This window comes from Stenella coeruleoalba, assembly GCF_951394435.1.
Source record: "Stenella coeruleoalba genome assembly, chromosome: 6".
NCBI lineage: Eukaryota > Metazoa > Chordata > Mammalia > Artiodactyla > Delphinidae > Stenella > Stenella coeruleoalba.
Window position 1 is genome coordinate 86,357,766 of NC_137151.1, and position 288,358 is coordinate 86,646,123.

The 288,358-nt window shown below is 34.6% G+C and overlaps 1 long non-coding RNA gene across 1 annotated transcript; it reads left to right on the forward strand.

Annotated features, from left to right (window-relative positions):
- The first annotated feature begins 46,854 nt into the window (after positions 1-46,854).
- On the forward strand, positions 46,855-241,345 carry LOC307188151. The gene is made up of 4 exons (XR_013828814.1): positions 46,855-47,339; positions 49,246-49,390; positions 230,087-230,137; positions 240,967-241,345. It is a non-coding gene; the product is annotated as an uncharacterized lncRNA (long non-coding RNA).
- Positions 241,346-288,358: the final 47,013 nt, after the last annotated feature.

The following is a 288,358-nucleotide window of genomic DNA, read 5'->3' on the forward strand; positions in this document are numbered from 1 at the left end:
ACTGAAAGCCCAAACTATCTTTGGTGAATTTATGCCATGTAGAAAGAAAGGCATAAGAATAAGGATTATGCTGAGAGTACATACAAGAAGCATTATTATTTTTTTTCTGGAAGAGGAAAGTTTATAGACTTAGATGACCTCATGAGAGCTGGCAATAGTCAGTAGGAACATAATGCTTGTATATCTTGTGTCTCAGGCCCCCAACCTGATAGCTGGTCACCTCTGAAGGCTACCCCCCAAATCTGTGTCTTTTGATAGGTAGAAAAACAGAAAGAATGCTCTCTGTGGCTGAAAGTTGAGCTCTCAGGAGTTTATATGAAGGAGAACCTTTGGTGACCCACAGAAAAACTTGTCCAAGCAGACGTCAGTGTGGTAAAACTGCAAATTCATTGGTCTATGAGGCCAGCTTGAACAATAAGGCTCGTATGCCCTATCCCTGTATTCTACCATTTTCCATCTTATGACAACAAGCATTTTTAGACAGTACAACACAAAGGAGTAACAAAAAAGACATCAAAAAAAGATGAAAATGAATAGCTTGATTTCACCAAGGATGTCCAAGCAAATGGAAAGCAGTAACAAAACCCAGATGCCAAACTGAGAATAAATAGGCAAGGAATTCAATGCAAAGATAGCAGAGTTCAGACCTGGGGCTACCTTACAATGCCAACCCAGACTCAATCAACCTCTAGCAACAAAGCATAACGCCTCTGTAGCTACCACACCTGGTTGAGGGCTGCAGTCTGCTACCACAGTGTCTTGATGGGACCTCCAGGAAAACCCTGGAAATAAATGAAACCACCCAAATGGGAACAAGTAAAGCCTAAATATTCTGAACTTGCTATAGCAAGTGAGTCAGCCATCATTATTTGCATTTGACAGAGACTTAAAAGCAGACAGGGAAGTTGGACATATGTGTAGTGGGAAAAAGAGGATTCAGGCATGCCCTGATTGGAGGTTTTGGCATTGGAGCTGGGGGTGGGCTCACTAAATTTGGAATCTTATGTGATTCATTAAGGGAGCATATTTAGCTTTCTCTGTTTAGCCCTAAATTGAAGGCAGAGGCAAAAACTGGGGGGGACTGGTAGTTATTGATCAATCCTGGCTGTTCTAGACTTACAACCAAAAAGGTTTGGCTTCCTGGGTTGTTTGTTGCAGTTCATGGGTCAGACTTCTATTTTTATATATGGTCTGGCTACCGTCAGTTAGTATACTCTGTCTTTCAGTTGCTTGCCAAGGGTAGGTGGTGAGGGAAGATGATTGATTACAAAGGAGTCGAAGGGAATTTTCCATATGTTGATTGTGGTAGTAGTTGCCACATACATATGCACCTGTTAAAATCATAGAAAAGCAGTTTGCAAGGCAGAAATAGAGACACAGATGTAGAGAACAAACATATGGACACCAACGGGGGAAAGCAGGGGGTTGGGGTGCTGGTGGGATGAACTGGGAGATTGGGATTCACATATATACACTTATATGTATAAAATAGATAACTACTAAGAACCTGCTGTATAAAAAAATTTTAAAATACAAAAATAAAAAAAACTGAGTTTATGTATGAAAAAAAGATTCAAACTCAAAAAAATCATAGAAAAGTACTCCTAAAAAGGCTAAATTATATTTTATATAAATTATAGTTCAACAAACCTGACTTAGAAAAATAAAATTAGACATATTTGTTCTGTAATTTTCTCCAGCAAAGTTCAGCTGTGTTTATGTGACTATAGAAATATATGAGTTCCATTCGGTACAAATAAAATGGAAGGGGAGAGAATCAAGGAATTAAAAGAATTTGCAAAGGTGGGTATGATATAACACGAAATCAAGGCTGTTCAAAGAGGAAAGTAAATCCAGAAAGAGACTGATGGGTAGTATATAAAAGGGGTGAGGTTAAGGATCTCAGTGAGAAAAGAAATTCATCGGTGAAGCTAATTGTGCCAACGAAGTAGAAGAAGAGTCAGCGATAGTCAGGTGGATTTTGAAGCTATGATTTCATAGATAGTGCAGTTTTCGCTAGTGACAAATTCTAGGTTTGGCTATAGAGTAGTACATTTAAGAAAAGTAATTGAAAATAAGAAGCTGAAGCAACCAATCAATCATTGAGAGGGATGGATCATGTGTGGGGATGGAGGGGGCAATGTGAATGACACAGTAGGTTCAGAGGAGTGGAAGAACGAAATCCATTTTCTAAAGTTATTAATAAATGAAGGGAGCTTTCCAAAAGGTTGGTAATGATCAGGAACAGATTCCCTGTGGAATGGAATGGGAGAGAATAATGGAGTCAGATTCCGCAAGCCTCAAAGGAAAATTATTTTTTTCACCTTATTTTTAAAAATGAGAGAGGTAGAACTTTGGAATGTAAGTTACATTGATTAGTGGGCAGGAAACATAAGCAACTTACTACCCAATCCTGATATATCACGAGTGTTTGAGAATCCTCCTCCTGGAGAAGACTGTACCAGAAACACAGGGTCCTCAGGAGATAATCAAATTTCACTTGAGTCAAGAAGCTGTGGTCAGGGAAGATTGAGGGTATAGGGGAGTTATCAGAAAGAGCTAGGAGACTTTCCTAATCTTCAACTGCCATGGTGCGTCATTTTTGGTGCCTCTTCTGTCATTCTTCATGACGTTGTGCCTTCTGCCTGTCTAGAATCTAAACTCCTGATCTGTTATCTCTGGCTGTCTTGGATGTTTTCCAGCTCAGCTTAATCTAATATACTTAACTCATCCCCTCTATTTCCATCACCAAAGACATGGACTTAATCATTTAGTGGGAGGAAGAAGGACCAGAAGGAAGGATGGAGGAACTAGTGAGGAAAGCATGGAACAAATATTTTATTCTTCATTTTAGATTATCAAGACTTTTTCCCCCTTCTCTTCTACATGCCTCTTGTTTTATGCTTTTTCAACCAGGCAGTGGAACTATTGGTAGGTTCTTTTCTTTTGCCATTCAGGCATCTTGGATGTATATGTTGTAGGTTATGTAACATATGCCATAATCTACCAATAACACACCATAAAATATTTAAATATGTTGCTTAATTATTTATTACTGTTCCAAAAAGAAGATGAAAACATTGATGTCGGAGCTGTTTTCTTTTCTTATAAAATCATTAATTACTCTGGAAGAAATGTTTTTCTGTTTCTAAATATTTTTCAGATTTTGTCTTCTCTGTCAAATAACTGAAATGCTTGTGAACCATTATTTGTATCTTCTTCTCTTTCCCTCAAGTCCCAGAATGTTAATGCAAACGTAAATTTTGAATAGGTAAAACAAGGATTAGAAAAATGAACAGAAGTTATATCTGGCTGCTTAGATGACTAAGGATATGATAGCAGTTTGGGGCATACTCATTGTACACACGTGACCTTTGCAATGCTACAGTAAAATTCTCAATATCACAGTAGCTTATTAGTACACTAATAAGCAGAGAGGTGAAAATCTTCTGATATGGATGAATGTGGATATTTTCAATATTCAGGGTATTAGGAGAGCTTATATAGTCTCTGGAAACACAGCTTTCCATATCTTAAATTAATTATATTTCTAGCTCTACTGAGAGCAATGATAATTTTTAGCAAACAAAGATTGCTTTTACTCGGCTCACCTACCCTGACAAACAAAAGAGCAGTCAAATTCACTTTCTCTGTTACTTTCTTTGCATCTGAGCCCATAATTGATTTCCATAAAAAATATTGTTACAATGCTATAGCACTTCAGGCTTTTATTACTGATTATTACACCAAAAATAAGAAAAGAAAGCAAGGAAAAGGGAACAACAAATGAAAGAAAGAATAAAGGAAGAAAAACAGTAATAAAGAAGAAATGAAGGAAACCAGATGGTGACATGTAAACAAAGCTATGCCTTTCATAATATTATTTCCATTTCTAAGTTTATCTGTAATAGATTGCCAATAGGACATCATGGAATTGAGGTATTATTGTTCATTTCAAACAGTGTAGTCAGTAGTAAAAAGGAAGTGTCAAAATGTAATTGATCTTTACTAGTCAATACAGCTGAAGCAAAATAAAACATCAGCCCTATTGACTCCTTTATTGTTAAAATGAATAAAAACCAAAAAAAAGCATGAGTATGTATAAACATAGTCTCACATACATCCTTGAAAGTAATTTAGTTGGTACTATAATATTTATCATCCTTAGATACATCCCAATTATCATGACTAACCAGCCAACTCAAGTGTACTTTATTATTCACGCAAAATAACAATACAAAACGAAGATGATAAAAAGAGCCATTTGGGATTATATTTTTGCTCCATGCCAATAGATTATTCTGTGGGTAAAGTGCAGAAAAGTTATCTGGGGTAATAGAGTTGTGTTATTTATCACAACAACTTTAAAGTTTAAGGTAGTCTTAACTAGATATTTAAGTTCTCAGAAAAAAATAATAACTTTGTTACTTAGTGTTGCTATTTTTCAGGTGGCTGGAAGCTGTGGTCAAATAATAGCAGCCAATGAATTGTCTAGTCTGGGAAGCAAAAGTTATAAAATAATCATTTATTAAGTTATGTTTATACAATAAAAATGGCATGTTCATAATCACAAAACTATATAATGTAAAATGAATATCATATTAAAAATAAAATTTATAAAATGTATAATAAGCCATCTTATTTTGAGACATAATCTCTTAGCATCTAGTCAGTTGGTTTCCTACAGTGACAACTCGTCAGTAAATTAAAGATGCTTGGTGTCAGCTCCTCAAAATATTAATGCCCCTTTAGTTGAACTAGTTTAGATATATACAATTTCTAAATTAAGTTTGGGTTTGCTCTGCCTGGATTATCCTCTCATTTAGAGACACTACCCTTTCTTTACCAAAGTGTAATAGAATACACTTTCCATAATCTTCCTCAGATTAGCCACCCAAGGCTCACAAAATTGTGTCATCTAATGTTAATAAATTCCTTAAAGAGAGCCAACAACGAACATGTTATTTGAGGCTGGTGTCTCAAACTCTATTCATAGTTCTATCCAAGGTTGTCTCTCAATATCATCTCTCTCTTGCTTGTTTCTCAATTTCTATCCCACAAACCCCAGGATTATTAATCTCCCATCAAAGAAGCAGCCTTGCTTTCAACTGTGCTTTTCACTCTCTCATCTCTCTCATTTCAATCCAGGGCACCTTCGTGTCTCACTGGCCCTTTTTCCATGTTTGCTAATCTCCATTCTAAACTCACTCCTTGTGTTATTAGAACTCATAATGAATTACATCAAGAGAATGATTCCTAAATCTTCTTGCCTTGATTTCCAAAAACCTGTCTAGAAGAAGTAATACCTTTTCCCTTAAATCTCATCTACTCCAGGGTAATGTTTTGGCAGAACTGGCCTCCTCTCGGTTCTACTTTGTTATTTCTCTTTTAAGTTTCTCCTCTGTTGAAACTGTTAAAATGTAGTTGTGATTCAATTTCCATTCTTGTTTTCTATGAACCTATATTTCACTGCTTACTCTAGCACCTGGTTTCCACCTTCCATAAATTACTTTGAATAATATGTCCACTTCAATATCATACTGAGAACTTAACTAACATACTAACCTAAAAGATCTTTTAACATTTTCTACTCTAGAACAAGTGTAGGAAAACAACATCCCACAGGCCAAATCTGGCCTCTTTCTTATTTTTGTAATAAAGATTTAATGGAATCAAGCCATACCTACTTGGTTGCATATTGTTCTATGGCTTTCCCTGAGGACAAAGTGAGTAGTTGCAACAGAGACCATAAAGTCAAAAATATTTACTATCTGCCCTTTATAGAAAATATTTGCAGATCCCTCCCTGTTCTAGAGTTCCCCCAAAATCACTAATCGTAAGAATCATTATTAGTAATCAGTATCTTCAGAGGGAAGGTCTGTGAACCTCTCTTATCAGGTGGATTTTGAAATATTTCTTCTACCCTAAAAGTCTTAAACATACAAGGAAAGGAGCATGAGCTTTGATTCCCCCATAGTTTAATCTAGTGGTTCTAAGGGTGGCAGAGAACAGCTTCACATAGGAATATTTTAGAAATGCAAATTCTCACACTCTGCCTCAGACATACTGAACCAAAATCTCTGCGGGTGGGGTCTGGTGGTATATGTGTTTTAACAAGTCCTCAAAGAGATTCTGGAGCATACTTAAGTTTGAAAGCTATTGCCCTAAATAAAGCAATTACTCTTACCTCACTGCAAAAATCTCTCAGGAAATCACCCATTTTCCTTTCTGTTTATCTCTGCATGTATATACATAATATTTCTTTGTATCTTTCCCCTTTGGAATTCGCATGAGAGATTCATATTCCTTTGTAAGGCTAACCCCTCCACTGGTCTCTTTAATATCATTTCTTTCCAGTTCCACCAGTACTTTCATACATCAATCCCTTCTCTCACCAGCCTACCTCCACCTTCCTCTTATATCTACAAACTTAATTTATGCCTCACTCTCTGTTTTTGTTTACAGATATTCTCAAGGCATGCCTTATGCCCTCTGTTTCTTAGTTAACATCATCCTCCAACTAGTTGTCTAAGCTAGTAAACAAGAAACAAGTCAGTCATGCTTGACTTCTCTTTTTCAGAGGCTCTGTTTCTGATTACTGATTAAGACTTGCTGATTTTCTCTTTATTAAGATAATTCTCTTAATCTTAATTCTCAGATTCAACCCCTCTCCATCCCTTCAGTCCCTGTCCTAACCTAGGCCAGAGGAGGCGAATTGCATGGTCCTGAGTTTACAGCTAGTAGCACTGATTGACTATCTCTATCCCACAGAGCCCAGATTTAGCCTCACAATCTTTCTCAGTTTATCAGCCTAGACAAGCATTTCTATTTGATTACTTTGATACCACTTCATTGGTTCTCAATTACTGAGCTGAAGACTGGTATCTGGCTGGTTGCATTAGAATCATATGGACTTTTACCACTGCAGATTGCAGAGACCCATCATTGATTTAGTCCCTTTTGCGGTAGGAACTGGACATATTTTAAAAAGCTCTCTAGGATATTTGATGAGTATACTCATTGATCTGGATGAGACCTATTGATGACTCTGTTCTAGTAATATCCCATTTTGACTATTTCAGTTGTCTGAATGGCATTCTTATCTCATCTCTCTCTTTAAAATTAATTTTTCTGTATTATAGCAGGGTGACCCTTAAAATTATTTTTGTAAACTCAGTTATGGTTGTCTAACCCCACCTTTACAAGACTTTTGTGCTTTTCCATTAGATATAGAATAAATCAAAATTTTCAACCTTGATGTATAAGGCCACTTTCAACATACCACCCTATATTCCAGACACATATTTTGAATAGTCTTTCCCCTGCCAATTTTCTGCAACATTCTGGCCATCCTGACTATTTACTATTCTTTCAATATGTCATGGAACATCACATCTCTGTGCCTTTGCTTATGCTACTTTTTCTGTCTGAAACATACTCTTTTGTATATCCACCTATCCAATTCAAATGTGACTTTCATTCTTTTTCTTACTTTGTTGTCACTGATCTTGAATCAGCCTTCCTTAAAATGATGGGAGGTTTTGAGAGTAGCAACAAAATTACATTTTAATTTCAAATTCCCAAATCAGTGCCTAGAAATTAATAATCCCTTTCTGTTTCCAAATCCAAGTCTCCAGTTAAATTCTCCCCAAAATTGAAATTTTCCTTCTGAGAATTTTAATTTCTTTGAATTAGCTGACAATCCCATAAGTGCTTGCCACAGTGAGAATTCCACAAGTAGAGAAATAGGAGACGACTGTGAAATACTGGGAAGATAGCAGAAAATGGATGAGGTATTCTGGTCATTTTGTAAAAATGTTATAGAAAAATTTTATGACTAAGAGATTATAATGTCCATGGTAATATGGCCTTCAATTGTGGAAGTTGTCTAAAAATGCATACAGGGAGCAGAGGGATTTAATTACATTCAGGAGCGATATACTGCTGGGATTTGTGATTGTAAAGATAAATATTATCATAGTAAAATAAATATATTTTATTTATTATGAAATAAAAAATGTAGTAATATAAATATTAGTTTATCAAGTCCTTTCATCTTTCTCCCTTTCTATTTCTCCTGTAGTGTTGACAATTTTTTTAAGCCTATTATTTCTTGTCTCTTCCCTGTAATTGCCAATGACACGTATGTGAGACAATTGACCAGACTTAAAAAGGTGGCCTAAACTCATGGAAAGGGAAAAACTAATTGACAATGATGAGCACTGAGAATTTAACCTAAAATCATTTGCATCATACCTTGAGAATTCATCATCTATAATAGATATTTTCACATATGACTCAACATTTTTATGTGATAAGAATTTCTCTAAAATCTAAGCTAAAAGCACATAGCTGTTTGATGTCAGAATTAGAACTAGTACTTAATTTTTACTATTCTTCTTTTATTTTGTTCTATTCAATAGAATTGAATTACAACAAAAGCAATAATAAATATTGTACCAAGCAAACTGCCATAATATATATATTTTTAATTTTGAGAATTTCTATAATAATTAAAACATATGTTGTATCTAAGAACAGCAATAAGTTCAACTGATTTATTTATTACAAAATTTGGCTGCTTAGGGAAAAATCCAAATTATCCCTTGTAAACATGTTTTTCTCAATTATCAGTAAATTATTTTTCTATTTTACACTATTTTTTAATCTTAATTACATTTTATTTCTTCAATCTGAATCTAAAAAAGGGAAAGAAAACTTTTGTTCTGTTTGTAAGTGCCAGTTGAGAAATCATTACGTATCAGTCTTCTAAAAATGGTATTAAATGGATCACGATTACTGAAACTGAGTTTGGTTTGTTACATCTAAATGTCAAGGAAAAAGATTTTCACCATTTCATTTGTCCAATGTCCCTTGTCAGTGATTATTTAACCTTTGAATAAACTAGATTGTAATACCAAGGAAAATTTAATAATACCTAGAACGAAAGATGTATTTGCTATTGTAAACCACCAAATTAAAAACCCAGTTGTAGTTTAAATGTTCATCTGTAGATATCATGATTGGAAATATGAATACATTAATCTTTTAGAAACAATATTATAAATAATAGTTCACAAACCTTTCCAAAAATTTATATTTATTCCTAATGAAAAATGGGAAAATATGCTGTAACACTTGCACACATTTAAGAGAAATTGAATGGCAAATGTTAATTCTATTCAAATGATTCTCTTTCTGAAGGAAAGCAGGCTTCATCATAGGAGAATGGAGAGTTAGCTGGATACTTTTTGGAGCTTCTGAATGTGGATATTTCCAAAAGCGTTAGAGTTTTATGTCACCTGTTTTCAATGTGTATAGTTTAATTTCCAAACATAACTCTTTTTTTTACTTCTTAAACATGTTTCATTTTTAAAATAATTAGCCATGTCTTCATACAAAAAAAATAAGTAATAATAAGGGAAATCAAGGGAATATAGGAAAGATAGCAACAAATAAAAGAATAGAGGGATAGAAAAAGATTTTACAGAGAAGGAAGTAGTTAGATTTACCTACAGCAAATGGGCAAGAATTAGAACAGAGGAAAAGGGAAAACCATTAATAAAATATCTTCAGACACATTTGTAAAGGTAATTGCCATTGGTGGAAGCTTAATTGGTGCAACTCTTTAGTGATATGGAGCTTGTATATCTTCCTCATGGATAATGTCTCTGTCATTGTCTTTACCCTGAGAGGTAGAAACAATGGGTTAGTTACATCTGTGGTCATCCCTAGTGCATTGTATAAAGGAGATATATTATTACAATCTAAACTACTGGTTATGAAATAATAGTCTATATGGTTCCTACTCTTTCTTTGAAAAGGGAAATATATTAACTGTATAATTTATTGTATTGTTCTCATTAAAAAGAATGCCTGCTATATGCATAGCATTGATCATGGTAATTGGATAAAAGAGAAATATTAAAAATGTTTATTGTCCTTAAGAATTCACTGGGATACTAAGATAAAACATAAACATTATTCACTGCTACTGGCAGAAAGTAAAATTGCTACCCTGTATCAATACACAATCCAATGTTATTTTGCAGCTCCTCCCATGAAGAGGTAGTGTCTATTTTCCTATCCCTGGAAGTTTGGCTGGGCTTGTGAATGGTCTATTGTCTTGAGACCCTGCTCAGCCCATATTAGATTGTTGTAGGTTGAGAAACTATACTGAAAGTAGAGTCATCACATTTGTCCTAGTGGAGGCCCCAGAGATGTGAGAGAGCCCAACCAAGATCAGCAAATACTTTTCCTCCTTCACAGTGTCAGCATATTCATGAGTAAGTAAAATTGGACCAAAAAAGAACTGCCCAGTTGACCCATAGTATCATGAGCTAGTGATACAGTTGGTCTTTTAAGTCACTATGTTTCTTTGGAGTAATTTTTAATACAGTAAATGCTAACCGATGAAACTCTATAGAGGGTGGTAAGGGCTTCCTATCTTCCTTTCCTCAGAAGAGGTTTTGCTTAACTGGCCATAATATTAAAGTAAGGTTTTCACAGTCAGAAATTATATTTATAGAATGAATACAATTCTTCCAAAAAGCTAGCAGAAACTAATAGTCCACATATCTGTATTTTGCCATATACTTATTTCAGCTTTCAGTAAAATTAAATAGAATGGGATATCTCCTTATTTATATATTGAGAATAGCAACAAGAAAATAGTCAACAAATAAACCAGGTTTTAGAAAAAACACCTCTTCCTACCACACAACTTCTAAAATATTTCGGCCAATAGCTACAAAAACTCAGGAGAACCAGCATATACAAAACAAAATTAATATTAAATTCTGTACTCTGATACACATAGCATTCTTCCCTAGTTCCTTACTATAATCTTTCACAGGCAAGGATACACATTTTAAAAATTAAGTCTTCAAACCATACCAGAAGGCTTAGAAAGAACAGGTGAGTCCATTTTAGCAGATTCAGAAGCCAAAGAATAATTTTTATTTTATCAATTTTCTGGCCCTGGAGAATGCTCAATAGTCTCTGAAATAAATGGTGCCAACTACATTAAATATGGGAGCACAACCTCCCCTTACTTTATTCTGGATCATTAAAATAACAGCCCTGTGACCTTAACTTTATGCTTGATAGTTCATATTAAAGACCTCAAAGAAGACTCTAGGTCAGAAAGTCAGAAAGTTTTACTGTTGACCTTTCACACACTTCTACAAGAAATGATTATTTACATATTTTGTAACTTTAAAAGCATATATATTTTATTGTTTAAAAATAAATTTATTAAAAGATGTAATATTTCCATATAATAGAAAGCCACAAAGCCATTAAAACCTTATTTTGAATAATATTTAATAAAATAAAATGAGGTTTAATGTTGTAAGATAAGAAGGATGTTAAACTATATATAGTATGTTTCAAAATAGGTAAAAATATGTATATATGTATATTTATACATACATCCATGTAATATGAACACGTGCATTACAAGACAATGAAAATATGTCAAAATGTTAACACAGATTATTTTTTCATGTTATGATTATGGGTTATTAAAAACACTTTTATCTCTATTCCTAATATTCTATAAATTCCTTAAAGTCAGCTTAAATGGAAGCTATTCCTTATTGGAGACAGGAGAGTTGGGTAAATCATAAGTCATTATATTCTCCCCAAAGTTTATCCTCCTTCTTTTAAACTCCCACATTACTAAGCTGTTTGTTGCTTTCCAATAATATACATTGCCTACCTGCCTTTGTTCCTGCTTTTTCCTCTACTTGGATCATGTTTCCTTCACTTCTTTATTCTTCTTCCACTTATTTTTCAAGATTCATCATGGTGATCTTTTTCTTTTTTTCCACTATGTCCTCCCTACTCAACTTGTCCTTCTTATAGATGGGGCTAAGTGGGCCCAGGGCCTCTATATCAACTTGTTTATAACACTTATCAAATTGTTACTTATGATTGTGTCCCCCTTCAATGGATTGCAAGAATCTCAGAGAAAGGGTTCAGTTGAGTCACATTTATAATATATCATCAAAGCTTAGCATAATGTCATGGTCATAATATCTATTTCATATAATATTATTATTCACTCATTTATGCATTCACCCACTCAACAAATTCTATTTGAATCACATAGTGCTATATACTAATACCAGAGCCATGTATTAAATGAATAATGAATGAAAGCTTATGAAGATGCCACTTTTTTCTCAACTGATCATCAGCTTTGTGTGGACATAGTTTCTGCCTTTTTCATCTTGTAGCTCAAGTAAATAGGATAAATGTTCAAGAAGTGCTCATTGAAGCTATCAATAAATAAATGCAGCTACTCCATATAATAAAGAACGGCGTGGTTTTTTGCTGTTTTTATACATGTGCATCCTATGTTTTAACTCCCATGATGAAGCTATCTTTGAAATAAGGCATCACATAAGGACTTCTATAAAATAGGAACTTCTTGAACAATTATTGTTTTCAAATGAAGCAAGGAAATTCTGAATGAACTGAAGGACAGTAGCCCATAAGTGTGTAAGCCAGCTGCAGTAGCATTAATAATTAACTGTAGCTAAATATGAATTACATTGACATACATTATATTAGTTTCAGGTGTACAGCATAATGATGTGATATTGTGAAATGATCACCACAATAAGTATTGTTAACATCTGTCACCATTTGTGGTTACAGAATTTTTTGTCTTGTTATGAGAACTTTTAAGATCTAATCTCTTAGCAACTTTCAAATATGCAATACAGTATTATTAACTATAGTTGCTATGCTGTAAATTACATCCCCATGATCTATTTATTTTATAACTGGAAAATTGTACCTTTTGACCCCCTTCACCCATTTTTCCCACTCCCAGCCCCTGCCTCTGGCAACAATCAAACTGTTCTCTGTATCTATCAGTTTGGTTTTGTTTATTTGTTTTTTAGATTCCAGATATAAGTGAGATCATTCAGTATTCATCTTTCTCTGTCTTATTTCACTTAGCATAATGCCCTCAAAGTCTATCCATGTTGTCACAAATGACAAGATTTCCTTTTTTATGACTGAATAATATTCATATATATATATGTCATATTTTCTTTATCTTTGTATACTTAAGTTGTTTCCATATCTTGGCTACTGTAAATAATGCTGCAGTGAACATGGGGTGCATATATCTTTTTGAGTTAGTGTTTTTATTTTCTTCAGATAAATATCCAGGAGTGGAATTGCTGGATCATATGGTAGCTCTAGTTTTAACTTTTTGAGGAACTTCCATTCTGTCCCACCAATAGTGCACAAGGATTCCCTTTTCTCCACATCCTTGCCAACACTTGTTTATTTCTTGTCTTTTTGATAACAGCCATTCTAAAAGTGTGAGGTAATATTTCATTGTGGTTTTGATTTGCATTTCCCTGATGATTAGTGATGTTGAGCATGTTTTCATGTATCTGTTGACCATCTATATGCCTTCTTTGAAAAAAGTCTATTCAGATCCTCTGCCCATTTCTTAAATTGGATTGTTTGTTTTTTGGCTTTTGAATTGTACGAGTTCTTTATATATTTTGGATATTAACCCCTTATCAGATACATGATTTGCAAATATCTTCTCCAAGTTGCCTCTTCATTTTGTTGATGGTTTTCTCTGCTGTACAGAAGCTTTTTGGTCAGGATTTCTGTTTTAGTGATTTATAATGCATTTGGCATCATTAAGGTAATTACATTAGTATCATTTTAACACAAGCACAACACTGGTGGCACAGTGGTTAAGGATCTGCCTGTCAATGCAGGGGACATGGGTTCGAGCTCTGGTCCAAGAGGATCCCACATGCCCCAGAGCAACTAAGCCTGTGTACCACAACTACTGAGCCTGCACTCTAGAGCCCACAAGCCACAACTACTGAGCCCACGTGCCACAGCTACTGAAGCCCGTGTGCCTACAGCCTGTGCTCCGCAACAAGAGAGGCCACAACAATGAGAAGCCTGCACACAGCAAATGAGAAGCCTCCACTCGCTGCAACTAGAGAAAGCCTGCGCACAACAACGAAGACCCAATGCAGCCAAAAATAAATAAATAAATAAATTAATTTTAAAAAATGATAATATGAGCGCGATTGGTTATAAAACTAAATTAAGGACAAGTTATTGAATTATATGTACATATTTCTTCCAGTTTTCCCCTTTGCTCAGATGGTACATTTCCACACTCACATATGAAATGGTTTAATGGGTGAATTCAGAAACAGTGACACTTTTTAAATTTTTTTTTTGCGGTACGCAGGCCTCTCACTGTTGTGGCCTCTCCCCTTGCGGGGCACAGGCTCTGGACGCACAGGCTCAGCGGCCATGGCTCACAGGCCTAGCCGCTCCGCAGCATGTGAGATCTTCCCGGACTGGGGCACGAACCCATGTGACCTGCATCGGCAGGCAGACTCTCAATCACTGTGCCACCAGGGAAGCCCCAGAAAGAGTGACACTTTTAAACCACCAGAACTTTGAAAAATAAATCAATAGCTTCTGCTAGTTGAATTCTTCCGATGTAATAGATGCTTTGAACATCAATTTCTAATTCTGTTTCTCTATTTCTTTCCCTGAAGCTTTTGGTCCACACTCATGTAATAAAAAGCAGAATCTTATCTATGAAAGATCCATAATATGTATTTATAATACTCATCCAGCAGCTTCAACTATATGATTGTTCAACAACTATCACAAATATGCAGTTCTGAATTATCAAATATTCAAACTAAGCATTTGTTTAGGATACCATTATAAGCAGACGATAATTATACACTTGAAAAGAAGCATCAGGTTTAATATCAAAACTTTCTTGATATATTTAGATTTATTTTAATATTAGTATTTTATTTTTAATTGGAAGAGGGAGGCAGTTTAATGTGTTCAATCCTCAGGACTTTGAACTTCTTATTATAGTCTTGCAAGTATGTCAAGTAACTTTTGCTCCTCTGTACTTTTCATATTATTTACTCTTTGTTTAATGACCTCCACTGAATAGTCTTTCATTGAAAGTCTAACCATCTTTGAAAATGCAGATAAATCCCTTATTCCAGGAACTCCTGAGTCAAAATTAATAGGTAAGGAGTTTTGTGTGCCAAAATCATTTTAACTTAAAATTTTTATTTTAAGAATTACAACTTAAATTTTGCTTCATGTACAAGTGATTAGCACATATGTCTTAAGCACCTTCATAAGCTTATAAAAATAAAAATATGTCTCAAAATCAACAATAAATTTTTGAACTGAGAAGCAGCCTAGGGCTCTGCTTTCTATAGCCAATTAATCCAAAGCTCAGAGAATTTGTTTCTCCAAAGCCAAAAAACTGGTCTAGTCAGAATAGAAACTACTTTTTCTGACTTCTGGTTCTGGACTATTTACCAAACTGTTTTACATGGTAATTTCCACATAATGACTCTTCAGTAAATGATTGATGAATTTAACTACTTTTAAATTTTGAATAACTCAAGAAGACTCATAGTCTTATTAAAATATTTTGGAATGCAGGTTTACCTTCTATAGGCACACCTATATGCAGTGTTCACATTTATCTTAAAATCGTGTTCATTTCGGGGCACATTAGATTTGCTTTTTAGTTGCTTTATTCATGTTTTTTTTTTCCACTCCCTTAACAATCAGAAGTAGGTTATGCCAAAAATCACAAATGCGTTACATATCATTGAAACAAGGAAAAAGAACAAGAGTCAGGTAATGAATCAGAAAACAGGATAAGACCAACTACTGGTCTGAATATAAATTAAAGCTTTGGGCCTCCTGGAAATTGAAGCACATGAGGGGCTATAATACGCTATGTCACCTCCTTATTAATTTGTGAAAGTGGATCAGGGCAATACAATGCAATATTTTCTAATACAAGTTAGACATTTAATTTGATGAATCTTTATATATGGGACATTAGACCGTTTATTGGAAGGTAACTTCAATAGTACTTTTAGAAAAGATCAGGAACATCAATTACATTGCTATTTTTAAGGTATCCCCTTAATAAAAGACAAAGGTAAAATATTATACATTTTATTTCATGAAGACAGTTCTAAGTTTAATGAACTGATATATAATCTATCTAGCTTTCAGATGATTTCTTTTCAATTTAAGGTTAGAGGTTAAGGGTAGGTGTTGAAAAACCTAATGACTGACTAATCAGCATGTTTTTCTCTGTTAATTGTGTTATGATTTCTTTGGATAGAAACGAGAAGGTAAATAATTCAAAATGAAACTATTATGGTTTGGTCTTGAAATACAAGTTAAATTCTGTATTATTTATGGAAATATCTAAATGTTAAGAATATACCTGGCAAGCTTGACACTTTGTTTTAGAATTCAAAGGGTGTGACATAAATATGTGACCCATGTATGTCTCTATTGGGGTAGGCTACAGGAAATCTTGTAGGCAGGATAAAGTCGTTTTCAAGTAACACCATTTAAGCTGCTCAAATGCTTAAACGAGTACTTTACTGAAGTGCCCAACTTCTTCACTATAATGCTTGAAAGGTATGAGCTGGAGTTTTGGGTATTTTAAAAATTAGAATTGCATTATTCTAAGTCTTGAGAGATAGATTCAATATTCTCCAGATACCTACAATTCAGTTGATAACTGGTTTTGTTACTATCCATCCAGGGTGCCAAAAAGAATGTAGGACTTGCCTCTGTGCTATTAGTCATAAATCTCTGTAGAGTTATGGATTTTTAAGTTTTAAAAAAAAAGCTTTCATCCTACCTCAGGACATATAAAGGTACAGTTTTCTCTGTTGAGATTCCATTTGTAGCATGCAGCTATTATGTGATATTGTGATAAGGTTATGCAGGTATCATCAGAAGCACTTTTCTACATGTAGTTCTTTCCAATTGCCTCAAAGGCTAACAACAGATCAATAAATACTACAAAATGTCATAAGTTGTTCCAAGTTTCTCAACGCATGGGAATAGACTGTAGCAATTATAATTAGGAACTAGCATAATGAGCCTATAGCCTTGCAAGGCTTTAGAAAAGGTGGTTCATAATGGCACTTATAGAAAAGGAAAAATAATAACAATCATCCCAAGTTATGAGAACTTCTGTAAGAATAAAGCCCAAACTCAAAGGAAAGGATTTTGATAATTGAGTAAACAAGGTTCTTTATACCAGCCTTCTAAGACTTAAGAGTTATTATTTAAATGCGTGAAATCAGTGAGACTGTGGACTTCCGAGGACAGATCTATTGGTCTAAAACCACAGGAGCAAAGATTTGGCTGAAATTGTTTAACAAGTCATTGGTAGAAAATTGCACCTCTGTAACTTTTCTTTCTTAATTTATATCAAAGAGAGATTTGTCTCCAAATATCATTCATTTTTATAACTAATGACAAATAAAATCTCTCTCACTAAGATATGTTTGAAATGGTGTAGTGCTTTTAATTGACATATACTATTCACCTTTGCAATGTTTTGTTAGCTTCTTACGTTTTTTTGTTTTATCTTTGTTGTCACTGCTGTTAGATTTGTTTTTCTTTTCTTTCTTTCTTTTTTTTTTTTTTTTTTTTTTTGGTTTTGCTTCCCCCAAATACTCAGGTGGCCATGGCCTACTGATGTCAATGAGAGGAGAGTTAGGGATTTTCAGTCTCTCTCACCTATGGGCATATATCTCATTCCTCATCTAGTTATCCTGCTATTATGGACCTTCTAACTATAAGTCAATTTCTGAGTTTCCCTGGCTGATGACAAAAAATAATAATAAAAATAAAAACAAACAAACCAAAATGTCCTCCTCAAGGAAAATGTGAACTATTATGACAGACAAAACCTGAACTACATTCAGAACATTTTATACTGCATAATGGTCTCTTCCTGCAGCATCTTTAAACAGCATCAGGCTATAACACCCTGTAGTCTGATAAAGGCCAGTGGTGTCTAAAATGATTTTAAAATATTGAGTATTGGTATATCCTGTACTCTGCTGACTTACTCCTTAACTCGGGTTCATTCCTTTGTTCCGGCTACATGCTTCTGAACACACACAACCTTACAGCCACTGTTCTGAGCAGACACTTGCTAGAATAAAACCTGAACAAAACATATCATGTTGGCAAGAGCTTTCTATCCTCTGGTATGGGTAGCACGAACATTAAAAAGTATTTCTTTAATTCCTATTATACATAGTACTGCAATCTCATTAGTTGCTGCCATTAAAGACCCACTATAAATGTCGATTTTATTTTCATTAAGAAGCATCATTGAGGTATCGTTATGATACATCTGTAAGAGGACTTTGTAATTGTCAGGTAGTGGCTCTACCAAAAAGACCTCTTCTTTGATGGAGTTTCAATTTCAGTGAATACCATCTAAAATATACCTCTACCCTTTGTGCAAATGCATTTATTTGAATATGGACTTGACATAGGGCAAACCTCTAAATAATAACACAATTGGAGTCCAACTAAGTTTGAGCTCCATAGATAAGGAAGAACACAGTGCCCTTCTTTTTAGGAAAGTGTATATTGTTGTTTGCAACAAAAATAAACTTTTCTAGAATATTAATAGCAAGAAACAAAAAGATATCATTGACTTGTCCCCAGTCACATGTTTTAAGCACAATTATGCCCTGTTTCCTGACAACAGGTAATGTTGTATTGCTTATTGCTGTTTCCAAGGAATTGGAATTTCTTACTTACTTTTGACTGCCTTGTAGGAAAAAACCCGGAATCTTATGGCTATCACCAGAAATTCACTAAATAAGCACTTACAAGAGATGTATCAACTCAAAACTATTTTATACTCACTTCTCTATACACACACACATACACATTAACTAACTTTATTTGGCAACCCCAAAGGGCTTGATATTTCTACTTTAATCAAACCAAAAGAATCTTCTTAGAGCCGAAAGAGTTAGACAACTTTCAAATAGTAGGCTATGCAAAATTCACCAGAATAAATTATTGAAACTCTCCTAATAAACAACGTAATCATTTCCAGACCACTTTCAGTGTGTAGATCAGAAGTCAAGACTATTCACCATAAAAATTGTTTTATATTGATACAAACGGTAATTTTTTACCAACATTTGAAAAGTTGAATATTTAATGTAAAAAGATATTTCACATAAAGATCTAGATTTTGAAATTCTCTTGGCAAATCAGAAGATATGACTACTATAGGCACATGTTTTTGCAATATAAGAATTGCTACCATTTAGTAAGGTGGGTATTTTTCCTGTTTTTTTTCCACAAATCCCTATTGTGTTGATTCTGAGCCAGTTGCCATGTTCCATCTTATGTGTGGCTGGATTCATTCATTTAACACCTTTCTCTGGTCTCTTAGGGATACAAGGTATGGCCATCACCTCAGAAAGTCATACAATGTCACCTAAGATTTTAGATAATAAAATCTGAATTTTCCCCTATTCCAGGCTTTTTTTTGCTTTTTAGACTAAGTTTTAAATTTTCTAGATTTATTTATATTCTTTCCCTTCTACTTGAACTTACATTTTTATTATGCAGACAAGATTCAAGTAGAATATTATAGAAGATTCTTCCCAATGCCCTATGATTTCACATGTAGCTTTTAACAGTACCAGAACCTTATGTTCCAAAGCATCTCCTTTCACTGCCAAGAGTTCCATATTTCAAATATATTACTCTGATTTTATCCTTATTTTCTTTATACATCATGGATAAAACCTTCTTTGTGAAGGTATTGAGATTTAGTTATTGTTTTGCCAAGGGGTTTTGATGATGAAAAAGATTATTTAAGTTGCATATTAATGTAAAAGTCAGTGCAAGAACAAAATCTGCTAAATAAAGGTTTTCACTCTATTTTGCCCTCAGGATATTGTTGCACAGCATATAATATGTTGATACATTATCTGATAAAATCGCTATTTGCAATGATACAAATTAAAAGATTTATCATTTTTATCAAGTGATAGAAACAAGTACCCTCCTGGGAAATAGGACTTATCTCTGAATTAAGGCAATTAAAATTATCCCACTGAACCATACAACCTTAGTCTTGTGAGATTATTTTAAATTGCTTCTGGTCATAAGAAATACATTTTTAATGAGCAGCATAGAGGGATGGAAGTACTTAAGGATATAAAGATTTCTTGGTAAACATCATTTTGAATCCCTGTTAAAGTATATATCACATCAAATCCTATTCCTATTCTTCACTTCTGATGGGAAAGTTATACTTCCACTATTGTCTAGGGCTTTTTAAAGTAGGAGCTTGTGTTATTCCAAGAATAATGTAGAGTAACACATTGTATTTCATGGTTTACTATTGATATGCATTTCTTTTCTTTTATAACTATGTATCCACACATTTTTAATTTATGAGTTATATATGCAAGTTTTCTTTAATTACTTAGGAATGTGTCTTTATATAATTTTAGAAGTGTGTCTATTGATAAATTTTAGAAAAAAAATTTTACACTTTGTCCTGCAACTAAGGATATTAGTGATTATTCCAATGATCCTGTCAGCATTCTGGACTGTAAAACTATTTAGATTAGGAAATATATGACATTTAAACATCCTGAAAATGGGTATATTGGATTGTATTTTTCCTAATGGTACTAGAATCATACGTTCACTGAATTATAGAGATAAATGTGACACTAAAGTCAGTTTATAAAATTTTTACATAAACACTTCACATCCATAGTAATGTAAAAAATTTTATAGCATAGGGAAAATAAGGAAATATAATGCTATCTGTACTCTATTTTTGTGTTGTCATGATATTAATTATTTTGAGAAAAGATATTGTATTATGTAATCTCAGAAACAGTCTTCTGGAAGTCAGACAGGCACAGAACTGTAAAACATGTTAACTAATGAATAATCATACAGCACATCTATCTTTCACTCCTTGGATTCCTGCCAAAAGATCTTTGGGAAAATGAGGTGTGATCATTAATCTTAGATGTTAGTTTGACTGGATTACAGGGTGTCCAGATATTTGGCTAAACATTTTTCTGGGTGTCTGTTAGGGTATTTTCAGATGAAATTCCCATTTTAATCCATAGACTCAGTATAACAGTTTGCCCTCCCCAGTGTGGGTGGGCACAATCCAACCCACAGAGGGCCTGAAAGGAACAAAGAAGCAAAGGCAGGAAGAATTTGGCTCTTCCGTCTGATTGCCTGAGCTGGGGCATGGATCTTTGTTCTCCATGTTCCTGGTTCTCAGGACTTCTGACTCAGACTGCAATCTACACCATCACCTCCTCTGGTTCTCAGGCCTTCAGACTTGGTATACACCAGTTAGCTTTCCTGGGTCTCCAGTTTGCAGAGTGGAGACTGTGGAGCATCTCAGTTTCCATAAATGCATAAGCCAGTTGCTTACAACAAATTTCTTCCTATATTTATATCCTATTTGTTCTGTTTCTCTGGAGAATCCTGACTAACGTATAAGGTAAATAATGCCAAGATGTAAAGACATTCTTTCTCTGTTTTCTGAGTTGATAATACATGGTAGATAATTTAACTGGGAGCAATAAAAGCATATGAAAAAACTTTCAAATGATTATCCCAATAGCTATCATTATTATCTATTGCGTGGAGGCCATTTTCTATGTATATATTTACATACCTTTAGAAATACCTGCTGCATATTTATTACAAGTCAATGACATGATTTTCACTAGAAAATAAAAGTGTCACAGCCTAATCTAGTAACAATACTTTCAATATTTATTTAACTTAAATTTTTTCCTTATACGTTTGTTTAAATGTTTTTTGTTTTGTTTTGTTTTTTTTCTTTCTTTTTGGCCATGCGTTCGTCTTACAGGATCTTAGTTCCAAGACCAGGGATTGAACCCGGGCCAGGCAGTGAAAGCTTGGAGTCCTAACCACTGGACAACCAGGGGGTTCCCTATATAAGTTTTTAAAAATATGATAAAGGTATCATAGTTACTTCTTTAAGAAGAAATTACATTTTCTTTTAGTTTGAAAGCATATTATTTATTTGAGTCTCATTAATATAGATGCCTGGTTTTCTCCAGACTTTCTTCTTCTGTGCCATACCACTTACCCCCATGCCCTCAGATGATGTGTTGGTATATAATGTAAATATTTGACAGACCCTTCCAAGACAGACAACTATTCTTTTTTTTCTTCCCTTTGGATTTTGATATCTCACAATTCTAGTCAGTCCCAGTTAATCAGACATATAAGAAGAATACCATAATTGTGAAAGTCGATATTACACTTAAATGATAAAAAGCATTACTACATTTTAGTTTTTTTGTGATGAAAATAGAAAGCAGTGCACTGACTTGGTGATTCTACTGAGATACTATAAATTAAATATTTAGAACATTTTCAGGGCCACAGTTACAAACGATCTTTGCATGCAGAGTGCTTTTGGTGTATGCAAAGAATTTCTTAATTGGTATACTCCTAATTAAGGAATGCTCTTAGCTTCTTATAAATTTAGAAAATATTACACATTCAAAGGGAAATCTCAGAAAGAATTCCACTAAATCACTAATGAAAGGCATCCCCTAAATGGATGGGGACAAATAAAGGGAGGCAAAAAAGAGAAAGCTAGGGGCAAAGAACATTTAATAGACTATGATTTACAATTGACCATTGAACAGGAGAGGTGAAAAATACCTATGTATAAGTGGAACCACGTAGTTCAAACCCCTTATTGTTCAACTGTATTATGATTCAGCCCTTTGTAATGTGACTTTGTCACCCTTCTATCCAGAAGTGGGTTCTAACTCTTCCTTGAATTTCAGTCTTGATCATGTGACTTGCTGTGGCTAATGCGATGTTTGTGAATGCAACACAAGCATAGACTTGGGACATGCTTGGTCATCGATGCATGCCTTTACTTATTGCTTCTGGAACACAGCCACTAGTGCATGCCCTTTTTCACTGCTTTTGGAACACAGCTGTGATATGAAGTTCACAGTAGCATGTTAGAAGTTGGATACTACTGGCCGAGTTGCTCCAATTCTCCAGTCAAATGCCAGCTTATCTACCAGCAGACTGGAACTGCGTGAGTGAACCTAGCAAGAGCAGCAAAAGAATGCACAGTTGAGCCCAGATCATATTTCCCACCCACTGGATCATGATCTAATAAATGTTTATTATTTTCAGCCACTAGTTTTGGGATTGTTTTCTATGCAGCAGAAGCTAAATGATATAGATGGAGTCTTTTTTTTTTTTTCTTCTTTACCTTCTCTGTATTGAATTGAATTCAGTAAGAATCAGAGGACCAGTGAAGTCCCCTGAAAGTCATCCATTATTTTGACCTACCTTCAGGACTTGCCTTCAGGAATTTCTTCACTCATAACCATGCCTGGACAAATTTGAATCATATTTCTCAGCAGTATTACTTAAAGAATCCTAGGAAAAATGACAATATGCTTTGATAAAAAATCTTTTCCAATTGATTAAAAAAGTAGCATGTATAAGATTTTAAAAATTGCTTTCCACTTTAAGAGCAGAGAAACTAGGACAAAAAATCAGAGTAAAAAATCTGTAGTACTACTGAACTAAGAAATAGGCAGATAGCAAGATAAAGTGCAGTTAACATTATTAGACTTAGGGCAGAAATAAAATCACCTTTTGGAAACACAGATAGGTAGTAAATGGAAATACCTGATAAGTAAAAATACCAAAGGAGACCTAGGCAAACACAGCAGACAGTATATTAGACCCCTCAAAAGCAATGAAAAAACCAATCCAACAAATGCAAAAGTTGTCCTGGATTTGTGGTGTAAGAAATTTTTTCTACTTGACTTTGATGTTGATTTCAAACACAGATTCAGGAACAGACAAACTGGAGGGAGTTATGAAAAGTTTCTCAAATATGATTAAGGAATCGAGGTACTCATTTTTGAAGAAGGATTAAAGGACATAAATGTAGAGATCTTGGCTAAAGGTAAGTGGATGAAAATAGGACAGCAGGGCTTCCCTGGTGGCGCAGTGGTTGAGAGTCCGCCTGCCGATGCAGGGGACACGTGTTCGTGCCCTGGTCCGGGAGGATCCCACATGCCGTGGAGCGGCTGGGCCCTTGAGCCATGGCCGCTGAGCCTGTGCTCTGCAACGGGAGAGGCCACAGCAGTGAGAGGCCCGCGTACCACAAAAAAAAAAAAAAAAATAGGACAGCAATCTTCAAACCCCTGAAAGGCATAGGAATAGTTTTTTGAAGGGTTTTCTTATTCATTTAGGTATTCAGAACTCTTTGAAAACTTCAATCCAGATTACATTGTTTTAAAAATTAAGCCGTTTTTCTCCATATTCCAGATAGTACACTACATAGAAAAGAAAATTTAATAAACTATAGTATTGTTCCAAAAATGTGGACAGAAAGATCATATATTTAAAATTATAACTTGGCTTAGCTGGTGATGGTAATAACAATCACTTATTATTTCTGATTAAATCACAAAATAAGTTATGTAGATGCTACCACTGTATGTATTTATTTTCACAGTTGGCTTCCCAAAAGATTTGTAATTACATGTTATAGCACACATATAAATTAAAACCAAATAAATTATAAATACAATATCAAAACATGATGCACCAAAACTCTTTCCTAATGTAATTGTTGTGATTAAGTGTTAAATTTACCTCTGTGATTTCTGTTATCCAAAACAACATTTCAGAAATGCCAGGTTATAAATTTTGTAGTCAGATGAGGCAAGTCTATTTACCAGAAGAGATAAATAGAATAATGATAAAGTCAAAATCCAGAAAGCTCCTCATGCCTCTTCTATATTTCTGTTTCTGATTTTATTGGAGTTTTACTCTAATACCTTAGGCAACCTACTTAAAATTCTCAGCCTCATTTCACTGGCCTATACAATGACAGTTATTGGAGTTATTTTATCTCAGGCAGATGTTTTGGGGTAGTTCTTTGATGCTGTAACTTGAACTCCAGTGAGAATTGTTCTAACCCAAGTTAATAAAATATCCTTATCTGCAATGTGTTGTGCAATACTTTTTATTATTTATTTTCCACAATAACAGCAGAGGGAAATTTTAAGCTCAAATACCATTGTGATAAATATTAAACCATCTAAGTCTGAGGAAAAGGTAGAAATAGCAGAACTTAGGAGGGAGAAAGTAGAAATTCCACCATAATTTAGAGTAGAGATAATAACTTAGATTTCATCTGAATAGGTACAGAAAACACATTTAGGCAATTAGAATACTCTGAAGATGTGACTTGTGTACTTAGAAACCGAAAAAGATCAATTTAGAAAAAGTCTGGGAACAATAAGAGCCTTGTTAATATTTCTCAATTTGCCATTACTGACCACTTGTTGTTATAAGAATTTATGACTGGTTTATGTTCCGACTTGACATTGGGAAATGTCACTCAGAGCAGTGACAAGTGCTTCCACAGTATCTGTGCTGCCCAGTTAAGGAAATGATATCATTCTTATACAATCAACTAGCTCATAGTTGCTTGCCAGTTTCCCTGCTATCTTTTCATTGTCATGATCATCATTATGAGTTATAAGCCTCTTACCAATAATTTGAATGACCTCAATTTTTCTCCACGTTCTTCTTTAGTGAATGATATGTTCATTTTACTTTTTAACATCTTTCACATTTTAGCAAAGTAGTCATTTAAAATGCATGCAGAGCTAGAAAGTAAATTACTAGGGTAAAGGGCATTTCAAGATGATTGAAAATATGCCTCATGAGCTGTTGCCTTTTCTATTTCAGAGTTACTGAAAAGGTGTTAGAAATGAGATTTCACAAGTAAATATATATGTACTGCATAATTTTTCTGTTTCAATGTACCTTTCTTTAATATTTTTACATCATCCTCATTATAGTAAAACCTGAAATAATACCATCTATAACATAGTCTTGCAGAATTTAATACCATGACAGATTTAAAATATTCAGGCCCTTAGTTGAGTTTTATATTTAAGATTTCACCAAAAATTTGAGGCCTCCTTTCAAGGTTTGCTGATATCTTTTAATTCCTTATTTATGATGATAACTAATTTCAGATGTATTTTTCCATATGTTACATGAACATATATATCTCTTAGAGTTACTTAGAACAATCAGTATTTTTGTTAAGATAAAACGAGTAAGAACTTGGATTTTGAAAAGCAAAGTTTATCCAGCCATGGCCAGTGAAAATAATTGTGGATCACTGTTACCATAGTGTGAAATTTGTCAATGACTATATAGTTTGAATACTCTTATATTAAATTACCTCTCTCTTTCTTCTTTGAAAATTTTGTTCTGCAAGCCTAATACAATATGTTATATGTGTTCCATTTTCTTGCGGTTTTTTTGGCCATACCTCACTTCTTGCAGGATCTTAGTTTCCCGACCAAGGATCGAACCCCATGCCCACAGCAGAGAAAGCACTGCATCCTAACCACTGGACCGCCAGCGAATTCCCCCCTTATGTTTGTTATACGGTGAGTTTTTTTGCAAAATATGATTTCCCCCATTTCTCAAAAGATGAAATTTTGAATGTTGTCCATGAATAGGCCAAAAAAATAATTTGAACCTGAGAAAAATTTCCAGAATTTAATATATTTTATTAAGCTATTTTTAATGAATATTTCATCCATTATTTAGTCAGACTCATCTCTGGGAAAGGCCTTTGAAAAAGTAACCACACAAGTATAGCTTGAGGGACACTGAGCAGGTCCCTTACAACAATCTTTGTATACTACAGTTTAGCCATTTCTTCCTGAAACTTCATCATTTTGGTCTTCAAAGGTTTCTGTTCAAAAGTTAATTACCCAATATGAGTTCTAATTCACATGTTTTTTTTAACTGACAATTTCTTCCAAAGGAAACATAATTCTAACTCTTGATATGTGCAAGGCACTCTTCCAAATATTGTCTCATTTTATCTTTATAACAACTTGGCATTATTTTACCCTTTTTGCAACAGAGCAGAATGATTCTCAGAGTTGAAGTAACATATCTACAGTCATCCAGGTAGAAACTGATAGTGTTTGGTCAGTGGGGACCTTGTCTACTGCACAGGAAGGAAGTAGCAAGAGGGATGAGGAAGCCATGGAGTTGAGAAAGACAGAGAATAGGATGCTACAAGGGATGTGAAAGAGTAAAAGGGTTTTAAGGATAAACTTTAAAAATTATACCATTTAGCTCTGGTCCAACTTTGTGTCACAGGTATAATCTCTTTTAACTTGTCAGGATTATATTTTTACCTCAGGACATATAACAAAGAGTATTATATGGCCGGAATCGAGTCCAGAGGAGAAAATCTACATCAGATGTTAAACTGTCTGACTAGACTGCATGCCAAATTATCATAATTGATTTTAAATCTTCAGGTATTTTTATTATGACAGTTAATAAAATTTCTGATGACTATAGAAGACCCAGTAAATGTATTACTATCTACTAGCATGCATTCTCAGATTGCCACATTGTACTTTAACATGAGGAAAAAAAGAAACATATGGTTCTCCATAAAAATTTATACAGTTTCTGGAGAGCAGACCTTATAGTGGCAATAGCACTGCCCTCAGAATGATGTGCCAGATAGTTTTATGAAGGTGAAATAAAATAAAAAAAAAAAAATGGATACATCATTCTGAAGGGAATCGGTCTACTAAATATCTGTCATATGGCTGTTTTGTCTAGACACCCACTAAATTGAGGCAAATTACAGCAACTGTTAACAACTGCAGTTCTATGATGAGTCTAAATATTTTCTTCCTCACGAAGGTCTTAGAAGTTTGACATATTAACTGCTCTATTATATCTTAACTGGAATATCACAAAGTGTAGATTGCAGTGAATTTAAATTTACACAGTCACAACATTCTGTCTTCAGACAATGGGGCTCATTCATCCTCCCTGTTGAAGGTACAAACCTCATTTTAATAGAAAAAGTATTTTCAACCTAGAGTTCATGAATGGACTCAGAATATTCAAAATGTCAACAAAAGAGATAAAGAAAAATTTTCCTTACTGCTATCCATGTCTTCAACTTCCTAGTGCAAGAAGGCTTTGAATATATTTTAAAAGTTAAGGCACCTGGGCTTTGAAATAAAACAAACCATCTCATTAAATACAAATACTATCTATGTTTTAGTCTAGCACAGAAAGTGGCTTAATAAGCTGTCCGTAGAATTGACAATATCACTCTTTCCCAGAGCCAGTGTCAAACAAGATATGACCAAATTATTCTTTGAACTTTCAAGGACCTGTTTCGTTAGAATTTTCTGTACTTAGTAAGGCAGAAATGACAGACTGTTTGTGCAACATTTTTAATAGTCTTCAGAAAGCAAAGAAGAAACAAGAGGAGAAAGAGAAATATAAAAAGATATAGGCAAATTATGCTTTAGAATTGTTTGAAAGACTAGAAAAATCTAAGAATGTATAAAATATATGTATAATACACTAGGTATTTCAATTTTATTTTCTTCATATGTAACATTTTAAGAAATAATAGTTTTGTTGTTTTTTATTAGTTTTTGAGGGCTTTTTTTGGTTATTAATATTGTTTGTATTATGAGTCCTCAGTGGAAAAATATTTTGTATTCATAATAAATATCATATCAACAACTAATACTGGCATAAACTAATTATGAGTCAAGCACTAATCTATGGTGTATATATATATATATTTATATATTTATATATATTGATGTGACATGTTTAATCCATACAGTGACCTAGGAGTTATATACTATTATTAAACTTGATTTTAAAGAAAGAAAACTGAGACCTATGGGCATCAGCTAGTAAACTCTGAAGGCGGGATTTGAATCCAGGCAACTTAGCTTTAGATACCAGGCCCTTAACCATTAGAACCACCAGGCTGTACTGCTTCTCAATAGGTAATTTGTCAAATATGACAAATAAGTTGTATAAGTTTTTAATTTACAATTTTTTTGCTGGAAACATATTTATGAACTCATATTTACAAATTATTTATATTTCTCCTGATTCATATTGTAGCCACATGCACAAAAGGAATGTCTTTAACTATTTTTACACAAATGGCATGATGAAATAAAACTATTTTAGAAATATTGGGGTAATAAAATATATTATTAAATTTAATTTCACCTATTTCTTTTAACTTTTATTAATAAGGTATTAATTTTTTAAAATTGTATGTTATTTGCATTAAATTTCTACTGAACAGTGTCACTATAGACAATTTTACAACATCACATCATTTCTTCAGCTCTTAAACATATGATTTTACTTCACATTATCTCAATTGAGTAATGCAAACATATGCTATGGCTATTTATTTTCAGTGCATTTCATTCCCAATAAGTTGGATTGTGAAATATTAGAACTTAATGTGTTGTCAGTTAAAGGTAAGGGACCATTTATTTGTTCAGTTATAAAAATTAACAAAAATTCATAAACTTTTTAAACAGGGTTTTCTAAAGATAAATTATTCAATTAAAATTCTAAGAAAACTAATGGAGAGGCAGAGGAAGTAAAGTGCACTCTGAAGAAAAAATAATATATGTGCCTCAAAATTAGAAGATACTAAGTTTTTCCAATGATCAAACTTTAATTTGTGCTGAAACTCCTATTGAATTATAAGTGTGCTTATAAACAGAATCTAGATTGTTGAATTCTATTTATTTGGAAAATTTAAAAATCATAAAAAAGCTACATTTCCTGAAATATTCTTAGCAGAGCTAAGTATAAAGCCTTGGGGACTTTGTTCATGAATAAAACTGGAGTGTAGTTTTCTTATTTCGTATTATCTTGGCCTGGTTTTAGTATCAGAGTAATGCTGGCCTCATAGAATGAATTAAGAAGTAGTCCATAGCCTTCAATTTTCTGAAAGAATTTGTGTAGAGTCGGTATCATTTCACCCTTAAATATTTTGTAAAATCCACCACTGAGTTTTCTTTGTGGAGAGAACTTGGTAATTTAAATAATTATACATTCAATTTGAGCTATTTAGGTAATCTATTTCCTGAGTGAGCTTCGGTAGTTTGTGCTTTCCATTTAAATTGAAGCATCTATTGACAAAACTTTTTCATTATATTCCCCTTTCATCCTTTTTATCTGTAGAATTTGCAGCAGTATTAAATTCCTCATTCTTGATAATTTGTGTCTTCTTTCTTTTTAAGTGATTAGTCTGGCTAGATTTTAGAATAATTATTTAATTTTGATATATTTTCATATTCATTCAGTGAAAAATACTTTCTAATTTTCTTTTGATTTCTTCTTTGGCCCTTGAGTTATGTAAAAGTATGTTATTCAGTTTCCAAATATTTGGAGATTTTCCAGACAGCTTTCTATTATTGATTTGTAATTTAATTTAATTGGGATTGATCATATAGCTTGTATGATTTGAATGCTTTTAAATATTTTGAGACTTGTTTTATTTTGTTTGACCAATAGTTCAACACGATATATATTGAATATAAGTTTCTGTGTGTGTGTTTGTTATATAAAACAACTATATTGTTTATATTTATTGCCTTTTACTTATTTTTTTATTTCAGCAGCTGACATTATCTTCCATTGATGTAAGTGTATGAGAAAGAGAGAGAGAAGAAGGAGGAGGAGGTGGTAAAGAAAACAGGTAAAGAAGAGAGAATAAATACAGGAAAAAGAGAAGGAAAGGAGAGAATAATATAGTTAGACTAGTTGTGGCAGAAATAGACTTCAGATTGTACTCTTGTATCTCTCTAAAACACTTAGGACATAACATTTAAGATGCAACTCATATATCCAGTTTTGTTATTGAAGAAAAAAGAGGTAAGAATGATCATGCATAATCCGCAATATCATGAAATTATGAGGTTTGATGGAAAAATTATTTTTACATATAGGTTTTCCTTGTCATATTATATGATACATATAGCTTAAAGGCTTTAGCCAAAGGGAAAAGGTATTTAAATACTAAGATTAAAAATGCATCAGAGGAGGCTTCCCTGGTGGCGCAGTGGTTGAGAATCCGCCTGCCGGATGCAGGGAACACGGGTTCGTGCCCCGGTCCGGGAAGATCCCACGTGCCGTGGAGCGGCTAGGCCCGTGAGCCATGGCCGCTGAGCCTGTGCGTCCGGAGCCTGTGCTCCGCAACGACTGAAAGACTCGTGTACCGCAAAAAAAAAAAAAAAAAAAAAAAAAAAAAGCATCAGAATCCCAGATGATTAAATTCATTCCATATACTTAGTATATAGCCATATATTACATTGCAGTTTTTGTTAAGTTTTCATTATAACGGAACTGTTTCAGCTTTTACCAGGGGTGCTAAGTAAGTCTAAGTCTACACTACCCTATTTTGTATTACTAAATAATCATGAAAATGCAAGTAAAAAGGCAATGATTTTGATGTCACGTACTTCAAAAGGAATTGGAAAACATTTCAAATAGTGTCATTTGTAGGAGGTATAGAAAAAAATAAGGTAGATGGTATCCCGATTGTTAAAATATTTTACATCTTTGGAACTAGTATCTATCATCTCTCTGTCTATCTGCCTGTGTACTATATTCACATGGCCATTGCATTTTATGTTAAAAAATGCTGATTCAGTGTTTTATTATACTTTACCAGGAATATTTGTTTCATTTTCTGCCATTACTCCACCTACTCACTAAAATTAGGCATAAGAAACCTGATTTTCTTTATACTTGCATTAATCTTTAGGCATTTAGTTGCAAGCAGCTGAAATCTGTCTTAGTTAAAATTGAGATTTTAATACCATTGTGGCTACCAACAACTATGGGCTCATATTCATTGCCAACTCCCCTGCCCCCAATCCATGTTCCAATTTTGAAAAGTCAGAGGGGGTAATTATTTGGCCTCTTGTCTTGTATATAAACCTTCAACCATGATAGATAGAGGCAGGAAGGTGAATTAAGATTGGCAGATTGTTGAACACTTGTCTATACTTTGACCATCACTATAAAGGTATGTGGTTGAGGAAATGGATCTCTAACTCACTCTTTGGATAGGATGCTATTTCCAGAAATAAGAAGAGTAGCTGGAGAAGAAACAAATAAAACAGATCTGATATTATTCACCTGTTGTTTAACAAAAATTCCTACATTTCTTTCCAGCTCTAGCCAGGTAAAAAATTATAGTTTGTAACTTGCTTAGCATATTTTTCTGTAAAAAAAATAAATTCTCCCAATTCCATGGAGGTAAAAAAAGTAGACTCTTTTGGGTTCCTGGACCCAATTCCAATTCAATGTGTATATGTGTGCATGGGGGGTAGGTCTTCCCACAAGACATCAGCAGGGTGTCCCAGAATTCAACTCAATCTGACACTATCTGCTAGAATTAGTATCAGATTTCACAGGTTAATAGTTCAGTCCTACAAGACTGCCCCACACCCCCATGCTCCACTTCAGACACCAGTCACAAGTTCAGGTTGTTACCTATTCTTCCGACCAACTGGCTCTAAATCAGAGGTTGCCACACCCCCACTCCCTCCTTCCTTGGGTTTGATTAATTTGCTAGAGCAGCTCACACAACTCAGGAAATATTTTACTTATTAGATCACTGGTTTATAATAAAAGGATAAAAATCAGGATGGAAGAGATGCATAAGACAGATATGTGGAAAGGGCGAGGAGATTCCATGCCCTCTCTGAGCCTGCCACTCTCCCAGCATCTCCACATGTTCACCAACTTGGAAGCTCCCCAAACCCTCTTCTTTTGAGTTTTTATTTAGGCTTCATTACACAGGTCTGATTGATTAAATCATTGGCCATTAGTGATTGAACTCAATCTCCAGCCCCTCTTCCCTCCCTGAAGCTCAAGGGGAATGGGGCTGGAGGTTCTAATCCTCTAATCACACAGTTGGCTGTCCTGGAAAGCAGAAGTTATGTGCAACCAGACCTCAGTCCTTAGGTGCTTTCCAAAAGTTACCTCATTCAACATAACAAAAGACACCTTTATTGCTCTTATCACTTAGGAAATTCCAAGGGTTTTAGAAGCTCAGTGTCAGAAAGGTTGACAAAGACCAAATATATGTTTATTTTAAATTACAATATCACATAGATCAAATGTATAAAAAATATAATATAATGAAAAATGTTAAAGGTGACCCAACACGCAGGAAAAAAACAGTAATAAGCCAATGTGACACTCACATTAAAAGAAACTACCGCCTTGGTCACCTGTGGGTGGTTTGTACCTTTCCCTCTAAATTCTGGGCTGTCTTTAATCAAGGCGTAAATTTCCATCGTTCATAGAATTTCCAGAAGAAAATATGGTTTACTTGTACTATTTTCTCTTTAAAAGACCTGTTTTCTAGGGAGAAAAGAGATCCTTTTGTTGAATAAGAACATCTATCACAGTTTAAACAAAATTCCAGAAATGACAGGTACCTTATTTAGATAAGGTGACACATTACAGCTTCCTTTCTCCCTTCCTTTTTCTTATGTGGTGAGATCTATATAGAGACAAAATTGCTCTATCAGACCAAGTAAGTATCAAAGTCAGGCCTCATCTTCTTGGTTTTATATTTCGTATCCCCTTGAATTCATCTTTAGCGATTTGAAGGACATTTGAAGTAGATTTCTGGTTTCTGTTGGTTACATTGAGTGATAATGCTCACTGAAATTATTTTTTGGTGAAAGGTTATTGGCAGAAATTGTAATGCTTCTGAAATGCTGCTACAGGCTGTTAAGAATCTGGATTTAAAAAGAATGAAATAGCCCAGAATAAAATACATTTAAAATCTTTATAAAGTTCTAATTCACAATGTTTTTTATGTATGGCATGGGGATATCCCATTCCTTGTGTTTTAATCCCTGTATAGTGCCTTTATTTGCAGTGAAACAAAAAGAAAAAACAAAACCTCAACAATTAATCAATTAGTGAAACAGGATGTTAATGAGCATTTTTCTCCACACTCTGAATTCAATTGTTCAAGTTGATGTGATCATAAAAATTGAAAATAATTTAGTCAAATACTTAAGCATTTTAAGATATAAAGGGAAAGCAAAATTGATTCCTGGGAAAATTATAAAGGGAGCAAATACATATATTTGCATAATAGGAGATTGTTCTCCTTTATATTAAAAAGAATGATACTGTATAGAGGACTTGAGAGGTAAAACTCATCTTTATGTCTAGATAGTCACCAGTGAGGTCTAATTTAAGGATTATGAAAAGATATGCCAGCTCCCAAATGACCGCCTCCCTAGACAGACTCATTGCCATGGAATAAAGTAATTTTCTAATTCTTGTTAAAATGTATAGCTCATACATGGGACACTGACAAGGGATTTTTTTTTATTATTATTATTTTTTGTTTTTGCGGTACGCGGGTCTCTCACTGTTGTGGCCTCTCCCGTTGTGGAGCACAGGCTCCGGACGCGCAGGCTCAGCGGCCATGGCTCACGGGACCAGCCGCTCCGCGGCATGTGGGATCTTCCCAGACCGCAGCACCAACCCGTGTCCCCTGCATCGGCAGGCGGACTCTCAACCACTGCACCACCAGGGAAGCCCCTGACAAGGGATTTTAATATACATACCTGAGATTTGCAAAAAGCAGAGTTTTGAAAGAAAGGAGAACGCATTACTCAGTTCAGTGATTCTGTTCAGTTTTCATTTTATAATATTTTATTATTTTTATTCAGAGAGAAACATAAATTCAGGAAAAAGGAAAGAAGAAAATAATCATCCATCTCCACTAGATAGACTTAGTCATTATCAATATTTTTTAATATCTTTGCCTTCAGTCTTTATTTTTAAAACAATCTCTCTTTGTTTTTAAAAATTCATACATTCACATAATGAAGTTTTGAAGCAAGCCAGAAAAGCATATAAAAAAACAATACAAATCCTGCCATTCATGAACGTCATTAATACTGGGTAAGCATGTGTACAGAAATCTTTATATGCACATATAAGATGTATCTGTTGTAGAATGCATGGATGGAGAGAAAGATGAAAATATGAATGGAACACATATAGATAACATTGAAATAGAGTAAATATTTTGAGGGAGAATCAAATTACTCTCTGCTATGAAATCTGAGTGTCTTAAAGTCAGCTCCTTTACTCCTATGACCTTATCCTCAATTATTTGCTTGCTAGTTAGGTTATTATTTATATATATCTAGGCTTTTTTGATATTTGCATTCTGTCCTCCATAATTCTTTTAGGTGTTTAATATTCATATAATATTTTAAATGAATTAGTAGTCACCATTGGCCTTGTTAGAATGACTTTTCCTTTCCGCATTTTTTTTTTTTTCCTGTGGTACGCGGGCCTCTCACTATAGTGGCCTCTCCCGTTGTGGAGCACAGGCTCCGGACGCGCAGGCTCAGCGGCCATGGCTCACGGGACCAGCCGCTCCGCGGCATGTGGGATATTCCCGGATCGTGGCACGAACCCGTATCCCTGGCATCGGTAGGCGGACTCTCAACCACTGCACCACCAGGGAAGCCCAATAGTTGAAATCTTTGAGTACCGCCTAGGACTGAAGGGTCAAGAATACAGAGAGAGTAAAAGAACCCAAAAGGCTTGTAGTTGGAGTAGAGGTTATGCCTATTGGTAAAAGAAGGCTGAAGAAGGAAGGTACTGGCAATCCATGATCAAACAGGGGATGAACAAGTGAATAAATGCTAGAATATTTTCTCTTTCTTCATGTCTCTGGTGTCAACTTCCCATTGACCACAGTCAACCAGAAGTTGTGATAGCCCATCTTCATGATGAATGTCATCAATATGTCCATTTCTTACTTTTAATTCCCCCATCAAGAGATGAACTCTATTCCTACCATGCTTTTGAAGCTGCACTGGTGTTACGGACTAGCTTCACCAATAGAATACTCCAGAAATAACTTTATGAGACTTTTAAGGGTAGGTCATAAATAGCCTTGAAGCCTCCCCCTGGTAGTATTTTTCTTTTATTGAGGTAAAAGAATTTCTTTTCCTTTGCCTCCAATATGGACATAAGATTATGTATTATTTAAACATTACTGAATATGCATCCTTTGGAGTCTGAAAGAGTTGAATTGTGTTGTTAATAGGAAATTTATTTAAAATTTTGGATTCTCGTATTTCTTATTGATGAAATTAAAATGACAATAATTTATAGGGTTGTGGTAAGGCAAAATTAATTTCCCATGTCAGTCTTAGCCTAGGAGTTGGTATTTTTTTTTCCTTCCCACTAAACAAAATCCAGGTCACCATAAGCAATGCTTCACAGTGCACATTTTCTCCATAAAATGTGTCTCTTGAAGGATGGAGCTAGAGACAAATAATCTTTTCTTAGTTTTTTTTCTTTCCTTCATACTGCTTCACTGGTAGAATACTTGGCATTTAGGTAAATGTTAATTCAATTTTCCTTACATGTGCACATATGTAAAAAGCATCCAGAACAAATACAGCTCTGCCAAAACCTTGATTTTAGCTTCCTAAAACTCATTCTAGGCTTTGTATCTCCAGAACTGTAACATAGTACATTTGTAGTTGTTTTAAGCTACTATTGATACATTTGTGGGAATTTGTTACAGCAACAATAGAAAATGCATACATAGTCTCTCCAGGATATTGGCTCCTCAAGTCCTCCCTGTCTTTTTCTCTGTCTTTCTCTCTTTGTCTCTCTGTCTCTCTCTATGTCTCTTTCTGTACTTTGTCCAGCTTTTCAGCTGTTCTCAGCAGTTAGTCAGATACCAGCTACCCTTTCACTCTGGAAGTGGAAGTCACAAATATACATAATATTCACAAATGATTCATCCCACAATTTTCACAGTATGTTTCCTGACTTCATTCAGCTACAAAATGAAGATGATAATAGATACTTCACTACATGACACTGTGGATTACATGGATTCGAGTATTAAACTATAACAGCCATGTAGCCATGTAGCATAGAGATATAAATGCTGAGGGGTTAGTTTTGCAGTTAGGCTCACCACTAGAGTTACACCCCTATTTCAAAATTTGGAAAATTAAAACATGTGCCTCAGTAACATGAAAATTTTCTACCTACTCATTGTTTTCAGACATTTGTGAATAGATGGGGAAAAATCTTAGAAATTCTAGAACACAAAGAATACTCTAAAGTATTATGGAGTCTTCAGAACATCAAAGACCAATAACATGGTTTGATTTTGCCATAATGTAAAGAATGTTATTGTGATAAATCTCCTTGGAGAATAGATCTTTTTCTACAATGGACACGTATACTTTTTCTCTTTGCAATTTTTACTCTATTTTGAATTATATAATATAAAACCAAAATTTATGCTTCTTGAGGAAAAAGACAGTAACTTTAAACACTCTAAATTATTGCCATGCACATTCTAAGCTTTTAATAAATGATGATTAAATTAATAAAAACTGTAAAACTCTATAAATAAGAAAAGTAGTAATTTTACTTAGTATCATTTTAATGCTAAAATAATTTCTATACTACTGTACTTTGAAAATTAGTAATCCATATGTGTTTTAGATTAGAATCAGAAAAAATTTGTATAATGAGAACACAACAGTTCCCTGTCAAGCTAGATAACAGGAACTGATTGTAATTGAGAGGAATAAGTTTATGAGTGGACATGGGTGAGGATAGTCACATTTGAAATTACATGCATATGAAAAATGGAAGGCAAGATATGAATGAACTGGCATCTAAATTATACTACGTGTAAAGTGCTTAAACATATCAGGAATTTAAAAAATATAAATACACATGCCATGGTAAATATTTTTTAAAGTTTTTCTGTATTCAACATATCATACTTGCATTTTCCTGACTCACACTGAAAAATGTCCATATTTTCTTTTCTCAGTTGACCTATTTTCTTCTGCAGTTCTTTATCTGACAAGGATATGTGACATTTTTCTATGTATCAGAAATACACAAAATGAACTATTCAAAGTTTTTTTTTATGAACAAATTTTTGTGCAAACAAAACACACACACATATATACACACAAAGAGAGAGAGGGGTAGAATAGGAAATGTTTATATTTTAATTATTGCTAGAGATCTTTTTTTTAAATGCTCATTCCATTATATGATATTTTGAAGAATATTCTCCAAATATATTGGTTACATATTCATGCATACCTCTGTCCGAAATATGGAGAAGTCATAAATCTCTTTTTCTATATTTCATGTTGTATTTCATTTATCTGTATACTACTCCAATGTTCATGTGACTGCCTTCTGTCCAAATGCAAAATTCTGTTGCATCATGCATTCTTTAGTATGAACGACTAAAATTTTAACTGTAAGTTTGATAATTCTTCACAAGGGCCACTACATCAATTTGTCTCTGATTAATTTCCTATTTATATAAAGTATTATTTATATAATTTGAAAATTTCTTCCTGAAATCTCCCATTTTGTTCCTTGATACAGACAGCATACATATGGTTAATGTGATTGGTTAATCATTTTGATTACAGATCTCTCTACTAAGGTCACCATCATAATTTTAGTAAAAAATTATACATTGATTCTTTCCTTTGAGATTTAACTTGAGATTGTAACTAAAGTTATTTTACTTGTAATTCCACCTGTATAGGAGGTAAAAATCTTGAGTTTCATTGTATTACCAACAAGGTGTATTTTATGAACAAGAAATCTCTTCATATGAGCTGTTGTTGCCTGGCAACATCTGGAGAAAGCTATCTGTGGAGCTAGTGAAAACACCAAGCACAGTATTGTCTGGTAAGGCCCATTACATTCTACATTTTCTGATTCAGTTTGCAATACAGTGGCTTTCATAGCATAATTTCAAAATCTGTGCAATACAATTTGGATTATTAAATTGCATTAAGGTTTACTTCTCCGTAATAAGATAGGGAGACTATGCTCTTCAGTTTTATTTAGTTCCCTTTAATTCAGTGAAATAGTGTGAACATTGGTTAGAAACATCTACTCTATGGAAATGCCATTTGCTTTGCCATTTGGAAAGCTTAAAAACCTGATACAAGTTGTGTACGTTGTCACAATAGAAAACAAAATGATACTTGTTAATACCTTTTCAAAAGCATTTATTTATTTTTGGCTGTGCCTGTGGCATGCAGGATCTTATTTCCCAGTTCCCTGACCAGGGATTGAACCTGTGCCCCCTGCATTGGGAGCGCGGAGTCTTAACCACTGGACTGCCAGGGAAGTCCCTAAATCATTAGAAGTAGAAGGTCAAAAGGGACCTTAAGAGATTAATTAACTCATCTATTTGCCATCTGGTATGAATACGTATTTTATTCTATACAGACGGATACATGTTCTATTCTATACGGATTCTGTAAAGAGGATACATGATCTTGTTTTACAATCTACTTTAATAACAATTTTAATACAAATTTTTTTACTAATAACATCTTGTAATAACCAAACTCAAATTTAGAAATGTAAATTTGTTGCTGTGCTCACTTGTATGTATTATGTATTGTACATGACATCTTCCTAGAAGGTACAGGAGGAGCTTCATAGAAAAGAGAATATTTGAAATGTACACAGAATGTAGTGTGGCAGAGAGTATTTACCAAGACCTGTTTCTTCTTCTTTCTGGGCACACAGCCAGGTTACACTGCCAGACTCCATTGAAGTCAAGTGTAACCATGTGACTAAGTTGCTGAAAATGGAATGGGAGCAAAAATGATATGCACCAGGTCTGGCCCATAAAACCATTCACATTCCTTTTCTCTCCACTGACCTGACACAGATGAGCATAGTAACCTTGGAAGTAATGAACTGAAAATGTCTGAGCCACATGATTGAAGGAGACTGGGTCCCTGAATTACCCTCTATAAGAAAGCTGTCTTCCAAGCAGAGGTACCTATTGGGGATTTCCAAGAACAAGAAGTAAATTATTGTCTATTAAAGTACTGAAATTTGGGAGTTTATCTTGTACAACAGTTGCCTTACTGTCACCTTACTTAATACAAGTGGGAAGGATTTGAACACAAGAAACTTCTAAGTAGGGAGAGGAGTCAAGACAAAAGAGGGATTCAGCACAGCATGAGAATGGGGCAGAAGCAGGCAAGTGAGAGACATATATGTAGAGTATCAGGTGTTCTGACTGTAGTAATAGATAGTTGTAGAGAATAAGAGGAGATAATAATAGTATAAAGTATATTGAGGCCATATTTTGGAAGGCTTTCAAGTGTCAAGCTGAGGCCCTTGAATTATTTGGGAGGCAATGGGGAAATAATAAAGGCTCATCAGCAAAGGAAAATACACAATTTTTAAATTTTATTTGTTTATTTATTTATTTTTGGCTGCGTTGGGTCTTCGTTGCTATGCACGAGCTTTCTGTAGTTGCGGCAAGCCGGGGCTACTCTTCATCGAGGCGCACGGGCTTCTCATTGAGGTGGCTTCTCTTGTTGAGGAGCACGGGGTCTAGGTGCACGGGCTTCAGTAGTTGTGGCACGCAGGCTCAGTAGTTGTGGCTCATGGGATTAGTTGCTCTGAGGCATGTGGGATCGTCCTGGACCAGGGCTCGAAACCATGTCCCCTGCATTGGCAGGCGGATTCTTAACCACTGAGCCACCAGGGAAGTCCCAAAAATACACAATTTGAACTGTAGTGTAGGCCTGTTAATCCAGCAGCTATAAATAACATGGTTTGGAGGCAGGGAGTAATAAAAATCTTTGTAATAATGCTCACGAGTAAATACCATATAATGTGAATAGATTGAGGAAAGGAATAATGGTATTGCAGAGGTAGGATTCCTAAATGTATGAGCTGATTAGAAGGTACAGGGGAAAATAACAATATTAATAACTGTATAAACTGATGCTTATGTTCTTATGATAAGCTAATCACTTTATGTGGGTTACCTCTCTTAATATTCACAATAATCCTATAAAATAAATACCAGTATTGCCCTTATTTTACAGAAAGGATACAATTTAGAGAGGTTTAGTACATAAGCAAAGGTCATATTAGTTGTAAACGGAACAACCAGGATTTGAAACAAACAACCTAATGTTCGACTCTTGGCTCATAATGAGTATACTCTCAAATCCAGATTATGAGCAATATGGAAAATTTTTTACAGATGTGTGAGAGAAAGAAGTACAGATTCAACTGATATTTTTTTGTTCTGGTAATGTTTTAAACTGATATAATTTCAAACTCACAGACAAATTGTAAGAATAGTACAAGGAACTTCAATATACCCTTAACCTAAATTCAGCAGCTTTTTATACTACACACACACACACACACACACACACACACACACTCAAACTAGGCACAGAATTACTTTTGTCTTCTTTTTTTCATTTATTAAGAGTGAAATGATGCTAGCACATTTACATATTGACACTAGAAGCCAATTGGAATTCGCAATTTGTGACTGACCTTTTGGAGAGAATTTAGGTCTGGAGGTAACGGTATGGAATAAATTAGTATAGACAGAGGTTGGTAAAATTCAGGAATCAATCAGATTCCTGAGTGAAAGAATAGAGAAAAAAAAGGACAATTCATTAGGAGTAGGATAATCCTATGCAACAAATGTCCAGAGAGGAAAAGTTACGGAGGTACAGTCATAAGGTTAAAAACTTCAGAAAGTTCAAGAGACCTAGCGAAAGGTTAGATTTAGAATTCAAAAGGTCTTCAGTGACCTTCAGTACAACATTTTCGGTAGCATACTGAAAAAGGAAACTAAATTACAAAGGTTAAGGAGAATAATCAGTGAAGAAAATTAAAATAAATGTTAAGAAACATGTTGCTCATGTATGAACAATTAACATGCTTTATTTTCCCTTCTGTGATTTTGCTACTCATATTCTTTTCTTTCATCTAGTACATTCTGCATCAAAATTTCTCATAAGTACTTTGGAGTGGTTGGACAGGGAGTTTGGGGTGGCACAGTATACAACAATGGCCTTCCTGGTGTTCATTTCTTCAGTCTGCAAGGGTCCAGCTTGAGGCAAAGGGAGGATTCATTTTTCTGGGAACACACACAAATCTCTGGATGCCCCAGTCAGGTTGGTGCACAGGTTAGAGTAGGGCAATTTTTACCAGGAGTATATTCATCCCTGTCTAAATGAGCAGGATAGGATTTGGCTCAAGTAATTTACTACTTAGAAACTAAAATAAAGAGTGGTGCTTTGAATGAGGTATTTGGGGTAGAGTGGGGTATTTGGAACATATATGTAAACAGTTGTGTGGATATATTCCATGAATATATCTATGTACATATGGGTAGGTATATATACTTTACCTTGTATCGTGGCTCCAGTTTAGAGAAAACTTTTGTTCTCTACAACTCAAGTCAGTGAATTCATTTTATGACTTAGGTGAATAAATTTAATTTTGTTAAAAAATATTTTCAGTAAACAAGTTCAATTGCCCTTATAGATACATTTTATCTGTACTGTATTTACCACAAGGGCTATTTCTTTATAGATAAAAGCTGAATAATCTGGAGGGTCTATTTCTCCTCATAAAAATATCAGAGCAAGAATCTGTAAGTCATCATCATCATAATATACAATCAAACTTAAGATATTTTCCTTCATCTGGTTATGTTTTTCAAAAGAATTTTTTATCCATGGTGTCTCCATAATCATTAGAATGAAGTTACTCTCTAAATGTTTTCTGCTTCAGTTTCCTTATTTTTAAGTGAAACAATATGCATAGTTAATTCCTAGGGCTGTTGTAAGGTTAAATGTTACATTTTGGAATAGTGTCTTCTTCTATTTCCAACTCATGATAATCTTCCTTCCTCAGATATCTAATTCAAAAGATATTTTAATTGAGCAGTATCAAAAGCTCAAGAATGAGTTATCTACTACCCATATTGGTAACACCAGTGATGCCTGTCTTCACATGCTGTGAAGGGTAATCTACTTAACAAAGAGGAACTATTTAAAACTTAAAGTTATTTGAATTAACACATACATCCTTGTTTCTCTCCTCTGTATGTTAATCTCTCACAGCCCTGATGATATGAAAACCACCAAGTTATAAAAAGTATTTTTTGCTATTTTATATTTTTAGAGGAGTTATAATAGTGATATTGAAGGGGTCTCAGGATATCATTTAAATTAACACCATTGGTCTGGCTGGGACTATACCTATGAAGTATCTGACATCTGACGTACCTGAGAGAGGGAGGAGGTACCATACACACACTCAGTAGCCAGTTCTCCTCCATGACAACTTAAATCAGGAGCTTTCCTATTAAGGAAGGAAAAAAATAGCCGTAACACCATACACAGTGTCTTGAATATGACAGGTCATCTTTAGTTTTTAATAGACCAATGTTTGAAATTTTGTCTGTTTCCCTATTGAACACTGTGGCTAGGCAAAGGGAATGCGTTCTAAGTAGCTGACCAGGTTTTCTCTCAACTATTGTCTTCCTTTTCTCCTTCCTCCACTTTCTCTCTCACTCCCTTTCTTCCTTCTTGCTTATCTCTCCCTACTTCTTTTTCTCCCCCTTTTCTATGAAAGGAGAACCATAATTTGAGGACTGAAGCACTGAGCCTAAGCCACCTCTATGCTACCCATTGAGACAGGGACAGATTTTTAGACTTTCTTGTTGATTCTGGTTCTGTACATTAAAATATTGGTATGACTGTTAAATAGAGAAATCTTAACAGATAAATTTTCATTATATTTAAAATGTATTTAACAAATATCAAAATTAATTGTGAACACCTGATAGGGATACAGAAAACTTTACTTACTGGTCGTCAAAATTTTAATTTTGAATACATTTTAAACCACATTTATTTGTCAGTAAATTTTTAAATTTGATACCACTTGCAAATAAAGTTATGATAAATTAAAATATTTTAGTATAAATTTTATTGTATAATAATATAAATATTATATTTGATATGAATTATGAAAATATGTGAGGTGTTATTCACCCCTTAATGAATAATGGTTGGTCTCAGGTCATCAAACTATAGTTTGTTGAATCCTTTCTTATAGGTTTAAATTCCCAAAGGTCAGCATATTTATAGCATATTTACTGCAAAGTGGCAAGTTATCCTGATAATACCATGTTAAAATTCTGCTAACGTTCTTTTCATGCAGAGACTCTCATTGGGATTAACATATGTCACAATTCAAAAACCTAAACAGAATTCTATTTAAACCTACTGGTTCTGAAGGAGAAAGTGTTCAGGTGTTTATCTGTAGCACTTCTGGGAGAAATGCCAAACTTCTAGACCATTAGTATTCCTGCAACTTTACATTCTCTTCCTAGAAATTATTCTTCTGAAAAATGTACAATAATGTTAAAATGTTAGATAATTATAGTATATGTGGTCATATCTGTAATGATTTACTGATAGCTAAGAAAAGAAGATGAGCAGGTGTACAGTAAACATTTAAAACAAAGGGTAAGCTTGGCCTTACTGTGCTTTCCCATTAGTAAATGTATTTCAGGACAATTGTGCTGCCACCATGATTGAAATACTTAGATTAGTATTAATAACAACAGGAATAATATAAATATCAAATCCGACTATATGTCAGGTGTTTTACATCTTCATGGAAGATGAAGATGCTTTAATCTTCATGGAAGCCAAGCAATGTAAGTATTAATAGTTCCACTTTAAAACTGAAAAAACTTAATTGTTGACAGCTTAAATAAGTACAAGGTAACTAATAAAACAATCTGCATTATCTACACATCCCCAATATCTGTAGTAAGTTCTATTTATAGTAAATGTTAAATAAATATTTATTTTTAAAAATGACCATATAATGCCTGGGAAGTAAATTAAATCCATCCACAACATTGTATAAATATTACCATCTTGAATTACAAGACTTGTCCAGTAGGATGAGGGGATTGAATTTTCTAGTCAGAGTATCATCAAAGTGAATGGCAGTAAGGAATAAACTTATATGAGATGAATTTCATGACTAGAAAAATGAAGAGAGGTGAGGAAACAAGATGCTTCAATGAGACCAAAGAATGGATGTTTTGGAAGGAAGGACGTGAAAGACTTGAGCTTCCAGAAAATTGATGTGTGTATTACCAGGTGTATCTGTGGGTATAAAAGTGGGGAGATAAAAATAAAATTGCACACCTTTTTATATTATATTCTCTTTTAAGGTATTTAATTTGCTTATGTTTAAATGAATTGTGAGATCAACTAATTCAGGCACTGAGTTCTTTTAATTTTATTTTTGCCAGTGCCTGCCCAGTGCCTGACACTAATTGATGTTTAATATTGTTTGCAAAGTATGATTAAAACAACACAAGAAAGAGAATAATTTCAATGGCAATAAAAGAAACAGAAAGGACAGAATTTTGTGTTCACAGAGGAATGTTACAGCCTTGAGAATCATAGTAGAGATATTTTGTTTGAAAACGGGTTAAGGCCATATTTGTGAGTGGCTGAAGTGGACAAAAATCTTGTCATTAACTCTTTTAAGTTCCCAAAAGGAGTAGGAGAGGAATGGTGTTTAATGAGTACCTACTTTTAGATAGGTGCCAAGGCTCTGCACTTACTTTATTTACTTGTCATTTCAACTGTACCAGCTAAACATTAATAATCCCATTTTACATATGTAGAGAAAAGGCTGATAGGATTAAACAAGTTTCTAAATGCAATTCAACATGGTTTTTGTTGAAAGTAGAAAATTTGAAGCAGTTTTTTGCTGAACCACAGTTATGAGTAAATGTGTTTTTTCTCTGTTTCTCCCTCTCAATAAACATCAGATTTTGACTTTGAGCATGAATATCAAGTTCCTCAATTCAGAATTAGGCCTTCAAATGTTGTGCTCCTAAAAATAGTATTCTTTTATTTTAATATGTAATCAGGAGTTTTCCAGGCCTCGTAATAGATTGAGCATTGGTAAATTGGCTCATAATTACTCTAGGTGGAAAAAAATCCTTTCAAACCCATATTATATTAAAATTGACTTGTCACTTCATCTTCTTTCCTTACACTTGAGTAAAGCCCTAATAAATGCATTTGGAAATGGATTTCCCTCAAGAGCTATTCTCACTCATTTGTCACAGAAAAAAAAAAAAGTAAAGAAAAAAGGCAGAAAATATCCAACAACTGCTTCATGTTGAAGATAAAATTCAATCAAATAAATTTTGCTTATTTTTCTTTTTTGCACATTTGATCATATTTCTAAATGGACCCCAAAGAATTAATTATCTAATCTGATGTTTCTCTCTTTCTATTGGTTATAATTTCTAAGCTATTCTGTGTGTATGTGCCTGCGTGCACGTGTGTACATAAATCTTTCACTCATGGGTTATGGGAACTTTGTCTATTGCAGGTGGCTTGATTTTCTGATTGTTATGTCTTTGATTCAGTTAGTAGTCATTAAAAACTCCTCAAACCACCGCAATAAAAAAATAACTTATTTCCTGACCTGCAAGTGTTCTTTTAATACTTTTGGTCAATGTTGGCCTAAGTTTTTTTCTTATTATGCCGCTTCTATTTCCAACTTGCCTTCAAAGGAGTTTGATTCATTTTCATTTCTTGCTAGCTTGTTTTTCTTTTTTCTTCAAATACAGTTTTAAATGCAATCAAATAAATTTTCAAGCATCTTATACAAGCGCTATGGAGACAGGCAAGTTTACCAGGTTTAATAAACTTTATTCAATGAAGTATCTAGAGCAATACATCTTTGAGGGTTTCAGACGGTTGATGAACCATTGTGATGGCATTAGCACCTGCTTTCACACTATATGTAAAGTGTCCCTGCATTTGCACCGCACTGCCAAAAGCAAGAACAGTTATATGTTCCAGCAAGAAAAATATCCTTTAGTATAAAAAATGAGTTTAGTACTAAGACATAGTTTTGTTTTCTTTTCTGTGAAGAAAATAACCCATGGATATGTTATAATAGGTATTTAAGCCCTAGGTATTTAATACCCTTTAAGGTATTTTTTCAACATATAGAAAACATATAGCTTTCAACATATAGCTTTATTAGCCCAGGACAAAATACTTTCTCAGTACCTGGAAAGGTCTTGGGAATCAGATTCCACACGTCCTCCGTGCTGTAAGCAGCTGGAACCACTTCGACAATCAGGGTTCCCAGAATTCTCTCTTCCGAAACGGGCCCGGCTAGGGCCGTCGGCACTCGGGAGATCTCGCGAGATCTGGTTTCAGGCGAAGCGGCGCGTTCGTGTGGGAACTGGCTTGGGATTTGGCGGAGGCGGTGAGGCTTTCAGGACCTCAGCCGGTGAACTGGTCTCTACCTACCCGGCCTAGACACCAGGACGGGCTAAAGCACCCTGGAAGACAAGAGTTCTGCGGCGCCTGTGGGCACTAACCCGCCACACCGGCCCCCTACCAGTCCATGCCCTTCAGGCCTGGCCTTCAGCCTGGGGCTAGCGGGACCCCGCGCTGCTCGCCTGCGGAGACGCGACGGCGAGAAAACTCAGGAGAGCCAGACGCCATATGGCCCTGCTGCGGGGGACGCGTGGCCTCTCGTCTGAGGAGGAACCCCAGCTTTCGTGATCCCGCGCGGTGGGGCTTTGTCTTGTAAGTATGGTCAGCTGAGACTGGGGCCCATTTCTGCCTTTCTCTGTGGTCCCTACGTGCCTCATAGCGACCCCTCCTCGTCCTCTTGCAGCCCCTGTATCAGTTCCTTCATATACCTCTCACTCATTACACACTCGAAGCAGCAGAATTTACCTATAGAGGGTAGCGGCCGAGCCCTGCCTGCTTTGCTCAGCAAGCTCACAGTCCGCCCACTCAGACCAGAATCCAGACCATGGGCCACGCTCATGGTGTGGAAAGGAAACATGATGAATCGTAAAATAATAACACAACTGAAACAGCAGTGGTAAAACAAACCAGAAAAGCAGACATAGGCATATCATATTCAAACTGCAAAACCAAAGAAAAAGAGGCATTGAGCGGAGTCTGTAAAACTAAAAGCATATCAACTGTGCATAGGCCCTGTACTTTAGTTGACAAAGTTATTTTCCCTGGGGTACAGGTTATTTCTAATACTGCTATGCATATGTACTGGAACTGAACAATTAAGTACATGGATGACAGATGCTGGGAGCCAGGTTTCTCAGTGTTGGAGTGGGAGTTTACAGAGAAACAAGAAAAGGAAGTTAGAATAATCTGTGTGGTAATGGATTTGAATTGGAGATATCAGTATGAACTCATACTTAAGGTAAAATAGATACAGTTGGTTACATATAGAAATAATTATAGATATGTTTATATTACATGGGTTACTATTTGCACATGTACTTCCTTGTTCTTTCCACAAAGAGGGCCCAGAAGCAACAACACATTAGTGGTGAGTACACCAACTCTCAAATACTGGTTTCTTATGCTGTTCTCCAGTAAAAGGAACCAGGCTTTTTGAGAAATGGTGGATTCTAGGACAGGTGTAGGAAATATATACTATGAGGCCAGAGCACCTTAGTGAGAACATGTAAAGAAGTGCTCAGAAAAAAACAGCACAATGATGGAAGTATGTCAAAGGGACACAGGAGCTGACTGAAAGAGCTTCCAATGGCCAAAGATGGATACATCTGAGCAACAAAATAAATGAAATAGTATTTGATTATAAACTAGAGTATGAAATAAATATAAGTCCATATTCAAATAAATGATTAAATAAATAAAAGAGAAGAATGGAAGAATAGAAAAAACTTCCTTGCATGAGAATTCCAAATAATTTATGTAGATGCTTTTTAAGTCTAGGCAGTGCCTAGTGACTTCCTTCCAAATAGTATCTATAAAAAGAAGGAAGGGGAAGTAACTTCACAGTGAAGAAATTTGACAAACACTACCTTAGCCACGTGATCAAGGTCAACATCAACCTTTATAAGTCATGTTGATAAAATATGCACTATAAGAAGGCTCTGTGGCTTTCCTTCTCCAAACCCATCACCCCAGTATAATCATAAGAAAAACATCAAATTCCAATCAAGAGATAGACAACAAAATACCTGACCCAATATCCCTCAAAATTGTCATCCAAATGTGGAAAGTCTATGAAACTCTGACAGTCAAGAGGAGATATGAAAACTAAATGTAATGTGGTATCCTGAGTGGGATCCGGGATCGTAGAACATTAGGCGAAAACTAAGGAAATCTGAATAACGTATGGACTTTAGTTAAAAAAGTATAATGGTTAATTTTATGTGTTTATTTGACTAGGCCATGGGGTGCCCATTTGGTCAGACATTATTCTGATTGTTTCTTTGAGGTAGTTTATGGATGAGATTAACATTGGAATCTGTAGACTGAGTAAAGCAGCTTGTTGTCCCTGAATTGGATTGGCCTCATTCCAGCTGAAAACTGGAATAGAACGAAGAGGCTGAGTAAGAGGGGACCCCTCCTGACTGATAGTTTGAGTTGGAATCTTGGTCTTTTCAAGCCTTCGGACTCAGACTGAAACATCTATTTGTCTTCGTTCTAGGGACTGCTGGCTTTGGGACTAGAAGTTATACCATTGTCTCTCCTGGTTCTTAGTCTTCAGACTTGGACTGGAACTACACATTTGCTTTCCTGAGTCTCCAGCTTTCCTACTACAGATCTTGGGACTTCTCAGCCTCCATAATTGCGTGAGTTTATTCCTTATATTAAATCTCTTTATGTTTTCTCTGGAGAAGCCTAACTAATACAATAAATATACATCAATATTGGTTCATTAGTGGAAATAAATGTAAGATATAGTACTTGGGATTCTAGGCGCCAGGTATATGAGGAGTCAGTCTCTGTACTATCTTTGCAATAATTTTTGTAAATCTAAAACTACTCTAAAATAAAAGTTTTATTTAAGAAAGTTGATGTTGGGACTTCCCTGGTGGTCCAGTGGCTAAGACCCTGTGCTCCCAGTGCAGGGGGCCCAGGTTCAATCCCTGGTCAGGGAACTAGATCCCACATGCCACAACTGAGAGTTCGCATGACACAACTAAAGATCCCGCGTGCTGCAACTGAGACCCAGCGCAGCCAAATTAATAAATAAGTAAATAAATATTTTAAAAAATAAAGTAAAAATAAGATAAATAAAAAACAGTTGATGTCAGATTTTGAGCCCGTGTAAATGAATGGTTGTGACATTCCTAGAATTTGAGGAGCTGGCATTAAAAAAAAAATTAGGGTATATAGAATAGGTATTTCTGTATATTCTGTATATTTTTAGTATATATTGAATATTCTACGTATTTTATATTTCAGTTTTGAGAAATCTTAAACTGGTGCTTTATTAAAGTAGTTAACTCATCTCAGGTAACATACCACATAAATATTTTCTTTTGCTTTCATATAGATATTCCTAATTTTATGTTTTGATATTCAATTTTATCTAATGGGTAGTTTAAAAATCTTCCTCAAATTATTTTGTAGTGGTTAGAATACCAAACATAAATAAATAATAATGATAAGGAAATGAAATTGGGTTCAAGTGTCAGTTTTTATATATCTAAATGTCATTTAGCATTAATCCTATTGATGGCATTTTTACTGCTGTGACATTTTTGTATAAGAAGAGGTGAAAAAGTAGTTACAGGATGTAAATTAGTTTATGGACTGAGACTTGTAGGGTTAAGAATATTCTTTTTGATTGTTTTTGTGTTATTTTAGGCAACTTATTACAAACAAAATTATTTAAAAACTCATCCATAACTGTTTACTCTAGGCTTGTGTACATCAGCAATTTAACTACTTACAAATAAAGTGGAATTAAAAGAAGACTCTAACTCTGCTCGTTCTGCTTAATTAAGTGGATATGATTATATCCTTGTGAGATAGACTTGTGAGGTAATTAAGCCTTGGAAACAATTTGAAGTACTTTGACTCCAGATCCTAGACTCATGATCCAGGCTACACAAAAACCCCTTGATTGAGTGGGTCCTAGTTGCATAAGGCTCTCTTAGCAGCAGTTAGTAACCTGTATCTGAAACTCCGGTTTGTCTGCTTCACTCAGTAGTGGCTTCAATACACAGGGTCAAACTTCTTTCATTCAGCTCTAAGGGCCAGTGAGTCATTGCTACTTCACTACTACTGCAACTGAGATAGGAAAGAAATAGTCTCCCTTTATGCAGTTGCTGTACAACTAATTTGGGATAAGTTGCTAAGGGACTCGGTCTAAAGACATTAAACTGACACAACCTCACTTTGAGCTCTACATCACTAGACATCATTGTTTCAGAAACTTCATGGCCTCCCACCTCTTGATAAATTCCCTTTCACTTTGGGAGAATTTTGGCATAAGGGAATTCCCCACCTTTCCCCCAGAGGTCTGTGTCTAGAAATTGTCACAATTTAAACTTTTTACTTTGTGCTCTTTTGATATCTCTGATTCTAAGATGAGCAGGCAAATATGATTTCTTCCTTCCACTTAAAAGTACCCATCATGAAACAACAAAGAATATGAATAAAACAAACAGATCATCCATATTTTCATCCAATCCGTATTTTCCATTCTTCTTTGGTATGGGCATCAAAAAACTTTCTTTAGTTTCTTTTATTTAAAGATGTCATAGCAACAAGGAGGAAGTAGCCTAGATACACGAATCACCACTCAAAAGAGGTGATGTACAAATACCGCACTTTGTATGAAGGAAAAATAAATTTTTATTGGGGAAAAATTCTCTGTGATATTGCTATGAGTCTTGTGACAAGCTTTTGTTCTGTTCTGTCATTTCAAGGATGTTTGTTTAGCAAACAGCCATGGAAACTGGATCTCCCTCTGGGCAGAAGGCAGATGTATTTACTGACCAGAAAAGTAAAGATAATATCTGCCTCTGCAGAGAGAGTTAGCTGGGGTTGGTGGTCTTCTTTAAAAGATGAGAGCTTTACTAAATTGGGGTTCCTCAGCTTTGACATGAACCCACTGTGTGCATTGCATCCATCCATGCCCCCATGGGGCTTGTAGAGCAAAGAGAACGCAAGTGAGCCTGAAGCTTCTGAGGCCTGCTGTGCCATGAGTACTAATGTCCTTTGTCTCTAACACAGAAAACCTTGTCCATCTATGTCTCTGTGGCATCCTAACTGGTTAGTTTGAAAATAGGGTAAAATCTCAGACAGTTTACAGCTGTTGACAAAGTTTATGGGTTAAGCTACTGATATTTCAGGCTTTGCTTATTTCTTCAACATAGATTAGCCTGTCTTAATAAACACTCACAGGGATCTTAAGTTCAATGTCTCCCAAATTGAACTCATTTTTGTTTCCCTAAACCATTCTCCCTTCAAGTGATCCCTATTCCAGTAAATTTTACTATGAATTACCAAAAGCAGAAACTTGAGAGTGACCAACCTTCACTTCCAATCAATTACTGTCTTATTCCTGATGCTGTACTCCCAAACTGGACCATTTTCATTCTTCGCTTCTAGTATTCTCCTCTCATCTATTCTTGAACCAGAGAAAAATCTCAAAAGGAAGATCTAATTATATTAATTTCTAGTTTAAAATCTTTCAGTGACTTCTGTAATATCAAAATAGTTCAACTTGGCTTCTAACACCTGGCCTTTATGTCCAGCCCCACTGCTCATTCTTCTCTCTCATGAATTCTAAGCTCCAGTTGTAATAAACTTCTTGAAATGACTCCTGTGTGTTTTAGTTTATCCCAAATCACCTGGTTATACTGTTCCTTTGGCCTGGGACATTTTCTTTTCTATTTTTCATCTGCCTAAAATGGGTGCAGACAGCACAAAACATTGAAGAAACCTCCCTCCTCTCCAAGGAATACAAATAGAGAATGTCAATACGACCTAATTAACAGTGACGTTTCTAGAATTAATACATTCAGAAATTTGCTTCACAAATTTGTTGAATTAATTTCTTCAAAAGAAGTATCAACTTACGTAGAAACTAGAAAAAAATAAATCACACTTTACTAAGGTGATGAAATAAGCATTTGTGTGCATGGATGAGTGTGTATTTTATGAGGGTACAATTTGAAGGGTAAATAAAATTATGATTTTTAAAATATGTCTTCAATCATAGACAATGCTAAATTAAAATATAATTCTGATTGACTGTATTAAATAAGGCATTATTACTACAATTAATGACAGCTACACTTTGACACATTTTAAATCATGCACTAGACCAAGTTACTTACATATGTTATATCATTTAATCCTGATAATATTCACATGGGTGGATACTCATATTAAGTCATTTTACAGATGATGTAACTCAAGTTTAGAGAGGTCAATTTGCCTAGTGTCTTTGAGACAGATGGACATAAGCAGAATATGAGCTCTGGTCCTCAAATTCCACAGTAAACCTCTTTACTTGACAGGCTCAACTGTGTTCTATTAGCAGAGTGTAAATGGAAGTATATGGTGCCCTCTCTGAAGCAGTGATAAATGTGATGGGTGAAAATAGGTTGTTGATTTATCAGGAATTATAATATCACTGTTATCTTGAACACCTGTCTTTCATACAAGTAAAATTATTTACAAATGAATTTGGAAATCTGATTAAAAGAAAATACCTACTATGGTGAATTATTTCACCATTATTACTAAGCAGGAAAACTGAAGTAGGATATGGTGTTTCATCTAAATCACTTAAGTTCCAAATCCTGGGTTCCTCAGAGTGTGGGGCTATTTCATCACTACATAGCGCATTGCCCTATGGTGAGTTCTGCCCAGACTATCCTGAAGACTCTTTAAAATTTTAGGTGATAACACCTATCTTAAAACATGTGTTCATGTTGGAACCAGCACCAAATTATGGAAGGGCATACTTTGTCCCATTCAAATTATTGAGAGAATATTCACCTGTTAAGAATCAGGCTTTGTGATGTTATTGAAATGCTTGAAGATAAAGATACTGTCTTGCTGCTAAGAATATTCAACTAAACAATTAGAATTAATTCTTAACTTTGTGAAACTCATAGGAGGCTTTTTCTTCCAAAGTTACTGTGAGTTGAAAAATTTTGTTTCAAGCATTTTCAAACAGAAAATTAATTCATATTAAGTTTCATTTGCAGCTTGCTAAAATATGAAATAATCAAAATGATAATACATATATGATTAAATTTATATAACAAACATTATGAAAATTGCAATTTACAGAGTTCATATTTGTTACAGAAAAGTGTATGTCCAGTGATTACTACAAGAGGCAGTAAAGAATAGAGATTTGACGTCAAAGCTCTAAAATTAGTCTGGCTAGTCCACTTAGGCAGTACCACTTCTTTGCTGTGTGATCTCACAGATTAATCTCCTTTGCTTTGGCTTTCTCATCTATAAAATGTGGATGATCATAATACCAATTCCAAAACATTTTTTGTGTGTGCGTGAGAATCAGTGTGTTCATGTAGAGAGTTATAAAAATGCATGAAATATAATTTAGTAAATATTAGCTATTTTCATGGGCCAGACACTGCTAAAGATATGTACACATTATCTCACTCAATGTACTTATATTATTATGTGAGATATAATATTATTCTCATTGATGTTATGAGGAAACCAAGGTCTAGTGAGGTTAGGTTAACTACTTCATGGACATATTTTTTTATTATCCATTATATTCAGACCTTTATGAAATAAGATTTAAACAGAATTGCCCTGAAGCTTCCTAAAAGGCTCATCATTGGTCTAGATTCTTGATGTCCTTGTGTTTGTAGATCATAAATATAATTTTATAATTATACTTAAGACACCATTATCATCAATATGCTACATTGATATGAAAATACCTTCAACTAAAGCTAAATTCTAACAACATTGCTTTATAATTACCAAGTCTAATTCTCATTTCTATTGCAGAATTTTTTTAACTTTTATTGTATTTCATGTTTAATTTTCCCTTTCATAAAATTTTAGCATGATATTAGTGTTATATACTTGACTTATTACAGTTATATCTAAATTGTATCATTATTTTTTATATTGTGCCTACTGACTTAATAGCTTTTCTTTCTGACTACATCATTCTGTGTGTGTAAGGAAACAGGTATCCCTGTTCACAGTTGGTGAGGATATAGAGTGATATAATATTTCCGGAGAATAACTTGAAAATACCTACCAAAAGCCTTTTTAGTTCATATACCCTTTAGCTGTAGATGTAATTACAGTAATCACAAGATTCTTCAGTGGTACATAGTTTATACTGGTGAAAATAAAGGGCCTAGATTTTTCTATAAAGGGAAATCAAGTAGATTAAGATACACTATATGATTGAGTAATCGGGAATCATTAAAAATGATATGAAAGAAATACACATAACAGTATGTGAAGTGTATGCATATATATATAGATCTTCTTTATCCATGAATTTGTAAATGATAATAGTTGTTCAGTTAAAGAAGACATAATTTCAAATATATTCAAAACTATTTCTGCATTAACAGCTTTAGCTTCATGGACATGGAACTGGAAAGGGTCATTTCTGAGGAATCCAACCTTGTCTCAGTAATTCTTCCACTATGTGAAGACATGCTTTCCAGTGTTGATCCTGAGTACTTTTTTTCTTTTTTTTACATCATTATTGGAGTATAGTTGCTTTACAATGTGGTGTTAGTTTCTACTGTATAACAAAGTGAATCAGCTGTACGTACACATTTATCCCCATAGTCCCTCCCTCTTGCGCCTCCCTCCCACCCTCCCTGTCCCACCCCCTAGGTGGCCACAAAGCACCGAACTGATCTCCCTGTGCTATATGGCTGCTTCACACTAGCTATCTGTTGTACATTTGGTAGTGTATATATGTCCATGCCACTCTCTAACTTTGTCCCAGCTTCCCCTTCCCCCCCTCCACCGTATCCTCAAGTCCATTCTCTACATCTGCGTCTTTATTCCTGTCCTGCCCCTAGGTTCATCAGAACCATTTTTTTTAGATTCCATATATATGTGTTAAGGTATGGTATTTTTTCTCTTTCTGACTTCATTCTGTATGACAGACTCTAGGTCCATCCCCCTCACTACAAATAACTCAATTTCATTTCTTTTTATGGCTGAGTAATATTCCATTGTATATATGTGCCACATCTTCTTTGTCCATTCATCTGTCGATGGACACTTAGGTTGCTTCCATGTCCTAGCTATTGTAAATAGTACTGCAGTGAACATTGTGGTACATGACTCTTTTGAATTATGGTTTTCTCAGGGTACATGCCCAGTAGTGGGATTGCTGGGTCATATGGTAGTTCTATCTTTAGTTTTTTAAGGAGCCTCCATACTGTTCTGCATAATGGCTGTATCAATTACATTCCCACCAACAGTACAAGAGTGTTCCCTTTTCTCCACACCCTCTCCAGCATTTATACTTTGTAGATTTTTTGATGATGGCCATTCTGACTGGTGTGAGGTGATACCTCATTGCGGTTTTGATTTGCATTTCTGTAATGATTAGTGATGTTGAGTATCCTTTCATGTGTTTGTTGGCCAGCTGTATATCTTCTTTGGAGAAATGTCTGTTTAGGTCTTCTGCCCATTTTTGGATTGGGTTGTCTGTTTTCTTGATATTGAGCTGCATGAGCTGCTTATATATTTTGGAGATTAATCCTTTGTCAGTTGTTTCATTTGCAAATATTTTCTCCCATTCTGAGGGGTGTCTTTCATCTTGATTATGGTTTCCTTTGCTGTGCAAAAGCTTTTAAGTGTCATTGAGTCCCATTTGTTTTTATTTCCATTTCTCTAGGAGGTGGGTCAAAAAAGGATCTTGCTGTGATTTATGTCATATGTGTTCTGCCTGTGTTTTCCTCTAAGAGTTTTATAGTTTCTGGCCTTATATTTAGGTGTTTAATCCATTTTGAGTTTATTTTTGTGTATGTTGTTAGGAGGTGTTCTAATTTCATTCTTTTACATGTAACTGTCCAGTTTTCGCAGCACCACTTATTGAAGAGGCTGTCTTTTCTCCATTGTATATACTTGCCTCCTTTGTCAAAGATAAGGTGACCATATATGCATGGGTTTATCTCTGGGCTTTCTCTCCTGTTCCATTGATCTTTATTTCTGTTTTGGTGCCAGTACCATACTGTCTTGATTACTGTAGCTTTGTAGTGTAGTCTGAAACCAGGGACCCTGATTCCTCCAGCTCGTTTTTCTTTCCCAAGATTGCTTTGGCTATTCAGGGTCTTTTGTGTTTCCATACAAATTGTGAACATTTTTGTTCCAGTTCTGTGAAAAATGCCGTTGGTAATTTGGTAGGGATTGCACTGAATCTGTAGATTGCTTTGGGTAGTACAGTCGTTTTCACAATGTTGATTCTTCCAGTCCAAGACCATGGTATATCTCTCCATCTGTGTGAATCTTCTTTAATTCCTTTCATCATTGTCTTATAGTTTTCTGAATACAGGTCTTTTGTCTCCTTAGGTAGGTTTATTTCTAGGTATTTTATCCTTTTAGCTGCAGTGGTAAATGGGAGTGTTTTCTTAATTTCTCTTTCAGAGTTTTCATCGTTAGTGTATAGGAATGCAAAAGATTTCTGTGCATTAATTTTGTATCCTGCTACTTCACCAAATTCATTGATTAGCTCTAGTAGTTTTCTGGTAACACCTTTAGGATTCTCTAGAGTATCATGTCATCTGCTAACAGTGACAGTTTTACTTTTTCTTCTCTAATTTGGATTCCCTTTATTTCTTTTTCTTCTCTCACTGCCGTGGCTAAAACTTCCAAAACTGTGTTGAATAATAGTGGTAAGAGTGGGCACCCTTGTCTTGGTCCTGATCTTAGAGGAAATGGTTTCAGTTTTTCACCATTGAGAACAATTTTGGCTGTGAGTGTGTCATATATGGCCTTTATTATGTTAAGGTAGGTTCCCTCTATGCCCACTTTTGGAGAGTTTTTATCATAAATGGGTGTTGAATTTTGTCAGATCTTTTTCTGCATCTATTGAGATTATCATATGGTTTTTATCCTTCAACTTGTTAATATGCTGTATCACATTGATTGATTTGCATATATTGAAGAATCCTTGCATTCTTGGGATAAACCCCACTTGATCATGTTGGATGATCCTTTTAATGTGCTGTTGGATTCTGTTTGCTAGTATTTTGTTGAGGATTTTTGCATCTACGTTCATCAGTGATATTGGCCTGTAGTTTTCTTTTTTTGTGACATCTTTGGTTTTGGTATCAGGGTGATGGTGGCCTCATAGAATGAGTTTGGGAGTGTTCCTCACTCTGCTGTATTTTTGAAGAGTTTGAGAAGGATCGGTGTTAGCTCTTCTGTAAATATTTGATAGAATTCACCTGTGAAGCTGTCTGGTCCTCCACTTTTGTTTGTTGGAAGATTTTTAATCACAGTTTCAATTTTAGTGCCTGTGATTGGTCTGTTCATATTTTCTATTTCTTCCTGGTTCAGTCTTGGAAGGTTCTACCTTTCTAAGAATTTGTCCATTTCTTCCAGGTTGTGCATTTTATTGGCGTATAGTTGCTTGTAGTAGTCTCTTAGGATGCTTTGTATTTCTGCAGTGTCAGTTGTTACTTCTCCTTTTTCATTTCTAATTCTGTGGATTTGAGTCTTCTGCCTTTTTTTCTTGGTGAGTCTGGCTAATGGTTTATCAATTGTGTTTATCTTCTCAAAGAACCAGCTTTTAATTTTATTGATCTCAAGATTGATATTTATCCTTATTGGACTGTCTGCGCTTCCTGGACTTGATTTACTATTTCCTTTCCCATATTAGGGAAGTTTTTGACTATAATCTCTTCATATATTTTCTCAGACCCTTTCTTTTTCTCTTTGTCTTCTGGTACCCCTATAATTCAAATGTTGGTGTGTTTAATGTTGTCCCAGAGGTCTCTGAGACTGTCCTCAATTCTTTTCATTCTTTTTTCTTTATTCTGCTCTGTGGCAGTTATTTCCACTATTCTCTCTTTCACATCACTTCTCAGTTCTTCTGCCTCAGTTATTCTGCTGTTGATTCCTTCTAGAGTATTTTTAACTTCATTTATTGTGTTGTTCACCATTGTTTTTTTGCTCTTTAGTTCTTCTAGGTCCTTGTTAAACATTTCTTGTATTTTCTCCATTTTATTTCCGAGATTTTGGATCATCTTTACTATCATTACTCTGAATTCTTTTTCAGGTAGACTGCCTATTTCCTCTTCATTTGTTTGGTCTGGTGGGGTTTTTTTTTTTTTTTTTTTTTTTTTGTGGTATGCGGACCCCTCACTGTTGTGGCCTCTCCTGTTGCGGAGCACAGGCTCCAGACGTGCAGGCTTAGTGGCCATGGCTCACGGGCCCAGCCGCTCCTTGGCATGTGGGATCCTCCCAGACCGGGGCACGAACCCGTGTCCCCTGTATTGGCAGGTGGACTCTCAACCACTGCGCCACCAGGGAAGCCCTTGTCTGGTGGGTTTTTACCTTGCCCTTTCATCTGCATATTTCTCTGTCTTCTCATTTTGTTTAACTTACTGTGTTTGACTTCTCCTTTTTGCAGGCTGCACGTTTGTAGTTCCTGTTATTTTTGGTGTCTTCCCCCAGTGGGTGAGGTTGATTCAGTGGCTTGTGTAGGCTTACTGGTGGGGGAGACTGGTGCCTGTGTTCTGGTGGGTGGGGCTGGATCTTGTCCTGTTGTGCAGGGCTGCATCTGGTGGTGTGTTTTCATACGTCTGTGAACTTAGTATGACTTTAGGGAGCCTCTCTGCTAATGGGAGGGGTTGTGTTCCTGTCTTGATAGTTGTTTGGCATAGGGTGTCCAGCACTGCAGCTTGCTGGCCGTTGGGTTGAGATGGGTCTTAGTGTTGAGACGGAGATCTCTCGGAGAGCTCTTTCTGATTAATATTACATGGGCCAGGAGGTCTCTGGTGGTCCAGTGTCCTGGACTTGGCTCTCCCACCTCAAAGGCTTAGGCCTGACATCCAGCTGGAGCACCAAGACCCTGCCAGCTGCATGGCTCGGAAGAAAAGGACGAGGAAAAAAAAAGAAAAAACAACAAACAGATAGAATCCCAAAACCAATGTTAAAAGCAAAACTAAACAGACAAAGTCACACAGAAACATACACACACACATAAAAAAGAGAAAACAAACAAACAAAAAACCCCAAAACAAAAACAAAACTGCAAAAACAAAACCCGAACAGGCAGTACCCTAGCACAAATGGTAAAAGCTAACCTAAACAGACAAAATCACATAGAGAAAGATACACACACACACTCACAAAAAGAGGAAAAAGGAAAAAAAAAGGAAGAGTGGAACCAAACCAATAAACAAATCCACTAATGATAACAAACAGTAAAAACTAAACTAAGATAAACATAAAACCAAAAACCGGTCAGATGCAGAAAGCAAACCGCAAGTCTACAGCTGCTCCTAAAGTCCACCGCCTCAATTTTGGGAACATTCATTTTGTATTCAGGTATTCCACTGATGCAGCATTTATCAAGCTGATGGCATGGATTTAATCTGCTGCTCTTGAGGCTGCGCGGAGAAATTTCCCTTTCTCTTCTGTGTTCGCACAGCTCTTGGGGTTCAGCTTTGGTTTTGGCCCTGCCTCTGTATGTAGGCCACCTTCAGGTGTCTGTTCCCTGCCCAGACAGGGAGGAGCTAAAGCAGCGGCTGATTAGGTTTCTCTTGCTCACTCAGACTGGGGAGAAGGAGAGGTATGGTAGTCATAACTGGAATGTGGAGAGAGCCTGCAGTGGCAGAGGCCATCGTGATGTTGCACCAGCCTGAGGCGTGCCATGTGTTCTCCCAGGGAAGTTGTCCCTGGATCACAGGACCCTGGCAGTAGTGGGCTGCACAGGCACCTGGGGCGGTGTGAGTAGTGACCTGCGCTTGCACACACAGTTCTTGGTGGTAGCAGTGGCAATGTTAGTGGTCCATACCCACCTCTGGGTTCCAAGATGATAGCCACGGCTTATGCCCGTGAGCTCACTTAGGCAGTGCTCTGCCGTCTGTGGGCACACGGAGCAGGAAGCTCCTTTCCTTGTGCACCCCAAAACAATGGTCTCTTGCCTCTCCAGCAGGTCCAGACTTTTTCCTGGACTCCCTCCTGGCTAGTTGTGGTGCATTGGTGCACTAGCCCCTTTTAGGCTGTCTTCACGCAGCCAACCCCAGTCCTCTCCCTGGGGTCTGACCTCTGAAGCCCAAGCCTCAGCTCCCAGCCTCCACCTGCCCCAGTGGGTGAGCACACAAGCATCTCAAGCTGGTGAGTGCTGGTTGGCACTGATCCTCTGTGCGTGAATCTCTCTGCATTGCCTTCTGCACCCGTGTTGCTGTGCTCTCCTCTGTGGCTCTGAACCTTCCTTCCCCCCACCGCCGTCCCCACCAGTGAAGGGGCTTCCTAGTGTGTGAAAACTTTTCCTCCTTCACAGCTCCCTCCCACTGGTGCAGGTCCCACCCCTGTTCTTTTGTCTCTCTTTTTTCTTTTTTCTTTTGCCCTACCCAGGTACCTGGAGATTTTCTTGCCTTTGGGGAAGTCTGAGGTCTTCTGCCAGCATTCAGTTAGATGTTCTGTTGGAGTTGTTCCACATGTAGATGTATTTTTGATGTATTTGTGGGAAGGAAGATGATCTCCACGTCTTACTCCTCTGCCATCTTGAAGGTCTCTCCCTGAGTACTTTCAGTTAGCTCAACATGTTCCCTGTAGGAAATGGTATCAAGTTGAATCACTAGGAATAAGTAATAAGCCATTCCTCCTCACTGCAATAGGATTGCACTGAAACTGAAATAGCCTTTTGTTATAGCCTTCTTAGCGTCCCTTAATACTAGATGCAGTGTCAGGTGGAAGAGATCCAAGACTATCCTCATGCATTTGTCAAGCTTTCTGTTGGCCACTTTTTCTTTAATGAAAGAATTATGTATATGAAACATTTCTTCTTTTGAGAGTTTGTGTTTGTGAATTTTTGAGTTCGTATTTATGGCTGTATTATTTTTCTGTTGAATTTCTTCTTCTTGGATTTAATCCATGAAAATATAAGCAGGAGACATTCATAAATATTACTAAAGTCACGAAATTCATTTTCACAAATAAACTTCTCTATTTTACTGAGGACCTCATTCTTCTCTGACGTAAATTACCCCTTGTGATAATCTCCTGGTTCACCAAGCAAGTAAATATAGCTCGTTTTTCTCCTCAGATGTATCTGACCCTTCTAATCCCTTATATTATCTCTTTTTAAGCATGGCCAGAAGGAGGAAAATATTTTTTATTCCAAGGAAATATTTTTATCTTGTATTTGAAATGCTCTTACTGGTGAATGTGTCGTGTTTATGGGTGTATACAATTTCTGAAATGACATATGACTTCTAGATCAGGAACCTGAAAACTTTCCCTTTATGGGTAAATATTTTATACTTGTGGGACATAGCATCTCTCTTGCAACTACTCAGTTCTGCCCTTCTAGTGTGACAAAAGCCATAAACAAGGCATAAACAAATGGACATGGCTGTATTCCAATAAGACTACTGCCAGCCTGTGCACTGTAGTTTGCCAACCTATGTTCTAGATTACTGGGAAAATTAGTATTTTCTATTTTTGCTTGATTTTTCATGATTACTAACTTTTGCCAACAGATGTGTCACATCTCAAAAATTTAAAATATTTTTTCTAATATTCAGTAAAGAAAATATAAATATATACCTGCATTTATATTTACACTAAACATATTCATTAGTTGTTGCTCTATGAATACATCTCCTATAATTATTAGGCTAAATTATATCAAACTGTGTATACTATTGTTTTGGTCCCCTATGTCATATTTATAGTTAATTTCAGGATTTATAAACACTTTAAGGTAGCAAAGACTTGAAATGTTTATTTTATTAATCGTTTTGTAGGGATCCACATTTGATTTCACAGAAATATTACCTTTGTTTCCCCCGATCCTATAAGTTTATTCATGTGAAAACCAATTTACTTCTTTGATTTATGTTATGTACTATCTTAGTGTGTTTGGGCTGCTATCACAAAATACCACAGACTGGGTAACTTATGAACAACAAAAATTTATTTCTCACAGCTCTGGAGGCTGGGAAGTCTAAGAGAAAGGCACCACTGCCTTCCTCACTTTCAGTGAGGGCCCTCTTTTGATTTATAGAAGATGACTTCTTGCTGTGTTCTCTTATTGAAGCTAGAGTTTTCTCAGGAACTTCTTTTATAAGACACTGATGCCATTCATGAGGGCTCCACCTTTATGACTTAAGCATCTTCCAAAGGCTCCACCCACCAGCATGACCACCTTGGGCATTAGGATTTGAACACAGGAATTTTGTAGGGACACAAACATTCAGACAATAACATGTACCTTCTTGAAATACAGTAATACGATGAAACCACCAATGCCTGTGCAATGTGCTTTACCTAGTTTGGTCAAAGGCAGAGGCTAAAAGAAATGAAGGAAGGAAGAAAAATCAACTGTATTGTCATATAGCATTAGAATGACATCTTTGACTAAAGTTTCCAAAGCATTAACTTTTTAATCAGATAAATAAATTTCCTTGACAGAACATTAAAGACAACTGGTTGACAGAAATAGGCACACAAAAAACTGCACTGTATCTTCAGTAAATTAATATCAGTCTATGAAGGTTGAAAATAATTCAGTGTGTTGTTGGTCTTTTATGTATGGTCACACTTTTTAAGATACGATATTTGTTTCTGTTTAAGGTTACTATGCAGTTAGATAATCTTTTTAATATCCTAGAAGCAGAAATAACACTATTTGTACATGGATCCATCCATATCTATCTGTCTAATAAATACTGATCAAATTCAGAAAAGCATATTTATAACAACCTTTATTGGTTTAATATATTTTAATAAAAATAAATTTCAGTTTATTCTCTAATTTGATGTGACTCACAACCTTTTAATAGATGCAGATAAGTACATTTATCTCCTCTTTATTAATAAGGATATTGAGATCACAGTGATTATTCATCTTGTGCATGTTTATACAATATGTAAATTGAATGGTTGGTGTTAGAGACCATGTATTATGATTTCTGGTCTACACTCCCTGTCTGTGGTAATCTGCTTTCCTTTATACAGTCATTTGTAACGATCAAGTTATGACTCAAATACTAGGATATGTAAGATGTTGCTCAAATTATTTTTCTTTGCCATGCTACAAGAGATTTATTTTAAAATCACTTTTAATCTCTTTTATTTTCTTATGAAATAGGTACTATTTACTCAATTTTTTTTTTCTGATAAAGTTGAAGGAACAAATAGGTTAGGTGAGTTTCTTAGATGTTATACTCTGGTTGTCAGTATTGGAACTAGAGTTAAATTCATATATCTTCATTGCTAGGCCATTAGTTATTCAACTAACTATAGCCATTTGCTAATGCCAATATCAAAAATTACAATGACTACACAAATATTGTAAGGCAGATTGGTTTTTTCTAGGGTAGAAAAAGAAAGATTTAGTCGTGTAATAAGAATTATAATAATGATAGTAGAGCAATGATAGTAGGTAATACTCATATAGCTCTTAATGTATGCCAGGTGCTTTTCTCAGTGCACTACCTATTAACTCATTTAACACTTCTCTAGAGATAAGGAAATAAGGCACAGCAACTTGCCTAAATACAAAAGCTACTAAATGATAGAGCCAAGTATTCATTTAGGTAATCTTACTACAGAGTCTATGCAGTTTACCAGTATACTATGTATGCTGCCTCTTTTACTAAACTAAGTTCTAAGTTCCATGTCTAAGATAAAATCAGCATTGGTGAGCAGTCAGTGGTACATACAGTTATCATAAGGTTAAGCAAGATGATGAGTTTAAACTAGTCAGGCAATCAAGAAACAAGTGTACTAATATTTAGAAAATTATGCAAGTCAAATATAGATGTAAACAGTAATCTGCATATTAACCATTATTTCAGAAATGTCTCACATATATTATTTTATTAATCACGATGATGTATCCAAAAAAGCAGTGGCTGAAGTCTGTCCCTGTATTATTTCAATTTTTTTAAATTGGTTTTACTTACAATTTAAAAAGTTATATTTAAGCTTTAATTCTTTATCCATCTGCTTCTGACGTTGTTTAACTTATTACCCTTCAGATATAGTATTAGTGTTCTCACATTTCCCTTTGAAGTTTTTTATATCTGCAATTAGGTCTTCTTCATGCTGTCTACTCGTTGATTCAGAACACTTGAAATCTAATAAATAGATTTCACAATTTTATCCTTTTACAACTACTGTTCACTGGAACCAAATATTACATCTGTGGAGAAAAAGAAAGGTAATTGAAAGAAAATATTTCAAATATCAAGGTCAGTGGATTTTAATCTCGTAACATTCCATTAAACTTATCAAAATCATGCTACCAAGGACCATGGTTCTCTCTCTTTTTAAAAACTTATTTATTTATTTATTTATTTTTGGCTGCATTGGGTCTTTGTTGCCGTGTGCGAGCTTTCTCTAGTTGCGGTGAGCGGGGGCTACTCTTCGTTGTGGTATGCGAGCTTCTCATTGTGGTGGCTTCTCTTGTTGCAGAGCACAGGCTCTAGGCGTGCGAGCTTCAGTAGTTGTGGCATGCAGGATCAGTAGTTGTGGCTCGGGGGCTGTAGAGCGCAGGCTCAGTAGTTGTGGTGCACAGGCTTAGTTTCTCCGCGGCATGTGGGATCTTCCTGGACCAGGGCTCAAACCTATGTCCTGTGAATTGGCAGGCAGATTCTTAACCACTGCACTACCAGGGAAGTCCCAGGACCATGGTTCTCTTAAAAAATTATTCTCCCTGAATTTTTAATGGACTTTTTTTTTCTTGTGAAAGGTGTCAGATGACTTCTGTGGCTTATTATTTAATTACAAAATTGTTATATATACTAACTTGACTTGATTGTTCTCTAGGAATGTTTGTGCCTACCATGATAAAAAAAATGTGGCACACATCTAATTTGAATCTGCACTTTTGAAGAACCCTTTCCTTCCTTCATTATGTTTCTAGATTTTTCATTATGCTAGGTGGCATTCTCAGGTATTTTTATAAAACATAATGAATTGAAAAAAAAAGTAACTTCTTTGGGTCCAGATGTATCTAAAAATGTCTTTATTTTTCCCCTTCCGTTTTATTGAGTTTAATCTACATATATCACTGCATAAGTTTAAGGTGTACAGCCTAATAATTCAACTCACATACATCATGAAATGGTTACCAAAATAAGTTTAGTGAACATTAATTATCTCATAAAAATAAAATAAAGAAAAAATTATTTTTTCTTTGTGATGAGAACTCTTAGGATTTACTCTCAAGAACTTTCATATATAACAGACAACACTGTTAATTATATTGTGTTTTACATTATATTCTTAGTTCTTATCATTATTGGTTATATAGTTTTGATTTTTTGCACATCTGGTTATTTTTTGGTTGATCCAAGACATTATAATTTTACAATTAGAAGCTGGATACATATGTATGACTTTAAATATTCATGAGATTTGTCCTCAGATGCAGTTAAGTTAGTTGGACATTGTTTTATCCTTTCAACTCATTCTTTTACTATTTGTGGGGTGGTACAGGTTAGCATTTAAGTAGAGCTAATTATTCCTCACTACTGCTTCTGGTTCAAGACCTCTATGAGTACTCTATTCATTGAACCATAAATATGAGATTTTTTTCAATCTGGTTAATGGAAGCATCCATTAGTCTGCTCTTATGTGAGTTCCATGTACTGATACCTATTGATACCGCTAATCTTTTTGTGTGGTTCCTTTCACAGTCTCTGGTAATTTCATTATATGTATGTGATGATCTGTACTCTACTGAATACTCTAAAGGGGTCCACTGTGGATGTACAGATATTTCTCCTGTGCAGCACTCTACTCTTGCTATTCTGTCCTGTCAGCTCTAGCAACCTTGGTCTTTCCAGAGTCTCAGCTCTGATTCCTTGTTGTAGGGATTTCTTCAAATTCTACCTGGGTTCCTTTTTCCCTTGCTCCTGACTAGAAACTTTCTCTACTGTTGACAGATGAAGGGATCAAGAAAATATGATATATATGACAGAGAAAGACACATACTGCACGGTGTCATTTATATATGGAATCTAAAAAAACAAATGAAAACAAAACAAAAACCCCTCAAAATCACAGTTTCAGAGAGTAGAATGGTTGCCATTGTTCTGGGGAGTGGGAGAAATAGGGAGAGGTTGGTGAAAAGGTATAAATTTTTAGTTATAGCATGAATAAGGTCTTACGATCTATTGTATAACATGGTGACTATAATTGATAGTAATCTATTGTATAATTGAAATTTACTAAGAGTGTAGAACTTGTGTTCTCAAAAAAAGTTAACTATGTTAGATAAAGGATGTATTAACTCGATAAGAGATTTCTTCACAATGTATACATTTATCAAATCATCACAATGTATTTGAAATATATTACAATTTTGTCAATTATACATCATTAAAGCAGAAAAAAGTCAAGAGTTTTCCACTGAAATTTCAGGGAATGTTGATTTAATTAAGCAAATTAAACTAATCCTCCATCAGAATGATTATCTTTAGGGATGAAAAGTTAAAGGACAGTAGATGGAATTCCATCAGTAAAACCCTATAAGATTATTAAAACTTTTTTAACATCTTATAATTTAATTTTTCAGAAGCATTTTTCAAGTTGCCTATTAAGTAAGATAGACTCCATTCAAATCGCCTAATGGCGATTATCAAATTTTATTTTTAGTATAGATGTTTTAAACAAATATGAAAACCAGTGTGTGTGCATGCGTGCGTGTGTGTGTGTGTGTGTCTATGTATATAGTATATATATTGGTATATACTAGTATATATTACTATGCATTACTAATGATGCATACTAACATACTAGTATGCATCATTATGTGTATATGTAATACAGTTGACACTTGAGCAACTTGGGTTTGAACTGCATGGGTCCACTTATCAGGGATTTATTTATTTATCTATTTATTTATTTAAAAATTTTTAAAGGTTATTTCCCATTTACAGTTATTACCAAATATTGGCCTATATTCCTCGGGTTGTACAATACATCCCTGTAATTTGTACCTGCCCCTCCCCCACCTCCCCTCCCCCCCTCACTGGTAATCACTAGTTTGTTCTCTATATCTGAATGTCTGCTTCTTTTACATTCTGTTCACTAGGTTGATGTATTTTTAATATTCCACATACAAGCAATATCATACAATATTTATCTTTATCTGACATATTTCACTTAGCATAATGCCTTCCAAGTCCATCCATGTTGCTGCACATGGTAAAATTTCCTTCTTTTTATGGCTGAGTAGTATTCCATTGTATATATCTATTCTTTATGCATCTGTTGATGGAAACTCAGGTTGCTTCCACATCCTGGTGTATTTTGTAAATAGTGGTGCAGTGAACATTGGGGTGCATATATCTTTTAGAATTAGTGTTTTGTTTTGTTTTTTCCAGATATGTACCCAGGAGTGGAATTGCTGGGTCATGTGGTAGTTCTATATTTGAGAAACCTCCACACTGTTTTCCACAGCAGTTGCACCAATTTACATTCCTACCAACAGTGAACAAGGCTTCCCTTTTCTTCACATCCTCACCAACATTTGTTATTTGTAGACTTTTTGAATAGCTATTCTGACAGGTGTGAGGCGATATTTCATTGTGATTTTGATTTGCGTTTTCCTGATTATTAGCAATCTTGAGCATATTTTCATGTGCTTGTTGGCCATCTGCATTTCTTCTTTGGAAAAATGGCTGTTCAGTTCTTCTGCCCATTATTAAATTGGGTTGTTTGTTTTTTTAATGTTGAGTTGTATGAGCCATTTATATATGTTGGATATTAATCCCTTACTGATCACATCATTTGCAAATATTCTCTCCCATTCAATAGGTTGTCTTTTTGTTTTGTTGATGGTTCCTTTGCTGTGCAAAAGCTTTTATGTCTAATTAGGTCCCATTTGTTTATGTTTGCTTTTTATTTCCTTACGGAGATGGATCCAAAAAAATACTGCTGCGATTTATGTCAAAGAGTGTTCTGCCTGTGTTTTCCTCTAGGAGTTTTATAATATCTAGTCTTACATTTAGGTCTTTAAGCCATTTTGACTTTATTTTTGTATACGGTGTTAGAGAATGTTCTTAATTCATTCTTTTATATGTAGCTGTCCAGTTCTCCCTGCACCTCTTATTGAAGAGACTGTCTTTTCTCCATTGTATATTCTTGCCTCCTTCGTTGTAGATTAATTGACCATAAATGCATGGGTTTATTTCTGGGCCTTCTGTCCAGAAATTTCTTTCTATAGATCAGTATAGACATATTGATCTATATGTCATTTTGTGCCAGTACCATGCTGTTTTGATTACTGTAGCTTTGTAGTATAGTCTGAAGGCATGGCGTATGAGTCTTCCAGCTCTATTCTTCTTTCTTAGAGTTTTTTTTGGCTATTTGGGGTCTTTTGTGTTTCCATACAAATTTTAAAATTATTTGTTCAGTACTGTGAAAAAAGCCCTCAGTATTTTTATAGGGATTACTTTGAATCTGTAGATTGCCTTGGGTAGTGTGATCATTTTAACAATAGTGATTCTTCCAGTCCAATAACATGATATATCTTTGCATCTGTTTGTGTCATCTTCAATTTCTTTCATCAGCATCTTATAGTTTTCAGAGTACAGGTCTTTTGCCTCCTTAGGTAGGATACCTTAGGAATAAACCTTAGGTATTTTATACTTTTTGATGCAGTGGTAAATGTGACTGTTTCCTTAATTTCTCTTTCTGATATTTTGGTTTTAGTGCACAGAAATGCAACAGATTTCTGTATGTTAATTTTGTATCCTGTAACTTTACTGAATTCATTGATGAGCTCTAGTAGTTTTCTGGTAGTATCTTTAGGATTTTTTTATGTATAGTGTCACATCATGACAGTGACAGTTTTACTTTTTACTTTCCAATTTGGATTCCTTTTATTTAGCTTAATTGATATTCCTTTTATTTTTAAAATTGATATATATATATATATATATAGAGAGAGAGAGAGAGAGAGAGGGAGGGAGGGAGGGAGGGAGGGAGGGAGGGAGTGTGCGTTCATTCTATCCAAAAGCAGCAGCAGAATACACATTCTTTTCAAGTACACATGGAACACTCCCCAGGATAGATCATCTGCTCCGCCACAAGACAAGTCTTGGTAAATTTAAGAAAATTGAAATCATACCAAGCATCTTTTCTGACCACAACACTATGAGACTAGAAATCAATTACAAGAAAAAAAACTTCAGAAAACACAAGCACGTGGAGACCTAACAATATTCTACTAAACAACTAATGGATAACTGAAGAAATCAAAGAGGAAATCAAAAAATACCTAGAGACATATGAAAATGAAAACACAATGATTCAAAACCTATTGGATGCAGCAAAAGCAGTTCTAAGAGGGAAGTTTATAGTGATATCAATAGAAGCTTACCTCAGGAAACAAGAAAAATCTCAAACAACCTAAATTCACACCTAAAGCAACTAGAAAAAGAAGAATAAACAAAACCCGAAGTTAGTAGAAGGAAAGATATCATAATGATCTGAGCAGAAACAAATGAAATAGAGACTGAAAAAACAATAGAAAGGATTAATGAGACTAAAAATCTGGTTCTTTGAAACAATAGACAAAATTCATAAACCTTTAGTTAGGAAGAGGGCCAAAATCAAAAAATCAGAAATGAAAAAAAGTTACAGTCAACACCACAGAAATACAAAGGATCATTAAGAGACTACTATGAGCAACTATACACCAATAAAATGGACAACCTAGAAGAAATAGACAAATTCTTAGAAAGATACAATCTTCCAAGACTGAACCAGGAAATATGAAAAGACCAATTATCAGTACTGAAATTTAACCATTAATTTAAAAACTCCCAACAAACAAAAATCCAGGACCAGATGGCTTCACAGGTGAATTCTACCAAACATTTAGAGAAGAGTTAATACCTATTCTTCTGAACCTATTCCAAACAATTGCAGAGGAAGGAACACTTCAGAACTCATTCTACAAGGCCACCATCATCCTGCTACCAAAACTAGACAAAGATTTCACAAAAAAGAAAATTACAGGCCAGTATCACTGATGAACATAGGTGCAAAAATCCTCAATAAAATACTAGCATACCAAATCCATCAATTCATTTAAAGAATCATAGACCATGATCAAGTGAAATTTATGCCAGAATGCAAGGATTTTTCAATATTCACAAAACAATCAATGAGATATACCACATTAACAAAGTGAAGAATAAAACCCATATGAACATGTCAATAGATACAGAAAAAGCTTTTGACAAAATTCAGCATCAATTTATGATAACTCTCCAGAAAGTGGGCATAGAGGAAACATACCTCAACATAATACAGGGCATATATGACAAACCCACAGCTAATGTCATACTCAATGGTGAAAAACTTGAAAGGATTCACTCTAACATCAGAAACAAGACAAGGATGCCCACTCTCACCACTTTTATTCAACATAGTTTTGGAAGCCCTAGCCACAGCAGTCAGAGGAGGAAAAAACATAAAAGGAATCCAGATTGGTAAGGAAGAAGTAAAAAAAATTATCAGGTATATTTTTCAATAGTAAATATTACAGTACTATGCTGTCTGTGGTTGGTTAAATTTACAGTTGTGGAGGAATCATGGATAGGGAGTGCCAACTATAAGTTATGTGTAGATTAATCCTCACATTGTTCAAGGGTCAACTGTATACATAAATATGTTTAAGTATATTATATCTGTATATGTCAATTACTACGTGATTATTTTGAAATTTAATAGGGAGATAAATGGGATGAGTCAGGAATAAAAAGCTGATGTACTTTTTCTCAAATTTTAGATAGTGAAATATAATAAGACTTTGGAAACGGATGTGATTTAGAATTGCATTACAAAGAAAATATTAAAAATATATAAAACTTTTTATTCCTCAGTCAATGGTGTACCTAGGTGAAATGAACCAAATGTACTTGTTTAGGAATCTACTTGTTGGGAAATGTGTGATTTAAATGTATTTCATTTTTAAGTAGTTTTAATTATACCATGGACTATATGGTAGATACTTGTAAAATATTTTTTTAAATATGTACACAAAACTTAAAAAGTAAAATTACTCCTTCACATTGTCACATCCTACATTTGACAGAATTATAGTGTTATGCACATTCTTCTTTATACAATGGCACTTCATATCTGGTTTTACAGAACTAAAAAAAAAGAAGATAAATTTAGCAGCACAATATTGAACATTATTACAAGTCAGAATTACACAGTTTAATTTTTTTCAACTTCAAAATTGTGCTTCAAACATCTAAACAATTTGAAAACCCCTATGACCATTATATCTTTTCTGTGTAATTCGTGTTAAAAATACTTGTTAATAAATCTGGATCCAAGTGCCTATAATCACAAAGTGCAAATTAAGACTTCTGTTATCATTAATAGAAGTAAACACTCACAAATCAGGAGAAAATGGATCTATATATTCTAAACTTTGAAGTTTATATGAGAAATAAATTAACCATAAAAAAGAATACAGGCAGCTTTCTGAAGAAAAAGTCTTAAAGGTATTCTAAAATACTTAAAAGGCAATATTTCCTCAACAAATTTAAATAGAGACACATAAGTTGAACAAGGCAATTTGAAAATTAGGCAAGGTTTAGATTCCATTAAAATTAACCTTTGCTTAAGTTTCCTGGAAAATGAATTGGACTCCCTGTAAGCCGCTATGCTATAATTAACAGATGAAATGTTCCATTTATTCCCTAGCTACTGTAAACCTAGATATTCATAGCACTCTTTCCAAAATGGCTACCACCAACATTACTTTCCCAGAGAAGGAGAAAGGAATTCTTTTGAAGAACATAGGAGTAATATAAAAGAAAGTAGATTAAAAACGCAGACAAATGTGTATGTTTGAGGTTTTAAATTTTTATTCAGGAGGGATTTGCACTTTTTCTTATCATGCAGTCCTTTTAAACTTTTAATTTAGAGATAACTGTATATAGGAATGTGTAAAATTCAGATAATGTGTTTCATAAAATAATTAGAAAAGAAAGATCATTTAGAAGGATAAGATCTTAATATATGAACACTAACTTCTTCTGGGGTGACAGTGTAAAAATAGAAATCTTGTAACCATAAACCATGAAACATTCTCAAGATCTGATTACAGAATATGAGACCATGTCCTGAAAGGCTGATAATAGCAAGTATCTAGATAAATGTTATATCTATCTAGGTTATCATGGATAACCTATACTCATAAGACTATTAAAAGTGAGGAAAATATTTTAAGACCTTATTACAATTTAAATTTATTCCATATATAATTTTAATTTGATCTAAAAAGTTAAGGCATACTTTAATTTCAAATCAGATATATTTGGGGCTTGCTAGATCAAGTTTAACCACTTAGTTCAAAAATTACCTTTCATTAGGCTTTGCTTTTATCTTTGCAGTTTAAAAAAAAATGACTTCATATTTTAAAACACTTTTAGCCAAATCGAGAGGAAGGTACAGAGATTTAACATATATCCCTTGCCTCCACACATGTATAGCCATCTTCATGATCAACATCCTCCAATAAAGTGGTACATTTGTTACCATTGGTGAACTTGCATTGACACATCATACCCACTGAAAGTCCATAGTATGTGTTATACCTTTCATGGGTTTGGACAAGTGTATAGTGACATATATACAAGTATAGTATCATACAGAATATTTTTACTGCCCTAAAAATTCTAATTCTATGTGTTCCACCTATTCATTGCTCCCCTCACCCCCAACTTGTGGCAACCACTAATCTCTTTGCTGAATTCATAGTTTTACCTTTTCCAGATGTCATATAGTTGGTATCATACAGTATGTTGCCTTTTCACATTTGCTTTTTTCACTTACTAATATGAAGTTAAGATTTCTCTGTGTCTTATCATGGCTTGGTTTTTGTTTTGTTTTGTTGTTGTTCATTTCTTTTTAGCGCTGAATAACATTAAATTGTCTGGATGTACCACAGTTTATTTATCCATCCACCTATTGAAGGACATGTTCATTGCTTCCCAGTTTTAGCAATTGTAAATAAAGCTGCTAAGAACAACTGTGTGCAGATTTTAGTGTGGATATAAGTTTTCAACAACTTTGGGTAAATACCAAGGAGAGTAATTACTGGATCGTATGGTAAGAGTAGTTTTGTAAGAAACCACCAAACTTTTTCTAAGTGGCTGTATCACGTTGCATTTCCACTAGCAATGAATGAGAGTTTCTGTTGCTTCACCTCCTTGTCAGCATTTCTTATTGTCAGTGTTCTGAATTTAGGCCATTCTAATAGGTGTGTAGTGTAATCTCATTGTTATTTTAATTTGCATTTTCCTGGTGACATATGATGTTCAGCATCTTTTCATAATGTTTATTTGCCATTTGTATATATTCTTTGTTGAGGCCTCTGTTAAGGACTTTGACCCATTTTTAATTGAATTTTAAGAATTCTTTGTGTATTTTGGATAATGGTCTTTTATCAGATGTGTCTTTGCACTATTTTCTCCCAGTAAATGGCTTGTCTTTTCATTCTCTTGTTACTGGCTTTTGCAAAGAAGAAATTTTCAATTTCAATGAAATCCAGCTTATCAATTCTTTCTTTGCTGTATTGTATCTTTGATGTTGTATCTAAAAAGGCATCACTATATCCAAGGTCATCTGGGTTTTCTCATGTTATATTCTAGGAGTTTTATAGCTTTACATTTTATATTTAGGTCTGTGATGCATTTTGAGTTAATTTTTGTGAAGTGTGTAAGGTTTGTGTCTAGATTCTTTTTTTTAAATTTGCGTGTGGATGTCCAGTTGTCCCAGCATCATTTACTGAAGAGTATCTTTGCTCAATTGTATTGCCTTTGCACCTTTGTCAAAGATCAGAAAACTGTATTTATAAGGGTCTATTACTGAGCTCTGAATTTTACTCCATAGATCTATTTGTCTATTCTTTTGCCAGTGCCTCCTTTCTTGATTATTGTAACTTTATAGTAAAACTTAGAGTTAGGTAGTGTCTGTCCCCCAACTTTGTTGTTCTCCTTCAATATTGTGTTGGCTACTCCAGGTCTGTTGCCTCTCCGTATAAATTTTATTATATTTTAAGAAATTTTAAAAAACCTTTTTTTAATTTTAAGATGTTTTTTGATGTGGGCCATTTTTTTTTTTTTTTTTTGCGGTATGCGGGCCTCTCACTGTTGTGGCCTCTCCCATCGCAGAGCACAGGCTCCGGATGCGTAGGTTCAGCGGCCATGGCTCACGGGCCCAGCTCCTCCACGGCATGTGGGATCTTCCCAGACCGGGGCACGAACCCGTGTCCCCTGCATCGGCAGGTGGATGCTCAACCACTGCGCCACCAGGGAAGCCCAATGTGGGCCATTTTTAAAGTCTTTATTGTATTTGTTACAATATTGCTTCTGTTTTATGTTTTGGTTTTTTGGCCATGAGGCATGTGGGATCTTAGCTCCCTGACCAGGGATTGAACCTGCACCCCCTGCCCTGGAAGGTGAAGTCTTAACCACTGGACTGCCAGGGAAGACCCTCCATATAAACTTTCGAATCAGTTTGTTAATATTTAAAAAATATAATTGCTGAGATTTTAATTGGGATTGCATTGAATCTGTAGATCAACTTGGAAAGAACTGACATCTTGACAATATTTTTTCCCATCCATGAACGTGGAATATCTTTCCATTTTTGTTTTTCTTTGATTTCATTCATCGGAAGTTTTCAGTTTTTCACATGTATATTCTTTATATATTTATTAGATTTACATCTAAGTGTTTTACTTTATTGAGTGCTAATGTAAATAGTATTGTTCTTTCAGTTCCAAATTCCATTTATTCCTTGTTTGTATATAGGAAAGCAATTGACTGTTATATTAAACCTTGTATCCTGTAATCTTGATATAACTACTTATTAATTTCAGGAGTTTTTTGTTATTGTTCATTCTTTTAGATTTTCTACATAGATGTTCAATTCATCTGCAAAGAAGGACAGATTTATGTTTTCCATCCCAATCTGTATACTTTTATTTTTCTTGACTTGTGCGTTAGCTAGAATTTCCAGTTAAATAGGTGCAGTGAGAGGGGGCATCCTTACCTTGTACCTAATATTAGTGAGAAAGCTTTGAGTTTCACAGCATTACATATGCTGTTTGCTATAGGACTTTTTTGTAGGTAGTTTATCAGCTTGAGAAAGTTTCTTCTATTCTTAGTTTACTGAGAGGTTTTTTTTTTTTAATCATGAATGGGTGCTGGATTTTGACAGTTGCTTTTTCTGCATCTGTTGATACGACCATGTGATTTTTCTGTTTTAGTCTGTGGTTGTGATAGATTACATTAATTGATTTTTGGAATATAAATCCACTTGATCATGGTGTATAATTTTTAAATACTTTTCAGTATTTGATTTGCTAATATTTTGTTGAAGATTTTTTCTTTGTTCAGGAGAGGTATTTGTAGTTTTCTTTTCTTGTAATGTCTTTGTATGGTTTTGGTATTAGGGGTAATGCTGGGCTCATAGAATGAGTTAGGAAGTATTCCTTCTGATTCTTATCCTTTGCAAGAGATTGTAAAGAATTGGTATAATCTTTTTCTTAAATGTTCAGTAAATTTCATCAGTGAACTCATTGGGGCTTGGTGCTCTATTTTGAAGGTTATTAGTTATTGATTCAATTTCTTTAATATATTTAAGCGTATTCAGATCATCTATTTCTTCTGGTGTGAATTTAGGCACATTGCGTCTTTCAAGGAATTGGTCCATTTTATGAAGGTTATCAAGGTATAGGGTTGTTCATAGGTATTCTTTCATTATCCTTTAATGTCCATGGGAGCTGTAGTTATGTGCTCCCTTTATTTCTGATATTAGTAATTTGTGTCCTGCCTCTTTTTAGATCCCTCACTAGAGCCTTATCAATTTTATTGATCTTTTCAAACAGTCAGCTCCTGGCTTTGTTGATTTGCCTCTTATGTTTTACTACTTTCAATTTTATTGATTTATGCTTTAATTTTTATTATTTCTCTTTTTCTGCTTCCTCTGGGTTTAATTTAACCTTATTTTTCTACCTTCCTGTATGTAAACTTAGATTATTAATTTTAGGTTTTCTTTTCTAATATATGCATTCAAGTCTATAACTTTTCTTCTAGGCACTGCTTTTGCCACATCTGCAAATTTTGATAAGTTGTGTTTTAATTTTAATTTAGTCCAAAATATCTTTAAATTTCTCTTCAGATGTCTTCTTTCACCCATGTATTATTTAATACTGTTGTTTTAAAAATCTCCAAGTAATAGGGGGTTTTCTGTTATTGATTTCCATTTTAATTCCGTTGTTGTCTGAGAGCAGACACTATGATTTCCATGTTTTTAAATTTGTAAAATAGTCGTTTGTAGCCCAGAGTGTGGTCTATTTTGGTGAATGTTACCTGTGAGCTTGAGAATGTGTATTCTGTTGTTGGATGAAGTACTGTATAGATATCAATTATATCCAGTTGATTGATGGTGTTACTGAGTTCAACTATGTTGAGTTCAACTATGTCCTTACTGATTATCTGCTTGCTAGATCTGTCCATTTCTGAGAGAGAAGTGTTGAAGTTTCCAATAATAGGAATAACCTAATTTTCTTTGCAGTTCTATCAGTTTTTGCCTCAGATAATTTGATGCTTTGTTGCTAAGCACATACATTTTAAGAATTGTTATTTTTCTTGGAGAATCCACCCCTTTATCATTAAGTAATGATTTTTTTTATCCCTAATACCTTTGCTTGCTTTCAAGTCCACTCTGACTGAAATTATTATGGCTACTCCTTTCATTTGATTAGTGTTAGCATAGAGTATTTTTCTTTATCCGTTTATTTTTGATCTGTATGTTTCTCTATATTTAAAATAGGTTTCTTATAGACAAATATAGTTGGGTTGTTTTTTTCATCTACTTTGACAATCGCTGTCTTTTAATTGGTACATTTAGACCATTAAAGTTCAAAGTAATTATTGATATAGTTGCGTTAATATATACCCTATTTGTTACTATTTTATATTGTTTTTGTTCCTATTTTTGTCTTCCATTTTTTTTCTGACTCTGGTTTTAATTGAGCATTTCATATGATTCCATTTTTCTCTCCTTTCTTAGCATTCCTTTTCAATTTTTTTTAGTGGTTGCCTTAGAGTTTGCACTGTACATTTACAAGTAATCCAAGTCCACTTTCAAATAATACTGTACTGCTCATGGGTAGTATGAGTACCTTGTAATAACAAAATAATCCTAATCTCATGTCCCTTGGATCATTGCCATCATTCATTTGCTTAAGTATAAGCATACATAAGTATATACATATACATATATAAGATATTTATGTAAGCTTATGTGATTGAAGACATTGTTGCTATTATTATTTTGAAGAAACAGTGAACTGTAAGATCAATTCATAATAAGCAAAATAGTTTTTATTTTACTTTCACTTATTCCTTCTTTGATACTCTTCTTACGTAGATCCTAGTTTCTGACTTATTTTCCTTCTCTCTAAAGAACTTCTTTTAACATTTCTGGCAAGGTAGATCTACTGTCAGTACGTTCCCTCAATTTTTGTTTGTTATAGAAAGTCTTTATTTCTCCTTCACTTTTGAGAGGGAATTTCACAGAGTACAGACATAGGTTCTTTGTTGTTTTTTCTCTCAACACTTGAATTATTTTATTCTACTACTTTCTTTCTTGCATGATTTCTAAGGAGCTGTCAGATACAATTCTTATCATTGTTCCTCTACGTGTAAGATATTTTTTTCCTCTGGCTTCTTTCAGGAATTTTTGCTTGTCTTTAATTTTCTGTAGTTTGAAAATGGTATGCCTATGCATAGTTATTTTAGCATTTATACTGCTTGGTGTTCTCTGAGGTACCCAGATCTGTGGTTTGCTGTCTGACATTAATTTGGAGAAATTCTCAGTTATTATTCTTTCAAATATCTCTTCTATTCCTGTCTCTCTTACTTCTGGTATTCCTGTTACATGTATGTTACATTTTTTGTAGTTGTCCCACAGACTTTGGATATTCTGTTCTGTTTTTGTCAGTCTTTGTTTTCTTTGCTTTTCTGTTTTAGTGGTTTCTATTAAGATATCTTAAAGTTCAGAGATTCTTTCCTCAGTTGTGCCCAATATACTAATTAGCTCATCAAAGGCATTCTTCATTTCTGTTACTGTGTTTTTGACCTCTAGCATTTCATTTTGGTTCTTTTTTGGATTTTCATATCCCTACTTACATTGTTCATCTGTTGTTGCATGCTGTCTACTTTATCCATTAGAGCCCTGAACATATTAATCGTAGTTGTTTTAAATTCCCAGTCCAGTAATTCCTGTTCCCCTGCCATGTCTGGTTCTGATGTTCTGTTTTTTCAAATTGTGTTTTTTGCCTTTTGGTGTGTCTTGTAATTCTTTTCTTAATGGTGGGACATGATGTACTAGGTAAAAGGAACTATTATAAATATGCCTTTAGTAATTTGGTGGTGAGGTATGGGGAAGGGGAAGCATTCTATAGTCTTTAGGTTAGATCTCAGTATTTTATGGAGCCTATGCCCCTGGGCTGTGAAATTCACAAGTGTTTTTCAGGTTTTTTCTCCCTGCTTAGGTGGGATATATGGCTAGAGTGATTTGGAGTTGGGTATTTCCCCTCCCCCAGGTCAGTTAGCCTCTGATAATACCCCAGCAGGTTAGGCTGCAGTTAACTAGTTTCTCCTGATGGCAGGACTTATTAAGAAGAACAGTATTGTTATGTACAGTCGGCTCTCTGTATCTGCAGATTTCATATTTTTGGTTGGTTGAATCCCCTGTTGCAGAATCCATGTATACAGAAGGCTGACTGTACGGAGTCATTTTATATAAGGGACTTGGGCATCTGTGGATTTTGGTATCTGTGAGAGATCCTGGAAACATTGCCCCACAGATACTGAGGGACAACTGTATCTCAAAATGGTTCCTTTCTCCCTCCCCCGCCAGAAATACAAGAGAATTTTTCTCTGATATATACTGTGAGAACCTCGTGGAGATCCTAGAGGTAAATCTCACAAAACTGTGGGGCGGCCCCCCTGTGACTGGATTCACCTTGGAGTTTTTAAATTTCAGAGTCGTTCACACTGAGCCTCCAGCAAATCATCAATTACAGTTTACATTTTCCGCTTCTGGTACTGGTTCCCATGGAGGTAAGTGTGAGCTCTCTGTATGCACCTGTAGGTCTCTCCAATCTTGGAGGCAGAGGTTTGCCAAGACTCCTCACTCCTCTTATGAATCCTAGAAAAGTTAATTGTTCAGTCTGTTTAGCTTTTTGCTTCTTGCTAGGATGGAGTGGCAACTTCCAAGCTCCTTAAATGTAGAACTGGAAACCTAAAGTTTGTCATTGCAATTTCAAATTGAAAATCTCAGGCAAAATTTTGAGGGATTCAAGATAATGTGTTGTTTCATTATATAAAGTCAAACTTGGAGGATTTAATTAAAACTTTTAAAAGAAGTTCTAGGACCTTGTTACCATGGAAATATTTATTTTTAAATCAAAATGATTAGGATTCAAACTTCAATTTAGAATAATTTTAAACAACCTTTGTTGATCTCTAGTTCCTATTTCCTAACATATTTTATTTGGAATCCTCGCTGAAATTTAAAAAAATACATACACACACATGTATATAAGGAAGGAGTAGCAATTTCTATTGGTTTATTTTTCCACATTACTTTTTTAGTTTAAATGTTTTCATTATTGAATAGAGTGGCCATCTAGCTTACAGTATTCTCTTTTCTTAAGTGAATTTTAAAAGGACGTTATATTTCAATGTTTCAGATCTATTTAAATTGATGAAAAGAAACATAACCAAAATCCTTTTACTCAGCATCCAGCTCTTCTTCCTTTGGTAAATTTTATTTCATATATATTTTTCTACATTTACATATGGATTCCCAAACTATTTATAGTTTCATATTTTAAAATTTGAAATAAGTACTTTCATATTGTTTGTATTCTACTACAAAAATAATTTTGGCTTAAACTTATGTTTGAGATTTTCCATAATTGTTTACATATCCACATATTTATCTGCAGATGTTTCATCTTTATTTTTGTGTAGTTTTTATTGTTTGAGTGTACCCCCTCACGTTTATCATTCCTTCCCTGTGTAGGATATTTAGATTGTTTCCATTTTTGGACAGTATAGAATATAATGTAAATATTCTTGTGCAGTTCTACAGGCATGTGTAGGAGAATTTTCTTCTGAAAGAAATCATAGAAATTTCATAGTATTACTTCCCTCTGAACTGGGAAAAGAGTTCCTGAAGAGGTATATCTGCAGTAATGCTTTGTGTTTTCAGAATTTTTATCTTTGCCTATCTGGAGGTGAAAAATGGTGTATTTTTGTTGCTTTAATTTGCATATTCATGATTAGGAAGGATGTTGAGTGTCCTTACATATATGTACATTGACCATTTTGGTTTCCTCATCTGTAAATTGCTTGGTCACACTTTACCAAATTTTATTTTGGTTATTGTGCCAGATTGTCTATTTCTCTCTCTTACTTTGCTCTCCATTTACAGGGACTGTGAAAATAATTCATTCTTGAAAATGTATTAAGTAGGTTTCTGGGTTACATTTTGCCAAAGAGTTGTGACAGAAAGTTACCAAATTTTCTGTATCAAATCCGTTATACTTGAAATACATAGTGTAATTTTTTCTTGACTAAATCATGATTGATAGAGTTTATAGAGTTTTTATATTCTAATTACTTATCCTTATTGGGCTTATGTGTTGCAGATATCATTTTCATTGTGTAGTTAACCTGTTTATTTTGTTTTGATGTTTTATACTTAACCAACGGTTTCGTTGTTACTCTATTAAAAGGTACCAATATTTTACATATTAATTTTTATGTAGCAAATTTTTATCTTTAAATTTATAAATTTATCCTTAAATTTATAAGACTATTCTCCTAAGTTTTCTTTGAAGTATTTTAGTTTTTGATGTCATATTCAGAGCAGGTTTTATATATTTTTATTTATTTATTTTATGGATAACTCAAAACCTTAACTTTATTATTTGTCCAGTGGCTCTTAATCTCAAATTTAGTTATTGAGTCTCATTGTCCATGAACATGGTATATCTATTTCTTAAAATATGTTTTATGTCTATTAAAAAAATTTTATATTTTTTCCAAAAATTCAGTATTTTTATTAGCTGTATTCTTAGGTATCTTTTAGTTGTGTTGCTATTACATATGATACATTTTTGGATTAGAAGGTCTTTTAATGTTATATAAAACATAATTGCATTGGTTATATGTGTATTATATTCTGCAAAGTTACTTATCTGATTTACACAATTTCTTTACAGATTTTCATGGTTCTTTATCATATTGTCTGTGAAAAATGAGAGTTTATTTCCAAACTTAATACATATATATATATATATATACATATATATATATATATATATATGTATATATATATATACTCTTCTTATTCCGCTAGTTCTGCACAGAAATAATGAGTAGTGGTCATTTTGTATTAGTGAGTATAAGGAGCCTTCTGTTCTTTACAGTTTAAGGGAAATGCATCTTGTATTTCAAAATTTATTAGTTTTCTGTGGGTTTTTTGATAGATAAACTTTATCAGGACATAATTTCCCTTCTGATCATAATTTCCTTTTAGAAAAAGAATTCAGTTGTAAAACTCAAATATTGCCTATAAGTAAATTTCAATGAAATTGAAGTATAATTTAAATCTCACTTGTGAAGAACAAATAAGCTTTAAGTGGATATATGTATGTGTATGGCTAATTCATTTTGCTGTAGAGTAGAAACTAACAACATTGTAAAGCAACTATACTCCAATAAAAATTCATTAAAAAATTAAAACGAATTCAAACACAAAACAAAAAACAAATCATCAGTATGTATCTCAGATATAAATATAGGTAACTCACATATAAATATACAGCAGTCAATAAAATCCATCAATATATTAATTGAATTGTGTTTCCCCAAAATCATTCCAGAAATACTAGAAGGGTAGTTTCTTTACACAGAATTGAAAATCCTACAGATGATTTCTTATAGACATGAATACTGGTTCTTTCCCTTAGTACTGTGTGTCCTTCAGCAAACTATTTAAACTCACTAATCCTTTCCCCAGTGTTAATTTAATTTATGTTTTCAGTAATTATAATAGTAACTGAACAACAAATAATACCTACCCCAGACTTCATGTATTTACTGTTTGTGAAATCATATAAGTTTTTATAAAGAGGTTAGCATATATTTATACAAAATAAAACATTCATCATTTTTAACAATTTTTAGCTGTTGGATCGATAGTATAATTTTGTATTTTACCAAAAAATAAATAAGTAAATAAAGACCAGTAAATATTGACGCAAATAGGATGTATAACTATTATCAATTTCTGGTTATATACTTTTTTTTTTTTTTGTGGTATGCGGGCCTCTCACTGTTGTGGCCTCTCCCGTTGTGGAGCACAGGCTCCGAATGTGCAGGCTCAGCGGCCATGGCTCACGGGCCCAGCCGCTCCGCGGCATGTGGGATCTTCCCGGACCAGGGCACGAACCCGTGCCCCCTGCATTGGCAGGTGGACTCTCAACGACTGCGCCACCAGGGAAGCCCTGGTTATATACTTTTAAAGATGTTTTTAATTGTAGGCATTAAGCAACATTTTCGGCTACATTAAGATTGTGAAACTATGCCCCCCTCCCAAAAAAGCAGATCAATGGAATAAAATGAACATAATTTAAGAATGGGCCCCCAGCTTAGTTAAATCTTATGGATATTTCTATAAATAGTGTTCAGTATGGTGGCTGGCCACTAAGAGTCAAATATGTATGAATAGTTATCTCTTATTGGCAAGTCCTTAGTTGATATTGTTTTCTTTAATTACCTGACTCTTGTAAATGTTAGTCAAAGTATGTAGTATTTTATACAACAAAAATAACGTATTTTCATAACAGGTAGTGAAAAATAAATTATCTCTTTGTCTTCAAAGTTTTGAGTAGATCCTACAACTGAAAACATGAGGTATTGAGTATCTTATTTCCTAAGGTGAGTCATTAACAACTAGGACTTTTCCCTCCATGATAATTAAGAGGCCACAGAGTCAACTTTAGTACAATCAACCAAAATTTTCACCTCATTGTAGATGAGGAGAGTATTGATAAAAAATAGGAAAAGAGGGAAGACTATGGAGAGAGTAAAAATACTAGAGGTTACCCAGGGTTAGGGAGGAGGCAGGGATGAATAGAGATGAAATGATGAATAGGGATGAAGGTGGAACATAGAGAATTTTTGCTGCAGTGAAGCTCTTCTATGTGATAATACAGTGGTGGATATATGTCATTATACATTTATCAAGACTTGCAGAATGTACAACACCAAGGGTGACCTCTAATGTAAACAGTGGACTTCGGATGATAATAGAGTATCAATATAGGTTCACCAGTTGTAACAATGTACTACTGTGGTGTGCAATGTCCACAGCGGGGGTGATTGTACATGTGTAGGGACAGAGGGTATAAGCAAACTCTGTATACTTCCCACTCAATTTTGCTTGAACCTAAAACTGCTCTAAAAATAAAGTTTATTAACTAAAAACAAGAAAGAGACATTTTTTGATTGCTTGGTTTTATGGTAGTAATGTATCTAATTAGATGGTTTCCCAATATTCCTGATCAGAGTGGGAGGATGGCAGGTAAGGTGTTGATTTGTATCCATTACAAATAGAGGGAAGCAGAGTGCTAAGGAGAATCACTTGTAGATATTGAAAGTGTCTTCAAGAAGGGAAAGATGACTTATGGTAACCTGCTAGTTGATTCCTGGTGCTGTAAAAAGGACAAACATGGTACGAAAAGTTGGGTTTGATAGTTATTTTCCATCCTCCTATTTTAATTCCCTGATTATTTCTTTTACTATATGTTTTTAATTTATTTTCTTAATGGTTTACCTTGGGTTTCTTAAACAACCAATTCTAATTAAAACAACAATTAATGCTAACTTCAGAAGTTTATTAAAAACTTTTCTCTAATAAACTTCATTCCCTACCCTTTACTTTGGTCTATTTTTTGTGCTATTATTTTAATACAAATTATATCTTTCTACATAATAAGTTCATCAACATAGTTTATATTTTTTTCCATTCTCAGTTGTCATTTAAATCAGAAAGAAGAACAAATGAGAAAATACATGTATATTTTTATATTTACCTATGTAGTTACCTATACTAGCGTTTTTATTCTTCAGAAAACTTGAGGTGCTATCTAGTGTCCTTTCATTTTATCTCAAAGAACTTCTTTTTAATTTTTTGTGTGGTTGATCTGCTAGTGACAGATCATCTCCATTTTTGTTTATCTGGGAATGTCTTAAATTCTCCTTCATGTTTGAAGGATATTTTTTCTGGATATAGAATTCATGGTTGATAGTATTTTTCTTTCAGAACTTTGAGTGTATCATCACACTGCTTTCTGGCCTCCGTGATTTCTGATGAGAAGTCAGCTATTAATCTTATTGAGAAGCCTTTGTACTACGATAATAGTTTTTCTCTTGCTACCTTTGAAATTTTCTTCTTGTTGTTGTCTTTCAGTGGTTTGATTATGAAGGGTCTTAATAGTGATCTCTTTGAATTTATTCTATCTGGAATTCATTGACCTTCTTAGATGTGTAGATTAATTTTTACGGTACGCGGGCCTCTCACTGTTGTGGCCTCTCCCATTGCGGAGCACAGGCTCCAGACGCGCAGGCTCAGCGGCCATGGATCACGGGCCCAGCCGCTCTGTGGCATGTGGGATCTTCCCGGACCGGGGCACGAACCCATGTCTCCTGCATCGGCAGGCGGACTCTAAACCACTGTGCCACCAGGGAAGCCCTTAGATTAATTTTTAAAAGTGAAATTTGGGATATTGATATTTTCATCCGTCATTTTTTAAATTGATATACAGTTGACCTACAATATGCTAGTTTCAGGTGTATTATATACTGATTAGACATTGACATGCATTATGAAATTATCCCAGTGATAAGTCTACTAATCTGTTCTGATACAAAGTTATTACAGTATTATTGACCATATTCCTTATGGTGTATATTAACATCCCTGTGGCTTATTTGTTTTATTACTAGAGATTTGCACCTCTTAATCCCCTTCACCTATTTTCCACTCTTTAGTCCCCACTCCTCTGGCAACCACCTGTTTGTTCTCTGTATCTATGAGTCTATTTTTATTTTGTTTTGTTTGTTTTGTTTTTTAGATTCCACATACAAGTGAGATCATGCAGTATTTGCCTTACACTGTCTGCCTTATTTCATTTAGCATAATACCCTGTACATCCATCAATGTGTCACAAATAGCAAAATTTCATATTTTATGACTAATATTTCATTGTACATAAATACATATTTTTTATTCATCTATTAATGGACACTTAGGTTGCATCCATATCTAGGGTATTGTAAATAATGTTGCAGTGAACATAGGGGTGCATATATCTTTTCTAATTAGTATTTTTGTTTTCTTCAGGTAAATACCCAGAAGTGAAATTGCTGGACTATATGACAGTTCTATTTTAAATTTTTTGAGGAACCTCAGTATTGTTTTCCATAGTGGATCCACCAATTTACAATCCCACCAACAATGCACAGGTGTTTCCTTTTCTCCATATCCTCCCCAACATGTTTTGTTTGTTGTCTTTTTGATAATAGGCATTCTGACAGGTGTAAGCTGGTATATTTTTGTGGTTTTAATTTGCACTTTCCTGATGATTAGTGATACTGAGCTTTTTTTTTTCTCATGTGTCTCTTGGCCATCTGTATGTCTTATTTGGAAAAATGTCTATTCAGGTCCTCTGCTCATTTTTTAATTGGATCATTTTTGTTTTGATAATGAGTTTTATGAGTTCTTTGTATATTTTGGATATTAACCCCTAATCTAATATATTGTTTGCAAATATCTTCTCCCATTCAGTAGACTGCCTTTTTCTTTTGTTGATGGCTTCCTCCATGAGCCAAAGCTTTTTAGTTTGATGTAGTACCCTTTGTTTATTTTTGCTTTTGTTTCCTTTGCCTGAGGAGAAAGTTTCAAAAAAAATTACTAAGTCTGATGTCAAAGGTTGTACTGTACATGTTTGCTTCTAAGAGTTTTATGGTTTCATGTCTTACATTTGATTTTAATCCATTTTCAGTTTATTTTTATATGTGGTGTGAGAAAGTAGTTCAGTTTGATTTTTTTGCATGTAGCTGTCCAGTTTTCCCAGCACCATTTACTGAAGAATCTGTCTTTTCCCCATTGTATATTCTTGCCTCCTTTGTCATAGATTAACTTATCATTTAAACATGGGTATTTCTGGGCTCTCCACTCTGTTCCATTGATCTATGTGTCTATTTTTGTGCTAGTACTATGCTGATTTTATTACTGTGCTTTGTAGAATAGTTTGGAATCATGGAATGTGAAATCTCCAGCTTTGATCTTCTTTCTCAAAATTGCTTTGGTTATTCGGGGTCTTTTGTGTTATCACACAAATTTTAGAATTATTTGTTCTAGTTGTGTGAAAAATGTCTTTGGTATTTTGATAGGGATTGCATTGAATCCGTAGATTTCCTTGGGTAGTATAGTTATTTTAACAATATTAGTTCTTCCATCCATGAACATGGGCTGTCTTTCCATTTGTTTTTGTTCACTTCAATTTCTTTCATCAATGTCTTAGAATTTTCAGAGTACAAGTCTTTTACCTTGTCGGTTAGATCTACTCCTAGGTATTTTATTCTTTTTGATGCAATTGTAAATGGGATTGTTTTCTTAATTTCTCTTCCTGATAATTAATTTTTAGTATATAGAAATACAACAGATTTTGTATATTAGTTTTGTATTATGCAACTTTAATGATGAGTTATAATTTTTTTTTATGGAGTCGTTAGGAATTTCTATATATAGTATCATTTTATCTTCAGTTAGTTACAGATTTACTTCTTTTTTCCCATTTGGATGCCTTATCTTTTTTTTCTTATCTGATTGTAGTGGTAGAGTTTTTTCAATACTACATTGAATAAAAGTGGTGAGAGTGATCATCCTTGTTTTTTACCTGACCTTAGAGGAAATGATTTCAGCTTTTTCACTGTTGAGTGTGATGTTGGCTGTGAGTTTGTCATATATGGCCTTATTTGTGTTGAGATATGCTTCCTCTATACCCACTTTGTTGAGAGTCCTTTTTTTTAATCATAAGTGGATGCCGAATTTTGTGAAAAGCTTTTTCTGTATCTGTTGAAATGGTCATATGATATTCATTTTGTTAATGTGGTGTATCATATTGACTGATTTGTAGATATGTGCCGTTCTTGCATCCCTGGACTAAATCCCACTTTATCATGGTATATTATCTTTTAAATGTTGTTTAATTTGGTTTGGTAGTATTTTGTTGAGGATTTTTGCATCTCTGTTCATCAGTGATATTGGCCTGTAATATTTTTGTGTAGGGTGTCTTTGTCTGGTTTTGGTATCAGGATGATACAAGACTGGAAGAATAAGTTCAGAAGCATTCCTTTCTACCAAGCTCTTTGGAATAGTTTGAGAAGGATAGGTGTTAACTCATCTTTAAATGTTTGCTAGTATTCACCCATGAAGTTGCCTGATTCTGGACTTTATTTTTGTTGGGAGTTTTTTTTTTTATTATTATTACTGAATCAATTTCATTATTGGTAATCATCCTGTTCATATTGTCTATGTCCTTCTGATTCAGTCTTTGCATATTGTATATCTCTAGGAATTTATCCATTTCTTATAGGTTGTCTATTTTACTGGCATTAATTGTTCATGGTAACCTCTTAGGATCCTTTGTATTTCTGTGGTATTGGTTATAACTTCTTTTTTGATCCTGATTTTATTTATTTGGGCCCTCTTTCTTTTTTTTCCTTGATGAATCCGACTAAAGGTTTATCAATTTTGTTTATCTTTTCTAGAATCAGATCTTGGTTTCATTGATCTTTTCTACTTTTTTGTCTCTATTTTATTTATTTCTGCTCTGATCTTTATTATTTTTTTCCTTCTACTAATTTTGGACTTTTTCTTTTTTCTTTCTTGTTCCTTTAAGTATAAAGTTAGATTGTTACATTTGAGATTTTTCTTGTTTCTTGAGATAGACTTGTATCACAATGAACTTTTCTCTTAGGATTGCTTTTCCCTTGTCCCAAAGATTTTGCAAATTATGTCTCCATATTCATTTGTCTCAGTCATTTTTGATTTCTTCTTTGATTTCTCCATTGACCCATTGGTTGTTTTGTAGCATGCTTTTCAACCTCCATGTGTTACTGTTTTTTCAGTTTTCTTATAATTGGTTTCTAGTTTAATACCATTTGGTTGGAAAAGATGCTTGATGTGATTTCAGTCTTCTTAAATTTATTGAGACTTGTTTTGTGTCCTAACATGATCAGTCCATGTACACTGGAAAATAATGTGTATTCCACTGTTTTGGGATAAAATGTTATGTAATATCTATTAATTACATTTATCTAATGTGTCATTTAAGGCTCTCAGTCCACATAAAATATAATGCTGCCATGAACATAGAAGTGCATATATTTTTTCTAATTGGTGTTTTTATTTTCTTAGGTAAATACTCAGGAGTGGAATTGCTGGGTTATATGGTAGTTCTATATTTAATTTTTCAAGAAATCTCCATAATGTCTTCCATAGTGGCCACACCAGTTTACATTCCCACCAACAGTGCAGGAGCGTTTCCTTTTGTCCACATCATCAACAACACTTATTATTTGTTGTCTTTTTGATAATATGCATTCTGACAAGTGTGATGTGTTCTCTTACTGTGGTTTTGATCTACATTTCCCTGATCATTAGTGATGTTGAGCACCTTTTCATGTTTCCCTTGGTCATTTGTATGTCTTCTTTGAAAAAATGTCTGTATAGATCCTCTATCCTTTTTTAAACTGTGTTCTTTGTTTTTTTGATGTTGAGTTGTTGGAGTTCATTGTATATTTTTGATATTAATCCCTTTTTGGGTATACCATTTGCAAATATCTTCTCCCATTCAGTAGGTGGCCTTTTTGTTTTGTTGATAGTTTCCTTTGCTGTGTAAAAGCTTTTTAGTTTGATGTAGCTCCCTTTGATGATGTGCCCTTTAACAATGGAGTTTCTGTTTCATATAGCCCTCCAGCTCTCCTACACATAAGCCTTCCTAGCTTTCAAACCTCAGCATTCTAGGGGTTCGTCTTCCTTGTGCAGAATCCCCAGTCTAGGGAACCTGATGTGTTGTTCATACCCACTGTTCTTGAGATGTACCTCTACAGTTATGATACTCCTACTATTTGTGGGTAGCCAAACTTGGGGTGTGTGTCCTGACCATACTGTGTCTCTGTCCTTCCTACCCATCTTGTTGTGATTCCTTCTTTATGTCTTAAGTTGTGGAAAAACTTTTCTGCTAGTCTTCAGGGTGTTCTGATAGATAGTTGCCCTGTAAGTAGTCATAATTTTGATGTGTCCATGGGAGGAAGTGAGTTCAGGTTCTTCCTACTCTGCTATCTCGGCTACTCCATTATTTCTTAAAGTATTTTTTCCTGACTCTCTTTTTCACTTCTTCTCTGGACCTTTAATTATGCATATATTGGTACATTTGTTGGTTTATTTGTTCTTTTTTTATTTCTGTTCCTCAGACTGGAAAATTTCAATTGACTTGTCTTTGAGTTTACTGGTTCATTTTTCTATAGAATCTACTGTTGAGTCCCTCTAGTGAATTTTTCATTTCAGTATCATTGTTTCTGACTCCAGAGTTTCTATTTGGGCAGTTCATGAATTTATATCTTTTTTACATTTTATATTTGGTGAGAGGTCATTTTCACACTTTCCTTTAGTTCATTGGACGTGAATTTTTTTTAGTTGTTGAATATATTTCAAATAGCTTATTTAAGATCTTGGTCTAATAAACAACATTTTGGCTTTCTTTGTTCTAAAAGATTTTACTTTATTATTTATTTTTTCTTTATTTTTGGCCATGTCAGGTCTTAGTTTTGACACATGGGATCTTCTGCAGGGCACATGGGCTCTGTAGTTGTGGTGAGTGAGTTCCAGAGCATGTGGATCTGTAGTTTGTGGCACACAGGTTGTTTCATTGTGGTACACGAGCTCAGTAGTTGTGGTGCGCGGGCTTAGTTGCCCCACAGCATGTAGGATCTCAGTTCCCTGACCAGGGATCAAACCCACATCCCCTGCATTGTAAGGCGGATTCTTTATCAGTGGTCCACCAGGGAAGTCCCAACGTTTTGGCTTTCTCATGGACAGTTTCTATTGACTTCTCCATTTTTTTTCCTGTGCATGGACCATTTACTACTGTTTGTTTGTGTGTCTTATGATTCTTTTTGTTGAAAAACTAGACATTTTATATCATGTAGCATGGCAACTTTGATAATTAATTTATTGTTTTGGTTTGTTGTTGTTGCTAGTTGTTGTTGTTATTATGATCTTTGTTTGCTTAGAGACTTTCCTGGACTAATTTTATAAAGTCTGTATATTATATCATGTGTCACCACTGAAGTTTCAGCTCAGTTAGGTTAAAAGTCAGCTAGTGATTAGTCAGAGATTGCCTTTAATACCTTTTGCCACCCTCCATTGAAGTGTTCTGTTTGTATGTTGGGGCACACTTTCCCTGCTTTGGCAGTTTACAAATCTGCCTTAGCCTTCACTTCCTGCTTTTGTAGAGTCTCAAGATAAGCCAGAGGTGAGAGATTAGATACTTCTCATGATTTTCCTGAGCATGCATCCTGTCCTTCCCATGTGTATAATGTTCTAGGTCCCCAGAAATACGTCAGAGCTTTCCAAAGCCCCGTATGGATATCTAATTTCCAAGATTTTCCTCTTAAGTGTTTTGAGCCTCTTGTTTTCCACAACTGGTATTGCAGTCCTGAGTAGCTGCAATATTGAACAACTGCTGTGTTGTTGTTGTTTTTCTTTCTTTCATAAATGCCCTATGGGATTGTGGCTTTTCTCACTAAGTGAACTCTGAGTTAGGTCAGGTAAAGAACAGCCTTGTGAATGAAGCTGCTAAAAAGATAAAAATAGTGATAATTCTCTGAGGATGGAGCTTTCAGGGTTGCTCCAAGCCAATTTTTCCCCTCCATTGGCTGCTAGGTTGCTTGTTTTTACACCTACCATGGTTGTGAGATTGCTGGTTTCAAAGCTACCAGGCGGCTAGGGAGAGGCAGATGGGAATAGAGCAAGTAAAATATTACATATCTCACTTTTAGTTAAACCAAGATTTGGCCAGTTTCATATATAAGTGCTCCTTGGATTGTTCGAAGCCTTTGGTTGATAATCAAATTTATAAAAAGAAGTTGACTTTTACAATATTTGCTCCTGTCCTCAGTGCTTTTATGGATGAATAATTTATGGAGGTCCTTATTCTGCCATTTCAGAATGATTCTTCAGTAAGAGAGATTGGAACAGCAAGGCTAGTAGCTTTGAAGAATGTGTTTGCATGTACTAAATTGCCGTTTAAAGCTTTACAGAAAGAGCATGGTTGATGGAGTAGCTGATAATAACATAGAAAGAAGGGATTATAATTTAGTGTGTCTCAGAATAAAGGGAATGGAGAGCAACCACACCCTAGCTTTCTGAATGTATTAGATGATGCTGAAGAGGTGATGAATGACTCCTCTGGCTTCCACTAAAGAAGAATGAGATTTGAAGAAATACGAGAAGAATGAGAAGGGACACGAGCTTTGAAAATGGCTGTTAAGCAAAGAAATATCCTGCCTAGTATGGCAGAGTTGGCTGCCACTGTGTAAGATGGTTCTTTGAAACAGAGGGGTGAAGGATGAAGCTGAGCATTGCTTCAGCAAACCTGTCAAATCATCTTGAGGAGACTTCTGGCACTCACAGCTACATAAGCTACCACAGTAGATATTAACTCCAGACTAAGTTAGATTGAAAAAAGATAAAGACCCCTATTTCTATTTCCTCTTCCTGTTTTTGCCTTAAAACACTGAATTACATAATGTAAGTCTTGAAAATGACTGGACAAGAGATATCCTAGTGCCACGTGTATCCACTTTCTTGTTTACACACACACACACACACACACACACACACATAAATTCCAATAAATTGACATAGTTTCAGGCTTATTTGGAAGAAAGAATTTGAAGCTCTTTAAGAAATATGAGAACTGAAGTTTAAAATGGCATGGTTTCTGTGTTAATAACTGAATGCGACCACAGATTTGCTCAAATATTCTTTAGAACAGAGAAAGGTAAATGTAGTGATTAGAATAAAAATAAAATCACTTCATGTATTTGTTCCACAAAATTAAAAACTTATATACGCAGATGTAAAAATAAAGAAAAACATTTTAGGAGTAAATTTTCTACCACTAACATTCTACTCTCAATGATGTCTTCTAATTTATACACATGAAAATTACTTAAGCTTCATGCAAACTATGTGGTCTTTATGAATTTAGACATATTGCAGTGTTTCTTGAGTGCCACACTGTAAAATGTATGATAACAATTACTTACTTGAGTTTAAAGACTGAGTTCTAAAAAAGGGATTAATGATTTTACTTGTTTGTTTCTCTGTGAACTTGGCTTTACAAAAGAACAAAGAAAAAGTAAGTGTGACCATTTTGAAGCTAAAAAAGTGAATCCAAAACTTTCATACGCACAGTAGAATACAATTAGAAATTGTAATGGAAACAGAATTCCATCTATAAAAACAGCAAAAACCATAAAATACTTTGGAATAAACGTGAAGTAAGAGAAATATATAATGGAAACAACCGAGAAAAACCAGAAAACACATAAAGACAAAATGTCTATATATCCTATATTTTCTGAAGAGGTAACTCGGTCAAAAATTTCTTAAGGGTTTGTAAATTGAATGACATCACTATCGAAACTCAGCATGTGTTACTAAGAGTTTGTGACAGTGATTCAAATTTATATAAGTAATTCATTGCTTTTAGTTATGTTTCTTTATCTCATTAATCAGAAACAGTTTCATTACTTTAACATGAATAAGAGGTCATTTAATATGTAGAACACCCCACCACATGCTTTAGTCTGATGTTTTCTAATGATTATTTTCAGATTATGCGTATTTGGTAGGATTGCCATAGAAGTGTTACTCTATTCTATTCTGTGTTTCGGTGGAGGCACACTAAAAGATATGACTGAAAACAAAACAAAACACACACACACACACACACACACACACAATAGTCACAAACTACATGTGAAGCAGGTATTAAAATTAGCTTAAAAGGACTTTGAACTACCTATAGTTAACATGTTTAAAATTAGAGAAAATAAAGATAAAATTGAAGATATGGAGAATTTCAGCACATAACTAGAATTTTAAAATGAAGTGGAAGTTTTTTTTTAACCAAGAAAATAATAACATTGAAAATTATAAACTCAAAATATTAGTTAAAGGAACTCACAAGATGATCACCAGCAGATCACAAGATGATGAAATGGAAGACAGATCAATAAAAAATATGCAAGCTAAAAAATGCAAAGAAAAAAAAGAATAGAAGAAAAAGGAGACCACAGGAGACATAGAACACAGGGGAAAAATTCCACCACACTTATAATTAGAATCCCAGAAGTAGAGGTAAGAGAATGGAGCAGAAGAAATATTTGATAATGTAATTGCAACTAATTTGCAAAAACTGCCAAGAGATATCAACTCAAAGAATTAAGAATGGGCTTCCCTGGTGGCGCAGTGGTTGAGAGTCCGCCTGCTGATGCAGGGGACACAGGTTTGTGCCCCAGTCTGGGAGGATACCAGGTGCCGCGGAGCGGCTGATCCAGTGAGCCATGGCCGCTGAGCCTGCACGTTTGGAGCCTGTGCTCCGCAATGGGAGAGGCCACAACAGTGAGAGAGCCGCGTACCACAAAAAAAAAAAAAAAAAAAAAAGAATATCTGAGATCACCAAATCAATAAATAAAAAGCATACCATAATGCACCTCTTCTCAGTGTTTGGTCCCAGACCTGCAGCATCCATCACCTTAAAATATGTTAGAAATACAAATTCTCAGGCTCCACCCCATTCATACCGAATCGAAAACTCCGGAGGTTGGGCCCAGTAATCTGTATGTTAACAGGCCCTCCAAGTGAATGTTTCATAACTACTGCTGTAATAAAACTAATGAAAATAGAAAATAGAGAAAACAAATCTGAACAACAGCAGAGGAAAATAAGACAAATATAATAATATAAATATGTTAGTAATAGTCTCCCCCCAAATAGCAATTTTAATGCATATTTTCTAATTTCTAAGTATGCAAGTGATCAGGCAAATGGCCGCATATCTAGCAAATTCATCAATGTTGTAATAATCCATGCAGATTTAATATTACATACATGATTAATGTTAGCACTAATTTTACAGGGTTCTTGGTTCTTTTTCACTTCAGAGAATAATACTTTTTGACTTTTATGTGTGGCTGCCTTTAAAACATTCTAGTAAGACTTTCTCTGGTAAAAACAAAACAAAACAAAAACGTGAGCAGCTGTGGAGAAAGAATTCTATTTAAAATATTTTCTTGAAATGTTTATATGAAGAACTTTTATCTCTTTGAAAATATTTTTATGGACATTGATTCTAATCTTCCTAGAGCCTGAGCCATTGAATGTTGTACTTTGAATTTCAGCTTCCAAATGCATGAAAATCTTACTGAGTTTGTACATATATCATCAGGAATTAACTTAAAACCGAAGCAAACATATTAATTGTTTTATGACAATATGAATATATATTATTTAAATTTCTTTTTTATTGTTTACAAGTAGCAAAAATATTGTTCAGGCTAAAACCTTTTTCCAAATATGGCTTCAAAATAAAAATCAATCCAAATTAGGCAATGAAAAATCAGTTTTCTGGGCAGATGATTTATTAGGCATAAATAACTGTCTTATTTGATACAAGTTATTTAATTGTGAGTGGAAATTTTGAACCATCTCAGGCAGTATTTGAATTGTCAACATTAAGAGAATTACGATTACTTAATGCTTTTATTGTAAAAGAGAAAAAATGCTGGCTGCGTTTTGCTTTAATCGGACCTGCACATAAAGTATCAAGGGAAGTTTACCTTTTGCTAATTTCAGATATTTCAAGCTGTGGTTAAGAGTTGACTATCAAAAAAATTGACTTTAGTGACATTTAACTTACATAAATTCAATAACATCATCTTTTAAAAAACAATATTTTGTTCCAAGAAATATTTCGGAAGTTATCAAATTTGTAAAATAGTATTTGTATATATGTGTGTGTGTATGTGTGTCTTCATGTGTGTGTGGGAAAAGGCTAAGGTGAAACAGAAGAATGGAGAATTCTGATCAACAGATATGCTTAATATTCCACTCTTTGGAGGAGTGAAGGGGACTAATCAGCTTCCCTAAATCTGATGGAAAAGGAACAAGGGTATATATTCATTAAGCAGATTATGAATACAGTTGTGACTTGTGTTTTTAGAAAGCATATTACATGAATAGCATTTGGCATTTTGATAACTATGTTTGAATCAAATATCCCTTCTAAACCATGAAGAGTAATGTTTTAGAGATTGAAGCAGTGTAGATAAAGTGGCCACCTATTCTCCTTATTTCACTGAATAGAAAAATGGATTATAGGGAAGTTAAGTGAATTCAAATTTTTCACTGGAATCCAACGTGAATGTTAGGTGTTATTGGTAATATTTAATTGTTATAATTACTGAGCAGCTATTTAAGGCAAATTTCAAACTTGGTCTCAAATTCTTTGACTCTCCTTTCCTTAAGATTTGGGGTTTATATGCCCTACCCTTGAATCTGAGCAGACTTGTGAGTGTGGAGGAGGGGTCCAGCAATTTATGTATTAATAAGCTTTCCAACTGAGTGCTTGAGAAACACTGCCATGATAGTTTAGTGTCAATAGTGTAGGGTGAAGTGACACCATGTGACTTCTAAGTTTAGGTCGTATAAATCCTTATATTTTCTACCTGACTGTCTTGGAATGCTTGCCCTTTGGACAATTCCTTTGCGATTTCATTCTTGTAACCCACCCACACTGCCGTAATATGCTTCAGAACTACAGAGAGGTTACAGATCAGTGCAGTAGATAACTTTGTTGAGTTTTGCCTTTGAGTAATCCTAGCTCATGTACCAGACAGGAGTGAAGAATGCTGTAGATGATTCCATTCTCCAACTCTCTCAGTTATCACCATATGTTCCTGTCTTCCCAGTTTTGGCCCCAGACGTTATGGAGCAGAGATTAGACATCTTTGCTATGTCCTATGCAAATTCCCGACTCACAGAAACTGAGCATAATAAAATAGCTTTCCATTATACCACTCATTCTGAGAATGATTTGTTATATAGTGATAGATGGAACGTTAGTCAAAAAAATGGTCATATTAATGGTCAAAGTTTACATTTCTTGAGCATTTATTATGTGTCATGGTGTTGATAAAAATATTTTATGATCACTGACAAAGATTATAGAAAGACATAAGTAAAATGTATGAGTCTCAGAAGACTCAGTAATTTTTTTTCTTTTGAGTGTGTATAGCAATTAGTCAAAACTGGTCCAATGAATAAAAGAGATATATGGAAAAAATATGTATGTGGATACTTCTAGTTTGGGTAGAAAAACTGGTGATGGCATGAAGTATAGAATTAAGTAATGTAGAAATTTGATGATTTTGAAAGAGGTTGTGTAGATAAGATTAGATCAATGACATATTTTTGGTAATGAGAAATCAAATTTTTAAAAATAGCAATGTTCTTCTAAGAGGAATAGAAAAACAGGGGCTGTCAGACCCTCACATTTATGAAGAAAAAGAAGAATTAATAAAAAAAGAAGTAAACACTGAACATAAAATATATTCAATAAAGTCAAAATATCTTTCTCAATGATTTGGTATATATAAGTAAAAATACTAGAATAATTTATGTTTCTTCTAAGTTAATTTGGAATTAGGGTAAGAATCACTGAGGAACTTTTTTTCCCCTCAACTTTCTGATTTAATATAACACTGAACTGGTTAAAGTCACCTGAAACGTAGGATATCATTTCATGCATTGAATCCGAGTGGCAGTATTACTAATTTGGGGGCCAGTGGAGCTGGACTGGGAAAAGTCTCAGTTCACCAAAATAAACCACTTGAAAATTTGTAAAACACTAAAACTGAGTCATCAACTCATAGATTTAATTGACATAAAAGTTCATATATTCTTTCTCACCTAGAATAGCACAGAATTTGAAAAACAAACAGAAAAGATTTGGGGTAATAATGCTAAAAGATAGTATAACATGGAGTTTCCATGAATGGGCTTGGGAATTAATAATGCCTGGTCCATAAGCCACTCTGTGCCGAAGCATCATTCTCTTTAAAATAGGACTGATGACAGTTCCTAACTTTATAGAACTTTTTACAATTACAAAATGAGATAATAGGTGTGAAGTACTTACAACACTGTCAGATGTGTATTGTCACTCAACACATGATACTGCTTTTTACACTTTTGGGGCAGATACACTATATTCTGTCCCAAGGGCTTCTTTATATGCATCCCTTCAACCTAATCCTCATAACAATTTTATTAAAAATATATTACTTTTTCCCTACTTAAATGACAATCAGACTTAGGTGTAATAAGCTTAAGTATGTATCCCAAAGTTAAACAACTGATAGTTCATCACACAATTGAAGTAATTGTACTTCAGTTTTCAGCAGGAGTGTTTTATATATACTTCTCATTTTGTCACATAGCATATTATAAAGATATATACTCAGTGGTCAAGATTCAATAACATTAATATTTTTATTGCTTTGACAAGGACATTCTTAAGTTAAATCCACCCCCCACCACCACCATGGGAGTGCATAGAGGTAAAGAATATAATGCCTACTAGTACACGATGTACCACTTCCTGCTGTATACCAGCAGTTTTACCCACTTCTCAAGTGAGCTGAGGCTGCTATAACAAAATAAACAATAGAAATGTATTATCACATCTCTGGAGACTGGAGTGTAAGATCAGGGTGCCAGTATGGTCAAGTTCTGGTGAGAGCCTCTTTCAGGTTGTGGACCATTGACTTCTCCTTGTATTCTCACATGGTACAAAGATGAGAAGCAGTCTCTCTGGGATCCCTTTTTTGGGATTAATGGCATTAATCCCATTCATGAAGGCTCTACCCCATGACCTAATTAACCTCCCTATGGCTCCAACTCCTAATACCATCATGCTGGGTGTTAGGATATCAACATATGAATTTTACGGGGACACAGACATTAGGTCCATACACCCATCGTTACTTTTGTGCCATCTGCGAATGTCAACCTCGTGAAAAATACTTACTACTGTTGTGAAAATAGTTTTTATCGTAGACCTGAAAGAGACTGAGAGACCTTATAGATCTGAGAACCATACCTTGAGAACCACTCCAACATTATCCAAAAGAAATTCAATTATCTCAGCTTATTAAATGAAGATCACTACTGAGTTCATGTTTCAACCAATAAACTAAGCAAACAAATAGAGCCAATTCCAACTTCTTTGGGCTAATTTGCTAAATGAGAGCAAGCAGGACAAGTAACGTGTTACTATTGTTATGAAAAGAGTTTTTAGCTTGTCTGCCCTCTGGCTGGGTGTCAGGGATGCTGAGGAGGTCTCTGAACCATATGCTAAACCATACTAAGTTCTCATGCTCATTACAGGAATAGAGGCAATAAGTTATGGTGGGGTTGGTCTTGAGGAGACTAGGCATTCCTTGCAAGGCCACTGCCTCAGTTGAGACTAAGGGATCATCAGACAGTGGAAGGCTAATTTCCTCAGACACAGAAAAAAGGAGGCTCAGAGATACTCAGGAGTTCAAATTTCTCACTTCATTTTCTTTTTCATAAACTTCAAAGATCTAAAATAGTTTCTCTTAATGATTATTTGTTTGCTTGTTTGTGGTAAATTTATGCCATACAACATATTTGTCTGCTATTTTGTGCTTATTTTATCCTATGTTATGGTTCAACACTGTGAATATAACCATTTTCTTACTGATACTGTCATATATAATAGGGAATATCCTTCCCACTTAGGGGGTATTACTCAAGGACTAGTCTTAAAAGTAGCAAAATTGTCTTCCCTTCCCTTCTTAATTGAGAAACAAAAACGTAAAAACAAATCATTGTCATTATATCTGTGCTTTTAGTATATGCTGCTAAAAACAGTACTGTTATGTATATTTTGCTAACTGTGTAAGAAATTTTTATTTCGTAAAAATAACAAATTTAATGGACGTTCATTGATATATGGATCAATAACAACAATTGTATTATTGATTGAAAGTGTTTAGGTTTCCAGTATTGATAATTCTATTTCATTATTAACCAGTTTAGTATGTTTCAATGTAGTGGCATGTTTCTGTTTTAAATATTAATAGAAAAAGCAGATTTTGTTAGCTTTGATTGGATTTTCATATTCTTAATACAGTGAAGCCCTATTTTAGTTTGAACGAATTTTTTCAGTTCATAAAGTCCTTTTACCATTTTGAGGTGTTTTATTTTCTTATTATAGGTAAGCCAAATTCACCCTTGTATTCTTCAAAAACCGTTACATAATTTCAAATGTTATTTTATGACAGTCATTTTTCAATTTAATGCCTGGGTTTAGAATTGCCTTTAGTATATTTTAAATAGAAGAAACATTGAATATTACATTTTTTGGATGTAAATAGAGTTTGAAAACTCCTTTTCACAGATTCTTTATATGAAGAAAAATTGATATTATAATTTGTTTTCTTACTGGATGTTCCCAATGATAAAACTTAATTTGCATTTTCTAACTCCATTGATAAATATTAGGAGTGTTTTCATTAAATTTGCCAATGGTTGACAGGTCTTCCTGGAAGTGCTTGTTAATAGTGGTATCAATATTAGGAACAAGAGGTTAAAATAGTCATTATTTGGTTTAACAAATCTCAATACACATAATGCTCCAAATAATTAACAGACTTTATTTGTAAATATTATATTTTTCAAAATTATGTTTAATTTTGTCAAAATATACATATAACATGTAATTTACTATTTTAACCATTCTAAGGGTATAGTTTAGTGACATTAAATACATTCACATTTTATGCAACCATCACCATCACTCATCTCCAGAACTTTTTTCATCTTGCATAACTGAAACTTGTACTTATTAAACAACATTCTCCCCACCATCAAACCACTGGAACCACCATTCTACTTTCTGCCTCTGTGAATTTGATTACTCCAAGTATCTCATATAACTGGAATCATAATATTTGTTTTTTGGTGACTGGCTTATTTCACTTAGCATAATGTCTTCAAAATTCATCTGAATTGTAGCATGTGTCAGAATTTCCTCCCCTTTTTAAGACTGAATAATATTCCATTGTATGTATATATCACATTTTGTTTATCCATTAATCTGTCAGTGGACACTTGGGTTACTTCCACCTTTTGGCAGTTGTGAATAATGCTGCTATAAACATGGTGTACAAATATCTGTTCATGTCCCTGCTTTTGCTTCTTTTGATAAAAAAAAGAATTCCACCCAGGAGTGGAATTGCTGGATAATACAGTAATTTTATTTTCGATTTTCAAGCAACTGCCATACTGTTTTCCATAGTAGCTGCACCATTTTAGATTCGTGCCAGCAGTGCATAAGTGTTCCTTCCAGTTTCCTCACATTTATCGTGGAGAATGTCACATGTATGTTGGGGAAGAATGTATATTCTGTTGTTATTGGGTAGAATATTCTGTATATGTCTGTTAGAGTTTGTATATGTCTATTAGTTAATTGTGTTTTCATGTCCTCTATTTATTTACTTATCTTATGCTTGGTTGTACTATGGATAGTGGTTCATTAAAGTCTTCTATTATTGTTGTACAGCTATCTACTTCTCCCTTCAATTCTGTCAATTCCTGCTTCATAGATTTTGTTGGTCTGTTATTAGATACCTAAATGTTTATAATTGTTGTCTTCCTCCTGTGTTGAACCTTTTACTAATATATAATCTCCTTCTTTGTCTCTTGTAATCCTTTTTTTTTTTTGATTTAAAGTCTATTTTGCCTGATATTAGTGTAGCTATCCCTGCTTTCTTTTGTTTACTATTTGCATGGAGTATCTTTTTCCATCCTTTAACCCATTTGTGTTCTTGGCTCTAAAATGATTCTCTTGTACACAGCAGATAGTTGGATCATTTGCTTTTTATTTATTCTTCTGATCTCTATCTTTTGATTGGAGTGTTTAAACTATTTACATTTAAAATAATTACTGATAAGGAGGGACTTCTTTCAATTTGCTACTTTTTTCTACGTACATTATAGACTTTTTGTCCCTTATTTCCTGCATTACTGTCTTCTTTTGTGTTCAGTTGAGTTTTTGTAACCAAATGTTTTAATTCTCTTTTCATTTTCTTTTGTGTATATTCTATAGCTGTTTTCTTTGTGGTTGCCATAGGTATTACATTTAGCATCCTAAAGTTATAACATACTAATTGGAATTTATACCAGCTTAACTTCAATAACATACAAAAACTCTGCTTCTGTATACCTCCATCCCCACCTCCTTTCAATTATTGATGTCACAAAATTGCATCTTTATGTATTTTGTAAATAAAGACATAGAGTTATAATTGCTTTATGCATTATTTTCTTAAATCATAGAGAAAACAAACAGTGGAATTATAAATCAAAGTTACAATAATACTAGTTTTTATAATTGTTCATATACTTTCCTTTACCAGATACCTCTATTTTTTCATACAGCTTTAAGTTACCTTTAGTTTAGTTTAGTTAACTTTCATTTCAACTTGAAGGACTCCCTTCAGCATTTCCTGCATGACAGGTAGAGTGGTAATTAACTCCCTCAGTTTTGGTTTTCTAAGAATATCTCAATTTTTTCTTAATTTTTGAAGGACAGCTTTGCCAGATATAGGATTTTTGGTTGACAGTTTTTTCCCCCTTCAGCACTTTGAATATATCAACCCACTGCCATCTGATCTCCAAAGTTTCTGTTGAGAAATATGCTGAATATCTTACAGGGGATCCCTTGTTTGTGATGAGATGCTTTTCCCTTGTTGCTTTTAAGATTATCTCTTTGTCATTGGCTTTCTACAGTTGGATTAAAGTGTGACTTGGTGCGGGTTTCTTTGAGTTTATCCTGCTTAGGGTTTGTTGAGCTTCTTGGATGTTTATATTCATGTCTTTTCAGATTTGGGAAGTTTGGGACCATTATTTCTTCAGATGATCTCTTTGCCCTTTACTCTCTCTTTTCTCCTTTTGGGACTCCCACAATGCATGTGTTGGTCCACTTGATAGTATGCCAAAAGTCCCTTAGGCTCTGTTTACTTTCCTTTAAGCTTTTTTCTTCTTTTTCTCAGACTTGATAATTTAATTGTCTTCAAGTTCACTGATTCATTCTTCTGCCTGCTCAAATCTACTTTTTGAATTCCTCCAGCAAATTTTTAATTTAAGTATTGTACTTTTCAGCACCAGAATTTCTTTTTTGTTTGTTTTTATGTGTTCTATATCTTTATGATATTTATATTTTATTAATATATTGTTTCCTGACTTTCTCCACATTTTCTTTTAGGCCTTTGAGAATCTTTATACAGTTCTTTTAAATATTTGTCTAGTAATCTCATTATATGGTCTTTCTTAGGGACAGTGGCTCTCTCTCTCTCTCTCTCTCTCGTTCTTCCTTTGAAGGAGCACTACTTTCTTGTTTCTTTGTATGTGTGTGATTTTTTTTTGTTGTTGACACTGAACATTTGAATCTCATAATGTGATAACTCAAGATCACATTCCACCCCTTGTCAGGGTTTGCTGATTTTTGTTTTTGAATTGTAGGGTGTTTCTGAAAAAGACGTGAAGTATATACCACAGGCCTTTTGAGGTCTTTCATGAGCTTGCATGTTCATGGTGACTTTTAAAATTTTCCCATATATGTGGTTCTTTTTGGATGTCCTAGTCTTAAATGTAGGGTCCCGGGCTTCCCTGGTGGCGCAGTGGTTGAGAGTCTGCCTGCCGATGCAGGGGACATGGGTTCATGCCCCGGTCCGGGAGGATCCCACATGCCACGGAGCGGCTGGGCCTGTGAGCCATGGCCGCTGAGCCTGCGCGTCCGGAGCCTGTGCTCCGCAGTGGGAGAGGCCACAACAGTGAGAGGTCCGCGTACCGCAAAAAAAAAGGAAAAAAAATGTATGGTCCCATAAGGAAAAAAGAGAAAAATGAAGGGGGAAAGAGAAGGTTGTTTCTTTAAATTCCCTGGTAGTTGCTTTAGGCAGAGAGGGAGGGGCTTGCAACAATGGCTGTCCACTTCTGTGCCTGCACCTCCATGATCTGAATTAGCAATCAGTGATCAGAACAAAGACTTCTGGTATTTGGAAGATAGATTGTCATTGGCCACCCTGGCTTCTGCAAGCTGTGTCCAAGCTACTCCAAGAATGAACTAATCGATCAGTAATAAAAAACTTTGCAACTAAGAAAAGCCCAGGACCATGACTTCATGGGTGAATTCTACCAAACATTCAAATAAGAATTGATACCAACCTTCTTAATCTCTTCCAAAAAAACAGAAGAGTGAACATTTCCAAATTCATTTTACGATGCTGGCATCACCCGGATTCTGAAAACCAGTCAACGACAACACAAGAAAATGAAGTTACAAAACAGTATCCCTATGCACAGAGATGCAAAAATCTTCAACAGAAATCCTAGCACACCAAATTCAAAAGTGAGTTAAAAACACCACAACCAAATGGTATTAACATATGAAAATAAATCAGTGTGATATATCACATTAACAGAATGAAAGACAAAAACCACATGATCATCTTAATAAATAAAGAAAAACCATTTGTCAAAATGCAGCATCCTTTCATGATAAAAATTTGCAACAGATTGTGTATGAAAGGAACTTCAACACGATAAAGGCCATTTATGAAAAACACACAGCTTAAATCATAATCAGTGGGAAAAATATGAAAGCTTTTCCTCTAAGATATGGAACAAAATAAGTATGCTCACTCTAATCACTGCTATTCAGCATAGTATTGGAAGTCCTAGCCAGAGGAGTCAGGCAAGAAAAAGAAATAAAAGGCATCCAAATCTAAAGAGGCAACCAAATCTAAAGAGAAGAAGTAAAATTATCTCTCTTTACAGATGGTATGACCATACATGTAGAAAACTCTAAAGACTCCACAAAACAATAGAACTAATAAAGGAATTCAGTAAAGTTGCAGGACACAAAATCAGTGTACAAAAATCATTGGCACTTCTGTATTAACAATGAAGTATCTAAAATGGAAATTATGAAAATAATCCCATGTACATTAGCAACAAAAAGAATGAAATCCTTTGGCATTAACCAAAGAGGTAAAAGACTTATACAGTGAAAATTAGAAAATATTGATGAGGAAATTTTAAAAGCACATATAAATTGGAAGACATTCATATTCATGAATTGGAAAAATTACATATTGTTAAAATGCTTAAACTGCCAAATTCAATCTACAAATCCAATGAAATCTGTATCAAAATTCCAATGACATTTTTTTTACAGAAAGAAAAACAATCTTAAAATTTATATGGAACCACAGAAGATGCCAAATAGCTAAGCAATCTAAGCATCATACTTCCTGATTTCAAATTATATAACAAAGCTATAGTAATCAACAGTGTGATACTGGCATAAAAACAGAAATATAGATCAGTGGAACAGAATAGAGAATCCAGAAATAAAGCCAGGAATTTATGGTCAACTCATCTTCAACAAGGGTACCTAGAAACACAATGGGGAAAGAATAGTCTCTCCAGTAAATGGTGTTGAGAAAACTGGATATCCACATGCAAAAGAATAAAATTGAAACCCAATCTCACACCATACTCAAAAATCAATTTGAAATGGATTAAAGACTTAAATGTGAGACCTGAAACTGAAAACCTGCTAGAAGAAAGCATAGAGAAAATACTTCTTGATATTGGTCTTACCAACATTTTTTTGGATATGACACAAAAAGCACAGGAAACAAAAGTAAAAATAGACGAGTAAGGCTACATCAAATTAAAAGGCTTCTGCACAGCAAAGGAAACAATAAAATAAAAGGCAATCTATGTAATGTGAAAGGATATTTGCAAATAACATATCTGATAAGTGTGTTAATATCCAAAATATGTAAGTCATACAGTTTAATACCCCAAATACAAATAACCTGATTAAAAATGGGCAAAATCCCTAAGTAGACACTTCTCAAAAGAAGAAATTTAAATGGCTAGCAGATATATGAAAAGGTGTTCAACATCCCTAATCATCAAGGAAGTGTAAATCAAAATCACAATGAGATATCAACTCATACCTGTTATGGATGTTTATTATAAAAGACAGAAGTTAACAAGTGTTTGCAGGATGTGGAGAAAAGTAAACACTTGTACACTACTGGTGGGAATGTAAATTAGTACAACCATATGGAAAATAGTATGGAAACTCCTCAAAAAAATAGAAGTGGAACTAACATATGATCCAGCAATCTCATTGCTGGGTATATATCCAAGCAAATTGAAATCAGGATTGCAAAATGATATCTGCAACTCCCATGTTCATTGCAGTATTATTCCCACTAGCTAAGATATGGAAGCAACCTAAATGTCCTTTGATGGCTGAATGGATAAAGAAAATGTGGTGTGTACACACACACACACACACACACATACACACACACACACACACACACACACACACACACACACACACACACACACACACAGTGGAATATTATTCTGTCTTAAAAAAGAAAGAATCTTGCCACTTGGTAACATGGTTGATGCTGTTGGATGTTATGCTAAGTAAAATATGCCAGAAACAGAAAGAGAAATACTGCATAATCTCACTTATATATGGAATCTAATAAAGTTAAACTCATAGAAGCAGAATAGGATGATGGTTGCCAGGGGCTGTGGGAAATGGGGTGGTGTACATCAAAGGGTGCACATTTTCAGTTATGCATGATGAACAATTTCTGGAGATCCAATGTACAGCATAGTGATGATAGTTAACAATAATGTATATTTGTAATTTTCTAAGAGGATAGATTTTAAATTAAATCTCACTATATACTTATACCTACATGATAATAACTATGTAGAAGTAATGGATATATTAATTAGCCTGACTGTGGTAATTGATAATGTATACCTATATAAAAACATCAAGTTGTACACCTTAAATATATACAATTTTTGTGACAATGATATTTCAATAAAGCTGTTAAAAAACAAAGAATAATAAAGTATAGGAGGCATCTGGTGATATAATAACAGTCATCTTTTAAATATATTAAAGTTATTTAGAGTTTTTTTGTGTGTGTGTGAGATCCAATTTTTATTTATTTATTTTTAACATCTTTATTGGAGTATAATTGCTTTACAATGGTGTGTTAGCTTCTGCTGTATAACAAAGTGAATCAGCTATACATATACATATATCCCCATATCTCCACCCTCTTGCATCTCCCTCCCACCCCCCCATCCCACCCCTCTAGGTGGACACAAAGCACTGAGCGGATCTCCCTATGCTATGCGGCTGCTTCCCACTAGCTATCTGTTTTACATTTGGTAGTGTATATAGAGTTATTTTTAAAGAGTACAGAGGAGAAATGATTGGAGGTAGCTACGTGTATGTAAAAAAGTGGATTATTAAAGAGTACTTGTCCTTGATGAGTGTTTATAAGAAATGAAAAGTGAGGCTTAATTCACAGGCTTCTGACTTGGGCAAATGGATATAGCTTGAGATAAATAACATTGTTTCAGGGGGAAATCTTAATTCAATTTTGAACATGTTGAATTTGAAGTATCTCTAAAACATCCAGGAGAAATTAAAAGCAGGCAGCTATACATGTGGAGCCAGTATAGAGATAAAGATGTGTGAGTCCACAGCATTACAGCTTATAATTAAAGCCATAAAAGCCAGTAGACTCACATGACTGAATTTATTTGAGGAAGACGAGCTTAGAATAAACATCAAGGAATACTAATATTTTAATAATAGTTAACATAAGAAGAACATGCAGATACCACTGAAGACAAGACAGTGGTAGTAAGAAAACCAGGAAAGTGAGGAAACTTTGAAAGGAAGAAATGATGGACTCAATTAAGGTCCAAGAAGTTAAGCTAATTAATGTCAAATGGCAGGGACTGTTAATGCTGGAGGCTAAGTCCAGATAGGAGTGGATGAATAAGTGGACTATGATCTGAAATGTGGGTAACTGGCTAACAAGACAGTTGGGTGGGAAGAGGGAAATATTTTCATTAACTTGTAAATTTAAAGTAGAAATTTCACTCAGATTTTCGCTGAGGGAGTATAAGTGAATGGTAGTGTTGAGAACTCAGGTTTGTACAATCAGAGAAATAAAATTGGCATTGGTAACTCTTGGCATTACTGCTACATTATTTTTGGCATAACACAATGTGATGTGTATGCGTATTACTGCATGATCTTTCCTAATTCTAGCAAAAGGATTTTCAGTGTCATATTTAGCAGGTGCTACTATGAACTGGTGGAACAATTACTGTAGTTTTTGTTGTTGGTTTGTTTATTTTGGCGAGGGCCTCTTTTTTGTTTTGATCAACCAATATTTTATTGGTCTTTTGTTTATTTTTTATACAGCAGGTTCTTATTAGTTATCTATTTTACACATATTAGTGTATACATGTCAATCCCAATCTCCCAATTCATCCCACCACCACCACCACCCCCGCTTCTCTACATCTGCGTTTCTGTTTCTGCCTTGCAAACCAGTTCATCTGTACCATTTTTCTAGATTCCACATATATGCGTTAATATATGATACTTGTTTTTCTCTTTCTGACTTACTTCACTCTGTATGACCATCTCTAGGTCCATCCACGTCTCTACAAATGACCCAATTTCATTCCTTTTTATGGCTGAGTAATATTCCATTGTATATATATACCACATCTTTATTGGGAGGGCCTCTTGAGCTACAGCAGTTTTATGATACAGAATATATGGGACAAGGTAAAAGTAGCTTAGAAATACAATAGTCTCATATATATATATATATATATATATATATATATATATATATATATATATATATATATATATATATATATAAAAACAGTCCTTTGGTATTGTGAATGTTGTTCTTAAAAAGCTCATATTTGCTGCCATGGACTGGAGAGAACTAGTTTTGGCTAACCTCGCTCAACATTTTTTTTTTTTTTTTTGGCGGTACACGGGCCTCTCACTGTTGTGGCCTCTCCCATGCGGAGCAACAGGCTCTGGACGTGCAGGCTCAGTGGCCATGGCTCATGGGCCCAGCTGCTCCACGGCATGTGGGACCTTCCCGGACCCAGGCACGAACCTGTGTCCCCTGCATCGGCAGGCGGACTCTCAACCACTGCTCCACCAGGGAAGCCCCTCATTCAACATTTTGAGTAAACTTGGTTAACTATTGATGATGTTTGTTAGAAAAAATTTTCAAACAATTGTTATTTTTTTGGGGGGGGACAATTAAAGACAAGGAGGTTCAGTTAGGAATTTTAATTTTCACTGGAATTTTTAATGGTGTATTAATCTTCTATTTTCAAGGATTTACAATAGAGTGTAATATTTCATAATGTTCTGATAAGAATAAGATAAATTGAAGAGAAGAGATTCATAAAAATTTAAGTAACTTTAGTTAACAAATGCCACAGGTATCTGAGCTAGATGGAAAAAGAAAACTCTGTGAGAGAATAAATTTTAATACCACTTCTAAGGGCACTTTATTAAGGTCCCTCTTAATTACCTAAATGAAGACTTGTGCAATATTTTATACAGCTGCCTCAAAAACAAAGTATGCCCTTTCAATTATCATGGTAAAAGTAAATGTATAAAATATATATTCTCAACAAAAGAAAGCCATGACTGAACTGTTCCAATTATTTTTTTTATTTTTAGTGGAACATTTTATTTTATTTATTTTTTAACATCTTTATTGGGGTATAATTGCTTTACAATGGTGTGTTAGTTTCTGCTTTATAACAGAGTGAATCAGTTATACATATACATATGTTCCCATATCTCTTCCCTCTTGCGTATCCCTCCCTCCCACGCTCCCTATCCCACCCCTCCAGGTGGTCACGAAGCACCAAGGTGATATCCATGTGCTATGTGGCTGCTTCCCACTAGCTATCTACCTTACGTTTGGTAGTGTATATATGTCCATGCCTCTCTCTCGCTTTGTCACAGCTCACCCTTCCCCCTCCCCGTATCCTCAAGTCCGTTCTCCAGTAGGTCTGTGTCTTTATTCCTGTCTTACCCCTAGGTTCTTCATGACATTTTTTTTTCTTAAATTCCATATATATGTGTTAACATACGGTATTTGTCTTTCTCTTTCTGACTTACTTCACTCTGTATGATAGACTCTAGGTCTATCTACCTCATTACAAATAGCTCAATTTCGTTTCTTCTTATGGCTGAGTAATATTCCATTGTATATATGTGCCACATCTTTATCCATTCATCCGATGATGGGCTCTTAGGTTGTTTCCATCTCTGGGCTATTGTAAATAGAGCTGCAATGAACATTTTGGTACATGACTCTTTTTGAATTTTGGTTTTCTCAGGGTACATGCCCAGTAGTGGGATTGCTGGGTCATATGGTAGTTGTATTTGTAGTTTTTTAAGGAACCTCCATACTGTTCTCCATAGTGGCTGAACCAATTCACATTCCCACAGCAGTGCAAGAGTGTTCCCTTTTCTCCACACCCTCTCCAGCATTTATTGTTTGTAGATTTTTTGATGATGGCCATTCTGACCGGTGTGAGATGATATCTCATTGTAGTTTTGATTTGCATTTCTCTAATGATTAATGATGTTGAGCATTCTTTCATGTGTTTGTTGGCAGTCTGTATATCTTCTTTGGAGAAATGTCTGTTTAGGTCTTCTGCCCATTTTGGAATTGGGTTTTTTGTTGTTGTTATTGAGCTGCATGAGCTGCTTATAAATTTTGGAGATTGATCCTTTGTCAGTTGCTTCATTTGCAAATATTTTCTCCCATTCTGAGGGTTGTCTTTTGGTCTTGTTTATGGTTTCCTTTGCTGTGCAAAAGCTTTGAAGTTTCATTAGGTCCCATTTGTTTATTTTTGTTTTTATTTCCATTTCTCTAGGAGGTGGGTCAAAAAGGATCTTGCTGTGATTTATGTCATAGAGTGTTCTGCCTATGTTTTCCTCTAAGAGTTTGATAGTTTCTGGCCTTACATTTAGGTCTTTAATCCATTTTGAGTTTATTTTTGTGTATGGTGTTAGGGAGTGATCTAATTTCATACTTTTACATGTACCTGTCCAGTTTTCCCAGCACCACTTATTGAAGAGGCTGTCCTTTCTCCACTGTACATTCCTGCCTCCTTTATCAAAGATAAGGTGACCATATGTGCGTGGGTTTATCTCTGGGCTTTCTATCCTGTTCCATTGATCTATATTTCTGTTTTTGTGCCAGTACCATACTCTCTTGATTACTGTAGCTTTGTAGTATAGTCTGAAGTCAGGGAGCCTGATTCCTCCAGCTCCATTTTTCATTCTCAAGATTGCTTTGGCTATTCGGGGTCTTTTGTGTTTCCATACAAATTGTGAAATTTTTTGTTCTAGTTCTGTGAAAAATGCCAGTGGTAGTTTGATAGGGATTGCATTGAATCTATAGATTGCTTTGGGTCTCCAGTTATTTTTTAAAAGTTATTCTATGTGGTTGAAATTTCAAGTGTCTGAATTCCTTGCAGAATATCAATTTTTTATTTTCAAACCTATCTAAGTACATTTTTGTGAACAACAACGACTGTCTAACCTTTGGTACATCACCATACTGATGTTGAAATGATGCTTTTGCCCAAAGAGCCATATTATAATGAGTCTTTGACGCTCAAGAATATCTCCAGAACTGAGTACACTTCATAAAGATATTCTGATTACTGTCATGATTCAAGAAGTTAGAAAATGTCTCTATTTTGGTGCTGTCATACTATACATGAGATGTTTTGAAATTTTTTTCTAAAATATACATCTGTATTCATACTTACATCATCAGTATATAATGATGCAGTCTATGTTCAAAACTTGGGAAAACATGGGAAAGCTAAACCCCTGCAATGCAGCTGATGCTTTTGCCTCTATTATCTCCAGTCACTGATGCATTACTGTCACTGAAACTTTTCAGTATAAACGATTCACTCTTTAGTCCAATCAAATTGCATTTTTGTTGCATTAAAATTCAGAATGGTAGGTTCCCTTTTCTCCACACCCTGTCCAGCATTTATTACTTGTAGACTTTGATGACGGCTATTCTGATGTGTGTAAGGTGATAACTAATTGTAGTTTTGATTTATGTTTCTTTAATAATTAGCGATGTTGAGCACCTTTTCACGTATCTGTTGGCCATCTGTATGTCTTCTTTGGACAACTACCTATTTAGATCTTCTGCCCATTTTTTGATTGGGTTGTTGGTTTTTTTGGTATTGAGCTGTATGAGCTGTTGTATATTTTGTAGATTAATCCGTTGTCAGTCACATCATTTGCACATATTTCCTCCCATTCCATAGGTTGTCTTTTCATTTTGTTTATGGTTTCTTTTGCTATGCAAAACTTTTTTTTTTTTTTTTGCGGTACACAGGCCTCTCACTGCTGTGGCCTCTCCCATTGCGGAGTACAGGCTTCGGACGCGCAGGCTCAGCGGCCGTGGCTCATGGGCCCAGCCACTCCGCGGCATGTGGGACCTTCCCGGACCCAGGCACGAACCTGTGTCCCCTGCATCGGCAGGCGGACTCTCAACCACTGCGCCACCAGGGAAGCCCCACTATGCAAAACTTTTAAGTTTAATGAGGTTCCATTTGTTTATTTTTGTTTTTGCTTCCATTTCTCTAGGGGACAGATCCAAAAGCATATGGCTGATTTATATCAAAGAGTGTTCTGCCTGTGTTTTCCTCTAGGAGTTTTATAGTATCCAGTCTTACACTTAGAGCTCTAATCCATTTTGAGTTTATTTTTGTATATGGTGTTAGAGAATGTTCTAAATTTCATGTTTTTACATGTAGTTGTCCAGATTTCCCAGCACCACTTATTGAAGAGGATGTCTTTTCTCTGTTGTATATTCTTGCATTCTTTGTCACAGATTAATTGACCGTAAGTGGATGAGTTTATTTCTGGGCTCTCTATCCTCTTCCATTTTTCTATGTGTCTGTTTTTGTGGCAGTATCATACTGTTTTGATTACTGTAGCTTTGTAGTATAGTCTTAAGTAAGGGAGCAAGATTCTTCCACCTCTGTTTTTCTTTCTCAAGATTGTTTTGGCTTTTTTGGGATCTTTTTTGTTTCCATACAAGTTTAAATTTTTTTTGTTCCTGTTCTGTGAAAAATAGCATAGGTAATTTGAAAGGAATTTCATTGAATCTGTAGATTGCCTTGCATAGTATGGTCATTTTAACAATATTGATTCTTCCAATCCAAGAAGATGGTATATCTTTCCCTATGTTTGTGTGGTCTTCAATTTCTTTCATCTTATTGTTTTTGGAGTACAGGTATTTTGCCTCCTTAGATAGGTTTATTTCTAGGTATTTTATTCCTTTTGATGTGATGGTAAATGGGATTGTCTCCTTAATTTCTCTTTTTGATATTTCACTGTTGGTGTATAGAAATGCAACAGATTTCTGTGTATTTTGTATTCTGCAGCTTTACCAAATTCATTGATGAGATCTAGTAATTTTCTGGTGGCATCTTTAGGATTTTTTATGTACGATGTCATGTCATTTGCAAACAGTGACAGTTTAACTTCTTCCTTTCCAATTTGGATTCCTTTTATTTCCTTTTCTTTTCTTGTTTCTGTGGCTATGACTTCAAAACTGTGTTGAATAAAAGTGGCAAGAATGGGCATTCTTGTCTTGTTCCTTATCTTAGATGGAATGTTTTCAGCTTTTCACCATTGAGTATGATGTTAGCTGTAGGTTTGTTATATATGGCCTTCATTATGTTGAGGTGTGTTCCCTCTGTGCCCACTTTCTGGAGCATTTTTATCATATATATATGTTGAATTTTATCAAAAGCTTTTTCTGCATCTATTGAGATGATCATATGGTTTTCATTCTTCAGTTTGTTAATGGATACCTGCCTACACCGTTAGTGGGAATGTAAATTCGTACAGCCATTATGGAGAACAGTATGGAGGTTCCTTAAAAAACTAAAAATAGAGCTACCATATGACCCAGCAATCCCACTACTGGGCATATACCCAGAGGAGACCATAATTCAAAAAGACACATGCACCGTAATGTTCATTGCAGCACTCTTTACAATAGCCAGATCATGGAGGCAACCTAAATGCCCATTGACAGACGAATGGATAAAGAAGATGTGGTACATATATACAATGGAATATTACTCAGGCATAAAAAGGAACGAAATTGGGTCATTTGTTGAGATGTGGATGGATTTAGAGACTGTCATACAGAGTGAAGTAAGCCAGAAAGAGAAAAACAACTGTCGTATATTAACAGATACATGTGGAACCTAGAAAAATGGTACAGATGAACCAGTTTGCAGGGCAGAAATTGAGACACAGATGTAGAGAACAAACATATGGACACCAGTGGGGGAAAGCCACAGGGGGTGGGGATGGTGGTGTGATGAATTGGGCAATTGGGATTGACATGTATACACTGATGTGTATAAAATTGATGACTAATAAGAACCTGCTATATAAAAAAATAAATAAAATTAAATTTAAGAAAAAGCCCCTCCAGAAAAAAAAAAAAGTAGAGACTAAAGGTTTAAAGCCCAAAAGAATATCTGTATAATCTAGGATTTATAAAATATTTATTGAGAGGATACACAAATTATGAAACATAAAATGAAATTTGGATTATTTGGACTTCATCAAAATTAACTTAACTTCTCATAAATATACACTATTCAAAAAGTGAAATAACAAGTCCCAGGTTGAGAGAAAAGTGTTGCAATATATATAATTCTGAAAGGACTTGAGTTTAGAATGTATGAAGTGTACCTACAAATCAGTCATATAGAGAAAAACAACTCAATTTTAAAATGACCAAAGACACTGACAGTTCTCAAAAGATATATATATATATATATATATATATATATATATATTCCAATGGCCAATACACACATGAAAAGTTCAGCATCATTAGTTATCCAGAGAATGAAAATTAAAATCAACAAAAGATATGACTTCATACCTACTAGATTGTCTAAGATTAAAAAATGACAACTGCAAATATTGGCAAGGATGTGGAGGGACTGCAACTCTCATATATTGCAAAACGTACTGTAAAATAATACTATTATATTTAGAAAACTTAGTTTCTTGTACAGTTCAACATAATACTGCATGACCCAGCATTTCTACTCATAGGTACTTCCCAAGAGACAAAAACAACAAAGCATCTGTCCACAAAGACTTGCACCTGAATGTTCATAGCAACCTTAATTAATTCTAATAGTCCCAAACTGAAACATGCCAAGTATCCATCAAAAGACAAAAAAGTTAGCAAATTGTGGTATATTCATAAAATAGAATACTTCTCAGCAACAAAAAAAGAACAAACTACCGATACAAACAAGATAGATAATCTCAAAAATAGCATATTATAAAATTCTATCTGGCATGCAAGTATAGGCAAATCTATGGTTATAGAAGTCAGAACAGTAGTTGCCTAAGGAAGAGGGAGCTGGTGGTTGACCAAAAGTGGGGAATTAAGAACTTTCCTAGGTACTGCAAGTGTATCTTGATTGGGACATTAGTTTCAGGGGTGTATACATGTATTAAAATTCATCAAATTGCCCACTTAATATCTGAACATTTTATCTGATGTAAATTGTTCTTCCTTAATTAAATAACTTAGATTATCATTGTGCTTAACCACATTAACAATCTAAAAGAGAAAATTATATGATTATCTCAATGGTTGAAGAAAAAATCATAATCAAATTTAATATCAATTTATGATAATCAGTTTTTAGTATATTAGGAGTAGAGTGACACTTCTTTGATCTAATGAGTTGACAATACACATAATACTTAATAATGAAGTTTGAAAAAGTTCGAGACTGAGAAACGATCACCATTTCTAGTTCATGCTGCACTATAGTGCCTTAGCCAGTATAGTCTGACAAAGAAAAAAAATGAACAAATGTATAAAAAATGAAGAGTAAGGAATAAACTCAATTGTGGACAACACAATTGTATATTTAGAAAATTTAAAAAGCTATCCCCAGCTGACTTTTTTAGAATCAATAAGAGAGTTTAGCATGTTACTGAGCACAATGCCAATATAAAAAAGTTACATTGTTATATTCCAGCCACAAATGTTTTGAAAACAAAATTAAAAGTAACATTTAAATAACATTTAAATACCAAATATTAGAAATAAATATAACAAAAATTTATAAGACTTTTATCCATAAACTTATGGATGAGTACTAAAGGGAACTGTATAAGAATTAGGTAAATAAAAGTATATACAATATTCATGATTTGACAGACTTAATGTTGTTTACAGATGCCTTTATCCCAAATTATTTTGTATATTTAGCACAATTTAAAATATGTTTGTGTTATATGATGTTTGATGCTAAAAAGTACATGAAATTCAACATGGCAAGAATTGTCAAGACACACTTGAAGAACAGGATGAGAACCTTGGCTCTACTAGATAGCAAAATTTATTATAAATTGACATTATGACAGAATTGATTTGGCCAAGGTAAAAAACATAAACATCAGGAAGCAGTGGTTCTCAACTAGGCGCAGTTTTGACCCTCTAGGAGACATTTTGCAATGTGTGAAAACATTTTGAATGTCTGGGTTGGAGGATGGGAGGAAGAGTGGGTAGATTGGCTGGGATCTAATGGGTAAAGGCCAGAGATGCTGCTAAACATCCTAAAATTCACACACAATTCTCTCGAAACAAATAATTTTCCAGTCTAAAATGAATATTGCAGATTTTGAGAACTGTGGAGTATTCAGAAGTGGAACCATGCATATTAGGATTATTAGCTAATATCAAAGGTGGAAATGAAGAATACTAGAAAAAATGATATTTCCAGTAAATGATACTGGGACAATTAGAAATTCAAGTTGATGAAAACTTGACCCTAACTCATACCTTATACCACAATTAAATCAAGATGGCTTGTAAAACTAAATGTGAAATAATAGAGATTTTAGAAGATAAAGCATGAGGGAATCTTTATAACCTTGGGGCAGAGAAAGACTTTATATACAGGAAACTAAAATCCTAATTATAGGTGAAAGGACTGCAAATGTGGCTACATGAAAAGTAAGAAGTTTTGTTTATCCAACGACATAGCTTGTTGAAAAGCAAATTGGCACAGCCTCTTGGGGGAAGAAGATAAGAGGAGAAATGCTGGGGGCAGAGGGACATCAAGTGCAAATGTTCTGGTGTGGGAGAATGCTTGATGGATTTAAAGAACAGTAAGAAGGCTGGCTGAAGAGTAGTAGGAGTAATAGACAATGAGATTAGAAAATTTATAATAAACCAGATTAAAGTAGCCAGTTTTAGGCTATTTTGTAAGGATTTTATTCTGAAAGAGGAGGACTGAGGCTTTACCATTGGATTTAGCACCCTGTAGGTCATTGAACCATTAGAGATGTTTACAGTGGGTGTGGTGGGGGTGGTGTCTACTTGTGTGGGAGAGGGGAGAATAGGGATGTTGCAAAAACCTGATTGGAGATTCAAAAAGGAATGTAAAAAATTAAGACAGTGATGACTAATAACTCTTCTGAGAATTTTTCATATAAGAGAAGTAGATAAATAGGATCCTAGGGCTTCCCTGGTGGCGCAGTGGTTGAGAGTCAGCCTGCCGACGCAGGGGACACGGGTTCGTGCCCTGGTCCGGGAAGATCCCATATGCCACGGAGCGGCTAGGCCCGTGAGCCATGGCTGCTGAGCCTGCGCGTCCAGAGCCTGTGCTCCGCAACAGGAGAGGCCACAACAGTGAGAGGCCCACGTACCGCAAAAAAAAAAAAAAAAATAGGATCCTAGCTTAAGGGGTGGTAGAAGGGATTTTTTTTTTTTTTTTTCTCAGTAGGCAAAGTTAATGGGCCAATCAGCATGGTTTTGGTTGTCTGTCCACATTCAGCTGCAAAGGTAAATAAGCTGGGAAAATAAAGTTAGAATTAATAATGTTTTTCATTTAGTCAGGTACTTAAAATGAACCAAGAAAGATGCAAGATATTTTAGGATATATACATATATATATATATATATATATATATATATATTTTTTTTTTTTTTTTTTTTTTTTTTTTTTGCGGTATGCGGGCCTCTCACTGTTGTGGCCTCTCCCGTTGCAGAGCACAGGCTCCGGACGCGCAGGCTCAGCGGTCATGGCTCACGGGCCCAATCGCTCCGCGGCATGTGGTATCTTCTTGGACCGGGGCACGAACCCGTGTGCCCTGCATCGGCAGGTGGACTCCCAACCACTGCGCCACCAGGGAAGCCCTGATATTTTAGGATATATGAAAAAAGTTTCCTTAAGTCTTTAAGAGACACTGAAAAAGTGGTCAATAGTTTATGGGTCCCAGTAGGGTCGAAATAGTCCTGATATCGAGGTATTGGATATCAGCTGAAAAGAAAAGAAGTGGTGATTTGAGATGCTTGAAACTGAGATTTTAGTGGTGTCACAGTTATTAGCAATGACAAACTTTTTTGTGTGATGATAGAGAATGGACATATGAGATATGTGTGAAGACAAGATCACTGCAAGAGAAGAAAAATTATGCTTTATCATTTTATGTTAGGGTCATTTATGAGTGTGCTGAAATGACTAAAACGGTGATAGGAATATCATTGAGTTAGTAACAATGAATCAGTAACTAAAATCTTTTAATATCTCAAATGAATCACAGACTTAGAGTAAAATACAAAGCTATAACATTCCTAGAAAATAATATAAGAAAAAAAATAGATGACATTGGGTGTGGCAATGACTTTTTAGATACAACACCAAAGACATGGTCCATGAAAGAAATAAGTGATGAACTGAATTTTATGAAAATTAAAAACTTCTCTACAAAAGACAATGTAAAGAAAATGAGGAGACAAGCACAGATTGGGAGAAAATGTTTGCAAAAGACACATCTGATAAGGGACTGTATTCTAAATCATACTAAGAATATTTAAAATTCAGTAAACTAGGAATAGAGGAAAATCTTGCAACTTGATAAAGACTCATATACACTCTAGCTTTCACAATAATCAACACTATCCAATTCTTTTTCAGAAGTGCGACTTCACTGGTAAAATTAAAAAGCTGAGTTGCTACTAGTTACTATCTCCTTTTTGATGTGAATTAAACCGTAAAGGAATTGTAACACAAGTGACAGTTTTACGCAGAATAAACCTTGATGTTAAAGAAAACAATAATATATATGGAATTTACTTAGGTGGTTATAGTGATTAAGGTTAAGGCCCTCTATATGCATTACACACTCTGTCTAGTGACATACGTTTGAGGACACAGTAATATAATGAATCAATCAGATCCTACATTTCAGCTCAGCTGGTAGAAAGATAATAATAAAATTTGTGGAACAGAATTGTTCTATTGATCTCTCCTAAATCTAATCTCCTTTGTGGTATCTACCGATCACTAGGTTTCTACCCCTACAGGACTCTTGCCCTAAAGCAGTGACAGCTGGGGTTGCTATTATATCAAGAATGTTTTCATTAAGCCCTGTCATCCATTATTTGAATACAGTCATCAAAAACATGACAGCAAGTGCTTCTCATGAGTCTGACCATTCTATAATAACATAAAGGAATACACAAACACACCCACATACAAACACACACATATTTTCTAGTCTAGGCTTATTAACATGGAAAGTGATTGGGGCTGAATCAGATAAGAAAAAAATCTTAATTTCCCCCTCTCTCTCTATCAATTAAATTAGAATAGCAGGAGTCAGAACATGGAAATGTGGGTGCTTTCTTACTTTGTAGTATAAAAAATAGTCATATTCAAGACATTGAATATCATTTTTAAAAGGAAGTAGAAGCTCATTTCAGTGACAGTATGACCTTCAATAATGTCCAAACTCCTGCTGCCTCTAAAATGGCTTTTATGTTTCAAGGGTATCTTTTCTGTCTTCAGCCAAGATTTTAAAATACAGAGGTGAGGTCGGGTGTCTCGTAGAAAGATAGATTCAGGGAAGACAGATCCAAGAAGGAATAATAATTCCAGTTAGTGATTTTGATGAGTAAAAACTAAGCAAACTACTTGTGTGTTAAGTCAGTGTGGAAATATAATTTCTGCATTCTTTTTAAGAAAAGGAACTAGTAATTTGAATTAGTGGAAAGTAAAACTGTTATTTAGTTATATATGTATATGTTATTTATAATAAATATAGATAAAAATTGATAATGTGGTATATTCCCCATTGAAAATCACCTACCGTTTTAATAAGGCCTGGGAAAAATCCAGTATTTTGAAGGAATGAATAGGAAGAATTTCAGTTAAAGATGATATCAGTATTCTTGAAATTTTTGAAAATTTAAAAACATTTAAAAACCTTTCCTTACCTCTTTCGTGTCTAGCTGTAAAAGGTGCAATAAATACGTTGAAAAAGGGCTAATGACATCCCAGTATTTAACATTATCATTTTTAAGACTTCTATGAACTACAATTAGATAATTACTGCTAATTAGTATATAAGGATAGCAGAATTACTAGAGTGTATAAGAGAGTCAGCAATATGTTGAATGTATTCATCCAGGGATCAGTGGGGCTGACATTTTCTTTGCTTTTTTTTGTTAACACTGAATAAAGACTTGCTCTTGGTCTTTATTAACTCCAAATGTGATTTTGCTTACAATTTTCATTAGTTTATATTTTACACTATTCATATTTATGTCTTTGATATATTGCTCTTTCTTATATATAGCTCAAGGGACTTTAACATATTATTCATGGAGAACTGAAATCTAAAACCAAGATTGCAAACTGAACTGTGAGGAATTTTTACATTTTGAAAGTTCTTTTTTACTCTTAAATATTGAATCTATTTTTGAATAATTTCTTATAAGAAGAATAATGCTTAAAATCACAAATCCTTTCTAAGGATATGACCATTACATTGACTATGTCATCATCTCAAATGTAAAGGTAGCTTGGTTTATGTGTAAAAAGTAGAATGAAGGTAAATTAGGTCCATCCAGATATAGCAATGGACAAAAAGTTAAAGATGAAGAAAGGTCTATGCTAGTAACATTAAACTGTTAAAAAAAGAAATTAAAATCTCAAGTAGTCTGTTACATATTCTTTTAAAAATATAATGCTAGTTAAATTCATTTTAAAAAAGGAGCTAATCAATACCAAAAAAACAACCCAATCCAAAAATGGGCAGAAGACCTAAATAGACATTTCTCCAAAGAAGATATACAGCTGACCAACAAATACGTGAAAGGATGCTCAACATCACTAATCATTAGAGAAATGCAAATCAAAACTACAATGAGGTATCACCTCACACCAGAATGGCCATCATCAGAAAATCTACAAACAATAAATGCTGGAGAGGGTGTGGAGAAAAGGGAACCCTCTTGCACTGTTGGTGGGAATGTAAATTGATACAGCCGCTATGGAGAACAGCATGGAGGTTCCTTAAAAAACTAAAAATAGAACTACCATACGACCCAGCAATCCCACTACTGGGCATACACCCTGAAAAAGCCATAATTCAAGAAGAGTCATGTACCACAATTTTCATTGCAGCTCAATTTACAATAGCCAGGACATGGAAGCAACCTAAGTGTTCATCGACAGATGAATGGGTAAAGAAGATGTGGCACATATACACAATGGAATATTACTCAGCCATAAAAAGAAACAAAATTGAGTTATTTGTAGTTAGGTGGATGGACCTAGAGTCTGTCATACAGAGTGAAGTCAGAAAGAGAAAAACAAAAATGTGTTAATACATGTGCATATTAATGCATGTATGTGGAATCAAAAAAAATGGTTCTGAAGAACCTAGGGGCAGGACAGGAATAAAGACGCAGATGTAGAGAATGGACTTGAGGACACAGGGAGGGAGAAGGGTAAGCTGGGACGAAGTGAGAGAGTGGCATGGACATATATACACTACCAAATGTAAAATAGATAGCTAGTGGGAAGAAGCTGCATAGCACAGGGAGATCAGCTCGGTGCTTTGTGACCACCTAGAGGGGTGGGATAGGGAGTATGGGAGGGAGATGCAAGAGGGAGGAGATATAGGGATATATGTATATGTATACCTGATTCACTGTTAAAAAGCAGAAACTAACACACCATTGTAAAGCAATTATACTCCAATAAAGATGTTAAAAAAAGAAAAAAGGAGCTAAATGATACAAATGAATAGATTCTCATGGGCCCTGAATTACAACATTAACATTACTACTTTGTACTCTAAAATGTCAGGCATGTTCTTCAGAGTTATCCTAGTAGATCTTTCTTCCTTGCTATTTATCCATAGCTACTAATACCAAATGAAATGTGATGCCTAAACGCATGGTGATAATAAGTATTAAGAAATTATTACTTGTACCATCCTCCTTTCATTCATTCTTTCAGTGAATGATGGCCATCTTTATGATTCATTTCACCATAGGTCATTAAGATAATTATAGTAAAAATAAAACTGGGCTTCCCTGGTGGCGCAGTGGTTGAGAGCCCGCCTGCCGATGCAGGGGACACCGGTTCATGACCCAGTCTGGGAAGATCCCACATGACGTGGAGCGGCTAGGCCCGTGAGCCATGGCCACTGAGCCTGTGCGTCCAGAGCCTGTGCTCCGCAATGGGAGAGGCCACAGCAGTGAGAGGCCTGCGTACTGCAAAAAAAAAAAAAAAACTGATTTTACCCCATGAATCCAAATGTGCTGCATAGTTATTGCGTTAAAGTGATTCCTTCTTTCTGGATCAGTGTCCATTTGTTTTGATGAGCAGTAGTTCTTTCTCTTTCCCTGGCCACGTATCGCCACGGAGCATTATTTTTTAAAACAGGTGTTGGGACTTCCCTGGTGGTCCAGCAGTTAAGACTCTGTGCTCCCAATGCAGGGAGGCTGGGTTCGATCCTTGGTCAGGGAACTAGATCCCACATGCTGAAGTGAAGATTCTGCGTGCCACGAGTAAGACCCAGCACAGCCAAATAAATAAATAAATAAAATATTTTTTTAAAAATAAAATGAAACAGGTGTTAGGAACTCACTTCACTAAATGCAGAGCTCCCTGGACTAAGGTCTAGATTTCTTTATGTGTTCAAAATTCCTAAGGTGTTTGTCCTCTTTTTTAACCTAAAAGGCTTATCTTATTCTTGCTAAACTTTTAGTTTATTTTTATTACAATGATAGGAAACAAGAAAAAAAGGGAGAATTTATAAAGATCCCACCAGAATTTCCTCCAGTCTCTAGCTCCATAGATTACAAATCTTAACAATTTGTTGTGCATCTTTCTGGACTGTTTCTATACAATAACAAAAGATGGATCTATGTATCTGAGCATACACATGTATAAATGTGCACCCATAAAATATGAATATACAATTACATATATGTATATGTGTGTATTATACATATACATACACACAATTTTAAAAACAAATATAGGTTTACATTAGTCATATATATTTCTTTTTCTCTCCAATATCTTCATATCTTCTAATAAATAACAATCTGCCCACCTCTTTTTAGTTACATCCTATATCCTTTCCTTCTTAACTGAGCTCTTTGAAAGAGTAGTGCAAACCCCTGGTCTTCACTTCCCAGGTACCAATCACTTCTAGTGGCACTATGCCTTGATAACATCACTCCACAGAAGCTTCTCTTGAAAAAGACACTGATGGTCTCTTTATGGACAAATTTAATAAACACTTTCTGGTTTTTTATCTTGGTATAAATCTAAGCTATATTGCCTAATGAATGACTTATTGTTCCTTATCTTTCGTTTTGTTTTCTGCTTCCTTATCTTCCTTGACATTCTTTCCTTACTAGTATTTATTCTTAGTCTCTTTCATGAGTTTCTCATTTTGCTCTAATGACATTTAGGGTCTTCCATGAGTCTTTAATTCTTTCCTCTCTATATATTCTTCCTTTGAGTGATCTCATTCCCTCTCAGGGTTTACCCTACAATCATGCTAAATGATCCAGCCCTAACTTTCTAAGTATGGCCTATTCTGGAGCTAAAAATAATGCCAACTGCCCACTACTCCTGTGTCCCGTGGATTCGTCAAATCTGTCCTACCTCATATTGAGCTCCATCTCTGTCTGTGACCCACCTCCACCCTCCTCCACCCTGTGGTTTTCTTTGTATTCCATATGTTGCCAGTTAATAGTATTACCAAATTAAATTAGTTAGAAACCTGGAAGTTATCCCAAACTCTTACCTTTTCTAATCAATCTAGTTCCTGACAATTTTACTTCCTAAATATTTTTTTCAAATATTTCACTCTTTTTTTATTACCATCAAAACAGAGTTTTGAGGAAAGAAATGAGAGACCACTTCTAACTATGTACAAGTTGTCTTTGAATCTAATCATAAATTAAGGCATTGTAGGAAAAATAAATATGAAGATAGTCTTGAAAGGTTGGGGGGGTCCAGTCAGATAGAGGAATAGGCATAGAGAGGGGAGGAAGTAGAAGTTATTACTGATAGGGCAGTTTCAGACCAAACAGAGGCTTATGAATGCCAAGCTGTGGAATTTGAATTTTATTTTAGGATACGGCTATCATTGAAGAATTATCAGTAGAAGAGTGACAGGATTAGAGTTATGTTTTAGGATTATTAATCTGACCACATGCATTGTTTGGGCTGAAAGGCAAAAAAATCTGAAGGTGGCAAAACCAGGTCAGAGACTTTTGAAAAAAAATATAAGAAGTAAAAAAAGGTGTGAATTAGATTCCAAAGTGAATCAAAAGAAAGGTAATACATTGAAGGACTTTTGTTATACTTCTAATTTAAGCTGAAAGAGACTTTACCAAGAATAAAGTGCAAATTCCTTTGGTTAATTATTTATACGTTTTTCTCATTATGTAGAATTGTATTAAAATAAGGAGAGATTAATTAAACAGTAAAGTTTACATCTTCTAAGTTGATTTAATAATTCTGCCTAATTCTTTATTTATTTTACGAAAGTATGTGAAAGAAAATACAGAAGTTTCAGATGACTTAGGAAAACAAATGGAAGTGTCAGCTTTCTGCATGTGCCATTACATGCTCACCTAGAGTGGACAATGAACAAACTGACATCAGTCACCTTTGTTTGCCTTGTAAGATATACTTAAAGTATCCAAACACATTGGTTTCATTGCTGTAAATCCTGTTTAATAAAATTGATACTTCTCTTACCACACCTGCTATGTTCTGACAGTAAATAGTGCTATCTACTTAGTAAAATCAACGTTGTTGTAAGGCTTAGCAGATGTTTTAGGGCACAGACACAAACCTTATAATGAGTGAGTTCAAGAATAAATTTTAACATCAGTTTGTCATTTTGTTCATTTAATTTTTTCTTCCTGATCTGTCTTGTAATTAAAGGGCCAGAGTGCAATGGTTTGAATATAGAGAGGCTTCTAAGATATATTTTGAAACAGATTATCTTCATAAAAGTATCTTCACATTAGATTTTGGAGTGTCCAGAGCAATAATTAACCCTAGCATTTTACATTTCTGTGACTTGATAGATCCTTTCATCACTCCTTAGAGGGAAAAGGCTAGAATTTGTTGTTTCTCTGAGACAGGAAAAAAAAAAAATCTTTAAAGTGTGATAAAGTTTCCTATTATATCTTTAATCATAACTCTATGACCACCATGGATACCCAGAATTAATCATTTCACTTATGTCCAGAAATGGAAAAATAAAAGCAAGCTGATGCTTTTAATTATTACACGAACTATGTAGCAAGAAGAGCTTGGGATTCCAAATTAGATAAGCCAGATTCAATCCAGGTTCTGCCATTTACTGGTTATGTTAGCTCTGCTGGTGGCCTAACATCTCTGAATCTTATTTTTCTCATGTATGAAAAATTCACAGAATGTTGTGGGAATCAAATAAGTAGTGCATAGCACATAGCCTGGCCTGTTTCTAAAACATGTGGTTCAAGAGATTAGTGTTTAGCAAATTATCACATTCACATAGTGATATTTTATCACTAATAATTTTGAGGAATTTAGTAAAAAATTATATATTTTATTGATTTATCAAATACCTATCACTTCTACTCTATGTCGTGCCTTTTCTAGGTACTAAGGATAAAGAAGTGAATAAGATAAATTCCCTGCTCTTGTAGAGCTTCTGTTCCAGTAAGTGTAAACCAAAAGTAAGGTGATAAACTAACAAATATATAATATTTCAGGTGGTAATATGTTTTATGAAGAAAGGTTAAGTAGGTTAAGGAGAGGGAGGAAGACGTAAACTGGAGGCAGGTATTAGTTTAGATAGAATTGTTAAGGAATGAAACTCAGATTAGTGAAAATTTAAGCAGAGACCTGAATGAAGCAAGCAGGAGGATTATTGGAGTTCCTTCCCCAGTGAAGGAAATGAGCTTAAAAATGGCACGGAGATGGGAAAAGTCTTGGCGTGTTCTCACCAGAATTCTACTAGGTAATACATTACTTCACCCAGCAAGTCTTAAAGGTGTTAATTAAGAAGCAATGTATATGTGATATTGAGGTCAGAAAAGTGTTAAAGATGTAACCACATAGAAATTTTCTATATAAGAGGCTGAAGCACAGGATGAAAATATCTATACACATCTCACACACAGCATATTTAAATTTAATGGTAAGTGAAGTTCATTAGAGTAAACTTAAGGATTTAAATGATGAAGTACTAAAGAATCTTAGAAGTAATGTTGAAGGAATTATTAACCTTGAAACTAATTAATTCAATTATGGAATATAATTCAAAATTCATCTGCTTTGAATTTCTTCCAATTTTTCATATATCATCTTCTCTGATAACTAGTATGTCTACCTTTTGTGGGTTTTTGTTTGTTTGTTTTTTTTCATGTGTTTTATTGTTTTGTTTTTGTTTTAAGTAGTGGTGATATAATGACCTACGAGATGAAACCTGAAAAAACAAAACAAAACATATATATGTACATAATTTGTTAGAGCTAAAGCAGCACCTTCCTGGACTCCCAATTTTTTTAAAAGCTTCTATTTCAGTCTTCTTTGTGTGTGTGTGAAAAGCTCTTATTTATGGAAGATACTACTTCAAATCACATTTTACCTTAATTTGTGGATCTTTATGTGATGTACATAAAACACTAAAATTAGGCCCCACTTAGTTAATACACAATTATGTGCCTAACTTCTTTTTTTCTTCTTCCATTTTTTTTTCTTTCAAATATAAGATCTCCATCTGGTTTTGAAAACAAATCAAGTTTTTTCACTCTATAGGAATTAGGCTCATAGAAATAGTGCTTGCATTCTTGATTCCCAAACGTTTATAGTATCCTGGGTACCTTCCAAATTTGAGGTTTTACGGTAGACATCATAATCTATTCCAGGGAGATACAGTAAGTTCCTGGTCTTAAAATCAGGAACTAAATTTGTATTCTTATTTTTTGCTAGCTAACTTGGTCATCTTGGCACAAGTAAAAACTTTTTGGACTTCACATTTTTGTGGAATATGCAGTGGTTGAATTAATTTCTAAAGTGTTCTGTATCCTAACCATCTCAGTTATATAGTATTTTAAAATATTCAGTTATTAAATGCTATATGAAATTCCATTGTTTTAACCATTACTTGTTTTAAATACTTTCAGAAACCCAAACATAATGTTGAATATCGTTTATACTTTGACATTCTCGGTTGCATATTCAGAGTAGACTATTAAAAAGTGTAAATATTTTAAACTTCTCCAAACTCACCTACTCACAAGCTGCTAGATTTCCTGCCTCCATATTTTATGATCTATTTTATTAGTTTGAATTTTTTATCTCTAGTTGTATTTTTTCTATACATTTATTTTGTCTTCTTTATCGTAAACTCTATGAAGATAAAATATATATCTATTGATTACATCCTTTGATTTTTAGCACAATATGCAAAGCAGTCATGTATAAATAAATACATTGACAGATTCTTTCTTAATCAAGGACAATGGATAATAGGAATGATTCTTAGACTAGTCTTACTATGACATTGATTTATTATTGTTGTCAAGTAAAAGGGCCATATACAGAAATCCAACCATAAAAACTAGTGATCGATTTCCTTAAGCATCTTACATTTGAATTCAATTTATGTCCTATTAAATTAAGGGGAAATAAGTCAGGTAATGTCATGTCATGTAAATGCCTGATCTCACTTTTATTTCCATAGCAACCTGATTTAATATAAATATCATCATGCAATAAAACTAGATTAAATCAAAGAAAAATGGTATTGGAGAGTAAAAAGGACTTTATCTAAAACTGCTACTCTGTCAATCTCTTCTTTCAAGTTTTCTCCAAAGTAAAAGTACCATTTCAAAGGATATATGGCATAAGAATACCTGCTCTTTGTTAGAGTAAGATTAAATTTACTCATTTAATTGTTTTTCTGACACATTTCATTTAGATTCTAGGGTAAGAGTAAACAAAGTTCTTTGTTTCTCTAATATATATTTTAATATACATTTTTGTTTCGAAATTCTGTACTAGAAGCAGAGGCTGAATTCATATTAATCTTGACATGTTTATATTTTAAAATCTTTAATGAACAAATTTGCAAGAGTTATTAAACCTAAGAAAGAAGTAATTCTGTTTTATAGATATATATATAGAGAGAGATAAAGAGATAGATAGATAATCTCAGTAACAGTTTGGCAGTTGAAACTGATTTTAAATATAATTGTGTTCCAGATTGCCACTGCAGTTAAATGTTTAGGAAACTAAACTTTTGACCACTTTCTCTTTATGAGAAACAGAAACAACTGCTAGTATACATTCACACTACCAGAGATCACTCAACCTTAGCAATAATAGAAAAGCAGTTTCAATTTAATCATTCTTTTTATACAAATGGGATGGAAAATTCTTGTAGATTATTGTTAGTGGACTACTAACTGGATATCCTCGCATGGCTGAAAACAGGTGCCAGAAATTGGGATTCATATTCTCTCTTCCTGGTACTTACAACTGATTCATTCTGTGGCTTAGGGTTTAAGCATATGTGAATTACTCACCTTGTGAACTGGTTGGATGCCTATTATGTTTGTTTATCTCTTTAGTAAATGATCTTTTATTCATAGTCAGTAACTATTATAAATATTAACCCATTGCCTTAAAAGGATGTATAACCAAAAAATGTTGATTTAGCACCCACTAGTTACATTTTTATATTTGAGATATTATGCTGTTTAATTATTAATTTAGTTGATCAGCTTATATACTAGTAATACCATGATAAAGATAAAACACTTAAAAAGTGATTATACTTAAAATTAAGCCTAGAATAAAATATGATTTTACAAATAGTAATGTGACAGCCCATTAAATAGACATTTTGCAAATCTTATTATATTTCAGAAAACAGGATAGTTTGAAAATTAATCTAATTATGAACCTTTCTAACTCTATAGATTATGGTTTCATGTATATTTATCTCCTATTCTTTCCAACTTCTCCGACCTTCCACTTTTCTCTAACATAGTTTATTAATGGCAAAGAGTATGGGACAATGAACTAAAGATAGACTGAAAAAATTAAGAGAGATAGAATATGTTATTACATGAAAAATAGTTGGATTCTTTGGGGGTACATTAACTCATTCCATTAAGATTTTATTCTGAGTCATCCTCAGAATACTGGTTCTCTGTGTCTTATATTCTTCTTCATCAAAATGGCGATAGGAATATTTTCTCACTGGGTAATTATAAAGATTAGATAATTCATGAGAAGTTCTAAAAGTGCTTCTTTAATTAATCTTTCATTTATTAATCCTTCTTATTAAGTCTTAGTCATCCTGCTCTCAAATCCCATATTTTGCACATTAATATTTTGCCTTTCAATACATGAGCCTTAGTGCAGGTAACCCCAAATAGCAAGTATTTCCAAAGAAGCAACCATATTGAATTCTTGTGACTTAAGGAAGCTTCCTATAGTTGCTGACATCAATTGCAAGAAATAACTATGTACTACATAAGCGTGTCAAAACGACAAAGTTCTGGGCTTCCCTAGTGGCACAGTGGTTGAGGGTCCGCCTGCCGATGCAGGCGACATGGGTTCGTGCCCCGGTCCGGGAAGATCCCGCGTGCCGTGGAGCGGCTGTGCCCGTGAGCCATGGCCTCTGAGCCTGCGCGTCCGGAGCCTGTGCTCCGTGGCGGGAGGGACCACAGCGGTGAGAGGCCCGCGTATAGCGAAAAAAAAAAAAAAGACAAAGTTCTGATATGGGAAGAAACTGAAAAATCTAGTAACATTTGTAAACAAAACTGAGTGAAAAGAGTTAAAAACCAACTTAAAAATCAGTTTGTTTCAAAAAAACTGACTTTTGGAGGTAATGATCATTGTTTTGTATTTCAGAAGCATTGAGTTTAGAAAAGAATATATGTTAATGGTTTTGTACATTTGTCTTTTCTCATATATATTTTAAATAATCAGTAATTGATTTTGGAATAATGATTCAGGTAAATTTCTGGTTGGAAAGAAAAGAGATGACTGACCATCAAGTGTGATTTTCTATGGCTAATATACACATACTGCTATTAGGTGGGGCTTTCCCCTCCCATTTTAACATATGCCTTTTAGGTTTTTATGTTTTCTATAATGATTTCTCACTCAAGGATATCCTTGATATCCTTTTTATTCTTTTTTCATCTGTATTAAAGAAAGAGTTATGTGGAAATACATACTGTATATGTCCCTTTTGTTCATACCTCTAGACATGACCTTAGATTCCCTATGCCTTGTGTGGAACAATTTTTGTAAGCTCAAGTTTCCATTCAATTACATGACATCTCTATACTGATTCCATGTCTATTCCTATACTCTGTAAGCTGAAGCTTGCTTCTTCCTGATATATTTCCACCATCATTGTCAGCAACTTAATATCATATCCTCATGAGCTAACTATAATGCTTGCCTAGGTAAATCCCTTTCAGTCCTTCCTGAAAAAGCTGTCATTGCAATTTACACTTTTTATTCTTGTCTGCTTCCTCGATTTAATAGTGATTATGATGATGATGATGATAATGATGATTGGAATATCTACTTCTTATTTGGTGTTTGTCAGTTCTAAGTGCTTTATACATATTAACACATTTATATTTACAATAAGTCCATGAAGTATGTACTATTATCATCCTTATCTTATAGATAAGGAAACTGAGCCATAGACTGCCTAAGCAGCTTGCCCATGGTGACAAAGAAGCAAAGTTGGAAAAAAAAATAACATCTGAAGTAACTCATTAAAAGTCTATGAGTATATAATTTCTGAAAGCCTGACTATGGTCTGCATTAGTCTTTTCATGTCATGGGCTTATTGCCACTCTGTATAGCAAACATTTTGTAGTACTCCTATCACTATCTTGAAGTATTATTTATGCAAATATAAACTATCTGTGTATGTGGTTTAAATAAAATTGATATATTGCCCTAATTTTAAAGAAAAATAAAAGGAAATTAATTTACAATAAAAATTTGTATTTTAAGTTTTAAATGTTTGGGCTCGACTACACTAAAATATTTAAATAAGTAAATCTGGTTCTTGTCTATACGTAGAATCAACATGAGTTAGGTATATTGTATTGCAGATCTGTATAGCATACAGGTGTGTTCCATTGGTGACCTGATTTTCCAAAATGATGCTCTTGGTAAAATTTTGAATGAAATAAAGTAAAATTCTTCTAGTGATTTACACAGTAATTACATTGATGGAAAATTCAGCATATACAGTTGTCCCTCAGTATCTGTGGGGGATTGCTTCCAGTCCCACTATGGATACCAAAATTCTCAGATGCTCAGGTCTCATAGTTGGCCCTCCATATCCATGGTTGCACATCCACAGATTCAACCAACCATGAATCATGTAGTACTGTATGTATTTATTGAACAAAACACACATGTAAATGCACCAGCAGAGTGAAACACGTATTGTTCAATGGTCAACTGTTCTGTGCAAAAAAGCCTTTTTGTTTACATTAAATGTTTAGGTTAGGTTCTATGCTTGGATGTTTATATACATGTTTTTTACTTCATGAATGCCTGGTTGAATATTCAAAGGTTAAGAAAGATATAGTATAAATCTTTCTTGGGCGGTAGGGACCCATAGATTTTAGGTAATCCAACATCTTTGACTCCTCATAAAGTGTCAGCTTGAATACCCCCAGTTAGTCCCAGAATTTTATAGTACACCAGGTCTAGGGCATGATACGACACCTGTTGAGAACATCTGAATTAGGTAATTTCTGACCATTCAACAATTTGATACTATTTATATTTTTATAAGAAAAATCTCATGTTTTTCTTTTCTTTCTGAGTTAGGAAAAATACTAAGCACACAAACTCTTAGGTCAAAAGTACATCCCTTTTATACAATTCTGACGACTTAGAAAATGAATTCCTTTTTGTATCTTTAAAAGCATAACACTTACTGAAGGAAGAAGGAGTGGTCAAGAATTTTTTGTGTATTTATTTGAAGCCAGGCTTTCAAATGCTAAAGTTGAGCACTGTTGATTTGAAATGGTGTTTGATCTTTTTAGTTCCAGTCTTCACCTTTGCCTGTAAACTAAAATAGAAGAGAGAAGAAATGTAACTTGTTTGCTCTGAGTTTGGAATCAATAAGATAGTAGTAGTAGTAGTCGTCACAACAACAACAATAATAATTTAACAGCTAGCACCAGAATTCCTTTTATGGGAGAAACGTTTTCTTTGTTTAGGAAACGGGTCTTCTGGGTCTTTTGCCTCTCCATAAAACTTTATAATTGGCTTGCCAATTACACAAAGTAAGTTGCTGGTGTTTTGACTGGGATTGCATTGAATCTATACATGAAATTGGGAAGAATTGACGTCTTGAAAATATTGAGTCTTCCTATCCATGAATGTGGAATATTGCTCCATTTATTTAGTACTCTGATTTGTTCATTAGAGTTTTGTAGTTCTCCTCATCTAGATCATTTAAGTATTTTGTTAGAGTTATACCTAAGTACACTTTTTTTAGGTGCTGATATAAATAGTACTGTGTTTTAAATTTCAAATTCCACTTGTTCATTCCTGACAATATAAGAAAGCAGTTGACTTTTATATATTAACTGGATCTCTTGAAACCTTGCTATAATTGCTTATTACTTCTAGGAGTTTTTTGTCAATTCTTTCAGATTTTCTGCATAGATAATCATGTCTTCTGTGAATAAACAGTTTTGTCTTCCTTCCCAACCTGTATACCTTCCATTTCCTTTTCTTACCTTATTGTATTATCAAAGACTTCCCATTACTGTTGAAAAGAAGTGATGAAAGGGGATATCCTTGCCTTGTGTTTGATCTTAGTGGGAATGCTTTGAATTTCTCACCTTTAAGTGTGATGTTAGCTGTAGTTTTTTGTAGGTAGTCTTTATCAAGTTGAGAAAGTTCCCTTCTATTCCCAGGTTACTGAGAGTTTTATCATGAATGGGTATTGGATTTTGTCAAATTCTTTTTCTGCATCTATTAATATGATCATGTGATTTTTTTTTTAGCCTGTTGATGTGATGGATTATATTAATTGATTTTTGAATGTTCAACCAACCTTGCATACTGGGATAAATCCCACTTGTCATGGTGAATAATTCTTCTTATATGTTGTTGAATTTGATTTGCTAATATTTTGTTGAGGATTTTTGCATCTATGTTCATGAGAGATATTGGTCTGTAGTTTTCTTGTAATAGCTTTGTCTGGTTTTGGTATTAAGGTAATGATGTCCTCATAGAATAATGAGTTAGGAAGTATTCCTTCTGCTTCCATCTTCTGAGAGACATGTAGAGATTTGATATAATCCCTTCCTTAAATGTTTGGTGGATTCACCATCTAGGCCTTAGACTGACTTTTAAAGAGTCCCAGTTGGGTCTCTTGTAGATCAGTGCTCCTAAAATTTTAATAGACAGTGAATTACCCAGGAATCTGTTAAAATGTAGACTCTGATTCAGTAAGTCTAGAATGGGTCTGAAATTGTGCAAATCTAATAAGCTTCCAGGGGATGCTGTAGGTCTGTGGTTCATGCTTAGGATTTTAGAAGGTCCTGCATTCTAAGTTTTCTTCTCCATTCCTGTTTCCTGTGGTAGGTTTTGTTTTGCTAGGATCTCTATCTTCAGCATTTCTGTAAATTAGAAATAAGCTTATAAGCTTGATTGGATTTATGTAAAACATTTTTTTGCCATAATGATAGCTAGTGTTGTGTACTTCATATTGCATCACATGAAGAAACACATGTCATGTTGTTCCACTGTTAATTATGCTATTTTATCATTTGGTTAAGATGATGATTATCAAATCTCACCACTGTTAAAGAGTTTTCCCCCTTTTGCATTTGACCTGTTATCTGTGGGGTGATATATTAATATCATCCATGTATCTTGTTTCCCAACAATCTTCCTCCTAGTGTGTGTGTGTTTGTACTAATATTTCCACTAAAACAGAATATGTAAACACCACCACCAATAATAATAATCAACCTAGTATGTTGTAAACTTGCATATAATTTATTGATGATAGGTTTAAGAACAAACAATTCATTCCAGACTTTGGGGCTGCATTTAGTAAAAAAGAAACAAAGCAAGCAAACAAAAAAGCAAACACCCACACTTTATCATTCTTAAATAATCTTTGTCATACTCCCTTCTATGAAAAAGACCAAAAGAATGCAGGCACAACCAGCAGGGGAGTTAAAAAAGCGACCTTACCGAAGCAGTCCTGAGAGAATAGCTCTCAGTTTTTTCCCCTCCTCAGCCTCAAACAGGAGAATGGATGCCAATGCCCAGGAATGTGGCAGGCCCAGGAGTTCTATTACTGTCCCTCGCGCAGGCACTTCCTTGACTCGGGGCTCTATGGTTTTGCAGTTTAAAACCGCCAATAAGAAAGGACGGTTTAAAGTCAACTGTCGTTTCACTCATTTCAGTTGCACATGGAATAGAAAGCAGAAGACAGGAAACGTGTACTGCTTCTGCACTGATTCCAGTGAGAGGGCGCCGTCTGTGGAGACAGGGCCTGAACCGTCACTGGCCAGTGGGAGCCTCTTCAAGCTGACTTGTGTGTTCTTTTGACATAAATCCACTGGGGAGGTGAGGGGTGTTGGTACTTCCTTGCTTTCTGGAAAAACTACATTTAACATGTTTGTATTTTTCCTGCCCAGATTTGTTGTCAGCTGTTTTCTCAAAGATCTCTGATTCCTTTTAGTAGGAAATAGTGTCTACAAAGCAGGACATAGTCGCTAGGTGAGATTATTGCTTTTGTGGGTTGTCATTACTTCTAGGTTTGTTTTAGTGGATCATTTATTCAATTTGGTAAGATCTTACTTGCTTCATATGTCACATTTTGCTTGGCCAGATTGCAATCCAGATAAAATTTTTGAAGAAGGGCACATAAGTAGCATACTTTTCAGGCTGTGGTAATGGTATGAATCAAAAAGAATATAGCAGAAAGACTTTGAAAATGTACTTATGTTGCTTTGGCACATGGATAAATGTAGTCAGATATAGAACTCAGGCACCATATCTTTTTCTTGAATTCAGCAGATGTTGGTTGTTCTACTGTCTTCTGTTTCTATATTTGATGAGTCTGAGAGTTAGTTTTTTCTTGTGGTTGGTTGTAAGTGATTTAAAAAAAAACAAATTCCTACACAGATAATAGGATTCTTTGAAATTAAATTATTTGATAAACAGTTTCTGAAATTAAATGACTTCATTTTCATAATAGTATGATTATACCTTCTTTGGTTGTCAAGAAACATTTATAGTTTCATGTTAGCACTTGAGCTAGAGAGCTACATTTATTTAAAGTTAAGGTGGGGAGGAATATGTTATCCTGGGCAGCAGTCTGAAAATTTTTCTCTGTAATTTCTTAAGTATTAATACCTGTGATTAGCTTTGAGCGGTACATCTTCTGCTTCCTCCCACTGCTTTCATGGAAACCAGCTACATTTTTGATAAAATGGGTGAGACCAACTCCCTGAAGCATACTGACATTTTGTACTTCACCATGTATTTTCATTTCACTATTACTACTGTTCCATAAATGCAAAGGTGACTTCCTTTCACATCTCATCTTTCTTCGTTTAGAGGGTTGTGATTCAGGGACAGGGGAGAAGGGAGTGGGGAACAACTTAACTAAGTAGTTTCTTTAATTATTTCTCACATTGTCTTATTTCCTCTTATGATGAAAGAAAGGACCCAAAGTGGTAGAGAGTTTTCAGCCTGCTCCCTGCCAAGCTCCTTTATAAGCCTCCTTTAGACTTCACTCCACATTTACCCACCACACTACATTGTGCTCATTTGCAGCAAGATTGTTCATAACACTGGCTAATTCTTCCAGTATTTTTTTCCAAATTGTATTTTCATCTGACTAATATTGTTTTAACTTTATGTTATTAGTTTGAGGCTTTTCCTACTTTGGGTGTTGGATGTTTTATTTTGTGGGGATTTATTCCATAGGGTATCCTGAGGGAGGGGAGGATTTTAAATGTGTACTTGGGATGCCACTATCTTCAAGCCCAGAGAAACTTAAAGGGTGATTTTGCACCTCTAGAAACCAGCATTCACTTCAGGAATAATTCCATGTGCATTCTGATCTGCCCATTCAATACTTTAAAATTCAAACTCCAAGAGCAGTTTGGATACAAAACAAAATTGTGCTGAGTTGCATTCTTTTTTCTTCATATGCCCTATTTAAAAATTACAGTACACGTTACCACATTAGAGATTCTATTTATATCTAGATAAATCTACTCAGGTACTAGAGATTCCAAGTTTACTTGCCAAAAGCAATTGCTATTTATGAACATCAAATGTAAGCAAATCTTATTCTATTTCAGAGTACTCACATGTCAGACCCAAGCAAGTGCAATGTATTTTCACGTTTTGAAACAATATTCTCAATCTAGAAGACAGAGGCTGAGGCATTTCTCCTATTGAAAAATTTCAGGTCAGGTTGAAGGATACATTATGGTCGAGTTCCAATCTAAAACTTTTATTATATAACGGGAATTAATACAGTTCGTACTCTTGTGTCTGGTTTCTTTCATTCAGCGTAATGTTTCTAGATTTATCCTTGTTTTATAAGTAGATTATTCCTTTTTTATTGCTGAATAGAATTCCACTGTATGAATTGCCATAATTTATGCAGTCTCCTATTGATGGACATCTGGAATGTTCCAGCTTTTTGCTATTATGAATAAAGCATCTATGAACAATCTTATCTTTTTATATGTCATTTCCCTTGAATAAATTCTTAAAAATGACATTGCTAGGTTACTAGGTAGATGCATATTTATTTTTATAAGAAACTGCCTATTTCTAAATTGGTTGTGCTATTTTATATTCCTGCAAAGAATATATGAGAACGAACACATTTTTCTAATATCCAATATTGTCAGGTTGTTTTATTTGTTTGTTTTTAGCCATTCTGGTGAGTGTGTAGATATATTGTAGTTTTAATTATACTTCTCAAGCTTATAGTTGAATATCAAATCAGAAAGCAGGACTAATGTAGTTTGTAATTATTATACTTTACCTGTATATGTAATAAAATTTCATTTATACTTGTCAAAATATAACTTACAAAGAATAGGTAAAACATCATGACCTATATATAAATGTAAAATGAGCATATGCCAGATATTTTATTGATTGAGAGAACCAGTAAAATGCTACAATCAATTCAGAGGAAAGTTTAAAATCAGTGTCATTTATAGGCTAGAAATTTACAAATAGATGCAAAACTGGATTTTTCCATGGGGTGGGTTGGGGGAATCAAGTATTTCTTTATTGGACAGACTTTTATTTCTGTGACTATAAGCAAGAATTATTTGCATTGCTTTCAGTTACCTACAGCTTACAGGATTGTAAGTAGCTTGAAGAAAATGATACAAAGGCAAAAACCCTTGAATCAGATAACCTTGAAGGATGTGCTCTAACAATTTTCCTTTGAATACACTCAGTAATTTTTTGTTCCATTTTAAAACCTTTCACAGTTTCCCCCTACATACATACGCTTGGTGTTAAAATAATCTGTTTGCAATTCCAAGAAATAAAAATGCTTAATGGCCAATTCTGTGTGTGTATATGTGATATCAGGAGGCATACTGACTATCCTTTCTCACATGAGGTCATACTAATTCTTTAAGTTAGGCACCAAATCAGGTAGTACATGGACCTTATTTTTTCTGACATTTTTCTGGAACTAAGAAAGATGCTTATAAAGAAAATTATATATTATACACACAGATACATACATATTCCCTTAACAGAATTAGGACTACTGTTTTGAAATTTTAGTAATATATAAAGACTACAATTTTACCTATTTAGAAAAGTGATTATATTCTTGGGATGTCATCATTTATCCTTATCCATGGAAAGTTATGGGATGTGTCTAACTTCAGGTAACTTAGCAGCTTTGCACTGACTTGATCAATTTTACATTGGAAGTTTTATTCACACACACACACACACACACACACATATGGCATGGCCACTGTAGAGTCTATAGTCCTCTTGCATCCTGAGTTGTCCATGTGGACTTGTCCTCTAAATTAATGTGAGATGAGGAGAATCTTCTAAATGTGTACCAACTGTGTAGAGAAGAAGAGTTAATCAACTAATGAATATATTAAGCAAGCAAGGGCCATAATGGAGGGAAAGGGGACATGCTATTCAGTTAAATGATTGTCTTTTGTTGTACTCCTAACAAAGTCATCAATTTAATAAGTTACTTCTGGTTGCAATATTAGGTTGACAACCTATAATTTATTCAGTCATTTGGTATAATTTCATTGTGATTCTACTAAATGTTAGCCACTATTCTAGGTATTTAGGTTACAGAAAATAGTGTTCCTGAAAACAGCCTGTCAGAGGAGATGGACGAGTTAAAATTTTTTTGATAAAATGCAGTGTGTTGAGATAGAAATTATTTTTTTCAGATAACAGTGTCAATTTTAGATGAACTATAAAAGATGTGCTAATTTCTCTTTGAAAAGCAGGTGGTTTAACTTTGAAAGGAAACACTAATTTAAATTAATCTAGTTAAGTGCCTTATTTTGATATTCTAAAATACACTGATTTCTTTTTCAAGACTTTATAAATCAGAATTTTAATTAAAATATTTGGGCATAAACGTGGATACAGATTCAGTTGTAAGAAATCATACAGAGATATCCCATGTATTTCTTACCCGGTTTCTCCCAGTGATGACGTCTTGTAAAAAACTATATTACCATAATGTCACAACCAGGATGTTTACATTGATTTGGTCTACTTACTAAACAATCTGTCATCACAAGGATACTTCTTGTTGCCCTTTTAAAGTCATACCCATTTCCTCCTCAATTCCCCTGACCCTGACCTCTGGCGACCACTAATCTGTTCTCTATTTCTATAACTGTATAATTCATAATGTTATATAAATGGAATCATACAGTGTGTGAGCATTTAGTATTGGCTTTTATCACTCTACATTATTCCCTGAAAATTCGTCCAATTTATTTTGTTTATCAATAACACATTTTTATTGCAGAGAAGTATTCCATGATATGGATGTACCATATCATACCAGTTTGTTTAATCATTCACCTTTTGAAGGGCATCTGTGTTGTTTCTGGTTTTTGGCCATTACAAATAAAGCTCCTAATCATTCATACCTGCATTCATTTGCAGGTTTTTGCATGAAACACATTTTTACTTCTCTGGATTAATGTGTGAGATTGCGTTTTGCTGGATTGTATGGTAGTAGTATACTTATTTTCCAAGAAACTTTTAAATTGTTTCCAGAGTGGCCTTGCCATTTTATATTTCTACCAGCAGTGTGTGAGTGATTTAGTGTCTCCTTATCCTCGCAGCATTTGGAGTTGTTACTATTTTTTATTTTAGCCATTTTGAAAGGAGTGAAATGATATTGTGATTTTAGTTTGCATTTCCCTAATAGCTAATGATGCCGACCATTTTTTCATGTACTTATTTACCATCTGTATATCTTCTTCTGTGAAATATTTATTCATGTCTTTTGTCCATTATCTAATTGGATTTCTTTTTCTTTTTACTGTTAAGGTTTAAGAGTTATTTATGTATTCTTGATATGAGTCCTTTGTCAGGTAGCAGTTTGCAAATATTCTTTTTCCTGTCTGTAGGTTGTCATTGCATCCTTTGGCAGGATGTTTCTCAGAGAAAATTTTTAAAAGTTTGTATTATTTATATATAGTTTACTTATAAGTACTGCGGATGTGGAATAAATTGTAGTATAAAGAGATACACAAAATATTAGGGCAATTCTATAAACCTTCTGGTGGCAGCTATAAGAAAACGTAAAGAACTAGAGAACCAGCACTTTAAATGTTTTCTCCAATAACCGCTGTGTACAAAGTCATGAAGCAGACTAGGATTTGGTGTTTCCATTCCATTTCCTATTCCATCTCCTTTTTCCCCTAGCTTTATAGAAACTCTTCAAGAAAAATCTTGATAAAAACATTCATGCTTAAGGCTGAGAAGTGCTAGTAACAATGTTAATAATCTCATTTTAAGAGGAGACTGTGGTTTAAACCAAAAGAATATTGGATAGAGGTAGGATTTTTTTCTTTCTATGGCAGGAGCTGGTGAAGAAATGAAGAAATATACACATCGATATTTGGTATCTACTGTATGTAGTTACAATATTCTGTATTTTTCATGTGTTATTTATATGGATCAAGTTGTTTCCACAAAGATTCATGTCACCCCAAACCTGTGAATGTGACCTTATTTAGAAATAAGGTCTTTGTAGATGTACTACAGTTAAGATGAGGTCATACTGGATTATAATGTGCCCTAAATCCAAGATGACTGATGTCAATATATGAAGAAGGAAATTTGAATACAGAGATACAGGTACACAAGAGAATGCCATGTGAACACAAAGGCAGAAATTGGAGTTATGCTGCCACACGCCAAGAAATGGCAAAAATTGCCAGCAATCACCACAAGCTAGAAGAGAGGTTTTTGTTATGCCAGTCCTGGGAAACTAATACATTGACTATCAGAATCTTAGCCAAAGAAGTTTCAGATATGTGAAACTGAGTTTTGAGAGATTAAGTGATTTGTTCTGTTATATAGGTTTGTAAGGAGTGAGACTGTAACTTTAATTGAAACACTGTTTTCTGAACAAAGCTCATGTTATTACCATTACCCTAGCTGACTGATGTTTTGGGAATATGTAAATTTATGATGTAGAGGGAGGTAAATTATTTCCAACATTTCCCTGAATGTGCAATTCACTCATAGGTGTGCTGTTGTGCATGCACACGTGCACACACACACATGCACACACTTTCAAACATGTCACTTCATACCTAGTAAATATGAATAGTTTAATTAGCCTTATTAAAGGACCAGGTTTTATAATCACAAGACAAATCATTAGGAGAAAGAACACAGCATCAGACCATAAGAGTAAAATAGTTGATTAAGTGACATACATGATAGATTACTGGGTAAAGTGAGTGTTTAGAAATAAAATAAGATCAATGCCAAAACTAAGTCATAAAACATGGGAGCAGGGCTTCCCTGGTGGCGCAGTGGTTGAGAGTCTGCCTGCCGATGCAGGGGACACGGGTTCGTGCCCCGGTCCGGGAAGATCCCACGTGCCGTGGAGCAGCTGGGCCCGTGAGCCATGGCCACTGAGCCTGCGCGTCCGGAGCCTGTGCTCCGCAACGGGAGAGGCCACAACAGTGAGAGGCCCGCGTACCGCAAAAAAAAAAACAAAACAAAAAAAACCCCAAACTCCTTAAGAATTGCATATTGAGGATCCTAGAATTAAAGAAATAGATGTCAAAGTTCATATTTTTCCTCCCCTTCTATTGATATTCTTTTTTTCTTCAGTTGCTTTATTGGTATCTACGAGTGAATGAAAGAAATATATTTAAAGAACCTGGTATTATAGTGCTTGTGAGTACTCCATTCAATCCACGAATGTAACTTATTTTAACAAATAAAATATTATGCTAACTTTGACTTTCGAAATTGTGAAATATGGAGGCTGTTTGGAAAGTTTGGAAGGATAAACATACGTTTAGGTTAAAGGAATTAATATTCTTCCAGGTATTCTTAATATATCACATGTATAAAGAAGATATTTTTTCTTGAATTCTGGGTATTATTTTAAACTGAAGGTCTGTTTCTTGCCATCAAGTCTGGATATGCACCACACTTTTGAAAGCTATTTATTTTTCATGAGTATTTTTGGTAATATTAGACCTATATATAGGTCTATATATAGACCTATAGAGACCTAAAGATAGACCTATAGAGACCTAAAGAATATATCTTTCTTCAGCCGCCCCCAGCACTTATATTTTAAACTACGAATAAGGTTGATAGGGTTTGTTTCTGTGAGTAGGCTGAGAATTAATCTTCAGCCCAAAAATGATACTCCTAGAATCTTAATTATTATTTTTTTTCTTTTTATTTGAGACTTCAGGCATAAGAATCTGTTTTGGAATTAACTCTTCTCTATGTATTTGGTTTATAATTATTATATGCATGCAAAATACTCGCCATTAACATCCATTATTTTATTTCCTTCAATTTGTGAAACTAAATTAAATGTTCTTATTTATTGAATGCATAGATCATAGACTCAGATAGTACAAATGACTGTAAAGTTTATTGTAAGTGAATTGCATGGCTTCAAGCCACTGTTATATCTTTATATTCCTTTTGCTCTTTAATCTTTGAAAATAATTGTTTTAGTATATACATAATAAAGCCATCATTCATCCTTTATTTCATATAATGGATTAAAAACATGTGACTGGTCTTTAATCCAAGTTATGTTATATATTGCACAACTTCTAGGTATGACAATTCAGGTTTCAAGTCATCATCTCGAAATCTAATTATCTTCTAAACAATCCATAGAAGTGTTGAAAAGAGGGACAGTTCTTTTGACCTACATAGAGAACTGTACACATACTGTTACCTTGACTTAAGTGAGGTATGCTGTTGAATTCTGGTTTAAGATGAGAATTTGAGAATACTTCTTGTTTGTACCCTCATCCCACCCAACTTCTCAGTTCCTGTTGAAATAATTTAAAGTATATTTAAATTAGATCAAAGATTTCTGGAAAACAACAAAGGATGCCAAATGTTTGGGAGATTTTCTTTGCATTTTGATTTTAGGGTTGATTAATTCCTGTTTCTCAGTTTCTTCCTTTGGAAAAGAGTAACAGTGGCACCTACTTCCTTAAATTTGTTGTGAGGATTGAATTACTCAATGTATATGAAGCATTTAGAAGAGCGTTTGTCACATGGCAAATGCTATAAAAATGCAAACTATTATTCTTATTATATTCTAATGGGAAGAACATACAATTCTACAAATCTATACAGTAAAGTGAGATGAGCCTATTACTTTGACATATTGTATAACGTGGGAACATATATGTGTCTAATGAAAACATATGCCTTTATTTTTAACATATTGTTTCTAAGGGAGAAATAATAGATGCCTTTTTAAAAATGAAACACTATTTGTTGAAGAATGGTTTAGAACTACACTTACCTGGAAAGCTCAGAAACCTAGATTTCAGGCACCATGCACATTCTATGCAATCATTTACATGAACCATCTGGAATCTGGCATCTGTATTCTAGATTTATGTTTTAGTGCCTGAGAAGCCTTTTAAAAAGCTCTAAACCTTTGTGTTTTGTTTTTTTTTTTTCAGTAAGGTCAATTTATTTTAGGGTGTTATGTTCTGCAATATAATTATATATCCTTGTTTTCAGATATTTTTCCCTGAGTGAATAAATGTTTTGTCTTATATGACATAATTAGTTATTAATATTGACTTTTGTTCTGCACCTCCTCACAAACATTAAGAATTGTAGTGAGCGTTTCACAATTCATATTTGAATACTCAGTAGATAATCCCTTTTTTATAATGATTTTTGTATTCACTTGGCTCCAGGAAATTGATGTCTTTTTTTCCGAATCCCTCAATTTGGATGTTTCCATATGTCCAGGGTAGGCTTGAAACGAGTTCTTCTTGAAAGGGTGGCAGTGGGACAGTGGGATTCCTATTCTAGTCAAAGTGGGTAGAAGAAAAGCAGTATTAGGGAGGGGAACTAGAAATGTCAAGAGGAGCCAAGTTCATAGTTTTAAGTAGGGAATCAAATCTACATTATGAGATGAAGATAAAACTGAGATAATGAACAATAATGGCAGTTAATGAGAATGAGAAGATAGATAAAAGTAGATACAAGAAATGTGCCAAAGAGAATAGCTCAGTTTTAAAACTGAATTTCAAATATGTAGCAAAACGAGTATTGGAATGATGGACTCTGAGATACCATATAGAACTAGAGATGCTTTTTTATAATCCAGACATTCCCTTACCTTGCTCTTAAATACTTTGATATTAATTCTTCCTTATCTGTTCTTCACATTGCTGATGGATCAATATCGATTAAACATTAGTTTCATTACATCATTTTCATGCTGAAGGACAAATAGAGTTACCTCAATATGCAGGCTAATCTACTCTGCTTCTTAATTTGTATATACCTAATAAATGCAGCTTCATCCCACTATTTAGTTGCAACACTCTATTTAGTACAGAACTCCAGTTACCTTTCTGCCCCCAGAATTGTGCTCATTTTTATTTCTGAATCTTTGTTTTTGCTCATATTCTTAGCTAGAATGGCTTCCTTTATGCCTGTAATATAACCAACTGCTATATATCTCTTCAGTTCTTATCTCTTCAATATCCTATGAAAACTTCTCTAAGTCCTCTGAACTCCGTTTAAAAATTCTCTACTTGATTTATGTATAACAAAACTTTGTTTCTCAAATAGATTTTACATTCATTGAAATCAAATGCCTTTCTCTCATGTGTTTCTTAATAATTGTTCAGCACCAGGTAAGATTCTCTACCTTTGGCTGTACTTATAGATAAATTGATTTCATTTGCCTTTTTGGTTCCTTATTTTTCTCTTTCTGTGACCAAGCAACATGTTTTTTTGATGGACAACATTTTCTTTTCATGTTTTATTGTAATGGCTAATACCTCACCATAATATTGACCATAAAAATGATAGAAGGCATCTTGGTCATCTCACTTTAATGAGAATGCCTCTTACAGTCACTATTAATATGATTTGCTTAAAAAAATAGATACCTGTTATGTTTATTTATATATTCAGACTTTCTCCAAACTGAAAGTATAACAATCTCTTGTAGGTAACATTGCTTATTAACCTTTTAAGTGTAGACTTTATGGCTTACCATAGGTGGCTTTCCACTCATTTGCATTTGTGGAAAGTGGAGAACCACTGTAGAAAAAAATAAAAGATAGGATCTCTAATCTAGAACAAACCAAGAACCACTGAATACAAGGATACTATAGTAAAATCAGGGGAATTAAATGAGAGTTTACTTTCTAAGTGTTGATGTTCCTGTCTTCTTTCCCTTTGGGCTTACAGAATATTGGCAGCCTGACTTACACCCTTCAGCAGGAGAGTGGAAGAGGCTTCTCTGGGAAATCTGAAAAGCCCAAGAAGAAATAACTTAAAAATATACTTAAATTGGTGTGTCTCCAACGACAAAGCTCAGCCAGGTCACCCCATGCTGAACTCCATAGTTGACAGTCCTTATTCTTGGGCACAGAATTTTCAACCCACTTTTCAGCGTCCCTTCCTTAAAATACGAACAGAGAGTAGAGGGTCATCATATGTCTGTCGGAGTTTTCTAATATAAAATAAAAAGATCAAAATTAATGAACAACAAGAAAAGCAACTTGGAAGAAAGATTATATAGATAGATGAAATCTTTACTGTCTTTGAGAGATAAGAGAATTTACTGGATTCCTGAATAAGAATAGGTTGCTATTGAAAAAGAATATCTGAAACATACAAGTGTGCTCTTCAAAATTAGAATTGAAATGTATAAATTAAAAACAAAAACATTTAGATAATAAAATGAGGAAATCTTCCAGGGAGAAGAATATGGAAAATAGGAAATAAAAGATATAATAGCTTTATATTAATTTCAAAATAATATGAGTTATAGAAAGAACAAATAAAATGAAAAGGAAGAAATCATAATGACAAAGCAAGATAATTTCCTAAACTTGAAGAATATGTCTCCAGATTAGAAGGGGCCCACTGAGTACCCAATAAAATGAATGAAATTGGGAGCAGGACAAGGCATATGGCCATGAAATTTCAGAACATTGAGGGAAAGATCTGGAAAGATTCTGCAGAATAAAATAAAACCATGTCACATACAGAGAGTAAACAGTGAATTTCAGGGACTTCTATGGTGGCGCAGTGGTTAAGAATCCGCCTGCCAATGCAGGGGACATGGGTTCAAGCCCTGGTCTGGGAAGACCCCACATGCTGCGGAGCAACTAAGCCCGTGTGCCACAACTACTGAGCCTGTGCTCTAGAGCCTGTGAGCCACAACTACTGAAGCCCATGTGCCTAGAGCACATGCTCCACAACAAGAGAAGCCAATGCAATGAGAAGCCCACACACTGCAAGGAAGAGTAGCCTCCGCTCGCTGCAACTAGAGAAAGCCTCCACACAGCAACGAAGACCCAGTGCATCCAAAAATACATAAATAGATAAATAAATTTATTAAACAACAACAGCAACAAAAAAACCCAATGAATTACACCAGAGACTATCATAACTTGGAACAGTGCTTCAGAATAATGAAAGAATAATTTCCACTAGATTTATATACCTAAAGTAATATGGTGATATATTCAGATATGCAAGGTCTGGGACTCATCTCTCTCTCCTGCACCCTTTCTCACTAGCAATTGGTAGAGGTGCCACCCAAACCAGGGAATAAAGCAAGAGAGAACCACTACGGGGTATAGGAAACAAAGGGCCCAACACAAGAAAAAGGCAAAAGGAAATCCCAGGATGGTGGTAAAGAGAGACTTGGCCTAAGTAGTAAGCAAGTCTGATGAAGATAAACAGGATGGAGTTATGTCTTTAAAATGATTAAATTGTTAGACTATGTGAAGTCGTGAATGTAATGAGAAGAAATCTAGCAATCGGGCACCATCATTTTGGGTGGATGGGAAGGCAGGATATCTGTGCATGTCTGTTTGCTGGGGGCACAGAGTAGAGATTTAAACCTCAATTCCCACGTTAAAAAGTGAATAGGAAATTCCTAAACATTAAAGGTTAGAAGCAGTACTGAAGCATATTATTATTATTATTATTATTAATTTTTGTGGTATGCGGGCCTCTCACTGTTGCGACCTCTCCCGTTGCGGAGCACAGGCTCCGGACGCGCAGGCTTAGTGGCCATGGCTCACGGGCCCAGCCGCTCTGTGGCATGTGGGATCTTCCTGGACCGGGGCACGAACCCGTGTCCCCTGCATCGGCAGGCGGACTCTCAACCACTGCGCCACCAGGGAAGCCCGAAACATATTATTTTGATATACAAAAAATTCCAAGGTAAATAGCTGAAAGATTTTGAAAAGAGTAGATATGAAAAGGGGAAGAAGAGCAGCTTTTTTTTTCCCTAGTAAGCATTATCAATCTGTTTGACACTGAACTGTATAACATTGATAATAAAATCATACAAATTAAAAAGAAGTTTTAAAATAAATGTCACTGAAATATTAAATTTGAGTAACTGGGGATATGTAGGTTCAAAGACAGAAATATAGGTGTTCGAAAGAGAGGCCCTTTGGGGGGAAATTAAGTTTAATTTGTAATAAATCAAGTTTGGGGTGATTCTGGGGCATCCAAACAAATACATATTCTGATTTTTTGAGGTAGTAGTAATAGTGGTAGTAATAATAGTATAATAATGTTATACTGTAATAATGTTATATTGTCCTGAATATGTTGTGTATATATTTTTTTAATATTTATAACAATTTTACAACTTATGTCTAATTTGATTGGTAGAACCCAAGGATGTGGAACCAGTGGATATGGAGGGCCCACTATACTATGCCATTTTATATAAGGGACTTGAGCACCTGTGGATTTTGGTGTCTGTGGAGGTCCTAGAACCAGTCCTCTGAGGATACTGAGAGAAGACTGTACTATCCTCTTTATACAAACATGAATATGTAGACACAGAAAAAACAGGCGAACTGCCCAGGGTTACAGCTTCCTCAGTAGTAGGTCCAGGAATTGAGAGCTTCTAACTCTCAAAACCCTGTTCTTAATCTTTAAGCGATTTAATAGAGTGAATCATAGTGAGTATTCATGCAGTTACACTTATAAAAAATAAATAAAAACTTGTGTTTTCTGTAGTTATATATCTGTTTTCTCTGTTTATCAGTAAATATTTATATGTCCACCAAAAATGTTGGATAAAAAAGCACTTAGAAAAGAACACTCAACAAAGAATACATTCTTTAGATTCCAGTAGTTTGAAGAGGGTCCCATATTGGGTTTGTTTCAATATGTAGGGTAAAAAAGACAAGTCATCAAAGGCAGAACTGTTTTGGAGTAACAGGTAGCTTTCCCCTTATCGTTTAGATTACTGTAGTACTTAATCTACTTCATAGCTTTGATAAGGGACATCAAGGCAGTGTCTAGACTTGCCCTAGTACTTAACCTCTGCATTGGATCTGGGTTTTATTATATATAAAATATGGTTGCATGTCATATGTTTTTTAACATGGGAATGCTATACGAATTTTAAAACGCCAACAATTTTTAAGAAGATTTTAATAAAATGCCAGAAAAATTACTGTGTTTGTAAATGTGTGAAGATATAACATTCTCATTTATTCTTTTCCATTCTGAAAAGAAAATTTCATATCATAAAATACATTTGCAGGACATATGGTTCAGTCTGAAATGTCCATAAGACATTTGGTCCACATCAAAAGGTCCTTTATTGATATTTGGTCCTCTCCAAAACCGTGTGGCATGGATCAAATATACTCATGGGTGTTTTGCATGGGACCAAATTTCAAGAACTTTTTGGTGTAGACCAAATGTCTTAGAGACATTCTGGACAGGACCAAATGTCTGCTAACTGTGAAAAATATTAAAAATGCAGTTTCTGTCTCAAATAGAAAATAATGTGTTGATCAAGAAAAAAAATTGCAACAAATTTTTTCAAAAAACAAAGAAATGACATTATTTTAAATAGTGACTTACTGAGTTTTGATAATATCTAAGACTATAGATCCCGTTCTCCTTCCCCCAAATTATAATTTTTGGTGAGGTAAGTGTACCATTTTAGAGAAATAAAATATACACATAACCTTAATTTTGACTGACCACTCCAAATTAGTGGGATTTAATTTCCATAATCTTATTTTTCATTTATGGAGTCTTGACCTATGCTTGTTAGGCTGAGTAAGAATTTTATATAAAATGAATGAAAGTTAGGAGTCCAGTTTGTATTTTTGAATGTATGCATAGTGAGTATTCATGCAGTTACACTTATTAAAAAAAAAACAAAAAACTTGTGTTTTCTGTAGTTATATATCTGTTTTCTCTGTTTATCAGTAAATATTTATATGTCCACCAAGAATCTTAGAATTCTCTGAATAGCATTTATTTTACTAAACAGAATATTTTTGTTTCGCTCCTGGATATTGGAAGAATTCAATTAAATATTACTTATATATTTTTTGTTAATTTTTCAGAGTTCTGGTTAATGTGAGAATATATCTTCCCAAGAATTTAGTTCTAGATATCCTCCATTTGTTCCCTATAAATTCAGTCTCCCTACACATCCACTTCTCAAGAATAAAGGATTTATTCTTTTCTTAAGCTGTATGCAAAAGCCAAGTCCAAAGTATGAATATTTTTCAACAAAGTATTTCATATATTCCTTTTAAATGCCTGATGAAATGAAAATTGACTAGGACTAGATTATTCTCTCTCCAAAGAGCATTAGGAAATGATACATGTTCTTCATTCAAATTTTAACTTTCCTCAATTCTGAGGTCTCTGAGAGAGATTACTCCTGTATTTCACATACATGAAGCTATTCTTGTGTCCTGTGTAAATTCCAGTCTACTTGACTCCTTCACTTTTCCCCAAGTGAAAAGAATGTCCAGTTTGAATTGTTAAATTGATAATGATAAATATATAAATATCTTTAATTTTCTACTGTGTAAGAATAATTCATATCTCATCCTGAGTAATATATATGTGTTAATAAAGAGAATGTGTTATGCAGTTTCTTCCTCTCTTATATGGATTTATTTTTCATTGTAAAGAATTCACTCATGGATGCATTGAAAAATACAAGACAAGTTTGTTGTTGCAGATTATGAGGAAATGTTTGAAATGTGTATAATTTTTAGTAGAAAAAGTACAAGATTGAGAAAAATTATTGTTAAAAATGTTGCCTGCGTTTCTGTATCATATGACATTATATAATATTTTAGTATATCTCCCCATTGTCTTCAACACTGAAAATATTTTCGTTTTCACTTTATAAGTAAGGATTCTAAAGCCCATAGATCTTCAATGAATTGTAAAAAGTCACACAATTAGTAACAGATCCAATATAGTACCAGAAAAATCAATTTGTCATCCCCAAATTCAGTCCCTTGTCGGAAAAGTATATTCTCTTCTCCCTCTTACTGTGTCAGTCATTAACTTGTCAATGATAGAACTTGCATCTATAAGTAGAGGGAGAAAAATGGAAAAGTAAACATAAATATGCAGATGTTATAACTAAGATTTTATATGAACTCAACGAATGCCTTAATTTTCGAGAAAAGCCTACAAAGAGAATAGTTATTTAATGATAGTGAATTTTAACATGAATAGAAAATTATTTCACTTTTCATCATATTTTGCAGTTCAGTCTGTTTCCTGCATTCCTTATCTGAAATAAATTCATCATACTATTTGATGTTTAGAAAAACTTGTCCCTGCCGACCAAAAGCTCATAATTCTTGATGGAAGGAAAGATAAATAGCCCAAATATTTCCTCAAATACAGTTGACTTTTGAACAACCCACTTGTATGGGGATATTTTTCAGTAGTAAATACTACAGTACTACATGGTCTGTGGTTCGTTGAATCCACAAATGCAGAGGAACCGTGCATATAGCCAACCAACTATAAATTATACTCAAATTAACCACCTTGTTGTTTAAAGGTTAACTACATATCCTTTCTGCTATCTCATTACCTTGAACATTAATGCATTTTCCCTTGCTCATCTCTCATTATTAGTGTTTTCCTTTAAAACAAATAAGGAGGGGCTTCCCTGGCGGTCCAGTGGTTAAGACTCCACGCATCCATTGCAGGGGGTGTAGGTTTGATACCTGTTCTGGGACTAAGATCCCACATGCTGTGCAACGCGGCCAAAAAATAAATAAGGAATCTAACATTGTTCACTCTCTCTTTTCCTTTAATTAATTAATTAATTTTATTTTTGGCTGTGTTGGGTCCTCGTTGCTACACGTGGGCTTTCTGTAGTTACAGTGAGCAGGGGCCACGCTTTCTTGCGGTGCTGGGGCTTCTCATTACGGTGGCTTCTTGTTGCGGAGCATGGGCTCTAGGTATGCAGGCTTCAGTAGTTGTGGCACGTGGGCTCAGTAGTTGTGGCTCACAGGTTTAGTTGCTCTGCGTCATGTGGGATATTGCCGGACCAGGGATCGAACCCGTGTCCCCTGCATTGGCAGGCAGATTCTTAACCACTGTGCCACCAGGAAAGACCCTGTTCATTCTTTTTTTTCTTTTTTTTTTTTTTTGCGGTATGCGGGCCTCTCACTGTTGTGGCCTCTCCCGTTGTGGAGCACAGGCTCTGGACGTGCAGGCTCAGCAGCCATGGCTCACAGGCCTAGCCACTCCGCGACATGTGGGATCTTCCCAGACCAGGGCACGAACCTGTGTCCCCTGCATCGGCAGGTGGACTCTCAACCACTGTGCCACCAGGGAAGCCCCCCTGTTCATTCTTTTTATTGCTTGTTAATAAAGGAGAATTATTTGTTATCCTGGATTATGCAAAAATGAAATCCATTTTAAAAAGTCAAGCAACATTGCTAGTCCCTGACTTATAAAACTTAGTGGTAAAAAACAGATGGGTGGTGAGAGGCTTAGTTCTTAAAAATCCACAGGTAAAACAAAGTTGTTTTTTTTTTTAACATCTTTATTGGAGTATAATTGTTTTACATTGTTGTGTTAGTTGCTTCTGTATAACAAAGTGAATCAGCTTTACGTATACATATATCCCCATATCCCCTCCCTCCTGCATCTCCATCCCACCCTCCCTATCCCACCCCTCTAGGTGGTCACAAAGCACCGAGCTGATCTCCCTGTGCTATGTGGCTGCTTCCCGCTAGCTATGTATTTTACATTTGGTAGCATATATATGTCCATGCCACTCTCTCACTTTGTCCCAGTTTACCCTTCCCCCTCCCCATGTCCTCAAGTCCATTCTCTACATCTGCCTCTTTATTCCTGTCCTGCCCCTAGGTTTTTCAGAACCTTTTTTTATTTTTAAGAGTCCATATATATGTGTTAGCATACGTATTTGTTTTTCTCTTTCTGACTTACTTCACTCTGTATGACAGACGCTTGATCCATCCACCTCACTACAAATAACTCAATTTCGTTTCCTTTTATGGCTGAGTAATATTCCATTGTTTATATGTGCCACATCTTCTTTATCCATTCTTCTATTGATGGACACTTAGGTTGCTTCAATGTCCTGGCTATTGTAAATAGTTCTGCAGTGAACATTGTGGTACATGACTCTTTTGAAATATGGCTTTTTCAGGGTGTATGCCCAGTAGTCGGATTGCCGGGTGATATGGTAATTCTATTTTTAGTTTTTTAAGAAACCTCCATACTGTTCTCCACAGTGACTGTCAGCACCTTTGTAAAAGTCAACATCTTTCATTGATGTGCAAGAGCATTTTGCATGCCAGCCATTAATCTAAGCAAATCAATGTCATTTTTATTAGTGCAATGTGAAGTTAGAATAAATTTACCGGAAATTCATTACATTATCAAAGGCCAACAAATATATATGCCTAAATAAGCTTAATTGAAGTCACACAACACATAAAACAAAAACACAATCAAGATACATTGAGTATAGAAAAATGATGATGAAAAATTGTGCTGAATGTTATAAAACTAGTTATAGAGATGTTCAGGGCCTAATGTTAAATACTGTTAATTAAATTCATCAAAATTGCTAACAAAATAATTTTGCTGGTGGTATATTTTCTAACAGATTATCTGTCTATCTACCTATTTATGTATCCATCTATCTTTCTGTTATCTACTATCTATCCTTCCATCTACCTATAATCTGTATGTCTATCTAACCCAAAATAAACTGAGTATGATGGAGGAACTGTATAAGTTTTATCAAAAGGAACTCCATATCATAAATTTCTTGTTCATTCTCATTAGTAGAGACAGAGTAGAACAGTATTGAATTCTTGATGCCTTACAACAAAGGAAGATGCCCACTATGGTCAAACATGAGGTCTTTCAGTAAGAGAATGTTATAGGGCTTGGAATTGTGTTAACTGATTTTGAGCAGGAGGCAAGGAAGCAGGTTTTGCTTTACATTAGGTAGTACTAAGAAGCAAGGGTACTTCTGTTATTTGGTATCTTAATTGTTGTCTAGAAAGTGGTGGGAACTGAGCAAGACTGAAGTGGCAATTTGTAAAGAAGCAACAGTTACTCATTTTAGCTAAGATAAGGGGTTGTTTGGATATTCCCATGGTTTGTACAGTGTTGTTTATGTCTTTGTTTAGACTTGATTATAGAGTGGTCTTATTTTTGTCTTGCTCCACTATGGTCGAAGAATAACTTTGTCAGATTGTGTTTCATGAAATTGTTTATTTTTAACGGGTGAACATCTTGATTTAGTTGGGAGTGCCAGGATAGCTCACAGCAAAAATGGAGTCATAGCTATTTGTCAGCTTCTGACTGTCAGAGGCTGTTCTTCTCTTTCTCACAGATTTTCTCAAATTTCATTTAAACCTCTTATATCACTCCTCCACTGTCCTGTTAAACATTCCACACAATGAATGACTCAAATCACTGATATAAAATGTATATACTTATGGATTACTAATATCTCTCAGTACTCTTCTGGGAAGATTGTAACAGTTCAACATTAGAAAAGTAAAATAAGATTAAAATACAATGATAAATCTGTCTTTTTTAAACTACTAAGTTTGTGGAAAGTTATGACAGCAGTAGATAGCTAATACAATGGGCTTTGTCCAGTAATGTGAAGTTGATGAACAGTTTCATGTGATATGAAGGTGTATTTGTTTTCTGTTAAGGAGGAATATTGCTATGCAAATTTTAATGGTCATCTCTTTTAAAATAGTTTATGCATTTTTTGGGAAAAAAAAGCCATATACTACATAGACGTTAATACAATATATTCAACTTGGAAGAAACTCCATTTATATTTATTGAGTAAATGAAACCAGACAGAAGCATATTTGTTATGGCCTATGTCTACTATTTTTAAGGCAACATGAAGTGAAAAGAGGTTTTGAAACCTCATTTAGGAAACAGTAAAATCTGTTTGAAGCTTATCTACTCTGATCTCCTGACTGGATCACTGTCACGAACCAAAGTTCATGTCACAATGTTGGTGACAATTATGAGTTGTTAGAGAGAATATGGTGTTGAAAAGATGTTTCTCTACTCATTTCAGCATAAGTAATTCACTCTAAGTGCAAATATTGAATAAGTTTGTATATTTAGATATAGTGAAAGAAGTTGAATGACATTTCTGATTCATAGTGAATAACTTAGTTATGTTTAAGAAGAAATATCCAGTTTCATTGATGTAAAATCTTTATTTTAAGATGAGAAGAAAATTAAAGTGTACTAAGGATAACAAAGAGGGACTCTGTGGTCAATGCTTTTTGACTCAATTTTAAGAAAATTAGACCAAACATAAGAGAATGAGCAATAACAGCATTTGTTGTTGCAAAAATCCAGATCATCTGACACTTTTTTACAAATATATAAACTTATTTCAAGACCCCTTTGTCTTTCTTTTGCATTCATCTCAATGTGGAGAGGGCTACTTTTTGCTCAGGGGTTAAGGGTAGCAACTGTTATTTTATTCTAACAATAAGTACTTGACTAATAAAATACACAGTAAGTTTAAAGAGTTAAATTTTGAACTTCTATCTTTGCTCTTTGTTTGCATTACTAAAATAAGGTTTAAAACATGATTAGTCCGTAAAATATATGTTCATTTTATTGTTCATTCTAACTGAAGGAACCTGACTAATCACTCTCTAGATTAATTTACATTGTGAGCCTTCAAGTTGGTATAATTATCTGATTCTTCAAATCTGTTTAAGGGCAAAGCTGACTTCTCAAAAAGTCATGAAGATTTGGCAATATAGGTGTTGCCTCAATACTCGTTTTTTCAATGACACTTCCTCTAGCACACAGAAATGTACAAGATGAAGGAATAACCTTGCTATGCCCACTTCTCAAAGATAAAGGGAAGACAGTGCTCAAAAATGTTGGCATTTGAAATATATATCAATTATTGGGTAAAAATTATTGTATAATTTATTTTATCCTTTTCTATAATCAAATCAAAACTAGGAATAGTGATTATGAAAAAATTAAATTAATTGAATTTTAGCTAAACAATTTTTTTTCTTACAAATAAAAAAGTGTGCCTTTATTTCAGTAGCATTTGGGTTGATGGCAGCAAAGTGAATTCTAAGTAAACTGTTTTCTCTAGATTATATGGAAAATACAAATATTCCATGAGAGTGACTTTACACAATACCACTCTAGACCATGGACTTAAGCTTAACTTTAGGTAAGCTATGAAGAATACTGTGTGAGAAGTTCAAGTGATTTAGCAAAAAGAAAATATGGTAACATTTAACATGTTTGCTTGCATGGAATGTTATACTTTTGAATATCTAATTGTAGTTATTATGTGGATAAGGGGATGGACAGGACTGCTGTATTAGGTAATACAGCATTAAGGTGCTACATATAAACCAAATTTAGGCTATATGTAACCACTATCAGAATTCTAATTTTAAATTTAAACTTCTAGAAACATGGTACCTAATTTCTTAGGCACACTCTCCTGTACTTGATTGCTTGATGAGAGGTAATATTTTAAAATAAAAGTGGTGAGGATTTAGAACTCAAGAAAGTCTAGGTTTGAATTTCGGGCCCACTGCTTATGTTATGTGTAATTTTTGGTTTTCTTTTTGCCTCAGCAAAATAGTATCAATAATATCTATTTTAAATTCAGAAATATTGTATGTACAGTTCCTGACTCAAAATAGTTAATAAATAAGAACTATAATTATTATTAGGCTTGCTCTAAATTTGTTAGCTTGTTTTTTCTCAATAACTGCGTTTTTGCTTTGATTTATAATGTTCAACTTCAGCCTTGTGCTCAAATTCCCCAATAATTGGGCCTTATTCTTAGTTTATTGGTAGGGTTTATGTCATATATCCTTCCACGTACTTCTCCCAGTGCTTTCAACAATTACCAGATAACACTGAGTCTTTCCACAAGAGAGACCAGATTTTTGTCCATGGATTTTAATCTCCCAATGGTCTTGTCCCCTGTACCTTATGCAAGCATTTCAATTCCATTTCCAGTCTTTCTAGATCTTTGGCAACTGTATAGTAAACATCAATCCTGACAATGCTGTCTCTTGAACTTATACTTCATACAGCTTAGGTTCTATTTGGAACTTTCCATGATAGTTCTTATTCTCTTACACGTTCTTCTTCCTAGGAATTTGTATCTATACTATGAATCTCTTCTTCCACCCTCAGAATAGCCATGGCTGCTTCTTACTCCTGTAGTTAAATACTTCAGCCTATGTATTAACTGCTGGAGCTATTTACAGTATTACTCCAGTCTTTTTTTTTAGGGAAAGTTAGATTTTTATTTTATTTATTTAGTTAGTTAGTTATTTCTGAGATATACATTTTAAAGTAATAACTAGAATTATGACTTATAACATTATATAAGAACATATAAGATTTTTAGAAATTTCATGTAATGTCTGAAACATATTAACATGTTTCCATACAAATAACCCAAAGAAAGTTTAGTATTAGTTGTTTTTTGTTTGTTTGTTTTTTTATACTGCAGGTTCTTATTAGTCATCAGTTTTATACATATCAGTGTATACATGTCAATCCCAATCGCCCAATTCAGCACACCACCATCCCCACCCCACTGTGGCTTTCCCCGCTTGGTGTCCATACGTTTGTTCTCTACATCTGTGTCTCAACTTCTGCCCTGCAAACTGGTTCATCAGTACCATTTTTCTAAGTTCCACATACATGTGTTAATATACGATATTTGTTTTCCTCTTTCTGACTGACTTCACTCTGTATGACAGTCTCTAGATGCATCCATGTCTCAACAAATGACCCAATTTCGTTCCTTTTTATGGCTGAGTAATGTTCCACCGTATATATGTACCACATCCTCTTTATCCATTCGTCTGTTGATGGGCATTTAGGTTGCTTCCATGACTTGGCTATTGTAAATAATGCTGCAATGAACATTGGGGTGCATGTTTCTTTTTGAATTATGGTTTTCTCTGGGAATATGCCCAGTAGTGGGATTGCTGGATCATATGGTCATTCTATTCTTAGTTTTTTTAGGAAATTCCATACTGTTCTCCATAGTGGCTCTATCAATTTACATTCCCACCAGCAGTGCAAGAGGGTTCCCTTTTCTCCGCACCCTCTCCAGCATTTGTTGTTTGTAGATTTTCTGATGATGCCCATTCTACCTGGTGTGAGGTGATACCTCACTGTAGTTTTAATTTGCATTTCTCTAATAATTAGTGATGTTGAGCAGCTTTTCATGTGCTTCTTGGCCATCTGTATGTCTTCTTTGGAGAAATGTTTATTTATGTCTTCTGCCCATTTTTGGATTGGGTTGTTTGTTTTTTTAATGTTGAGCTGCATGAGCTGTTTATATGTTTTGGAGATTAATCCTTTGTCCCTTGATTTGTTTGCAAATATTTTCTACCATTCTGAGGGTTGTCTTTTCATCTGGTTTATGGTTTCCTTTGCTGTACAAAAGCTTTGAAGTTTCATTAGGTCCCATTTGTTTATTTTTGTTTTTATTTCCATTACTCTAGGAGGTGAATCAAAAAAGATGTTGCTGTGATTTATGTCAAAGAGTGTTCTTCCTAGGTTTTCCTCTAAGGGTTTTATAGTGTCCGGTCTTACATTTAGGTCTCAAATCCATTTTGAGTTTATTTTTGTGTATGGTGTTAGGGAGTGTTCTAATTTCATTCTTTTACATGTAGCTGTCCAGTTTTCCCAGCACCACTTATTGAAGAGACTGTCTTTTCTCCATTGTATATCTTTGCCTCCTTTGTCATAGATTAGCCGACCATAGGTGCGTGGGTTTATCTCTGGGTTTCTGTCTTGTTCCATTGATCTATATTTCTGTTTTTGTGCCAGTACCATATTGTCTTGACTACTGTAGCTTTGTAGTATAGTCTGAAGTCAGGGAGTCTGATTCCTCCAGCTCCGTTTTTTTCGCTCAAGACTGCTTTGGCTATTCGGGGTCTTTTGTGTTCCCATACAAATTTTAAGATTTTTTATTCTAGTTCCATAAAAAATGCCATTGGTAATTTGATATGGATTGCATTGAATCTGTAGATTGCTTTGGGTAGTATACTCATTTTCACAATATTGATTCTTCCAATCCAAGAACATGGTATATCTCTCCCTCTGTTGGTATCATCTTTAATTTCTTTCATAAGTGTCTTATAGTTTTCTGCATTCAGGTCTTTTGTCTCCCTAGGTAGATTTATTCCTAGGTATTTTATTCTTCTTGTTTCAGTGGTAAATGGGAGTGTTTCCTTAATTTCTCTTTCAGATTTTTCATCATCAGTGTATACGAATGCCAGAGATTTGTGTGCATTAATTTTGTATCCTGCAACTTTACCAAATTCATTGATTAGCTCTGTAGTTTTCTGGTGGCATTTTTAGGATTCTCTATGTATAGCATCATGTTATCTGCAAACAGTGAGAGTTTTACTTCTTTTCCAATTTGTATTCCTTTTATTTCTGTTTCTTCTCTGATTGTCGTGGTTAGGACTTCCAAAACTACGTTGAATAATAGTGGTGAGAGGGGACATCCTTGTCTCATTCCTGATCTTAGAGGAAATGCTTTTAGTTTTTCACCGTTGAGAATGATGTTTTCTGTGGGTTTGTCATATATGGCCTTGATTATGTTGAGGTAGGTACCCTCTATGCCCACTTTCTGGAGAGTTTTTATCATAAATCGGTGTTGAATCTTGTCAAATGCCTTTTCTGCATCTATTGAGATGATCATATGGTTTTTATTCCTCAGTTTGTTAATATGGTGTATCACGTTGATTGATTTGCGTATATTGAAGAATCCTTGCATCCCTGGGATAAATTCCACTTGATCGTGGTGTATGATCCTTTTAATATGTTGTTGGATTCTGTTTGCTAGTATTTTGTTGAGGATTTTTGCATCTATATTCATCAGTAATATTGGCCTCTAATTTTCTTTTTTTGTAGTATCTTTGTCTGGTTTTGGTATCAGAGTGATGGTGGCCTCGGAGAATGAGTTTGGGAGTGTTCCTTCCTCTACAATTTTTTGGAAGAGTTTGAAAAGGATGGGTGTTAGCTCTTCTCTAAATGTTTGAGAGAATTTACCTGTGAAGCCATCTGGTCCTGGACTCTTGTTTGTTGGAAGATTTTTAATCACAGTTTCAATTTCATTACTTGTGATTGGTCTGTTCATATTTTCTATTTCTTCCTGGTTCAGTCTTGGAAGGTTATGCATTTCCAAGAATTTGTCCATTTCTTCCAGGTTGTCCATTTTATTGGCATAAAGTAGCTTGTAGTAGTCTCCTAGGTTGCTTTGTATTTCTGCAGTATCTGTTGTAACTTCTCCTTTTTCGTTTCTAATTTTATTGATTTGAGTCCTCTCTTTTTCTTGATGAGTCTTGCTAATGGTTTATCAATTTTGTTTATCTTCTCAAAGAACCAGATTTTAGTTTTATTGATCCTTGCTATTTTCTTTGTTTCTATTTCATTTATTTCTGCTCTGATCTTTATGATTTCTTTCCTTATTCTACCTTTGGGTTTTGTTTGTTCTTCTTTCTCTAGTTCCTTTAGGTGTCAGTTTAGATTGTTTAGTTGAGATTTTCCTTGTTTCTTGAGGTAGCTTGTAAAGCTATAAACTTCCCTCTTAGAACTGCTTTTGCTGCATCCCATGGGTTTTGGATCATTGTGTTTTCATTGTCATTTGTCTCTAGGTATTTTTTGATTTCCTCTTTGATTTCTTCAGTGATCTCTTGGTTATTTAGTAACGTATTGTTTAGCCTCCATGTGTTTGTGCTTTTTACGTTTTTTTCCCTGTAATTCATTTCTAATCTCATAGCGTTGTGGTCAGAAAAGATGCTTGATATGCTTTCAGTTTTCTTAAATTTACTGAGTCTTGATTTGTGACCCAAGATGTGATCTATCCTGGAGAATGTTCTGTGCGCACTTGAGAAGAGAAGAAAGTGAGAAGAAAGTGTAATCTGCTGTTTTTGGATGGAATGTCCTATCAATATCAATTAAATCTCTCTGGTCTATTGTGTCATTTAAAGCTTGTGTTTCCTTATTTATTTTCATTTTGGATGATCTGTCCATTGGTGTAAGTGAGGTGTTAAAGTCCCCCAATATTATTGTGTTACTCTTGATTTTCTCTTTTATGGCTGTTAGCAGTTGCCTTATGTATTGAGGTGCTCCTATGTTGGGTGCATATATATTTATAATTGTTATATCTTCTTGGATTGATCCCTTGATCATTATGTAGTGTCCTTCCTTGTCTCTTGTAACATTCTTTTTTTTTTTTTTCTTCATGGTACGCGGGCCTCTCACTGTTGTAGCCTCTCCTGTTGCGGAGCACAGACTCCGGATGCGCAGGCTCAGTGGCCACGGCTCATGGGCCCAGCCGCTCCGCAGCATGTGGTATCTTCCCGGACCGGGGCACGAACCTGTGTCCCCTGCATTGGCAGGCGGACTCTCAACCACTGTGCCACCAGGGAAATCCAACATCCTTTATTTTAAAGTTTATTTTATCTGATATGAGTATTGCTACTCCAGCTTTCTTTTGATTTCCATTTGCATGGAATATCTTTTTCCATCCCCTCGCTTTCAGTCTGTATGTGTCCATAGGTCTGAAGTGGGTCTCTTGTAGACAGCATATATGGGTCTTGTTTTTTTATCCATTCAGCAAGCCTGTGTCTTTTGGTTGGAGCATTTAATCCATTCACGTTTAAGGTAATTATCGATATTTATGTTCCTATGACCATTTTCTTAATTGTTTTAGGTTTGTTTTTGTAGGTCCTTTTCTTCTCTTGTGTTTCCCACTTAGAGAAGTTCCTTTCACATTTGTTGTAGAGCTGGTTTGGTGGTGCTGAATTCTCTTAGCTTTTGCTTGTCTGTAAAGCTGTTGATTTCTCCATCGAATCTGAATGAGATCCTTGCCGGCTAGAGTAATCTTGGTTGTAGGTTTTTCCCTTTTATCACTTTAAGTATATCATGCCACTCCCTCCTGGCTTGTAGAGTTTCTGCTGAGAAGTCAGTTGTTAACCTTATGGGAGTTCCTTTATATGTTATTTGTCATTTTTCCCTTGCTGCTTTCAATAATTTTCCTTTGTCTTTAATTTTTGCCAGTTTGATTACTATGTGTCTCGGCATGTTTCTCCTTGGGTTTGTCCTGTATGGGACTCGCTGCACTTCCTTGAATTGGGTGGCTATTTCCTTTCTCATGTTAGGGAAGTTTTCGACTATAATCTCTTCAAATATTTTCTCGGGTCCTTTCTCTCTCTCTTCTCCTTTTGGGACCCCTATAATGCGAATGTTGTTGCATTTAATGTTGTCCCAGAAGTCTCTTAGGCTGTCTTCATTTCTTTTCATTCTTTTTTCTTTATTCTGTTCTGCAGCAGTGAATTCCACCATTCTGTCTTCTAAGGCACTTATCCATTCTTCTGCCTCAGTTATTCTGCTATTGATTCCTTCTAGTGTAGTTTTCATTTCAGTTATTGTATTGTTCATCTCTGTTTGTTTGTTCTTTAATTCTTCTAGGTCTTTTTTAAACATTTCTTGCATCTTCTCGATCTTTGCCTCCATTCTTTTTCCGAAGTCCTGGATCATCTTCACTATCATTATTCTGAATTCTTTTTCTGGAGGGTTGCCTATCTCCACTTCATTTAGTTGTTTTTCTTGGGTTTTATCTTGTTCCTTCATCTGGTACATAGCCCTCTGCCTTCTCATCTTGTCTGTCTTTCTGTAAATGTGGGTTTTGTTCCACAGGCTGCAGGATTGTAGTTCTTCTTGCTTCTGCTATCTGCCCTCTGGTGCATGAGGCTATCTAAGAGGCTTGATGAGTCCAGTCTTTCTTATTTGGCCTTCCCCATCTATTGACTGAAGTTCACTCAGTTCTGATGAAAATGAAGGCCAGTGAATGGGAAGTAGCAAATAATCAGAAGCAAGAAATAAAACTCTGGCAAAAAGGAAAAAAAAAAAGGAAGAAAGAAAGGAGGAAAGAAATCCTGAAGTTAAAAAAAAAAAAAACAATTTTTTTTTTAAGTAACTTCCTTAGCTATTTCTATAGAAATAAGAAACTACTGTGAAACGTACTGTGTATGTAGAAAGGAGTTAGACTTGCATGTGATCTCAATAATGATCAGTGTTAACACCAAAAGGAAGCATATGAGCATCATTTTGAACCTATGCAACTTGAACTTACAGTAAGGCCTTCTAATGAAATGAACCTCTCTCACTAGACTGAAGATAGAGTCCTGGAGCTTGCAATTGAGATCTAGCAGCAGAAAACTGCTAGAAATACGTCAATACAAAGTCATAAAAAGAAATGAGTTTAGAGTCTGGGACCTGGTGTATTTTTAAGGGCTGACAGAAGGATGGATATTATGCAGTAGCAAAGTCTTAGGAAAATGTTTGTATTGACCAGAAGCCATTGTAGGATATAGTCCCCTTGCATTTAGACTTCATACTACACATACATAGTTTTTAGTAATGAAAGCTAGTGATTAAACATTATAATAAAAGGAGTTACACATGAAAGAATACAAAGAAGCAAAATTTACTATTTTTGTGTTACTCTTTATAGAAGATTTATTTCTACTCTTACAAAGAATAGTCAATCTTGTTATTTGGTTGTATAAATGAAATATAGCTTTAATCTCTTTCCTTAATGTTGATTTGTAGAGAATATATTTCTCCTTGCCTTTTATACTTTTTAAAAATAGGATTTGGGATATAAAAACCAATCATGTGGTTACTTGTTATAACAATTATATGAGAAAACTAATTCAAGATTAATAGTGGTATTCAAAGGAGGATGAGATTGTATAAAAATTGTTTATCGATTTATTTTGATTTAACTACATAAAATAGCCACCTTAAATCTTTAGTTCAAATGAATATTTTTTTTTCCTGGAGTATGTGCAATTTGTATTATATTTTGAGTTTAAAAAGAAACTAAAAGAGATAGAGAAAGAACAATATTTTCTTCCATTTAAAAATATTTTGTAGTTTGATTGATTTTCAATGCTGTTTGTTATGTTATTTTATATTCTAATGATATAAAAAGACAACTTTTGGTTAATTCCCAGATTCCTGCTATACGTAAAGTACTGCATATGTAAGGTAGTCTTAACCTCTAGTTTGAGAGCTGACACTAATATATGTTTACTTTAATTGTCTTAACCTTTTGTTTTTTGCCATAGCCAAAACCAAATCTTCTACCAGTTGCAATTCTTCTTTAGTGAAATATCACATTTCTACCTTTCCATTCTCAACCCAGCCTCAAAATGGGGACATAAAATCTTGTTTCATTTTTCTTGCAAAAGTTGCATAACTAGTATCAATAACTTGGGAGTGTGTCGATATAAGCATTATTACTTAGAAAGGCTTACCCTGGAAAACTCAGTGTTTCATGTACATGTCAGAATTCTCAGTTTTAACAGGCTCTTAATTGATCCAATATATTTTCTCACTAGGCTTGCCTCTTGTTAAGAAAATCATTGGTTTTACTGGTAAGCTTTTCTTTAATTTTATATTATATCTGGCACTCTCAATGTGATTGCAGCAAACCCATAAATGACTCATATTTCAAAAATGACTAACATGTATGAGAGGTTATTATGTGCCAGGTACATGTATTTTACATGTATAACTAACCTAATCTCACAATCTGCCTATAAAATATTATTATGATTTTTCTCATTTTTAAAAATAAAAAAGCTGGAGTGCTGACAAGTTAAATAATTTTCCCCAAGTCAGAGACTTAGGAAGTAGTAAAGTAAGAATTCAAATTAGGAAGTCTGACTGCCAATCCAGTGCTCCTTACCCATTTTCTTAATCCCTGATTATAATTATTATTCCGCTGGACCGTGGGGAGAGTATATAGAATAAGAAGCTATCTAGCCTGTCACACCATTGCTTTATATGGCTTCAGACAGTGCACACTGATCACAGTGGTGGTCAGGAGCCTCCTTGTTGACCATTTTTTGTCTCCAAATGAAGATCACAGTACATTTTCTCTTTTATCTTAAGGCCACTTTTTCCATCCACAGTCTATTGATTAAATTATTCCCCTATTTGGTAACTAAGGATTGGGAAATGATCCAACTCATTACTGATGTATTACTAAATGAAAATAAACAGGATCAACAGGAAAGAATTTTGATGCTTAAATTTAAATATCCTGATATGTAGTATTTTTTTGCTTCACTCTGCTCATTTGGAGAATAAAACACAATTGCTTGAGCCCAGATGTGTGGATGATATTTAGGCACATGGCTGTTTCATTTGTTTCTGATATTTAAAAGATGGGTTTACCATCCTTATCACCACCTCTTTTCAACAGTATCAATTAAAAGTATTCACAATGTAAAATTTACCATGACTCCTGCCTTTATTAGAAAAGAGATAAAGGCCTAGTGTACTAAAGTGTAATAAACATAGTGTAAAATCCTGTAGTAACCTCAGAATCTGGAGATGCAATTTTAAACCTTCGTGTTTTTGTTGACAGTGAGGAACTGGATGAATTACAGAAAATGACAGAGAAACAGATTTCATAGGAATAAAGATAATTGTGGGTTGAATACATAAAATTATTATTTAAGGACTTTCTTAATATATCTATTATATAATACAGTGTTTGCAAGTTCATGTGATAGCATATGCTTCTATATTTCAACATGGTTTGTTTTCACATTTTTTAACATCCACATTAATGCTTTGGGAACCATAGAAAATTTTCTTTTATTTTTACAACCATGGCATATTGCTTGCCCAAAACAAGATAATAGAACAAATGACAGTTAATTATAAAATATGATTCTAGCTTCATCTGATAGCAAAAATCTACAGTGTGAAATATCGACATATTTTCTATTCTGATATTCTACTCAATAAAATATATTTATAAGTCCAAAATGACTGAATTCTTTTAAGCTTTATCAATGTCAGATAAAATCAACATGTTCATCTTTCAGGAATTCATACTTAGGTAGGTATAAGACAGGTAGATAAAAGTAGCACACATACCTGACTATTCATTAAAGACTAAGTCCAGGGCTTCCCTGGTGGTGCAGTGGTTAAGAATCTGCCTGCGAATGCAGGGGACACGGGTTTGAGCCCTGGTCCTGGAAGATCCCACATGCCACGGAGCATCTACTCCTGTGAGCCACAACTACTGAGCCTGCATGCTGCAACTACTGAAGCCCACGCGCCTAGAGCCCGTGCTCCGCAACAAGAGAATCCACCGCAATGAAGAGTAGCCCCTGCTCACAGCAACTAGAGAAAAGCCCGCACAGCAACAAAGACCCAACACAGCCTAAAATAAATAAACTAATTTTTAAAAAAAAAAGAGTAAGTCCATTTGAAGCATTCTAAGGTTGAGTGACCTTCACTGACTTGTATGTATAGATTATCGAATATCATAGTAGAAGTAACAGACCATGAACAGTGCCTGACTCTTTTCAAGCTAGATAGTGCATATAGTCATAATTATTTCTGAGTCCAGGGTCAAAAGAACTGTTCATCACTTTTCTGGTTTATTGAGGAATCTTTTAAAATAATAAGTAATACATCATTCTTGTCCCTAGGTTATAAAGAAATTAAATGAAGCAAATTCTGGGGGTAATTTTTGATAGTATATTATCTAGAGCATCTTGCCTTTCATTCTTGTCATTTCGTCTTTTAATGTAGATCTCATATTTCAGAACTCCAGGTCACTCATGCAACTTCTTTTATAATGTACTATAATAATATATTCCACTGGATTTTTCTCCATTTAATTTACTAAGTCATTATTATTTTTTACAAAGTATTAATGAGGGCATTAGAACTACTATAGAAGATAAAACAATTTTTTTCTTTCTGTCAAAGAAATAAATTCCTTTTACCATGATACACTGTCATAAAAAGCAAAAATTAGCAGATGAAGGAAACAGTTTCCTTCAAGAAGTTAAAAAGTAGAATCTAGTATTTAAAATACAGAGGAAAGATAATACAGACTTTCAAGTAGCCCAAGCTCAACTTTTGAAAGAACAATTATTTACTTTTATGAAATAATATATTTATTTTTATAAAATCACTGATATGGAATAAACATTGAGAAGTTTAAATACAAAAGCCTTTCATCTACTGAGACTTAAAGCAGGTAAATATAAGTGATTGACACTGATGGGTCAGTCACTACCAGTGGTAGTGTAAATTGGTATACCTTCACTAGAAAGCAATTTGGCAATTTATAGCAAGAGCTTTAGACATGTTTATAACTCCATTACATGTAATTCCACCTTGAAGAATTTTGATTGATAAAATAATTAAAGGTATGGAAATAGTAAAACAATGAAAACTTCTAAATGTCCAATATCTCATTAGGGGAATGTTTTAAGTTAAACTATGGTCAACGAATGCAACTGAACATTATAAGAGGCATGGCTTAAAAGAGAATTAAAGAGTGGAAAATACCTTGACTATAATATTAATTGAAAACATAGGCATAAAAAAAAGTGTATATACAACAGTATCAACTATGTAAAACAATTGGAAAAACTAAAGAAAATATTAACAGTTGTTGCCTTTGAATTGGTGAGGTTAAGAATAGTGTTTTTTTTAAATTTTACATTTTCTATGATTTCCAAATATTTCACATTGACCACATATTACTTTTACACTAAATATAAACAGTTATACCAAAACACAAGTGAGTGATAAGAGAAAAAATAGATAAGCTAAACATCATTAAAAATAACAACTGTTGTATTGAAAAGGCACCATCAGAATGTGAATAGACAACCCACAGAATTGGAGAACATTTTTGAAAATCATATACCTGATAAGGGACTTGCATCTATAATATATGAAACAGAATTACAACTCCAAATAGTCAGAAACCCAATAATATGAATAGACATTTCTCCAAAGAAGACATATGATTAGGTACCAGAAAAGATATTCAGCATCATTGGTTATCAGGGAAATGTGATAAATACAAAATGAAATACCACTTCACACTCCAGGACAATAATCAAAAAGAGAGTTATTAAGTATTGGTAAGGATGTAGAGAAATTGGAACCCTCATACAATGTTGGTAAGGTAAAATGGTACAGTTGCTTTGGAAAACCGTCTCGCAGTTCTTTAAACAGTTAAACATAGTTACCATTGATTCTACTCTGAATGAAAATGTACATTCACAGAAAACTTGTAAACAAATGTTTATAGAAGCATTATTCTTAATAGCATTCTTAAAAAGTGGAAACAACCTTCAATCCAGCAACTGATAAATGAATAAATAAAATGTGATATAGCCATACAGTACACTATTATTCAGCAATAAAAAGAAGTAATGATACATACTGTAACATGGTAAACCTTGAAATCATCATGCCAAGTGAAAGAATCTAGTCACAGAGGAACACATACTGAATGGTTCTATTTACATATGAAATGTTCAGAGTAGATAAATCTATAAGAGATTGAAAGTATATTAGTGGTTTCCTAGAGCTAGGGGGAATGGGAGAATTGGGGGATGATGGCTAAGTAGTAAATGATTTCTTTGGGGGATAATGAAAATGTTCTAAAATTGATTCTGGTGATGGAAGCACAATTCTTTGAATATACTAAAATACATCTAATTGGACACTTGAAATGAGTTCATTTTACATGTATCTCAATAAAACTCTTAACAAAAATAGTAAAAAACCCAAAAACTGTAAGGAGGAGATACCCTCAGACATAACAGGATAAACTGAAATGCACTAATTTTATGAGAAAATTTAAAAAGTAGGAATTAGTTGACGGTAGGTTCTGATAGCTTTATGTTTGGGACCCAGAAATAAGGACCGACAGGCATAAGGTAATCAGAGGTTTGTAGGCACCAAATAGACAATAAGGGAAGTTACAGGAAGAAGGGAAGATAGTATCAGGGAGACTGTCATTAGTTACTGATTGCAAAGCTTTAAGTTTACATATTTATCTTCTCACATGTTCTATTACCAATTTTATTTAAGTTGTATCTCATTTATTATTTATTGAAGAAGCTAGTTTTTACAAACTAAGGATGGTTAGTTAGTTCTTATGGCAAAGATTCTGAATCATCAAATTTTGATGTGTAGACTTTTATTGCCATGGGATCACTGGGGATAAATTCTGTAGTACTTGATAGTCTCTAGTTCTAAATTACTCTGTTATCTTCTCCCTGTAAAGAGGACTGGATCAATTCATCTTTTCATCTCAAAATAAATTACATGGCCTTTTTGTATAAGTGAAAAGCAAGGTCAAGTAACTATTTTGGCTTCTTTATTATAGGTTTATATGCTTATTTTAGTTCTCAGAATCTTACTACTCTACTAGTATGAGGGATAAAAAGGTCAAAATATGTTCCTACCCCACCAAGGCATGGGCAACATTTCATTAAGGAGGAGTAAGCAGAGTATTTCTTATTTTATTTAGATCACTTTCTAATCCTATTAGAGTGTACAAGGCTGTGAGGGGAGGGTTGGGCCTGAGGGAGAGCCTCCAGGCCCATCATATAGGTAGATCTGCATGAAAGGACAAAAAAATCAGTATATACCATGAGGGAGAAAGTTCCAAGTGAGCCAAGATAATTGAGCTGTTCTGTTTATAATCCCCTTAAACTTAACCACTAAAAGCTACCTCTTCTAGCATGGAGATCCATTTATAAACTTGGCATTGACCCATATCAGTTTTCCTAAAGCTTGTGAGTCCTGGAGGGGACTCACAAATTCATAAAAATATGAATTTGAACGAAAGAAATTATTTTTGAGCTCCCCACAGAGGTTAGACCATGTAACTAACACATATTTCTGATGTCATAATGGTTGAAGAAATAATTCTGGGTGACTGAATGTTATTTATCTCTCTCCCATATATCTATTCTTTTAATTATATGGAAACCCATTTTATATGGTTTAATAATATTGCTGTTTTTCATACTGTTTTCATGAAGGCTTACTATTTGTAGCCATTCAGAAATAAAATTTGACCTATTTTAGATCCCTTCTATTTAAATAAATTTTTTGATAAATGTTTTTCCCTCAGGAATTTGAATTTCTTTTATGCATTAATTTTCCTTTAAATTGTTTTCCTTTGAACATCAATAGACATTATCCAATATTATTTGTATCAAAATAACAATCAGTAGTTACCAGTGTGACCTCACTAAATCCATACTCCCCGATTTTCTAACCCTAACCCATATTATTGATTTCAAAATATTTGGGTATTTCTCTGAATTCTCAATAATCACCCTTACATTTCATATACTCTTTTGAGATTAGAGACTCTATAATTTACCTTCCTAGAAAGAGACATGGCAAACGAGAAATGAGAAAAGACAGTAATTAAGGCAGGCTTTCATTTTACTGTCATTGGCAGTTAAATGTGACAGTTACAGTGAATACTTCATAACAAGCCGTTCCCTAGACAGCAAGATTGACATTTGTAAATAGTTTAAAGATAGTGAGTAGAGATTTCATGATTGGATGACTGATAAAATAGCAGTAAAACTTATCCTAATGATACCCTTATGCCTTCGACATTATCCACTGTGTCATCACTCTTAATTCTGATTGAAAAAGGCCAGTGAAGTTCACCTCATACTGTAAATGATTCAATAATACACTACCTGAGTATACTATAGTCTACAGAACCTCTTTATTTGTTCTTACCATCTCATAATTATCTAAGAATGAAAACAGACTCAACCACTGTATGTAGTTTCTAATATTCAGAGAATAAAAGGATACTGTGGACAGTTCCTTACCCTCTTTCCATACCTCTAATTTTTATTTCCTTATGTATACATTGGTTTTTCTCTCCTTATACCCCTGTACACCAGCATGATTTAGTCATAACCCTGGAATCTGAAAGAAAAATATACACGTAGAAAAAGTAAAAAGCCCTAAGCCTAGTCCTTCTGAGCTTGGGGATTGTGGGAAGGAGAGGAGGGCAGAGGTAGAAGAGAGGGCCAGAATTCATAATAAAGAGTACCGAGGAGAGGGAATAAAAACTCTGGAGAATTTACCATAGGAGACAGGGTTACTTGAAGGGACTATTTAAATTATGAAATTGAGATTTGTTAGCATATTGATTCATTCAGCAAATATATATTGAGAACTAACTGTGTGTCTGGTACTGTTTAGGTGGTAAAGACATAGCACTTGTTAAACAGATTATCATCTGTCAAGTGATCATAGAGAATTCTCTTTGAGTCCATAGCTATGCGTTTAAGTAACATCAGCAATTTGATGAGAGCAGGGACATTGCTAGTGTGAGCAAATTGTTCATGCAACACATCTGTGCCTTCAAGACTTGATCAGGCTGAGAGCAGAATTCAGAGCTAACACTGGAGGTTGGGCCGTTGAGAAAATACAATGATATGATTTAAATGGATGACACGAACTGGTTATGGAGGTGAAACAGTTTGCAGGGTCACTTGGTAGCTCACCCTCTCATTTTATCTTCACTAAAGCCTGGTAGCCCACTGATAACAGTTTCTCAAAGGGAGAATAGTTGCTTGCTGGGATGAAATGTCTGTTAACTCTATATCAAAAATCCAGAGGCTTCTTATCCTACTGAAATTTGCTTCCATATCGCACTCATATCTGGGGCAGAAATTTCAAATTTCATTGGCTTCTCCTGCTCATAATGGCCACTGCCAGAGGGACTTGTGCCATGAACCAAACCAGATGGGGGCTATATTCTCTTATTCTCTGTTTCACTAAAGTATTGCAGCTTTGCAGTTACCTGGTAAATAGAAGACATATTCAAGTATAGAAAGTGTGCCTTCCCAATTCAAAGTGGCCCATCTGATAGTTTTCCTTTTTAACAGTAGGTTATTCAGTGTGCAGCAAAAGTTTATTATTATTATAATATGTATTATAAATTATTAATAATTATAATTATTATTATTTATTATTATAATTATTTATTATATTTGGGATCCTAGAATATTGCATACTTAAGTGAGTTTTATTTTCTTCAATCCTCTGTCACACATCTCTTATTAAGACATGTAAAGGTAATTACTACTGTCTCCCTTCCATGTGTTCTGAGCTAAAAGGTCATCAAATTTGTAGACTACTATGATGTCCTTTGTATCAGTGAGGCAATCAGAGCCCATGTGATATGGAGACAGAGAGTGAGCTATCCCCAAAACAGGATGGCAAGGTTATTGGTGTTTTCATCAGGCAAAAGTAACTGCTTCTGGTAGTCCTTATGTATCAGATGGTAGAAAAATGCCTTTGGAAGATAAAGTGCATTGCAGATATTAGCACTCCAGCAAGAAGACTATAACTGGAACAGAAAATCCCTATCAGATTCCTCACTTGATTAAATTTAAGTAAGCATTTTTCATATCTGGATGTCTTTGTTATTTGTTAAGATGGAAAATTGAACGTAATGAAAGATAACATACTTGCATGTGTTAAGTGTTTGATGCTAGCATTAATCTCTGTAGTTTCTCTAAGAAAGTATTTTATATTCTAATTTGGTAGTAATTGAGATTTAGAGCATTTTTTACTTATTGTAATAGCCCTAATTCCTTAAATGTGGAATGAAATAGGATTAAGGAAAGAGTATTCAGGGAAACTCAGGGGAGCTAATGAACATTCTGCCTGTGTTTCTCTTGTGAAATAATTCACCTCCAACAAGCCATTCTCTCTCTGTGCACCTCCTTTTCAATTTTCAAATTCCCAAAGTAGATAATCCTATTGATCCAGGTTTGGTCAGTTTTCTCTACGTGGATAGATTAGGCATGGCCAAGGGGCAAGAAGAATAAGAATGAGAAAAGCCCAGATAAAAGTCATTGTTAGTCTGGCAGCCAAATGAATTTAAATCCAAATTTGTAGTTAACTCCCTACACTAAAGAAAAGAAAAATTATGGTTTGAGACTCTAGGTGCATTTTAACTAAGAAAGTTAAAATTCTTTCTGAAACAGAGCATCACTTCACTTTGTATATGAACAGGAAAGTGGTAAACACAAATAGTACACTTATCTTCTTTATTAAAATTCATAAAATTTTAGGCAGCATAGCAAAGTGTTTAGGAATTTGGACTCCAGGCCTAGATCACCATTTTGAATTCTGCCCTTGTGCCACATCACTTTAACCCTCTGTACCTCAAGTTCCTGAACTGAAAATGAAAATAATAATAGAATCTACATAATAGGGTTTTTGTGTTTTTTTTTACAGTACGCGGGCCTCTCACTGTTGTGGCCTGTCCCATTGCAGAGCACAGGCTCTGTCCTGATGCACAGGCTCAGCGGCCATGGCTCAGGGGCCCAGCCGCTCCGTGGCATGTGGGATCTTCCCGGACCGGGGCAGGAACCCGTGTCTCCTGCATTGGCAGGCGGACTCAACCACTGCGCCACCAGGGAAGCCCAATAGGGTTGTTTTGAGGGAGAAATGAGTTAACATTGGAGTGTATTTACATATTATGTCTGACACATAATAAGCACTGTATAAGGTTCGTTAAATAAATACATGAAGCACGCTTATAAGAAAAGTGAAAAATTCAGCTAAACAATTTGAAGAAATCAGGTTTAGTCCTGAATTCAGCAGGACCATCTGTGTATGTGGAGACATTCTTTCATAGTAATATAATGCTAAATATAATTCAAGTGGAAAAGTTCAAAAGAAGTTATGAAAAAATGGCTAAATAGGTAGATTCTACGAAGGAAGGAATATTGGATGTTTAATTAAATGACATGAAAAAATTTAACTGAGAAAAGATTTAGGAAGTCTAAAACAACTGATAGGTATTTTACTAAGCATAATGCATAATTTAGCCCCTTCCTCAATCTCCCTTTAAGAGTTTTTACTTGCAAAGAGCACACATTTTTTTCCATTCTCTGTCATGTGGTAACAGACGGATCTGATCTTTCATAGGTGGGCAAATATGTCTGTTTCTAGAGTGAACCATTTAAAATTCCATTGTTGCCACAGAATTAAATCATGATTACCAATATTTAATCTCCATCTGTTTGAAAACTTTGTCTGTATTCCTGTTGGTTCTGAAATCAAGCTAAGGAAGAAGGTGTTATTTTTATTCCCAACATATGAAAAGAAAAGGGAAAATGTCTCCTCTTTTACTACAAGCTAGATAGCAAAACAAAATCACTTTTCCTATGTTCAGGCAATCACATGTTCACATCTGAGACTTTTGCTCTTGAGCAAGTGATACAAAAATGCAGGCAAAGAGAGGGTAATGACATAGCAGTGGTGGTGACCATCTAGTGTGGTGGTCTGTCTGATGGCTCTGGAGGTGTCCAGTGCTTGCAGTGATGTACAGTTTTGAGTTGGTTTGCTACCTAGCCCAGCTGTGTTCTTGCCTTTTTTCTGGATTTAGCTCTTGAGCTTTGCCGTGTTCTTTTCTTTGTTTACAATCCCTCCTTGCTGAGTTTTAAACAATTCTATGCTAACACAATAGGGTGAAATACTAGTGATTCATGAAGAAAATATAATCATTTAAAAATACAAATATAGTGTATGTTTGTCAGTACAATAGAGAATATTCACATATTGGTAATTATTTGTGATATTTCAGTTAAATCAGTTAATCACAGAGAACAAAGGAAATTTAACAATTAGTGCGAATTTTGACCTAATTCTCTCTGTACTGAAATTAATCTTAAGAAAGCGATAAAACTAGATAAGTAAATTCAATAAATTCACTCTTAAACCAAATTTATTCTATATATTTTAATGAATTTAGTCATAGAAATTACTCAGTTGCTGACAATTGCTACAAATGCACGGTAAAGCCCCTTTATTTATAGCAATTTAACTAGGATAAAACATAAGTAGAAATACATCAGGAAAGTATCATTTCACATTGTTTGACTGAATACACAGCACTTTGAAAATTGAAGAGTATGGCTCTGTTCAATGTCACCTTAAATGTGTGTGAACAAATACCTTATAGTATATCTGTAATTTATTATTTTCACTTATGTTCCACACTTGTACCTTATTAGATTTCTGTCACCCTCAAAGAATGCAACAGAATATTAGGAAGAGGCAGTTCCAAACTCATAATAAATTTTTTAAAAGAAATTGAAATGGTCCCTTGCTTAATTTATACTATGAAATATAAGTGAATTTTCAAAGGCAGTGGAAAACTTAATGCAGGGAAAATATGAAGAATACTCCAAGTTTTGACTTTGAAAATGTTTAGGTAATGTAAAATATAAAATGATTCACAAACAATACCTTAACTTTATTGTACCATACATCATGTAGTGCATGCTGTATTTATCAAAGCATATTTAATTCTGAACTGAAGCTTAGCATTTCATTATTTTTCTGTACTGTACAGTGAATAATACTGAATTCAAAAACACCTATATAGAGAATTCTTAAAACTTTAAATAATAAAGACATTGAAATTTGGTAATACAGATAAAACAAGTCATTTTACTATATATGAAACATTCATACATGAAAAATGTAAAAATTTTAATCAGAGATAAAGGCAAATAGAATAAGCAGACTCCCTCTTGGAAAAAGAAAAGAAAAAAAAGGAAAAATGAGGAAGGAAGGGAACAACCTTAGGCAGTTTCTGACTACATTAACTTTAATTTAGAAGGACAAATAAGCTCCTCTTAATAATTTACCCATTTGGAGATGTGGAAGGCAAATAATACTCCAGATATGCTGTCCTCCTAATTATTCCCCCAGGGAATCAGTCTCATCAGTGTTGATGTGCACATTGGGGTAGGCTGTGCTGTATAGAAAGGCACCTAACCAAGGGATTGAAATTGAGCCTGTGTTTCACTCACCAAGCCATGGACCTTGGCACAGGGCTGTGTTAGTCTGGAGAGGCTGCCTTTCTAGAATCACACTCAGTAACCATCAGGGCCAGGCTGATACACTTTTTCACAGTCTGTCTGACCAGCAGCTTTGATACTGGCCATTGGATCATTATAAAGGAAAGAATGGATGTCCAACTCAGTAATTTCTTCTAGGTTAATTCATCAGTCAAGGAAGCACCTAAGTGCAAATAGTAACATACATGTAGAAGTTCTGCTGTGCATAAACAAGGAGAAAACATTGGTACTTTGATGGGTTCAAGTACACCAAAGATCTGTCTTTTATGTTAGAAATTACTCTTGTAATGTAGAATGGAGTTAAGGTTCACCAGGACTTTTTTGCATCCCTCCACCTCCAGAAGCCATATACCTTAAGGTTCTGGGGTAATATAAAATAAGACAATACATTGGCTGGTACAATTTTGTGCCATGGGAATCAAACCTGACTCAGGCACATCAAAACAATAACTTCCCAACCCTTATTCCAATTGTGTGTGTATATATATATACATATATATATATGTGTGTGTATATATATATATATACACACACACATACATGTATATATGCACAAACACATATGATTATACTTTTCTTAAGAGCAACGTATGCATATGTATGTATAAACGTCTTTATATAAACATATACTATACCTATATATAGAGAGATAGATATGTATAATCTATCATTTTTTATCTTAACATAGAAAAACAGATGGAAAGATATGGTCATTGGCCACTTTAAGAATTGGAAGAGGGGAAGGAGTGATTATTAACTTTATATACCTCAAAATTGCTTATTACTAATTCTATAATTTTTTATGTTAGCATAGAAAAACAGATGGAAAGATATGTCCCATTGGCCACTTTAAGAATTGGAAGAAGGGAAGGAGTGATTATTAACTTTATATATCTCAAAATTGCTTGACTTATTAATAACAGGATTGTCTGTGTTAAAAACAACTAAAACAATTTCTTAAGTTGGGAGACTATAATTATCTTTTTAACTGATTGCTGCATAGGTAAATTTAGGGGAGTGTTTCCCCTTTTTTGTTTGTTTCGTTTTGCAGTGGAGAGAAAGCAGCTTTATATTAATATTTCCAGAGTACAGAAATCTTTGAAGATTCAGCCAACATTTTAACCACAAACATGCCAAGCATTACCTGATATAATAGAAATTTGTGGTTGTTTTTAGCAGGTGGCTACGATATCTATGTCTTGCACTGGTCGTTTTTTGTGTATCTATAGATTTACATCTATTACTCTGTATATGTCTATGTCTATATATCACCAAAATGTTATTATTGATGGTTCTTAATATGTCTAAAGGTAGAAATATCCAAAAGATAGAATAAAGTATAATTTCCTCTCTAATACCCACCATAATGATGAAAAGGATATTACTCAAGCAGAGGTATGACCGTCAACTTCCAACCATGGCACTGACCTTATGACTGTCTGCTAAAAAATATTTACCTCTCCCATTTGAGAGTACCAGTATTTGGGATCTGCTGTTATTTTTTCCTAGTGGTATGTAGCCTATCATATCTTACTTGGATGTTAGACCTTTGTCAATGTGTATATTCATCTCTAACTATATAAACTTAAAGTTTGGAGGAAGAAGCTGGCAACCCTTTCTTCTAACTTTACCTATATAAGAATGAAGATTTAAGAAGTTTAACAAAACTGAAGCTATCATCCATGTGCTCCTTGGGGCAGTTGCATCTCACACATAAAATTATGGAAGATAGAAAATAGGAGCTAGCTATTAAGAATTGAGGCTCTGTTTTATGATTTCTCTAGTTGAAATTATATGATCTTTAAGAATGGGCAAGCTTGAAAAAATGGCCCATATATTCCTGGTGAAATTAATCAATACCTAATTATTTAGAAGCTATAAATGCTATCTTTAGCTGACGTGCTCACAAAATGTGTTTTCTTCCGTCAATAAAGGCCAACAAATCAGAAATCTAGCATAAGGGATGTTATTGCAGAGGACAAAAGAATCACCCTCATTTTTGCAGTTAGCTGTTTCATCAATTTAATGGTATTTATGCCACTTTAATAAGAGAAAGAAAGAGGTTGGACCTTACAAATGCAATTGGAAAATAGTAACAAACTGATAATATCTGAAACTGTAGAGAACATAATACTATAAAAAGATCTTTAGCATTCAGTACATTAGCAAAGCAACTCCTGAGATAAAGAAAAATAAGTATCACCATGTTGACCTTAAGAATATATTTAAAATGTCATGCATTGGTCTGCTTTGTTTATTCAAGTGTTTATTTTTGAATCTGAAATCAGGTTTCATCGATTGTAGTGGAGCTGGAAGGCTCCTCTCAGATCTAAAGCATATTCCCTCAGTTGCTGGGAAATTTGGCTGTTAATGGCTTAGTGCTAAATCCCTCAGACTAAGAGAACCATCTTAATCAATGTCAAATCCTCTTCCCAAGAGCAGCCCCTTCAATGACTGTTTAATTCTGGGTATTTTTAATGGTGAAATTACATGACAGAAAAGCACCCTCCCTTGTACTTACATAATCCACCATTTCCTTCTGCCATGACTTAAATCACACACTTTTATACTTGACTGTAAACTTAGAAATTCTGTCTTAGATTTAGATTTTCTTCACATCAGTAAGAACAATCTGTTAGTAATTAGCCTGTCATCAATTACTTTTTGCTTCCGAGATCACTGAGTTTGGCTTGTTAGCATTACTAAGACTTGATCTTTAGAGACTTAGTTGAATTCAACCTACATTTGAGAAGAATCACCAGTGAATGTGGGTTCATTTTTTATCTATCATCCATCTGTCTGTTTATCTATCTATCTATCTACCTACCTACCTACCTACCTATCATCATCTTTACATACCTGGGCATTGAATAATATTTTTATTGCTTTTCTACTAAGCTTATTAATTAATACATTAACATAATGTCTTTCTTCAAATATTTTCTTTATATCCATCATAGTATTTTCTAGATTCCAGTACTCTTTACATACCAAACAAATAAACAAAATCGTATTTACACCATTAGAAATTATATATAAAAACTTGTACCTGCAAATGAACATCAGTATATAAATTTACATGTCTCAGGATGAAACTAGTCCATTAAACTCCTGAAATATAAAAGCCACCAACCCATGAGTCACCAGAAAATAGTATAATTCTAACTTTACCTTTAAAACTTTTCTTCACAACAAATGTAATTTACAAGCTGAAAAATGCATAAACATAAATATACAGTGCAACACACATCTATAAAGAAAACACCTGTGTAATCTATAATGTGAGCCAAGAAATAGAACAATGTCAGAGACTCAGAAGCACTTGTTGGTGTCTTTTCCTGACATTGCACCCCTCCCTTTATCCTAGAAGTAACCGCTATCTTTACTTTGCTTTATAGCAATAATGTTACCTCTACAAACATGTAATGATTGAGTAATAGATTGGCTAGTAATGTCTTATACACCCTAACCAACATGTTGTTTAATTTAATCTCCTTGAGGACCCTGGGCTTATTTAAATGACCACTGGTCGTTGGCATTTTTATGCCTCCACTAACCCAAAACTCAATATGCTCCAATATAAACTTATTAAATCCTACTGAGTCCAGACTATCCTCTTGTATTCCATTGATACATCCTGTATTTTCATTGATAACATCGTCTCCCACACTTCAAATTCTGAAACCTGAAGTTAATCCTTTACATCTTCCTTTTTCTTACATACTTCTGTATAAGCTAAGTCCTGTTCTTTTTTTCTTCCAAGTTACTGTATTTCCATTGGCTGCCTTTTTCTCTTTTTATCTGCAGCACTACCTGATAGAAACTTTCTCCATATACCTACTGGAATATTGCAATAGCCACGTACTTCCTTTCCCTGTTTTAGTCTCAGCACTTTAGTCCCTTCCTTACCCAACCTGCAAAGTAATTTTATGAATAGCAGTTCTAATTATATATCGTCTCTCCTTAAGTCTCTGTTGCTTCCCTTTAATTTAAGAGAGAAAGTCCCAGACTTTCACATGTCATACACATAAATTCATGTGCTGACCCCATTCAGTCTCTTCCTCACCTCCTGGCATTTCCTCTCCCTCACTTTACACTACAACAATGCCAGTGGTATTATATTTTCCTGGGCAAACCATACTGTTTGCTACAATACTTACTCTTTCTCTTCACTAGTCTATATTTCCTTCCCATACACAATTACATTTTTAGAAACTAATCTTTTTAATCATTCACTAAGGGAAACTTTATCTCCCCCTTCTTTTCCCTAGAAGAGTCAATGTTCTCTCTTTCACACTATCTCTGTACCTGGGATACGTACTTCTATTTTTGCACTTATAACAATGTCACAACATACTGCAGTACATTCCAATGACATGTTTGTCACTTCTACCAGGTGCGAACTTGAAATTAAGAGAAAATGTAATATATCTCTATGTACTTAGAAGTAAGCATATTTCTTATTGTACATACAGATGTCTCTCAAGACTTGTTCAATTGAATCTTTCCTTAAACTCTGTTTTCATGTCATATTAGTTCATGTTTCTTGTAGGAGCACAAGAGTATTTTGCTGATCTTACTTTTTTTTTAAAGATATTTCCCTTTTTATTTTTCTTAATTAATTAATTTATGGCTGCGTTGGGTCTTCGTTGCTGTTTGCGGGCTTCCCATTGCGGTGGCTTCTCTTGTTGCAGAGCACAGGCTCTAGGCACATGGGCTTCAGTAGCTGTGGCTTGAAGGCTCTGGAGCTCGGGCTCAGTAGTTGTGGCGCACGGGCTTAGTTGCTCCGTGGCATGTGGGATCTTCCCGGACCAGGGCTCGAACTCGTGTCCCTTGCATTGGCAGGAGGATTCTTAACCACTGTGCCACCAGGGAAGTCCTGATCTTACTTTCTACACTGCTCCATTGTTTCCTTGAAAAACTTGATATTGATTCAAGGGGCCCTTGCAAGGTTACATGTACCCAGGTCTACAAGTTCAATCTACCACTGAATGATCTAGAGTCAAATCACATGCTTCTCCATGACTAAAGGGATTTAAGCCTATATTTGTAAACACACTTTATTTTCATATTGTCTATTATGCTAAAAACCATCTTGGAAAAAATATTTCTTTTTTACAACTTTAAAATTTGCCTAGTACCTGTTAACCAGTGGCTTTATCCAAGAAGTAAATGCATATAGTATATGCAGATCATTAACATTTTCAAAATTGAGATGGCAGAGTCATATTTCCTTTGAACTTTCTCTGTTTTTGTCTTATTTATTTTCTGAAATGACTCTTTGAAGTGAGCTATTATAAATAGAAAATTTGAGAAACTAGGTTCTTGGTATCCTAAGTTTGCTCTTCTTCTTTCCTAATGGGAAGAAGAGTAAACCCCCTAATTTTTCTATATGCTGAAGAAAAAGGAAGTAACGTTTATTTATGTTTTGGCACCAAATTGCTCTAACATGGAGATATTCTTTCTTCTAGATGAATATTTTCTCATTTATGAACTATCATGCATGCTGCTGCTTTCTCCTTAAGTTCTTTCATTAAATTTGATAGTATAAGACTGCTATATTTATTGTGAAAATTATGATCAGCCCTTGCTAATTTATAAATTGTTTTTACTAGTTTGGTATAATTATGAAAAATAATAAAACTCATAGAAACAGTATAAAATAGCCTTTCAAAATAGTTCCTTGGCATCCTTTTCTCCCCATAAGATGCAACATTAGTATTTTATGGAAGTAACTGTGATATTCTAGTCTTGACTTATTGCTGCAGAACTGGTGAATACCTCAGAAATGCATTTTCAATAGTGTTAAAATATTGCAATTTGTAATAGTTTACATTTAATGATACTTCATGTTGTAAAGGGAAGAGATATAGAGCAACAGACTTCATCACTTCATAGTCACCTAAGGGGACACCTTAGGCAAATGTGAAAGACAAACAGCAATACTTTTGCTGGAGTTTAAGCAAATCATGAAGGTTATAGGAGTTGGCGTTGTGGGAAGACAGGAAATTTTGTTTCACTTAAAAAAAAGTCTATATAGTACTTTATATATTTTAGACTGCAGAGTCAAAATAGATAGAGCTGTTTTTCTGGTGGTAATTTTGTATCATTGGTTGTCCTTCCATCCTTCCTCCCTCCCTCCTTCCCTCCCTCCTTCCTCCCTTCCTTCCGTTTTTGTTGGCGTACATTTGGGTTGTTCACCTTTCCCAGAGTTTCACCAAAGCTTCTTTTCCAGGCCTAGGTGGTCTATTGTATGTCTGTACCCGGCATCTCTTGTCCAGGAGTCTGTGGGTTTATAGTCTCCTTATGACATTTACAAACAACCCCCACCAGCTTTCCTACCTGCATTTGAATTTTGTGAGTTAGAGATGAGCAAGTCCATCCTCCAGGTATCCTCCAGACAGGTTAGAACAGATGTACACAATAATTTGCAAATAAAGTCTGCTTTGTTCCCTCCTTTCTGGAGGGAGGGAACTGGGGACCCTGGGCTGCCATCATTTAGGACCAAGACCAAGACTGCCACTGAGGTTGGTTGGGGCTTGGGGGTAGATGAATAAAATTTCACAAAAGTTTTCTATCATTCTGAAGATGGCTTTTTCTTAATTGGATATTCCCTTGCTTTCTATAAACTTTTGTTTGCTAGAGCTCCAACAAAGTTGATTCAGACAGGTGGTGTTTTGTTTTGTTTTTAAAGATTTATTTATTATTTATTTATTTAATTTATTTTTGGCTGTGTTGGGTCTTAGTTGCGGCACACGGGATCTTCATTGCGGCACGTGGGTTTCTCTCTAGTTGTGGTGTGCAGGTTTTCTCTTCTCTAGTTGTGGCATGCAGGCTTCAAGGCACCTGGGCTCTGTAGTTGTAGCGCATGGGCTTAATTGCCCCGCAGCATGTGGGATCTTAGTTCCCTGACCAGGGATCGAACCCGTGTCCCCTGCATTGTAAGGTGGATTCTTTACCACTGGACCACCAGGGAAGTCCCCGTTTGTTTGTTTTGATGTTTCTTCCTGTAGGCAAACAAGAGCTTGGAGCTTCCTAGTCTGCCATCTTCCTCTTTGTTTCATATTTTTTCATCCCTGTAATTTACCTGGAAACAGACTCTCCAAACTTCACATAAAAATCAGGCCATTTTTTCCTGAACATATGACATGTTTTCTTTTCCGCTCACTTTTTTCTCAATTCCTTCAATTAGAAGTGAACTTTTACTTCCCAAAATAATGTTTCTCAGGCCTGAATGATGCCTTTTTGTTTTTTAACTGCCTATTTTTTAAATTGGGGTATGGTTGCTTTACAATGTTGTGTTAATTTCTGCTGTACAGTGAAGTGAATCAGCTATATATATACATATATCCCCTCTTTTTTGGATTTCCTTCCCATTTAGGTCACCACAGAGCATTGAGTAGAGTTCCCTGAGCTATACGGCAAGTTCGTATTAATTATCTGTTTTTTACGTAGTAGTGTACCCAATCTCCCAATTCATCCCACCCCCACTTCGCCCCCTTAGTGTCCATACATTTGTTTTCTATGTCTGTGTCTCTATTTCTGCTTTGAAAATAGGTTCATCTGTACCATTTTTCTAGATTCTGCATGTATGTGTTAATATAGGATATTTGTTTTTCTCTTTCTGACTTACTTCACTCTGTATGACAGTCTCTAGGTCCATCTACATCTCTACAAATGACCCAGTTTCGTTCCTTTTAATGGCTGAGTAATATTCCATTGTATATATGTACCTTTTTAAAGACAAATAAATCCTCAATGATTCTCAGTTTTGCACGTTTATAAAATACTCTCATATTTTTATTATAAATATGTTTAATGTGTATGGACATAAAATGTATTCCTTTGGTAGAACACTCATACAATTATATTATACCTGAAACACAAATAAAATAGAACAAAACTATAAAAATCACTATTAACATTACTGCCATATTATAAGAGATAGGATTGTTTTGCTCAGAATCCTGGGTTTAATAAAATAAATGTTAGTGTTCACTGATCTATAGATTCAACTTAATTTCTATCAAAATCCAACTTGTATTTTGCAGAAATTGATAAGCAAGTCCTAAAATTTATGTGGAAATGAAAGGGACCAGAATATCTAAAACAGGCTTTAAAAAGCAAGTTTGGAGGACTCAACGTCTCCAATTTCAGAACTTACTACACAACTACACTAATAAAGATAGTGTAGTGTGGCATAAGGATAGACATACAGATCAATGGAGTAGAATTGAAATTCTAAAAATACACTCATATATCTAAGATTGCTGTGACAATTTGATGAGGCAACAACAAATTTTTCAACACATGGTGCTAGGACATCCAAATATCCATATGAAAAAGAATGAAATTGGAACTCTTCCTTATACCATCTACAAACATTCATTCAAAATGGGTTATAGACCCAAATTTAAGAGCTAAAACTATGAAACTCTTAGAAGAAATTGTAGGAGTAAATGTTTGTGACCTTAGGATAGGCAATGGTTTCTTAGATATGACAGCAAAAGCACAAGCAAAAAACTTAAAAAAAGGAAAGAAAGGAAAATAGATAAATTGAACTATATAACAATTTAAAACTTTTATGCTGCAAATTATACCATTAAGCGAGTGAAAACAGTCAACAGAATGGGAAAAAGTATTTGTAGAGCATAGATAGTATAAAAATATTCAGAATACATAAAGAATTCTTGCAACTCAATAATAAAAAGACAAATGACCCAACTGAAAATGGACAAAGGATTTGAATACACACCTCTCTGACGTAGTTATATTAATGACCTACAAGCACACGAAAGTATGTTCAACATCATTATTCTTAGGAAAATGCAAATAAAAGCTACAATGAAATACTTTTTGACACCAATTAGTATTGCTTTAATAAAAAAGAATGACAATAACAAGCGCTGATGAGAATGTGGTGAAACTGGAACTCTCTTTCATTGCTGATGGGAATATAATAAAATGGTGCAGTTGCTTTGGAAAACTATGTGGCACTTCCTTGAATTGTGAAACAGAGTTACCATATGGCCCAGCAATTTTACTCATAGGTATATATAGAAAAGAACTGATATTATATGTTTACACATATACATGTAAATGAAAAGCTAGTTAAAGGCTACCTAATTTACATAGGTTGGTTAAAGAGCTCTCTGCAGATCTAATATTTAAGTTAACAGAAGAAAGTGCATGTTGTGTTCTGAGGGTAGAACATTGCAGATAACATTTAGGAAAAAATATATAACTCACAATTGTATAACTTCTAAAAGTTATTTAATTAAAAAGCAGATAGGAGAGGCGAAATCAACATACTGGAGCAGGAAGATCCTGAACACACCTCCTCCCATGAGCACACCAAAATTACAACTACTTACAGAGCAACCATCTGTGAGAACAACCTGAAGACTAGCAGAAAAATATTTTTCACAGCTGAAGACATAAAGAAGGAACCACGATGAGACAGATAGGAGGGGCAGAGTTGTGGTCTAGTCAGGACCCACACCTTCAGGTTGGTGACCCACAAATAAGAATGCTGTCACAACTATGGAGGTCCTCCACAAGAAGCAAGGTGCTTGAGGCCCACATTGGGCTCCCCAGCCTGGGGATCCTGCACCAGGAAGACGAGCCTTCAGAATGTCTGGCTTTGAAAACCAGTGGGGCTTATATTTGGGAAAGCTGGAGGGCTAGGAAACAGAGAGTCCACTCTTAAAGCACGTGTGCAAAATCTCACATGCTCCAAGTCCCAGCACAGAGATAGTAGTTTGAAAGGAGACTGGGTCAGATCCATTTGCTGATCTTGGAGAGCCTCCCATAGAGGCTGGAGGCAGCTGTTGACTCCCCCTGGAGATGGAGGAGCTGGCAGAAGCCATTTTGGGGAGTCTCATTCTACCATGTTGACATCAGCACTGGCAAGTGCCATTTTGGAATCCTCCCTCTGGCTTATTAGCAGAGGGCCTTGCTCCACCCATCAGCGAGCCTGCAGCAATCACATGCTGCTAGGTGGCATAGCCATTCATGTGGGGAGCCTGCCCTGCCTAGAGCAGTCATATGATGGCAAAAAAAGACAAATACCATATGATCTTACTTATATGTGGAATCTAAAAAACAAAACTAATGAGTGAGCATAGCAAAAGGAAAACAGACTCATAGATACAGAGAACAAATGGGTGGTTGCCAAAGGAGAAGTGGGTATGGGGGATCAGCAAAATGGATGAAGGAGATGAAGAGGTACAACTTCCAGTTATAAAATAAATAAGTCATGGAGATATAATATATAGCATAAGAAATTTGGTCAATAATGTAATAACTTTGCATGGGGACAGTGGTTACTAGACTTACCGTGGTTATAATTTTGGAATGTATAAATGCCAAATCAATATGTTATACACCTGAAACTAACATAATGGTCCATATCAACTATATTTCAATTAAAAAATAAGTAAATAAAAGACAAAACAAGAACAAAAAACAGATGTATAATACTATGCTAATATGAAATAATTTAATCCAAATAACAAACCAAAGAATATATATTATTCATTCTAACCAAGGAATATATACTATCATTATCCCACTTTTCCATTTTCATTTAAGGATATTTTTGTATACTGGGGTTAATTAACTTTTCCAAAATTACATAGTTTGTAGATTAATTATTCCCAGAATGCATCTTAGTGAAAGGGAATAGGCTACTGTACTGTAACTGACCACTGCCATCCTCTGAAGATTTACTGACCAGCTAAATAAATAAAGTATCAAGAAAAGAGAGGTCTGAGCAATTCTAACAACTCCAATGACTGTGACATTTCTAAAGGGATATTAATTAATATGTATGGGAGGGGAAGATTTTGCAGGTCTTGTACTTACCTATACAATAGCAGTGTGCTTATTTTGTAAAAATATCTAATAAAAATAATATGGAGGTGTTTAAAGAATGAAGTAAGAAACACTTGTATAATAACATCCCTTTAAAGAAACAAGTGACACTGTATATACTGTCAAATGCCTGAAACATGAACATTGCTAAAAAGACATTACACTCTCAGGAGTCAAGTTAAAAGTATTACCCTTTCATTTTTCAGACATCTCTAACAGTAACTAGTCCTTGAATAAGAAACAGGTAGCAGAATGTATAAAAGAGGTAAATGCATAAAGGGGCAATTGCAGTTTCCAAAGTATTAATTTATTTCCTTGAAAAAGTTGTAAATATGCATGCTAGTTTGAAATACAAATTAAAACCTTATAAATAGCACTATTGTCATCTAGCATTATTTTTCTGACAGCATGCCCCACATAAAGGGTGTGGGAAGGGTAGTAAAGAGCAAGGCTGGATGGTTGAAAGTAATTGAGTTTACTTAGGATAATGAGAGATTTAACAAAACATCAGACAGTAAAGTGTAAAAGAAAATGAGGAGTTTGCTATCCACTAAAAAATAATCTGCAAAATATTTGAAATGTTTTGTTTTAAAGAATATGAGAGGGCTTCCCTGGTGGCTTAGTGGTTGAGAGTCTGCCTGCTGATGCAGGGGACACGTGTTCGTGCCCCGGTCAGGGAAGATCCCGCATGCCGCGGAGCGGCTGGTCCCGTGAGCCATGGCCGCTGAGCTTGTGCGTTCGGAGCCTGTGCTCCGCAATGGGAGAGGCCACAACAGTGAGAGGCCCGTGTATCGTAAAAAAAAAAAAAAAAAAAAAAAAAGAATATAAGAATAACAAGACTAGAGGAAATAGGTACTATAAACTTCAAGGCAATGATAAAGTTACATATTTTTGTAATACATATTACTTTTAAAGTCAGTTAAATATGTACTATTAACATAATTTAATTTAACCTAATGTTAATGTGACTCTTTCTTAGTTTCATAGGGATAAACTAAATATATTTAGTGATTATATGGCTACTAAAATATGACTTGAGACTTTAACTTCAGCTTGTAAAACAAAATAAGTGATACTATTAAATACATACATATATATGTACATACATACATAATCAAAGCTGAAATACTGGAATTTAGGAAAAAATAAATGCAACAAACATGTATTTACCATTCTGGAATGGAGTTTCCTTTTATTTTTAGAAGACAGTATGATTTTATGAAAAAGGAATATGAGGAAAATGTTTTGGCAAAGTCTCTTCAGAAGTTTCAGACATGTGCCCCCTCTTTGATTTAATTTTTCTTTACAAGTGAAAAATAAAATCTGATACTTACAAATATATATCAAGATTAGGAATGACATTAATATAGTTTTTTAATAGTGATATATCAAAGATACTTCTACATAGTTTTGATATTTTTGATTGAATTAAAATATCTTTAAATACAAATACATATGAATATTAATGGCAATGCTATTAAGAAACATATTTGATTCTTTGCACTTTAGTATCAAGGTAGTACAGGAAAAACAAAATTTAGGAAAATGGTAAAAAATGCAATGTAAGTAAGTAATTTCAATGAAAATATGCAGGGTAATTATTACATTTAGTTAAGCAAACTCATTTTAAAGACATTTAAAAGATGGCATAATAAAAAATAAACTTTTAATCATGAAATTCTTGAGGAAAAGATTTTACAAAAACTTTAAGAAATCTTGAAATAATACTCATATTAATATCTCACTGCATAATTCTGCAGGATAATTTTGCTCTTCTTTTTCTATTTTCTTAAGTTAGAAGATTAAAATTCAGAATTTAGAATTTGAGACCTTTCTTCTGTAAAAATTTAATGCTACAAATTTTAAAAAGCTTTTATAAAATTATAAAAGCACTGCTTTAGGTGCATTGCACTCTCATTTTATATAAGTATTAAATTTCATTTATTTCCTGCACATGTAATTTCTTTGACAGAAATAAATCAAAAATATTTTTATATCCTTATTCTTCTTATATGAAAGGTAACATGCTCTGGATTATTTATTGCTCTTCCCCCTCCCCATTTTTTATTTATCAGTATATTCCTGTAATAACTTTGTGTCAGTTCATAGAGATTCCCTTCTGTTGTACACTACATAGCATAGCCTTTTGTGAATATATTATAGTTACTCTTCCATATATAGGTATTTTGCTTGTTCCCAATATTTTGCAGTATTTTGAAATTGTGAACAAGGCTATAAGCCTGCATTATTTCTCCTTATGAAATTTTTATTGTTGGAGGTGTATCTTCAGACTCCCTGTAAGTGGGATTTCTGGGTCCAAAGTTAAGTTCCTTTGAGGTTTGTTTGGTATTGCTAAATTCTCCTTCACAGCAGATTTGCCACTTTGCATTTCCACCAGCAGTGTGTGAACTTTTTTTTTTCCTGTCTAATTGCATTGACTAATACCTCTAGTACAATGTTGAACAATAGCAGAAATAGGAGTCAGCCTTTTTTAATTTTAGTGAAAATGTCTCTAATGTTTTCTATGCATGTAAGATATTGACTAGCAATAAAAGATCTCTCATTTTTTAATTTTTGGATTTTAATAATATCAGGAATGTTTGTTAAAATATTGTTGAAATAATTTCAGCAGCTATGGCAATAAGTATATTCCTTGTTTTTCCACTTAGATCCATTAATATGCTATATGATATTAATGGATTTTGTGATATTGAGTCAAATTTGAATTATTGGATTTAACATCATTTGATCATTCTGTATTATTTAATTAATGTGACACTGTGTTTTCTTTTATGATACTCTGTAATATTTTTGCATCAATATTTATTCACTGTGTTGGTTTATAGTTTTATTTTTTTGTATTATCTTTATCAGATTTAAGAGTCAGTGTTTTCCTTGTTTTATAAAAATCTATTAGGACATTTTTTTTTTTTTTTTGCGGTATGCGGGCCTCTCATTGTTGTGGCCTCTCCCATTGTGGAGCACAGGCTCCGGACGTGCAGGCTCAGCGGCCATGGCTCATGGGCCTAGCTGCTCCGCGGCATGTGAGATCTTCCTGGACTGGGGCATGAACCCGTGTCCCCTGAATCGGCAGGCGGACTCTCAATCACTGCGCCACCAGGGAAGCCCTATTAGGACATTTTTATATCTAAAAATATTTAGTTCAGTTTTTTTTCCAGTTTTATTTATTTAGGACCAACTATGTACCAGGCACTATAAGAGCTATAAGGAAACAAAAATAAGACATACTATGTTATAAAGCTAACAATCTATTCAATAAGGGTGCAAAAGCCTAAATACATTAGGATAATAATATCATTGGAGGTAAGTCCAAGATGCTAAAGTAGCAAAAAGAGGAAGATCAGCTCAGAGGAGGAAAAGAGAATGTTAGAGGAAACAATCATTTGGGTACATTCATCCGAAGAAGGTATGTGTTCACATTTATCAACAAATGAGAAAAATCAAGTTTACCTATTTGGATAAATTTCAGCCAAATTTGTAGAGTCTCTGAGATCTTCTGACTTTAAATATTGGTTTTTTAGCAAGTATGAACTTCAGTAATAGAACTTGGTGGAGGAGCACCCTAAAGATATAGCTGTAACTACTGCAATGGAGAGAAATTCTATGTGTATTTAAGCATCATAGAGGATGAAAGTAAAATTTTTAATATAAGGACAAAATCAAAAGTTACATATTTGACAGTTTGAATTTATAAGCTCAAGTTTGTATTAGAACTGTTGCTAATGGGCAATGTCATGTAATGGTCATGGAAATTAGCAGCCACTATTTCTTTTTAAATAATTTTAATGACTCTTGAGGTAGGCTGAACAGTCCCACCAAGGATGTCCATAACTGAATCCTCAGAATCTGTGAATATGTTAACTTACATGACAAAAGGCAGTTTATAGATATGATTAAGTTAAGGATCTTGAGATAGGGAGATTATATCAGGTAGGCCTGATGTAATTACAAGGGTTCTTCTAAAAGAGAGGCAGGAGATCAGAGAGGAGAAAAGATGCTACCCTGTTGGCTTTGAAGACTGAGGAAGAAGCAAGAGCCAAGGAATGTAGGTAGCCTCTAGAAGCTAAAAAAGGGAAGGAAATGGATGTCCCACTAAAGCCTTCAGAAAGTATACATCCCTAAGGACCCATTTTAGACTTCTGACTTCCAAAACTATAACATAGTAAATTTTTGTTGTTATAAATCATTTAATTGTGGAAATTCATTATAGCTCTAATAGGAAACTAATAAAATTCTCCTGAATGAAGACCAGCTTGTTTGCCAATACCTTTACATTTAGCTTTAAAAATTCTGCTGTGTAGTCAGGAAAACCGGAGGGCTTGGTTCACAAAGTGAGTGAATATATGCTACAAATAAAATGGTGTAAGTATTTTTATGTACCTGTTTTACTCTGAGGGAACTAACCAGGAGCATAAAAAAGATTCACCTGGGATTTTCTTTAACTTTACCCCAAAAAGGATTCTGGAAATTATAGTTCCTAGGACCTTGCAGTAAATCAATGAAAGATTTCAGTGTAGTAAGGTTAAGCAGGAGAAATCCTGAGTTCAGTCCTCATTTGTTAGTAGGAAAACAAACAATACACTTTACATGTCCATCTTGTTTTTTTTAATATCACTTTTACAGCTATACCTTTACTTTTTAATATCCAGACTCTTAGAATATCAGCTTTTATATTTTTGCATTACCAAGTAACATCTCCTGGGAAGGATCTGTGACCCTCTCAAGGGAAGTGCTCGTCCACAACGTCTGCTCAGGGATGCAGTGAGGCTATAAGCCCTGAGAACACTCAGGGAGGGCCGGGCCACATATCTAGAGGAGGACTCCTGGAGTCCCCCAATTTGGGCCCCTGACACAGTTCTGTCCAAGAGACTTATTGTAAACTAAGTATATCAATTTAAATCACTATTAAGTTATTTAAGATTCTTTATAATTTAGGGATATGTCTAAATCAGCTTTATTAAGGAAATAATTGTTGAAGGGCTATGCTTTGAGAGCCATGTTGTTCTACTGTATAAATTAACATGGGGAGATGTTATTTATTTATTTATTTGTTTGTTTGTTTGTTTGTGCTGGGTCTTAGTTGTAGCAGGCAGGCTTCTTAGTTGTGGCTCATGGGTTTCTTAGTTGCGGCTTGCCAGCTCCTTAACTGTGGCATGCGGGCTCCTTAGTTGTGGCTCTCCAGTTCCTTAGTTGTGGCATGCGAACTCTTAGTTGTGACATGCATGTGGGATTTAGTTCCCTGACCAGGGATAGAGCCTGGGCCCCCTGCATTGGGAGTGCAGATTCTTAACCACTGCACAACCAGGGAAGTCCTGAGATGATCATATGATTTTTAATCTATACTTTATTAATGTGGTGTATCACATTGATTGATTTTTAGATATTGAACCTCTTTGCATCCCTAGGATGAATCCAAATTGATTATGGCGTGTGATCCTTTTTTTTTTTTTTTTTTGTGGTACACGGGCCTCTCACTGTTGTGGCCTCTCCCGCTGCGGAGCACAGGCTCCAGACACGCAGGCTCAGCGGCCATGGCTCACGGGCCCAGCTGCTCCACGGCATGTGGGATCTTCCTGGACTGGGGCAGGAACCCGTGTCCCCTGCATTGGCAGGCGGACTCTCAACCACTGCGCCACCAGGGAAGCCCAGTGTGTGATCCTTTTAATGCATTGTTGAATTCAGTTTGCCAATATTTTGTTGAGAATTTTTGTATCTCTGTTCACCAGTGATTTGGGCCTGTGATTTTCTTTTTGTGTGTGTGATATTTTTGTCTGATTTTTGTATTTGGGTGATGCCAGCCTCATAGGATGAGTTGGAGGTGTTCCTTCCTCAGCAAATTTTGGAATATTTCTAGAAGAATACATGTTAACTTTTCTTTAAGTGTCTGCTAAAATTCACCTGTGAAGCCATCTGATCCTAGACTTTTGTTTGTCAGGAGTCTTTTTTGTTTTTTGTTTGTCAGGAGTCTTGTTTGTTTCCTTTTTTGTTTTTCCTTGTGATTTCAGGTGCTCTACATGTCTACATGTTGTTCATAGAAATTTCTCTAGTAAGGAACTATAAAAATGATCTCTGTAATTATAGTCTTAGGAGTTTCTTTTTAACTGATTCAATTTCATTACTGGTAATGGATCTGTTCATATTTTCTATTTCTCCCTGTTTCACCCTTGGGACACTATATTTCTAGGAATTTATGAATTTCTTCTAGGTTCATTTTATTGGTGTATAAATTTTTATTCAGAGTAATCTTTTATGATTCTTCATATTTCTGTGGTATCAGTTGTAACTTCTTTTTCATTTCTGATTATATTGACATGGGCCTTCTCTTTTTTCTTGATGACTCTGGGTAAAGGGTAATCAATTTTCTTTTAATGTTTTCAAAGAATCAGCACTTGATAATTTCTGTTGTTTTGCTTAGTCTTTATTTCATTTATTTCTGCACTGATCTTTATCAGTTCTTTCCTTCTACTAAGTTTGGGTTTTGTTTGTTCTTTTCTTAGTTCCTTTAGTTGTAAAGTTAGGTTGTTTATTTGAGATTTTTCTTATTTCCTGAGGTAGGCTATAAACTTCCTTCTTATAACTGCTTTTGTTGCATCCCATAGATTTTAGATCATTGTGTTTTCATTTTTATTTGTCTCCAAGCATTAAAAAAAAAAAATTCTTTCTTTGATTTCTTCAGTGATCCCTTAGTTGTTTAGTTGTATGTTGTTTAAACTCCATGTGTTTGTGTTTTGAGCATTTTTTTTTCTTGTAATTGATTTCTAGTCTTGTAACATGTGGTCAGAAGAAATTCTTGGTACGATTTCAGTTTTATTAAATTTATTGAGACTTGTTTTGTGGCCTAGCATGTGACCTATCCTGGAGATTATTCCATGTGCACTTGAAAAAAAGCATATCCTGCTGTTTTTGGATGGAATGTTCTATATATATGTATTAAGTTGATCAGATCTAATGTGTCATTTAAGGGCAGTGTTTCCTCGATGATTTTCTGTCTGGATGATCTGTCCATTGATGTACATGTTAAAATACCCTAACGTTATTGTGTTACTGTCAATTTCTCCCTTTATGTCTACTGATATTTCCTTCATGTTGTTTGCATATATATATTTACAATTGTTATAACTTCTTTTTGGATTTGATCCCTTGATCATTATGTAATATCCTTCTTTGTCTCTTGTTACAGTCTTTGTTTTAAAGTCTGTCTTGTCTCATATAAGTATTGCTACCTGGCTTTCTTTTCATTTCCCTTTGCATGGAATACCATTTTTCATCCCCTCACTTTCAGTCTGTGTTAAAGTAAATCTCTTATAGGCAACATATATATGAGTCATTTTTCTTTTTTTTTTTTGTATCCATTCAGCCACTCTATATCTTTTGATTGGGGAATTTAGTCCATTTTTATTTAAAGTAATCATTGACAGGTATTTACTCATTGCCTTGATCATTTTTTGAATCTGAAAATAGTCTTTTATGCCTGGAATAAAGCCAGCATATTCATAATATTTTATTTTTTTTCATGTGTCACTGGATTCAGTTTGCAAATAATTTTTTTAGGAGTTTTACATGTATATATATGAGAAATTTGTTTAGATTTTTCTTTCTGAAATGGCCTCTCATTTATATATTACACTTACGAAGCCTCAGTTATGCTGGCCTAATGAAATAATTATTGTTTCCTTATTTTATTCTCATCTTGGAGAATTTGTGTATACTTGGTAGAAATTGTCCCTTAATTGTTTGTTGAATTTATTGGTGATGATATCTTGGTATGGAATGGGGAATATGTGGATTTAAATACTGATTCAAATTCGTTAATAGTTATAGAAATATTTCAAAATTCTGTTTTTCGTACTAGTTTCAGTATGTTTTTTTCCTAGGATCTTGTGTTTTTTTTCAAATTTTCTGTATAAAGCTGTTAATAATAACTTCATGATATTTTTATTTTTATATATCACATATGTACACTTTTGTGTGATACTTCTAATCAATACTTAATATGAAAAAAGCAAAGTGCCTTTTCTAATGTTCAAAAATATCTGAATATTTTCATATAATTTTTCAAGGTGTTTAATTTTCTGGCATCCAAATTATTTGCCCTTAATGCTGAAAATAGCAGGATTCTATAGTGATAATGAAAAAGTTTAAGGAGGTTACAAAATATCACTTATAGTATCCATTTAATTAGCATAAAATGAGAGTATCATATCATTTGTCAATAAACTTTGAAAATCAATCATAAGTTCTCAAGTATGAGACTATAACAAAAAGAATGCAGAAATTAAGCCTCACAAATGATTTGCTGAAGTAGTATAGTGTTTCCATGATCAGCAAATTTAGTATTATTTCTAATAATAAATTACAATGTGAATTCAGAAATAATTATATGCTAGTTTTTTTTTTTTTTTTTTTTGCGGTACATGGGCCTCTCACTGTTGTGGCCTCTCCCATTGCAGAGCATAGGCTCCAGATGCGCAGGCTCAGCAGCTATGGCTCACGGGCCCAGCCGCTCTGCGGCATGTGAGATTTTCCCAGACCAGGGCATGAACCCGTGTCCCCTGCATCGGCAGGCAGACTCTCAACCACTGTGCCACCAGGGAAGCCCTGTATGCTAGTTTTTAATGAGTTGTTCCTCATTAGTGAAACATAAAATAATATAAAATGAAATAATTTTCATTAGCAAACAAAGATGAGCTAGATAACCTGCAGAAATAAAATGAGTTGAGTCTTAAATGAATATAATGGTTAACATTTGAAATCCCATGTATTGGGTCATTGTGCTATTATTATTTTTTAGTAGTAACAAAATGTTCATTTGGTTCCAAAATAATGTCAATATTTGGTTCACAGTAAACTTTACATTTATGTCACTATTCGAAGAAATAATCTACTTTTTCACTTTAAATTCTATAAGAGATTTTGTGTATATATAAGTACAGTTTAAGTTATCACAGATTAATAAACATCCTGCCTTAAAATTTGGCAATGCAGAGGCTGTACTAATCCTCTTTAGACAGTTGTATATATAGTCAAATTAACACTTATTAATCTCCATTTTCTTCTGTGGTCTTTTCCTTACTTGAGAGACCTGAGTGTTTTAATATCTGAACAGATAATTTAGATATACCAGATGCTACACAATGGATTTAAGAGGCTAAGAAACAGAAAGAGCTTAATTCTCCATTTTCGGCTACCTAAATTGTATCTGCTTTTTCCTTTCTTGATACTTGCTAATAATTCTAGTCTGTTATTTAATTTTGCTATTGCCCATACTAACAGTTTAGTAATAGATTTTGGGTATCTCTGATAGAAAGAATATATATTTAAAAAATACTGTAGCTCTCTCTTTTTAAATTGATCCTGGCATGCTCCTGGCCAAGTTGGAGGTTTCATCACACATTTTTCTGAAATCAGTACAAAACAGTGGTTCCTCAGATCTCTCAGGTCTTGGCACCTTTAGTGTCTTAATATTTTTTTCCATAATACTTATAGACAAAAATCAAATAAAAACAAAACAGAAAACTAATTCCATTTATTAAGTGATTATATCCAAACAAGTTAATGGTTGTAATTTGCACAATGTCCAATAGGTGTCACTCTGTTTTCCTAGAAATTTTAGATATCCCACAGTGCCCCTGTTAGTTCATTGTGATGCCCCAGTGTACTTTGGTATACAGTTTGGGAATTGAAGTTTTAAAAGTCATATACTGTGTGGGAATTCTTTTAGAACTATTTATTTGGTCCCTAGAGAGCATTTTTTTTTTTCCCATTAGGCAGCAGCCTCTTTGCCCTATGCGATCCATAACCTGTGTCTGCAATTTCCCCTAGTTGGGGTGAATAAAAGATTTGTTAATATATATAATAGCTAAGAATTTGGTAATGATGACTTCAATCATGGTTATTTTTAACTACTTATGTTTAATAGAAAACTAAAAATACCTCAAAAAGTTTAGTTGTTTTAGGGTAATTAGCAGAGAATAATAAAATAATTTGATAGGGCCACACAGTTTTGTGTAACTATAAGTAGTGCTTTAAATCTGGTTGCAGAACATGGCTGTTGCATTCTAGTCTTTACGTAGCTTCCCTGCTGAAGATTTAATTTATTTGGCCTCTTGAGGAACACATTTGGCATTGCAATATGTTTTGCTTCCAGGTTCTATCTCCAAGGATGATTTGAAGAAATTGCACATAAATTTATTTTCAAGGCAAGATATTTTCCTTTTAGGGAACTATCTATATTCATCTCACAGAGGTAGAGAGTAGATATTTAGCAAGTGAGGACCTCATAGATCTTATACATGGGGTCATTTCATATGTAATTTTATTAATCACTATCCCTGTGAGATAAGAAATTTGAAGAACCTTAACTGGGAAATAAAATGTGGGGATTAATATCAAAGAAACATTACATATCGTATCTACCATTAAATATCTATATGGTGAATCATTGGAAAATATTAAAAAAAATAAAGTTTGGGAATATACTAAATCAGGAAGAGTTTTTCTTGATTTCTGACTCCCACAGGCAACTTACCTTGATCTTTTTTGCAATTTTCATTTCTTGTTAAAATATACAGAATTAATTAAGTAGATTGATAGAGCTGAATGATAAAATTATATTGAGATGCTTTGGGACTCAATGTGACCTTATCAAGTGAGGTGAGCCATTCATTAATTCAGATAATAGAGCTTATTATAATAATCTTTTGCTTATTCTATTGTTGAGCATAACCACTTTATTCATATTTGTATATGCATATTGAGATAATGTTATTTCATTAATTTTTATACTGAACCTTAATCCTTGTAAGAGTAATTTCAAAAGTTTTAGATCGCACTTGTTTTCAAATGTATATCAGTGTGCTATCTTCATATATGATTGACTATGCATTTGAAACTTTCAATTGTGGTATGCTCCTACAGTCAACTAATTTATACACATATCTATTAAACATATTAGGTAATTTATGTAAATACCCAGCACAGTGCTTAGTATATAGAGAACATTCGAATCTGCTAGTTCCTTTCCTCTCTTAATTTTTATAGTTTTATGTTCACCACTTTTTGTGTAATTGTTTTCCCCACTTCTTTAATCTTTGCAATCTGTTTTCCACATAACAACCAGAAGAAAGTTTCTAACCATAAACCAGATCATGTTACTCCACCCCTCAAAATCTTTCAGTACTTTCTATCACAGTTAGAATGAAAGGAAAAAAAAAAATCATTCAAGAGCCTACAAGGCCTTCTGTGATCTATCCCAGTTTATCCCTACAATCATGTACTTTCCAACCACCCTCTCCGTGCTGGCTCTCCTCCAGTCTCAATGGCCTTTTTATAATTTACAGATATGTTAGGCTCAGTTTCAACTTAGGTCCTTTTTTCTGTATTTTGCTTCTGCCTAAATTGCTCTTCTATCAAATGTCCACGTGGCTCCAGCATCACTTTGCCTGTGTATTTCCTAAAGTATCTCCTTGTCTAAGACATCTTCAGTGACAAACTAATCTAAAATAACCCTAATCATAACTTTTCTCTTCCCTTCCCTTGAAAAGGCTTATCATTACTTGATAGTTATTTATTATGTTTATTTGTATATTTTTGCATGGGTTTTGTTTTCTGCACTAAAATTATGGTGGCCGTACTATTCAATGTTCAAAAATATATACTTTTAAGAATGATAGGGGATACTAAAGTAACTAGAAGTATATATTTTTTGAAATACTTGTTAACTGACAAAAAATTGGTTTTATTATATTGTTGAATCTAAAAATAATCCTATTCAAAAATTATTTTCTAAAATGCAGTTTCTTCTAAAAATAAAAGTACCATATATATGAATATTAAAATTCAAAACTTCTTTATATTTATTATTCAAAGAGTAATAAAAGCATGAGAAGTAAGTTAATTTAGTACATATTTTAATACTTTAATCAATTGTATTAGTATTTTCTGCCTCTGATATAATGTCAATGGATTCTTCCCATAGATCGAGATATTCCAAAGAAAACTTTACAAAATTTCAGACTTCAATTTGTTCTCTCTTTGTACTCTCATTTTATTTGATTTTTCCTTTGCTTTTGTAGGAATTTTAATGTCTTCCTGTCTGTAAGCTATGCTTTTAATATTTTTAATTTGCTAAATTTATAAGCTTCCAAAGCTAAATTTTGTGAAGCCCCATTTATGATATATTTTGATTAAAGACACTCAATTAATTTTGAGAAATGCAATAAAAATTAGAAGACTTTATTGTAAATTGAGTATCAGCATACTATACTTAGGTATGTTTAAAGTTGGTTCTTCAAAATTTTGTATATTAAAAAAATCCAATTGGTAATAGATAGTAAGGAGAAAAAGCATATATTGTCATTTCAAGCTTTTTTTCTTTAGAGAAGAGCAAAAATATCAGACTTGTCATAAAAACTGTTTGGTTTTATTACTTTGACTGTGAGTAAAATATACAGAATAATATAGAGAATAAAATATTTGTACATTTTCACAACTACAGTTGTTTGGGGATGCAATTTTAAGTTACGTGTATATGACGACCAATTACAGTGTCTTAATTTAGGAACTTAGTAAAAATAGTTCTGTTACCACGAGTGCTACACCAAAATTTGTATTTGTATTATCAACACAAAAAGAAATAATTTTATGCTCAGGTTTTTAACTGTATTTGCAATAATATTCACAGTGATGTCAAATACTTTACTTTTTATGAAATAAATTTCTGAGTTTGTTAATCTGATACACATAAATAATGATACATGTAAAAAATTAAATGGAGTTATTTAACTAGTTGAGAATTTTTTTTTTGCTAAGAGAGTCGGCATTAACAGCACAATATTCAGTTTTCATTAATGAACAAGAGAACTTGGAAGCAAAAATTAGTAAATTTACTTTTTAAAAAAATACATCTTTTTTGGAGTATAATCGCTTCACAATACTGTGTTAGTTTCTGTTGTACAACAAAGTGAATCAGCCATATGCATACATATATCCCCATATTCCCTCCCTCCAACCCCTTTAGGTCTTCACAAAGCACCGAGCTAATCTCCTTGTGCTCTGCTGCTGCTTCCCACTAGCTATTTTACGTTTGGTAGTATATATATGTCAATGCTACTCTCACTTCGCCCCATCTTCCCCGTCCCCCCTCCATGTCCTCAAGTCCATTCTCTATGTCTACGTCTTTATTCCTGCCCTGCCACTAGGTTCATCAGTATCATTTTCTTTAGATTCCATATATATGCATTAGCATATGGTATTTGTTTTTCTCTTTCTGACTTCACTCTGTATGACAGACTCCAGGTCCATCCACCTCACTACAAATAACTCAATTTCATTTCTTTTTACGGCTGAGTAATATTACATTGTATATATGTGCCACATCTTCTTTATCCATTCATCTGTTGATGGACATTTAGGTTGTTTCCATGTCCTGGCTATTGTAAATAGTGCTGCAGTGAACATTGTGGTACATGTCTCTTTTTGAATTATGGTTTTCTTAGGGTATAGCAGGAATCAGGCTCCCTGACTTCAGACTATACTACAAACCTACAGTAATCAAGACAGTCTGGTACTGGAACAAAAACAGAATTATAAAGCAGTGATACAGGATACAAAGCCCAGAGATAAATCCATGCACATATAGTCACCTAATTTACGACAAAGGAGGCAAGAACATACAGTGGAGAAAAGACAGCCTCTTCATGGACAGCTACATGTAAAAGAATGAAATTAGAACACTCCCTAACACCATATACAAAAATAAACTCTAAATGGATTAAAGACCTAAATGTAAGACCAGACACTATAAAACTCTTAGAGGAAAACATAGGAAAAACACTCTTTGACATAAACCACAGCAAGATCTTTTGTGACCCATCTCCTAGAATAATGAAAACATTATGGGACCTAATTAAACTTAAAATCTTTTGCATAGCAAAGGAAACCATAAACAGGATGAAAAGACAACCCTCAGAATGGGAGAAAATATTTTCGAATGAAACAATGGACAAAGGATTAATCTCCAAAATACACAAACAGCTCATGGGGCTCAATATCAAAAAAACAAACAGCTTAATTAAAAAATGGGTGGAAGACCTAATTTACTTCTTTTTATATGAAAATTCATGCTGCACAGAGTAATACATAAATGAACGTTCTGCAGCTACTTGTGTTAAATCATTGCCTTCAGACATAGTTTTCTTAAAGTTTTTGAAATAGATGCTGATTTTTCTCCAGGTATTTGTGCATTCTAATGTTCTTGTAGTTAGTAACATCATATGGCTCCCATAGGTGATGGTAAATATGGGCAAATATTTTGTTACATGTTGTCTTAATCTCTGTTCCCTGAAGAGCTGATCTGACACAAAATTCATGCAGCAGAAATTGTATTGATCATGCAAATTCGGTGCATGCATGGGGGAGGTGGGGTGAGAATGAGGCGGGGAAGGAAGTAAATCAAATAAAAGGAGTTGTTGCATTGTTGAGTAGGTTATAACTTCAGGGCAAGCAATTTCTCTGTTTTGTCAGACATCTTCAGAGAGGTTTCTTCCCCAGATCGTTTGTCCTGGGAAATGCAGGGAGAAAAATTATATTATCTGTATAACATCTCCCACCTTAACCCCAGTGAGTGTTAACCCCCTTGAACATACAGTGGCTGCTGAGGAACCTGAATCTTATACTTCAGAGACAATCAGAAACCCAGGGGGTAGAAAGAAAGGGCTCTCAGTGTAGGTTAGAAGTCAGGCACTGATAGGGCATATCCAGTGAGCCTCTCAGTCTTTTGGAGGTGAGCACAGAATGATAACATTACCAGGCATTGGATGTCACTCCACTCAGAAAGCAAGGCCAGGGAGAAGAGATAGCCTAATGCATAATCTGAATTTGGTACACTTTATCCCTTGTGCCACTCAGATCTGCTTATACTCTGCTAAGATATTCAGTACTCACTTTTAATTCTTCCCTGAGAATAAGGATAAAAACCCAATCTCAAAATTTTATTGCTAGTTGCTATATACAACAAACAAACCAATTAATGCACAAACTTTAAAAGGTGTTATCAAAGGAAACTCTTGTCTGGTCACCTTCAGCTATAATGTGGGTTCTTACTGGATAGGGTGACCCAGACCTTGATCTTCAAGGGCTGTGCTTCCTAAATTACTTTGAGCTTATGTGGTTGTGTTTTATATAATTGACATTTTCAGTTACCGTTATCACTGGTTCAAAAATGCCAAGAGATATTCCAGTAAATCACTGGGTTCCAGACGTATTTCTTTTTGACCTTATTGTATAATACCAGCTATATCTACTAATGATTATCAAGGTAGACTGCCCACCACTACTTTCCAATTTCACCAGAATTAGAAGCTCAAATTAGTCATACCTCTTTTCTCCACTTGGAAAGTAGCACTTCTAACTTGACAAAGTCTAAGGTGGGATGGGAAGCACAAATTTTAAAAGTGAGTAACTGGGAATAATGGTGATAAGGCAATTCTACTTTTTCTTCTTGCTTCCTGGACCTAATTATCAGCTGTTGGTTCAGTGCACATACTGTGTGTGTGTGTGTGTGTGTGTGTGTGTGTGTGTGTGTGTGTGTGTATATGGAAATTAATTTTGGATGTTGTAACTGAGCTGTCTCCTTAATTGAGCCTTCATCCCATCATTGTAATAGAATGTAATTAACAAGACCTGTTAATCTTATTGTCATTAATTCATCATCATACCTCTTTTGTGATGAAGTGGGTACCTTGATCTGAGGCAGTGTCACATGAAATATTCTGTTGAGATGTCAGGCATTTTGTAAGCCTGCAGATGGTGGTGTTGATGGATGCACTGTGGACAAGGAAGGCAAATCCATATCCAGAGTATACAATTTTTTCCTGGAAAGGGATAATCACTGTCTTCTCCATGGCAGAAGGGGTCATATTTAATTGACCTGTCACCAAATGACTGACTGGACTTCCCAAGAAATAGTGCTAGATGGAAGATTCTGCAACAATCTCTACTACTGTCAAGCTGGGCATTCAGCAGTGGTAGAAACTATGTCAGTGTTGGTGAAGACAAAGCCATCTTATTAGAGCCATACATAGCCTTATTCACTTCCACTATGACCACTCTGGTCATGAGCCCTTTGTGTAAGCACTTGAGTAATCGTCTTGTCTATCTTGTTGAAGAGATCCTCCATGAAAATGGATTCTCTTTGATGGAAATTAACATTAATTACACATATTTGCTTGCTTTGTGCCCATTCCCATGTGATCATCCACATACTTCTTCCCAGAATTTATTAGCCCTGATTTTCAGTCTTTTTTATATGAAACATGTGACCAATGAGCTAAATCAGTGGCATAATTAAGGACTCAATATATATCTGTATCTCTTGCTACCTTTCCTTCCAGGAAATGTGAATGATTGGGTTCATTTCTCATAGCTCTGCCCATTGGGAGGAATTGCTGCTGATTCTAGGGCCAAAACTGGGTGGAGCTGAAATGTGACAGAGGTCTATTTTGAGCTTGCACCAATGTTTTGGGCTGTCTCATTTGTTAACCAGGTCAACTTCTTTCCTCCTTTGATGTTGCATGTGAGGAACTTACCATAACACATTTCACCTTCTAACATCATATATTATTGATATTTGCTTATTTATAATTATTGATTTTCTCCTCACAATATAATGTAATGAGGGCTTTTGTTATTTTTAACTAATGGACCTCACTTGCCTAAAAAGTACCTGCTTATATTATGTGTTTAATAAGTGTTTGTTAAAATAGTAGTGAAGGAATAAATGAACTCTGATTTATCACTTTGCTTCAATTTTCTTCATAGTACTTATCATTCCATGTTACAATTTTCTCTGTTTTTCCCTCCTCGACTAAAATATGAAATACACAAAGATTTGTTTACTTTGTTCAAAGCATTATCCCTAGCACCTATAAAAGTGCCTGGTTAAACAAATCTTTGTTGAACTAATTAGCAGGTAGGCCATGCTTTTTTTTATTCCCTGACCGTATCACCAAGTAATGCTTAGCACAGCACATGGTATATAATAGGCATTCAATGAAAAAGTTCTGATATAAAATGAATGCATCAATTCTAAGTAGCATTTGGACTGAAGGTGGCTTCTCTCAGCACTATTTTGGTCTTGCAGCAAATAGAATTGAACTGAACATAAAATGATGACATTGGCTCCTTAAATTTGTTTCTCAAGAGGTTACAAAGGAAAATTTCAATCATTTATCACCTTGAAAGACTGGAAGGGCTTATTTCTTTTATTTATGCACAGCTTTTATTTCTAATCCTATCAGTCTATGGTTTGGGTTTTTCATGATTCTTATTACCTTATTTCTTTGAAAACAATAAAATCTTATGAAATCATATAAAAGGATAGGAGGTTCCTTTCTTTGTTTACTTTACCTCACAGTAGGAAAGAATTAAGTTCTTAAAGGAGACTTTTTTTTAAAAAACACTGTTGTACTTTATTATATGCATGTCTGGAAGGGAAAATCTGGCAAAAGGATGGCCATAGACGATTTTCCTATCATTACTTGGAAGATGAATAAGGAGTTAATTTTCGTTTTTGACAGATTATATTGAGATTTTGAATCCATTCTCTGCAAGTGCAGTTTGAAGGAGTCTAATCTCATGGTATCATTTGAGGACAGCTCTATGAATATTTGTGACAAATGAATCTTTTATTTGCCTTGAAAATTATGATTCAATTTGATGAAATGAAAAAATTTATGGATAATGTTTAATCACTACTGTCATATAAGAGCTAAGCTGTCAGCAGGATGCTATGACACCTAGAGTTAGTTACTTTCAGCTGAGAGAGGATCCACACAGTTTCTAATAGCTTAGGAAGCTGTGACTTGATATTCTGGCTTATTTAACAGATTTGTTCTCTTTCATGTTCTATATGGGATTCAATATTTGAAACTAGTCTAAGTAATATTTTGACCATCTTATGCTGTTATAGCCTTTCTCTTTCTAAAAATGAATGCAGAAATATATTGCCAAAATTTTAAAAGGCTTTAACTGCTGATGGACATGAACATAATTTTAACTATAATGTTTAACGAGATATTTTGTTAAATCAATCAATATGTGATTATTTGCAGAGGCTATTTGCCCAGTTTTGTCCTGGGTACTGTGGTGTTATCAGTAACAAGTAGGTGGAGCTGTAGGAGGCAGCTTATGTACAGCAAATGGAGTGGATTTAACTAGGTGTCCAGGACTCTCTGTGGACTGGCTAATTTGAATAATTTCCTGGGCTCTGGCATATAAGGGCTGTCCCTAATTGTCTGATAAACGGGCTGAGGGTGATTAGGGCAGATACATAGTGGCCCTGAGTGTCAGAGCACAAAAGGGAAGTAGTTAATCAGCTGTTCAAGAAGGGGATCTGACTGGTACCTAGTCAAAACCGCAAAACTAGGTCAAGGCAGCATAAAAAGAACTATATTACATAGGAGTAGGAGTGTTAAACACAGGTGACATTACATCTAAAATTATTTATATCTATTACCTTATGATCTAGGCTGAAGTGTGTGTGTGTGTGTGTGTGTGTGTGTGTGTGTGTGTGTGTGTGTGAAATTAATCAGTTATTGAATAGCTACTATGTAATAGGAACTATGTGAGATATTGAGCTAAAAATGAAGACTGCATCACATTGAGATCTCTTGTTTTGAATAGATCTTTTGAAAATATTTTATTATTAAATTTTGTACACTCCATCAAATGAATAAGTATTTAAATATATGTATTTATAACCATGTTAAAAATGGTAACTCAATTGACAATAGTAATATGCTTTCAAGACTACATTTTTTTGGCCATTCTTTTTTACATTTTTAAGTTTTTAAACTATTCAGTTCTTCACTCCATGCACTATCATCCTTGCAATCAGATAGTTTTCATCTTGTAATTTCATAAAGTTCTAAGTTTTTGGCAATTATTTGGACAAACATCATCTGTTTTATTAATTTATTAATAAATTTTATTAATTTACATTGAGACACTTAACATGAATTTGTTTACTTTTTATAAAATATCAAAATGGCCTTGTTACCCTTTTCCATTAATAATTTTTATTTTATTACTTTTTCTTTACTAGGTCTACATTAAAAGTCTACTGAACATAGTTTGAAGACTATATTATTACATGTATCTACGTTCATTTGTTTCTTATTAAAAATCACATGAAGTTTGTAGGATTCGTTTATTTTATTTTTTGAAGTAGGAAGCATGGGAAAAGACAAGTCTTTACTTTCTTTATCAGATTCTATTGCACCATGTTCCAGGAACCATATATTCCTTCAGTTCTACCAAGGACAAAGTACTATAGTTCTATTCATGTATCAGAATTACTAGTAATTCTGGCAAGTTCTCCAAGACATCTACCAATTCTCAATATCTTACCTATCTATTTTTAAATAAAATATTGAGTATATTTCAACCCAAATGAAGTGCTATGTATGCACTGTGAAGAAGGAAAATGATGACATACTTGGAAGTCTAGTTACTGTTCACTATCTGGGACTAAGACAACTAGCAATACATGCATACAGTTGTAGAAATAAGGATGTGGTGCCAAGATCCCCATTAAAGGCAGGACTTGCTACCCAGCTGATGCCCTTGAAGCTCCTTCATGGTCTCCTTCAATCACAGAGAACCAACTTGCTCCAGGTCACACACTTCCCTGAGCAGCTCCATTTTGTAAATGAATGAGACAGGATACAAAGGCTTTGCTATTTTGGCCTTATGTGGGACACTCCCACAGGCAATGCACAGTTCATAATTCCCTGTAGTTTGCCTGAGGTTTTTTCAGGGCTGCATCTCAATGTGACTTCTTTCTTAGCCTGATACTGCTTTCTGATATCTCTCTTCAAATGTGGGGATACCTAATAAGCCTCATATATCCCAAACTCTGCTTCTGCTTCTGGAGAGAACAGTCTATGACAAATATCAAATATCAATTAGGAAAATTCCAGAGATTATGGTTATAGTCCTAATTCATATTTTACTTCAAATATTTGCAATCTTAGGAAACTCAAGTGGGTCATAATATTTTCACGACAAATTAAATATGTAGAATCCATGTAGAACCATTGGTCCTTATCAGAATTAATTTGAAAGTCCAAAGTCTTCTATAAACCAGAACATTTATCTGTGGCTCTTCATTCCTTATATTAAATCACTCACTCATTGATTCATTCATTCATCTAAAAACACATTATTCTTTACAATGTGCTAGCTGTCCCATTAGGTTTAGGGATACAGAGATATATACATGATTTTTTTCATCCAGGCATTTAATGGTAAGAGAGATTTTAAAACAGCATGTAAATTAGTTTTTTAAAACAGCATGTAAATTAGTTTTTTGCTGTAACAAATTACCACAAACTTAGTGTCTTAAAATAACAAAAATTTATTATCTTACAATTCGGGAAATCAGAAGTCCAAAATCAGTCACACTGGGCTAAAGTTAAGGATTTTGCAAGGGCCGATTTTTTTTTTTTCCCCCAAAAGCTCCAAGGGGAGAATCTGTTTCCTTGCCTTTTTCAGTATCCAGTGGTTGTAATCTTTGGTTTGTGTCCCCTTCCTCTCATTCATCCAATGTCCTTTTTCCCTTACCACATCTCCTACTACTTTGATACTCTAAGTTTTTGCTTATAAGAACCTAGTCATTATATTGGGCCCATCTCAGTAATTCAACATAATCTCCTCATCTCAAATTCCTTAACTTAATCATATTGGCAATGTCCTTTTTACCATAAAAGGTGAAATGTGTAGATTCTGGGTATTAGGACATTGACATCGTTGGGGCCATTAGTCAGCCTAACACAGCATTTAACTAGGTAGGCAGAAGCAACAATGGGTACTAAATGAGAATATTATAACGTTACTGAGTGTGTCCTAAGGTATTGAAGAGGCTGCTAAATGGTTGGTCAATAAAAGACTTCATAAAAACATAACTTTTTTTGTTGTTATTTCTTTTTTTTTTAACATTTTTATTGGAGTATAATTGCTTTATAATGGTGTGTTAGTTTTTACTTTATAACAAAGTGAATCAGTTATACATACACATAATTCCCCATGTCTCTTCCCTCTTATGTCTCCCTCCCTCGCACCCTCCCTATCCCACCCTTCTAGCTGGTCACAAAGCACCAAGCTGTTCTCCCTGTGCTATGTGACTGCTTCCCACTAGCTATGTATTTTACATTTGGTAGTGTATATATGTCCATATATACACTACCACTCTCTCACTTTGTCTCAGCTTACCCTTCCCCCTCCCCGTGTCCTCAAGTCCATTCTCTAGTAGGTCTGCATCTTTATTCCCAACTTGCCCCTAGGTTCTTCATGACCAAGTTGTTTTCTTTTTTTTTTTTAGATTCCATATATATGTGTTAGCATATGGTATTTGTTTTTCTCTTTCTAACTGACTTACTTCACTCTGTATGACAGTCTCTAGGTCCATCCACCTCACTACAAATAACTCAATTTCATTTATTTTTATGGCTGAGTAATATTCCATTGTATATATGTGCCACATCTTCTTTATCCATTCATCTGTCGATGGACACTTAGGTTGCTTCCATGTCCTGGCTATTGTAAATAGAGCTGCAATGAACATTGTGGTACATAACTCTTTTTGAATTATGGTTTTCTTAGGGTATATGCCCAGTAGTGGGATTGCTGGGTCGTATGGTAGTTCTATTTTTAGTTTTTTAAGAAACCTCCATACTGTTCTCCATAGTGGCTGTATCAATTTTCATTCCCACCAACAGTGCAAAAGGGTTCCCGTTTCTCCACACCCACTCCAGCATTTATTGTTTGTAGATTTTTTGATGATGGCCATTCTGATCTGTGTGAGATGATATCGCATTGTAGTTTTGATTTGCATTTCGCTAATGATTAATGATGTTGAGCATTCTTTTATGTGTTTGTTGGCAATCTGTATATCTTCTTTGGAGAAATGTCTATTTAGGTCTTCTGTCCATTTTTGGATTGGGATTCTTGTTTTCTTGATATTGAGCTCCATGAGCTTCTTGTAAATTTTGCAGATTAATCCTTTGTCAGTTGCTTCATTTGCAAATATTTTCTCCCATTCTGAGGGTTCCCTTTTCGTCTTGTTTATGGTTTCCTTTGCTGTGCAAAAGCTTTTAAGTTTCATTAGGTCACGTTTGTTTATTTTTGTCTTTATTTCCATTTCTCGAGGAGGTGGGTCAAAAAGGATCTTGCTGTGATGTATGTAATAGAGTGTTCTGCCTGTGTTTTCCTCTAAGAGTTTGATAGTGTCTGGCCTTACATTTAGGTCTTTAATCCATTTTGAGTTTATTTTTGTGTGTGGTGTTAGGGAGTGTTCTAATTTCATTCTTTTACATGTAGCTGTCCAGTTTTCCCAGCACCACTTATTAAAGGCTCTGTCTTTTCTCCACTGTATATTCTTGGCTCATTTATCAACAATGAGGTGACCATATGTGCATGGGTTTATCTCTGGCTTTCTCTCCTGTTCCATTGATCTATATTTCTGTTTTTGTACCAGTACCATACTGTCTTGATTAAGGTAGCTTTGTAGTATAGTCTGAATACCAGGAGCCTGATTTCTCCAGCTCTGTGTTTCTTTCTCATGATTGCTTTGGCTATTCAGGGTCTTTTGTGTTTCCATACAAATTGTGAAATTTTTTGTTCTAGTTCTGTGAAAAAATGCCAGTGGTAGTTTGATGGGGACTGCATTGAATCTGTAGATTGCTTTGCGTAGTATAGTCATTTTCACAATGTTGCTCATTCCAATCAAAGAATGAGCAACATTCTCTCCATCTGTTTTTATCATCTTTAATTTTTTTCATCAGTGTCTTATAATTTTCTGCATACACGTCTTTTGTCTCCTTAGGTAGGTTTTTTCCTAGGTGTTTTATTCTTTTTGTTGCAATGGTAAATGGGAGTGTTTTCTTAATTTCACTTTCAGATTTTTTATCATTAGTGTATAGGAATACAAGAGATTTCTGTTCATTAATTTTGTATCCTGCTATTTTACCAAATTCAGTGATTAGCTCTAGTAGTTTTCTGGTAGAGTCTAGGATTCTCTATGTATAGTATCATGTCATCCGCAAACAGTGACAGCTTTACTTCTTCTTTTCTGATTTGGATTCCTTTTATTTCTTTTTCTTCTCTGATTGCTGTGGCTAAAACTTCCAAAACTTTGTTGAATAACAGTGGTGAGGGTTTACAACCTTATCTTGTTCCTGATCTTAGTGGAAATGGTTTCATTTTTTCACCATTGAGTATGAGGTTCGCTGTGGGTTTGTCATATATGGCCTTTATTATGTTGAGGTAAGTTCCCTCTATGCCTACTTTCTGCAGGGTTCTTATTTAAATGGGTGTTGAATTTTGTCGAAAGCGTTCTCTGCATCTATTGAGTTGATCATATGGTTTTTCTCCTTCAATTTGTTAATATGGTGTATCACATTGATTGATTTGCATATATTGAAGAATCCTTGGATTCCAGGGATAAACCCCACTTGATCATGGTGTATGATCCTTTTAATGTGCTGTTGAATTCTGTTTGCTAGTATTTTGTTCAGGATTTTTTCATCTATGTTCATCAGTGATATTGGTCTGTAGTTTTCTTTTTCTGTGACATCTTTGTCTGGTTTTGGTATCAGGGTGATGGTGGCCTCGTAGAATGAGGTTGGGAGTGTTCCTCCCTCTGCTATATTTTGAAAGAGTTTGAGAAGGATAGGTGTTAGCTCTTCTCTAAATGTTTGATAGAATTCACCTGTGAAGCCGTCTGGTCCTGGGCTTTTGTCTGTTGGAAGATTTTTAATGACAGTTTCAATTTCAGTGCTTGTGATTGGTCTGTTCATATTTTCTTTTTCTTCCTGGTTCAGTCTCAGAAGGTTGTGCATTTCTAAGAATTTGTCGATTTCTTCCAGGTTGTCTATTTTATTGGCATATAGTTGCTTGTAGTAATCTCTCATGATCCTCTGTATTTCTGCAGTGTCATTTGTTACTTTCCCTTTTTCATTTCTAATTCTATTGATTTGAATCTTCTCCCTTTTTTCTTGATGAGTCTGGCTAATGGTTTATCAATTTTGTTTATCTTTTCAAAGAACCAGCTTTTAGTTTTATTGATCTTTGCTATCGTTTTCTTCATTCCTTTTTCATTTATTTCTGATCTGATCTTTATGATTTCTTTCCTTCTGGTAACTTTGGGGTTGTTTTGTTCTTCTTTCTCTAATTGCTTTCGGTGTAAGTATTGTTTATTTGAGATATTTCTTTTTCTTAAGGTATGATTGTATTGCTATAATTTTCCCTCTTAGAACTGCTTTTGCTCCATCCCATAGGTTTTGGGTCATTGTGTTTTCATTGTCATTTGTTTCTAGGTACTTTTTGATTTCCCCTTTGATTTCTTCAGTGATCTCTTGGTTATTAAGTAGTGTATTGTTTAGCCTCCATGTGTTTGTATTTTTTACAGATTTTTTTCCTGTAATTGATATCTAGTCTCATAGCGTTGTGGTCAGAAAAGATACTTGATACCAGGGCTTGATTTGTGACCCAAGATATGATCTATCCTGGAGAATGTTCCATGAGCACTTGAGAAAAAAGTGTATTCTGTTGTTTTTGGATGGAAAGTCCTATAAATGTCAATTAAGTCCATCTTGTTTAATGTATCATTTAGAGCTGTGTTTCCTTGTTTATTTTCAATTTGGTTCATCTGTCCATTGGTGAAAGTGGGGTGTTACAGTCCCCTACTATGAATGTGTTACTGTTGATTTCCCCTTTTTGGCTGTTAGTATTTGCCTTATGTATTGAGGTGCTCCTATGTTGGGTGCATAAATTTTTACAATTGTTATATCTTCTTCTTGGGTTGATCCCTTGATCATTTTGTAGTGTCCTTCTTTGTCTCTTGTAATAGTCTTTGTTTTAAAATCTATTTTGTCTGATATGAGAATTGCTACTCCAGCTTTCTTTTGATTTTCCATTTGCATGGCATATCTTTTTGCATCCCCTCACTTTCAGTCTGTATGTGTCCTTATGTCTGAAGTGGGTCTCTTGTAGACAGTATATATAGAGGTCTTATTTTTGTATCCATTCAGCCAGTCTATGTGTTTTGGTTGGAGCATTTGATCCATTTACATTTAAGGTAAATGCCGATATGTATGTTCCTGTTACCATTTTCTTAATTGTTTTGTGTTTGTTATTGTAGGTCTCTTCCTTCTCTTGTGTTTCTTGCCTAGAGAAGTTCCTTTAGCATTTGTTGTAAAGCTGGTTTGGTGGTGCTGAATTCTCTTAGCTTTTGCTTGTCTCTAAAGGTTTTAATTTCTCCGTGAAATCTGAATGAGATCCTTGCTGGGTAGAGTAATCTTCATTGTAGGTTTTTCCCTTTCATCCCTTTAAATATGTCCTGCCACTCCTTTCTGGCTTGCAGAATTTCTGCTGAAAGATCAGCTGTTAACCTTATGGGGATTCCCTTGTGTGTTATTTGTTGTCTTTCCCTTGCTGCTGTTCTTTTTCTTTTTTTTTTTTTTTTGAGGTATGCGGGCCTCTCACCGTTGTGGCCTCTTCCGTTGCGGAGCACAGGCTCCGGACACACAGGATTAGCGGCCATGACTCACAGGCCCAGCCGGTCCGCGGCACGCGGGATCCTCCCAGACCGGGGCACGAGCCCGTGTCTCCTGCATCCTGGCAGGCTGACTCTCAACCACTGCGCCACCAGGGAAGCCCTCCCTTGCTCCTTTTAATGTTTTTCCTTTGTATTTAATTTTTGATAGTTTGATTAATATGTGTCTTGGTGTGTTTCTCCTTGGATTTATCCTGTATGGAGCTCTCTGTGCCTCCTGGACTTGATTAACTATTTTCTTCCCCATATTGGGGAAGTTTTCAACTATAATCTCTTCAAATATTTTCTCAGTCCCTTTCTTTTTCTCTTCCTCTTCTGGGACCCCTATAATTCGAATGTTGGTGTGTTTAATATTGTCCCAGAATTCTCTGAGACTGTTCTCAATTCTCTTCATTCTTTTTTCTTTATTCTTCTCTGCAGTAATTATTTCCACTTTTATCTTTCAGGTCATTTATCTGTTTTTCTGCCTCAGTTATTCTGCTATTGATCCCTTCTAGAGAATTTTTCATTTATTGTGTTGCTCATGATTGTTTGTTTGCTCTTTAGTTCTTCTAGGTCCTTGTTAAATGTTTCTTGCATTTTGTCTATTCTATTTCCAAGGTTTTGGATCATCTTTACTATCATTATTCTGAATACTTTTTCAGGTAGACTGCCTATTTCCTCTTCATTTTTAGGTCTGGTGGGTTTTTAACCTTGCTCCTTCATCTCCTATGTGTTTCTGCATCTTCTCATTTTGCTTAACTTACTGTGTTTGGGGTCTCCTCTTCGCAGGCTGCAGGTTCGTAGTTCCCATTGTTTTTGTTTTCTGGCCCCAGTGGCTAAGGTTGGTTCAGTGGGTTGTGTAGGCTTCCTGGTGGAGGGGACTAGTGCCTGTGTTCTGGTGGATGAGGCTGGATCTTGTCTTTCTGGTCGGCAGGTCCACATCTGGTGGTGTGTTTTGGGGTGTCTGTGACCTTATTATGATTTTAGGCAGCTTCTCTGTTAATGGGTGGGGTTGTGTTCCTGTCTTGCTAGTTGTTTGGCATAGGGTATCCAGCAGTGTAACTTGCTGGTCCTTGAGTGGAGCTGGGTGTTGGTGTTGAGATGGAGGTCTCTGGGAAATTTTCTTCTTTTGATATTACGTAGAGCTGGGAGGTCCCTGGTGGACCAATGTCCTGACCTTGGCTCTCCCACCTCAGAGGCACAGCCCTGATGCCTGGCTGGAGCACCAAGAGCCTGTCATCCACACGGCTCAGAATAAAAGGGAGAAAAAAGAAAGAAGAAAAAGTTATTAAAATAAAAAACAATTATTAAAAAATTTTTTTTCAATTACTAAAAAAAAAGAAAGGAAGAAAGCAGAGAATAACCAAACCAAAAAACAAATTCACCAATGATAACAAGCGCTGAAAAGTATACTAAAGAAACCCCAAACAAACAAACAAAAAAACCGGACAGACAGAACCCTAGGATAAATGGTAAAAGCAAAGCTATACAGACCAAATCACACACAGAAGCATACATATAGACACTCAGAAAAAGAGAAAAAGGGGCAAAAAAATATATATATATATAGTTGCTCCCAAAGTCCACCTCCTTAATTTGGGATGATTCGTTGTCTATTCTGGTATTACACAGATGCGGGGTACATCAAGTTGAGTGTGGAGATTTAATCCGCTGCTCCTGAGGCTGCTGGGAGAGATTTCCCTTTCTCTTCTTTGTTCGCACAGCTCCCGGGGTTCAGCTTTGGATTTGGCCCCGCCTCTGCATGTAGGTCGCCTGGAGGGCGCCTGTTCTTTGCTCAGACAGGACGAGTTTAAAGGAGCAGCTGATTCTTGGGCTCTGGCTCACTCAGGCCAGGGGGAGGCGCAGGGAGTGCGGGGCGAGCCTGCGGGGGTAAAGGCCAGCATGACGTTGCAACAGCCTGAGGCGTGCCGTGTGTTCTCCCAGGGAAGTTGTCCCTGGATCACGGGACCCTGGCAGTAGTGGGCTGCACAGACTCCCAGGAGGGGAGGTGTGGATAGTGACCTGTGCTTGCACACAGGCTTCTTGGTGGTGGCAGCAGTGGCCTTAGCATCTCATGCCCATCTCTGTGGTCTGCACTTATAGCCGCGGCTTGCACCCATCTCTGAAACTCCTCTAAGTGGCATTCTTAATCCCCTCTCCTTGCGCACCAGGAAACAAAGAGGGAAGAAAAAATCTCTTGCCTCTTCGGCAGTTCCATACCTTTTCCTGGACTCCCTCCCGGCCAGCCATGGTGCACTAGCCCCTTTCAGGCTGTGTTCACACAGCCAACCCCAGTCCTCTCCCTGGGATCCGACCAAAGCCGGAGCCTCAGCTCCCAGCCCCCGCCCATCCTGGCGGGTGAGCAGACAAGCCTCTCGGGCTGGTGAGTGCTGGTTGGCACCGATCCTCTATGCGGGGATCTCTCCGCTTTGCCCTCCACACCCCTGTTGCTGTGCTCTCCTCCGTGGCTCCGAAACTTCCCCCCTCTGCCACCCACAGTCTCTGCCCGTGAAGGGGCTTTCTAGTGTGTGGAAACCTTTCCTCCTTCACAGCTCCCTGCCACTGGTGCAGGTCCCTACCCTATTCTTTTGTCTCTGTTTTTTGGTTTTTCTTTTGCCCTACCCAGGTACTTGGGGAGTTTCTTGCCTTTTGGGAGGTCTGAGGTCTTCTGCCAGTGTTGTAGGTGTTCTGTAGGAGTTGTTTCACATATAGATGTATTTCTGATGTATTTGTGGGGAGGAAGGTGATCTCTGCATTTTACTCTTCCACCATCTTGAAGCTCCTCTCCAAAACATAACGTTTAAGTAGAGTTTTGAAAGATGATTAAAAGTTAGCTGGTGAAGAGTGGAGCAAAGGTGATTTGACCATCTAGGAAAACAGAGTAGCTCATGCCAAGACATGGAAGCTACAGGAAATTCAAGTGTTCATGGAATTCCAGATATTGGCAATTTTGGGCTACAAAGCACATATTTTTCTTACATTTTGATATTTCTGAAAAATGACATATTTGTTACAATTAATGAGCACATTAAATGCAGTCATTCATTTATTTTTTCTTAATATCCTGTTATTAAGAGATTAAAACAGACAATTAAAAATATAAATGCAATGTGATTTTATAAGTTTGGTTTATAGGATGCTAAGAAAATAGTGAGAAGCGAGCCTGAAGAACAAAGCATGTGTCAAATTCACTACAGGCTGTAACCTTGAAAATGAGTTTGTAAGCTATAATGAAAGTCACAGGAAGTTTTTGAAGCCCTTTAAGAAGGTATTTGCATTATCTGATTTTAGTTTTAGAAAGATCACATTGATTGTATGGGAGAGGAGTGAATTGGCAAGTGTTGAAGGCCAGAATGAAAGAAGTGATGTCAACTGATTGATAATATATGTAGAAATGGCCAATTTTGCTAAATGATTCCAATTTGGTAAATGATTTTATGTAGTGGGAAGGTAAGAGAGGGGACAGTTTTTAGGATAACGCCCTGATTTTGGCAATAAGGAGAATATTTGAATTTTTTCCTGAGTAAAGAAATGAGGAACAGTCTTTTTTTGGGAGGGGGGATCAATGAGCAATGCTATGTGTATATCATATTGAGTTTTTGACATGTATGGAAATATATAAGTATAAATATCCATCAGCATTTGAATATAAGAATCTGAAGCCCGGGAATGGGTTTTCAGATAGAGACACAAATTCAGTAGTTTTTCAGTAATAACTGAAATCTTAGGCAAAGATGAGACAGTATGGAAGAAGACCATGGGCCTTTCAGTTTGTTTATTTTGATTGCTCTTAGTTCAGCTTTCTTTCTTGTTTTGGAATACTCTTCAATTTGTGTATTATCATGAGATGTACTGCTTCTCAAAATGGTAGTGAAAATAAGACTAAGTTTCATTTTTCTGCCCCTGATGACCAAAGGTTTGGGCATGTGACATGGGTTCAGCCAAATAGCTGCTCCCACAAAAAACTTTGAATATGGAATTTGAGGCATGAGTGGTTAGGGTTTGTTTATAGCAAATGAAGGGGTTTTCAGTGAATGCAGCACCAAGGCCCAATAGGGGCCTTCTATAGTGGTAGGGGCAGAGTCCTAGCCAAACTATTTGTATTAAGCATGGTTAGTAATGTTTCCTGACCAGCTTTTGCTTTTTTACCTGTTTTCAAAGCCTGGTCTATTAAGTTTGCCATCAGTTCTTGAGTTCCTAACCATTTTCCAATAAAAACTTTTGCTGCCTAGTCTAGCTAGAGTTGACTGTCCTTCTTATGATTGTTTGATACAGAAGATATATAGAATGAGAAAATAAATGGGAGGAGAAATAGGAACATTTGGCAGTTACTGTCAGTTTGAGCCTTTTATATTTCACAGTAAGAATTCTTCACTTTTAACCTAAAAGTTTTGTATTGCCATACTCCCTTTAAACAATACAGTCTTAGAGGTAAAGGAAAAAACACTGATAGTTTTGTAATTTTTCAAGCTCATTTGATGAAAAAGTGTGGCTCACAATGCTGATTTTGTTGTCTGGGAATGAATGAATCTCTTTTTAAGTTTGCTTATAGTAAGAAAATAAGAAAATTTGAGCAAGAAATTCTAATAGAATGGTAAAAATTAAATGGTTAAAATGAATATCATTAGGCTATAGAGGTCTATGAAGTCAAGAATTTTGTCGAGGAAAGGAAGAGGCTATGGGTTTCTCAATATTTTCCTACTTTAAGTTCAAAATAATTCACCTTTATTTGAATTAAAATATATTAGCACAAAGGAAGCTTAACATGAAGAAAAATTCTTAAGAATTATAAAGTATTATTGAATTGCAAACTTAAATAAGCTAAAAATGAAGTACAGAGAACATAAAAGGTAGGTGACCTGGAAGGTAATAATACTTAGGGGAAATATTCCATCAATTTGTAGGTGCCCTTCAATACTCATTCTTATGTTTTTGCCGTGAGCAATAATCGAGAGACTCTACTTTTTATTTTTTCTGTCAAAACAAGACTGATTCCTATTACCTTACAGTTTCATTACTTGAACTATAGCAGATAAGTAATTCTTTTAATTATAGCATAAAATGTTCTAGTTACAATAGTTTAGGGAATACATTAATCACTCATTTACATATACATATTTAAATGTATCATGCACTACACAGAATTCTTAAAAGAAAAAACTTTTTTTTGACATTTGTTAACTGAGTTATTTTAAATAAGGGAATTTTAATAGCAGTAGCTACCTATATCAAGCATCAAAACATATTGGTTTTAACAAGTAATAAAAGTATATCTAGGACTAAGATTAATTACTGATCTTACTGTCTTAGAAATTTGAGTAGATTTTAAGGAGAAAAAAAATTATTTTATAAATAAAGCCATGTATTTTCAGAATCTATTTAAAATGTCGGCTTATAGTGTATATTGGCATAGAGAACTAAATACTCAGATTTCACAGTATTTCTCTTCCTACTAGATTATGCTTCATATGAAACTCGATTCCATCCAGTAAAATTTAAATGTAATATAAGAACTGTATAAGTAATTTTTATTTAAATAATGAAGCAAGTGAAATTAAGTAGTGTATGTGAGTGTATACTTATGTGCATTTTTGTTGCTTTTTATTTTGTTTTGTTGTTCCTCTAAATTTTCAGATTCACAGGTATTATCAAGTGCTCCCTTATCTATTTCATTTTTTTAATATCTTTATTGGAGTATAATTGCTTTACAATGTTGTGTTAGTTTCTGCTGTAAAACAAAATGAATCAGCTATATGTATACATATATCCCCATATCCTGTCCATCTTGAGTCTCCTTCCCACCCTCCTATCCCACCCCTCTATTTCATTTTTATGTATAAATAGTTTGACTGCAAATCTATAAGTGCGTTTTGTTTTCTAAATTTAAAAAAATTCTTGCTGGACCAAAAATATTACCAAGCTTTGTCAAAAGGTTTTTACTTTCCATTTTAATACAGAACCTATGAAAGTCCTAAAGAAAAGAGGCTCATATTTTGTGGGGTAGTTGGAAGAAAGGGAGTTTTATAAATAACCTCAAAACAGCTATGGAGAAAAAAGGTATAAAATAATATAGTCCTAAGAAGTTTGATTTAAATATCTATCTTAATAATAGCTACTTTTGTGAAAATCAGAATATTGAAATACATAAATATGGATTTCCATTATTGACTGGCATAATGTATTGTTGTTATTATCATTTTTATTTTATCAGCTAACTAATCTTGACTGAGTATTTTGTATATCCCAATCACTTATTCTAAACACTCAACCAGTATTACTTCATAATAAATCATAATAACTCCATGAGATGTTTATTATCTCACTTTTCATATGAAGAAATTAAAGCATAGAGAGATGAAGACATTATCTTAAATCACTTACCTATTGATTATCAGCACTAGGATTTGAACCTAAGCACTGATTCCAGGGGAACTTCTCTGTGAAGTTTAATATGTTGGGGAAAAATAATTATAGTACTTCTACTCACTTGTATCAATAAGGCATATTAGTAGATGAGGCTGGCTGATTAAACAGAAAAGTTTATTGAAAAGGTATTGTAGGGTATCACAATAGTTAGGAAAATGGAGGAAAGAGTGCTGCAGGGTAAGTGCTGACAAACATCCAAAACCACTGCAGAAGTGGCAGTGAGGACAGCAACACAAATTTATTTGCTGCCACTAGTGGCTAGATGCTCATGTTTACAGCCCAGAGATTGACTTAGTCACACTGCCATTAATGCCAGCACCAATGTCTTCTGTGCATTTGGGAGCGGAGCTTGTGACCATTGATGAAATCAAAAGCCAGATATTTCTGCTCCTCTTCTTGCCACCAGATGGATACCTAACACAAAACCGGCTTCTTCATTCACTGCCTTTCAGATCATATGCTTAAATGGTTTATATTAGCTGTGTGATGACCAGGGCTTTCTGTTTCTCCTTAATGGAGGCAGAATTTATGAATCTTGCTATTCCTCCAAAGGTTAGAAGGATATTCATAAGGTATTAGACAGTCATAAAGGTTGAACAATTCAACAGTCAAATTCAAGAACTCAGTATTGTTTTGTTTTGGGATAATTCTGCAACTGTTTAAATCCTGTTTCTACTCTTGGATGTCCAAGTTTACAATTACTGCTGTTTCTCCACTGACTGCTTTGATCTATTTTCTATAGACATATTTAGTACTGTGCTTAATAGATAATAAAATAAAAGGTTATGTAATAGAATCTCAGTACTAGTGATTGTGAATTGTGATGGTGTTAATACAGCACACTGATATCTAGGAACTAAATTATTACAAGACAAGTACTTAGAAACGGTAAATGATGACATTATTTGAGTACATCCAAATAACCATGGACAAAGAGGTCATGAAAAAGGCTGTTTTTCATAAAATTCTAGATATATTGTGTAATTTTTCTGGCCAGAGTACACCCAGAAATAGATCCATTTATTAGAAAGATTAATAAAAGAAGCCAAGATAATTTAATTGTTCATTTCTTTATTTATTGTTATATTTAGGCAAGTTCCAATTCATGATTTGACCTGCATCAGAAATTTGATATTCAGCATGGTGATGAAGTAGGTTTTTATGGAGGTGAAGTACGCAGAGCACATATATTTTCCATCCTCTATTTTAAATAAGTTTTATATTATTCATAGATATTTGATCAGTGGGGATTCCTGTAGGCAGTCATAGGAAGTAGATTTTCTTCAGAATAGAGTAGTCCTAAAGCTAACTGTATTTTATAAAATGAGTTGCATTTAAGTGTGTGAACTTTTTAGGTCATAGCCTAGGTTAGGCAAGCAATAGACACTCAGGATTTGTCATACCAGTTTCAAAAAATTTACTTTAAACTTTATTAAGAACTAATTAGAATGACAAAGTATTGATTGCAGGAGGAATTCCATGTTCATTTAGGGCCTTTTAAACGTGCTACAGTTAAGGAAACTGAAAACAGAAGTTAAATGCCTTGGCTGAGTTATTCAAGACCTACAATGGAGAAGAAAGCCAAGCCAAGTCTCTTGGCTCACAGAATAGCCCCTTAATTCACCATGGTGCCTGTCTCAGTGCCCAGTAGGGGTGATAGGCAAAACAATGTTCACACCTGTGATTCATTTCTCTGTGTGTATTGTGCCTCAGTCTTAAAATATGGTATCCTAAGGATCTGTCTCTACAGATAAAGAACACTGAAGCACTGAAGGAACTCACTTGCTCTGGGTTATCTAAGTCTTTAAGAAAATACAAGAAAATCATAGTAACTTAGCCCATTGCTTCCAATTTTAGCTTCATGTTATCTCTTGAAACATAGCTGATTGCTGTTAACTCAATTATCCCCTATTGACAATTCTCATCTTAGAATGAACTATTAGACTGAAGAATTACATAAAATGGAGGGTTTTTCCTATGTGCTTTGTGTAAAGAGCAAAGTAGAGACGACTATAAATAGATCTTCATTGATGATTCATATGTGAAATAAATACTCCTAATTATGATTGGTGACTCTTGTCAACCATTCCATATATCATGAACAAAATGTTTGTCCTAGGGAGGCTGTTTTTCCACTACATCTTTTGTAATAAACATGGAGCTAGTTCTGTTAAAGTACCCTTAGGGAAGACAGTTCAGTGCTTGCAGAGTGATGCTCTGTAAGAAAACCCAGCGACCGTTTGCTTCTCTCTTTATTCCAGAGCAAACAGTGGCCAAGGCTGCTGGATTCCAGAGTTCTGAACAGACTTTTTGCCTTCTATGGCCTGCTGATCTTCACAGAGGGTTCCAGTGTTTTGGATCAAGCCAAGATAGGCCTGTCAGAAAAATATTGGTTGGAATAGTTTTTAATAAGAAGACAGAATAAATGTGGTTATTTGGACTCATTTTAATAGCATTTAAGTCATTTTACTACTGCTGCCTTGAGGGCTGATGTCTGAATGTCAGGACACCAAACAACCCCAGAAAATAAGTTTTACATTTCCAATGTTGCATAATAAACCTGGAGACACTCCAAGCCTCATTAATAAAAACCTAATGGTAAAACAGTAACACGGAGGAAATGCCAATGAAGCACAAATTTATTAAGACTAAATTATTTCTCACCCCAGCAGGCCTGTTGCATTTGACATTTTATGAAATCAGCCAAAGTGGAACTAAAAACAGCTCCTGGAGGGGAGTTTGATGTCAGACTGTTGGGAGTCTCGAGGGACAGCTGACACTACTGAAAAGGCCTGAAACTGTGAATTAGGGTAGCAGTTCTTATGATCAGTCTTTGTGATGAACTTCCTGTTCTCCATAAGTGTATTTCATGCTCATGAGGCACAGGCTTACCCCTATAGCAGGAAAAAGTGGCAGCAAGCAGGCAGAGAGAAAAAGATCATCAGGCATTCTAGAATACCATCTTTTCATATATCTCTTAGTGCCGTATGTTTGCTTTTGCTTTGGCTAAGCACAGCAATCTGCTTGGAAAAAAAAAAATCTGGAAAAAACAACGGTACCTTTGCCAATATTGTGTTTTACTTTGACAAGCTCTGAGATTTCTGAGGGAAATCCTTTATAAATGGGATCAGGTCATTCATTTATGTTGTGTAGAAATATAATCTAAAGATACAACCTCCACAGCAAATATGCTTTCCTAAGGGTACGCATTTGGAGGATTAAGGGTGAAGCATTCTTTAAGATTAACTAATCAAGTAAGGTGTTCTTAGCATACTGAAATGCCATTGTTGCAAATATTGGGTATGTTGGGTATGTTGATTAAATTTACACTTTACGGATACATACTGGAAAATACAACCTTTAATTTATGGATGGACAAACTCCACAGAGCAAAATCCAGACCTCTGGCTAAGTTTTTATATTTTCCATGTGATTGCACTAAAGGAGTCCTGCTTGCTTTTTGGCATAAACAATTTTAGAATATTTCCAAGTCTTGTTTAGAATGAGAGCCAAGCTACAAATTCTTAGCTATACTTTAGACAACTCAAAAATTCAGGTGGATGTTGTCTAATTGGTTTTTATATACTCTGTACATATCTTTCCCAGAATTTCAAACTTAAAGTATGCAAATTTAATTAATTAGTATATGCTGATCAATTTAGATGTGGGGTCCCTAGCCCCTGGGCTGAGGACTGGTACCAGTCTGCGGCCTGTTAGGAACTGGGCCACACAGTAGGTGGTGAGTGGCAGGCAAGTGAGCGAAGCTTCGTCTGCCACTCCCCATCGCTCCCCATTGTGCACATTACCACATAAACCATGGCCCACATTACCGCCTGAACCATCCCCCCTCCCCACGCTGTCCCCGTCCGTGGAAAAATTGTCTTCCATGAAACTGGTCCCTGGTGCCAAAAATGTTGGGGACTGCTGATTTAGATAGTATCCCTCAAAAACACTAGTTTCCTAAATTTTGGATGGTTAAGGTCATATATTCAATAAATTTATCCACACATATAATTTTATATTATGTCTCAATATAGTAACTCATCTTAACAGAATCACTTTGTGATTTTTTTCAATAGACTGAGCTATAATTCAGTTATTCTGTAACAAAATAAGAGTTAACAATCCAGCATTAATTGTGTAATGTGGTCATTTTTATGTATCTAAGGAGAGTTAACTTGAAGAATTAATGTTGGCTCCTTGCATGTGTTCTGTACTTAGTCCATGATTATAATTATTATTTTATATCTAAAAAGTGTTAATATTTTTCTATTTAATTTCTATGATGTACAATTAATTATGGTAGCTATAGCAAGACTTAAGATATTTAAGCAGCAGACACAAGAGTTGGCTCACTTATATAGAGATGAAATGTCCATTTCATAAGGCAAGGTGCTGAGTAAGATAGTGTTTTTCACTGAATGAGTACTGGGTTAGCAGAGGACAAGGTTTCTAGTCTCTAGTCTACCCTTAAAAGCCATGTGGCTCTGTATAAGCCAGTTATCTGTTTTATTCTGTGGCTCTGTATAAGTCAGTTATCTATTTTATTCTCCTGTGTTTTTTCATCTTTAAAATGAGGTTGTAATATTAGCTTTTCTTTTTTAAAAAGGCTAAAGGAATCAAAAGCATAGGTATGAAAAAATTTAAAAAGTATACAGTACCGTTTATGTATAACAGGTTATTATTGTGATCACTGGGTAGAATAGAAAAAAAAGAATAGATCCTTATCATATACCTTTTTTTTTTTCAGGGTACATAAAATCCCACAAGAATGGCTCTCTTCCTTTTTTTATGGTATTAGGAGAATTGAATGACAGATATGTTTGCTGACTGTCTAGACCACAAAAGAATGTATCTGAAATGGTTTGCACAGGTTGATAAATTATATCTTAGTTTTTGCTTTATGGATTACGTGTTAGATTTAGTATCTGTAAATCAGAAAGGAGGAGTATATCAACAGAGAACAGGGGAAAGGCAGTAAAGTTAAAACCTTTTCCAATACATGTGCAGATGTAGACTTATTAGATACCCTGCTACCCTTCATAAATAGCATAGGTAGAGAAGAATACTCCAAGGAAGGTCATAGTTTGAATCAGAAGAGTAAACCTAGAGCATAGTCTTTATTCTATAATAAGATTAAAGAGCCTGGTTTATATTAAATCATAGCAGATTCATGAAGATTTAAAAATCCCACTTAAATCTTGCTGTCCTCTTGTATGCAGTTTTTCAAGTAGTAATACAATGATTTATGAGGTTAGGGTCATTGCCCTTCATAGCTTTGTTAAATTACATGAACATTGTTGGGATAATGAGAAATACATGCAGTCTTCAGCAACTTCACTTTTCTTTCTGTCATTTATTTGTTTTCCCACAACTCCTTAAACACTGCCCCTAAATGTTCTCTGAACCCAATAATGTTAGCAGAGTGTAGGTGTCTCCTTTCTCTGCTAGGAAACTGATGGATTAATTTGTACACAGGCAACTGATCCATCCACCCATTAGTAGGTCTACTAAAAACACCACAGAACAGATGGGTTTATTCAATTTCTTGTAGTGATTTAACCTGTTCTTTTACAGTTGAGTATATATAAATAATTTGGAGTAATTCTAGTGAATAATTTCTTAAAATTGATAGAAAAGTATTGTAAACTTTAGCTTATATCCCTTATACTATATGCCTCACTGTCACACATTTATTTATGGGTCCATGACTTGTCACACATTTATGCTGTTTAAAGCTTTAGTTTGAAATTTTTAGGTGAAAAAGATTATCCTTGGTGGAATGCCAAGTCCAGTTCCAATTAGAATACATTCAGTATTATTTGGCAAAGTATGCTGGTGTATACCTGCCTATATAGAACAATGCTGGTGATCCAAATTAAATTTGTCCTTTAAATATTTATACATAGGGAACTTGAAAGGAGGGCCTCTAGACTATGATAAAGGTTCAGTGTGTCACTTAGGATGAGTGAGTGGCCAGGACTTATATTAGAGATAAGAAGACATTTGTCAAAATTGATATCACCTGAAAGAAAATATACATACATATATGAAATATACATATGTGTACAAACGGACACATATGCATGTATGTATATATACACACACCCTTAAAATTTGCTTTAATCTTATTTAAAGCCTGGAGAGAATAACCTGGAAAACAACAGGGGTGTCCAGCCAGTTCCCCACCCAAAGAGTTGTCTTGTTAGGAAAGGCTACTCAGCTCTATTCTTCAGAGATGTTAGGTGCTGACCCTAGGCAAGACCCTACTTAGGAATTCAGTAAGTATTGGTAAATCTTTGGTACCATTGGGCATAGGATACAGTTATTAACTTATGGATTTTAATTTAAATGGTCTCAGCCGTAGGGCAGCCCATCCTTCCTGGGTTCTTCCTCCATATGCCCTTCTAGGCATGTCAGATTAAGCGTTACTAAAAACCATGCTCTTCAAGTCTATTCAGTGGGATTCACTGGTAAAACAGGAAATTTTAGCCCTGCTTCACTTTCCTCAAGATCGAATTCATGTGGTCCATATAATGAAAAAGGATTGGCTGTTTTTCATGTGTTCTTCTCTGGAAGAGAAGATTGGTTGGTTTTAAAATATAAATCATTTCAGAGGAGATGAGCTGGATCCTTTCTGAAACTCCATTCCTGGAATGACTAAGAGACACCAAACACACAAACTTCACTCATTTGAAATAGGTCCTATGCCTTAGATTCCCTTTTTTAAAATTAGCAGATTAATCCTATGGAAATATAGATTCAAAAAAATTTTCTGAGACTGGAAATAACTCACTTCATTAAAGCAATGTATGCTTGAAAAGAGAATAAAATGTAGGACAATATTTCTGAGAATAAAAGTAATAAAAGTAGATATGCATTAGCACTTAATAAGTCAGGGACCGTGCAAATCATGTTACATGCTGTTAATCCACAAACTGGTAAACTGGTACTATTATCTTCACTGCATATATGAAGGAACAAAGGCAGTTCCTTCCCTCATATATTAACATAATACAGCTAATAAATAGTAGAGGGCTTCCCTGGTGGCGCAGTGGTTGAGAGTCCGCCTGCCGATGCTGGGGACACGGGTTCGTGCCCTGGTCCGGGAAGATCCCACATGCCGCGGAGCAGCTGCGCCCGTGAGCCATGGCCGCTGAGCCAGCGCGTCCGGAGCCTGTGCTCCGCAACAGGAGAGGCCACAACAGTGAGAGGCCCGCGTACCGCAAAAATAAATAAATAAATTAATTAAATTAAATAAATAAATAGTAGAGCCAAAAGTTGGCCCGCATATTACATTGCCTAATTCCCACAGAGATCTCTGCTATCAAAGGCTAAATACTTAGATCTATGACATAGTAATGAAATTGTGAGACACTAGAATTGTGTGACAGGGAGTGGAGGAAACAAATATTTATTTACTCTTACAGTGAACCCCGCATTTTATAGGTACTTATCTTCAACTATGAAGTAAGTATTGTTATTTATATCTGCCATTTGAAGATACTGATGTTTCAAACAAGTTTTAAAGTGTCCAAATCACATACTTTCCCATTGACAACAGAGGGATTCATACTCATGTATCTGACTTCAAGACCCTGCTACTGTTAATGACAATACTCTGTGACTTCATGATCCGGTGATGTATGAAAGACACCATGTGTATAGTGTTTTTTTGATTTCATACTAAACATATATATTTTTTAGAACTCACCATTAATTTATTATAAATATATTTGTCATACTAAACTTCTTTTAGAATCACAATGACTGTCTGCCTCCAAATTGGGCTTTTGATGTAGGATTATTACACTGCTTGGTAGAGAGGTTTTCCCAGAATTCTGAGTAGATATAAGAGGAAGTAGCACATTTCTAAAACTGCACCCTCTTTTTTATGTCACAAGCACCTCTCTTCCATGGCTTACAAGGCTGGATCAAAATATGTGTAGTTTAGAATTTAAAGTAAATTGTCATAGAGATCAAAGCTTCAACTAAAAGCTTATATTATATCAACTAAAGTGTAGAATAACTGGGGCATCTCCTAGGCATCCCTGTTATTTATTTGTCTCCCTCCCCCTGCTTGTCTACCTTGAAAGTCATATGGTATAGTAACTAGAATTGTCCTGCCAAAGAGCTTGTCAATATAAAGATGGCTTTTTTTGGTAAATACTCTATCTTGTGGCTTTATTTATAATCAAAAGAAACATCATAACCTGTCAAATAAAACTTAAAAGGCTATCTCTGACAATATATTATCTATTAATAATCTGAGGTAAAATGATGGCAATAAATAATCAATCAAGGAATGAAACAGAGCAGAACTGTAACGAAAATGGTGAGAATTCACTCTATTTGAAGAATATGGCTAAAAAAGAATAATAATAAACAACCATTCAATCCAAAATATCAGTGGGTGACTTACTGTCACATGCATAATCACTGGAGATGGGGTTTAAGCAGGCTTGAGTGAATGTCTAGACAGCTAATTGATTCATTTTTATGGAAATTTTACTTATTTTAAATGTCATCCTCAACCATCCTGATTTTTGAATTGAATATCTATTTTTTCAAATAACACTGCAGATTAGATTTGGGTATTGGTATAGCAATGTACTGCTTATATTATGTGGTTTTTATTCTTTCACTCAGTCTTCTTAACCTTCATCTTTGAGCAAAAATGTATTAAAATTCATTCATTCATCTCTACCCTAATTTAGTGATTCTTTCAATATTCATTGTTTCTCTCTCTTATTTTTTAAATTAAATAACATTTCTTTTTTTCCCTAAAGGGCGATAGCATTATTAGATTTCATTACTAAACAATATTACTGTACCTTGTTCATTTTGACAAAATAATTATTTATTAGTTTGTAGAAATGGTAAAAGTGAAACATAAAATTGATTTTTGTTCCTTAGCAAAATTCTTCCTATTAATAACTATAGTTATACTGTTAAATTTTTTTTAATTGGTCACTTCCCCCCTTTCTTCTAGTTAGGTCTTGATTTCATTATCCATATCTAAACCTGATTCATCTTTACCTTTAGCATACTATTATTACATACAGCCTATAATGAGTCTCAGCATTTTTCAGATGAGTTAAGTATCATATATTTAAACATTCTGTAAGAAACTAATCTAGAGAATTAGGGTAGGTGATGAACTTAATGATGTGATCTAGGAATACAGAAATGGTAACTTAGAGGAAGAAACTACTCTAAATCAGTGCAAAAGCAGGAATCTATTAAAAAAGGAAAGATATCATGAGATTGGAAACTGTAGGGATGGCCAAAAAGTTCATTCAGGTTTTTTCCTCAACTTCCTCCCAAAAACCCAAACGAACTTTTTGGCCAACCAAATATAAATGCTAGATTTATAATTTGAGTAATTTTTATTTTAGTAGATGTATTTAATGTGCATGTGAGCTAACCTCAAATCAATAAATGATAAAGGCTGTGATTTTATAAACAGCATAATTCAAATAAAAATATCTTGAAATTCCATGTATACACTAGCCAGAATTTAAAAAAGATGTTGCAGTATTTAAACAAATGAGAGTATAACTCAAGAATAACTCTACCTCAAACTTGCATCGGCAGCTTTATGTCTTCTTCTCTTGATAACTACACTTTCTCACAGCTTAGTTCTCATTTACTGTCTTCATTTTTATTGTTTCCCTTATTCTATTAAAAAAACACATTCATGTTTTTCATTATTACAATAACAAGAATTGTTCTATGTGGACAATTTTGAAAATTACATGGCAAAGTATAAAGAAAAATTATCAATCTAATGATCATTTATCATACTGTCTGGTGATAAATACTCTAGGATATATGACAGATTTTGTCACATACAGAAATCTAACTTACTTCTGGATATCTTCCATTTGATACTTGGCAGATTTTTCAAATGACAGTATTCAGTGCTAAACTTATTATTAGATCTGTCAAAATTAGAAAGGCATTGTAATACATTGGTGAGGAGATAGTGATTCAAACCAGAGTGGTAGAAAGGAGGTGAAGAGGAAAGATGAAATTCTGGATATACTGTAAATGTAGAACCTATAGAAATCGATGGTCAATTGGATATGGATTGGTAGAAAAAGGAAGGAAAAAGGATAACTCTAGTATTTTTAGCCTTAGCAACTGAAGGGTATTGTTTCTATTTATTTACATTTTGGAAGGATCAGCTTTGAATAAAGTCGTATCAAGTTTTTAATTTTGGACATATTTAGTTTGAGAATGCTTATCAGATCCCCCAGACACCAAAGTAAGGATACTGAGAATACAGTTAAAAATACAGGGGAGAAGACTTCCCTGGTGGCGCAGTGGTTGAGAGTCTGCCTGCCGATGCAGGGGACACGGGTTCATGCCCCGATGCGGGAAGATCCCACATGCCACGGAGCGGCTGGGCCCGTGAGCCATGGCCACTGAGCCTGCGCGTCCGGAGCCTGTGCTCCGTCCGCAACAGGAGAGGCCACAACAGTGAGAGGCCCGCGTACCGCAAAAAAAAAAAATACAGGGGAGACACCTGGATGAAAGGTATGACTTTGAGAGATTTCAATACATAGTTGAATAAATAAAGCCATGAGAAAGTAAAAGAAATGATATGAATAGAATAGAGTAGAACGAAATGTATAGGGTCTAGGGCAGGCATTGGCAAACCACAGGCCATTGGCAAAATCCAACATCTATTTGTATAAATAGTTTTATTGGAATACGGACGTGCCAATTTGTTTCCATATTGCTTGTAGCTGATTTCACACTATAATTCCTGAGTGGAATAGTTGCAAAAAAGATTTTATTACCCACCATGCCATTTATTATCTAGCCCTTTACAGAAAAAGTTTACTGACCCTTGGTATAGAGGAAAGTAGTTAGCAGAGACTAAAAGTTGTATAGCTTTTCACTGCACTTTTCCAAGGAGAGCCCTGGTGTATACCCATTGTCACAGCATCCAGAAAATTAAGTAACAGACTTTTTCGGTTGACAGGTCTTTGGGAAATATATAATCATCCAAACTGAGATTAAAATAGAAAAATTGCATCTAGAACACAATAGCTAATACCATGTCATTACATTTTATTTTGGCTAAATGGCCCCAAAGTGTGAAACCATGTGCAATAATTATTTTAATAGCCTCCAAATTAACTTATTCTCTTATTAAATTTAGTCAAATGCTGACAGTGTCTATGTGTGGTATATTATAATGGAAAAGAGGGAAATGGCACCACAAAATAAGTTATACAAAAAAGAAAAGCAATAATCCTAATATTTTTCTACCCTGGAAAGCTCCTATCATTTTAATACTGAGAGTTAGCAATAGAGAATAAAATCAAGGAGATTGTGAATCCATTAGTTGGGCTGCAGTTATTCTATTTCAACTTAGAATAACTTAAACAATATGAACTAGCATCCATTTTAATAGAATTCAAGATTGAGGCTTTCTATTTCAAATTGTCCTGGTTGTCTTACATATGACAAGTACAGAATGTAGTGTGTTATTTGGATTTTCTTTATAGATTTTCCTCCAGATTACTACCCTAGACAATGATTTTCACTTTCAATGTGAGTATATGTGTATTGATTACTATTATATTTTAAGACAGAAATGTGACATAAGCTAAGTAAAAATGGGAAGTTTTAAAATATTTGTTTCATGCCTTTTGATTTTTTACAAAACTTTTATTCTTTAAATTTTTGATGTTGTTTGGAATGAAAAATATATTAAGATGGTCATGTGACTGTAATAGTCTAACTCTTCTTAGTTCAGGTTGCTATAACAGAATGCCGTAGACTGGGTGGCTTAAACAACAAACATTTATTTCTCACAGTTCTAGAGGCTGGGAAGTCCAAAATCAAGACGGCAGCAGATCTGGTGTCTGGTGAGTATTCCCTTACTGCTTCACATACTGCAGTCTACTCGCTGTATCCTCACGTGGGAGGATCATCTTTCTCCTATTCCTTTTTATAATGACACTAATCCCATTCATAAGGGCTCCACCCTCATGACCTAATTACCTTCTAAAGGTCCCATCTCCAGATACCGTCACATTGGGGGCTTAGGCTTCAACACATACGTTTTTTGGGGGACACAAACATTCAGTCCATAGCAAGATCTAAAGATAAAATGATCAATATGATTTTTAGAAAATCATGAGTACTTGCAAAGTGTCATGAACTAAATAATATAAAATCTCAGTCTATCAAAGGCAGTCAAATCTATAGCAAATGAATTGACTGTCAGCTATGATTTTCCAAAAGATATTAATAAACCAATTCATAATATGAACTAGTTTATTTATTTATTTATATTGAAGTATATTTGATTTACAATATTAAATTAGTTTCAGGTGTAAAGCAGAGTAATTCAGTATTTTTGTAGGTTATACTTGCAAGTTATTACAAGGTAATGGCTATAATTCCCTGTGCTATACAATATATCCTTGTTGCTTATCTCTTTTATACATAGTAGTTTGTATCTGTTAATCCCATACCCCTTATTTGTCCCTCCCCCCTTCCCTCTCCCCTTTTATAACCACAAGTTTGTTTTCTGTATCTGTGAGTCTTTTTCTGTTTTTCATTTACATTCATTTGTATTATGTTTTAGATTCCACGTATAAGTGATATCATACAGTATTTGTCTTTTTCTGAGTTATTTCATTAATGAACTAGTTTAGACATTAACAAAATGTTAGATTTTAATTATTGCATTAAATACTGTATTATTCAAGATGAATAGTGAGAGTTCGGTAAGTCAAACAAGTCAGATCAATGCTGTGGCATCATTTTATACAGTATTGCCTGATGAACCCTGTGGTGTAGGAGCTCTACAGGAGAGCTAGAGGATAAGCTATTTAATTTTATGAAATCCTGAGTTTATATTAAATTCTTAAATTACTTGGCAAGATGCAGAAAGAAAAAAATGACAGTGTTGGTCTGAAAGTACAACTAAATGTGGAGGGATCATAGAAAACAGTGAGTATGGAAACAAGGAGAGTGATCTTTCATGGATCACTTTGTTGATAAGATACAGTAATTTTAAAGTAATTAACTATTATAAGATAAAAATTCTCACAGAACAATTACTTTTTCCTATGTTGTAAAATTTTCCATATAATTCAGATTTCAATTTCAAGAAAATAGAACAAAGTTTTGAAAACATTAAGGTTAAATTAAAATTTATATGCAACAGCAGTATGACTGCATTATAGCTTTGTACATTTCTATTAAATTTGTTGACATTCATAATAAATCTAAGCATATGTGTGATTGCAATTTTTTTCTAGAACTGTATTCACTCTACAATTTTCATGTTCTGTTTTCTATCTTGTTGCATAAATTTAGTCTCCATTTTGGCAATGGGTATTCCTTCAATACAACAAGGTGAATTGAAAATGGATATCAGAGTTAGTAAAGAATCCAGTAATAAATTAAGTATATAAAAATTTGCTCTCATATGTAACATAAATAATCATATAAAACACACAATAGAAAAAATATATTTAAACTGTCACTGTTTGCAGATGACATGATACTATACATAGAGAATCCTAAAGACTCTACCAGAAAACTACTAGAGTTAATCAATGAAATTGGTAAAGTAGCAGGATACAAAACTAATGCACAGAAATCCCTTGCATTCCTATACACTAATGATGAAAAATCTGAAAGAGAAATTAAGGAAACACTCCCATTTACCACTGCAACAAAAAGAATAAAATACCTAGGAATAAACCTACCTAGGGAGACAAAAGACCTGTATGCAGAAAACTATAAGATACTAATGAAATAAATTAAAGATAATACAAACAGATGGAGAGATATACCATGTTCTTTGATTGGAATGAGCAACATTGTGAAAATGACTATACTACGCAAAGCAATCTACAGATTCAATGCAGTCCCTATCACACTACCACTGGCATTTTTCACAGAACTAGAACAAAAAATTTCACAATTTGTATGGAAACACAGAAGACCCCGAATAGCCAAAGCAATCTTGAGAAAGAAACATGGAGCTGGAGAAATCAGGCTCCTGGTATTCAGACTATACTACAAAGCTACCTTAATCAAGACAGTATGGTACTGACACAAAAACAGAAATACAGATCAATGGAACAGGAGAGAAAGCCAGAGATAAACCCACGCACATATGGTCACCTCATTGTTGATAAATGAGGCAAGAATATACAGTGGAGAAAAGACAGACTCTTTAATAAGTGGTGCTGGGAAAACTGGACAGCTACATGTAAAAGAATGAAATTAGAACACTCCCTAACACCATACACAAAAATAAACTCAAAATGGATTAAAGACCTAAATGTAAGGCCAGACACTATCAAACTCTTAGAGGAAAACACAGGCAGAACACTCTATTACATACATCACAGCAAGATCCTTTTTGACCCACCTCCTCGAGAAATGGAAATAAAGACAAAAATAAACAAATGGGACCTAATGAAACTTAAGCTTTTGCACAGCAAAGGAAACCATAAACAAGACGAAAAGGGAACCCTCAGAATGGGAGAAAATATTTGCTAATGAGGCAACTGACAAAGGATTAATCTCCAAAATTTACAAGAAGCTCATGCAGCTCAATATCAAAAAAACAAGAATCCCAATCCAAAAATGGGCAGAAGACCTAAATAGACGTTTCTCCAAAGAAGATATACAGATGGCCAACAAACACATGAAAGAATGCTCAACTTCATTAATCATTAGAGAAATGCAAATCAAAACTACAATGAGGTATCACCTCACACTAGTCAGAATGGCCATCATCAAAAAATCTACAAACAATAAATGCTGGAGAGGGTGTAGAGAAAAGGGAACCCTTTTGCACTGTTGGTGAGAATGTAAATTGATACAGCTACTATGGAGAACAGTATGGAGGTTCCTTAAAAAACTATAAATAGAACTACCATATGACCCAGCAATCCCACTACTGGGCATATACCCTGAGAAAACCATAATTCAAAAAGAGTCATTTACCGCAATGTTTATTGCAGCTCTATTTACAATAGCCAGGACATGGAAGCAACCTAAGTGTCCATCGACAGATGAATGGATAAAGAAGATGTGGCACATATATACAATGGAATATTACTCAGCCATAAAAATAAATGAAATTGAGTTATTTGTAGTGAGGTGGATGGACCTAGAGTCTGTCATACAGAGTGAAGTAAGTCAGAAAGAGTAAAACAAACACCGTATGCTAACACATATGTATGGAATTTTAAAAATATGTGGTTCTGAAGAACTTAGGGGCAAGACAGGAATAAAGATGCAGACATAGAGAATGGACTTGAGGCCCCGGGAGTGGGAAGGGTAAGCTGGGATGAAGTGAGAGAGTGGCATGGACATATATACACTACCAAATGTAAAATAGATGACTATTGGGAAGCAGCTGCATAGCACAGGGAGATCAGCTCGGTGCTTTATGAGCACCTAGAGGGGTGGGATAGGGAGGGTGGGAGGGAGACGCAAGTGGGAGGAGATATGGGGATATATGTATATGTATAGCTGATTCACTTTGTTATAAAGCAGAAACTAACACACCATTGTAAAGCAATTAAACTCCAATAAAGATGTTTAAAAAAAAATTTAAAAAAACAGTAGGTTTCTTAGAAGAAAGCTTTATAAAAAAAATAGATAAAAGTGCTTTTTGATTGGAAAAAAATTATGAAGAATAATTCAAAAATAAATGTGCAGAACTATAATGATTATTTGAAAAATTATTCAGATATATAGAATATTCCTTGAATTAAATAAAGTAATATAACATGATATTGTATTTACCTCAAAGGCTTTCTGAGAGGTAAATTTTCAAGATGGTGGTAAATTATTTTTTAAAAAAACCAATGATTTTTAGCAAAAAGTAATGAAAACTTTCCACATTACTTCTTAAAACTATTTATAAAAGTTACAGTAATTAAACACATATAGTGTTGAGGAAAAGTAGGAAAAAAGATTACTGAAACATAGTTGATGAACTACGCTATTGCTCTCCTGAATCTCCAGCTTACCTACTACACATCTTGGAACTTATCAGCCTCCAAAATCGTGTGAGCCAATTCCTTATAAGAAATCTTAAATCTCTTTCTTTATACATATATATCCTCTTTATTCTGTTTCTCTGGGGAACCCTGACTTATACAGAGGGCATGCCTCAAAAAGGGACAAAAATGCATCATAGCCAATACAGAAATTAATCTTTAAAAAAGAAATGAAAAGAAAGATATTTGATAGTTCAGAAAGAAAACTTAGAAGCTGCTTAATGCCTTATAAGCTCTTCAGACATTAAAGCAGCAATTTTGACAAATTAGTCGAAGCAGAGTGTAGGCTAGTGTGAGAGTGAGAAGCTTTCCTGGGGACCACACTGATGGGGGTTCCTCATACTTTATAGGCTTTTCCTCCAGGAATCTCAGTAGGTTCTCACAGGAGAATGGAAAGAATCCAGAAAGTTCTTCTATGGTACTGGCTGGGGAGGGGAAGAACAACCACCATGAAATCCACCCAGATCCCTCCTCTTGTTAAACAAAAGCCTTACTTTGTAGGGGAAGGACATCCTCAAAAGGCAGTGATAAAATATTACAGCTAGGGGAAAGGAACTCCACCCAGCTGCAGCCTCCCTATCTCACTAAGGGGGAGAGGAGAGCCTTAGTCTGCTTTTTTCCTGGAAATAGGCCAGGAAAAGTGGAGGATAACTGCTGTAGCTGGGGAAAGTAATAGGAAGAAAAAGGAAAAAAAGCTCTCTCTCTGGAGGAAGGAGAGAAACACTCCCCCTGTGTTTCTTCCCAGACAACACAGGTCCCTTCCAAGACAAGGCCATCTATCCCAAGACACAGGTCCGATGTGCACCGCAAAGACTAGAACTTAATCAGAAGTTTAGAGAATACCCTCCCCAACACTCTACCACTCTAACAAGCCTCCAGTAATAATAATGCATGGTCCTCAGCACAGTCTTTTAAACAGAATAGGCATTAAGAATATCTTATGAAAGAGAGGGGACAAAAGAGGAAAAACAAAACAAAACACTCTAATGTTATGATTGCAGGGAATTTTTAAGATGTTGAATTTATTCCAGGTAACAATGTACATATGTCAAACACAAGTGTAAGAAGTGGGATTCCTCTGGAATCATAAGTGGATAGGGAAAGAACATATGTGCCCTGAGTAAAATAATATTATAGAAAATTAAGAGTTTGGAGTTTGTATACTGTCACAAATATCCACTGGGGGCACTTCGTGGGATAGTTTGAGTGTAATGGCTTACCCACAGGATATAGAAGAATTGTATCAGAGAAAGCTGGCTGTCCATTTTATATAGTATAAATTTGTTGTTGGGAAGTGGTTGCCCAAACAGGAACTACAGATGGGTGCAAGTTATGAGATTTCAACAACCCAATATGAGTGAAACTGAGTCGGTAGGCAGAATAATGGCCCTACAAAGATATCTACATCCTAATTTTTAGGACTTGTGGATATATTAGGTTGCATGGCAAAGAGCAAATTAAGGTTACAGGTGGAATTAAGATCACTAATCAGCTGATCTTAAGGAGAGTATCCTGGAATAACTACGTGGGGACCAATGTAATCACAAGCATTCTTTTTTTTTTTTTTAGCAGTATGCGGGCCTCTCACTGTTGTGGCCTCTCCCGTTGCGGAGCACAGGCTCCGGACGCGCAGGCTCAGCGGCCGTGGCTCACGGGCCCAGCCGCTCCGCGGCATGTGGGATCTTCCCGAACCGGGGCACGAACCCGTGTCCCCTGCATCGGCAGGCGGACTCCCAACCACTGCGCCACTAGGGAAGCCCCACAAGCATTCTTAAATGGGGAGGAAGGAGGCTGAAAAGTCAGAACCAGAAAGAAGGTATCTTGACAAAGGTTTGGCCAAAAGTTGCTGGCTTTGAAAATGGAGTGGAACCATGATACAAGGAATACCGGCAGCCTTTAGAAAAAGGAAAGGGTTAGAAAACTGATTTTATTCTGTAGCCTCCAGAAAGGAATGCAGCCCCACTCGGGTTGTGGGACTTCTGACTTTCAGTACTGTAAGATAAATTTGTGTTGTTTTAAGTCAAAAGTTTGTAATAATTTGATACAGGAGCAATATGAAACGAATATGCTGAGTTATGCCACTATGAAACCAAAATAATTTTAAAAGTGAGGCTTCCCGGGTGGCGCAGTGGTTGAGAGTCCGCCTGCCGATGTAGGGGATGCGAGTTCGTGCCCTGGTCCGGGAAGATCCCACATGCCGCGGAGCAGCTGGGCCCGTGAGCCATGGCCGCTGAGCCTACGCGTCCGGAGCCTGTGCTCCGCAACTGGAGAGGCCACAACAGTGAGAGGCCTGCGTATCGCAAAAAAAAAAAAAAAAAAAAAAAGTATTGGAAATGTTGGACCCATGGGCTGGTGCCTGAAGGCATCCTTTTGAGTATTCACTTACACTTAGTCACAAGTGGGAAACACACATCTATTTTAAGCCACTAAGATTAATTAATTAATTAAATGAAACCTCCAGTATTGTGATGGCTCAGCTAATTTCAGTCAGGAAAATAATATTGGAAAGGAGTAAATATAAACATCCCATTAAAAATGTTTTTAATTGGTAAAAGAATACCATCTGGATATGAAATAGTTTTCAAGTTAAACTTTTTGGGACTCACAAGCTTAAGTAAACATAAAGTCTTCAGTAGAAGTCACATGAGCGAGAAAGATAAAGATCACAGTGACGTTAAACCTAATAAGAAATAAAAGCAATTGGTTATATAATACAATTAGTTATAAATAAAGCAATTAGTGATGCATACTCCTGAAGTACTAATAATTAACACATTTTAAGATTAGGCATTTTATCATGATTGTGTGGCTTATTTATTTTTTTCTAAAAGTTAATTTTATCTGGATTACTAAAGTTTAGTAATAAGTTTATTTTAATGATACTTACATTTTCTAGAATCAAACTTTATTAGTATTACATGTTAGTGTTGTTAAGGACAGACTGGTCCTCAAGCAGTATTAGATAACCCAACTTTAACTGTATTGTTGTAAACAATACAGGACCCTATATTATATCCAAAATAACTTTAAGCTTAACAGGCACTATCAGGTGTGTCTGGGGACAGATTTTATTTGCAATAATTTTGGTATGTAAGTATGAATATTTCGTATCTCATTCCTTTTTGCTGACTGGTATGTAAAATAAATGTTCACGTTTCCTACTCTGCTCTCATTTCCACAAAAAAGAAGATCATTGCAGACAACAGATGACCAATCAATGAAAAGACTTTAACTTACCCTTTGCTATAGAATAATACTAACCCAACATTAAAACTTTGGCTATCACTACATCATTGACAGCTCTCTCAAATAAATAAGACCAAAATTCACAACCAGTTTTCTTTTTTCTTTTTTAACCAAGCACAGTGAACCCGAGAGTCCCTGCCTTTTTCCAGTTTTGACAGGCAGCATAATATATTGAAGAGATGTGTTTAGGCATCCTTTGATGCCTGAGGGAGGAGGAAATAAAATGTAATGTGACAAAAGGAAAAAAAGTGAGTTTGCAGTGGGAACACACAGCCAAGTGTCATACTCTGGTGTCGCCATTACAGGACCAGAAAATTCACATCAGCATGGAAACATGGCATTTGTAAAAGATAGACAATGTCTGCAAAACACTTTTGTCAGGGGGTTCCTTAAGTTTTAACTTACATATACAGAGTTTAAAGCTAGCTGATGTAAAATACCTTAGAAAAAAACTTATGGAGTTAAACTAAAAGGTCCAAATTTGTAAAGAAAAATGTTAAAATTCATTGTGAAGATTTTCTAGTGTCATAAAAACGGACAGAATATGCCACAGTTCCTTCATCTCTAATCGTTTAATTGTAGAGTAAATAATGTTGTTCTGTTTTCAGCATTTAATTTTTAAATTAGCTCTTGGCTGCAGTGTCCTTGATTACAGAACTTAATTAGCGGTGCCTGTTGGAGAGAATTATGCTGTATACAGGATACATGATCACATGGAAAAGCTTAATACAAGCAATCAGAATCATAGTGAAGCCTGGTTGACTGTTTCTAAAAGGTAAAAGAAGAGTTGCAAAACAGGCTGTATTTAAGGACAGAAGATTCAAAGGAAAAGAGCTACAATAAAATTAGATTGGTCTGTGTTCTATCTAGGTAAATACGTTGATTGAATGATTATAAGTACTGAGTTGTAGAAAAATGAATTATTCACTTTTTTTTGTATTAGTTCACCAATAGAGTGATCGACAGCATGATTCCTTAAAACCAGATTAAAAAGAAACATTCTGATTTTTGATTTTTTGGTCTACTGGCTTTTTTTTTAAAGCGCCGTATTACCGACAACTGTGTAAATATGTTCTGTTTCCACTAGTCAGTTATGATAGCTTCTGATTTTCTTATACCATGCAAATTATATAAATACATACAGATTATAGTAGTGAATGACAGCTAAGCCAAAAATGACTTTTCAACCATATCCTATAAAGTGAATGAGTTCACAGAACTAATTACATCTATGGAAAAAATTTGTTCTCCAACAAGTTTATGAAAACTTTGTATTTAATCTTAGCCAGACACAAATATTCAACATAAACTTCCAAAAGAACTTCAGAAATCTAAAGTAATCAAAAGATTACATAATCTTAAAATATTTCTTTTGGGTAGCTCAAGTGAAATAAAAGGGCATTTACAACATATAATAAAAGAGTAGACATATGTATATGTATAACTGAATGACTTTACTGTACACCTGAAACTAACACAACATTGTAAATCAACTATACTCCAATACAATTAAATTTTTTTTAATTTTAGGAAAGAAATATCAATATTTTAAAAAATTTTGAGCTCAATTAGAGTATAGGGTTGGTACCTCAGTAGTTATATCTCCAGATTACTTTTTAGGTTGTTATTTATGTTATGTGAAATAGTCAACTTTTTTTTTTTTTTTTTGGCGGTACGTGGGCCTCTCACTGTTGTGGCCTCTCCAGTTGCGGAGCACAGGCTCCGGACGCGCAGGCTCAGCGGCCATGGCTCACGGGCCCAGCTGCTCCACGTCATGTGGGATCTTCCCAGACCGGGACACGAACCCGTGTCCCCTGCATCGGCAGGCGGAATCTCAACCACTGCCCCACCGGGGAAGCCCTGAAATAGTCAACGTTTGATGCAGAAGTAAATAACTCTTGGACTTCCCTGGTGGCACAGTGGTTGAGAATCCACCTGCTGATGCAGGGGACACGGGTTTGAGCCCTGGTCCGGGAAGATCCCACATGCTGTGGAGCACCTAAGCCTGTGCACAACTACTGAAGCCCGTGCGCCTAGAACCCATGCTCCACAGCAAGGGAAGCCACCACAATGAGAAGCCTGCGCACCGCAACAAAGAGTAGCCCCCGCTCGCCACAACTTGAGAAAGCCCGTGTGCAGCAATGAAGACCCAATGCAGCCAAATAAATAAATTTATAAAAAGAAAAAGTAGATAACTCTTTACTTGGCATGCAACAAAAACATTTGTTGCTCACATGCTCACATTACGTGAGGTATTGTGGGTCACCTGCATGGCAGGTCAACAGAGCTTAGTTATGCTTAACTGGATTCTGTTGAGCTGGACTTAACTCCATGATCATTTTTTTCAACATTGAAGGGAGTAATAACCATTATCTAGGAAACACGTTTTCATATTGGGAACAAGAAAAGTGAAGCCTAACCATGCAGTTGTATTTAATGCTTCTACTGGGATGAAGCAAACGGTATTTACTTACATACTATTAGCCAAAACATGTTACACTGACCAAGCCCAGAGTTTAAGGAGGTAGGAAGAATTAACTTTTCCACAGAAAGCTTAGGCAATTGACATCACATTAGTCATGGATGTATTATCCTATTACAGAGGGAGAATAGAGTTGGGACCAATAACCCAATATGCCACAGGGATAGATGCTATAGCATTTCAGAAGCAAGAAGATAATCTGCTTCTAATAATCTTCATTCTGTAAGAAGGAAAGAAGAATGTTAAGGCTATGAAAAAGTCACATCTTGATTGTGTTGCCATACTTATTGGATCTATTTCACCCACTAGAATGTGAGCACAGTGAAGGCAAGTCTTTTTATCTGTCTGTTCCTAGAAAAATGCCTGGCATGTCAGAGGCACTAAAACATTTATGACTGACTTAATAAAGTATAGAGCATATTTGGAGGGAGATGTGATTACGTTAATAAAGATGATTTTTCTGGAGAAACAATGATGGAAGAATCTAAATCAAGAAAAAACAGTGAAAAATTCCAAATGTGAAAGTAGGGTTAAACACTAGCAGAGCTTATTGAGGTATAAAAAGTATTTTTATGGTCTAAATTTCTAGAAGGTGGTTTACAAATGATACTTTCTTTAAATCAATAACACATTATAGGAGAATTATTATACTAAGATGAAACTTTATCTTTCTAATAAACTGAGTCTCACTAGATTCTCTTCAACTGCACAAATTGTAAGAGCACATTTCAATAATTTTTCTAAAGGGAATCTATGGAAACAGCCATCACATGAAGAGAGAGAATGTTATCAGAATCACAGAAACCCCTTCATGATCCATTCGTATCATACTAATTTTTCCTATAAGCCCTAGCCTGACTTCTAAATAACTGGGTTAGTTTTGATTTTTTTTAATTAATTAATTTGGCTCTGCCGGGTCTTGTTGCAGCACATGGGATCTAGTTCCCCGACTAGGTATCGAACCTGGGCCCCCTGCATAGGGAGCGTGGAGTCTTAACCACTGGACCACCAGGGAAGTCCCTGATTATCTTTAGAAACTTATGTAAGTACAGAATAACTTCTGTTGTCCGCTTTTTTCAAAATCATGTATATGGGAGAAATATATTGTGTTTTGATAGCTGTAGATCATTTATTTTCTTGTACAGTATTATAATATGTGACTCCATAATTTATGATGAACATTTGGGTTGCCTTTATGAACATTTTGGTGCATAGTATTTGGTGCACATGTGTACATTTTTGGAGCTATACATCTAAGTGGCATTGTCAGGTCATACAGGAATGCATATATATGTATTCAAATTTAGTAGTGCCATAATATATATGAATATATGCATATATCTAGTAAAACACGTCCAAAACTTTTCCAAAGTTCTACCAATTTATATTCTAGAATCAGTGAATAAGAGGTACTGTTGTTTTATATCCTAAACTTACACCTTTAAAAAAAAACAATCTGATGAATGTTTAATATTATTAGTTAGCTTTTACTGCATAGCAAATCAAATTGATCTTAAACAGCAACCATTTATTTGTCTTGAAACTTTGAGTGCCATAACTTCGGGCATAGTGATTCTTCTGGTCTCAGTTAGGCTAACTAATGCTTCTGCAGATAGCTGCCAGTTTGAGCTGGTTGACACAGGATGCCTGTAGCTGGGACAGCGCATCTTGATTTCCTGTGGTCTCGCATTATCTAATAGGTTAGACTGGATTTTTCACATGGTAACTATATAGGCTCTTGAGAGATAACAATAACATACAAAACTCACCTGCAAGTGATTTTGTGTATGCTGTGAAGTAATGGTCTAGCTTCTTTTAAATTTTTTATAGTGATATTACAATTAACTCAGAATATTTTATTGAAAAGATTTCTATCTGGACACTGCAATGAAGGTCCATCTTTGTCATAAATCAGGTGTTGAGATTGCATGAGTCTTTCTTTGGATTCTCTACAGTATTCCCTTGGTGTATATGTCTAGTCTTGTAGCAAGACTAAACTGTCTCCACTACTGTAATGTTATAGTACATCTCCTTACTCAGTGTAGCAAGTCCTTTCTTCTCCGTCTCTGTTTCTTCTTTAATATTTTCTTTGCTATTCTGGGTCCTTTGCCTTCTTATATAAACTTTAGAATTGGCTTAATTGCCAAAAAATAATTTCCTGGAATTTTAATTCAGAATGCATTCAAACTGAACAATTTGGAGAAAATGGCATCTTTACTTTTGTCAGACTTTTCATCTATGAATTTGCTTCATCTATCTACTTAGTATTTTTTTAAAGTTTTAATAATGTTACGTAGTTTTCTGTGGACAACTCTAGGTATGTGTATTCCATTGTACTTGGTACTTTTAGTTGCTACTTAAATGATTTGTGTTCTTTTAATAAATATATGTTGTAGGATATATAAATACACTTGACTTTTGTATATTGAATTTATCTACCCAACTTGTTTACTTTTACATTCTAATTATCTATATGGATGTTATTTTTTATATACTCAATTGCTACCTGAAGACATTGAGAGTTGTTTCTTTTTTTCAGTTCACTAAATATTTTAAGCTGCCTTTAAACCAATCTATTGAATCATTATAGATTTCAGTTCTAAAATTACTATATGTATAACATATTTTTGTTTTCTGAAAATATTGTCAATCATATTTTTGTTCTATTTTTATGTCATAAAAAAGCATTGCTATTTTAAAGTAAAATTTGATAACCCTTTTACATGGGTCTTCTGTGTTTCTGTTTCTGTTAACCTATTTCTCTTGGTTGTTTCCTTGTGTTTTCTTATTTCTTTTCATGACTGATTATTTTTTAAAAATTTTCTTTTATACATTATATATGAAAAAGTTTTGTGATAATTTAAGATGATGCCTGATAGTCTCTTTTTCCAGTTTTATTGAGATGTTATTGACATTAACATTGTATTAGTTTTGAGTATACAAAGTAAGGATTATATATATATATTTATATATATATTTATGTATATATAAAACATAAGTGTTTAGGCCAATATCCATCACTTCACATTATGACACCTTTTTTCTCTTGTGATGAAAACTTTTAAGATCTACTCTTACTAACTTTCAAATATACCATAGAATACTGTTAACTATAGTAACCATGCTGTATGTTACATCCCCAGAACTTATTTATCTTATAACTGGAAACTTGTACTTTTTGACCACCTTCACCCACTTCACTACCCACCCCCATTTCTGGTAACCACCAATCTGTTCTGTTCTCTGAATCAATGAGTTTGCTTGTGTTGTGTGTGTGTGTGTGTTTGTGTGCATGTGAGTTTAAGTGAGGTCATACAGTATTTGTCTTTCTCCAGCTAACTTATTTCACTTAGCATAATAGTCCCAAGGTCCATCCATGTTGTTGCAAAAGGCAGGATTTCCTTTTTTATGGCTGAATAATTTCCATTTTATGTATTTATATATGTGTGCATGTATACATACACAAAATATATCAATTTTGTGTATGTACACATACATATCAATCACATTTTCTTATTTCATCTGGTGATAAACAGGTTGTTTCCATGTGTTAACTCTCATTAATAATGCTGCAATGATCATGGAAATGTATGTTCAGTTCCTCCACCCATTTTTATATCCGATTTTTTTTTTTTTGATATTGGGTTGTGTGAATTCTTTTTTTTTTGGAGGGGGGTACGCAGGCCGCTCACTCCTGTGGCCTCTCCCGTTGTGGAGCACGCAGGCTCAGTGGCCATGGCTTACGGGCCCAGCTGCTCCGTGGCACGTGGGATGCTCCCGGACCGGGGCACAAACCCGTGTCCCCTGCAGTGGCAGGCGGACTCTCAACCACTGCGCTACCATGGAAGCCCCCTGAATTCTTTATGTATTTAAAATATTAGCCCCTTATATGTTTTGTAAAATTTTTCTCCCATTCTTTAGTTACCTTTTCATTTTTTGATGGTTTCTGTTGCTGCACAGAAGCTTTTCATTTTGATATAGTCCTACTTGCTTATTTTTGCTTTTGTTGCCTTTGCTTTTGGTGTCACATCCAAAAAATCATTGTTGCGACCAATGTCAAGAGATTACCTCTTTGTTTTCTTCTAGGGGATTTATGGTTTCAGGTCTTAAATTTAAGTCTTTAATCCATTTTGAGTTGATTTTGTGTATGGTGTAAGATAGGGGTCCAGTTTTACTATTTTTCCATGTGGCTGTCCAGTTTTCCCAACACCACTTATTGGACAGACTATTATTTCTCCATTATATGTTCTTGGCTCCTTTGTCATAAGTTAATTGACATATAAGCATGTGTTTATTTCTGGGATCTCATTCTATTCCACTGTTTCTGGAACTGTTTCTATGCTAATACCATACTTTTTCGATTACAGTAGCATTGTAACATAGTTTGAAATCAGGAATTGTGATGCCTCCATCTTTGCTCTTCTTTCTCAAGTTTGCTTTGGCTATTTGTGATTTTTTCTTCTTTTTTTTTGTTCCATATAAATTATGGGGGTTCTCTTGTATGTAACCTTTTCTATTTATGGTTTTAAGATTCTCTCCTTGTATTTTACTTTTGACAATTTAATTATATAGCTGACCCTTGATCAACATGGGAGTTAAGGGTGCTGACCCCCTGCAGAGTTGAAAATCTGTGTATAATTTTACAGTTAGCCCTCTGTATGAGGTTTTACGTTGCAGATTCAACCGATTGCAGATTGTGTAGTACTTTAGTATGTATTTATTGGGGAAAAAAAAACCAAAGCCCTACGTATGAGTAGACTCTCACAGTTCAAATCTGTGTTGTTCTAGAGTCAACTGTAGAATGTCACAGTGTGGATCTGTTTGGATTCATCTTATTTGGAACATGGAGGCTTTCTGGATTTTGATGTCTGTGTTTTTTCCCAGGTTAGGGAAACTTTCAGCCATTATTTCTTCAAAAAAGCTTTCTATCCCTTCCCTTTTCTCTTTCTGGGACCTCTGTAATGTGAATATCAGTCTTCTTGGTAGTGTCCCATAAATCTCTCAAGCTAGCTTCTCCTTTTCATTCCTTTTTCTCTTTTTGCTCCTCTGATTTAATGAATTCTACTGCCGTGTCTTTGAGTTCACTGATCCTTTCCTTTGCTTCATTTAGTCTGCTGTCAAACCCCTCTATTGAAATTTTCAGTTCTGTTATTTTATCCTCAGCTCTGTGATTTGATTGGTACTTTGGTATTTTTCATCTCTTTGTTTAAAGTCTCATTTTGTTCTTGTGTGATTCCCCTGACCTCAGTGAATCTCTATGACCATAATTTTAAACTCTTTATCAGGTAAGTCCTTTATCTCCATTTCATTAAGTTCTTTTTCAAGGGTTTTATCTTGTTCTTTTACTTGAAGCATATTCCTCTGTTTCTTTTCCCTTGATTCTCTGTGTTGGTTCTGTGCATTAGCTAAAGCATCTACCTCTTCCAAAGTGAAAGAAGTGGTCTTGTGTAGGAGTGAAGGAGTGATCTTATGTAAGAGATAAACCTTATCATTCAGTAGGCCTGAGCTCCTAATTGCCTCTCAAACCTTTGTGATTATCCAAGCAGCCTTCTTTGTTATTAGTGATTCCCTATTATTGAGGGTATGCCAAGACCTATTAGTGCCCCAAAGGGGAGGATCTCAGTCACCACCTAGATGCAGGCTGGTTGGTAGCTGGTTGCTCAAGAATCAGCTTCTAAAGTATGATAATAGACCTCTTTCAGGAAAAGACTGGGAGATGAGTTTCTTTGTCTGTTCTCTCTGCTCTGATTCCTGGGGGGATAGCCAGTTAAAAACTATTTCTTTGTTTGCTACAGTCCCATTGACCTAGTGAACACAAGTCCTTCTGGCCACCAAAGCCAGGCTATCAAGGAGTGTTTCCTCTGGGTGGCAGCCACAAAAGCTAAGGCACCAGATGTGTGAACAAGTTTTTTTTTTTCAGGGAATTAGCAACCTGGAATGGGTCAGAGGGAGAGCTCAAAGATGGTGTCGGCCAGCCTCCCCATCTCTGGAGACTATTGCAGTTTGCTGCTAAATTTGTATTAAATAAGAATACAAATTTAGCAGCCCTCAGGCTATAGCTTTTAAGATATGCAAATAGTCCTCTTTCAGGGAAAGACTGAGTGTTTTGGCCTGCTGCCTCTGTGCCAAGCCTGCTGGGGTGGGGGGGCATGGTGATTGCTCAGGATCCCATTAAGTACTCTATCTTTGTTTATTATAATATTGTGGGCCTTGTGGACTCAAGTCCCATTGGCTTTCAGAACTAGGTGTTTTGAGGAGCTGTCTCAGGTGGAAGTTTTAAAAGTTGAGGCACTAAATGTAGGGGTTCTTCACTCCTCAATTAGAAGCTTGGAGTTGTGACTTCCCTCCCAATTGTATGTCACTGTTCAGGGGGTAGAGCTTATGGTGAGTTGGTGTCGCAGTCTCTCCTACCTATTTTGATCTGGGTTTTTTTCTCATTTGCCAAATGTGTTGAAGTCACTCAGCTAGTTTCTAGATTTATTTCAAAAGGAATTATTCTGAATGTAGCTGTAGTTTTGGTGTGTCCATCTGAAGAGGTGAGTTTAAGAGCTTCTTTTCTCACCAATTTGAATTGGAACCCAACTGATAGTTTCTTCATGAGAGAAAATTTACTCTCACTCCTGAAAAGTGGCCAGGCTAGAAGTATCAGAAATCCAAGATCACCTTAATCTGAACAGATTGAGATGATTCTGAGTTATGCTTTAGCCCCTTATGGGCTGATATTATTTCCAATTTATTGTTGCTACTACAATGTAACCCTTTAGGGTGCCAATTCAAAGTCTGGTAGAATATTAAGGCCCCAAATCATCTCTGAACCCTGAGCTCCAAACATTTATCTCTCTAATCCTGTGAGTTTATCAAAGCTTCTACTTGATTTTCTAGATTCTCACCTATGGTTTTGAAAGGGCAAATTTCTTCAGGTAAAAGCAACCCCCAAAGCCCTGTTCATCTCTCTGGAATTCTCTCATCTTGTAGATCAGATTGTGGTCTCACAATTCATCACTAACTAATATTGAAACTGTGCACGTCAGATTGGGACTTGAACCAATGTACCAGGACCCAAACCCAGATTGGGACTTGAACCCACAGTCTTTTAATTAGAATCACTCACCTGGTGTCTGGACTTACTGAGGCTCAGGTTCTTTGTGTCTCAGCACAGAAGAAATTCAGTGAGAGGCAAAGTGATAGGCAAGAAGTAGATTTATTAATATAGGATGCTGTGAGAGATGCAAGCAGACAGGCGAGGAGACTCTGCCCCGAGGATTAAGTGGTCTACAGTTTTATAATCAAAGGAAAGTGGGGGAGGGGAAAAGACCACCTTCTTCGAGTAGATGTCAGGCTTACATCACTAGCTCCTCTCCTGTTGGGTAGGAGAGTGTCTGACCCTATGAAATCAAACTAGGACTGTCTTAGCACTTATTCAAATCAGTAGAAGGGTGGTAACATTTTTCTTTCACCTAATGACCTGGGACATATCTCGTGCTTTTATTTATGGCTTTATAGTTAAGCAAGCCTGCTTGTTCCACAACGTTCCAATAGCTTTCTTGAGTGATCATTAACTTACAGTGGTCTCCCAAAGTTTCCTAGGTTTCCCTCTCTACTTCTAATCCCCTACTGGGTCTTCTACAACTAGCTGTATAACTATGCTATTTTATCCCTATCATTATCTCTGTAGTACCCTGGAACATATGTAAGTGTATGTGTCTCTGTGTACTTGAACATTTCTAGTTGTTCTCTGTGGGCTGGTTGTACAAAAACCACTCAACCTGCCACTTAATTGTCAAGACTATATTTGAATTAGGTTATTTATTCTTTATTCCAGACGAAGAAGTAGATTCAAAAAGGTTTTGTAACCTGTCTAAAGTTATGAAAAATGGAAACTACTTGAACCCAAGTTTACTGTGTTATAAACTTCATATACTAAGCATTCTGGATACTGTCTGGCTTATAGAACACCACATTAGGGTAGGTCATAAACACATTTCATTTAAGTGTTCCCATTTACTACCTTAAAATGAACTCAGTTGAAATTTCATGCAAGTGTACAAATATTTGCTCTCTAGATTAGATGTAACTTGGCTACTGGGAGAGAAGACATATTTCTAGAAGAATTATATCCTTGTGACTTTGAGTTTCTGTTATATAGTAATATTACATAGATTTTGGTAGGAGCATATGCTATACTCTTCTCATTAGACTATGTGCATATCTCTTGTATCTGACAAGGCAGCCCCAGATAATTCTCTACTAAATAGTATTAGGCCTTCTTATTTACTTTACTAAGAAAGTGTGTGTGTGTGTGTGAGAGAGTGGAAGGAAGAGAGATACGTATATTTTACATATAATACTTTTATTAATAGATATATCTTATTTCAAGAATTTTGTGTTTTTACAGTTTTATACTCTGAACTGGTAAGCTTATTTTATAAAGTGCAAGTCACATTTGTTATCAGTTTTATCTGTAGTTCATTTGTCTACCTATATTTCTATAATGTAGTGAAAAATACCTCAAATATTTTTCTTATTCTAAAAATATTCCACAAATGGAATCACCTTAAATTCTAAAAACTAAGTTTATTTGATTTAAAGACAAAACCAATTTTTCTAGATATGTAATCAATCTTTTTCTATCACATAGCAGATAAAGAATTACATTCGCGTAGTGAGAAGAATTCAGTGGTCTAGAGAGCATCAGGGACTAAGAGTTAGTACAAGTATAGATTTAAGTTAGCAGATCTATAGATATGACACCATACAGGGATTATTATGAACTCATTGTGATGAAAACTTGTTTTATGTTTTATACAGTTTTATTTTTCTTAAAAGAATGTAGTACCTAGTTCAGTGAAACCTTTTCTTTGAAGGTAAGGTGATTACTCTCCACAAATATATTAAGACATGTGGATTATTTCTAATTAGGCCACTAATCCTAGACAGGATGAATGATGTAGTTCCATATCACTTCACACACAGAATAAGTAGAACACAGTAAACATTGCACTAGGTATATTTGCCTCTGTAAACAGATGTAAGTTTGTGAGCTCATTGAGGTCAAGGGTCATCATTTATTTCTTACCATTGTCTAGCAAATTATAGTTCAGTAATAGTTCATGTTTATTAATATGAAAGAGCATGTTCACATTGAATTTTACTCGAAATAATCTACTGGAGTACATATCACTTTCTACGTTCCACAGCCTAGAAAGGAAATTTCGTATACAATCACACTGACTGGGTTTGGGTCTAACTTTCAGATACAAAATCTGTTTCTTTTCTACTATTAATGACTTTTTAAAAAATTAATTTTTGTTTTGACTGCCAAGAGAGATTATGGGAAGTCGTGTTACTATGTACATTTTCATTTCAACCAACAGATATTGGTCTACTAAAGACAAACCATACACTGGTTACATTCTTATTTAGAAAGCCATAGATACATATATTTTTGAAGCCTAATATTTTCTATTTTGTCACAATCCTGATTTTTTTTCTTCATCTGTTTGTGACTGAGCCGGCCAAAATATGCAGACTTCTCAATACTAGGTGTTTATAGCTAATATGGCAGTTGATTCAGCATTTGGCTCTTATGGCTGTAGTTTTATTTCTTAGTATTTTATTAAAAGAAGGTAATGATTTTATTTTTGTGGTATATCTCTGGACTGAAAGTTGCTGCATCAGTAATATTGCAAATATTATTAAACAACTTATGAGTTTACCTAAATCCAAATCTGTACAACACAGTGTAAAGTCATCACCAAAAGACCATATGAGAGAATTCTCCTGTAGCTAATACGCTATTTCCATCAGGGGTGTTCTTTTCTGGCTCTCTTTCTCAACATTCTTCAAACACTATAAGCCTGAGAACTGTAAGATATGTCTACATCATGTGCCAGTTTCGATCAGAGGACTGTAGAATCAGTCCACAATAATAATGTGCCTAAACATAGAGCAATTAGATATTGGCAAGCTTGAGTGAATGTACCAAGCATTTAGAAGCCAAGTTGTAATCATAGCCCACACACTTTTCATCAATGCATGTAAAGCACACCTGTGGTTTATTAATTTTCTTAGTCATGAAAATTGAGCACAAAACAATGCATTTTTCCATAAATGCACAGCCCGTATATCTTCCTGTGTTTATTATTCTGAATAGTAATTTTTTAGACAACTCAGATAGATTTAAAATAAACACCATTTTCTTATTTTAAATATATCTAGAAGTAAAATAAGATAAAGTATTGATATAACCACTATAAGAAATGCTTTCGAGTTTGTTTGCAATTTTAAATATTTTATAAAGTCTAGAAAAATTGATGAAAATTTCTTTACCTACAAAAGAATATGGTCAGTTGAGTGCCATTTGAAAGCTAAGATTAACAAATGTCAATATTTAGACCCTTTTAAAAGTACTGATAATTTAATATACATATTTACTGTGGAAAATTACAGTTTGCCAGTATATGATTACTAAACACTTAAGTGCCAATAAACAAGTGAAAAATTAATGTCTTTTTTAGAAGGGTTATAAACATTCAGTCGTATTTTTAAAAAAATTGTGTAAGCACATTATGCTGATATTTAAAATTCTTATTTTGTCTTCTAGGATGTTTTTAAAATGATAAAACTTAGTATTCATTTCATTAGGTTATGGGGCAAACACTTCTATACTTATTCATGTCACAGAGTATCTATAATTGTGTTCTTTGCAAGACAATGTAAAGTGTTAATGGTTAAATACTAAATTATATAGTTATTTTTAATTAAAGTTAACCTTTTGCTAGAGCCTAGATCAGAGATCTCAAAGATACAGGTTGAGGCAGGAAAGAATAAAATATAAAACTTCATGATTTTCAAAAAGCTTCCAGGAAGGCGTAAGAGTAATAAAGATCAAACTTAACATATCATAAACAACCATAAAACTAGATAAACTATACAAAATACTTTCAAACATTGGAAATCAGCCAGTGCAGGACTATGGTCTCTTGGAGAAGGGAAACAAATAGGGTGAGTTTTCTAATCATTTCAATTCTTTAAGAAATTTTGGGATCACTTTGCAGAGAAAGAAATCATTCACAGAAGCTGGAACTCTTATTTGGGAGATGGAGATTAGACTTTGGCAAGGCTGAAATGAAAATTGAGGGACAGGGTCTAAGAAAGAAGGAGGCTACGTGAAAAAAGAACTGCAGGATCCGCATCAGGAATCCTGAATATTTGCTGAGGAAAGGGGTATATATATGGAATAAAACTCCAAAAGTCAAGGGAAAAAAGAAATGGAAGATGGCTGCTGAAAAGTGCTGAGAGCATTTGCAAATAGTGTAGTCATTTGAGCTCTGACCAGCCAAAGAGTAGAGGCCTCAGCGATTATTCTCCTGGGACGTTTAGTAGAAATTGGAAGGGAGGGACACAGCTTGCTGAATTAGAGTAAAGCCGACTCTAGGCCCAGGGTAGCAAAGCTTAAATCAGGCCTTGAACTGGTCAGAATGACCTGAATTTAACTGTACGTCAGAACAAATCTAAAGGAAAACACATTTCAGACGTTCAGCAGGTAACATCATAATGTCCAATACCTAACAAAAAATTATTAGGCATGCCAAGAAGCATACAAATAGTCCCATAACCAACAAAGAAAGCAGTCAATAGACACAAAGCAAGAAGTGGCAGTGATGATGTAACTAGAAGACAAATGTTAAACAAACTGTTACAGCACTCAGATCTCAGATATGTAGAAAGATAGGACTAGCATCACAATTGCCTGTTTTGTTTTTCTTTAAAGTTTCAAGAAAAGTCATTAATATGAAATCTGGCTACCTATCAGGGAATTGAAATTTCAGGACAAGCAACTAACCTGAAATCTAGAGAGAAAAAGAAGTATGCAAACAGAAACAAGACTCAAGCATTTGCTGACTTAAACATCAACAAATGCCATATAAACCAATAAGGAGATTAAACTAGATATTTTTAATGTTTTACTGAAGCCCACATGTGGGTCTTTCTCCCCTGTAGAACAAAGGTTTAACTTTCAAGGACAAGGCCTCACAAGTATAAACTGAGAGTACTATTGGGAACCATGGTAGGAAACAGGGAGGGAAAAGCTCTACCAGTGTCACCTAAGAATGAGGCTTACACACTGCACCACAGAACACCCCCATCTATGCAAACCTAAGATTTAACAGTGGAATACAGCTGGGAGACATGCAAGATAGTATACCTAGGGAGCAGGACAAAGGGAAGACCAATCCAAATGGGGAGAAACAAAGTTTCAATCAAAGAAACAAAGTTTCAATCAAACAAAGTTTCAATCAAAGTTTCATTTCTAGTTGCACTGAAGGTAACCATAAAAACAGTAAATTTTAATCCAAGCCCAATTCCTGACAAGATTAGCAAAACCACCACACTAAAGACTTTGAAGAAGGAAAGATGTGCTTATCACCAGGCATAAAACATTTACCTTAGTGTCTACTGCCCTAAAATAACAACTTTCACCAAAGAATTGAGACATAGAAAGAGGAAAAATACAGTTTGAACAGACAAAGTGATTATCAGAACCAAACTCAGATATGACACAAAGTATCTCATCAGATTTATCAGACTTGACACATTCAAGAAAAGAATCTGTGAACTTGATTTTATATGTCAGCATGACTGGGTTAAAGGATGCCCAGATACCTGGTAAAACATTATTTCTGGGTAGGTCTGTGACATTGTTTCCAGAAGAGATTAGCATTTGAATCAGAAGGCTGAGTAAAGATCTGTCCTCATCATAGTGGGCAGGCATCATCCAGTCCATTGAGGGCCCCAATAGAACAAAAAGGCAGAGGAAGGGCACATTCCCTTTCTTGTAGTCACATACTCTGCCCCTATCTTCCTCACCTCCCGTATATAATTAGAAGTAACTGAGCTTTTTTTCAAGAGGGAATCAAACAAACTGTACAACCATACAATAGGATTCAATCCAGTGATTAAAAAAGAACAAGTTGATTTACGCATCAACATGGAAGCATCTTAAATATATACATATATATATACACACACACACATGTGTATAGTAAGAATCCAGACCAAAAAGCTTTATACTGTGTTTCTATTGATATGACATTCTGGATAAGGCAAGACTAAAGCGAAGGAAATCCAATTAGCTATTGCCAAAGAGTTTTGGTGATGAGTGGTGCTTTACTACAAAGGAAACAGACAGGAGAACTTTTAGTGTATTGGAACTGTCTGTATAGCATTGGGGTGTAAATACATGTCTATGATGTTTTTTGAGTGAATTAGTTTTTATACTCTTTCCTTATCCTGGATAGTTTTCTAATATTCAAATTATAGTTTTTAGAATTGTATTGTTCTCTGTTCCATTTCTGTAGCATCATGCTCAGGAAAAGTTAAGTTATATCTGCATTATTCATTACTCTGGTTCTGGGGTTCCACTAATTACATCAAATAACCTGAACTACAGCCCACCTCATGCAGCCAGCAGCACATTTAATTGTGGAATTTTTCTGTTATCTCAAAATGATCATAGATATCACAAAATGTCTGATGTTGATAGACTGTTCTGTATATGCTGAGGTTCCATGGTGATGTTAATAATTGCAAAGGGCTGTATAGTACATACTATGAGCAAGAATCTAAGTGCTTTATATATGTCGTTTAATTCACACAAAAACATCATGAGATAGATACTATTAATTCCCATTTACAAATAGACATACCAAGGCCAAGAGAGATGGAATGATTCCCCAGGATCACTAAGTTAACAAGTGGTAGAGCTAGTATTATGAACCCAAAACTCATGCTCTTAATTATTACCATACTTCCTTTCAAAGGCTCACCTTGATTTTTCCGCATGTTATTTAATCATCATTTTGTGTATGTATTTCTCCAAAGCAGAACATGAGGGAAGGAAGAAGTATATCACTGACCTTTTTTCACTATTTAGTCTAATCTTATTTTTTAGAACTTTGAAGATTAAGTTAAAATGTATACACCAAGTTGTTTTTATTCCTTCTTTCACTCCAACTTAAACTCATGTTTAGTATTATTAAATGCAAACAGAAATGTAAGAAACAGTATGTGCCTAACAAAACATACGAAAATCATTATTTGTTATTCAACTACACAATACATGAAATAGAATATCATGAAACAGTTGATGCATTTTGTGCCCCCTGTGGATTCTGTTCCCTGCCAATCACAAAAGTAATCAATATGTGAAATTCGAGCAAATCAAAATAGCTTACATATTTTAGATACATATGTGTATAGAAAACTTTACATAGAATTTGTGATCATTTTGGTTACTTAAATGATAGTATATTATATCATATAATAAGTATTGTTTTGATATTTGATTATTTTAATGTCCCAAATTATGAGATTTAAACCATAATAATATTGTTTTATGTATGGTAAAGCACATATCTCAATGCTTTAAAATAGTTTATATTTTAAATTTATCAGTTTCTTCCTCCCCTTGTTAAAGAACAGTGCTTGCTCTTTGTTGGCAAAAATTTGTCTGCGGTATGAGAAGGTAATGCCAAATTGTTTTCTAGATTGGTTATACCAGTGCTTCTACCAGCAATGATAAGAATGAGCTTGCTTCACTTTCTTTGCAACACTTTATATCTTCAGAATTCTTAGTTAGTACCAATTGCATGGTGTTCAATTAGTATTTTCTTGCAATTAAGCAGATTTTCATATGCATTTCTTTTTTTTTTCTGTAAAGTTCAAGACTGTTGCCCACTTTCCTTTTAGATTGTCTTGATTTGTAGGACTTTGTTAGATAGTTTGGATACAATTGCCTTTAAGGTTATACTGACTACGAATATTTCGTCCCACTCTTTCACTTGAAGATATATCACTTGAGGGTATACTCCGGCCCAACAAAACAGGAATTTAAGAAATGGAGTCAAAGAACAAACTAATAGTTACCAGAGGTTGGGAGAAGGGCAGAATAGGTGAAGAGGATTAAGAGGTACAAGCTATTAGTTATAAAATAAGTTACGAGGATGTAAGGTACAGCACAGGGAATATAGTCAGTATTTTATAATAGCTTTGTATCGTGTGTAATCTGTAAAAATATTGAATCACTGTGCTGTACACCTGAAACTGATATATTGTAAGGCAGCTATAGTTTAAGAAAGAGAAAAAAATAGAGTTAAAGTTACCATTAAGCCCTAGTAATTTTGCTGATATTGCTTTCCAATTTATGGCAATAATTAGGAGACATTGGAATAAAATGAAATATAATTAAACATAATTAGTAATCAAACAATTTTGAATTATATAAGTATAATAGGATAAAGATACTGACTAACTCTGGAAATTGGTTGAAATTTATCTTTTAATACATTTATTTAAAAATCAAGGGCAACCAGTAATGAAGATATATGGAATATAGTTTCTAAATCTGTCAGAAAACTTTTAAAAGGTAGGATAAAAATGTATTAATTCTAATCAAGCTTTTGGGATGGGGGAGAGCATGTGGAGGGGAAGAAATACACAGTTTAAAAAGTTAGAAAATTATAAGATCTAGCATAAATCTGATAATGAAAAACTAAATATGAAAGAAGCAATATTCAAAGAAAGGACAAATTATTTTTTAAAATTTGTCAAAGACATGAATTCTTAAGGTGAGAAAGCACAACAAAAAGAATAAAAAAGCAATGTAAATTCACACATACATTATAGTAAATATGTACAGCACAGATTTCTCTGGACCAAGAATATAATGCAATACATAATTAGAATGCTGAGAGAAGTCACTATTAACCTAGATTCTGTGCACTGTTAAACTCAGTCAAGAATAAGGGTAGGGCTTCCCTGGTGGTGCAGTGCTTGGGAATCTGCCTGCCAATGCAGGGGACGCGGGTTCAAGCCCTGGTCCAGGAGGATCCCACATGCCACGGAGCAACTAAGCTGGTGCACCACAGCTACTGAGCCTACGCCCTAGAGCCTGTGAGCCACAACTACTGAGCCTGTGTGCCACAGCTACTGAAGCCCGCACGCCTAGAGCCCATGCTCTGCAACAAAAGAAGCCACCACAGTGAAGCCTATGCACTGCAACGAAGAGTGGCCCCCACTCACCGCAACTAGAGAAAGCCTGCGCACAGCAATGAGGACCCAGCACAGCCAAAAATAAATAAAAATAAAATTAATTAATAAAAAAAAGAATAAGGGTGAATTAACATTATTTTGAGACAACGATTAAAGAACTTTACCACTGAAAAACTTTTACCAAAATAACTAGAGAATGGAGAGAGATACAGTAGTCAAATAAAGAGAACAGTGGGGTAAATATATAGAGGTAAATATATAGATCTTAAAAGCCATTGGCTATACTAAAAATATTAATTTTGAAGTTAAACTAAAACATTGGCCAAAAGTGACATGGAAGACAAGAGAAGCCTGGTTGGATTGAAACAGTTATCATTTTTAATAATTGTTTGTGTAGGTTTCTCAATCTAAATTATTATTAAAATTTTGTCATCACCAATAGAATAGGAGTAAAATAAATAATGATCAGTAGAAGGAAAACATGGCTATACCCATACAATAAAATGCCTTGCATCTGGCAAAAACAATAATCTATATTTTTACAAATAAAATCTGAGGTATACTGATAAATGAATAAAACAAGTCATGGAATAATAAAACATTGTATAATTATAATTTATATGAAAAGATGCCCAAGCTATACATGTTTAAGATATAGATATAAATATGGATATATACTGTGACTTTAAAATATGGACAAATATTTCAAATAGGTTTGGGGTGTCATTTTTTTCTACTTTGTTTTATGTGTTTACTTTCTAGCAATCATCTATAAACATGAGATTCATGTAAGTAATAATTAAAAGGAACACAAAATAGCATTAGCAAAACAGATGAACTAAACTATAAAATAGCTTTGGAGATTATATTCTTCAGTCTTTGTCCAGGTAGAGAACCTAATCTTAAGAAGAATTAATAATTTTTCTGTAGTTGCATAGGTGATTAGTAGCAGAATAAACAAGAACTAGATGTAGGGCTCCTTAAATCCAGATTAGCAATATTTTTCCTTGAGAAAATAAATTTTTCTACAAAGAGTCATACATACACATATACAAATACCCTCCCCTCCCCCACCAAAAATAGATTAGACTAAAAGATTTAGGTTATGTTGGTAAAAATATAAGTATTTACTACAGATATACATGTATATCTATAAACAGGATATGCAGAGTATATTGTGTATATATCAAGATAGAGAATTTTAAAAGAATATATGAAAAAAACATTTTTGTTGTTAATTGCTAGTTAACTAGGCTTCTACAGTTAAAAGTCTTGTAAGAAAGAATCATTCAGTGACTGGGAGAGTTTGATGCTTATATGTGGAATCTAAAAAAAAAAAATGATACAAATGAACTTATTTACAGAAGAGAAAAGCAGACTCACAGTCTTAGAGAATGAATTTATGGTTACCGGGGGGAAGGGTGGAGGGAGGGATAGATTGGGAGTTTGGGATTTACATGTACACACTGCTATACTTAAAATAGATAAAATAAATAACTATCAAGGACCTACTGTAGGATGGGGGTGGCGAGAGGAGGTCCAAGAGGGAGGGGATATATGTATACATTTAGCTGATTCACTTTGTTGTACAGCAGAAACTAACACAACATTGTAAAGCAACTATACTCCAATAAAAAAATAAATAAATATTAAAAAATAAAATAAGTAACCAACGAAGACCTACTATAAAAAAATAAATAAATTTTAAAAAAGAAAAAAAAAGCCTTGTAATACATACACCATCATTACCTTTGTAAGTAGAATAGCTATTCCATTAAAACAGACTCTAAAGACACAACTATGTTGAAATGTCAGCATTCAGCGAACAAATAAAATTCTAAAGTTCTTAACCTATATATTAATTCTTTCAATATTGATCATTGCTTCAGTTTTTTTTTAAATAATGTGAATATCACACTGTAGAAATAATTCTTTAGTAATAATATACAATGGTACAGTTGTATAATTATATCTCTAATAGCACATTTTTAATAATATATGTGAAATCTACATACTGTATAGGAATGTGGTAAATAGAGCAATATGAAGTGTTTGTGCTCTTTGTCTCTACTTATTAGAGAAAATGTGCAGATGAATCAGATAAAAGGTTCATAGAGAAAGGGGACAATGGAGTTTTATTTTTTTCATGTAGAGTCACTCAGTGACTGGGAGAGTTTGATGGTATGGTATTTTGAAGATTAAGAAGGAGTTGTTTTAATGAAAAGGCCTAAGAACTGAGTTTGAATCCAAGCTCTGCCATTTATTAACTGTATAATTTGGGGGAAGATATATTCTTTTGTCTCTCAGTTTCCTTCTCCAAAGAAAGTATATTAATACCCACATCTAGAATTGCTGAGCAAACACCATGAGAGCAGTCTCATTTTGTTCAACTTTGTGTAAATGATTTTACCTGCAGAAATTTACAGGTATTCTTTTGCTAACATTTTACATTATATAATTTGAAAGTTTACTACCTTGTTCCAGTTGAACAAAAGTTTCTAATTTTACAAAATGTTTAGAGATTTGGGATGAACAAAGTATATAAATATAATTTAATGTCATAATTATTACCAGTATTATATCAATTTTCTGCTAACATTTCTGAAACATAAATGTCAAATACATGATTCATCTTGATGAAGATTTAGCTTTTAGTAAGCAAAGTTATAAAGGCTAAATATCAATCTTAATGGGAGAGCCGAGGCACTAATTCTTAGCAATTTTTAAACTCACTGAAACAGCCTATGTACAAGTACTAAAGACATTAAGAAAAAAAAACCTTTAGTAGACTCCAAGTAGAACAAAAAAAACAATTGGGGCCTAATTAAAGCAAGAAACCTAGTTCATTTTGTTCAAGGACTTCCCTTCACCACCATCTTATGACATTTAGAATAATGTTTTTATATTCTCTCACATTATACCTTATTTCTGTGTCTCTAAACATTAAGGAAAGAGAACGTGTTTACCCCCAAAGTTAGATTTCTGCTTCTAGAATTTAAAAAGATAATTTCATTTCTATTCATTGAATATTTAGTAACTACTGGTGAAAGATTTTGTGCGATTATAAACCCCAATTAAACAACAAGCTCCATGAGGAGCTTGTTACTTCATAAAACAATAATTATTTCATAATAGATGATCAAAAATACTGAAGGCATGAATAAACTAATTTATTTCATAAAGAATTGTGAGCATAAACTGGCTATCAAAATCTCAGTGTGCTGAAGTTATAGATCTAATTTAATCATGTTACAGTCACTAAGTTCTTTAATAACATAAAAGTTGTTCTTCTGACCCGGTGGACTACCATGTAAGAAGGCCAGAGGGGTGATTGTACAAAACATGTAGGAGCTAGTAGACACCATAAAGACATATAACTCAAGACTTTATAAACATGAGTAAAAGCCATTCTAATGTAAAAAGCATCTGAAGTCCAGCATCTTGATGAATGCTTGGAAAAATGGTTGAGCCAAGGACTCATATGTTTCAGCCCTGTGTAACCACACAAAAAGACAGAAGTAAAATTATTTTTATATTGTGTTAAAGACAGAAGTAGATGCTACAATGCAGGATTGCTTGGGAAAATAGTCATACACTCAAGAAAGAGAAGATAAGAAGTAGGATTAATAAACTAGGAAAAGTTTTAATAATTCCTGGGAAAGATGAACTAGATGAATTGAATAAAACAAAAATTAGAGTTTAATGTTTTTGTGCTGCAATCTGGCAATATATTTTACCTATTATGCATTCCAGCTGATCTTGACAATCCATCTAAAATTATATATGAACATAATAGGTTTATGTCAAAAGATATAAAAGAATGGCAATGTTACTAAGAGCAGAAACAACCCAAATAATGGCTAAATAAACTTGGCATTTGACAGTTTTCCGTCAATTTCAGTTATGTTCATCTGATTGACAGTGTTCAAGTGTTCTATATATTTCAGATATTTTGCATTTTTCTATAAATTACTGCAAGTAGAATGATAAAGTATCCAAATATAATTGTGGATTTCTCTTTCTCCTTAAGTTATGTCAGTTTTGGGTTATATATTAGAAATCTTTGTTCACTGCATAGAATTTAGGGTTGTTATATCTTTTATGTACTTAATCTGTACAAACTTCATGAAATTTCTATTTATATTTCTGGTAAAAATTCCCTGGGCTAAAGTTACTGCATGTGATAGTAAAATATCGTCTCAACCTCTCTTATGCTTAGTGTTTCATGTGCTGTATGTATTTTTATCCTTTTACTTTTGACCTCTTTGTCTTTACATTTAAAACAAGTTTCTTTTAAAGGGCATATATAAGCATACCTAGTTTTATTATTTATTTATTTATTTATTTTTTAATGGTAAAACATTAAAAGTTTTATTTTCATCTCTAGAATAAGAATTGTGATAGTAATGCCTACCATCTCCACTATTAATATTATTCTAGAAATAGCACATGAAATTTGACATGAGAAGTGATATTTTAAGGGGTAAATATTGCCAAGGATGAGACAAACATTATTATTAATTGCTGCTTATATTATTGTATTTCTATCAAATCCAATATAATCAACTGAAAAATTTTTGAAATAATTAATTAACATATAAAATGTCACTAGGAATAAAATAATCAGTTTTGGCTTTTCATCTGTTCTCTTTTTTTGATTTTTAAATTTTATTTTATTTATTTTTTTATACAGCAGGTTCTTATTAGTCATCAATTTTATACACATCTGTGTATACATGTCAATCCCAATCACCCAATTCATCACACAACCACCTCCAACCAACTGCATCTTTCCCGCCTTGGTGTCCATACATTTGTTCTCTACATCTGTGTCTCAATTTCTGCCCTGCAAACCGGTTATCTGTACCATTTGTCTAGGTTCCACATATATGCGTTAATATACGATATTTGTTTTTCTCTTTCTGACTTACTTCACTCTGTATGACAGTCTCTAGATCCATCCACGTCTCAACAAATGACCCAATTTCGTCCCTTTTTATGGATGAGTAATATTCCATTATATGTATACACAACAACTTCTTTATCCATTCGTCTGTCGATGGACATTTAGGTTGCTTCCATGACCTGGCTATTATAAATAGTGATGCAGTGAACATTGGGGTGCATGTGTCTTTTTGAATTGTGGTTTTCTCTGGGTATATGCCCAGTAGTGGGATTGCTGGATCATATGGTAATTCTATTTTTAGTTTTTTAAGGAACCTCCATACTGTTCTCCATAGTGGCTATATCAATTTACATTCCCACCAACCGTGCAAGAGGGTTCCCTTTTCTCCACACCCTCTCGAGCATTTGTTGTTTGTAGATTTTCTGATGATGCCTATTCTAATTGGTGTGAGGTGATACCTCATTGTAGTTTTGATTTGCATTTCTCTAATAATTGGTGACGTTGACCAGGTTTTCATGTGCTTCTTGGCCATCTGTATGTCTTCTTTGGAGAAATGTCTATTTATGTCTTCTGCCCATTTTTGGATTGGATTGTTTTTTTAATATCTAGCTGCATGAGCTGTTTATATATTTTGGAGATTAATCCTTTGTCTGTTGATTCGTTTGCAAATATTTTCTCCCATTCTGAGTGTTGTCTTTTCGTCTTGTTTATGGTTTCCTTTGCTGTGCAAAGGCGTTGAAGTTTCATTAGGTCCCATTTGTTTATTTTTGTTTTTATTTCCATTACTCTAGGAGGTGGATCAAAAAGATGTTGCTGTGAAATATGTCAAAGAGTGTACTTCTCATGTTTTCCTCTAAGAGTTTTATAGTGTCTGGGCTTAAATTTAGGTCTCGAATCCATTTTGAGTTTATTTTTGTGTATGGTGTTAGGGAGTGTTCTAATTTCATTCTTTTACATGTAGCTGTGCAGTTTTCCCAACACCACTTGTTGAAGAGACTGTCTTTTCTCCATTGTATATCCTTGCCTCCTTTGTCATAGATTAGTTCACCATAGGTGCGTGGGTTTACCTCTGGGCTTTCTATCTTGTTCCATTGATCTATGTTTCTGTTTTTGTGCCAATACCATACTGTCTTGATTACTGCAGCTTTGTAGGACTGTAAGTCAGGGAGTCTGATTCCTCCAGCTCCGTTTTTTTCCCTCAAGACTGCTTTGACTATTCGGGATCTTTTGTGGCTCCATACAAATTTTAAGATTTTTTGTTCTAGTTCCATAAAAAATGCCATTTGTAATTTGATAGGGATTGCATTGAACCTGTACATTGCTTTGGGTAGTATAGTCATTTTTCCAATATTGATTCTTCCAATCCAAGAACATGGTATATCTCTCCATCTGTTTGTATCATCTTTAATTTCTTTCATCAGTGTCTTATAGTTTTCTGCATACAGGTCTTCTGACTCCCTAGGAAGGTTTATTCCTAGGTATTTTATTATTTTTTTGCAGTGGTAAATGGGAGTGTTTCCTTAATTTCTCTTTCAGATTTTTCACCATTAGTGTATCGGAATGCAAGAGATTTGTGTGCATTAATTTTGTATCCTGCAACTTTACCAAATTCATTGATTAGCTCTAGTAGTTTTCTTGTGGCATCTTTAGGATTCTCTATGTGTAGTATCATGTCATCTGCAAACAGTGACAGTTTTACTTCTTCTTTTCCAATTTGTATTCCTTTTATTTCTTTTTCTTCTATGATTGCCATGGCTAGGACTTCCAAAACTATGTTGAATAATAGCGTGGAGAGTGGACATCCTTGTCTTGTTCCTGATCTTAGAGGAAATGCTTTCAGTTTTTCAACACTGAGAATGATGTTTGCTGTGGCTTTGTCATATATGGCCTTTATTATGTTGAGGTAGGTTCCCTCTATGCCCCCTTTCTGGAGAATTTTTATCATAGATGGGTGTTGAATTTTGTCAAAGGCTTTTTCTGCATCTATTGAGATGATCATATGGTTTTTATTCTTCAATTTGTTAATATGGAGTATCACATTGATTGAATTGCATATATTGAAGAATCCTTGCATCCCTGAGGTAAATCCCACTTGGCCAACGTGTTGTTGGATTCTGTTTGCTAGTATTTTGTTGAGGATTTTTGTATCTATATTCATCAGTGATATTGGTCTGTAATTTTCTTTTTTTGTAGTATCTTTGTCTGGTTTTGTTATCAGGGTGATGGTGGGCTCATAGAATAAGTTTTGGAGTGTTCCTTCCTCCTCAAGTTTTTGGAAGAGTTTGAGAAGGATGGATGTTAGCTTTTCTCTAAATATTTGATAGAATTCACCTGTGAAGCCATCTGCTCCTGGAATTTTGTTTTTTCAAGATTTTTAGTCACAGTTTCAATTTCATTACTTGTGATTGGTCTGTTCATATTTTCTGTTTCTTCCTGGTTCAGTCTTGGAAGGCTATACCTTTCTAAGAATTTGTCCATTTCTTCCATGTTGTCCATTTTATTGGCATAAACTTGCTTGTAGTAGTCTCTTAGGTTGCTTTGTACTTCTGGAGTGTCTGTTGTAACTTCTCCTTTTTCATTTCTAATTTTATTGATTTGAGTCCTCTCCCTCTTTTTCTTGATGAGTCTTGCTGATGGTTTATCTATTTTGTTTATCTTCTCAAAGAACCAGCTTTTAGTTTTATTGATCCTTGCTATTTTCTTTGTTTCTATTTCATTTATTTCTGCTCTGATCTTTATGATTTCTTTGGGTTTTGATTGTTCTTCTTTCTCTGGTTCCTTTAGGTGTCAGGTTAGATTGTTTATTTGAGATTTTTCTTGTTTTTTGAGGTAGGCTTGCATAGCTATAAACTTCCCTCTTAGAACTGCTTTTGCTGCATCCCATAGGTTTTGGATTGTCGTGTTTTCATTGTCATTTGTCTCTAGGTATTTTTTGATTTCCTCTTTGATTTCTTCAGTGATCTCTTGGTTATTTAGTAACGTAGTGTTTAGCCTTCATGTGTTTGTGTTTTTCATGTTTTTTCCCCCGTAATTCATTTCTATTCTCATAGCATTGTGGTCAGAAAAGATGCTTGATTTGATTTCAATTTTCTTAAATTTACTGAGGCTTGATTTGTGACCCAAGATGTGATCTATCCTGGAGAATGTTCCATGCTCACTTGAGAAGGAAGTATAATCTGCTGTTTTTGGATGGAATGTCCTATAAATATCAATTAAATCTATCTTGTCTATTGTGTCATTTAAAGCTTCTGTTTTCTTATTCATTTTCATTTTGGATGATCTGTCCATTGGTGTAAGTGAGGTGTTAAATTCCCCCACTATTATTGTGTTACTGTCAGTTTCCTATTTTACAGCTGTTAACAGTTGCCTTATGTATTGAGTTGCCTCTATGTTGGTTGCATATATATTTATAATTGTTATATCTTCTTCTTGGATTGATCCCTTGATCATTGTGTAGTGTCCTTCCTTGTCTCTTGTAACATTATTTTAAAGGCTATTTTATCTGATATGAATATTGCTACTGCAGCTTTCTTTTGATTTCCATTTGTATGGAATATCTTTTTCAATCCCCTCACTTTCTGTCTGTATGTGTCCCTAGGTCTGAAGTGGGTCTCTTGTAGGCAGCATATATGGGTCTTGTTTTTTTACCCATTCAGCAAGCCTGTGTCTTTTGGTTGGAGCATTTAATCCATTCACGTTTACGGTAATTATCAATATGTATGTTCCTATGACCATTTTCTTAATTGTTTTGCGTTTGTTTTTGTAGGTCCTTTTCTTCTCTTGTGTTTCCCACTTAGAGAAGTTCCTTTAGCATTTGTTGTAGACCTGGTTGGTGGTACTGAATTCTGTTAACTTTTGCTTGTCTGTAAAGCTTTTGACTTCTCTGTTAATCTGAATGAGATTCTTGCCAGGTAGAGTAATCTTCATTGTAGGATCTTCCCTTTCATCACTTTAAGTATATCATGCCACTCCCTTCTGGCTTGTACAGTTTCTGCTGAGAAATCAGCTGTTAACCGTATGGGAGTTCCTTTGTATGTTATTTGTCGTTTTTCCCTTTCTGCTGTCAATAATTTTTGTTTGTCTTTAAGTTTTACCAAGTTGATTACTGTGTGTCTCGACATGTTTCTCCTTGGTTTTATCCTGTATGGGACTCGCTGTGCTTCCTTGAATTGGGTGGCTATTTCCTTTCCCATGTTAAGGAAGTTTTTGACTATAATCTCTGCAAATATATTCTCTGGTCCTTTCTCTCTCTCTTCTCCTTCTGGGACCCCTATAATGTGAATGTTATTGTGTTTAATGTTGTCCCACAGGTCTCTTAGGCTGTCTTCATTTCTTTTCATTCTTTTTTCTTTATTTTGTTCCACAGCAGTGAATTCCACCATTCTGTCTTCCAGGTCACTTAGCCGTTCTTCTGCCTCAGTTATTCTGCTATTGATTCCTTCTAGTGTAGTTTTCATTTCAGTTATTGTATTGTTCATCTCTGTTTGTTCTTTAATTCTTCCAAGTCTTTGTTAAATATTTCTTGCATCTTCTCTATCTTTGCCTCCATTCTTTTTCTGAGGTCCTGGATCTTCTTCACTGTCATTATTCGGAATTCTTTTTCTGGAAGGTTGCCTATTTCCACTTCATTTACTTGTTTTTCTAGGGTTTTATCTTGTTCCTTCATTTTGTACATAACCCTCTGCCTTTTCTTCTTGTTTATCTTTCTGTGAATGTGGTTTTTGTTCCACAGGCTGCAGGATTTTAGTTCTTCTTGCTTCTGCTGTCTGCCCTCTGGTGGATGAGGCTATCTAAGAGGCTTGTGCAGGTTTCCTGTTGGAAGGGACTGGTGGTGGGTAGAGCTGACTATTGCTGTGGTGGGCAGAGGGCAGTAAAACTTTAATCCAGTTGACTGGTGATGGGTGGGTCTGGGTTCCCTCCCTGTTGGTTGTTTGACCCGAGGCGACCCAACACTGGAGCCTACCTGGGCTCCTTGTTGGAGCTAATGGCAGATTCTGGGAGGGCTGACACCAAGGAGTACTTCCCAGAACTTCTGCTGCCAGTGTCTGCTGCCAGTGTCCTTGTCCCCACAGTGAGCCACAGCCACCCCCAGCCTCTGCAGGAGACCCCCCCAACACTAGCCGGTAGGTCTGGTTCAGTCTCCCCCGGGGTCACTGCTCCTTCCCCTGGGTCCCACTGGGCACACTACTTGGTGTGTGCCCTCCAAGAGTGGAGTCTCTGTTTCCCCCAGTCCTGTCGAAGTCCTGCAATCAAATCCCACTAGCCTTCAAAGTCTGATTCTCTAGGAATTCCTCTTCCCGTTGCCGGACCCCCAGGTTGGGAAGCCTGACGTGGGGCTCAGTACCTTCACTCCAGTGGGTGGACTTCTGTGGTATAAGTGTTCTCCATTCTGTGAGTCACCCACCCAGCAGTTATGGGATTAGATTTTGCTGTGATTGTGCCCCTCCTACCGTCTCATTGTGACTTCTCCTTTGTCTTTGGATATGGGGTATCTTTTATGGTGAGTTCCAGTGTCTTTCTGTCAAGGATTGTCCAGCTACTTGTGATTCTGATGTTCTCACAAAAGGGAGTGAGAGCATGTCCTTCTACTCTGCCATCTTGGTCCATTTATTTTCCTCAAGCAAACCTAGTTTTATTATGTTTCACTTTATTGCACTTGGCAGATGTGTTTTTTACGTATTGTGGCAGCCCTGCATCAAGAACGTCTATTGGTGCCATTTTTCCAATAACATTTGCTTCTGTCTCTCTGTTTTGGTAGTTCTCTCAATATTTCAAACTTTTCTATTTCTATTATATTTATTGTGGTGATCTGTGATTAGTGATTTTTGATGTTACTATTGCAAAAATATGACTTGCTGAAGGCTCAGATGAACTTTTTTTAGGAAGAAAGCATTTTAAATTAAGGTATGTATATTTTTTAATCATAATACGACCGCATACTTAGTAGAATATAGTGTAAACATAACTTTTATATGTGCTGGGAAACCAAGAGATTTGTGCAACTTTCTTTGTTGCAATATTCACTTTGTTTTGATGGTCTGGAACCAAACCTGCAAAATGTCTAAGGTATGCCTGTATGTTGTTTTTTAATCCATTTTGACAATCTCTGGCTTCAGTTATGCTTTTTCTATTACATAGATTTATTATAGTTATTGGTGTGGTTGGATTTCAATCTACCATCTTTCTGTTTTATATTTTTTTCCCATTTTCTCTTTGTTCCTCTTTTTTCTTGTTTCCCTACTATTTGGAGATTAACTGGACTTTTATTTCCCTTTGTTTTTGTGGTACGCGGGCCTCTCACTGTTGTGGCCCCTCCCATTGCGGAGCACAGGTTCTGGACATACAGGCTCAGTGGCGATGGCTCACGGGCCCAGCCGCTCTGTGGCATGTGGGATCCTCCCGGACCGGGGCACGAACCCTTGTCCCCTGCATCGGCAGGCGGACTCTCTACCAATGTGCCACCAGGGAAGCCCGATTTCCCATCTTTTATCTGTGTTCTTTTCTTAATTATACTACTTTTATTTTTTAGTGTTTTCTAGGCTATATACATCTTTTGCTTATCACAGTGTACCTTCAAATAATATGGCCCTTCATGTGTCATTTTCGAACCTTACAACATAATACTTCAATTTTCTTCCTCCCATCATTTATTCTTTTGTTTCATATAGTTTATCTCTATATTGGCATAAATCCTGATATATTGTTACCATTTTTCCTTAAGATAGTTTTTAAAAGAAAAGGGAAGAAGAAAATTTTTATTCATTATAAATCTCACCATGCCTGCCCTTCATTTTGTTGAATTGATTTAAGTTTCTATATAGCACCATCTTTTGGCTGTTGAACTCCCTTTATTATTGACTTTACTCCAGGTCTACTGCCAGTGATTTATCTCAGCTTTGTCTGAAAATATCTTTATTTTATTTTTGTTTTTTAAAATATGTTTGCTAGGGCTTCCCTGGTGGCGCAGTGGTTGGGAGTCTGCCTGCCAATGCAGGGGACACGGGTTCGTGCCCCAGTCTGGGAGGGTCCCACGTGCCGCGGAGTGGCTGGGCCTTTGAGCCATGGCTGCTGAGCCTGCACGTCCGGAGCCTGTGCTCCACAGCAGGAGAGGCCACAGCAGTGAGGGGCCCGCGTACTGCAAAAAAAAAATATATATATATACATATGTTTGCTAGATACAGGCTCCTGGGTTAGATTTTTTGTTTTTCCTATCAGTACTTGAATGATGTCACTCCATTGTTTTCTGGCTTTCATGTTTCTGATAAGAAGTCTGTTAGTATTTGTATATTTTTTTGTATCCAGTGTTTCTTTTTTCTTTGCATTTTTATTTTAGTTTTAGTGGGGTTTTTTGTGTGTGTCTATTTTAAAGTACTTATCTAGATAGTTCAGTATCTGGAGAACTTCTGGTGTGGCCCTACTGATAGATTTATCTCTGACAATGAAGAGTTTTTTTCTTTTTTGTGGGCTCTCTCTCTATGTCTTTGAATGCAGAACAAAGTGTGTAGAAGAATTTAGAGGTAAGGATTAATAGTATTTACATAAAGGGCATACCTTTTTTGTTGTTGTTTAGGCTATTATGATACACTGTTGAGTCAATCTAAGCAATAATTGAGATGCCTTTGGGGTTTTGTTGTATCTATAGTTATCTTCAATTCACCACAGGTTTTAACTCATAGTAGTGGTTAAAATCTGTTGTAATCTTGATCTTATCCATGGTCTTGAATTTTTTCAGAGTTTTTCTTAGGGTTACTTCTCCAATAAATTCAGGTCTTGCATGCCTGTACTACAGAGGGATTTTTTTGTTGTTACTTGTTTGTTTGTTTGCCATTCACTTAGTGATGGACTGCTGTTGTTTATATTTTGTGTTAGGCTTAAAATGGGTCAGTGATGGGTTCTCTGCTCTACTAGTTTAACTTCCATCTTAGGCAGACCCTCTGTGCCTAAACCTCAGCACTGGGGCTTTCTTAGTGTCCTGACTGCTCTTTCACATAGTAAGGAAACTGCTTTTTTATCAGTGGTTGATCTTGGGTGGGTTAGTTTCCTTTCTCTCCCTTGTATTAGCAGATCTATAGTTTGTATCAGTGCAAGTTCCTGGCACAAGCAGGTTCCTTCCCCTCTCCCATGGACAGACAACTTTTGTTGAACCCTTCCCTCAATGGCAGTTATTTTTGCCTGGGACCAGGGACAGGAGAGGGGGAGCAAATGGGTGTCCTGCCTCTCCATGGGTGACTTAAAGTTCTTGTTTTACATTTGAAAAGGACCTGGGTAGTGGTTTGTTCTTTCCGAAGCAGATCTCTCTCAAGTCTCCTGCCTCATTCTCAATCTCATATTGAGCACTCAGTTGAGGCCTGTGGAAAACCACTTGAGTGGTTTTGAGTGGTTGAGTATGGACTCCCCTTGTGTTTTAAGGATCCCAGGGATTTTAAGCTGTAATGTTAACTAACACTTAGCCTTTATGAAATTTTAAAGATTATAGCTACTTTCTTCTTACACAGTTTTTTAGTCACTGCCTCTTCCTCCTATGTTCTTCCCATTTTCTATCAAAAGAGAAGGTGCGCATATCCATCTCTATCACAGGGAGTCATCACAAATTGGAATTCGGTTCACCTAGTTGTTGCTCAATGTCAACCCTCTGTTGGGCTCAAGAAAAAGGTGTGCTTTCACAGATTGTCCAGCTTGTGTTTGTTGTGTGTACAGCAGAAGTGATGTTCTCCTGTGGCTTTCTACAACCTAGGTGGTAATGAAACCTCTCTTCCTACATTTCTAAGTTCACCTTTATCACATACCAAGTTTCCATATATGGATTTGTGTTTGGGATCTCGATTCTGATATAGTGTTCTACTTCTTTATTCTTACCACTAATACCCCAGGCTCATATTTTAGCTCAATTGCTGATAAGGAAATTTTCCATATATGCTTGATTTATTATCCTCTGACATTTATTTGTTCTTCCATATAAATTTTAGATTTTTCCAATTCAGAAACAAAAAAAACTCTTAGCTGGGATACTTATTGGATTTACATTACATTTATTTATTAATTTGTGAATGATAGTAAACTTTCCCATCTACAAAATTTGTATCACTTTCTCACTGTATTGATGCCTCTTAAAAAATGTGTTTTCTACATAAAATTTCCTCATTTGAAAAAAAGTCTTACGCAGTTTATCACTGGATACCCCATAGGTTTTGCTTATCTAAGCTCTCAACACATTTGTTTCTATCCTTTGGAACTTCAAAAATTCAGCTGCCTCCTACCACTCTTTCTAGATCATACCAAACTTACTTTCTTATTTTTGACCACAACCATGGATTTTTAGTCTTTTAAAAATTAGTGAAACTGAGGTTTCATATTGTTTACATAAAAGTCACATCTCATGGTCACCTTTCCCAATAAGATGCTATATAAGACTGAGAAATGAGGGAGGAAGATCAGATCTTTCATTGCTTTATGTATTCTTAAAACTCTATCAAAGTGTTTTTCATGTGCATTCCACAGATATAACAAGGTAGGCAAGTAATTAATATACAAAATACCATATTTTTCTGCCCTGGTATATTGTCCTGGACTAGGTTAATCTTGATTCATTATACATTTGAAGTAAAAACATACCTGAGATATTTGTTTGACTTTTATGTTTATTTTCCTCTAGAAAATAAACAGATTTTCATGTCTGGCTTACTTTCTTTATTCCATTCTTCATAATTTGACAATCACAAAAATAAATTTAGGAAATATCCTGTAAAGGCAATATTGGTATCTTCTAACCGATGTGCACAAGGATAAAGTAAACCTTAACATCAAACAAAGAAGGAATTCCCTAAATGCTTTAATAAGTACTTTATCATTATTTTAATTGATCTCATCAATTTCACTCTTGAAAAGCTGACGGGGGGTGCCACTTTTCAAAAAAAGTAATTATTAGATGAACTAATACGCTTGAAAGAAATTTATAATCCCCAAACTATAAATAATTGCTATTTTTAGAAGCTGTTATAAGCTTAATATGAAAACAGTAAAACCATGCTTTATTTATTTTTGCCCCACATGTATATGTTGATAGTTCTATATTCATATTCAATCACTTATAATAAGGTGTCTTTAAGAGAAATAGGAAAAACTGCATTTATAGAATCGTACTTAAATGGCCAGCTATGTAAAAGATATGCCAAAATTTTTCAGAAAATAGGATAGAAACAGAACTGAACAAGTATTCATGCATGTGTTTTTGTTAAAAAATTATTCATAACTTGAATTGTTAAGGTCTTCTACTCTATATTTTAATATAAATTATTGATAGGTGGTGGTGAATATTAAGGTACAGGAAGAAGAAGCCAGTGGAAAATATTTTTTTCAGTTCTCTAATTGGAGGTTTAATCAAAAACGAATTTTTTGAAAGGCAGTCCTCTATTAGCAACAGATCTACTAATAAGTTGTGTTAATAGAATAAGCAAATGGAATAAAAGTGATGTTTTAACTGTAAAACCAGAAAAATGTCAAGAGTGCTTGAGTATTCTGTCTTTCATGCATGCCTTAGGCAAGGGCACTAACTTCACTAACATCTATGAATAAGTCAATTCCCTGTAATTTTTTTCTTTAAAATGATCAGTAATGATGTATTCCTTTTTTACCATATAGTTATATTCTGCATTGACCTTTAAGACACCAGAAAAAAATCCCATAGTAATATTTGTATAGATATTGTATCACAGTTAAGGGATGAAAAACAGCAGGAATCTTTGCCAAACTGGAATAATTCTTAAAATGTGGTGTCATGCTCACATGTATGTATAAAAAAGTTGTTAGTTACAACATTCTATAAAATACCATTTTTTAAAAACAATCTGCTCCCTGTAGGTATTCACTTCTAATAAGCTGTCATTTCTTGGCAGCAGTTGTGTCACTTGAAGTACTAGAGATTCCAGCATTTTATCTTCAAATAAAAATCATTGGATATGTTCCTGTGAAGATAATAGATAGCCAGTATTCATTTTCTAATAGCTCTCATGACTCACAATATTTTCTTGCAATCTAGCCCGCAACACAACATTTTTTACTAAAATTATTCACTCGAAGTATCACCACGCCATCTTCACATCATTCTAATCAAACATCTCCTATCCTTTCTTGGCTAAATTATGTGTAACATTTGGTCTGATCAGAAAACATCTCTATCTTTCTCCATGGTTCCCAAGAAGTTCTCATTTCCACGTTTTCTGTAAATGTAAGCATTCAACATGTTTCTAGCTTCAGAACCATTTAATTTCAAACTCCTACCCTGGACTACACTATGCACTCTCATTTTAAGTGACAGTGACTTAAATCTATATTCACATTCCAAAATCTAATGCCTTTCTAGCTAAAAGCCTAAATTTATATCTAATTGCCATAATTTCTCATTGATAAACTATAGAAATCCAAATGTATTATATTCCTCAGTATACCTGACCATCCTTCTCATAGTCCCTACATGGTATCACAAGGATTACAGTTACTAAATATAGAACCATTGGAGGCAACATCAGTGTCTTTCCCATGCTAGATTTATGTTTGCTTCTAACTTAATAATGCCTCATTTTGAAACCCTAAACTTTTTAGGAATAAATACCAAGCAAGTTATAAACAAAGTTAATATAAATAATAAGTAGTAAATAATAAGTTTAAAAAAAACTCACATCTAATGTTTAGCCCACATTTGCTAAATCAAAGAAGAAACTAGGATTGCTAGAACGTCCAATGATACTTCCAAATGGACATGTCTCTGGTAGCTGAGAGGCCTGTAGTCCTCCTCCACTGACCCTTTGAGATTAGTAGACCTGTGGTGGAAAAAGGAATTGCACATGGATTACAGTGAATAATTTCAATCTGACACTCTCATATCTTCAAAAACCCACCATACCACTAAGATTTCCTCACTACCTTTTAGTTAGGCATTACACTTACAAAGATACAGTGATTTACTACATAAAATTTATTATTCTGTTATTCAAATACGTTATTCTTCCTGGTAACAGTAGTTGATTTTAAATATTTGTTTTCCTCACAGATTTTAAGCCTCTTGAGAGGATGATGATTTATTTATTCACTAGTTTAGCTTCAATTAATATTCACTCCATTCAGTTAACATTTATACTTAGCAGTAAATGTTGCCAAAGTAGGTTCTTAGCAGATATCTAATGAATTCAAGGATATACTTTGAGCTAATTGTCTTCAATAATGTAGTTTTCATAGGCATAATTTCAAGGACTAAATAAGAAGTGACAAATAACCTTCATTTCCTTTTGAATCATTAAGATCACTTGTTTCTGCATTGTATTAATTGCTAGAACAGCTCCTGGAATTTGTTCTAATGCTTTTACATCTTTAAATCTGAGATCAAACTGTTGAGTCAATGCATATCTTGCAAATTTTCTTTCAGGTTTTTTTTTATGTGGCATAAGGATATAATCATAAAACAAAAATTGCTTTTTTTTCTTCAGCATATCTTTCTTACAAAATACTAGGAAGTTTATGAAACAAATTAATACAGAAAATCTTTTTTCTTTTTTATCATGTTCTAAGCATACAACTTACAGTGTCATTTGTGCACCTAAGTATACATATATCTGTCCAAAAATAGACAAGCTGAACAAGCAGAACATGACTATATATGAGGTTGGTTTGTGTGACGTTCACAAAATGGACCCTTCCATTTGCCTTAAAAAGCACATAGATAAAATGACGTTTTTTTGTAGTTCAGTTAAATGACTAAATAATGTTAGTTATCTTAAGAGGTAAAGTGATGCAATTGATAATAAATTTTAAAATAACCCCTGAAGTAATCACATTTGCAAGTTCAGAATATATTTATGCAAAATATTCAACTTTCTCAGGTTCCTGACCTGGGACTGGGTAGAATGCTCACACATAGAGAAGTAAATACTCAAATGACTAAACAAAGAAGTGGTACTTTTCATAAATCAATCAAGCTAGATGTTTGCTTTCTCAGTTTTTACTATATTCTTATTTTGCTCTGGTGCTCATGTGATTGAATAGGGAGAAATGGTCCCCTGTAATATTAGGCTTAGGGCTAAGCTAATGAAACAAAAAATTCCAAGAAATACTGGTTACATAAGACATATATGCATTTCTTAACATTTCTGTTTCATAAATTCAATCAGTGACCTAGGTTCTTGCATCATCTCCTAGAACATTTTGCCTATCTTCAAGATTGGTTGGAGTAGAGCCATATTTCCATTTGCATTCAGTCTCCGACAAGAGGAAATAGAGGGTTAGCTAAAGGAATGTTTTAAATTTAAATTGGAGGTGACCAAAAGTTGAGCACATGAAGCCTCTGCTCACATAACCATATGCATGGCTACAACTGTTTTCCTATGAAAAAAGGCAGAATTTTTTTCTTTTTTTTGGTTGACAACCAATAGCTTTTGCCCTTTTGGTTACTGAGGGTTGTGTGTTATAAAAGCAAAAGAAACTTTTATTGCTATGTTATTAAAGGAGTAAAGGGAATACAGTAACTTCAGTTAAAAGTGATGAAGCAAAAATAGAATTGCTCCCCTTTCTTTAATAAAATCAATCAAAAAATGAGATCAGTGAAAAATTTGAGGCATTTATTTGTTAAATCTTGGAAATATCCCATCGGAAAACTCAATTTTAAAAGAAGGTCTGTGGATTTCAGCAAAGTTTTGGAAATTGAGTGAGGACACTGAGATAAAGGTCCAGAGATCACAGCTTTTTGCCAAGAGTATTGAAAGGAGGAGGTTTACTGGATCTTATCTGAAACTGTGCTAGCAGGGGAGACAAAGATAAGTGTAAACATGAATATTTCACTTCTTTTCAAGATTCAGACATTCGTTGTTGCAGAGTAGATGATAAATTGAAGGCAGTAAGCCATGGTGGATTCAGGGACAATTTTGCATGGGTCTCTTATGTTTCTGAATATTTTATGAGCAGTGGCACTGACTGATTTTGTTTCAGAAAGTTTGAAAGGTAGGGATAATGTCACTGTCTAGAGCAAAGGGCAGATTTTTTTTTACTGTCCAATATTGTCTGATATTAGCAAAGATCAGGCAGGGTATTTGCTCATAATAAAAGATTGTGGTTCCCTACGCTTGGAGTTCCTCTCCTGGAAAGCAACCTATTGTTGTATGTGCAGGTGTTGTCTAGCCTTCTTATTACTGCCTTGTGGGATATGGGTTTTGAGGAGTCAGCACCAGTCCTGATAGTTTGCATACCTCTGTTGCCATGAGTAATCCCCTTTGTCTCTAACCTAGGAGTTCCAGGTATTCTGCCAACCTTCATGAAACTGTGACAGATTAAGATGTTAGCCAAAAGTTTGGAACACTCTCTGCACCTTCATAGTTCTTGACACTCTGAAACTGGTGATTCTAGTCAGAAGGAGTGCTGAATTAGAAAAGTACCCTTTGGCAACCAGCATAGTAAAAATTAATTTAGCCAATGAATACAATGGATGCTCAAAATAGTGGTGAAAGTTGAAGCAGAAGAAGAGTATTTACATATTCTCAAACGACCATGACACAAAATATTTATTATTACAAAGTGATCAAAATTAACATCACAATAACTGAACAAGTCAAAATAAGGTACAATGTAATTGTATGCAATAAGAAGAACAAAGCACCATTTATGTGATATTTCTGCAAAAAATCAATAAAATATGTATAATTATGAGAAAACATCAGGAAAACCCAATTGAGTGATGTTCTACACAAGAGCAGTTCAAAAGTGTGAAGGTCTGAAAGTCAAGAGAAGACTAAAAAAACTGTTCCACGTTGAACGAGTCTGAAGGGACACGACAACCAAATGCAATGTAGGGCACTAAACTGAATTAGTTTCCTAGTAAAAAAAAATAAAATACAATACTATACGTGTTCAATAAGACATACATGTATTTCTCTCTTGCTTTGACTTTTGGAAATGCAAGGATGGAGGCTGTGATATAGATGGCATTAATGTATCAATATTAACATCTGGAGTTTGGTGGTTTTAATGTGATTAGGTAGCACAATGTTCTTGGTTTTAAAAATTACACACCAAAGTTTTTCATAATAGTAACTACTCTCAAATAATTCAAGGGAAAAGGTTTTTTGTCACATTGTAAAACAATCCACATGCATAGCAATTTAGAGAACAAGAAAATATCAAAGAAATATAAGATCTGAAAAACATTAGTAACCACCTTGACCTGATACTTACAGAACATTATATCAAACAACCTCATGATAAATAACATACTTCTAAATGATCCTTGAGTCAAAGTATAATTCACAAGTGAAATTAAGAAATATTTCTAACTGAATGGTAATGAAAGATGTCAGAATCAGTAGGATCCAGTGTAAGAAGTACTTAGAAGAAAATATATACCTTTATGCTTATATTAGGAAAAAAGTGGGGTCAGTCTAAAATCAATAATTTAAGAAGTCAGCTTAATAAGCTAAAAGAGCAAAGTAAACCCAAAGAAAGTAAAAGGATAAAATAATAAAAGTGCATTAATTAGTGAATTGGAGAAAAGACAAGTTAGAGTAAATTGTCAATGCCCAAAAGCCTTAAAATCCAGCTAAACTGATAAAAAAGGGAGAGAATACAAATTACCAATATCACAGATGAAACAGAGATTATCACTACAGATCTCACACAAATAAAGAATAATTAGGTAATATTATGAATTTTTTTGTCAAGCAATTTGACAGTGTAAATGAAATAAAGACATTTCACACTTAGATGAACACACAAGCTCACAATGTGAAAGAGAAAAAATGTTCTAAATTTATTTAATTTTATTAAAAATAAATTCCTTACAAATAAACTTCAGGCACTAGTTATTTCACTGGAAATTTCCATCAGACATTTTAGGAATAAAAAACAATTCTATACAAGCTTTTCAGGAAAATATTGGAGGAGTGAATACTTCTAGCGAGTTTTAGAAGATCAATATAATCCCAATACTAAAATCTGAGAAATCATTACCAAAAAGGAAGGAAAGAAGAAAGAATATTACAGATCAATTTCCATCATGAACATAAATGCAAGAAGCATCCTTAACAAATAGCAAGTGGAATCCGGCAATAGATAAAAGGATAATTTATCATGACCAAGTGGGATTCATTGCAAAAATACAAGTTTGCTTTAATGCTAAAAGCATTCTAAAAGAAAAGCAGCCAATATAATTCACCAGATTCACAGAGTAAAGGCAAGAAACCATATGATTTTTCAAAAGTTGCAGAGAAAGCATTTGACAAAATTCAACACCCATTCATGAAAAAACTCATCAAACTTTGAATAGAACTTTCTTAATTTCATAAAAGATCTGCAAAAACCTACATCTGTCTTCAAACTTAATAGTAAAATACAAGCCAATTTCTCACTAACATTAGGGTAAAGGCAGGATGTATACTTTTACCATTTCTATTAAGTATAGTATTGTGTGTTTTAGCCATTAAAACAAGGCAAGAAAAAGAAAAAGCATATTAAGAGGAAGGGAGGAATTAAACTTTTTGCAGATCGTAATTTTTTATATAGATAATCTTAAGAAATCTACCAAATGAAATTGCAGCTAGCAAGTGAGTTTAGCAAGGTTTTAGGATACAACTGTAATAACACAGAATCAATTTTCCTTTTTATGTTGACAGCAAACAACTGGAATATTAAATTGATAAAATCCATTTATAATACCATTAAAACATAAAATAAAAAGGGATAAATTAACCAAAATTTATGCAAGCCTTCAAAACTGAATGTGAAGTGTGAGTTACTGTTTAACCAACCAAGTTATAGTTAATGCAGATACTACAATGTGACATTAATGAATTCTTTACTGGTTCTATTCCAGTGACATCCAGAGCCAGATTTTTCCTGTATCATATGTTATAATTAGAAATAGAATTTATTTATTGAAAGACATACCTTATTTTAAGCTCATTTAAATTTAGTAAAACATCCAAAACCACATATAAAATTCTAGAATTAGTCTAACATTGTAGTAGTCTTTGAGCCATGATGGTTTGATATGTCATTACTGAAACCCTTCAAAAGTGCTGATGTGGAAAAATTGGAGAAACCACAAAGGTGGCATTTGCAGCTGTTAGTTACCAACACAGTGCAACATGGAGGACTAATTTGTCTCCTTGAAATATTGTTGACGGAATTTTCAAAATAAAATTATTAATTTATCAAGAAATATAAAATTCAACTAAAAATACATACATGATAATCATTCTGTTATTCTTTCTTGAAAACAAGTGACTGTAATTAGAGTGTCTGTAATGGAAAAAAAAATAGAAGCAGCAACTGGAAATAAATACTAGTTTGAAGTGTATGTGGAAGAAAGACAGTATTGTTATGACATGTTTATCATAGCATGAAATAACAAAACTATACTGCAGATGTTTGAATTTTAGACTCTGCAATAGAGGCAGGCATAATTTGATGATAATTTAATGTAGTAATTAGATGAAACTAAGTATATTAAATGCAAAAATAATTGTATAACACAAATAAAAGTGTGGATATTTAAACCAAATTATTGCACATATGCAATATTGGCATTCTTTGTATTCAGTAGCTTCATTAGGAACATGTATTAATATCATAATATCAAATTTAATATGACATTCTGGAGAACAGAGGCTGTGCGATTTTTATCTGTATAGCCACTTCAGCACCAAGCAGTGTTCTATTGTATTATTGACAATGAGTACATGTTCACAGATTCAAATATAAAATACAGTTTATCATGGCACAGGTTTCACAGGGTATATAGGAGAAACTGAAGGTTTTAAAAATAAATGCACCATGTTCTATCTTGAAATCAATTTTTTTGTAGGAAAAGATGAGACATTTGTAGTGATATCCCCATGCCCTGTTCATTTACTCCCCTCCCCTATTAAAATATCTAGCCTTAATTAAATGTGTCATATGTTAGCTGAGAAAGGAAAGAATTATCTCTGGAAGCAGGTTGGAGATGGGGCAGGGTCTCAGAAAACTTCACTTAATAGGAAGACTACTGAAGAACCTAACCAGGTTTACAGTTTCTGTTAGGGATGTAATAACCTGAAAAGAACATCACTCCTACCCTCTCAACAAAAGCAGACAGAACAATTTACACATTCACAAGCTTTCCTGAATCCATAACAGATGGAGGTAAAAGACCAACTAACTAACCTGAAGTCAAGAAGAAAGAGACATGAGCACTTGTTTACTTGGGACAGATGCTGCCAGACATCTGCAAGAAGTCAGCTAATATTGTCAACAAATTGGAAAAGGCTTGAAAGAGAACAGGAATCCCTAGGATCACAGATACTAAGAAAACTTGACACCCACCTATAGAGTTGAAATAGTCCATAGTGGGAGTATCTACACCAAGAACATTGTCAAATGTACACATCAGAGCTTGATTTATTGTTTGTTTCAACTTAAGAAAATCTTGGATAAAATGTTACTAATACAGATTAAAGTGAAAACTATATTGTGCCAGTAGCCATTACTTTGTGAATAACATAAAAAATTTGAGTAAATATACTTCCAGTATTTTTAAAACACATGGTTGTTTCGATGTTATGTAACATAAACAACATACCAGTGTTTCAATTTTAACTTGTTAGTGTAAACAAAAACATCCACATTTATGTAGGAACTACTTATTCATGGATTGCAACCAAGTTTGCATACTGATAGAAAAAAAAGTATGGTCAAAACTAAAGATAGCATTCTGTGAGACTCAATTGGCTCTATGAAAATTATAATAAATTGTATCATATATTTTATTATTCATTACAAATTGTGATATATATATATATATATATATATATATATATATACTCTTTATATCAGTAAAATGTGTAATGAAGTTTTATACACACATGTACATTTATTTTGGGGAAGGGAGATAGTTATTAATTTCTGAGAACAGCAGTGGATATATACCATAGTTTACCTATCCATTCTATTGTCAGTGAAATTTAGGTTACTATAATTATTTTGCTGTTTTCTAGAACACAGAATATTGCACATGCTCCTATTTTCAAAATTTTCTGAAAGGTCAAAAAAAAAAATTTTTCTGAAAGGTCAAGAAAGTAAACATTTTCAGCTTTGCCAGACATAGGGTCTCACTTCTGTCACTACTACTCAATTCTGTCATTGTGGTAGAAAGAGACATAGACAATAATGGTGAATGAGTGCCTATTTGGCCCATGAGACTCAGTGTTCTGACTCTTGCTCTTGGGTAATACATATAGGGAAGAATTGCTGAGTATGTGTATTAGTTTTCTGGGGCTGCTGTACCAAAGTACTGCAAACTGGGTGTGTTAAACAATATAAATTTGTTTTCTCACTGTTCTGGAGAGAGGTTAGAAGTAAGGTGTAGATAGATTTGATTCCTTCTGAGGGCTATGAGGGAAGCATAAGTTCTAGGTCTCTTTCCTTGGCTTGTAAATAGCTTTTTCCTATGTCTCTTTACATTGTCTTCTATCTGTATCTGAGTCCAAGTTTCCCCTTCTTATAAGGATACCAGTTATATTGGATTAGGGCATATCCTAATTATCTAATTTTAACTTGATTACCTCTGTAAGGACCCTGTCTCCAAATTAGATCACATTCTCAGATAATTGGTTCTGGGGTTTCAACATATGAATTTTGGGGACACATTCAATTCATAACAGTATTAATACATTTAAACTTACAAGAAGAAGTTCTTTACCAAAATGGCAATCAATATTTGTACTCCTACTAGAAATTTATAATTCCTTGCCAAACACTTAATATTTTCAGCCTTCTCAAGCATTTTCCTAGACAGTGGGTATAGATGGTAACTTATCAAAATTTTAATTTGTATATCCCCAATTAATAAAGAAAATGAACTTATATAATATGTTTATGGACAATTCAGGTTTTTTTTTTTTTTTCTGTTTTGAAGTTCCTGCTGTTGAGTTGGGTGGAAGGTTTTTAAGTGTTAATAAAAGAAATAGAAGCATGTGCAGGCTAGTTACATTATCCTTACCTCTTTTATCCACTGTGTGATTGAAACTTTTACTCTGCTTTTGAATTTAATAGTGATTTCACTCTGAACCCTGATAATAAAATTTTTAAAAATATATTTTTTAATATGTAAGTATTAAATAACAAATATTTCATTCTATGAAGGCAATATTTGCTCATTTTTATTTCTTGATACCAATACAGGACAACAGAAACATTTTGCTTTTCGAATTCCACAACTGCTTCCCTTTCAGTTACTGGCTTTTTCTTAAAATAGTTTACATATTTTAATCACAGGCTATGATTGGATTTTTCTACACATACTTCAAAATTTATATTTAATTATTCTGATTATATAGTCACATAGTATGCAGTAAAATTAATCGTATTTATATGTTTGATTGCTTGCATGAATGTACTATAGCTGTACAACTAGTTCATGAAAACCTCCTATACTCCTTATATTACCTATATTGAAATATTTGTTAAAAATTACTACTGTGTATGTGTTTTTTAAGTAAGAATATGGGCCCAACAGCTAGGCATAAGCCTACCAGAAATTTTATTCTGTATCTAAATTATTAGTATGTAACCAAAGATAATGTTGGGATTAAATAAGATATTTAAAAAAAAACGACTTAGGTGCCTAACAGATAGTAAGCATCCGAATCATCTGTTGTTATTATTTATTATTATTATTTTATCATTATTAATTTCGTTTTCTTTAAATAGAAATCACTGGTTTTAAAGTTTCTGAATCGTTAAATATCTTTTTTAAAACACTATCAGATGAATATCTTGAGTGATCATAGGATTTTTTAATTACTATAAATTTCTTTTTCTATGTTATATATGTTATTCCAGAAGTATACTTTAGCAGTTGAGGAGCACAATGCTTGCTTAATCCTTTTTTCTTCAACCTATATTTTATCTGTACCATATTCTAGTTTTAAGTTTGATTTGTCTTCTTTAGTTTCTTTAAACAGTTGTTATTCATTTATATACCAGTTTATTTGCTTGTTTTTCTTTTTTTTTTTTTTTTAGTTTTTTATTTACTTGTTTGATCTAATCCCCTCACCTTTACAGCTTTTGAGATATCTCCAAGTACTTGCAAATTTGCAGGATGTAGAAATAGGATGTTTAGGTTTTATTCAAATGGACTGAGGAGAATGTGTCCAATGCCAAGAAAGGCTGAGGAACCCTTCCTGTTCTTACTTCTCTCTAAGACCCTTCAGGGCAGAGGTTCTCCCTTCATAATGACTGATGGGTCATAATTCAGGTCATCTTTGTAATCCTTTACAAAGATCATATACCACGGAGGGACAATAAGGTCTTCATCAAAGCCTCAGAAGATTTCATATTTTGAAATTTAATGGTTTTTATTGTTGCTATAAAATATTTTTCTCCTTAGGATTCTAATCTATTTTAGATAATAAATCTCAAGTGTTTCAGACACCAGACAACTAATTTGTACTTAATTACTATTGACTTACAAACAGAAGAAGACAGATTATTCAAATGTTAGATATTTTTTTAGAATACAGGTTAACCCAAGGCAGTGGACATCTGTTTATGAGAAATTACATGAAAAATAAAATGTTATAATCCTTCATCTTAACAAGACTACAGTTAGTAATTAGCAATTTTAACTTATGACCATTCTTTGTTTTACTTTATGAGTAATGATTTTCTACTACAGTATAACTTATTTACAAATGTTATTTATAGCAGCTTATAATATAGAAATTGCTGAGAGTGAGAAATAATGCTATTGAGTATAGTGGTCATTTGTGAATGAAAAGAATATCGATTGCTTGTACTTTGAAGAGGTTAACATAATGGTTATAAAACAAAAACATTTTAAAGACCAAATTCATCCAGTCCCATATTGTCTCTAACAGAAGACTCAAAATATATTTATTTGTTTGATTTTGTGAAGGAGTAGTTACCTTACTGGCTACTGATGCCAAGAATTAAGGGCTGTAGCAGATACATTTAAATTCTTACTACTGAATGGGAGGAAGGTGTTAAAGCAGCTGGCTTACAACTTATTTATTTCTTTTATGGATGCATTTACTCCCTTGACTTGGGGGACACCTCCAAGGAAAGAAAAGAAGACAGGTGACTCAGTCTAATCGCTTTGTCAACTGAACTAATGGGTAATTTATGGGTAAATTAACAATGAACTTTTTTAGGAGGAAGGCATCTTGTCTATTGAATGCACTCAACAGAACTATACCCAACTAAGAATTACTAGTAACAAAAAAATCCCAACAAAACTCAGAATCTGAGTTATGACTTTTTGGAGAATGCCATAGAAGCTATTGCAAAGAATTTAGCCAAACAACAAAATTTTAGGGTACGTTCTCTGTACAAGTTTTCCCTCACTTCTGACATCAGCTGCAAGTTTTAGGGGTTCTTAAAACCACCCTCAGGTTCAATAATTTGTTAGATGGACTCACAGAACTCAGTGAAAGCCGTTATACTTATAGTTTCAGTTTATCATAGGAAGAAGATACACATTAAAATTAACCAAAGGAAGAAGCACATGGGGCAGAGTCCGGGAGGGGTCCAAACGTCCAGTTGTCTTCTCCATGAATCATGGACAGCATTCACTCCTGTTAGCTACAGAGTGTGACAGTATGTCCAGAGTGTTGCCAGCAGGGAAGCTCATTTAAGCCTTTGGTGTCCAGCGTTTCATTGGGACTCAATCACATACCCCCATGTGACTGACATTTAGTCTCCAGCCCCACCCAGAAGTCAGGCTAATACTGTTAGTCTTCCAATTCCTCCAGAGATCAGGAATGACACCACGTGGTCCAAAGCCCCCATCATAAATCACATAGTTAGACTACTCAGTAGCTAAATCCTCAGGCAAACATGAGATCTCATGACTAACACTTTGAAACTTTAAGATAAAGGTGTTTTCTTGTCTATTGCCCTATGCATCAAAATATTTGTCTGGCCAAAAAGTTCGTTCAGGTTTTTCTATAAGATGTTTTGGCCAACCAATAAAACTTAACTGCATGGTTTATGGGCTGGACTGCTACTACCACGGGAGACAGACATTGCTTCTGAGTGTAGGGAGGATCTGAGCAGCAGATGTGATTAAGTTAAGGAAAAGACAACTAACTGTCAAATCCTTTTGTTTAGATGGTGGTAATGTGGTGCATTCCCAATAGTTTTGAACAACCATGCTCTTTTCATCATGTTCCAATTTGTGATTCCAGAAGTACTTATGATTTAGTGTGGTATTTGCAAGAGTTATATATGGCAACTAATGAATATTCTGTGATATTAGAAAGATATTTCCAAGATAAGAGACTAACATATATTTTATTGAACAGTTTGTTATCTTGGAAATATTTAAGACATATGGTAATTTGGCCTCCATTTTTACTCTTGGTCCAGGCCCTTCAAATGTTAGATACCAGGATTGTTCCTAATTATGTACACCGAAGAAACAGTTGCACATATAAATGGAGACCTGTAGTAGAGGCAAATCAAAAACCCAGGAAATAATCCAAATTTTCATTTAGAGTTTAATGGGTTAAAAAAACTCTTTGGTATGTTCTTACAATTACATACTGTATCAGTGAAAATGACTTCTTGAGTTTATTGAATATATTACTTTCAGTAAATGAGCTCAAAAACATAATAGAAGCAAAAATATCAAGTCCCAAGTGGGAAATCTGTAGTCTGCCTAGATCTGTGACCTGTATAGACTCACAAGTCTCCATTCTTGGTTTAAGGTTCTGCTGTCACCATCTTAGAATTCTTATGAATAAAGACCCACACCATTTTCATTTTCACTGGGTCTTAAAAATTATGTAGCGTGTCCTGGTTCCACTTATGTTATATTTTAAAGACAAGCATTGTATTATTTAGAAAACTTTCATATGTAGAAAAGCTATATGGAAAGTGAGGTAATGACTAAGATGGTTGTCATATGATTTATGTCTCATATCTTATGATTTTCTTAGATATGTCAATGATTCTGAATAGTGTTTATACCTGTGAGGGATGGACAAGCATGCAAATAGGGAAGGGTACACAATGAGTTTCAAAACTATTGAAAATATTCTATTTCTCTAGCTGAGTACAAAGATTTGTCTTTGATTATAAAATGTATGAGATATATGTATATGTAAATATACATATTTCACACAAAATGAAATAAAAACTAAAACTATAAACAAATCATACATATGATTATAGAAACAGTAAAATGCCAGGCAAAATAGAAAAGACAAATTGAGGAAAGATAATTACAAAGTACATACAAAAGAGGGATTACTTATATCACCATATGAACAAATCTTATATAAGAAAAAAAAAGCCTTCTAAATGAAATAAAGGGGCAGGATATAGGCAGATCGTTTCAAGAGGAGAACTATAATTGAACAAGACACAGACATTCATCATCATGAAAAATCAGTGATATAAATTTAAATAACGGGATTTTATTTTTTGCTTATATAATGAAAAATTTCCCATTAAATAAATACTCGATATTTGTAAAGGTGCAAGAGAGGCACACTCTTATATGCAATCAGTGTAAATTGGAACAGTGTTTTTAAAGCCTTGCAGTATGTGTCAAAACTCTTAAAATGTGATCAATGTTTGATCATGTCCAGAAATATGTTTTCAAAAAATAAATATAGATGTGTATAAAGATTTTTTTAATGAAACTTCTCATTCCATTAATTAAGTAAAAAATGAACATAACTTGATTGCCTAATAATGGGATACAGGGTAAAAAACGGATTAAATAATACTTGTATGGGATAGTAAGCAGCTAGTAATATTTCACTGTAGAGACAAATGATAAATTGAGAATCAATGTACAAAATTGCCAGTGGCTGATTTCTCTGGAAAAAAGCTAGATGGAGATATTATTTGGTTTTCAGTGCATTCATATAATTTTCAAATTTTCAACAATGGACAGGTATTGTGCTTATAGAAAATATGTTTTCCAAATAATATATTGTGATATTGTAAATTTTTCTTGCCTTTTTTTCCCTGCAAGTCTTTATTTTTTAAGCTTAAAGTAAATATTTCAGAGACCTTTTCAATGACTTTCAAGTGTTTTCAGTTTTCTCATTTCATAGTTTCTAGAGGCTCATGTACATTGAAGGGTTTCTTCTTCTGACTTGTCAAATGAAGTATCCTGTTTGCTATTCTGCAAAGCACTGATAGGAAACATTCAGAGCAGCTGTCCATCCTATATAACCCAGCAAACATAAAATCCAAATGATTAGAGAATACACAGAATCATTAGCTTACTTAATCATTACATCCTTTAAAATTATGCTCTTTTCAAAATTATATTTAATTTGACATCATTCTCCCTGGTAGATGACACTGTTAACCATGTGTGAAGAGAAGAAAGACAATTTTTTTTATTTGCCGGTTAAGGAGAAAAAATCAATACTACTAAGCCAATATAAACATGGCCCTGTTTCTTCTCTAAAATTATATAGGGAATGAAGGGTACTAGATTTGTAGATCCAGATATATGTGTCTTAGTTGATGACAGTGTATATAGGAAGTTGTAGATTTGGAATTCTGAAGAGTTATTTAGGGGTGTTAGCACCGAAACAAAATTGAATTCTCACATAGTTCTCTCTATCTCTTTCTGTCTTTCTCTTTCCTCTCTCCCTCAAATAGAATTAGGATTTCTGGAGTCTTTTATTTACATCCCAAGGTAGATAGAGATATGTAACTAGCTAGCTAGATGGATATTGATATATAGAATATTGCGCTGGAATATGTCATATATATAATTTATATGTATATATTTAACTAAAATCTCTTATTTAAAGATATTTACCCTATATTGTATCTTTATATTGTTTTGTTGGTCCATGTCCACACCCTGAAATTTCAGTAGACTATCTGCAAATAGGTATTACCATAGTATTAAAAAAACATATTTAAAGTGTTGATCCTTAGCAATTGAAATGGAGAAAATATTGTAATAGATTTTTTTTTTTTTTTTTTTTTTGCGGTACACGGGGCTCTCACTGTTGTGGCCTCTCCCGTTGCGGAGCAACAGGCTCCGGACGCGCAGGCTCAGCGGCCATGGCTCACGGGCACAGCTGCTCCGCGGCATGTGGGATCTTCCCGGACCGGGGCACGAACCCGTGTCCCCTGCATCAGCAGGCGGACTCTCAACCACTGCGCCACCAGAGAAGCCTTATAATAGATATTTGACTATATTGAGAACCATAGAATTCCATGCTAGTGATTCATATATTTTTATTTTTTTGACATGTATTGAACCCTAGTCTTAGTAGAGAATATGCAGTTAATCTTTCATGAGCGCTGACCGCCAGTAGTCCTTTTCTAGAGACTACCAACACTCAGAAGTTGACAGAAAGTCTGATTCACTATTAATTGTGTTTTAGTCAGTGGGAGCTTGTTAGGAAAAAACGTTACACCATTCAAAAGCAATCTGTTTTCATCCTGAATAACCTTTAAAGAGGTTTGCACCTGAAGCATTTTAGAGTTTCTCCATATTCCATTTGTGTTCTCTTTGTTTGACTACTTATTTTTTCAGGTGTCAGCTATGTTCATCTGATAAATATATCTATTTTTATTCTTAACCAGTCGACCTTGAATTAAATCTGTATTTGGCAATGATGTATTAGATTTTCCATGTGTGCAGTAATTAGAAGAAGTGTGTTCAAGAACTCAGAGAAAGGTTTTAAAAATTGGGGAGTTCAAATATTGCAGTTAATGTACATATTTATTTTATATTTCACTTAAGTTTTATTCCTTAGAAGTATTGATATGCATATCTAAACAAAGTTAAGTAATGTGATAAATTCCTAACAATTAGACCAGTTTTTCTTCAGGCTAGAATATTCCTAAAGATAGTATCAGTGTGTTAATAAACGTCATTCCCAGGCCAGAATTTATTGTTATTGATTTTGGCCAGTCTGTTGGCATTAAGGTGAGTATAACTTCCATTCTTTTAAATCCCACATGCCCTTGTTTAATCTACTGTGACGTTTAGGCTAGGGTTATTTTGTTTAATGAACTCTCAAAATGCCTAACACATACACCTCATTTTAGATTGGTAATAAATGTTGTTGGTGATGTACACAAAATATAAAAATATTTTCAATTAAACAATTCATCCATAATATTGATTTGATGTTTTGTTCACCTTCTGGAATATTAACCAGTCTTGGCGATAAAAATAAGTTGTACCTTTACCTGAGCAATCTATACAGAGCCTTTCTAAATAAGGGCTTTTCAGTGAAGCAGCATATTCATGAGAGTGTCTTGTACATTGGAATACACATTCCACACTATTTAGCTGTAGTTCAGTAGTACCTAAAGGAAATCTGTCAAAGATAAACCA